General features: G+C 36.4%; 1 protein-coding gene and 1 pseudogene across 19 annotated transcripts; both read right to left on the bottom strand.

Annotated features, from left to right (window-relative positions):
• Nucleotides 1-1745: 1745 nt before the first annotated feature.
• On the bottom strand, nt 1746-218378 carry MAP2 (microtubule associated protein 2). 19 transcript variants are annotated; one of them, XM_041737518.1, is made up of 18 exons: nt 218326-218378; nt 145667-145734; nt 137005-137065; nt 106844-106921; nt 79605-79889; nt 55770-55883; nt 53712-53789; nt 38448-42161; nt 38054-38260; nt 37745-37879; nt 34791-34852; nt 29799-29972; nt 28659-28806; nt 25656-25996; nt 12586-12678; nt 10505-10586; nt 6041-6153; nt 1746-5627 (listed from the first exon to the last, which is right to left on the bottom strand). In XM_041737518.1, exons 5-18 carry the CDS (start codon nt 79864-79866, stop codon nt 5412-5414), a joined length of 5739 nt encoding a protein of 1912 aa, XP_041593452.1. In that variant the 5' UTR covers nt 79867-79889; nt 106844-106921; nt 137005-137065; nt 145667-145734; nt 218326-218378; the 3' UTR covers nt 1746-5411. The 19 variants fall into 19 exon arrangements, with proteins under 19 accessions (XP_041593452.1, XP_041593450.1, XP_041593454.1 ...); XM_041737516.1 differs by lacking the exon at nt 218326-218378 and adding an exon at nt 146010-146301; XM_041737520.1 differs by lacking the exon at nt 218326-218378 and adding an exon at nt 146010-146301 and having other exon boundaries at nt 37745-37876.
• On the bottom strand, nt 206879-207100 carry LOC121480874 (annotated as a pseudogene).
• Nucleotides 218379-243793: the final 25415 nt, after the last annotated feature.

The following is a 243793-nucleotide window of genomic DNA, read 5'->3' as shown; positions in this document are numbered from 1 at the left end:
TTTTGAATGATCCAAGCTTGAGTGTGTGTGTGTGCTAACTTTCTTGAGTTTGAAAACATTGTGCAGGCCAAACAAAGCACATCTGGAGGCCACAGGTCTATTACCTCAACCAGGCCCCGGGCAGGAGATTTTAATGGAATTTGAAGGATTAGAAATGGGAACAGCTGTGGTATATTTGTGATTAAAAGGCACAAGAGGAAAAAAAAAAATCAGGTCTTTCTGGAGTGTGTCTGTGATGCTTCTTCCACAGATTCAAGGAAACCTAGTAAAGACAGTGTTTTGAAACAATTTTGGGTTGCTAGACTGTGTACTTTTGACAAGGGACAACATTCTATCTCTGAATTATGTAGGTCAAAGTTCTACAAGTGCCATATTGTAAAAGAAGAATTTTTTTTCTATACATAAGCTACATAGAGGGTTATTTTGCAATCCTACATTATATCTGAGTTACTGGTCTCAAGGAAAGCAAAATCTTCTTTGTCTTGTTAATTAATAAAAAAGAAAATCAAGACTTTATTGTGATTTGTACTACCAGACAAATACATGTCTAAATCAAGACTTTCTTGAAGTATAACATGGAAACTAATTAAAAAAGCCAACTTATTAAAGCCTCATGATGTTGGCTATATTGTACCAAACCTGCATTATTAGCAAAGGAAAACTGAAGACAAGGTGATGCCTCCATTGGTAGAAGTAGGTTTCAGCCAAGTTGGAATGCCAGCTCTGGTAAACCTCCCAACACAAAGGCATTTCTTCCACCAGTCATAAGCTTCTGCCACTTGGTAACTAGACTCCGTGACATCAGACTTGGTGACATGACCTCTTATAGTCTCAGAAATAATTCTTACCTGTTAGTGGGCTGCTGAGGAGCTCTTTCTCCTTGGACTAGATGAGCTGAGTGCTTCTCGGACTTTCATGAGCAGATAGATGATTCACCTAGGGGAATGCTGGAAGTTGACCTGGCGTGGAGCTTTGTGAATTTGCATGAATAACAAGGTCCCAGGTAAAGCCAGAGCACAATTTGAGTAGCAAGGAGCTAAAGGACTGAATAAAGCTAGAAAATAGGGCATGTGGACCTACAGGATGTCTGCATTATGACCTGCACAGAACAACTCCTAAAGCCTGACCTTACTTAGAAGGGAACACTTCCTCTTCACAATTAGTTTATGTAGTTCAGATGGGGCCCCTGCTCTTTCCTCTCCTACCCCAACTGCTCCTGATAGAGATGAATATGTGATCCAACCATGGGTAATCAGCAGAAGTAAGCAGGTGACCCAAGATTCAATGATTTTCAGGCCCTAGATCTTGGCTAGTGCCAGTGGGAAAGAGGCTTTCTTTGGTGGGTCGTGAAACCAGGAGCTTCCAGTGACCGACATGGAAGGGGTGCCTGACTGAGAATAAAACCAACAGAAAAAGCAGGGCTAAGATTCAGAAAAAGAAAGATTCTTAACAACATCTTTTGAATGCCTGGATCCATCCATGCCTGAGGCCTGCCTTCTTGGTTACTTGAGCCAATAAATTTGCTTTTATACCCAAGCCAATTTGCTTTCAGTTTCTGTACTTGCAACAGATAGCATCCTGCTAAATATAGTAGTAGGTAAAGCCTGAGGCACAGAGGGGAGAGAATTGTAGCCTTCTCATCATAATTTTTCCTTGGTTGGACTGAGCAATGTGTGTGTGTGTGTATGATATATATATATATATATATTTCCCCCATCCGAGAAAGCACAATCTGAAACTGAAAGTTAGGTGACAAGCAATTTTATTTTGCAAAACAATCACTATACAGCAACAAATACATTTGCAAATTTTGATTGAAAAACATGAACTAACTACAACCAGCCATTGAAGAAATGCCTTTCTATGGTAACAGGCTCTAGAATTATCAGAAGAAAGAAACCCCCCAGAGATTTGTAGCGGCACGTTGGAACCTTGGAATCCCAGCATACAGAGTATACTTTTTGTTGATTTTTTTTCTTTTTGCTAAAGTTGAAGTCGATTTTCATGATTGACATTTTCCGAGTTTAAAAATAAGCTCTTTCCTGCAGAGGGACTTGGCCTCAACCTACACACCCAGGCTAAAAATCCTAGGTGTAAAAAAACAAACATCAGTGCTGATTTTAGCACATCAATTTTGGAAGGAATGCCTAGAATTTGCCTTTCCAAGCCATGAATCTATTTTTTTTCTTTTTGGCTACTTAGTTTGTTTTCCTCATTTTTGTGGCATGAAAAATAGGACAAAAAGTAATTGTAGCAATGTCAGAATCAACCGCACTGAGATTACTTTTTTGATGTTATATTTTGGCTGATGATCCTATTTCCTGCTGTATCACTTTATGAATGTGTGGAGAAGGCCAGCTATCACCAGCAGATTCTTCTATTTAGTGAAATTCTCTCTTCAGCCTTCTTCAGCCATACCCAGTTGGTGTTACACAGGTGTCTTGCTTGTGGGTGGGATTTCAGCCTATCACCCTGCTGGAACTCAGCAGGAGAATCCAGAGAGAGTTGGTTCCTAAATGAACAGGGCCTCTGAAACTCATCATGAACTCGGATCTTTCCTGCGTCATTATAAGGTACCCAATTATTGGTTGCAGGTGACCCAGACAGAGTGAGTTCATTGGAGAAGCTGGCCTTTTAACTCTTCACAGCTCTGGATTACTTATGAATCTTTAAACAGGTTCTCAAAGGCTAAAGCCAGAGAGAAACTGGCAGTAATAGATCTAGAATTGGAACTATGAAGCTTTAATTTCTAGATCAGCGTATGGGTATCCCCACAAGAGTGGTGTTCAAAAAGCTTAATTTGTGTCGTTAATCTTGAGTGAAGGCAAGATAGGTTCCCCTCCCTATCCCCATAAGAAGACATTTAACCTGTGTGTTTCTCTCTTCTTAACGGTACAAATGATCAGTTTCTTTTTGTTAACATTATAAAGAATCACATTTCCATACAAAGGAAGGGCATTTATTCATTATAATTTTGCTGTGGTTTGAAATAAACATTTGTTTTAATGCCAGATCTAATATCTTAATGCTTTATATAAACTGTTTTGGGGCATGTATTTGTAAGAAATGGAATTCTAAAATGTGTAACATAATTACTTATTCTTAACATTTATAAAAATTTAAACCAGGTTGGTAAAAAATACTTATTTTGTAGGTTAAAACTGTTCTAACCAGCTGTTAACTTCTTTCTAGAGAACTTTAATCACTATCTAACACTATCAAACATGTAAGAAAATACCACAGGTCTCCACACAACTACTCTTTCTTCTCCTATTTCCTGGTGCATTTCCAGGGAAGCTGATGAATAAAATGCTTAGATTGGTCAAATCCACATCACAGCAATTCTTAGGCAGAAAACAGACACATCCATAGTCATACTCAGTTTCTAATTTTTCGACTGCTGTATAAAATAATTGATTTATAAATATTTTCAGACATGTTTGCCCATGTAAAACCTCTTAGTTGAGAATGAATGCTATGTTTTTGCTCCGAGAATTTTTTTTTTTTTTTTTTGGTGGAAGTCATGTTGGTTGCAATATCCAGTGGATCACAAAATGGCACCCGTGTTTCTCTATCTTTGCATCCCTTGGCTGTCTTAGACGCTATGATACTTCCTCATTGCCTCATCCATGCTCATCATTTCCTCCTACATAGTCAGGAATTGATTTGGCTCACTGGGATCAAACACCTATCAGACCATTTGCCTTTAACTGTCCAGATCCAACCTACCAGCCCTGAGCAAGAAAAAGAACAGATAAAATACTAAAAAATATCCACCCAGACTGGTAACTGATTGCTTATTCACAAGTCTAAGATGAATGATTTATGAGAAGAATTAATTAATTTGTGATTTCCCAGACTGTAGATTAAGTCAGACCAGTGCTACCTATTGAGAAGTTGTACTAAATCATACAGTGTTCCTTTACAGAGAGCAATGTTGGAATCCTGAGAGAAACTGATTTAGAGATCTGAATCTCAAATGTTTAGTAGCTATAGCTTCTCAAAATATTGTACTTGTCCTTTCTGATCAGGTGATCTTTACTTTGGGTAAGGAAGCCAAATATTTCCTATCAGATCATTTCATTAGCGGGCACTGTTTTGAAGGGTGGAACAACATGTCCCAATGGACTCCCTGCATTAGTTTCAACTTTAGCAAATGGAAAAAAAAAAAAAAAAAGAGAAATCTTAAGAAGTCTGTTTCATGAATGATTACAGGAATAAACCCTAAACTATTCCATGATTCAAAATGAGATAAATCCAAAATCTTAAACCAACAATCTGTAAACCCTTTTAATGTATAACTGGACCCACCCCCACAAACTCCATGTTGGTGAAAGCAAAGAAAAATAAATTTTCCTAGCATCACGGGAGAGACTTGTATCTGGCACTAAAACAGGGTTACAGCTCTGAGTTGTTACAGGAAGCAACTTCATGCTAAAACTTTTTGTTCTTTTTTAATGTATTTTTTTAAATAGGGAAAGAACCCTGCTAACATCTACTTTCACATACCTAAAATTGCAACACCAAAGGGTGCAGGAGACACAGATACTGTGAATAAGGAAGTATAATATTCAAGTATATGAGGAAGTATCACAAATGGCCACAGAGAAATATATATATATATTTATATCTATAATACTGTATCAAACAGATGGAAAGGGAGTATGAAACTGGTAGTGTGGACACAAATCTAGCTGATCAACTGACATTCTAATCAGACACGAGTCCATCCTAATGAAAAGTGCTTCATTCCTAAGAGATGCACTTTTATACCACTTCCTCAGCCACAGCTCAAATGCTTCGTACCTATTTTTAATTAGTTAAATAATTTATTGGATTGACTTATACTCTGATATAATTATCCAGGTCCCAAATGTTAATAACTTAACTGAATCTTTCTTCCCATTTATACAAAATAACACTTTAAAAAAAAAAAACTTATTTCTTACATGCTCTTTCCTTCCTGCAATCAGACTCCTTGATTTAATTTAACCTGTAATAAGTTAAAATGGGCAGCTTTTATCTTTTCACCCAGCAACAGAATAGTGAAATGAGCAGCTTGGATTTCAACAAGGCCTTTCAGAATGTATTATGGATAGCCTTCAGGCACATGAAAGGTAAAAATGCAATTTTTTAAAATAATAATACTCCATGCAAAACAGAGCAGAGCAAAAATAATTGTCCAATTGTACTCATGTAAAGCCAGTGTCTTCCTGTTGCAAATGGAAATCAAGTCAATTTCTGCATATACTATTCATTGTTTTTTATAAAATTGTAACAATTACTACAGTTTGGGAATGAGATTATTTATTTTACGGTTTGTAAAGAATGAATATAACACCTGCTCAGAGCCCACTCCTGCCAAGAGCTCATGCCTAAATATGATTATTTCGCTGCTAAATGAGAAATATTCACAAGCCCTGCTTAGCGAGTGCAGCAGTGACATCCTCGGCCAGAGTGGCCAGCTGAGGGGATTCGAGCAGGTTGATGCTTCCAGAAGAGGAGACATTGCTGAGTCGTCGGGGGGATGCCACGCTGGATCTGCCTGGGGACTGTGTAATGATCTCAGCTCCGTGGTCCACACGGGCCTTCGCATGCTCTCTGAAGTTCAACTTTTGGCTGTCGATCTATTCAAGACAAGCATCAGGCCTTGTTAACTTACGCATCCCAATTGGCCCCTAGATCTTTCACTACATCTCAGAGCTGATGTCAACGTCACTTTTGTTCAGTTCTACCATTCTTACTTCCTATATGTCCGGGTCTTCGATCTGTGATTCGATTTTTTTTTTTAAGATTTTATTTATTTATCATGAGAGACACAGAGACAGAGGCAGAGACACAGGCAGAGGGAGAAGCAGGCTCCATGCAGGGAGCCGGATGTGGGACTTAATCCCAGGACCCCCGGATCATGACCCCAGCCAAAGGCAGATGCTCAACCATTGAGCTGCCCAGGTGTCCCCATCTGTGACCCATTTTGATGAGTATTTCAGAAGGATTTTAAAAAAAGAAGACAGGATCAGCTCACAACCTTGTTTCTTACCTTGACATTACCACCTCCAGGTACATGGTGGGCATTGTCAAGCGAGCCAACTTTAGCTTGGGCCTTTTCTTTGAAATCCAGTTTCACGCTCTCAATTTTCACACGCCCACCACCTGTGAGAGGAGAAAGGATTTTAAATGCCTTGCTACAATGATATCTTCTACTTGTGGTGACTATGTCCCAAAAATAATTATAATAGACAGACCATCATAAAGCAACACACTTAATTTGCTATCCTTTTAACCATGAATGTGAAAGGACTTTTTTAGAATTTCTAGTCTATACCATTTTTTCCCATATCAACCAAGGTAATGACATCCTTCTTATACCATGATATGGCTTGACCTACATATTAATATCTTTTTTCTTCTAAGCCAAACAGAAGTTTGATTTCTAGATAAGTTTCCAATGCACTTATTTATTTTGAAACTCATCATACCTACCTTTGCTTTTCAACTAATAAATTCTTAATAATCTACCCATGTCGAACCTAAAATATCAGAGGGGCTTTTCTTATCTGTATAATAAAATTCTAAAAATAACACACTGAAAATATCCCATTTCATCCTTTCTAAAACTTGGAACATTTAATCTGTTATTCTTAAGGGAGCAAATAAAATTGAAATGAAGATCTTTATTCTTCATCATGGTAACAGGTCACTTTTCCAAAAAACAAAAACAAAAACAAAAACCTATTAAATTAAAAAAAAACCTATTAAATTAGGATGGAATATATGGGTAATATATTCATTTGTAAATTTTCAACATTAATGGCTTGACTGATGAAATTAGATTGGAAGCTAAATTGTTTATAACCAGTGAGCTTTGAGAGTTTCCCATTATCATTAGTGGATGAGGCAATAGGAAGACAACCTTAGGAAACGCTACTTAAAAAAATATATATTTATTTGAGAAAGAGAGACAGAGAGTGAGGAGAGGGAGACATGCAGACTCCCCACTTAGTGGGGAGCCTCTTGGGGATTAATCCCAGGACCCTGAGATCATGACCTGAACCAAAATCAAAGTCAGACACTTAACCAACTTAGCCACCCAGGTGCCCCAGGAAATCCCCTTCTTGTATAGATTGCATAGGACCGATCTGACACTGACTTTTATCTAGCAATGCAGAGACAGTTTTGACCATGCTGTTTCCCTAAATGCCAATTAGTCTGAAACATGAGGATCTGCTGATAGTTAAAAGAGTGCAGAGTGGTGCCCCTATCTCTGCATGCCTTTCCCAGCTTGTAAATGCACGGAGTTCAATGCTGGTAAGTATCCATTGTCCTTTAGTCTGTCCTTGACCTGAAAAGAAGCTAATCAGATCCCTTTACCTCTCCACCTGAGATTTGCTTTCACTTTCATTAGTAATTTGGTTTTCGCTGTGCACATTTCTTTGGAAGGCCAGTGGTAAATGACGTGATCACCTACTATTACTACTACATCTCTCTTACGATTTGGACTGGAAAGAAACATTGGAAAGATTTTTCAGTTTTGGACTCTTGATGCTTTTTTATCTCTGTAGGTCAAAAAGAAAGGTCTGTTAAGTCTCTACAGACTTAGACCTTATGGTATTTTTCTTATATGATACCTAGACATTTATATTGACACTCAACTACCTGTCCAGGGACCCCTTGAAATAATATGGTGTTATTAGATTACATTTTGAAGATGTATCCATTCATTCTTCTCCTGAAGCTTTAGGATGTGCACAATGTTATTTACTTGTGTTTATAGGAGACATATACTTGTCCCTCCCTCAAAATATGCATTATTGCAGGAACTCTTATTCTTCCAACATTTCACCTGGTCACATGGGTCTCACGTGTTAGTTGTGATGGGATTAGAGTGATTCATAAAACACACTTATTTTGGTTAGAGCCTGGAGGATGTTGAGTCTAAACTTAATGAGATCAACTTTCTTGGGATCTTTTTTTTTTTTTAGCTTCTAATAAAAATGGCCTTTTAAAGCTTTCTTTTATGATTATATGTTGTGTCAGTATAATCCTGTTAAAATTTTTGTTGAACTCTATTTTGAGGGAGAGAAAAAAAACGTAATACTGACCCAAAATATATTCACAAAAGGAAGCTTAAGAAGTCTGTTTTTGTTGAAATCCTACTATAAATTTTTATTTAACTATTAGAGAAGCCCATATGAATTCACAGATCTATCCCTTTGGTTCTGAAAAATTCTGGCATTCACCAGGAGCAGTAATTGTGAAGGACTATAACCTTTACCAAGCTCCATATGTCCTAAAGTTGGGCTTCCACATGTTGAACTGTTTCCTTTATTTTCTCCTTGGATATTCCACATTCCAGAGTAACTTTGTGAAAAGCTCGCCATTGTCAAGGATCATTGTATTAACACTTCTCTGTGAAATTAGTCATCTGATTCAGTTCTTATAAAAGGCAGATCTAGATTTAGAAATAGGTGGGAGTCCATGACAATAGTCTTTTATGACCAATAAATCTTACATAGACTACTTCCTTAACTATGTAACATTTTCTTGTGTATTGAAAGTCCAGTTGATTTGGCTAATGGAATATTTGTTGTTTAAATTAAAGGATCTAATATTTTCTTTTGCATTTTGGAAGAAGATAGCCAGTATGGCCAAATACTTCAGTCATATTGTTGACACAGTGGTACAGAGTCACTAAGTGTTTGTAAGCTTGAGTTATAGACAGCAGACTTGTGAAGATACGCAGTATGTGACCATGTCCCCACTGCCTCAGGAATGACAGAGAAGCTAATTTCAGTGTAGCAGTTCCAAAATTAGTACTGAAGATTGTTGGGGAATATCTACAAAAAGACATGACCGCTGATTGACCTAAAAGCTGGACCTGGGCACTTAGAGGCTTCTCATTCCCTACCCTGTCCTTGGAATGGGGGTTCTGGTTGTCTTTCCTGCTCCCAGAGGCTGCTCCCAGAACAGAGCCTTGTTATAATGATGTGGTGTTGAGAACACCTACACTGTATACATGACTAAACCTGGTTAAGGCCTCTTTACAAACTTTTAAGATTTGGTGGGTGGGTATGAGAATCCATCTTGCTGCTGCCCAGAGAAGGCTCATATGTAAGTTTCTTTTACTTATTAAAACTGCCACCTACCAACCTGGAGTAGCCTGCCTCTTTCTTTGGTTTCTCTCTGTCTTCTGAGTACTGGGGCCAGTTTCAGATTACACCAGGGAAGCACAGTTTCTACTCTTTATGAAGCACATTTAAGAAAGGATAGAGTACACATGAGAAGATACAAACAAAAGTCAATTCTTGAAATGATATTCAGGTTTTCTAGTATTAGATGCAAAACCATAAAGTTTCTACTCTTTATGAAGCAAATTTAAGAAAGGATAGAATACACATGAGAAGATACGTACACCAGGGAAGCTCCTAAGAGGGCTGTGAACCAATAGAGATTCCATCTACGCATTCTCTAACTCCTTGACTTGCTTTATAAACATCTTTGTCAAAGTGAAGCCTGACTTCTAAAAATGTTTCCAATGCATTTGTCCATTTTGAAACTTATCCTGTTTATTTTTCAACTCATAAATTCTTCTTAATAATCTTTCCTTGGTCAGAAATCTTTTTGGGTTCAATCGTTCTTATACTTAGTTCTGGATAACATTTGAGACAATGATTAATGGGAATAACCTATTACCTCATTTAATTAAGATATCAAGCATACCAATGGCTTCCTCTTGTCCTTTTATAATTCAGTGGTTATTCTCAAGAAAATTACAAATTTGACAGTTGTCCATTGTTTACATATGCATGGAGGTAGAATTTAGCAAAAATATAATAATGATACTTAGAAAAAATGACTCATAATGTTAGATTTACACTTTAAAGAGGAAAAAAATCCCAACAAATACAAATGTAAATTGTACTTTAGAGTACTAGTCCTATACAATACTCTAAAAAAACAAGAGGCCAATGGTTAAATAAGTTGAGATAAGCATTGCATCAAGTGATGTTCAATTAAGCACTGCATTCTGCTGAGGATTCATAATGCTTATTGACCTACTATAGGATTTGAGAAATTTAGCAGATAAATACATTTCATCAGCTTTGCCTAAGCATAATTTTTATTTCACATATGTAGACAAAATACTTCCAGGAAATCTTTGGAAATGCTGCTTTCAATCCATGTAATTATGTATGAATACATGACCCAAGATATTTTATAGACCATATATTTCAAATTAGATCTAATAAGCATGTGGAGTACATGCATCTTATATACCTTTTAATTTTGAACCTGTCCTATGATATGTGGCTTCTTTGTGATAATTGACTTTGCTTTTCCAAATGAAGATGGCTTAAAGTTTCTAACTTAAGTTTCTGTTAAAATCATGGGTTTTCAGTATGTCAAGACATTTTTCCAACTAGAGATCTCACAACAAATATTTTGCTTGTCGATGTCTTGAGCAATTTAGTATTTCCCAAATTACTAAGAAGTATTTATTTACCTGGCCTGTGGCGGATATTCTTCAGAGAGCCACATTTTGATGTCACGTGGCTTAAGTCTATCTTCTTGGTAACAATCTGTACCTGTATGAACCACATAAAATACACTTAAAATAGTTGAGACATGGATAAGTCCCCAAGCTCATACATAAAATCCAGAAACATATCCAAACTCACAACACACAATAGCACAGAAACCCAAACTGAAGTACATATACACACATAGGAACATACACCCTCCCAGTGTCCTCCCACATTTGGTTGGAGAGAAGGACCAAACTGAAAGAAAATCCTAGAATAGAAGATTTTATTAGTAGAAAACAGATCATGCCACAAGAGGATAGAAACACCTGGATTAATAAAGCAAGCTTCCACTCAGAGAAAGAAGCCACACTATGTTAAAACCTTTCCATAAGCAAAGAGCCAAGTGAAGAGATGAATTATTCTTTAAAAAATGATTTTTAGATAAAAGTGACCAATACTGCTCATAGATTCAAGAAGACCAACATTGCTTTAAGATATAATAAGAAGAAAGCTCAAAGCTTTTCTAAAATATTATTGTCGTGTCTTGGCTAAATGGAATTTTCTTATACACCAAATTATAAAATGGTGGCAGCATTCTTTTTCTTGTGTTTTATTGAAGTTATTTCCTCTCGCAATGTTAGAAACAGTGCTTTTCCAATTGTGGTCCATTGTCCATTTGCATCGGAAGTACAAAGGTATTATTAGTGAATTGCACACTGTGGAAATGGGCCACAGAATCTGCATATTTGAAAAAGTGATTCTTTTCTAGAGGAAAATTTAAGAATATGGTTTTGGAGGTTGGAAGCTCCCTTACTTACTTTTAAGATTTTTTGTTACCTCAGTTTATCCTTTGTCATATAGCTGTTTTGGCCAGCAGGGCCTGCAGTAGAGAATAGGGGTCACTCTTGACACCCTACAGGCATTTCCCAGGACTGAGACTGCTTCTGGGAGAGTACCACACAGTTTGCACTAACAGTCAGGACACAGGGAGGAGGGCAACCATATCAACATAAATACTGATCCTGAGGCTTAGCCTAGCTGCCTTAAAGGAGCCTGGCAAACCTTGCTATGGACTTCCTATGACAATGACACTTTCATGCCCAGCAGAACAACTTTGGGCAACAGGTGACAGCTCCTGGTAGAAGGCACTTGCTGGTCTCTCCACTTTCACTGCTTGACTCCATCTCTGCCCAGCTGAGGAATGAGGAGCCAAGAGTTATTAAACAGGTAAGAATTCTGGACTTGACACTCTATAAATTACTTGAGTCACAAATGGCCAGAATCTGAAGTTTAGGTGACAGGATCCATATAGAGTCAGCCTGGGTCACCTTTTTTTTTTTTTTTAAATAATTTTGTGACGAACCATGCTTACTTTACCTTGAGTTTGCCTGCTTCAGCTCCGCCACAACTATATTTGAGAAATATGGATTCATCTTTTCCTTCTTCTCAAAGAATATTATTTCCACTCAATTCAAGACACAGGAAAAAAAATCCATCAAGACAGTTTATCCTGGGACTTGAATCCTTTCACTTTGAATGACAGATGAACTGTGCTTCAGTAGTTTTGCATTATTCCAAACATTGTTCCTAATTCTCATGAATAGTGATGCACAGAAGATTGACGTTACACACTGTGAGTACTTTCAAGTATATCAGTCTTTCCCTCAAGAGTAATTTAAGTGGAGCTATAAAAGTGTGTGCCCAGCTGACATTTGCAGGGGAGTAGAAACAGCACGAGGAGGTACCTGGAAGCCAGAGGCCAGCAATAGAATTGGCCAGAAAGGTGGGTTTCCCATTCCCCTGAAAAACATGGTGCAGCCCATTAACATTTTACTCCTCAACTGAAAGCAAGCCACTTGCAGATAATCTTACAGGGAAGGATGGGAAGCCCACCAGCAAAACTGCAAGTGTGACAAGCTCCCAGACCCGGGCACACATGGAGCAGCAACAAGAAGGGGGATGTGTGTCTTGGGAGAGAGGCAGGAAAAGAGACAGTGTGCTGGCTGTGCAGATGGCTCCACACAATCAGGACAGTTTTCTAATAGAAGCTTCTACTTACATTTCCGCCCCCAGCAGAATGTTTGATGTTATCCTTGGAACCACATCTGGACTGAACTTTGCTAAAATCGATCTTCTTGTTTAAAATCCTAACCTAAAAGGAATTGGAGGTAACTTCACTATGCATTTTTCTTTCAATATGCTGGGCATGGGGGAGCCAGAATGGGTTGCTGCCAAGGAGGCTCCAAACTTCCTCCCACCGATGTAATCATGTAAGAGAAAAAAAACTAACCCTGGAACTGGAGAACAGATCTATTATTTAAATATGAGCCCCTATTTCCCTGAATCCTCAAGGGCCAAATGTTCAAGAACTTTAGATATCCAAGTTGTTGGCAGGTGTAACCTGGAAACAATTAGAAGAACAGAAAAATAAAACTTGGATCATCTGTGACTGGGAGGCTTCCAATATTGTGGGCCACACTGGGACTCAGTTGCCACTCTATGAAAGGTCTCATTGTGTACTTCAGTGTAGTTCTCACCCTATCCCCCTTTAAATCCTATGTTGTCAGCCATCACAATTATAAATCATCTGTACACTTGATTGTATTACTGGTCCACGTAGCACAACTTGTCAGACTAATGCCACAGATGAGGGTTCTTATTCATCCCAGTGCAAGAACTCTTGCTTTCCCAAGAGGGTCAACATGGAGGCTCAGGGCCTCCTCTGCTGAAAGGGTTTCACTAATGTCTTGCACATTGGCTCAGTAGTCTTCTGAAAGTCCTGTCTCTGACAGCTGCTCATAAACAGCCATAAGTCTTGGATGGTCGGTGCAAAAGCACTCTTTCTATTATTTTAGAGAGGAGCAAACCAAGGACCGTTGTTTGTTCCCTAATAGTAGGCCATGTAGAAGCAGTCCAGGCCTTGCCTAGGTCCAAAAGATTTGAGGTTAGGTGTTCTATTTCTATTTTCAGAAGTTTGATAGTCATCTTGAAGACAATAGCAAATCTAAATCTGGACAGATATTACTCTGGCGTAATGTAATGTGCAAAGTAATAGCTCTTGTGACGTCTTCCATGTGTCTTAAATTTTGAATGTTTTGGAGGGCACATGAGCAATGTAAGCATGGAAAGAAAGGTTCACTTTTGTTTGTTTGATTTTACTTTGGGTACTTCTACTCCTCGCCACGTATCCCCTCAATAGCTAAAGAGAAATTACGTTTTCAACGCTTTAGGGGAAAGTTTGTCCTCTTATTAAAAAAAAAAAAGGCTAAATAAGCATATCCTAGATATACAGCCCTCTCCAAGAATGGTATCACATCTCTTATTATTTGCAAAAAAAAAAAAAAAATGGTATCACATGAGCAATGTAAGCATGGAAAGAAAGGTTCACTTTTGTTGTTTGATTTTACTTTGGGTACTTCTACTCCTCTACGTATACTCTCAATAGCTAAAGAGAAATTACGTTTTCAACGCTTTAGGGGAAAGTTTGTCCTCTTATTAAAAAAAAAAAAAAAGAAAGGCTAAATAAGCATATCCTAGATATCCAGCCCTCTCAAGAATGGTATCACATCTCTTATTATTTGCAAAAAAGAGTAAAAAATTCAAGATGACATTGAATCCTTACTATTTTTAACTAGACAAAGCTTAAATTGCAGTGCCTGCCTGACACTGATAAGAGAGCTTGTCCCTTACAGGGGAAGATCATTGACAGCTCTCATCGGCAGCCCAAGGGAAGGGACTCTTGTCAAAATCTGAAGTCAGGAAACATGATGATTGGGTCATTCTGTAGAGCATGATAAAAATTCCAATTTAAAAAGAAGGAGGGAATATCACACAGAGTCTGTATCTAACAAATATAGTGGCATGCTAAAAATTTCACATAAAACGTAGATGTGAATAACTTTAAGTCAACAAGGGCCATTGCATTTCAAGCCTCATAGATAAATTATTTTTAGAAAGCAAATTACTTCATTTTTTCAAATAATAATATTTTTATACCCTCTATAAGTCTCTATTTTGGCAATGAAATAGAATTTATCTAAGCCATTTTTCCTAATCCTTGGGGATATATCATATTTCATTTGCAAATTTTAATTAGAGATCATTAGAGTACCAATCAAGTGAGTCATTACCAAGTGATCAAAAGCTAAATGTTAGATCTGATTCACTTGTTGCAAAAATGGAAATTCCAAATTCAGTTGCATGAATCTGTTTGACTCTAACATTTAATCAACTGGCAATTTTTATGATTTCTCAAACAAATGATGCAGACCCCAAGGGGGCATATTGCCAGCATTACTTAGAGACAGTTTAAATTGTAAAATCTTAAAACTTAAAGGCTGACTTCTGGATTTTCCCCAGATTTTCTAGAGAATCACAGATTTTCTAGTAAAACACTTAGCTGGCTTTTTTTGATGGGAGACTTTCCCAACATATGTCATGTAGGGTATGACATTCACCATTTTGCTTGATGGTTAAGAGACAGAAATGAAATCACCTTGGGCACGGGATGCTGGATTCTTAGTAAGATTTATGCCTGACAACTTGCACCTGAGCACCCCCTAGTCCATGTGATGCACATTTATGCTTTAGCAAAATTACAAAAACTTCATGTTAAAGATCTCTGGGATCATTTACTAATAATTAATATCTTAGAGAGTTAATTCTACAAATACCAGGAGTCCTCAGAAACCTTCTATAAAATAGAAAAGTAGATGGCTGCTGTTAAGGATAATACTTTATTCCAGACTAGTTTTTTTTTTTTTTTTAAGTCAGAGTCAAGATTTAATTCTTTGTGCTCTATGGATAGGTCTAAGTACAAATGACTTTTTTGGGGAAGGAATTTACATTGAGCCTTTATTTATTTATATGTCAAAGGAAAATCATTTTTAACCATCTTAGAGTTGGTCTAGAAAAATTTAACCAACTTCCATTTGATGAACTAATTTTTTATATTCATTATATAAAGAAAAAATATTTGAATACTTTTTATCCAAGGTTAACAATCCACATTTATCCTTGTTAATTTCTTTTGATCAAAATTTTTGGTTGCACTATTAATGCAAAATGGGGTGATCTGAGAGTGTGACAATCTTTCCTTCTGTATACTTCACAGTGAAAGGGAAAATGTATTATTCCAATCAAGTGAATCATCTTTATAAAGCTCTATCTTGTTCAAAATTCTCCCAAAGTCTCTATTTCCTATTAAAATGCATCATAACTTCTTAGCTAGGCAACCAGGATTCTCAGAAATTCTGACTTTTGAGCCTTCTCAAAACTTCACATTTTGGCCAGACATTACATTCCATATGTTAAGGACCTTATTTACATTTTCAAGCTTGTTTCCATGTTTTCTTTATGTTATTATCTCTTGCTAGAATGCCCTCATTCCAAGTTGAGTCTGGGACTCCTCATTCTTCAAGGATCAGCTCAATCAGTCCCTCCCGTCGGAGACTCTCATGGACAAAGGTTGGTGACTTGCTTGCATTCACAGTTGGCTTTTCATTCACATAAAAGTCATATAAGCATAAAGAGTTAAAAGGAATAAGCTGATGTAATTGAATAAAATATCAGAATTATTTTATTTTACTTTTTACTAATTGTATCTTCCTCCACCATGCAAGGGAAGACAGTATAGTGACTTTCTGGATATTCCTGGCGTGGCTCTTGTTAGTTTTATAATGACAGTTCAAATGAAATGATATGCCAGTGTATTCTCTCCGCATTTAGGTTTAAATGCAACTTTAGAGAAATACATCTCTTTTTTCTCCAAATGAGATTACTCTAGGAAAGGATAGGAAGACAAAATGTAGGGATCCCTGGGTGGCGCAGCGGTTTGGCGCCTGCCTTTAGCCCAGCGCGCGATCCTGGAGACCCGGGATCGAATCCCATGTTGGGCTCCCGGTGCATGGAGCCTGCTTCTCCCTCTGCCTGTGTCTCTGCCTCTCCCTCTCTCTCTCTTTCTCTGTGACTATCATAAATAAATAAATAAATAAATAAATAAATAAATGGAAGACAAAATGTAGGATATGTCTATAGAAAGAACAAATCTCTCTTACTAGAGATTAGTTGGAAATTTGAAACATGTAAAATGAAAATGTAACCCTAATTTATAGCATTTAGTAAAATAATTTATGAACCAGAGGCATTAATCATAGTGCCAACTTGTATTTCTTTTTTTTTTTTTTAATTTTTATTTATTTATGATAGTCACACAGAGAGAGAGAGGCAGAGACACAGGCAGAGGGAGAAGCAGGCTCCATGCACGGGGAGCCCGATGTGGGATTTGATCCCGGGTCTCCAGGATCGCGCCCTGGGCCAAAGGGCAGGCGCCAAACCGCTGCGCCACCCAGGGATCCCCCAACTTGTATTTCTTAAGCAATGGGATTTTTATTTATTTATTTTTTATTTGACATACTCGATGCTGCTTTCTTTATCAAGAGACCCATGTGTCAGCTCAAGATAGCAAGATACGGAGAGTAACTGGGAGTCTAGAAGTTTGGATTCTGTTCTTGGCTCTCCTGCAAGATTGTGCTACGCTCTACAGGCATCCTCTAGGTATGAACCTCAATTGCTCTATCATTTCTTTCTTCCTTCATCCAATGTTGTCTTAGAAAGAATGCTTTCTTTTTCTTTTGAAAGGGTAGTGGTGAGTGACCCTTCAACCTTACCAGGGATTAAGCTTTTCCTTTGGCTTTACCTCATTTCTCAGAGTGTTTAAAATGAAGCCTTTCCTGTCCTTGGATTACAAAAACAGTTCTCTCTCTCTCCCCCAAAAGTATTTCCCATTCCATAGCATTCAGTTTTAACAAAAGCTATTTACCTCACCTATATAGAGTCCTAAGGTATCATATATTAAAAAAATATGACCACATCAGATATTTCTGAAGAATGAACATTTTTTGGAATAGATTATGTTTTTCAAAGATTCATCTGTTAACAACCCTGTGCTCAGATTACAATGCATACAAATTTCATAATCTATTCCAAATTTTAAATAGCTCTGCCTATACTGACCAATAACATCTTCAAAACTCAATGGATCAAATACAAGCAATAAACATACTGGAATACACATTTAAATAGAAAAACAATTCGTGTCAAATGTACAATTCCATGGAGCTAAAGGAAAAGGATAAATTAGAGGGCCCATTAAGGTGTCAGACCAATTTTTCTATGCAGCTGTGCCACACAGCACAGAAAAGAGAACCACATTAAAAACCTTGAGGTTGAATAAATCATGCTGAAAAATTTGTAAAGAACTGTTTGGTGGAACAGACATTGAACCTTGAGATTGAATAGATCATGCTGAAAAATTTGTAAAGAACTGTTTGGTGGAACAGCAATACCCCATGTTCTTGCTTGGTTTGTAAATGGACAGCAAACAAACAAAAAGGAACTCTATAGGTCTTAACTTTGTAAGCCCAAAGTAGTAATTCTTTTTCAAAGTTTTTTAAAAAAATAATTAATGTTAATGAAGCTTAACCCCAAAATTTTACATTACTTTACAAAATATACTTGAATTATAGTTATAAATATTCTATTGCATAAAGACAGGATCTGTGATACCAAGGAAATTTCATTTTGAGAAAATATTGACTTTCTCTCTCTCTGTCCCTCATACACACACACACACACACACACACACACAACCTTGTCACGATAATATAATGCATTTCAGTGAACAGTTTTCCTTCATGCTGGGTTGACAGTATTTTAAAGCTCATGGGGTATTTTATAACTTCTTATTTAGCACTTATTTGTAGCCCAATGAGATGGAAATAAATGGCTTGTAAAGAACTTAAAAATTACATAAGGGTAAGGCACTAGGGGAAGATGAGAAATGAAAAAAAAAAAAAGAAGCCACTTCTTTTCTGCCTAGATGATAGAGACCTTGCCTTGTTGTCTCATTCCTTTTTTCTCATATAGTACTCAGCAGGGGCTTAGTAAATGTTTGACAAAATGATACTCATGTGAATGAGAAATAAATCTAAGTAAGTTTCAATTCTTTTTTCATTTAAAGTTTTATAAATTTACTTATATGTTACTGGCATTCAGTAGGCCCTTCACAATGGTGGCCATCATAATTTTATATAACGTGAGAAAAAAAAACCTGTTTCAGTATAATTTATTACTTGCCTCCAGCATTAACTCTATTTTCTCCTTGAATATACAAATGAAAGCAACTTATTCAAATTAGATGTTAAAGGCCTAAAAAAGCCTCAAGATAATGCCTGAAACTTTATAAGAAAATATAAAAAAGATTCCTCTCTACATTTCACTCATCTCATTCTCTCCTTCCTCTCTCTAGTGTCCCTTCTTCCCCAGTTACATTCCTCTTACTTCAGAAACATTGATTTTTTTACTTAAGTTCAGCTGGTCCTTTGTGGTACAGATACTTATGGAATCTATTAGAATAACTAAATTAATATTTTTAATGAGCTGTAATGCGAAATACTACCATACTCTAAGTAGAACCATGCATTTGAGAGTTTAAAGTGACTTCACAGTCTGCTTATGTGAGGTATTGCTACATTATGATGGTGCTAATACATTAAATGAGATGGTGCTACAGAAAGAAGTATATTTTGTCTATTCTTATAAAAATAAGAAACCTGAGGACCAGAGAGGTCAGTATCTAAGGTCACATAACACTTTAATAGAAAAGTTGTAAGAGGAACTCAGCTCTTATATCCTGGCCTAATACTCTTTTAGCCAAAATTCACTGTGGTCCAAACATGGAAAGTTTCTTTGCGTCATAACTGTAATGGCACTAAGCATTCACTTCATTCAATAAGTCACTAGAAAGAATGCATCTCTCCATGCATATGGTGTACTACATTCATTCAACTTTCACTCAACAGATATTTATTAAGCACCTACTATGTACTGGATCCTGAGGACAAGATGGACCTCATCCATGATTTTGTGAAGCTTAGAGTCTAGTAGGTGAGACAAGATAGACATTAAATAACTAATTTTACGATGGGATACTTAATTACAAGTGTGGTGAGAAGCACTGGTTATATTATAGGGAGTACATTAGATCTAGAAAAGAGCAGATGCAGGGAGACCAGTTAAAGAAGTTAATGACTATTGCAGTGACATGGACAAGGGATAATGTATCCTGTACTAGGGTGGTGCAGAGCAAACTACGATAAATGGGGCAGATCTAAGAGCTATTCTGGACACAAAGAATGCATTACTTTTCATTACCCTACATTACCCTACAAAAGATACTTGAATTAAATTAACACAGTGATGGGCAGGATATGGGATGAGGAGCAGGAGATGAAAAGACGATTCTTAGGATTTGACTTGGCAAAGTCCTATTATTTGAATAGGTATAATGATATTTAAAAAGAAAATTTAACTTTCTACTCTAAACTATCTATGTGGCATCAACCACATTAATATTCTTGCTGTTCCTAAAACATGCCAGACATCCTTCTACCTCAGGGCTTCTTCGTGTGTAGGTTTTTTCTGCCTGAAATACTCTCCTCCAGTTCTTTACATGGCTCAGTCCTTGGCTTCCATAAAGTATTCAAATTATCGCCTCCTCAGGGTTTTCCTAGTCACTCTATCAAGAAATGTAATCTTTCCACATAACTTAAATCTCTTCTTTGATTTGTTGTTTTTCTCATTTTGTTACATATGTTTTCTGATATAAAATTTTCTGACTTGTTTTTCTTACTAAAATGTAAATCCTATGAAGACAAGAATTTTTAAAAAAATCGTCTGTTTTGTTCATTGTTACATTCTCAGTACCTAGAATACAGTATGCAGTATAATGGGCATTCAACAAATACCTGTTGAATAAATGATGAGTAAAATGAATGTAAAACTCTGGAACTATTGAGGAAATATAAGACAGCCATCATTTATTCTAAAGGTGCCAAGGTAGATTTTAAAATTAACATTTCATCATTTGTCCTTGACATTATCTATAGGAATTTGAAAGCTAGAATCTATACTCTATTTCAAAACATTGACTTTTAGAATTATTTACAAAAATAATCAGTTAGTGTAGGAGAATACAAAATATGATGAGAAATGCAACATAACTGCCCAGATTTAATGGTCTCAACTTTTCAGTAGTGTATTACTCTAACACGTTATTTGCATAAAATTATTTCACATAAATATTATAAAAGACCAAAATCCTCAAATTTCAAACCTGGTGAAATAAAACCTTGGCATGCAGGGAATGTTAAAGTATTGTCAGTCTCCTGTTGTGCAACAAAAGTTAAAGCGAACAAAACAATGATTAAGGTGCATAGGTGCATTAAATTGCATACTTTTAGACAAGTGATTCTTCATTAAACACAAAATTATAGAACTTGAATTTATAGCTCAGCCTTTATTTTTTTTTTTAATTTTTTTTAATTATTATTTATTTATGATAGTCATACAGAGAGAGGCAGAGACAAGGCAGAGACAAGGCAGAGACAAGGCAGAGACACAGGCAGAGGGAGAAGCAGGCTCCATGCAGGGAGCCCGACGTGGGATTCGATCCGGGGTCTCCAGGATCGCGCCCTGGGCCAAAGGCAGGCGCCAAACCGCTGCGCCACCCAGGGATCCCTATAGCTCAGCCTTTAAAGGATTGATATTAGAAGCCCTGTATGCCAGATGTGGATAATATAAGGACTTCCATTTCTTATTCTACGAAAATGTGAAAGGTGGCCTATAAGGAACTGAATATCTCTGACATCCAATGTTCCTTAATTCAACAGGTCCATATAGAAACGAGAGACAGAAGATAGATTATTTCTAGAATGCGAGGATATAGGTCCTAGTCTAATGGATTTATCTAAGTAAGTTTTTTAAAAAGATGCTAGGGCAACACTGACTGGGAAGGTAATAAACTGACAAGTTCTATAGGATTCTTTATATAAAAGAGAAGTACTATTCTCTTCTTGAACACGAATGACTTGCTTGAAGACCACCATCTTTTTAGCCTATCTGACCTAAAAATGACTGACTGCTCCATGAATGAAGAAGTACATGATTTACAAGACAATCAATCAAATCCACAGACATGGCCTTGCAGAGATCATGATCTACCTAACCATTCTATCCAACAACTATAAATGCAAACAGCCTTTGTGAAGCCACCTCTCCAGTAACTCTCAACTATAACAACTATACAAAAATTGTGGTTTGTGTACTGATCTTCATAAGGCTGACAGACCAAAAAACAAGAAACTTGTTAAAGCATGTATAAGTATTTCATGTAAATCAAAGCACCATATAGAAAACCTGATGCATTGATAGAAAAGGTAAAAAAAAAAAAAAAGAGTACCATTCACTGAGTTCTTGCCTAATTTTTTTATATGATGCATTTAGAGAAATTTTTATTTTCCTATTTTTGTTTAAATCAAGCAGCTGTGTTCTTAAAAAGCTAACATTACTTATTCTAAAGTTTAGATTTAGATTAATGCAGATTAGGGAGTTAACTATACTGAAATAGATTCAAATTAATACACTTACTAAGACAGTCTTACCTGGGCCTTGAGTTAAATTACCAAGGTCACTATCTACAGTGAATCTCAGATCGCATATGTTCTTTCCAGTAGAATGAATTTGTGTTTTGCTGAACAGATTAACTTTACTGCTTTCTGTAAAGCTCCTCATGTTTTCAGTGAGTTTATCTATTCCATTAGCCATCGATTTGCCTCACTGAACTGAGCCACAGAGCTAAGCTTCTCTTCCAATACAAAACTGGATTTTTCATAAAGTGATAATCACTGTAAGCATACAACCTATACCTGTGGAAGAGCAATAAATGCTCAAATTGAGACAAATAATAAGGCTTCCCAACTTGGAAAGTTGTTGAACTTCCAAGACACATATATTTTTTACTATATATTTCCCCTCCCAAATCTTAGTGATTGCACAAACAGCAATAATATAGCTTTTGAAATTAAATCATTTACATACAATCTAACCACTCCAGATTTTATAACAATAGAGCCTGTGTAGGAGAATTAAGGTTACATCTATAAGTTTGCTCCCTTATTTATTAATAAGAATTGTTTGATTATTTTTCTCAAGATCTACAGGCTACATATTGGTATTGAAAAACTTGTCTCCTACAGAAGTACTGCTGTTGTCCTGTTCTCTTCTGAGTTGACCGCTGTCCATTCTAACACCCTAGGGTTATCCAATTTATAATTGGGAACAACATGCCGATAGCTTCAATTTCCCTTACAGAGTGAATTTGTGGATCCTCAATCAGAGAAGAAGGGATAGCATCTCATCTGGATAATTTCTAAGGAGCTTTAACACAAAAATTTTTTCTAGTCATTCTACAAAATGCAAATGAACCATCCAGTCAAAACTTCCAGTTTAACACATATTGAAAAATAATTTCTCCTCATTCTTTGTGGTTAAGGCTTTTAAAGGGTTAATGTTAGAGTATTAAGTGATATATTTTTCCTACAAAGACAGTTCAACTGTAGTGTGCCTCAATTTCCCAATTCATTTCCCCTCCAATTTAAATGCATTATACCATCTATCATAAAATAGAGGCAAATATCTTCCATCTTATCTTGGTGAGGGGATACCTTGTGGTTCTGCAACAAAGTCACTTCATAATAACTTCACTGTTGTGTATTTTTTTTCCAAGTCATTGCAGCTGCGATAGAGTAATTTTGCAGCAGGTTACCCACTTGCCTTGTCAAAGAAGAGATTTCTTCAAATGACACTGTGAGTTTAAGGCTATTTTGTTCTATAATTTTTATGTCATATGTCTTTACTAGTCCTTAATTACCACAATCTCTAAGGCAGTTTTAGTTGACTTCAAAAGAATAAGGCATCTTTATGTCAGCTTTATGAATTACTGAGTATAGCAGAAGTCAACTGAAATTAGACAAAAACATATTCACAGACATGGTAAAGAAGCAGAAAGGAAAAGAAGTGTTCCTATTTTTTGGACTGGTTTAACCTTAGTGATTTGGACAAAACTAAGGGTAACACCATTCTTTATGCCTCTCTACTGTGAGGAGTCATTTGAATAAGAGCTATATTATAGAGTTTTATTTTTTTTAAGATTTTATTTATTTATTCATGAGAGACACAGAGAGAGAGAGAGAGAGAGAGAGAGAGAGAAAGAGAGAGGCAGAGACACAGGCAGAGGGAGAAGCAGGCTCCCTGCAAGGAGCTTGATGTGGGACTTGATCCTTGTCCCCTGGATCACACCCTGAGCCGAAGGCAGATGCTCAACCACTGAGCCACCCAGCTGTCCCTATTATGGAATTTTCATGTCAAATTATATCAATTATATCAATAATGACTCCATTTTAATTAAATTTTCTTTTTAGTTTTGAGAAAATATATTGAAAATTGTTTCAAAAAATATCTTGTGATTCTAATAAGAAACATACTTTTTCAGTATCAATATTTTCTCGAATATAAGCAAGTAAACCTCACATTTAGATAATAAAAATACTACATACAAGGATACTTATAGAAAGAGAATTGATTTTAAATATATAAAATAGCTACTCTATTTTAAGAAGTATCTCACCAAAAACTAAAATGATACTTTCAAATTGGCACTTAACTTATTTAACTTAGTCTATTATTTGTGCGTAAATATAAAATAAGCATTTGGATATTTCCAAAAGGTCCCAAATTTTTTATTCTCTTGGATGTGCAAAATTCTGAGGAATGCAAGAATAGTATGAGATTTATGAAGTCACAGGATAAAATTTGGCAGAATTAGTTTTTGTTTTGTTTTGCTTAAAAAGATTTCTTGCAGCTCATATTTTAATAACATCTTTTTATGAAAAAGCATTTGTCATTTGTCTCTGACTTTCTTATTAGAGAATGTTATGGTCATTCCCGACAGGGCATATGGAGAGCCCCCACGCTCTGCTTCCCCCAATTCCTTTGGTTGATTTTTCGTAACTTCTTGGGTTTTCTTGAACACAATCACAATGAGATAGCAAATAAGTTTGCTGCTAAGGGAAGAGGCAACACTGAATTTTTGTTTCAGCAGTGAGTAGGAGTCCTGGATAGCTTCACATTTTTGGCAAGATCTTTCTTCTAAACTTGCCTGAAAATACATTTTCTTTGGCATAAAAGAGGGAACCAAAAATCCGTGTAGAAAATATAATATAAACAAAAAAGACCGGCAGAAAAGAACACTGAAGTTAAAAGAAAGGCTTCTGGAAATGTCAAGAGGGCATCACAGATTTGTCGATATACAAGGGAAATTATTGCTTACTTTCTTCTTTCTCTCACGGGTGGGTGTTTTGTCTCTTTAATGACAAGAAAAGTCCAACTATCCTACAGGTAGATCAAAATCACAAAGGAAATACTAAGTGATATTTGTATTATCTCCTTCCAGACCAATTGCTTCATCTAAACACACAGTGTATAAGCAAGGTTCAGGTCAAGACAAAACGCAAAGGCCCTTGGTTGGCAAAAAACATGAATGGCTGTACTGGAGCTGAAGTTAAGAGTTAATAGGTAGAGCTTTACTAATAACTCTCTTCAATACAATTAATCTTAAAGAGAAGTTCTAACACAATAATTTCATTCATCAGAACTATAAAGAACTACCTATTATCAACATGAATGTCCACCCTTTGCAATTTTTAAGCATGAGCAGCCAAAGAAGAAAATTGGTGAATCATGCTGATTTTGGAGTGAACATGGGGAAATGGTAGAAAGATGTCACAGGAAATCACCAATGAAGGAAGGAAATAAAAGCGAAATCATTAAAAGATCGTCAAATGAGGTTAATAGGATCTAAACTAGAACACTGAAGTTCATATCAGAAATGTAATTTTAATCTCTTATGCTAAAGTCCACCAGGCGTTAGAGAGACATTCAGAAAAGATCAGCTAGGCAATCAATGGAAAGATTCTCCTGTATGGTGAAATCAATTTTTACCCAATAATTAATCATACAGAATGGACACGTTACATGATTTTCATTATATTTTGTAAGCCAGCTTTCTCGGATGAGGTCCAAACTCTTGGCAATGAATCATAACAAGTAACTTTTTAACACCTCCACCTCCTTTTTACTGTAAGAGCTCTTTGTTTATAATATGAGGAAGGCATTCTAGTCATAAGTGGGATTCTACTTCTGGCAGCAAGTATGGGTTCATGTAATTCTTACCTGCCCCCCTTTAGGCTGGTATTTGATGTTGTCTGTCGATCCAATTTTGGATTTGACATTCTTCAGGTCTGGCAGTGGTTGGTTAATAAGCCGAAGCTGCTTGGGAGTAGCAGGAGATTTTGGAGGAGTACGTATGATGGCAACTTTCTTCTCACTGGGCACCAAGATGGCAGATTTGGGGGTTCCTGGTGTGTGAGGGGTCCTGGGATAGCTAGGGGTTCCAGGAGTGCCTGGGGTACGTGAAGAATAGCTTGGTGGGGTGCCAGGAGTGATGGCAGTTGATCCAGGGGTAGTGGGTGTAGAAGTGCCACTTTTTCCTGCTCTGCGAATTGGCTCTGACCCTGTATTAACAAACAGAACAAAACCAAACCAAAACCACAACATCAGAAAATTCTCCTCAAGACATGCTTTCCCTCAGATAATACATTAACTTTCTAAAGAGTTTAGAATATTTATGGATTACAATGCTAAAAAAAAGCTGAAAGTAAAAAAAAAAAAAAGCTGAAAGTCTTTCTTAGACTTATAACCTGGTGACATTTTTTTGAACATGCATTGCTATCAATGCAAAGAAGTGGGGTTTTCTTGATTTATTTTTACTTCTCATTATGAAGGCGTCAGAGGTTTTTCATACTTGTGTATGGAAAGTTAAGGCATGCGGATCTGCTGTAAGTTGGCAAAAGAGTCTGCGCTTCCTGTTCTATGTGGGCTAGTATTTACTCCAGATTTCCTTGAGTGATATGTGGATCACTTGCTCTTTTGTGCAATAAAATCATTCCAAGATTCAGGCAGATATACAACCTACAACTGTGTATTGACAGCAATAACTTTGACCTGTGTATAAAGTCATTTACTGAATTGTATTTCAATGTTACTCCTTCAGCTTACATTGAGGAATGCTGTGAGTTGCAAATGTGTTTACTAAAAGGGATGCAATTATCTCAGACATTATTCTATAGTATCATATATTTCCTTTATGTGGAAATTGGTCTCAGTGCTTAATACCAAAAAATATCTATTTCTCTTCTTAGAAAAAAAAATTGGATGTTTTAACAATATAGTCACAGTGAAGCTTGTACCTGATTATTTTCTCCTATACTTTCATTGCTAGTTGGCAGCTTGGAGTCAAATCAATACCACCCTTACCACTACCGTCAATGATACAGGCTATTGTGGGACACATTTCTTCGCCTCAACTTGGACCTTAGGGTCATTTTATTATTTAACTCCTTCCTTTCATTTTCTCATACTATGTTTCTTTCATATTAACTTTTTAACTATGTGTTTGAATGCCATTTCAAATACTTTTTTGAAAGCATAATGCTATAAATGAGACTTATACCACCTTGATTTCAAAGCACTTTTGTGAATACTAAACATTTGATGACCAAACATAGTAGTTAGAGGCGCTCTTATTATTCCAGATTTAAGAATGAGGACACTAAAGCTCATTTATCCAGATGATACTAAATTCTAAGCCAGACATGGCTTCTTAGCTTATTTAGCTTCTTAGCTCTTAAAATCTTTTCACTTAAAATAACATATTGATTTTAATAACAGAACACTTATTTACATTGTTTACATACATTATTCAAATTCCTTCACTTTTTTTGTTGCTTTATGGGAAAGGCAATAATTTTATTTTTTATTACTAAGTATGTATACTTTGTAAAATCAAAAATTCTAGAAATTTTATAGAGGATAAAGGTATATAACTCATTAACTTTTAAATCAATGAAGTGAAAGGGATCTTTGAGTCATCTAATACAACTGGTCATCAGTGTGGAAAGTTCTTCCTGAGAAAGGGGATAATTAATCTTTGCTAAAATAATTACAAGGAGTGAGCTCAAGAGAGCTTCGTAGATAATTATTATCTACAGATGATGTCTATTTACCCATTGGTCTGGGTTCAGCCTTCTGGAGAAAGGATCATTTTACATCTTTCGGTGAACAGTTTGCATGTATCAAGTGAAAGTTATCCTGTGTCCTTTTGGTTTTTTAACATAAGGGCAAACGATAGGTAGATTTCTCAACTGACCATATGAAATGGGATATAACAAGGCTAATGTGATAAATTAGTGTGCACTCTATGATTTTTATTGCTTTCCACAAAAATGACATTTCAAGACCAGAATTATATAGCCATATTCAATTGGCTCTTGGTGGCCAGGTTATGAAATTATCAGTGAGCTAAAAACCAAATTCAACCACTGTCTATCTTAGTAGAATTGAACAAGTTACCCTCTTTTTTCTCATCGGTAGATTTAATGAGATTATTAATACCAAACCATCAGCATTGTTAATTAAATTCAGTGAAAACTGTGTCTTAAGATTTTAGCATCTCTATGTGTTCCATAAGTGGTAGCTATTTTTCTTGTAATAGAAACATATTTATGAAAATAATTTGAGTCCATGCTTTAACTAGATAATCCTGGTAGTACCAAAACACATGAGTGGGTAATGATTGGAACATTTTTATATTTTTTATTTAGACTGTGATAACTGCCAACCAGTTCACCATGGGCCATCAATCAAAAGAAACTGAAACAATTACACCAAACATGTTATATTTACACCCTCACTGGAATGCAAACTTTTAACAAATTGAACAGAATCCTAGGTTTTGAAATTTGACTTCCTAGTTAGATGTTAGGACTTGGAATCCTAAGAAAGGTATATCTATATCTATATCTATATCTATATCTATATCATCTATATCTATATCTATCTATATCTATATCTATATCTATATATATTTTTTTAATTCCTGACTCTTACTTTTCTCTATTGATTACTTCTTTGTAGCTACTCATTTTCCACAACAATCATTTTAACTCACACAGGTAGGTGTTCTGGATCCATCCACAGTGTGGAGTTTCTGATTCTTGGAAGAAATAGAATCTGTTTCCAGTGTATGTTTTCTTTGGAAGATGTAAAATATAGACACATAATAAGCTTTATGCCATTTAAAGGATTAAGAAGGACCGCAAATCAAAATAAACCTACTGGTAGTCCGCCGTGCTGAAGAGGAGATGGAACTGTTGAGAGAGAAGGAATTCTCATCTCTGTCTCCTGATACACCTCGACGAGGAGGGAGGATGGAGGAGGGTCTGGGCAGAGAAGAACGTTTTTCTGGGCTCTTGGTTACTCCATCCTGATTGGGGAAAAAACACGTTGGGTTCTTGTGCACCTTCAATTATACAAAGTGATTATATTGCTCATTTTTCCTCCTGTGCTGATAGCTAAATTTCTTTTAACACATACTACCGATTTCATATATTTATAAGCATTTCTACTTTGAAACTTCAACTTCCTTTTTGCCTAGAAGTGTTATAGAACACTATAGTGTTCTATATACCTAGAAGGTATATAGAAGTGTTATAAACATATATTATTCTGGAGTTAGTGCTAACAATGGATCATGAAATTCAAATTCTAAATAATAAATGGGTAAAATGAATTTACTAAGGTAATCTCCAGTAAATTAATAATTTTACTTAAAAAATCTTCATTAGCATGATAACTTATTAATCAGAAATGACTGCCAAAGGGCATTCCATGCATACCAGTTAACAGTGACCACTGTCATATATTGTGCATTTATGTAACTGGAGTTCTAAGTACTTTACATCCATTTATGATTTAATTCTTGCCACAAAATACTATGTGCATTTTATAGTCAAGAAAACAAGTCAATTCAGTTTATGTAATTTTTTCAAGATCACCATTCATAGGTAGCAGAGGCAATATTAAATCCTGATGTGTCTGATTGAGCCCAAATGGTATATTATATTATATGTAATTTGTCATTATTAGATTATACAATATTATAGATTATATACTATGTATAATATGTATTTATTATATATTATGTGTAATATCATATATATTTTATTTTATTGGTTTGTATTTAAAATTTTACAAGATACCAAATAAATTAATAATGGACAGTATACCTAGAAAAATACTTTTTAAAAACTGGTTAACTATTAATAACTATTGGGACTTTTGTTTTTAAGAGGGTCAAATGCTTATATGTCAAATATTTTAGAATTTAGTCTTTGTTTTTATATATTTACTGAATCATGTCTCATAAACCCTGAAATTATATTCTTTTCTGAACCTTCAATTGACCTGCTGCCTTACCTTGTTCCCTGATTCTGAGTATGGCAAACGGTCTGTGGAGCCTGCTGAGGAGGAGGGCTGTATTGAAAAACTGTCAGAAAATGTAGCCCTTTGAGACGTACTAGGGCAAGCAGAGCTGCATCTTGGGGACTTTGAGCTACCCTGTAAGGCAGGAATCTTTGACAAAGTAGCATTCTAGCCATGAAAGAAAACAAACAAAAGCACAAAATAAACCAAACTATGAAGTAAAAGGAAAATAAAAAATGTATAAACACATAAGAAATTAAATACCTACTTTGAATAAGACCACATGATCAATGGTTATAATCAATGATAGAAATGTATATTTATGTGAGAGCAAGAAATTTTCATTGAGCAACTCATTTCCAACTGGAACTTAAGAATACTTATATGTGAGACTATAGATCAAAATATTCTTCATGAATTGTACATATAAATTCTGATTAATCTGTAAGTCTTGCAATGATACCGTATTTGGAAAATATCTTGAGTCTGTTGGAATTGTTCCTTTAATATAATAAATACACCCTTTAAGGCATATTTATAATCAATATCTTGATCACATTTCAAGGACTTTAGAACAAGGTATATTTAAGGCCTTAGAAAATACTTCCTTAAAGTTGAGAAAATGAATTTTCAGATATCTGCATTGATTTCATCAGAAAATTATGGATTTTATATAAAATTAGTTCATTTTATGAGTAAAATGTACACTGGGGGCCAAAGCATACCATAGAATTAATAACGTTTTTATGCATAGACTACAGTTTGTATAATGTGTTTTAAATGCTAAAAATGAAAGTTAGCACTAAAAATATTGCCCATAAAAACCACAGGGCTTAGTTTCCAGGTGTTGGTAGTCCCTGGAGAGATATTTGGTAAGTGAAAATCAGTGGGTTGGATGTCCAGCTTTTGGAAGCAGCTTGTGCTGGTATGCCACATGTCTCACGGGGGACTTTGTTAAAAATACAGAAAGGTATGATGAAGCCAAGGAGATTCTGTCTTCAATAACTAATATGATTTAGCTGTACAACAATAACAGTTGAAATTGACAGCTTTATCTTAAGTTTTTAGCTCCACAGGCACTTTAACAGGGGCAGACACATTAACAGACTGCAAACATCACTTCTGGCTTGACAAAACCAGAGTCTTGAGTGGGCAGCGTGCCTGGGTCAACCCAAGTCTTTCTTTTCTGATTGATGCTACCCACAAATTTCAAAAGTGATACGGGAAAGAAAAAATGGAATAATTGGATTACCTTGAATTATGAAACACAACTACTAATCTTGCATTCAAACAAAAAACAAAACAAAAAATACACAACAAATGAAATGAAGGATTATAGATCAGGTTCACAATAAAGATCAATTGAAAAATCAGACAGAATTGTTCTAATGGATGTACTGAAAGTCACAGATAATAATAGTCTTGGGGTTTTAGGAAATTTTTAGGAAGAGGATGAGGTGATGAGGGAAGAAAAAGAAGTTAAATGAGAAAAAGAAAGAATGGTGGCCTAGTCTCTCTTCTTCAGAAAGGTGAGATAGATATTTATAAGGAAAAAAATTAGTTTTCTTTTGGTCAGAAGATGTATATGATTTCTTTCCTAAGTGTAAGCATTGAATGCCAATTCCCATTGAGTTACTTGAAGACCAAGGGACTTGAAAATTTCCCGAATAGTTTTTAAACAAACAACAAATGAGCAAAGGGGGTGGGGAGATAGAGAGAGATAGAGAGAGAGAGAGAGAGAAACCAAGAAGCAGGCTCTTAACTATAGAGAACAAATTGATGGTTATCAGAGGGGAGGTGGGTGGGAAGGATGGGTTAAATAGATGCGGGGGATTAAGAACTGCACTGTTGTGATGAGCACTGGGCGTTGGATGGAAGTGTTGAATCATTGTATTGTACACCTGAAACTAATATTACACTGTATGTTAACTAACTGGAATTAAAAACCAAAAAAAAAAAAAAAAAAGTTAAAGAAAAAAAGCTTTTCTAGACAATGTCCACTTGAAAATGCTTTTTTTAATGAGAGGAAGCTGACTTACTTTCTATATCTGCTCCTAAAGACTTCTACCTTTCAAATAATAACTACACTTACTATCACTATTTATTGAATAAATACTATGTTCTAGGCATCCTACAGTATACTGTTTTATAATTAACCATATTTAATTTTTGTAACTACTTAGGAGATATGAATTGTTTTTCTCCTCCTTAATTTTTGGAAAATTTAGACCTAGGGAGAGGAAGATCATATAATTAATAAATGTTCAAGACCTGGACCTGGTCTGCTTTATAAGCTTGCCTTTAACCACCACAACTCGCTAGTTCCCCATCAGAAACAAAAGGTAAAGAGACAGAGACAGAAATCTTGAAGTTATAGTATTCTCAAGTCCAATATTTACCAAAGCAATACATGGATTCTACAGGTTGCCATCTGTTCAGGAATATGTCTGAAAACATTATATAAAAATCAATTTTTAAAATTAACATAAAGTCCCTTAGGCTCAAAATCATATAAGAAGTGCGGCAGTCACTGGAAATGAATTTCTACTTTTCACAATAAATAAAAATAAATGAAAAGCAGAAGGCTAAAATCTTACTAGGTTTTACTTCTCAATCCCTTTTTAATATTTATGTTTATATTTCTTAATTTAAATTCAATTAATTAACATATAGTATATTAGTTTCAGAGGTAGAGGCCAGTAATTCATCAGTCTTATATAACAATCCAGTGCTCATTACATCAGGTGTCCTCCTCAATGTCCATCACCCAGTTATCCCATCACTCCCACCCCTCCCCCCTCCAGCAACCCTCAGTTTCCTATGATAAAGAGTCTCTTATGGTTTGTCTCCCTTTCTGATTTCGTCTTGTTTTTTTACCTCCCTTCCCCTATGCTCCATTTTGTTTCTTAAATTCCACATGAGTGAAATCATATGATAATTGTCTTACTCTGATTGCATTATTTCACTTAGCATAATACCCTCCAGTTCCATCATCGTCGTTACAAATGGCGAGATTTCATTTTTTGATGACTAATATTCCATTGGGTATATACCATTGTGTGTGTGTGTATATATATATATATATAGAGAGAGAGAGAGATAGAGAGAGAGAGAACAAATTGATGTTCTCTATCTATATATACCACACCTTATCCATTAATCTGTTGATGGACATCTGGGCTCTTTCATAGTTTGGCTATTGTGGCCATTGCTGCTATAAACACTGGGGTGCAAGTGCTCCTTTGGATCACTACATTTGTATCTTTAGAATAGATACCTAGTACTGCAATTGCTGGGTCATAGGGTAGCTCTATTTCCTACGTTTCGAGGAAACTCCATACTGTTTTCCAGAGTGATTGCACCAGCTGGCATTAAAATCTTATTAGTTTTTAGAATGCTAAACAAAGAGTTGTGATTTACATGTTATACACCATGTCTAAACCCCAGAACACTGTGATACACTACTAGTTAATATCATTCAAACTATTTGTTGTAATTTTGGGATTTCTTTAGTAGTCTTTTTAAAAATATTTTATTTTTTTAAAAAAGATTTTTAAATTTATTTATTCATGAAAGACAGAAAGAGAGAGAGAGAGGCAGAGACACAGGCAGAGGGGGAAGCAGGCTCCATGCAGGAAGCCCGACGTGGGATCGATCCTGGGTCTCCAGGATCAGGTCCTGGGCTGAAGCCGGTGCTAAATTGCTGAGCCACCTGGGCTGCCCTTTTTTAAGATTTTATTTTGAAGTAATCTCCATACTCAATGTGGGTCTTGAACTCACAACCCCGAGATCAAGAACTGATCCACCAACTGAGCCAGCCAGATGCCCCTCTTTAGTAGCCTTTTAATTTTTTTCCCTTTCAATCAGAAAGAAGTAAAATACTTCATGTTGGCTGTGGTCTTTTGGAAGTTCAAAAGATAATGGTTAATCACATAACAAGTAAAAAAAAAGAAATATTAAAGATTTATAAACATATGAAGTTAAACATCATTAATTCAATCAAATTCAAACATTTTATTTCCATAACTTGGCAAATATAGAAAAAGCATAGGAATATCTAGTAATAATAATAATGAACATGGTCACTTGTATACAGCTGGAGGTCATATAATAGTAGAACATTTCTAGAGGACAACTTGATAATGTGTAGCAAAAACTTTAAATGTGGACTTTCTTCTTGAAACAGTAATTTCACTATTGGGAAATTATCCCAAGGAAAAGCATATGGATGCATCCACTGATTAAGCCAAAAAGATTTCTACAGTAATATTGTGAAAATGGCAATAAAAATAGTTTAAAAGTCAAATAAGACAGAATTGATAAAGTGTATCACTATAAATAAATTTAAAAAATGCAATGTGGTCATTAAAGTGATATACAAGAATGTTTCATGACAGGGAAATGTGTTTATAAAAAAACTGATGCTGTGTTTCCATTTTTATTATTAAGCATATAACTGTGTGGAAAAAATAAAGATTTTACATCAAAATGGTAACTCTAGTTTTCTTTAGATAATTTATGATACATTTTTACTCATCTATGTTGTTTAACTTTCTCATACTCTTATTTTGTAACAACAATAATGAAAATATATTATCAAATACAGTTTGGTGTTGATTATAATAATTTATCTAGATTCTATGAAAAACAAATAAATTGAGCTCCCGGATTTTTGCCAGATTATCATGCTGTTTATTTCTGTCTTACTAAAAAAGAGGCAGCTTACGTTCCCAGCTCTGCCCTCACCAACTGCTATCCCATGTCATTCCAGAAGACATTGAAACATGCCCAAATGCTACCAAGAATCATTCTGGGTGAGTGAACAATTTAAAATGACATTTAAGAGTAAACATCTGAAGTTTAACTTAGATCTAAAGGTTTTTGTTTTGTTTTGTTTTTTAACTTAGATCTAAAGTTACTGAGATGTTGCCACCAATACCAAAGGGAACTTCAAGTGAAGAACCAGGAAAAAATTATTTTACTCACAGAGACTTTGTCCTTTGCCTGTTTAAATACACTGGAAGCCTGACTTGATTCACCACCTGTTGCTGTCAAAAAAAGAAGACATAAACAACCCCAAACTTAGTGGCTGAAGACCACAAAAATGCATTTTTCAATATCTTTTGAATACTCAATTGTGTCAACAGACTAACGCAAAGCAAAACTTTGCTTATTTCGAGATTCAAATCCAGTAACTGAAGAAACCGGAATAAGAACATTCTAGCATGTGGCTCCTACTATAGTGTGTGCTAATTAATATAAGCCAGTGTTTACCAAAGCACAGGTAAGCACATCAAGTAATTTCCTATTGGTTACCAAGCTACCTTTAAATACTGTTACTACATGAGCGTAGATCCTTTAGAACAAGTCACAGAACAATAATCCAAATGCCGTAGTGTTTACGAAAAGGGGGAGGAGTGACTGGTTTTTAGGGTTGGCATGATATTAAAGAGTGTTCATGGAGAATCCCAAGCCCTCTTTTTGTAGCCAATAGCATACCTACAGTTATTTCTACATTTCATATTCCAAACCGTCATGACCAGCCAACCCCTTTCCCTCTGCATCCCTTCATTTCACAATATGAATGACACACTTGTTTGACGTGAAACGTACCACATGAGAAATAGCTGGTCAAAGAAAGAAAACACGAGAGAAATTTTAAGTTCAGTAATATAGAACTTGTTCTACACATGCACTTCCTGTATGAAATTATTACCACATCTGTTACTGTTGTTTCTCTTGCTGCTGTTTTATACCTCTGGTTTCAATTTTAAACTCCACTATCTCCAGCACATTTTCTGTTGATGACTTACCTGACTTAACTCGAATATGTCTCATGATTGAAAACAATCTTTTGTGTTTTGGAAAAAAAACAACTATCCCTATTTAAAAATTGTGCTTAGAAAATGAAAGGCACAAGCTTGTGTAGTTTCCTCCTCCTTGGTTTTCTTTCATAAGAGAGAAAACCCTGGGCTGGGGGTGGGGAGCAGGGGGTGAGAGGGAGCTTATGCTTATAAGCACTCTGAATGAGTTTCCAAAAGGTTTCTATGTCACAACGCAGCTCTGACATAAATATAACTAACTGTCTACAAGATGCTCTATGCTATTTAGGACTGGATGGATAGTAAGATTATTCAAGATTCTGGAGTGATTTTTTTTTAAGAAGTAGTGCAAATGATGCTTTCCCAATATTTCTGTAATATTTCTTAAATTTCTGTGACATAGTTTCCTTTTAGCCAATGACATCCATGTTTGGTGTATGCTTTCTGCCCGAGTATCTTAATATTTGAACAGACCAAGGGAAGATCCTAATTAGTCTGAAGATCTTAAATTTTCTTTAATGAACGAGTTAAATAGGCAATTCACTCTCAGTGTGGTAAATCAAATACCAACGACACGTCACACATTTCACCAAACCATTTGATGTTTCCTCTAAAATTCCACAATCCTGATATATTCTTTCATTCTCTAATACATGATATAGGATTTTTATGCCCGAATCAAGAGTCTGCCTCTCCAAGCATTTGTCTAATTAGAACTAACATTCCAATTTTAATGCAGATGAATTAAGATCTGATATAAGAATTGGAGATGTCATATTAATTTCTAACCGAGAAACACTCTTCATCCTGAACTTTTATCATCAAGGTTTCTGTATAATTCATGAGGTTTACACTTTCAAATACTGCCTTAAAGATTAGTTTTTGGAGAAAGCTCATGAGATGATTCCCATATGAAGAACACAAATATAAAATACTTGGAATTTTATTGACTATCATAAAACCATCAATTACCTTGATTTTCTTTTTCTTACAAAGGTTAATGCTGCTCTTAACCTTTAAAGCCATCCGAAGGTTTATATAAAGGCACTTCTAATATACAATGTAAAGGTAAATATTCCTTTCTCATTTAGCAATCTGATATTTTACTTTGTAGCCTGCAAGTGTGCTACTTAATAAATGCTAAAGTAAAATGTATTGCAAATTAAGATTATCCTAGGATAATTATACATTTAAGGCAAATACTTTGCACTGAAGTTTAGGAATAGAGTTTGCATTATAGGTATTTGTATGAGTTTTTATTGTGATTTGTAGCAAGTTTCTCTCTTTCACTTCACCACTTTTTTAAGGAGTTAAAAACAAGTATATTTGAAGAAGACAGAAAAAAATAAGAAGGTAGCAAAAATTGAAATACACCTAAGTTCCAAGAAATTCGGGGGGAAGGAGTTTTATCTAGGAATGCGGAATACTAAATTATATAGGAAAATTAGCAGTTTGAATCCAACACATTTAAGAAGATCCCAATGACAGAATGTCAGTGAAGAGATGTAGTACAGTGAATTGAAAGCCTTGCTAATTTTGGGTACGAGGAATCAAATCTGATGGGATGACCAGACAATTTCCTTTTCTTTTTTTCTTTCATCCGAAGCAAAGTAATTTTGCAATCACAGTTTTATCCCAGATTTGCTTTTCATTTTCAATCTTGAAATCACTATCCATCCTTGGCAAAATCATCAACATCAGTAACAGATTTGGCAGTAACCATGTAGAAAATAGGACAAATATAGTATGGGTTTAAGCATGAGAGAGATAAATAAGCAAAATAATGAGAATGCATACCACGGTTATATTCATCGTCATCGTCTAACCAAACACACAGAATGAAAAGAGGAATCCCCAGAACGTGACACTAGAGCACAATGCCAAGATAAAAATCACTGCTAAGTCTGAGCATGACAAAGAAACAGATGGTCATGACCTCTTCTGCAGGGAGGGAAAAAAAAAAAAGAATAATGATACAAGACACTTAATAGCGAAATTGTTCATGACTGCTAAGATTCTTGGAAGAAAAACAAAATGAAGAAGCCGCTACAGGAATGAGAAAAAAAAAAAAAATACATGTCTATGTTTGCCAGCCACATTGCAGAACTGAAGAGTCACCTGTGGTTTTCCGCTTAACACAGGAGAGATGAGTTGGTCTAGTATATTTGATAGCAGGTTTTAAAATGAATTTCCTGGAGGGAGAGTGGGCCTGAACTTCTGTTTTTTTAGCAAGTTCAGCCTTCTTATAAACTGCTACGAATAAAAAAAAAACACAAGAAAAAGCATACCATCAGGAGAAAATACACACTTGGAGCAAAACCGAACGACATTTCATAAATAATTAGTTACCACTGTTAGGAAGTTTCTTCTACAAAAGAGTAACAATGAATACAAAAACATTTTTAAAGAAGTTATTGTGAAATGAACCTTTTTTCCTTCTCACTTCATCTCTGGAGACTGTGCTAGGTTCCTTTTTAGCTATTTTTCTTTCAGGAGTGGAAATTCTGCCTCTCCCGGTTTTAAAAGGCTTTTCTTTTCTATGTTTCTCGAGAGATGGTCTCCGAGCTTCCTTTTCAGCTTTCTCCTCTTTAGGAATAGTTTCTAACTGTTCTGTCATGATGCTCCTATCATCATCTGCGGATCAAAGCAAACCATGACAACAACAACAACAACGAAAGCATTAGTAACAGATGTACAAGATCCTTCATATATCTAACAAAATGCAGAACAGAGATAAAGGGACATTTTTAAACTGTTTAAAACGAAAAAGAAATCGTTTTATTTGGAAGTAGAAAATTAAAAAAAAAAAAATAATGCACACCTTGAGTGTCCACCCAGAGGCTGTCAGCATCCATGATGGAATCATCAATGGTGGTCTCGTCTTTGTAATCGTCATAGGTTTCCGTCTTATATTCTGAGAGTGCAACCTCCTCTCTCTCTGGGGAAGCTGGAGCCTCCGGGGAGCCATCCCTGGGCTCGGCCTGGGCTTCGGCGGCCTCATCGACGTGGAGCTCTTTGAGGTGGAGCTCTTCTCCGGCGCGGGGAGCCGGTCTCCTCTCCACCTCGGGCTGCTCTAGGGCTGCGAAGCGCACGCTGTGGGCGCCTGACTCCCCTTCGTCGGTGGTGGTTTGCACCACGGTGATAAAATCATCCTCGATGGTTACCACGGACTCGATCACCCCTTTGTGCTCGCCAGGGCAGGTCTCCACAAATTCCTCCCTGACCCCGGGGACGCCCAGGTCGGTGATCTGAAGGGTGTCGGAGCGGAAGAGCAGCTTGTCGTACTCTCCCTGGGCCTCGATCTCGTCTTCCTCGCTCCGGGCCTCTGCGGGCTCGATGCCGGCGGCTTCGGGCACCTGCTCTGGGACGTCGGAGGGTGTGACAGAGATATCTGGGGTCCCCTTGCTGTCCTCCTGTGGCTGCTGAATGAATTCCATCTGGACGTCGGCCCTCTCGTCCGGGGCCAGCTCGGCCTCTGAAACAGCAGGTGCACAGGGAATCTCCACAGACAATTTGATGGCGATCTCGTCTTGGATCAGAGAGGACTCCGGGGACGTTTCCTTCTTGCCCTCGTCGGCTTTCAAGGACTCCATGGTGAGGCTCTCGTGCTCGCCACTGGACTCGTAGGACTCCTCCTTGTCCACAGCCTCCTGGTGCACCAGGTCAGGCTTGGCCACCTTCTCCTTGATCTCCGTCTCGCTGGCACGGGCGCCTTCCTTCACGGGGCCAAACTCGACACCCGGAGGCGCCAACGTGGAGGGGGCGAGATCCTGCCCGACCTCGGGGGGGAGCTCCGTCTCCTGTCCCCCATCTAGGGTCAGCCCCGCGGCCATCTGCCCGAAGTCGCTGATGTGAACATCCACGTGACCCTGGTCGGCTTTCTTTGCAACAAAATCCAGTTCTGGTGCAGCTTTCCTGGAAGGTTCGACCTCCCCGACCTCTGGCACTGAGCTGAGCCCTTTCTCAGCTGCCTCCGCTGCAGGAGGGGATGCATCTTTTGCTGCGGTCGGGGGGTGCTCGGAGATTGCTCCTAATCCAGACGCTTCGGCCTGGTCGCCGGCCTCTTCCGCTGCCCTGGAGTGTTCCTTTGCATCCGCGTGTTCTTCACCCTTTTCTAGGACGGTATCCAGCTTATCACTGGCTTTCCTGTCCTGCTCCGACTCCCTAGCCGGCCCCGGCTTGTCACCAGGGACGTGCGGGGAGACCTCTTTCTCGGCCCCCAGCTCGTCTTTGACTCTGCCGGCAGCCGCCAGTTTTACTTCAATCAACGAGAGGTCCGTGGCGAGGTCTCTCCGCATCTTGTCATCGGGGCCTTCATAAAAGGACCCGCTGTCCCCGGACAGATTCTCGCTGTCTTGAACCGGCGACGGGAGCGGGACCGTGTACTTGTTGAACACACAGTAGCCCAGGTCTTCCAGCTGACTGTCCGTTTTAACCACGACGTGGTTCTCGTCGGTGACAGGGGGCAGGCCCGTACTGCCCTCCTCGGCCACAGCCTCCGATGGCACCGATTTCCTCCTGGCAACCTCGGCATCTGCGCTCACCGAAGCTAATCTGGACCTCGTGCCCGCCAGATCGAGCATCTCAGGCAGGTCAGGGGCCATGACGGTGCCATTTTTGTAATAATCTTTGGCGAGGAAAGGGGACTCACACGATGGCTCAACCGGAGCATTTTCCTCTCCCGGAGCCTTCCCCCCCTCTGGCTGTTCCTCCTCTTTGCTCTCTACCGGGAAACAAGGGGCTTTCTCCAGGGCAGGTGTGGTGGCCGGAAGGTAATCATCCCCTTCGTCCATACTTCCACTAGTGTTGGTCAGGATGTCAGAAGCCAGAGGAGAAAGATCGTGGCCCCGACCAAAGTTGAATCCGAGGGCTATGGAATCCAGGCAAGACATGGGCAAGTTGATCGACATGCTTCTTTGCTCTATTGCAGACCTCCCGCCAAGGCCGAGACTCCTGCTTAGCGTCAAGTCGTCCTTATTCTTACTGTGGAGATCCCTCTTCTCCCCATACACTTTTGGATCAATAGTAAACATCCTTTCTTGAGGAGAACTGGGTTCTTCGGGTAAATCGGCTGGATAACCCTGTGCAAGAGTGCTGTACCCTGCTTCTTGCGCTGCAGCCCTGGGCTGGGGCTCTTGGCCGGCCTCGAGTCCCTTGTCACCGTTTTTACACACGGGAGACACGGTATCCAAAGACTCTAGGGCACTTTCTCTTGTGTCGCTTAGTTCGTAGTAATCACTGCCCGGCTGGATGCTCTTTGTCACGTCTTCTTTCAAGGCAGATGTTTCGAAATACTTGGACATTCCTGACTTATCTTCATAAAATGGCATGTCAAGCTCAGCTGATGTTGCAGCCCCAGCCCCTTCAACCTTAGTGTCTTTGCCCACAACTTCTTCTTCAAAAAGGTCCTGGGTTGCACTCTTCTCACTTGCTGCAGCTGGTTCGGTCACGACTTTCTCCAGGGTCGTGGAGGTCATGGCTGAATCGGTTACTGCTTGTTCCAAACTGACAGGGAATAATAATGCGTCTGTGGTAGGCTCTTGGCCTTTCTGTTCTTCTTTTGAGAGGGCGTGCTCCATGCAGGGCTGAATGATGCCTGTTTCTCCATCTGTCAGTTTTGGGGGCTCACTGTCTTTTGGCATGGCTTCTTTGTCAGAAACGGTTGTTTTTTCCTCAAGCTTTGGCTGAGACTCCTTGTCAGTAGGTGTAGCTTCCTGCTCTTTTTTCTGTGCGCTCTCTGGCTTGATCGCCCCTTTTTCCTCTCCCAAAACTTTCTCTGGGACACCTTCTTCCACAGTTGGAATGAGGGCATCTTTGGGTAAGGTGGTTGCCTCTGAGGCTGGTGCTTCTGCCACTTTGTCGGGTTTATCCTTAGGGGGCTCTTCAGCTTTAGAACTATCTTTGGCAGGTGCTGGGCCACTGGTTTCTTCCAGAAATTTTTTGTCATCTGGCTGTAAAAAGGCAGGGGCAAAGGGTGATGCTTCTGCAACGATTTCATTCTTCATGACATCTAAAGGAAGAGTGAAGCTTCCCGCCTGAAAGGGACTTGGCATGGGAGAATCAAACTGTTTCCCTTCCCATTTTGGGATGTCCTCAAGTACATCTTTTCCCTTCATGGGTGTTAGGGGGCCGGGTGAGATGGGAGCAGCTAAACCCCACTCGTCCTTTTTTGCTTCTGTTGGCATTTCGATGAACCAGTCCTTTTGCTCTTTTGGAGTGGGGGGCTCTGCAGAGAGGCCAATACCAGGCACCACTAGGCTCGGTTCTGTCTTCTGTTTCATGTCTTCCAGCCCGGCACCAAGAGGCTGCCCAAACAGAGTGGGAGGTGCTCTTTCTTCTTCTGTGCCTTGCATGTCCTTTGTGTCAGGGGAAGTTTTCGTTGTCTCAGGCTGAGAAACTAAGGCAGCATGTTTGAGGTCTTCACCAGGCTTACTTTGTTTTTCTGACTCCTTGTCTTTCTTGTCTAATGGCTCAGCTGGAGAAGGAGTCAATTCCTGTTGATCATGGAACTCCATCTTCGAGGCTGGAAATAAACCTGAAGTAATTGGGTTGATTTTTAAACAGATAATAGGCAAGTGCTTTCAGGCAGTAAGCTTAAAATTATATTTTGAAATGACAAATGAATGGTAGGCTAAGAAAACAAAACGAAACTATGGAACATGCAAGCATGCTACCCGTTTAAAAATTAACATGAAAATGTCAGGATCGAGATATATTTGTACTACTGCTGAAATGGACTGCTGTTGCGAATCAATGCATACAGGAATTGTGTATTTTGAATACTCTTTGCTCCTCTGTTTGGGTTCTCCTAAATAGTATGTAATGTGTACGGTAGTAGAAAAAAAAATTCATGTGCCTTCTACATAAATGACAAATTAAGGAATATTGAATCAGTAATATTTAGATACAAAAATACTTTAAGGACTAAATATGAAAAACGGATGAATGTCCACTGAGCTTTTTCATTTGTGTTGTCATTTGAAAATGAACTGGCAGGCCAAGGGCAGAAGGCTAATTAATCCATAGTAAGTATTCATAGTTTCAATTAACTTGATTTACAAATGCCAGGACCAATTTTTTGAGCATTGAAAAGTTACTGGCATAATTTTTTAAGGAGTCATCTGAGATTAAATTTCAGGAATATAAATATTTGCTATTAACTTTATGTGATGTGACCTAAAAAATTAACAAGGCAGTTTCTACCACAAATTCAAAATGCTTAATCCCGAATCATCGGTTGACCTTACGACAGATGTAAGAAAATCTGAATTATATTGTTAATACTGAGAGGTCATGTGAATACAAATTTTAAAAAGAGCCGATCTTTATCATATCTTTCTCTCCCTGGTCATGACCTTGTGATCGATGGTGAGGCACTAATTGTGGCTTCAGAGATACTTCATAGAAATTAAGTGGCTCTTTATTTTTGTTTGTTCGCCAATGCAAAAGGTTTCAGAGTCTCACTTGTGTTTTAAGGTCACAGGTATTTTGTTGTGGTCATTGGAGCTAAATGTAATTATCTGGAAAAAATTTGGGAAAAAATAATAAAATTCAGTCATCGCTCAAAGAGCAAGTGTATGGATCATCATTACCTTATATACTTGTGTGTCCTGTTGTAACAATAGAAAAGAAATACTTCATGAACTTCTAATAAAGGTTAGATGGATGAAAACTCAAGAGATATGATGATGGTCAAAGACGTTGGCTGCCATGGAGAGGAAATGGTATGAGAAGCATCAGCAGGAGCTTTTAGGAAAACCAAACCAGAATTCATCGAAGCATAAAAAATATAGCACATTGCGGTTGCAAACAAAAACAATTCTACCATTTAAGCCTCTGTGTGCCAAAATCCGAGTCTACGATTTGAAAGAAAAGCGTATGAGTCGCTGTCCCAAAAATAAAAATAAAAATATACATGTATTAGCAATGTGGCTGGCAAACACTTGGAGATGGGAGGGGGGCGGACAAAAAGCTCACACAGCATCGTCAGCCTGGCTGCAAAGCGTATTGTATCATGGCAAAGTAAAACCAAGAATCAGCTGCAGCAGTGGAAGACCTAGCTGCCACACAGCACCTGTGCAAGCCACACTCTGCTCATTAAACCTACAACATCGGTCTCAGGATCATGAGAAGACCAAGCCATGGAATAGCATTGGAAAGGCATCAGGTTGGTAAGCTGCTGGAGAGATCATTTGCAACAGAACACATGCAAATCCTAGGAAAGACACACCTTCCCTGGCAGAGGAAGGGATTGTTACTTCTGGAGACACCTCGGTGACCTCTTTTACACTTTTCTCCTGTGGGGCCCCTGCTGGGGAACTCTCTTCAGGAGCTATGTGGGCCTCCACACTAGACTCCGCTGGGCCCTCACTGAGGCCCTGGGGTTGGTCTGAGGCCTTGGCAGCCCCGCACTCTTTCCCAGGAAGAGTGGCAGGTGTCTCTTCCTCAGCCATTGTTCCCTCTAGCGTTTCTTCTTCTTAGGGATGAAAAAGATGTTGACATCACGACCACAGAACAATACACGAAATGGCAGAAATACTATTCAAGGAACACTTTCAGCTCCATTACATCAACCTCATGAGAACCTCTTTTACCATTTGGACGAACAGATTAATATTCTAATGCAACTTGCATTACGTATTGCTTGGGAAATTATTCTATATAATCTGCTAATAATGATGCCTTTTACAGTCTCGTTAAAAGGCTATTTATTTTAAAACTTGAGAGCTGAAAGGGTTTTATTGCTCTATTACCCTTAGTGGAAATGGCAGTAAGTTGCACACATGTAGGAAGCTTGCTGGAAATAAGAGATGGTGCTGCTGGATAACAGATGGTTATGAAAAGACAGATGCATTGATGTACTGAAAGAAACCTTTAAATTTGCTAGACATGTGCTGTTTTCTCCAATGCAGTAAGCCCCTACATATGAATTTCTGATTACTTTATTTAAAACATGCAAACTTTAGTAAAGAATCTTTTGGAATAAAAAACACCCGGCTTCAAAATGAGAGCCATCAACTACCCTAACAGTTTTCATGGAACCCACAAACACTATCTTATTTAGTATTCAGAGGCAAAAGTATTTAGTATTTAAAGTATTAAATTATATTTTGATAGAATTTATATATGTAATATTTTTAAGGCAAAGACTTCCTCACTCAATTTATTTTATCTTCATTGCATTCCATGATATGGGAGACTATGAAAATTTCAAGGAGTAAGCAAAATATTTTGAAAAGCAAGGTCTGGGTAAAAGGTAATCTTACCACTGAAAAAAGTCTAAGGACCTCTGGGACACAGCTGTTACCATATTGCTTACACCCTTGAAATACCAATAATTAGTTCATGTATAGTTCCCCTTGATCCTGAATAAGAAACTGTGCCCATTACCTGGAAAGTCTTATTGTGCAATTCAAAACCAAACCACGGAGATAACTGAATGGCAACCAAACTGCCAAAATATCTTCCCAAAGGATGTATATCACGTGGAAAAATGTTAACAATTAAAATGTAAAATGCACACTTATGAAGGCCATGAATTATCGTGTTCATTTGCTTCTCATTTTGCACTTCAAATGCCAGTAAAATAAATCCCATTTTATTGCTTAAGAAATTAGAGGGAAATATATAAGCTGTTTTATAGTTCTACAAATGAAAGGTTCTTATGAAACATTGTTTAAATGGCCTGGTGAGAAAGACTACAGATGGAAAGGAAAGGGATTTTCTTTTGTAAGAGATACTAAAACTCCTAGGCAAGGGATGGGGGAAGAAAAGACTGCTTCATCTATTCCCTCCACCCCCCATTTAGCACTCAGGGACTTTCATTTTTGTCATTTAGTTACATAAGTAACATTAAAAAAATTCAAACTCCAAATTATTATTAAGGCCATTTTTGTAATTATAGACGAGACTTCTACTATAGCTGCTTTACTAATGTCACCCTTTTGGGTAAAGTCTAATCAAGTCAATCAATTTATTTTCCAAATCCATGTAACCTTTTGGCTTTCCATTTCCTCATTTTGTATAAATCATGTTTATTTCCACTACACTCGTTTCTCATTCGAAATTCCCCATCTTTTTCTTAATTGTTATTAAGTTTACACTATTAGAAGGACTTATTTTTTACCATGGGTTATATTTCTCTTTTAGAGTGTCTGAGCCATTGGTGCTCTTTGTTTTCCAAAGGATCCTTGAAGACATTTATTATCATGAATGTAGTTGGAAAGAATGTTTGTTCCCCATTGCCTTGGAACTATCTGCCCTTATGTTAAATACGGTCCTGTATGAAAATAAACTCTTCATGCACACAAGTGCACTTTTCTCTATTTGAAAATAAGCTCTTCACCTCCACAAAATGTGTTTTGGCTCTATTTTTGTTTTCCTTTACAAAGCTACCTAGTTAGAAAGAGGTAAATTTCAGCCCACTGCCCTCATCACGGCCAGGTATATACACTAGGGTCTGTTAGCTTTATGAGGCTGGAATGACAAAGGTTTTGGATCACTGCTTTCACTTCAGCCCAGGTATATTGATGTGAGCCAATATTTATTCACCTAGGGGGAGCCTCTGTAGTTTCTGTAGATGATTAAATGATTTGGAGAAATATATTCATTCTGTAACATGCATTCTGCCCAACACAGATTCACGATCTTTCTCTTTTAAAGAGCTATCGTATTGACATGCTCCTAAAAATGGTTGATTCTATTTAAGTATGGCCCTAGTAATATTCTGTATCCAAGGAGGAAAAAAACTATATAGTACATAGAGGACTACATACAGAGTCCTCTTCTTCAGTTTGAGTTAAGAGGACATATTCTTCCCCCACTGATTTATTTTCAGGGAGCAGAAAGGAGTCATACTTTTACTGAACTCTTTTTGATTTCTTCCCATCCCTTTCCCCTTTTTGGCGTTCTTTTCAGAAGTAATTATATAGAAAAGAAAATACCCATATGCCTCAAATGAGGTATTTGGCCAGACATCTAAACTATATAGGGACGTCACTTTCATATGGAAACAACAGGCTCCTTTCCCTCCCACCCCACATCCGAAGGTACGCTGAGTATGATGCATGTGGTCAAAGCTGCAGGCTGGGGAGGAGGAGCAAAAGGGGACCATGCTTGGTTCACCTTTCTCCTGGCCTAAGTGGGCCTCTGCACTCTGCGCTGGGACACTGGGGAGCACACTAGAGGTAGTCCATTGTGAGCTGAACAAAGGATGCTCATAGTACTCCTCATCGGAATTGGAAGGGTCATCATCAGGCACAGACACCGAGATGGAGGGGGCTAGGAGTCTACGCCTCTCCCCGCTGGTGGCAGGTTCGTGGCTGGGGAACCTGTGTAGAGGACCCACTTGATCCTCAGCCCCTTCATCTACAAACAGACACATAGGAAGAAACTGCAGGGAAAACTGGACAAGACAGACACAAGATCAGACGGACGAGACAAACACCTACACGAAGACATGACGGGTCACAGAGGTAGCACAGTGGGATGGAGGGGAATTAGCCAGACCAAGCTGATGGAGGATGGGAGGCAGTGAATGTTTCATGCATCAGTAGGCACTGAATTTACACTATCCCTTAGGTAACCTTGCCATTGATTTAAGTAAATCAAAGGCACTAACACCCTTTACTGCATAATACAAATTATCTATACACTCCCCTCCAACAAGTCAGAATAACCCAAACAAAAAACAAACCAAAAAACCCCCACTGAAATAGAAACAAAGCATTACAGTACAGACACATTATTTGGAAGAAATTCTTTCAAGTAGACTCTTTTCATGCTTCTGTCAATATATTTATAAGTTAAAAAAGAAGAAAGGTGTTAGGACCTGATGCTTTACAATTATAAGGGAAAACAGTCCTGTATGAAGCACAACCTTAATTATCTAGGATGGTCACATAGTTAGCATTTTGGTTAATTTAAGTTTTTGTTAATGACTTTTACCAGAAAACCATTTTTAATTCCAGGCCGGTTAAAAAAAATCTACAGTAGTGCATTCTTCTTCTTGTTAAGGAGAGCACAGTAGCCTAGCTCTTTCCTTGGGTGCCAAAGACTAGGGGCATCCTTTCGAACACTGGTTTTCATGGTTTTAAGAGAGTCCCTAATAACATAAACTCATTTTCTCTTCTTTTTCTTCTGAAAGCTGAAAAGAGATACAATCACCTGACAATTATTTCTACAGAGCTGGCTTCAGATTCACCAAGACTTTATTCTATGTGGTTTCATTTACACCTCTGGTTGTTTTTGTATTTCAAACCCTCGCTGCATATTTCTCATTGAAATGCTAACATAAATACTCTCATTTCTGCCTTTCCAGTGTCTTGGCTTAGAAATCTGCCTTATTTAAATATATCTCCTTAAATACACGAGGGAAGGTAAGTCTGCTTAGCACTTGGATTCTGGTATATTTCAATGAGCTCTAAGGATGATGGCAACAATATTTGGCTTCTAATGTGGTACAGAAACTACATCTCGGGCCTATATAACAGGTTCCAGGATTTGTTAATCATTATGATTTATTTACTTTTATTTAGAAATAATTTCCAAATTTCCTAACTTTCAATAATAAGAATTATTAAAATGTATTAAAAGTCTGTGTATCCAATTTTTATTTCTATCAAAATTTAAGCAGGCAGATTATAGCATTTATTTGAAAATGTACTGTATCGTTAGGGCAGTATCTTATTTTCAGCAACCAAGTGCTAACAACCTGAAATAAATTTGAAATCGTAAAGATATGAAAATAATATCTCGTAGAGGGAATACTTTTAATTTCTTGAGCACATTATTTACTGATTGTTCCATGCTATTTTTTCCTGGATGGCTGCTCAGAACTTTTTCAGCCATCATGCTTATTATATCATGGGATAGCAGAAGCCTAAAATTACATTTGATATTCTTAGTTCCAATTCTGCACGATTTCTTAGCTGAGCAGATAATTGGCTGAGATCTGTCCTACAACACTGGCTGAATCATAAGCCCTGGGCTTGTCACGTGTCCTAGTCATTCATATTTCCTCCAGGACTCCTTGAGTCTCTAAACGCTTCATATATGCAAGTTACTTCCAAAACTTCCAATATGCTCAACAGATTGCATAGACAATAAGTGAAAATGGCACATTTTTCTCTCTGCTGTGAAACACCTTCTGGGGAGTAGAGCCAACTAGAGTATAAAACTAAAGAATTTGAAGCTGAGAGCTGGTAGTTTAAAGGCAATACTCCTTGGATGTTATAACCTTTTGAAGATTTTGACTTCCTATTTCTTGGAAGGAAAAGGCACTCATTTCTGAAAGTGCCAAAATGTGAAAACAGCACAGAGTCTTGCTTCTGATCTGTAATATTTCAAAGAAACAGTATTTTCTATCCTGAAAACTTTTACTCTAAACAGAGAATGAGAAAAAAGAGAAAAAAAAAAAAAAAAAAAAAACCTTTAAGGGCTGCAGTGGAGAGGAGCTTCTTTGTAGTATTTGTATGGCACGGAGCCAAGCAACTTCAAAAGAATGTCTGGCAAAGCCCAGTCTTGGTACTATGAGCTGTGTGTGCTCCAACTCTCTGCTTAGAATCTCTGAGCCTGAAGTCCATCTCTAGGCTCCAGGGATGTGTTAGGTAAGTTATACTAAGAGGATCACAGCTAGCTTGGTTCCAACAATAATGGCAGAAGAAATAGATCCTATTTGCTATTGAATCATGTGTGGCATCTCAATGGGGGTGGTGGGATACACACTAATTATAAGTAGTGAATTATTTATTTTGGTATGCTTTCCAAAAAAAGGAAATTGGTCTAGTACCTTGATCCAAAAAGAAACCTCTCATTGGAAGATCATTTCCCTTTCTTGACCCCACATTTAAGAACCCAGATAAGAGATGGCTTTAGGGACACGGTGGGGCTGTGATTGCAGGGTCTGAGATTTGAATTGGAATTCTGGATTACTAGCCACGAATCCAGGGGCATGAAGTGGAAGTGAATAATCATCTATCTCTGCAGGTTGCCGGGAGGGTTAAATGAGGAGATGTCTGAGAAAGTGCCAACTACAATGCTGGACTCCACATACGTTAGCATCTTTGTCTTCAATTTGTCTTCAGACAAATTGTTATGTACTTCTGCTTTCCATTCATTGGATACACCAAATCTAGACTTGAGAGATTTATTAAAAGTGAAATCACTTCATAAGTTAGCTTTGTTACTGAAGGCCAGAATTCAATGTCATCCTTTTACACATGCTTTGGGGGACTCTGCTTTCCCCACAAAATATTCTATTTCATTTAATAAAGTGATATTTTAAAGGATAGGGTTGCTTTATGAACCTTGCACTTTGACATAGCTCTGTTGTGTAATGATAACTTTTTAAAATGAAGCTTACCTGATTCATGATCATGGAGATATACATTTTCCCTAATTTATTTTCATACAATTTATTTCAGCATTTAACAAAAATTTTTTTTGAGTTAAAAATAAATTTAGAAGGCTGGCCACATAGAAGCCAGCCTTGGTCTGTCAGTCCCCTTTGGTACCAGAGTAGTCATTCTTCCGAGAGATGGAGTCTCTTGGGGGTATCGGGGACTCAGGGAATTTGCCTGTCCTGGCATTACCGCATCTGCCCCCTGCCCGGGGCAATTGGCTCTACTTACATTGTTCTTCACTCTCTCTAAGCCCTTTCCTATCTGCAGGCTTTTGACTGAGGACTTCTTAGTTTGCCAACTGCGTTTGCTCCCCAGAATGATATGGAGGGAAGAATGCTTTCAGATTCATGGCATCACTGACACAGGAAAACACTACCCTAGGATTCTGGAGTAAATCTAAGAGGGCAGAAAGTTTCCTTGTTCTATTTTCAGATGATTCCATTGTTCTTGCAGGGCTTCCAAATCCTAATAGCTCAGTCCAAATGACAACTATTATGGTTAGGCCAAAAAGAAAAAGATTAATTTGAAAACATCACACCTAGTGCAGTATTGATTCATTATACCTGAGTTTCCTTTTAAGTATGCTACCTGTTTATTTTTTCCATCAAAATCTCTGTTTCCCAGAATAAGCACACAACCTGGGAGTTATTAATATTACATCAATTATAATAAATGAGTATTCACAACTTACAGTAATTAACATCTCAAATTATTTTTGGTGGAAGCATTCATGCTTCCCCTTTGGGAAAGAGCAGCTTTTAAAAATGTGTGATAATTAATAAAAAGTAATCACAGCCTCAAAATCATTGAATTACTCAATCCAAGAGCTCTCATATTTATGTAAATGGATTGGCAGTCACATGCCTCTAGATTAAAGTTTCTTTCAGAGTGTATTGAAGTAGGAAAAAAAAAATCTCCTAGATAAAAAACCCACATGCTCCTTTCCCACCCAAACTGCTATGAGCTACACATTAATAGAATATTTCCTGGTCTTTGCAAGCCAATTGGTTTGAAGAATTGAAGAGTTGAATCTTGTGACTTTTCACTAATTTATTTTCTGATAAAATTAAAAAAAAAAAAAAACCTTATACATGCTTTAAGAGTGGTCTAAAATAAGACAGGGGCTAGTATGATTAAGTAGATCCATATCTTTCACCTCTTGAGGAAATAATATTACTTGGCCTTTAAATTAATGAGGTAGCATTTATAAAATACATATTTTTTCATATAATTAATTAAAAATGGTTATCTGTTTAAAAGCAAATCATTAGGCCTTCCTAAAATTTAATGCTTTCTTCTGAAAAAAATGGAAAATAAAATTCAATAAAATATAAGTTTAGGGGACGCCTGGGTGGCTCAGTGGTTAAGCGTCTGCCTTTGGTCCAGGGCGTGATCCTGGAGTCCCGGGACTGAATCCCACGTCGGGCTCCCTGCATGGAGCCTGTTTCTCCCTCTGCCTATGTCTCTGCCTCTCTCTTTCTGTGTCTCTCATGAATAAATAAATAAAATCTTTAAGAAAAAATACAAGTTTGGTTTGAAAAATGTTAAGAATAAAATATCTTCAATCTTCTTCAAAAGGAAGTAAGTTTAAATTTTCCCCAAATATACTCAAACAACACAGGGAAAGCACTCCCCACAAATAAGGAAACAGTTACTATGGAAAATGTACCAAAATGTAAAAATTATTCTATGGTTTATTTATATTTTCATTATATCTATGATATCACCCACCAGAAAGCAGACTGGGTGAATTCCCAGGTAGATGGGTGGACCCTACTGCTCTTTCTGCTACAACTCCCATGTAAGAGTTAATAAGGGTAAATTACTTGACCTCCAGCCACACCCAGTGAACATCTTGGGTTAAGAAGATTCTCTGAAAGGCTTGAAGTAAAGGGATTAGAAACATTTTCAATGACCTGAGGGAAGTACAGCTGTCATGGAAGGTTTCCCACTGCATTCCAAGTGAAATCAAGACTCTGAAACAAGGCGGATACTGCTGACCCATAAACCTCTTTGCTACTCTACCCCTTTTCACTACCCAGGAGCCATGGGATGTCTCCAGTTCCTAGAACACTTTATGCTCTTGCCCACCTGAGTCCCGTTGCACGTCCTGGTCTTCCTGCCCCAAATGACTATTCCCTCCATCTTTGCTTGACTAACTTTTCCTCATACTTCTGAGCTCAGCTCCTCACCATCCAATAAATTAAGATTTCCCTTGTTCTATCTTAAAGCCCTCTGTTCTTTTCCTTCCATGCTAATCCAACTTGAAATTATTTATAAGCTAATTTATTGGCTTTCTGTTCTCCATCAGACTGCGTGTTCCTTATAAGCAGGGATCATGTCTGTTTTGCTCACTAGCATATAGCTAGAATTTGAAAAACACACTGTAGGTGCTCCATAGCTATGTGCCAATGAATGGATAAGGTAAAAAAAATCTTTTAAATCTATAAACTAAAAGATCAAATCACATTTTTCAGGAAACTAACTAATAATCATAACTGCCACTGATTATAGTCTCTAAATTTTCTTTTATTCTTTGGGATAATTTAGTTTGGTTAACATTATTTGAGGCTGTAAATTAGAAAAAGAAAGGCCTCAATTTAAGAAAGAAAAAGCTCACTAAAAGAAGCTTAGGTGTATAAATCTGTGACAATAGTAAATTATGTTTATTGATAGCTCATAGTTCTGTAATTTAGAAAAATCTCTATTAGGAAGTCAAAGAATATTTTAAAAGAAACTAATTACAAAGTATAAAAATAGTCTTTTGTGATGTTCAATTTTTAACAGTAAAATAAGTGCTAAAAGGGACAATAAATGAAAAAAAAATTAAGGAATAAAGTGGAATGATATTAAAATTCTGATTTTAGTATATGAAAACTAAATTATATTGAAACAACACTTTAGCTATAGCTCTTCTCTGCCTTCTATAACTCAAACAATACACAAAAGTTAGCTGACTTAAGTCAGAAACCTAATAATAGTTCGTTTTTAAATAGTGCCTTTCAGCTCAGATTCTGAATCAAGATTCTTCAAAAGTATCCCTCTGTTTTATTAACAAGAACTGAAAAGCTGACATAGCATTCTATGTTGACTAAATGCATAAATATATTCATGGACAATAACAGGTCTCAGCAGGAAAGAAGCCACGATCTCAGCTTCCAGTTCACTGCTCTCAATATCAGATTCATTCACTGACTTCTTCATGTATTCATTAATATTTATTGAGAGTTTGCTACAGGCCAGACCCTAGGGAAGCCCTTGGCAGCCACAATAGTGAGCAAAACAGACAATTCCTGACAATATTTCCTTACGATTTCATCAAGAAATTTAATTTTGTTCAGTCACTTAGAAGATTGGATTGTATCTTCTCTGTCAGAGCATTTTATATTAATTAAGTGAACTGGTTTTCTGTAACTATTTTAGCAATTTAAACACAAAGTTATCTTCTCCTGTATCAAGCAGATATCTCCTTTTTTATTTACTATATTCCTCCTACTTCTGATTTTGTATAGATAAATGATTATACATTTAAGTAAAGTCTTTGTTTCTTCTTGGCTGTTTGAAACAGACAGATCTCAAGCTGGGTCACATACTAACCCATACCAAGTCCACTGCTTATGAATTGATGCTAATTTACCCTTTATCAGAAGACAAACCTTTTCAAAAAGTCCAATGGGCCTTACCTTCTTCCACTGGGACAGTCTGTTCTGAGGCTGGTGATGGAGGTGGAGAAGGAGGCAGATTAGCTGTCTCTTCAGCTGCTAAAGATCAAATAGTGGAAAAATGAGATACAATTAATCCTGTTAGGTCATGAGTTGTGTAACAGCTCTGCCATCTGTAAAAAGGCCTCTCTATGAAATTTAGGAAAAGATTGAATAGTAAGTTGCCCTTGACTTATTTTCTGTTGTATTGCTTGATTCACATATCTTAAAAAACCTAAAAGGAAAGAGAAATATTTAATATTTTTAAAAAATTGTTTTATCTTCCCTATAAAAATGGATTAAAAATGCCTGTTAAAGTTCTATCATTAATCCCACAAATGTGTCTGCTTGTTCAATTAATAAAATATTTTATTCTGGCCCTAATTAACTATATTCAAACACATAGGCAAGCATTTTAATTTGGATTTAGCTTGGCTGACTGAAAAAAATATATCAGAATTCTATATTGTTCAACTTCTTGATTTAGAAACAAATGTAACCTTCAATCACAGGATTATAGGTGATGTATTTTTAAAAAAATACAACATTTTGTCCACTGAGTGTAATGTCAAACTGTATTTCTGTATATATTCTCAGAAAATAAAAATGAAGCTGTCACAGCCTAAGGCAACCTTCAAACAGAAACCATGTCCTAGTTGGAGTCAAGTAAACTTTTGGCCTTGGCATTATATGTGAAGAACCAAAGAGAAAATTTCTAAAAGATATAATTCATCCACAGTTAACTCTTTCTTCTTGAGCAACTCATTTGAAGGTAAGGGATTGCAAAAAGGAAATATTCATCATCAAGGCCAGTAGGAATTTTATTTGCTCTACTTTATAGAGCATGTATTTTTTACTCTCATAAAGCAGCTTTGGGATGACTGGTGACTTCTTAGTTCCCTGACCCCATGGGTCTCTATATAACATATTTTAAGGCTTCAAAATTAAAAGAAAAAAAAAAAGAGGTATAGGAGTTCTTTAAGGTATAGGAGGTATAGTTCTTTAAGGTATAGGAGTGAACCACAAACAGAAGTTTAATGTTTTGAATAAGATAATTTTCCCCCTATTTTAAGAGACAAATAAACCTTTATGATCTAAGGACATCTTACTGCAAATAATGAGTATCTATTATTCTGGAAGAGTAGAATTTTTGTTGCTTAATCTTTGAGTCATTTAAATTGCTTAAAGGAGTATTGACCAGAAAATCAAATATTAGACTGAGACAGAATTGAATATGTTCTATTTTTAGACTTAAAAGATTATATTTTTCTATGAATTAGTTATATGAACATGTGAAATAGACATATGTTGAACCTAAGAGTTTCCTTTCTTGTGTCTCTGCATGTATATACATCATATCATCTATCTATCTATCTATCTATCTATCTATCTATCTATCATCTATCTAAAGGAGGGGCAACAAGCCTTTGGCTAAGAGTGTTTTCTCTGGCAAGCACCATTTATTATCTGTTTTGCCCAGGGGGCATCTGACTTGTGATCAAGGGAGACAGCACTGATATCTCAAGTGCTTTTAAATGAACCAAGTGAAGACCAGTACATTATATGAGATACAAAGTCATTCATGATTGTAACAAAGCTCTGACTATAGGTTTTTTGTGGCTGGTTCAGGGAGACCCAAACAAGGCTAGACTCACCAAAACCCATAAAGGGAAATAATCATTTCTCATTTAAGTATTTACACATTTTCTTTATAAGTGGGTGCCATGACATCAATATGCATTGGCTTTATTTTTATAATAAATATCTCTAGTGGTCTAGAAATGAAAATTTAAAATTAAGGGAAATTTAGGGGCAGAGTCTAACTATAAGCATATTACTCTGAAGACTGTCCATATACTACAAATGAGCCTGTCAAGAAAGGTAAAAATAGGTGCCAGGGCCTCCCAACAGAGAGGGGTTTGATGAAAGTTATATATAAGGATGAAATAGGAGATAGGGCCTCTCTTCGACCATGAAGATTTGGTCCTGTGATTAGGATGCTGCACATACAGCTCTTGAACTAAGGTGTTTCTCATTTACCTAAAGGCAGAGCTGCAGGTTGATCTTTATGTTGAGCTTCTTTCTCTTGTTCACCTTTCAGGACTGCTACAGCCTCAGCCGTGACTACTTGAACTATCCTTGCAGACACCTCCTCTGTAATAAATAGTACAAAAGAAAACAAAATAGTGAGATGTCTAAAACAGATAGCAAAGAGGAAAAGCAATGAAACAATATAGTTGATTAGAATTTTATTTTGTCTTCCCCCAAAAAAGTACAAAAGAATTTATTAAATTGAGGATAAAACACAAATACATATAACCAAAAAAAAAAAAAAAGAAGAAGAAGAAGAAGAAAGAAAAAAGAGGTTGACATTCTGGAAACTAGGCAAAATGAACACAGAATGAAAGAAAAATAATTTTATGGCAGTTTATTTTTAAAAAGCTGTTTATACAAACAGAAACAATTAAAATTTTTGTACCAAGTAAAACAAATTCAGAGAAGAAAAGATTCATTTTGGATTTAATATAAAATGTTTTGTAGTTTTCTAGAAAAGTTTGATTATAATAAGTTTCTATGCTGATTTGCAGAAATACCATGATTTAAAATCTAAAGAAGATGCCTCAAAACGTGAATTTGTGATCAAACAGCATTATCCAGGATCAATGTGAACAAGATCTATTCAGAAAGACCTGGGAAGATAAAATTTTAATGAAATACATAGAAATTATATAGCAGATGGTTTCTTTCTAAAGAGCTACTATTCTAGATAGCAGATGTTTTAAAGATCCTTAAGGCCATATGACATACACTCACCTAGTCAGTATAATAGCTTCATTAAAAAGCAGGGGGAGATTCATCATTAAAATGACCAGCCTGTGAGATGCCAGATAGCTAATTTTTGGCTTAAAGTAGTACCTACTGGAGCATATCTCAATGCTAATGTTATATAACCAAGTTAGAAAAATATTCAAGAAATAATGTTCTATGCATCATAGGCAAAAAATGAAAGAAGCCATTTGAAGGGCGCCTGGTGGCTCAGTCAGTTAAGCATCTGAATTGATTTTGGCTCAGGTCATGATCTCAGGGTGGTGAGATCAAGCCCCACATCCAGCTCTGCGTTGGGCATGGTGCCTGTTTAAGATTCTCTCTCTCTCTCCCCCTGCTTCTACCCCTACCCAGTCTGGAAAAAAAAAAAAAAAGGAAGGAAAAAAAAGAAGACTTTTGAGATTAAAAATAATATTCTAAGTTAGAAATAAATTCTCCAGATTTTAGTTTTCATTATCTTTGTATACAAACATCATACTAACAAATAACCCTACTTACAACCCTTATAGAAACAAGTTGTACTGGACAAGGAGGATAGTGGTAATGGGATTTGTTCTCATAATTTTAGCAAAGATTTTAGAATAAATACTTCATTGAACTTTCTTATGATCAAAATTTACACATTTACAAGCAGGTTACCAGGAGTTGGGAGGGAGGTGGGATCCTGTTTCTACCTGGTTCATTTAGATTCCTTACCCCACCCAGGATGACAGAGAGAATAGTGCTTAAAAACCAGCTTTTGGGGTGAGCAATCCACTTGAATCAGATTTATCTGAATTTTAAAAGCTAGATTACCTGATTGAGCATATTTGCCTTTATATGTCTAACTTCCTGATGTTTTAAATAGCCACCTGACACTGTAACCTATGTATCATCGTAAGGAGTACACTGTAAACACCCTTATCTAGAATGAGTAGCACTCACAGCAACAGAAGCAGTATTTCAAAAATATCATGGTGCTTGCTATGTGCCTAACACCCCGCTAAGGTATTGGCCCTATTTCAGTGAATGATTTACTATTATTACTCCCATTTCACAGATGAGAAAACAGAGGACTAATAGGGTTAGGCCAGACAGTCATACATCATCATTATTAGATTTAGAAAACCAACCAACTCCCAAACAATTAGGACCTTGTAAAATGCCTTAGATATTAAAACTGTGATTTAATATTTCTTTTATGTTTGAAGTATAGTTTTATGAAGCTGAAGACCTCATTCAAATCTTAAGTATGCAAACAGCAAGTACTGAAAGGCTACGCAAAAATATTTTCTGAAAAAGTTTTAATTTCTACGGAAAGGCTCCAGAGATTTACTTCAGGTATTTATATGCTGAGTACTTTTTATAAATCCTTTTTTTCACACAATACACTTTGCACTCTCAATTTAGTTTAATTATTTCAAAATGATTTTGAAATCATAATTATTCTTTCCATTTTTTTCAATATTTAAAAAAGATTCTTCTTAGTTTAAACTAAATTGATAGTGCAAAGTGTATTGTGTGAAAAAAAGGATTTATAAAAAGTACTCAGCATATAAATACCTGAAGTAAATCTCTGGAGCCTTTCCGTAGAAATTAAAACTTTTTCAGAAAATATTTTTGCGTAGCCTTTCAGTACTTGCTGTTTGCATACTTAATATTTGAATCATGATCATAATCATAATTATCATCAGAATCATAATTATGATTTTGAAATCATAATTAACCTATTTCAAAATAGTAAGGTTATGACCTATTCTTATAAGGTGGTTATTTTTTTCTTATGATTTTATTTATTCATGAGACACAGAGAGAACCAGAGACAAAGGCAGAGGGAGAAGCAGGCACCCTGCAGGGCTTGATCCCAGGACTCCGGGATCACAAGCTGAGCCAAAGGCAGATGCTTAACCACTGAGCCACCCAGGTGCCCAAAGTTGTTTTATCCTATGCAATTTAACTCACAGTATCAAAGTTTTAGAGCTAAAAGGGCTTTAAGAGTAGACTATATCTAAATCCTTTCATTTTGTAGATGAGGAAGTAAAAGCTAGGCACGGTTATGAGAGATTTGCTCAGGTTCACACAGCTGATGGAGGCAAGCTGAGATTAGAACCCCGGTTTCCTGACTATTATGCTATTCTTTCTCCCAAGCAGAAAAACAGCATTAGAAATAATGAGAAAATAACCATAAACTTTAAGTCTTGTGACAATGATCAATGGAAATATATGAACTTTTCTAAGGTATGAACTAAGGAAACATATTCACCCTCACACCTACTGTCTACCTAAAGGGCAAAACTGCTATTTGTGACTATATTTTGAGACTATGAACCAAGCAATGGACCATAACTGAGCAATAACTATATATCCATGCATGTATGTATGTATATCTACCTATCATCTCTATCATCTATCTGTATCTTCTAGATAACTTAGATATTTTAATAGATAACTTACCTACTTTTGTATTTTAATTTCCAATGAAATTCAGATACTTAAAAAAACAATAAATTGGTTTTTAGCACTTATAGAACCTCAGTGTTTCACAGGAAATTCAGTGTAATGGGGAGGTGGAGCAAATACTGCAGAAATTGGCACATATATAAAACCCATGTATTTTATGGATCATTCCTGCATTTCCCTGCTGGTATACATACAAAATGCACTATCTCCTATGGCATTTAGTACATCTTGCATGAAATTGTACTGGTACACATGCCTTGTCTCCCTTGCTATGTAAAGTACTCAAGTCAAAGACTCTTTATCACCCCAAAGCTCCTTCCATTGATATTTACTCAGATTGGATGCTTAACACAATATTTTGGAAGTATGAAAAATTAATATAAAAGGTTTTGTTCATGTTATTTACGCAAGTTTAGAAATAAATTCATGCTCACTATTATATTTACTAGCTTTACCCCTTCCTCAAATTAATCATTCACTAAATTATTGTTTAAGTTTTGATGATTTTAAAACAGTATTTCTTAAATGAGTATCCCAGATTCTTATGTAGCTATTGGTCAATTCTTCAGAGCCTGAGAATGCTTAATGTGGATTAAATTTCTTAAATTGGGAAAATAATCCAATAAAAATAGTAAAAAGTATCTATTGGTTTATGTGAACAAATTATAACTGAGCAAAGCTACCATACTTTCTTTTTGTATGGAATTGCATTTAGAATAGTTTTGACATTTCGGGAAATTAGTTTATCTGTTGTGGGCTAATAAGAGATCAGAGGTAAAAATTATACAATAAAAAAACACATTCACATGAGACGTAGGCCAAAAAACATGATGGCACACTATAAAAAGACTTTCAAAATATTCTAGAGACAAGGAAAGGAAAAATTGAATCATTATTTCTCTCCAGTCAGAATGGACATGTGCAACCTAAATCAAATGTACTGTATCAGTCAATACCACATTTATTGTGAGCAATGATTTAATTTCAATAAAACAATACTATTTATTTTATACGATAAGTAGTAAGACATTTGAATTTTATTGGTTTGTTGTTTCAGATAAAATTCATTTAGGTGTGTTTGAGTTTCATAGTTGAATAAATGCTTATGAATAAGGCAATTTTACATTTGTATGTATTTAAGCAAAACTTGTAAGAAAATAATTTAACTCAATCTTGGGAAAATTAACTATTTTTCCTCAAAAGAATTTAACAGACTTTAAGAAATGTTATTTTATTTTATTTTTTTTAATTAATTTTTATTGGTGTTCAATTTACCAACATACAGAAAAACACCCAGTGCTCATCCCGTCAAGTGTCCACCTCAGTGCCCGTCACCCATTCCCCTCCAACACCCGCCCTCCTCCCCTTCCACCACCCCTAGTTCGTTTCCCCGAGTTAGGAGTCTTTATGTTCTGTCTCCCTTCCTGATATTTCCCAACATTTCTTCTCCCTTCCTTTATATTCCCTTTCACTATTATTCATATTCCCCAAATGAATGAGAACATACACTGTTTGTCCTTCTCCGATTGACTTATTTTAGAATAATCGAACAGGGTAAGTGGGAACCCAGTTAATGACATATCTTTAATTTTTTGGAGCAAATAATATTGCTAAAACTTCAAACAGGTAATTGTATTGCTTAATATTCATTTCACAGTGTGAAAAAAAAATGAGCATAGAATTGTTCCGGGGGTTTTAATTGGTCCAGCCACTTTAAAAGCTTCCTCTAAGCAAGGGCTGCCATCAATGCAGAGATGGAAGCTTTCTCCAAGGAGAAGCAGCCTTTTACCGATGGAAATCCAATCAGCGGCTCTCCTGGAGTAACCTTTACCCTTATAGCCTGGTTCCTGGGACAGAAGAGAATTCACACAGGGTTTGGGTAAAGTTCAGAGAAGATTAATGGTAAACATGTCAAACAAACACAGAATACAAAGAAAGTCACAAAATCAGACTTATGAAAATGTAAACATAGAGTTACAGTGTGTGTATGATATATCTCTATCTCTCTATATATCACTGATTCTATCCATTTATCCATCCTACCTGCCATATATCCAACCATCCATCTATCCATCATATCTTTCTATATAGGAGATCACTGTCTCTTATATTGTATGTTAAAGGAAGTCACATGACTTTAATTTAGAGAAATGTGGGTGCAAACTCTAGCACTGCTACATCCAGTTATTTCATATTTAGGAATTTACTCAAACTATTGGGTTTCAATGCCTCACACATGAAATGGAAATAATAATAGCCCCTGTCTCACAGGTCACTGTGCAGATGCAATTGTGTAATTATATAACAGGTGTGACATATTAAGGAACTTAAGCTTTCCAAATAGTTCTTCTCCGAGGTGTCTTTACTTTCCCCAGTCATAAATTCTTTTAGGTCCTCTACCTTAGTATTTCTGCTTTAAAGAAAGAGCAACTTGGGGGCCTGGGTGGCTCAGTCTGGTTAAACCTCTTGGTTTGGGCTCAGATCATGATCTCCGGGTTCTGAGATCAGACCTGCATCCAGTCCCATGTGGGGCCCTGTAAGTCCCAAGTGGAGCCCATGTCGAGCCCCACATCAAGCCCCATGTTGGGCTCCATGCTCAGCACAGAGTCTGCTTGTTTCACTCCCTCTGCTCCTCTCCCCACTCTCTCTCAAATAAATAAATACAATCTTAAAAAAAATAAAGAGCAACTAAAGTTCCGACCCAACTAGGCTATTACTATTATGAATGTCAGATAATATAGCTAATCTGCAATCATCTATGTTGATGCCAGGGACAGTGTTTTTTTTTTTTTTTCCCCTAGATAAAATTAGAGGGAAGTAAAAACTTTCTTTTTTATTTGTTATCCTCATTTTCCTAGCAGTGTAGGTCCTAGGCTCTAGATTTGAGCAGATTTGATCTGCTCTAGATTTCTGCTAGCAAGTTCCAATTTAGGACCATCTTCTGGGCAGTACTTTAAAAGGTGTGATAGCCCCTGTCTACTCTTAAGGACAATTAGTAATACGAAAACCTATTTTGAGGTAAGAGATTAATGTACATTTTAATTTTTCATTGCTTATTTTTTCTACTTCTTTAATCCCTTTTCTACCCTATTTTTTGTTATTTTTTTCTTTGACACATTTTATGTATAAAATTATGAATAGGACTTAGTTGTTCAGAAGATTAAAGATAAATCTAGATTTTACTGGAATTATTACTGGGAAATTGTTCATTATACACAAGCAAAAGTAACACTGATCTTCACATTACACTTCTTAGTGTAAACTGAAATTATGAAAGGCTCAGTTGTCTTTCTTTTGAGCATCTAAAGTTTTCTTATAGTGGGCATTTTTAGTTTATGTTAAAAATTGTCTTAGTTAAGGAGTGTTTGTAATATGTACTTTATTCTCTCTCTTGTTAATGTCAGGTTCTCAATGTAATTAACTAACAGTAGTTTCTGCATTGCAGTGAGAACCTGTATTTGAATATTATTTTTCAGTAGTGTCATTATGGTGATGAGACAATTTCTGTAAGTCATACAAAAACATCTCATGACATGGTTCTAAAGTCTTATTATATGTCATATTATATGTAAGTAAAAGTCATATTATATGTAGTCAACTAGGAACTAATCTGGCAAGTAAATCTGCCCATAAATCAATTGTAGGAGAACATTAAAAGCAACTTACTTAAAATAAATTTGTCTAATAAAAAGTATTGGTTTTAGGCTGATATAAAATAAGGGATTTAGATACAACCCAGGTATCAGAGTCGTAGGTGATAACAGATCATCACTATATAGATAAACATCTAAAAGTAAACGTGAAGTCTCTTGAAAATTTATTCCAGGCAACGGCAATGGGGTTGGTGTTCTGAAAACAGTATCAAAGTGGTCCTTAGTAGATAAAACAAAAAGAATGGAAAGAAATAATATTTTTTTCTTGGTTCTGGGGAAATAAATTGGTGGGAATACATATAGGAAGTAAATAGGTATAAGAGACCAACTGGGACAAGCTCTCAACTCCAGAAACCTACCTGATAATACACAAAAGGTATCATGCTAAGCTACTTACATTTCAACTAAAAAATAAACATCATACTGTGATACAAGTTTATTAGACAAGTTGCTACCCCAGGCACTTTTATTTCCCATCAATGTATTGAATCCACACAATAACACATGTTCTGGATGGGAGAACTGGCAAAATGATGGATAAAGGTAACTTACTGTCCCATTTAGACATCACTTTGACTTACATATGTTTAGCACAAATATTTTATAATAGTAGATTTTTGTGTCAGACAATCTGAAATTAAATTGTCTTTACTTACTAGCTGCAATTAAGTGACAATCTCTCTAACCTTGATTCCCCATCTATAAAGTGAGAATTAAACTGGTGTTCATCCTTTTGTGTATTGTGGCACTTAAATGAAATAATATATATCAACTGCTTATTTAAATTCTGTGTCACCAGAGCCTGGGGGTCTCAGTCAGTTAAGTGTCTGATTCTTGATTTCAGCTCAGGTCATGATCTCAGGGTCGTGGGACAGAGCCCTATATTGGGCTCTGCACTGGGTATAAAGACTGCTTGAGATTCTCCCTCTCCCTCTCTAAAATAAATTCATTCATTCATTCAGCATCATTTCAATCACTCTGGCTGTCTTGTAGTCATCTAGGTATATAATCATCATTTGATTGACAAAATATAAAGACCTGAAAGTGTTTGTCATACATTGATATAATTCTGTTATTTTTCCCAATGAGTATCTCCTTGCCGAAATGCTGAACCATCACCTAATAGGCAATAATACATCAGGCTCCTGCCATTTACTATCTAAAATGATGAATAAATTTTATTCTACTATTATGCTTTACTATTCAGCATTTATAGCTGTTGTAGCCTATACAACAGCTTTATACCATGTGTTGATTCATGCTGCACCATTGCTATACTCTTCTGGTATTTTATCATGTCAAATTTCTTAACACACAGTCTCAGGCCCTGTTTTTATAGCATATTTCCAGTTTAGTTATTTTGTTATATTAATCTATCGATATTGTGTGGTTGCTTTATAATAAAAGCCGTGGAGTTAAAACTTTTTAAGTGGCCCTGGAAATTTCAACTCGCTTCTGAGCAACACATAAAATTGTTGGTAGACACAGAAGTTTGATTTTGAATGTATACCCTTTCAGTTTTCAGCAGGACCAGCTGTGATACTTGAACACGCAAAGGCTCACCAACTAGACTGTGAACAACAACAAAAAAATCCAAAACAAGTTGGCATATGCTTGAGAGCATATTTTTTGTTGACTTCTTTCAGGTTAAGAGAGAAGTAAGAGACACTGACAATAAATTCAACCATATGGAATATAAAAGCCAGTAAATGTTTCTGCTTTTAAGAATAATGGACATAATAATGCTGTGTTAAAAGAAATGACAAGTAAGCCTACCATACACTTGTGAAAGAAGGAAAACAAAACAATTTTAGACAGAATGCTCCTGTCAAGAAAAGGTTTTCCTCAGTAGGGTACAGAATGGTTGCCTAGGAAACTGCTGCTAATTGCTGCTGCTGATGGAAGCTAGTCAACAAGGAAAGCACTGTGTGGTTGGAAGTACTCTGCTAAACAAGCACCCTCGACAAATTCATAAAAACAGGGAAAGAAAAAAGTTCCTTGCTTAATTTGGAGAGCAAATGGCTCCTCAGAAACTATTTCCTGTAATCAACTGGTGAAGAAGGAAATTAAAAGAGCAGGTTGTTGGTTTTTGGTTTGTTTGTTTCCTTGGCACCTTAGCATTAATTAAGGAGGCCGCATTGGCATCTCCTTTCCTAGTCAGACTCCAATTTGATCTCAGAGGTCACCCTTGCCAATGCAGCAGCTGTAGATCTTTGCCGACCCGCTTTTTCTTCCAAAGATTTCTTCTAAAGATTTACTGATTAAAGCAAGAATTTAGTTTATGGGAAGAAATGCATGTGAGGTCAGATTCGTTTATGGATATAAACACATTTAAGATAAGGAATCATGACTGCAAAAATTCAGTTCTGACGGGTACTTAAATTTAAGAAAATATGTTTTGTACCCCTTATAGACAGTGGAACTATTCTTAGTCATTATGGGAAATATAAAGACATGGTATTCCTGTATGTAAATTGTGCTTGAAGTGGGGCCATCTCATTGAAGAACAAATTTTCTTTTCATTTTTAAAGATTTTTCTATGAAAAATGGCCACAGATGTTGGCTCATCCATCCATAGTCACTCACTCATATAGCCCTGTTTTGAGATGTGTTTGCAACCTGGCTGGGCTCAGACTGGGAGTACAGTTATGATTATAGGAAAATTTTCCCTCTGCTTCTCTCTGCTTCCCCCCCCCTTAATCTATGGGTTCTAATCTACAATATTGTTTAGATAGACAACTTAACCTACTCAAATATAGTTTTTAGAACTTGAAGAGAATCCGCCTAGCATTTACATTTAGTCAAGGGGGAAAGGTGTAGTAAATTAAGATGGTTATCAGGGGAAGAATATTTACACAGGTCAAGCATATTATGGAGTCAAAGGGAACTAGAAAAACAATGCACAGATCAGAAGTATTACCTGCTGGAAAGTTTTGCTTCTCATTAAGGGTTCACTTGGAAATAGGAAAAAACACATTTAAGCAGAAGAAATATATAGTAAGTGAATACAGTCTAGCTTTATACTTAACTATTCTAATTAAAAGTTTTTGCTGCTGGGTGATATTGGGGATTTCCAATATGGTAATGTACACATATTTGTATTGCTGCTTTTAGCCCATATATTAAACATTTATTAATTAAGCTAGGTTATAATACTTCATTGATCTTAAATTAATTTTAGAAAGAGAAATTTCTTGGGGAATTTTCCCCTTTTAAATTTTCAAATTGCTTTAATATCAATACATTGAATATAATCATTAAGGCACTGGGGGAAATTGATGTTTTTAGAGCTTTTCAATGCTTGGTTTTGCGTCTTACTGAAGTCATTACTATTGTACTACTTGTAGACTTGTGAGAAATTGAATCATCTTCTGCATTAAGTCTTGAACACACCATATTGTCAAAAGAATGTGGCATGAAATGAAGATAACTATTATTATAACTAATGGAGAGATGAAACATCAATGAACCTAAGAGACCTTAAATAAATGCACACTTAGAATAACTGTGGGATGAACAAAATTTAAAGGTGTGTATAGAAATGCAGTACAATGTGTGTGTGCTTATGCATGTGCCAGCACTCATGCACATAAAAGTCTCTCCATGTTTTTAAAGTTTCATTCTGTATTTGAGTACCTCAAAGACTTTGATCACCTGAAGCAAGGCTGGGATTTGGGTGCATTAATGTTTCTATAGTTTCAAAACCTGGGACCAAGAATATGATGGAAAAAATATTCCAGGTTCCAAAAAAGGAATTGGAGTAAACTTTTCAAATAGTAGTTCTCTATATACCAGGAATAGTTGTTACTAGTTACCTAAATAAACCTAGTTATTTCTTCTAGGAGAACCTGTTTGTTATAAAAAATTGGTAAAAACCACCTTTTGTTCACTCCATCTATCTCATCCCTATGATACTATAACTTACATAAATCTTGGGAGGCCTTGTGACCTAGAAGCCTATGGAATTTAGGAACTATGTGATGGGAAAAATCACTTTGTTCACAACACATTGTAGAGTACATTCAATCAGCACATAGAGAGACCAACATGACTTTTATGTAATTATAGTTTGCTTCAACCTCCAGTCCTACCATGTTTCTAAGAATGAATGTGCAAATAGCAGCATACAACATCAACCTTATGTGCTTTCTTCTTAGCTAGTCTCTCATGAACTATAAATGTTTTAAGTAAGCGATTCACCATCTTCTATAACTGCCTATTTTATTTTTGCCATTGTAGCTATTTAAAATATCATCCACAAATATTCTCTTTACACCAGCCCTAAAACCACTTGGCAGACTTTAAGTCACTAATAAATGTGTATGGTAATTCTTTATAATTTTCAAATTATATATATAAAATTAATATGAATATACATTTATATAAAACTAAATATATATTTCATATATATGTATAAAAAAACAGAGAACCATATTCTAATAATCCTGTGGACAAAGGTGTAAATAATTAATTACATTATGAAATTCTGAAAATTAAAATGCCATAGTGAAAATAAAATAAAAATAAGAAAAAAGATATAGTTTTGAGCTATCCCTCTATTATTCATTAATAATTTTTGTTAAATAAAAACTCAGCCACAACACAAGATAAGGGGAGACACATTCTTAGGAAAAATTCCAAACAAGTAAAATTGATAATAGTTAAAGACTTTTTTTTAGGACCTCCAAGTAGCAAATCAAGAGACTTTGCAAGATCAGTTTTTTAAAGGAAGACAGCAAGTATCAAGTCCAATGTTATATTTTTAATTTGGTCATATTATGATAGGAAAAAGCAAAGACTTTAATAGGATTTTTAATTTCCTCATGACAAAAATTATTCTAGAATAAAGACGACTTGTTTTGTATTCTGGATTGATTATTGCATCCCAGGGAAAATACTATTTAATGAATTTCTCTCCATCTGCAGATACAAAAAGTTTCATTATGTAAAATAAACAAGAACATGTAATAGTAACTTCAGTTACTTCAGTTATCTTCAGAAAAAAAAAAAACAAACAAAACAAAGTTATCTTCAGAGTATACAAATTCTACTTTAGAAAACACCCCTTAGAGATCTGTTGAAATAAAATTTTACATTGAGGATTTTTCTTCAGTGTTGTTTACTAAGTCAATCTATATCTCTTTTCTGTAGATTGATTTCATTGTTACCAAGTATACTTCTAGAAATATTTGCAAATCCTGGGTGCCATCAATAGCATACTTGAAAGAGCCAAGGCATTCACTCTGTTTGAAGACACTGAATCTTTATATCTGAGTGTAAATGACATCTAGAAAGCATAGAACTCTGATTATGGTAATAGCTCTGGCTGTTCTATTGTGGGAGCCCAGCAAAAAGAGAAGGTAGATCAATTTTGATGGAGTGGCACAGTGGAGAAATATTTCAGAATAGGATGCTATCTAGGGAGGTAGGCTGACATTGGGCAAGGCAACTGTGTTTTGCAATGGGGCTAAAGGTGGGATCCTGACCATAGGAGGTAACTTTAGGTGACTTCTGACAAAGGGAAGAAAATGAAGAAATGGGATGCAGGAAGCAAAGGAAAAGGTGCTCAAAGCAAATTTTATTTACTTCATGATTTTGCTTATGGCAGGTCCCAGGTAGGCAGATGCCACTGTAACTACAAGCTATACTATGTTTAAAAACATGCATTTGCCATCAAAGACACAATCCTACATAAGGGATACATGGGGTTTCTTCATGATACGGTAAATCAGATTTCATAAATCTTCATTTCATTTTAGTAAAAACATGGCAATAAAAATCCAATTTACTACAAAAACATATGAAAATGTAGACTATTTTCTTACTGACATATAAGAAAAATGTCTAAATCAGGACTTGTAGCTTTTTCTTTTTTCCAAAATGAAATTACAATTCTGTTATTTCATATATGGTTGCTCTGATAGTGAAGAGGTTGCCCAATTCCTTGTTCTCAGAATATGCCTGAAAATATTTCTGATTCATTCTTATTTCCTTTGAAAGTTTGTCGGTCCCTTTTTCTCAACTTTTAGAGGGATCCTCTACCCCTCAAAAATGTTTTCTTTGAACTTATATTGGGGTTTGTTTTGTTGAAGAAAAGTTTGCTATAAAAGGAAAAAGTCTCATGAGATCAGGGAGCTTTGTGATTTCTACTTTTTTTCTTGGATAATTCTGAAATGCAACATGAAGCAAAGAGGCATGAAGAACTTGGTCTGATAGCAACAAGGTGATCAAAAGCTATAGGAAGAGAAGTATGTAAAAATGCAATCACATTAATTAAAGCATCATACTTAAAATTTTATAGAATAAAATAAAAGAAGCACCTCAACATTTTAATTAAATAGTATCTTCCAAAATATTTTCTAAAAAGCATACTTGGTAATTTTCATTTCTCTACAGACCTGGTGAAGAAAAGCACTTTGTACTCATACAGTTTTTTCACATCCAATTGTATCAGAGAACATAAGGGAGAGTTGAAATTCACCATTATTTGGGGACCCAGGACACTCAAGCATTTGTAATAGAATTGAAGAAATGCTCATCATCTAAAAAAATGAACTTTAAAAAGTTAAACATAATTTGGGAAGTTTATACTCCTTTACATAAAAAAATAAATAAATTCAACCTCATCTGGTGATTCTGGTCCTAAGACATTAAATTATCAGCAAGGGTATCTTCAATTTACTCTTCCTTAAACAATGAAATCCAACTAGAAAGGAAATCTGTGTTACCAAAACATCCAAGTTCTTGGGCAGTATTTTCAGTGTCGCATTCAGATCATACGTGCAAGTTCAATATGGTCTAATGGGCATTTTCAAGCACCATCAACTTCATAGGCAGATATTTCATGAGGATAGAGATCATTGTTATCCCAAATGAATGAACTCCTCTTCCTAAAATGTGAATTTTGAAAGTAGCATCTGGACTTGCTTCAAACTCAGTTCTTTGTTTCTTTTCTGATTGAAAGAGAGACTTCTAAGAATTGGGTGGGAACTGACCTGGGGGAATATTTTACATGCTTTTGTGTCTAGGTCAAATTAGTGCTTTCTTTTTTTCGGAGGAAAAAAACAGTTTTCCCTATGTTAGCATTTTCATTCTGGTAAAGCTCGGACAAAAGCAGGTTTATTCCAATCTTTACAATGCTTTAGTCATAAATCTCTACTTTTCAAGCTGATGAGAAAAAAAACAACAACCACCAGTAGATAGTTTTTCAAGAAAGAGAAAATGTGCATGGGCTTTAGGATAAAGGATAATGATGTACAAAATGTCGCAAGGAGAAACTGTCTAAAAATTTCATTTTTTAAAATTGCTCATAAAATTAATAGTAAATAATGTGATGATAATTTTCCCTTATGGAGAAGAAAAAAGTCCTTTAATTACTGAAATACTTCATGATTAGAATCAGAACATGTAAATGGGAGCATCTTTCATTTTAATACACCAAAAAGAAAAAAATGGGTTACTAAAAGCTTTTATCACTTTTTAAAATAATGAAACTAGAGAAGTGTATCTAATTGAAATCAAAATATTTTTCCGAAAGTGAGCAAATAATTATCCCTATTACTCAGTAAAGAAACGTTCATTAGCTAAGAACTTAACCATTTGCAAATCATTTTACAGACTCAAAGATGAAATAGAGAAAAAAAAGGGCATTGGTGATATTTCATCCAGGTTGACCTTCAAAAATAGGATACATCTCTCTCTAAGACCATACTGGTATATTCCTTTAAAGAAGGATAATTATATCTATGACTTAGAACATCCATTTGCTTTAAGAATCAGATTGCCCCCCCCCCCAAAAGAATCAGATTGCCCGTTTGTCAGAATTGAAATTTACATGACTCCTGACCTAGAACAGTGAGGCAATCCTTAACTTACACCCAGAGGATCAACAGAGGTGTGAATTTTAAAGTTCTGTTTGCAGGATATTTCAGTGCCATTTCAACTAGAGCCAATTGTTACACTGGGCTCAATTTTGCAGGAATGAGCATGAGAAATTATTCACTATCCATGTGTTACCTAGCTGTTAGATTATAGATATCTCTTAGAAAGGTCATTTACTCCATTTCCATATTCTTTCCAGTTCATTAATTTTTATTATCATTAAGAAAATATTTCTAATCAGGTGTCATATTGCTATCTTAAGTCAAAGGTATATTTTCTTTACACCAAACCTTCAGCCCATTTTCAGACCATGTCATCTTCCACCGTATCCTTCCCATGGTATTTTCAGAGTTCCTACTTAATTCCTTTCTGTTCAAGTCAATAGTTCTATAGTCCTCACTTTGATTCTAACCATCTCTCTTAGGTTCTTCATTTGCTTCTTTATATCCAGTATTCCTGCCAACACCATCATTCCCACAAGTGCATTGCTCATACTGTGGTATAATTTTGGTAGCCCCAATTTGCTTATGAGATTTCCAATCTTAAAACCTAAGATGGATATGAACTCTCTCTCTTCTTTATATCAATTAAAAAATGTATTAGCACTTACTATAGAAAACAATCACTGCATTATATACCAAAAGGAACATGAAGATGAAGTGTTTTGAGCTTTTACCTCAAAAAACGAATAACTTAGTGCTGCAGATTAAAACAAGTAACAAATAAGCTCAGTAGAATGATCCATATGATTAGAGCTATTAGTAAGACATGAACATGTTACACAGAGGTGTTCAGAAGAGGAAAAAATTCCTCGGAGAGAATAAAATTGTGGATCTTTGACCGTGGACCCTGAAAATCTCTCCTGTGTGTTATGTACCCTTTCAAAATGTTTTCCCATCCCAGTTTCAATGCAGTACATGAATGAAGCCACAGATTAATTGGGGAAATTGAACTTGTTCTGCAAAAGGGAAGACTGTTAGTTCACTCAGAGGAATTGACCATTCGTGCTGGGCTCTCTTATGGGCGAATCAGAGGTGCTCATATCCCAGCACTGCCTCCATTTGTCTTGCCAAATACAAAATTTGGACTGAAAATCTTGAGTCTAGTTTCCAGGCTGCTGAGACTTAGTCATCACTATTAAAATGATTTTTCTCTGAATCTTGATTCCTCTGTTATTACTCATTTTGCCTAATGTTGTCTTAAGTTTCGAGGACTACTGAAATAAGTTGTAAAAAACAGACATTTTATTCTCATTTCTGTGTTCTAATAACCACCTAGCACTTGCATATTTGTTAAAAGTCCCAATGAGAGCCTGGGACATATGTGTTCCTCTTTCTTTGCTCATCAGTTTGGCTGGGTTTCGAATTGTATTTTCTATGTGCGTTGCTGAATAGTGATTCATTCTGTGAGCTGAACCACTCTGTGAGCGGGCAGCTAGTGGCTCAGTGTCCTTTTTCCCCTCAGGACTCATGATGCCAAGTCAGATCATGCTTTCACTACCAGATCTGCAAGGCAAACACCAGTTGTTCTGTTCATCTGCTCCTGAGATGAATTTCCAGACTCCCCTGACAGTCAAAGCACGTGCTTTATGTAATGTGCTAAGGAGCAGTGAAGTGTGAGGGAATGAAAGGAAGAGAAGGCTTGGTACACTGAAGCAGAAAGAAGAGTCGGTTCATCACAGTAGCTTGGGGAGGAAGGAGGGGGGAGTGATGATCTTGAGGTACTCTGCAGTCTACTAACCTCTTAGCAGCAGCAACATCAAAGCCAGAGCCAGCCCTTGAGGTGGTATTTGGCATACAGTGGCAGATATTTTTCTCAGGTACATACAAGCAATAGAATCAATTTGTATATATGCTATTCATTTCAAAAAATACATTATTGCAAATTACTATTAAAGTTGTTTTTTTATCTATTTTTCCCCTTTTTTTTTGTGAGGAGAGAATTCTTAGAAATATAATAGGAGGGATGTCTGAGTGGCTCAGTGGTTGAGCATCTGCCTTCAGCTCAGGGCATGGTCCCGGGGTCCTGGGAGTCCCACATCTGGCCCCCTGAGAGCAGCTTGGTTCTCCCTTTGCCTATGTCTCTACCTCTCTCTCTCTCTGTGTGTCTCTCATGAATAAATAAATAAAGAAAATCTTAAAAAAAAAAGAAATATAATAAGAGACAGATAAAGGGCATGCAGGGGCACCTGGGTGGCTCAGTGCATCTGCCTTTGGTTCAGGCATGATCCTGGGGTTCTGGGATTGAGTCTCACATCAGGCTCCCCACAGGTAGCCTCCTTCTCCCTCTGCCTAGTCTCTGCCTCTCTCTGTGTGTCTCTCATGAATAAATAAATAAAATCTTAAAAAAAAAGGGCATGCATAATCCTCAGCAAAACAAAGGCTTAGCTTGTCCAAAACTGAATCCATGAAGACTCGCTGACATGACTGATTATTTTCATCTGCTCACTGCAAATAAAAAAGATTTTATGAAACATTAGAATTCTTCCTTAAGTGGAAATTTTAAACCTCAAAAAATGGGAATATCTTAATAAGAAAAAACAATGTGATGACAAAACGCAACAGCAAATTATAGAGGAGAACATTTGATAAAGTCTTGGAAGATACAGGATTAGGAGGGAGGGTCAAGTAAGAAAATACAATGATAATTAAATTATATTTACATTTAAAAACAAGCCGGACAGAATAATTTTACAAGTAGGTCTAAATTGTTCTTAGCTCGAATCTGTCACACTGATTAAGATTCAAATTCAACAAAATGATTTTTCAAAGTGTCAGTGGCCCAAAGAGAATGATAAAACACTTTTTTAAAAAGTGCTTATGACTGTGGTTCTGACATTTAGTGTAAAACAAAATGGTAAAGAAACAAGACTGATTTCCACTAAGTGCATGGGAGGAATTTTCTGGAAGAATATACAAGGGAGTAAATGTGTATGCAAATCAATTTTAGTTTTTAAATATCATATTACATTGTGTTAGATAGAGCCTTGCTCTTCACAACTGGAAGTGTTTGTAGGCAATTAAAATTCCAAGGAACAAAAACATGTTTTAATTTGTTGAGTCACTGGGTTTAATTAAAAGAATTCTAGAGAAACCAAGTTTTCCTTATATTTTGATTCAGAATTATTGGCTGAAGACAAATCTCATCCTACTTTAAGACTTTTGCTGAGGAGCAAAGATAGATGTGAAGTAGATTTTTATAGGGAGAACTAGCTTATATATATAACTGCATATTTAAGTAAACAACATTATCTGGTGCCTGTGTTTTCCTCCACTTTGTAAAAACACTTTAAGCTCTAGCTAGTAATACCTACTATATATAAGCTCCTATCTTACCAAGAGTAAGAGATGCAGGCCTTTCCTATAATGTCCATGTCAGTTAGCTCTCAATCAGGTACAGATCCTTCTATTTACCAACAAGACAAGTCACATATTATAATGAAGCTAATACCCCAAATCGGCTTCAAATGCTATAGAGATCACACAGGACAAAGCAGACATGACAAATACAAACTTTGTGAATTGCCTTTTTTTAAAAAAAAATCAATCCTTATCTTCCTTACTCTTTCTAACCCCAGATGCCTAACTGTTCAAAGGAAAACACTGACAAGATCCCCATTTTCTGTACTCATCCATCGGCGCCGCCAGGCCCAGAAGCTTCGCAGTGAGGCCCTGTGCTTTTCTGCAGATCCACCCTTGAATGCTAAATAACTCTGCTCCGCATGCTCCTCTCTCTGCGGAGCTCGGGGAAATGGCAGCTCCAGCAAAGAGTGGTTGCCATGGTAACAAGGGAAGGAAAATCTGCAACCTCTTGTATTGTTAGGCCAGCGTGTTTATTTGCCTTGCGGGGTGGTGCAGATGGCTTTAGTGTTTCACAGGAGAAATGGTTCTGTACGTTTTTGGCTCTGTGTACATTAATAATAATATCATACACAATATGCCATATTTTAAATGGCATGATGACTCTTACTAGTAAATCTCAAATCTGGGAATGGAGGTGGGAAGAATGAGAGAGGTAAGAAAAGGCAAGTTTGAATTTCCTAAGATTGGAAAGGGAAACAGAGAGAGGCTTAAAGGTATATTCAGCTTTTTGCACATGAATGATGACAAACTTTCCTCCGTCATATATTTTTAAGCCTAAACATAAAATCCTAGCAACGCTCAACTTATGTATCTGAGTGCGTTCATCACTTGGCTGCCTGAGTTGTGGGGATGCTAAAGTGCAGGTCAAGGCTTCCAAAGGCACAGCTCCACTGGTAAGCTCTGGAAGAGCAACGGTGTATCACCTAGAAGAGCTTTTACAGATCTCACTGCTTCAGGAGGGAGTAGACCTGAATAGGATCCCCGGACTGTTGGGAAAACAAAACACCCTTGGGGAACTGGGTGGGGAGGGGGAACTGAGGAAATGTTCTTTAATCTTCATATTTACTCCAAGAGACAGCTGATGTTGCCTTTGGATGATCACAAAGGCACTTTCTACTCTGACTGTGTTTGCTGCTCATGTTGAAAGCATTGTACCTTAGTTAGCCCAAATCATGGAAGCATGATTTTAAATACTTCCATGTTGTGGCATCTATACACTTCTGAGAACCACCTCTTTCCTGCTTCACTAATACTAAAAACCAAGACTAAAGTTACAGTTTTCTGTCCTTCCTGGAGGTCCATGGATGTGACTGTTCTGCAATAGAAGAGGGCTATAATTGATAACTGTGACAGCTGCCCGTGCTGTTCTGAACCTGGCAGTGTGGCGTAGCGGATATTGCACTGGTCTATGCAGTGGGAGACCTGCAGTCCGGCTGTAGTCATCTGATCTCAGATGAGTGACTATACCTGTAAAGAGGAGGACTGTGAAAGGTGGTCTTATGTACTGGTTTCTTCCAGTTATCTTGATATGAATGCCAATATGAGTTTGGGCCCCACCCTCAGATGAGAAACTTAAGGATGGGGTTCCTAATTTCCACTCAGAGTCGGAACTCTAGGGGCACCAGATGTGGTACCCTTGCTTTCTTCAATAACAATAAGGTGGAAGAGAGAGGAAAAGTTTATCACAAGCCGTTTATGATTCATGCTTTGGAAGATAATTTAAAAATGACTGTTTTAAAATGAACAGAAAGCAGAAAGTGACTCAAATACAGAGAACTGAGAGTAGCGAAGAGGGAATGGGGTAGAGGGAAGGGGCAAAATGGGGGAAGGGGAGAAGGAAGTTCAGGCTTCCAGTTATGGAATGAATAAGTCACAGGAATAAAAGGTGCAGCGTAGAGAACATAGTCAGTGGCACAATAATAGTGTTGCAGGTGACAGATGGGAGCTACACTTGTGCAGAGCAGCATTTAGTACAGAGAGGTTGACTCACTATGTTGTATACCCAAAATGAAAGTAATGTTGTGTATCAACTATACTTTAATAAAAAAAAACTGATGTCTTTAGTCTCATTATAATAACAGCTTTCCAAACAGACTAGATTCTCAGTGGTCTCTCATTTCTTTTTTTGTGCTTTTGTGGCATGGCTTCTATAAAGGTTACTTTAGTGAATATATAAGAAAAATTCTTAAAGTATCAAAAGTTATGCCTCAATAGGTGAGCAAATAATTCTATCTACTTTTCTACGGATTAGCTTTCAACTGTAAAGAAAGAGACAAAACCTAGAAGAGTAATCCATAAAGAAATGTAATTTAAAATATTATCGCCTTCTAGAATTCCCTTCTACCCTTTCCCTCAGTCTCAGCACATAGGATCAAAGAAAAGCTGACTATGGGCTTGCCTACATAAAAAAATTAAAAATTATTATAGCCCAGAAATGAAGTTAAACATTGAAAAGCATAGGTGAGAGAAAACGAGGTAAGATCTTTGGTTGACGTAAGCCCACCTGATGAAGAAAGGAGAGGAGAGAGATGCAGTAATTGTGTAACATTTATTACACGATCCTGCTTTTAAACCACCTTGGGGATAAGTTCGTTTCCAACAATGAAGAGAAGAAAGATCCTTGGATTCAACCAGTAGTGGCCTGAACACCACAGCATATAGCTGAAGACCTGATGTTACTGGGAAATGTGTCATGTTAAAAGGGCCCCGAGAAGTATCTTTTATAAGGGAAAAATGCAATGTACTGACAGATCATATGGGAATGATAAAAAGAGAGGCTATAGTTCCTCTGGTTCTCTTTAAAATAATCACCTCGAAATACAATGCCAGCTCATGTGAGTGATCCTTACCATCAGAGGATAGTATTTTTAAAGACCATATTTGAGATTGAAGAACACGTCTTTCTACTGGGAAGGATTTTTGTTTGTGAAACAATTATGTGTAATTAATAATTTCATAATTTTATTAGGCTAAATAATTTTAAGCTTAATAATTTTATTAAGCTAAAGTTTAGAGAGAAATGTAATTACACATGATTACTAGAACATCCTCTGTAGGTATGAGGAGACAATATTGTACATTTTTCCTTTCTCACAGCTTTCCACATTTTATGGACTTAATACATAGCCTGTTGTTTCTGGACGGAGGTTAATTTAAAAACCACACCCTGTTAGGATTGCACACCACCTTTACTCTGGTAACCCACAGCTGGCTGTTGAAAACTTTTGTTGTCAACTGTGAGCATACATATGGAACTTTCGGAGTCTATATGGTAACATAAGATTTATGTGATATATACTGAATTGAATTCAAAATTAAATAAAAATTAACTCATTTATGGTCCTGAACCTATAAATGAAAAGAAACAGCTGTTAATCTCCTTTCAATTTATATTAGTTCCTCAATGAAACTGGTGAAGACACACTGATCTGGCAAAGAGATTTTTCTGAGGCTCTTATACACTTAATTAAGACCATTAAAAAAATGAAATAGTGATATTGGCTCTTCACTGCTTGATTGAACATGCACAGTGACTTTTTTCTTTAGTGTATTATCAGCCTCTATCATCATCTGTGAGGTTCAACTGGTAAGATAAGACTTTTCACCATTAATTTGAAAGGGACTTTCTTTTTTCTTTTACATTCATTCATGCACTCATTCATTCACTCACTCAACATACGTTAATTGAGCACTTGAAGTATAACGTCAGGTGTTGCAGGATACAATAATGAGAAAAATCTTGGTCTATCACAGTCTCTCTTGCCTTCCCCACAAGCATCTTGCTCCATCATGTCCTCTCTCCTCATGCCTCAGTTCCCTCAAAATCTTCCTAGTTAGTTCTCCTGACACACAAGTCCCACCTGTTCAAGCTGTATTGTACTCAGCTGTAGAAAAATATTCCTTGAACAAGAGTGCCCTGCTGTCCATATTGACACACCCATAACAATCATGGTAATTAGAAGATATTATTTTTTGATTCATTGACTTTCTACACTATTTACTCTTATTTGATCCTCATTGTGACCATGAAAGGCAAAAATAACATTTTTATCTCACTTGTATCCACAGTTTCCTATTAATGGGGCATATGTGCCTAGGGAGAACTACCTCAAATGCTTGAATTAGATTGCACACTCACTCTCTTCCCTTGTTCCATGTGAATTTCCGTAGGGTGCTTGCTTCTTATCACAGCAATTGCCAAAAATCTGACTTCACAAAGATAAATCTTAAAAAAGGAATGTAGTGTGATTGAATGTGGAAACTGTGAACTATCTTGACGTCATGCGGTGTTTAACAGATGTTGAATATCACTGTGTTTCCCTTTGAGCAATTAAAATAATCTGCTACACCCCTGCGAGTCTGCTGTGACTTCTCACGATGCTTCTGTGCGCTACTTGGGAAATTGGTCCTAAGCAGAAACAATCCCTCTTCAACTTTTGCCTTCAAATTTGGCACAGGACACATTATGTTCTACATTTTTTGTGTGCACAGGACTTATGTCTGCTACTAAGTCATCTGCTCTGTGACATTCAGAGACCATTCCTTGCACGAGCCCTGGCATAGAAGCTAACACACCCTGTGTAAAGAAAATGCTCGTCAGTAGTTTATCGAATGAGGGGATTAAAAAAAATTACCCTATGTCCTTATGTAATTTCTCCCCAGTTATCTGAAATATCTTTAATCTTACCCTATGAAAACTGAAATGTATTTTTTGGACAAAGTATACAGTTGAGAAGTGTTGCTGATAGATGGAATGCAGAAAACCAGTGTCTGAATAAGCAAGGGAGGACTCTGAAAGGGGGTATTGCCTTTCTTATTACTTGTAGTTTGGCTATTTTTGGAACAGCATGCCTACAAGTTACTGTATTCAAATACATTAAATTCTGTTTGCAGAAATAAAAAAGGAAAATAATGGTGAAGAATATAGTGCAGGCAAGCATTTCTCTATACTGTTAATGGTATATAATGACTATGCCATCAATGATGATATTATCAATGACAGAATAAAGAGGACTATTGGTAGAAATTATACCTTGAAAGGAAGTACTCAAGAGTAAATCAAATTATGTTTTACTTCAAGCAGCTATAATATTAGTTCCTACAAAGCTCTCTGAGGAAGTATGGAATGGTTCCCATGTGTGTGTGTTTGTTTCCTTTCCTTCTCTCTCTTTCTTTTTTTTTAAGATTTTGTTTTAAGTAACTGCTACACCAACATGGGGCTTGAACTTGCAAACCTAAGATCAAGAGTTGTATGCTCTATCAACTGAGCCAGACAGGTGCCCCAATCTCTCCTCATTTTTTTAAAGGCTGGGAGATAGACTCTAAATTTCTTTCTGCCCCCCAAAGTAAATATCCTTCTATTCAGTCATTCTGATTGAGGTCCATTATCACTCAAGAGAATTAATAAGTAACTAGCTGTGAAATTTCCTTTCAGTGAGTTAAAATGCTGACAGTTACTAGCAAAACACCCATACACTGAGCCATTTGTCCATTAAAATTAGGGAGATGAGATTAAGAATACAACTAATTTGGGGGAAATGTTGGGCTAGTTCCTAAGATTTTTCTCTCCTTTTGGTGTCTATTTCCCCTGACTGACTGAAATTTCAGTCCTAGCAGTAGTGAACGAGGATCATCGCAGTAAATTAATTCACTTTCAGATGAAACAGACTTCAAAGCACAAAGCCAGCACTGGGGACAGAGGAGTCCTTCGTTACCTGCTGTTTCTCTGTCAGCCGAGGTCAGCTCTCCGTTGATTCCATTCTCTTTGGTATCTGAATAGGTGCTCTGTGACCCATGTTCTCCAAAGGCGCCCTCTTCGTCCTCCCTGTATGGGAATCCATTGGCGCTTCTGACAAGTCCTTCCCCTGCCCCGCCTTGATCCTTAATCTCAGGCGGATGTGGATGTGCAGATGCCTCTGTTAGTTGAGTTGAGGTCCAGTGAGGCGCCTTTGCTTCGTCTTTCCGATCATCTGCCATTCTTCAATGCCCTGTGACCTCTCCTGGGATTGGAATCGGAAAAATAGTAGCCATCACTTTGGGAAAATCTGATCTGTTATTACTATTACTAAGATAGGGAAAACCCAAGCAAACTCAATGGTTAGCTTGGTCAAAAACATGCTTAATAGTCCACTATTAATATCAAGCAAATAGTTGTTGTTACTACCTTGATTTTTAACAGATCTTTCCTGGCCTATCTACTCCTTTAATAAATGATCACCACTAATTTTCATATGTATGTTTTAAATTACTGTTTGGCATTTAAAGAGATATCTAATTTTCACTGACATATGATATTGACTGTACAGTAGAGTCAAAGAATCCTTCTGGATTGGGGAAACCCACAGTATGAGGAAATTGGATAGAGAAAGGTAAGAAAAGAAATAGCTAAGGGGAAATGATGAATTGGAGATTACTCCATGTACTCTTTTAAAAACACAACTCTCTCTAAACCCTAGAAAAGACAATGGCTAATGTGTTAGTTCTTTCCATTTTAAAAGTATTCAATTCAAACCAGAGGTGGATATGTTTTCTTGGATACTGTATATTAAAAGATAGTTTTGACTTAAGTTTTCAGCAAACTTTTCTATATTAAGAGTATATATAGATATACTAAGATTTTCTCTTAGTATAAATCTTACATAGAGAAAGGATAAAAAATTTCATATTAGGCCCACATCCTACTCTATGTTATTTCACAGCTAAGTCAAATCAGATCTGGAAAAGTTAAATCACTGACATATATCCGATAGCTGTAAATTATAGTAAAGTTTGAATAAGTCATGGAATGGGTATGTACATGTTAAGTGAGTGATAGATATTGCATGGCCTTCACTTCCACACCGATGCCATTTGGTTTAGAGATGTAGTTGAGAAGACGTGATTCATTGTTCAGTTCTAGAAAGCTGCTGCCAGCAATGTAGTCTCATTGTTGGCCTACTGTCCCCACACTGAAGATAATGACATAGGCAATGACTATCTTTGGTGGAAACTAAGAACACTTTCCCATTTTCAAAACAGTAACTCAAGTAAAAATCTCCAAACAAGCTAACAAAATTGTATTAAAACAAATCTACTTTCTGTAGACATCACAAATAAAGCTCTGTTTAAAGACATCACAAATAAATTAACATATAAAGAAAGTAAGCTTTCTTACCAGATTCCTACCAAGTATTTGTCTTTTTTTTTAAATTACTGAATTTCAATACTTTCCTCAGGTTCTCATTCTAGTTTTCTATTCATACCAAGAAGAGCTAGACGAGTTAACTAATTTGATTACAATACCAAACCTCCCCCCAAATTGCTTCGCATAAGGGTTCTATTTATTATCCACAAGAACATATTTAAAAAGGATATAAGAAGTTTAGCTTTTGAAACACTGATTGAATGACTTGTGAATAAATCAAGGAGCATCCCTAGATCTCTGACAATGTGCAAAGAACTGGATCCACAGAAGGGTTTCCTTATCTATAAAGTGAGGACAATGCCTAGTTTATCGTTTGTTACAAAGTGTGAACAGAAAAACATAAAGGGCTCAGCAAAGTCCCAGTTATGTTCTAGAGATAGTAGTTACTATCATTGTTATTATTATTAGAAATGATACTACTAATCATTATACCACAAATCATTATATATATAATATTTTAAGTAGTTTTCTGGAATTACTGCTATAGAAACAAGAGCCTGAAAACTTGGTAAATAATAAGTTACTGGCAAATCCGTCTCTAGGTATTATGTAGGACTGTCCAAGGCAGACATGGCAAATGTCTAAGATGCGGAAACCTGATGGGAGGAGTGTAACCTCAGAATTCAGCACTGCATGTATACATCTGAATTCAGCACTCCATCTTTATAAACATGAGTCTGCAATGTTCTAGACTCCATTCTGCCATTGTCTTCCAGTAAGATTCAGGAGTCTAAGGATTGTATTTTTTCTGAGTTGTTGTGGCATCTTTGTATATCTAATGGGCCAAAGAAATACAGAGATTCTAATTGCGACCTTTGAATTTGAGATCCTGGTTCAGCATCTTTATCTTTACATGCCTTGATTTCTTCACATTTCCTTTCCCCAAATAGCTTAATTAAAATTTCCATATTCTTGCATCGTCCAATCTATTTTGCATGCTGAGTAAATACTTGTAAACAGAAAGTTTCCTCGAAAGAAGTACTTGTCTTGTTAATGCCACTTAAAGAAAATAGGCTTTATAATTTTAGAAAAGTTTTAGATTTACAGAAATATTAAGCAGATAGTACAAATAATTCCCATGCGCCCCTGTACACAATTTCCTGTTACTAACATCTTACCTCAGTATGGTATATTACTTATAATTAATTATAAAATATTAATACATTATTATTAACTGAAGTCCATAGTTCACTTAGATTACCTTAATTTTAGCAAATATCCTTTTTTTCGTTATTGTTCTAGAATTCCATCTGGCATACATTAACATTTCATGTCTCCTTAGGTTTCCTTTGGCTGTGAGAATTCCTCAGACATTCCTTGTTTTTGATGATCTTGAAAAATACTGGTCAGGTAGAGATTAATTCCTATATTGAAATGCGTCTGATGTTTTTTCATGATTAGTTTTGGCTTATGTGTTTTGGGGAGGAAGACTGTCAGTGTTAAAATGATCAAATAAGCTTAAGAAATGCTAAATTAGAGGAGCAAGTAGAACTTGAGTTTTCTGAGAGCTTCTGATAGGCTACTGGACTTTGGAATCTCAGAGAGGGGCAATGATGTCCAAAGCATTCCAACCAAGTGGCCATAGGAAACTTTTTCTGATACTATGTTTATTGTAATGTCCAAAAGGATTTGGGAAATGCTTAGGTTTTCATTTTAGCTACTGTTTAACACTGAGAGTCCTAGCCACAGATATTCAAAGTAATTAATTAAAACAACATAAAGCACTCAAACTCCCAGCTAAAATTGGCAGTCCCTGCCCCCCAACCCGCCCTCCCCGGGGCTCTCTGGAAAAGATTTGTCAGTGACAAAAAGTCCTCACCTTGAACCTAAAAAAAAACAACGCCTGATTAGGGAAAGAGTACCACTTAGCAATCATCCATTTAAAATATTAAGATACCTTGTTTTCAAAATACCAGGCATCTAAAACATAAACTCCTTAATGGTCAATGGAGAGTTTTGGATTCTTCCTTTTCAATTAATCAGTAAAGCTCATTTTGGGAAAAGAAAGAGCTGGCTGGCCATGCTACTTTAATTAATACCAGAGGCACCAATACAGTGGATTAATTATCTAAAATGCATCATCTGATTTCCTGATAAGAATATTCAGATCATAAACTTTAAAATGCTTGCAGATTAATCAGGCATCACTTTCTAATTTGTTGGGTATCAGAAATGTACATAGTCTAACCATCAATTAAGTGACAATCATTTGAGGAGATCTTAAGCTGTAATTAGCATTGCTGACAAAAGTACTTTGACAGAAAATATGATTTGGAAAGATTTTCATCTCTACTGAAAAGCTCCTGGAATCAAAGTGACACTCTTTTGGGCACCCTCCCTTATAATCATAGCATGGAATTATGAAAACACCCCCCACTCATGGTAAACTTCATATCAATATTTTGGGATCATAGATTATCACCATGCTTCACAATGGCATTACAATATAGTTAAGAGTGATCACAGCTCCCTTTAATCTCTTGTTTATGTACAATATCATTTTTACCTGAATCCCCCTGAAAGCTGTGAATGTAGTTTTAAAGAAGAAAGATGAAATAAACTCCAGTCCCCCTTCCTATAAAAGGAAACTTGTGAGGTATCAGGAATTGCAACATTCCATTCCTACCGTGTAATGAGAAAGACTCTCCTCTTTCCATGTTGTAAAAGATCACAGATCCTAACAGCTGAACAGTTGGGGGTATCTACCACACAATCATCTGGTTTGATTATTAAACTGAAAAGCTACCTGAATTCTTCCCTCTATCTCCTTTCACAAAGTCTAGTTTGATAATGTGGGCAAGGAAATTACTAAGTTTAAAAGAAATGTACTAAGTCCAAGACCTTGATTCCCAATTTACAAAAATTTACAATGGGAATCTTACCTGGTAGGGCTAACCACAATTCCAGTATTAATGGGAATTCAGCTACGTGTAATATGGATTTTTTAAAAAAGAGATCCGATAGGTCCAAATTTCTCTCTATATCAGAATGAGATATTTCACCTGACTTTATCATGTCATTGCTATTATACTGCATATTGCAGGGCCCCAATATTCATCTCAATTAAGGACATACTTAGAAAGAAAGCTGAGAGAAGATCTTATGCCTCCATAAATGTCAGTCATGGACTTGAGTGGTAAGCTTCAATTTTTACTATACTTTTTAAAAATATTTTTATTCATTTTATCTTAGAGAAAGAGTGTGTGTGTGTGAGCAGTGGGGAGAACCAGGGGCAGGAAGGGGAAGAAAGAATCTCAAGTAGACTCCACACTGAGCACAGAGCTGATTTGGGACTTTATCTCACAACCCCGAGATCACCACCCTAGCCAAAACCAAGAGTCTGACACCTGACTGAGCCACCCAGATGCCCTCTACTCTTTTTTATTTAACAATATCTTCTTGATAATTGAAAGTCCCCTAAGAACAGACACTTCTTTCATCAAAGTCCAGTTTTTAAAATTCCAGCTCTTAAAATTCTAGCTTTTTCCTCCAATAAACCTTAGATCTATTCTCTCAATCTAATACTCCCTGGGAAAAGCACACAAGCTTTCATCCCAGCTATTGAGCCACTGATCACTGATATACTCTAATTCATTTCTTTGATGACTAATTATAAAAAAAGTGTAAGATTCATTAGTATTTGGCAATCTGTCATTAACTTTTGATTCTAAGGGTATGATATAAAAATGATATGATTTGGTATTGATTAGATTTCTAACCTTTTGAAGAGTCAATATATATCAGCTTATATTAAAACCAGAATGAAAACAGTCTTTCTATAGCTTGAATTCGAAGTTATAATGGTATATGGATTAATTCCTTGTCTATTTATAAAAAATTTTCCAATGTTGTTTTTAGGTAGATTTGATGCATAGACTCTTAATGCTGCTGAGTAAAAGAACTACTTTTACCCATATTGAGTAGAAGATGTTAGTACCATCAATCAGGAGCCTTATAAGTAGTCAAATCTCTTGGATAATTTTAGTTAAGAAATTGCAAAAAAGAGAAAAGATATACAAGTAACAGAGTGGAAGGAACAATAACGACAACAAAAAGGAACAGAGAAAAATTTAATTAATTAAATTAACTACCTTCACATAAAACATTCTGTATGGCAAAACAGTTCAGTTTGGGATACATATATTTAAATTTTAATTAGTTAATAAATAGAAAAATTTATATCTAATATGATAGTTAAGACAGGTTCTTGGAGATACGCTTTGTAACTTATGAATGTGTGTATCAGTTGGCACCACTATTATTTATCAGATTTCTAGAATATTGATTGCAATGTCAATAATTAGGCTTCTCCTATATTGAGATTCTATTGTATTTAAATACATCTGCTTTTCAAACCAGGCCGAAGACTGTAATGCTCTTTTAAGAAAATTAAGTATTATCATTTAGCACACAGCAGCTCTCATGTTATCCCTCATGTATGTAAAGTGAATGAAAATCAAAATAGACTTAAATTTCTTCCATGCAAAACATTTATAAGACTTTAATTAATATACTAGATCTTTCTGATAGGTTATAGGTTAACAAACTCTCATGACAAGAATTATGTCTTAGAAAAACTAACATTACTTACTTTAAAAAAATTTTTTTTTCTCTTTTATCTGTCCTCCCTGGAATACTCTTTAAATGGCTACTCGAGCAAATATTGCTAATAAGTGAATGGTAAGTTTAAAGTGACATGTGAGAGGCTCAGTCAGTTATGCGTCTGTCTTCAGCTCAGGTCATGATCTCAGGGTCCTAGGATCCAGCCCCAAGTCAGGTTCTCTGCTTAGCAGGGAATCTGCTTCTCCCTCTCCCTCTGCTCTTACCTATCTCACTCATGCTCTCTCTTTCTCTCAAATAAATAAACAAAATCTTGAAAAAAATAAAGTGACAAGTGACTTACTACATTGGAGGTAGCCAAAAAAAACACACTTTTGTTCGTTCTCCCTAATGTTTTAATATGTGCACATTAAAATTTAATGCATTTAGGGACGCCTGGGTGGCTCAGTGGCTGAGTGTCTGCCTTTGGCTCAGGTCGTGATCCCGAGGTCCTGGGATCGAGTCCTGCATCGGGCTACCCACAGGGAGCCTGCTTCTCCCTCTGCCTATGTCTCTGCCTCTCTCTGTGTGTCTCTCATGAATAAATTAAATCTTAAAAAAATAAAAACAAACAAACAAAAAACAATGCATTTGCAGACTGGTTTATTTATTTATTTTTAAAGATTTTAGTTATTATTCATGAGAGACACAGAGACCCAGGACCGCGGGATCATGCCCTGAGCCAAAGGCAGATGCTTAACCACTAAGCTACCCAGGGGTCCCTACAGACTGGTTTAAAAGCAGAAGCATTTTCATCCAGACCTCCATCTATCATTGGATTACCTTTTGTACATGCAACAAAAATAGTTTGGTAAAACTCTGATAGTTCCTATACTTTCTGTTCTTTAAAGCAAGAAGCACATAGATATTTTTATTTAAGTGTACCAAACAAAAGATTCTGAGCTCATAAGCCTTGAGGGCTTGTAGGTAGAAGAAACTGTCACATTTTCTCCACTATTTCATGGGAAGAAATAAAAAGTAAGAGAAACACCTAGAAGAAAATGTCCCTGACAGCTCTATTGTCTTCCTGAGCCACCGATGAATATCTTTTCTCAGGGCTAACGATGCAAAGCAGAGACACACTGTACTAAAAAAAAGAAACCATTTTCTAATTTTCTACCTTAGTTGGAGAATTTCTCTTTCAGAGTCTGAAAAGGGTCAAACAAAAGTAAGATGCATCCAAGTAACATGATAGTAATATAGAAACCTGCCAAAAATGCCACTTAGTCTTCAGATGGGTTTCAAATACTTGTTGAATGGTGAATAAATTAATCATCAATCCCCTACCTCAAGATAAGCACATGGAAAAATGTCCTGTCAGCCCTATAGCTGTTTGACCAACACTAGCTCACTTGGTGAGAAGAGAATGGTTTTGAACCTAATTTTCAGGCATGGTAAATTTGGACTCAGGTCTCACTCCAGATGCTCCCTGGTGGTCTAATGGTTAGGATTTGATATTCTCTCAAGTTCTAACTCCACTGCAGAGCTTGTAAAAAATGACACATGAATAAGCAGACCTGAGTGAGACCTCATAGACATACCACAGACCATGTGACAGGCTGGTTTAGAACTATCTTGAAGATATATTTTATCCCATTTCAGAAAAGGTACTAAAATCATGAAACTGACACAGTCTTTGGCAATCATCCATTCCAGTGTACCTTAAAGTATTTTCAGCCAATTACCTCCGATATCAATCTAATAAATTAGAATTTCTGGGAAAAAATTTCTGGGTATGGGGCTTGGAAATTGGTTTAACAAGTTCAACAAGTAATTCAATTGCAACCAAAAGCATAAGATACCTAGGAATAAACCTAACCAAAGAGGTACAGGATCTATACCCTAAAACTACAGAACACTTCTGAAAGAAATTGAGGAAGACACAAAGAGATGGAAAAATATTCCATGCTCATGGATTGGAAGAATTAATATTGTGAAAATGTCAATGTTACCCAGGGCAATTTACACGTTTAATGCAATCCCTATCAAAATACCATGGACTTTCTTCAGAGAGTTGGAACAAATTATCTTAAGATTTGTGTGGAATCAAAAAAAAAAAAAAAAAAAAAAAGATTTGTGTGGAATCAGAAAAGACTCCGAATAGCCAGGGGGCTATTAAAAAAGAAAACCATAGCTGGGGGCATCACAATGCCAGATTTCAGGTTGTACTGCAAAGCTGTGGTCATCAAGACAGTGTGGTACTGGCACAAAACAGACACATAGATCAATGGAACAGAATAGAGAATCCAGAAGTGGACCCTCAACTTTATGATCAACTAATATTCGACAAAGGACGAAAGACTATCCACTGGAAAAAAGACAGTCTCTTCAATAAATGGTGCTGGGAAAATTGGACATCCAGATGCAGAAGAAAGAAACTAGATCATTCTCTTACACCATACACAAAAATAAACTCAAAATGGATGAAAGATCTTAATGTGAAACAAGAATCCATCAGCATCCTAGAGGAGAACACAGGCAACACCCCTTTTGAACTTGGCCACAGTAACTTCTTGCAAGATACATCCATGAAGGCAAGGGAAACAAAAGCAAAAATGAACTATTGGGACTTCATCAAGATAAGAAGCTTTTGCATAGCCAAAGAAACAGTCCACAAAACTAAAAGACAACCTACGGAATGGGAGAAGATAATTTGCAAATGACGTATCAGATAAAGGACTAGTATCCAAGATCTATAAAGAACTTATTAAACTCAACAGCAAAGAAACAAACAATCCAATAATGAAATGGGCAAAAGACATGAACAGAAATTTCACCAAAGAAGACATAGACACGGCCAACAAGCACATGAGAAAATGCTCCGCATCACTGGCCATCAGGGAAATACAAATCAAAACCACAATGAGATTCCACCTCACACTAGTGAGAATGGGGAAAATTAACAAGGCAGGAAACAACAAATGTTGGAGAGGATGTGGAGAAAGGGGAACCCTCTTGCACTGTTGGTGGGAATGTGAACTGGTGCAGCCACTCTGGAAACTGTGTGGAGGTTCCTCAAAGAGTTAAAAAGAGATGTGCCCTACGACCCAGCAATTGCACTGCTGGGGATTTACCCCAAAGATACAGATGCAGTGAAACACCAGGACACCTACGCCCCGATGTTTGTAGCAGCAATGTCCACAATAGCCAAACTGTGAAAGGAGCCTCAGTGTCCACTGAAAGATGAATGGATAAAGAAGCTGTGGTCTATGTATACAATGGAATATTCCTCAACCATTAGAAATGACAAATACCCACCATTTGCTTTGACATGGATGGAACTGGAGGGTATTATGCTAAGTGAAGTAAGTCAATGGGAGAAGGACAAACATTATATGGTCTCATTCATTTGGGGAATATAAAAAATAGTGAAAGGGAATAAAGGGGAAAGGAGAAAAAATGAGTGGGAATTATCAGAAAGGGAGACAGAACATGAGAGACTCCTAACTCTGGGAAACGAACAAGGGATGGTAGAAAAGGAGGTGGGCGGGGCATGGGGGTGACTGGGTGACGGGCACTGAGTGGGGCACTTGATGGGATGAGCACTGGGTGTTATGCTATATGTTGGCAAATTGAACACCAATAAAAAATAAATAAAAAAATATCTAGATAACTTAGATGCATGCTGAAAATGTCATTTAGTAGAACTTTTTCTCTCAGGATTCCCATATAACCACAAAACTCACTGTTTTTCTTTGGATTACAATATTAAGAAGATCACAAAGCACAGAAATAGTCACTGATTATAGTTATTACTCGGCAACATTAAATACTCTCAAAAATTGGCAAAAGGAGAAACAATGAAAACTTGGAAAATCTAAAGGAAAAATACACTGTGTGCCAGATAGGCATGTCTCCATTTTTATAATGCTCTTGGCACAGACAGTTCTAGAATGTTTTCTATGATATGTTTTGCCCTGTTATCATGTAATGTACCAATTCAATAAAAACACTGGGATTGTAATTTTGTACTGTTACATACCCAAGAATGAACAAAAGAATAAAACAACCAGTTATATAATACAATTAATGAATACTGTTTCCGTTTTCCATGTAGGCTCAATCATACTTTATACGATTACTATCCATACAAGTATAGCAAAACAGAAACTTTTGTTTTGGCCTCTAATGGTATTAGGAATTTACGTAGAATCCACATCTTTGTTTATAAATACTGAGTTCAAAGCTTAAATCGTTGTTGATGAACTGACTATAATCTTCTAATTCCTTTTCTTTGTCTTCCATGCAAAACTCAGGAAAAAGTTCTGGCTGACATGAAAAGTTATAAGTTGGGAATCCAGATATTTGTTTCCTGTCTTCTCTGTTCTTTTCAGGCCAACTATAAAATACCTGTAAGGATGATTCATTCCTCATTACACACTATGACTAATAAACAGTCTGTATGAAGAGAGTTGACAGCTGCATAATTATTTCTCGTGATATTGAACAGAGTACAAAACCCAGTGTTAGGTTACTGGTGGAATTATATAAAATAATAGAAATAAAGCATAATCCCACGCAAGCTGGAAGTGTTCAATAAACTCTATCAATTATGTATTACTTATGCCTTTTATTTGAACATTTTTAGCAGTAGGATCCTGCGTGTGGCTTGGTTTGTTCCATATTGAAAAATTGAGGCCACGGAGAGTAAATTATTTGACCAAGTTAGACACTGTTAGGGAAATCTAGAATGAGATGTCAGATGCACTAATATCCTTATCATTGTTTGCTTTTTCACCAAAAATAATGAGACTTGTAGAATAGATTGGAAGTAGAAAGTCCAATCCGGATAACGCTTATTTTATAAGTCTGTTCCATTGATAACAACAATCTACCATACTGAACTGAGTAAGAAACTGTGTGTGACCACGGTGTATAACCTCTATTTCATAGCTCTACAGTATTTCTGATGCCCCCCTTCACAGTGTATAAGAGGGACTAAGACATACCTTATATACATATCAGAAGTAAATACTACTTAAAATGTTCTAAAGCTTTGGCCTCTACTGAAGATATTTAGCTAAGGACCAGCTCTTAGGTACTGAAATATGATGGAATAAATAATAGATTTCCAAATAGAAAATTAGGGTTGAATCCTGGCTGTCCCATTTAACTAGATTTGTATACTTTAGACATGGCACTAAACCCAAGTATTAGTTTCATAAGCATGAAATAAACTACAAACCACTGACCAAATACATTTTGACTCTTACATCAATATTTTAATTTTCTGCACAGGAGAAATTCAATCACAATAATTGCATTGAAGTTACCTTTAAATAAACATAAATTGAAGGTTCAGGGAAATTTTAATTTGGATTTTAGACAATTAACGATTTTGTTCTAATTTTTTCCAGTTTGAAATCTGATTTTAGACATGTCAGACTTTGTCCAGTGTCACATAACAAAACAATGTAAATACAAATCTCTTTTAGATGCCAATTCCATGGGTACAGACATTTCCAAGGAAGAACCAGGTCTAAGTGTTTACTTGCACCACCACCAAGCGAAGATCCTTTAGTTCTGGACACCTAAGATCCACATGATACTGACTGAGTGTTCAAGTGGCTACAATCTAAAAACAATAACTAGTCCTTGAAGAAAAGATGCTTCAAAGATTTCTTTAAAGGAGGTAGGAACAAAATACGACTTTGTAAACTTGAAGGTGGTACTATAGATTACAAAATAAAATACTAGAATTGTAAACAAAAACCAACCAAACAAAAGCCAAAAAGCTGGAGAAAAAAAATGGTTGTCATTTAAAGAAAATAGATGAAAGATGAAGAATTGGAAGTGAAGTATATATAGAAGGATATATGCAAAAAATAATGACTTTATGGATTTCCACGAAAGGAATCTGCTTTTAGCTATTTAAGACAGAAGGAAGGGTGAAGACCTGGGAATTATAAACAAGATATCACTTATGCTGCTTCCTACTACTTGATCTACTCAGTTCCATTATTTTTTGATGAACAATTCTCTTTCCACAAATGCAAGCCATTTGATGCTGCCTCTAACATATTTAAATTAAAATCTTATTGCAGACACAGTAAGTATATGGATTTACCATATAATGTCATACTATTTGTCATCTGTATTTCTTTGAAACTAATGCACTCCTTGAGAGTGGATGTATTTAAGCAAAGCCAAAAGTTCCTTAGAGACAGTGTCTTTAGGAAAATAGCATGCTAGTGTGGACTGTGCTGGTATGACTGGGTTTCAAACAAGAGGCTGGAGTCTATGCTCAAAAATTTAACTAATTAAAAGAAAACCAAACCTTCTTTTAACAAACTGCCTTATAAAGTTTCTCTATTTTATGTATCATCTACCTAGTTACATCCATCTATTTATTGCAAGAAGGGGAATGATAAAAATATTATGTTTTAAACCATTTTGAAAGAAATTTACCTTATTTTCTTGATTTCCACTTATGGTCCATTCAGCTAATACCTCTGAAGAGCTCTTTTTCACTCAACTATATGGTGTTAGAGAATATTTTACTTGATTTTTAATGAGCAATGTAAGATGAAATTATTATTATTATTATTATTATTATTATGGCTTTTTTTTTTGGAGATGTTACAACAGGTTACAGAGACACATGAGTCTGTTCAGGTCTGCATTCATGTGATCAGATATTCAAACAAGAAAATGAAGAATGTTGAAAAAAAGCCAGAGCTCACATGACTGAAGAACTAGATTTTTCCTTGAGAGGCACTATTTAATAAAATACTTTAATGAGTATAATATATTGAGCCTTCATCCAATTTTCAGATCCTTATCAAGCATCACTTTTTAAGAGATTTTTATTTATTTACTTGACAGAGAGAGAGCGAGAGAGAGAGAGAGAGAGAGAGAGCGCGAGCGCATAAGCACAAGCAAGGGGAAGCAGAGAGAGTAGCAGACTCCCCCTGAGGAGGGAGCCCAATTGTGGGGCTCCATGTGGGGCTTGATTCCAGGACCCTGGGAACATGACTTAAGCAGAAGGCAGACACTAACTGACTGAGCCACCCAGGTGCCCCCAGGCATCAATTGTTTTACTACATTTTCAAGTATCCTGTTCAACATTTATTGAATGCCAGCTTTATACCAGGAATTCTGTTAGGTATTCAGAATACAACTATGATTAAGATATGGATGCTGACCACAAACAGTTCATACTATATTGAGGAAGGCAGATATGTGTGAAAAATATAGGTTACAAGATAACACAGTAAATGCAATGTGAGCAGACATAGCAGGTGCTACAAGAATATAAACCTTCTGAGTCATATGTACTTAAAAAGAAAAATGGAAGAATGCAAAATATTTGGATTACAAGCAGTTTTAAATATACTAAACATCTACATCCGTGGAGAGCCCCAAACCTAGTTAATATTAATTTTCTTCTAGAAAAAAGTAAACTATGAGTCATCTAAGAATAAAGTAGGAGTCATACACAGCAGATCAATTTCTTCTTTCTTTTTTCTTGGATTGATGGCAACCTGTGAGCTATGTGGTGCTATGCCACTGCCAGCTGTAATGGTGACTCAGGGGAACTGTGAGTTGAAAATAGCCTTGTTCACTCCATCAGTTGAGTTGGGCTGCATCATTTGGAATTCCCTCATAACTCAGGTCTGATCCAATTGTCTTCATATACTGTTTGACTTCTCTCTCTGAGCAGACATATTTTTATGTACCCTGGAGTGAATTCGAGAAATCAGGCCAATTCCTATGGCTTGTTATTTGCATTCTGCCAAAATTCTGGAGTGATATGATGTGACACAAATTTGCTAAATCCTCCAGACTGCAATGTATGTAATCTGTGTATGTCTGTGAGAAGGTTAAAAAAAAATTCAAGTCAACAAATATCCACAATGATAAGTTTTTCTAAAAGGACAATATATTTCATTCTTATATGTGAAAGTCTTAATGTAGGCACAGATGTGGCAATATTATATAGTAGTGGGACCATAGGTAAAACATTTTGATGTAAAATAGACGTACGGGCAAGTCAGGCAAACAGCAGACTTAACATTGGCCAAGAGCAAATAGAAACATGATTTGGAATGTAAAAATGTTAAATTAATTTTAAAGTAAAATATATTTCTAGGAAAATCACAAACTTTTTGAAGAAGTATATTAGTTTTTTAACATTCATTGTGCTTACTTTTAATTTAAATCCAATACATTTTTAACACTATACAGCATAGGAACTTTATTATTATTATTTTTAATGGCAGTAGGAGAAGGAGAGAGATGAGCATAGATAGGGCTGCTGAGAAGTCTCTGAACAGGCTAGAGGTGTTACTGGTGATAACATCTCTGAAAAAGAAAAGATCATGATGGTGACCTTCCTGGATTTCCAAATGAACTGAGGCAAGAAAAGCATGACAGCAGTAAATCTGCTTCACTTAGGTAGGTTGTCTGAGGTTTTGTTTGGCACTCTTCAACTTTTAGATTTTTGATATATAAGTCCAAGAATTCACCTTTTTTTTAAAAGGTTTTATTTATTTAATTGAGAGAGAGAGAGAGAGAGAATGAGAGAGAGAGGCAGAGACACAGGCAGAGACACAGGCAGAGGGAGAAGCAGGCTCCATGTAGGGAGCCTGACTTGGGACTTGATCCCGGGTCTCCAGGATCATGCCCTGGGCTGTGGGTGGCGCTAAACCGCTGAGCCACCGGGGCTGCCCAAGAAGCAGTGAAAAGGGGAATCTGGAGAATCTCCCTGTGTCTGGCACTGGTAATCTCTAAAACATTCTTTGAAATTCTTTTCAATTCCATACCAAAGAACTTGGGTACCAGAAGTAAATACATAGACCAAAAAATGCCTTCTCAACAATGGGAAAGCATATGGGATATTTCTACATGGTCTTCTTTTTAAAGGGTATTATAGAGAGGGTTTTGTTCAAAACAAAGAAAAAAATCACAAAATCTAGTTAAGGTTTCTCAAAATGCTTAAACATTGATAAGTAAAATGAAAATGTTTTTCTTACTATTTCTGGAAGCCTATAAAGAAAGTGATATACTATTATCAAAGAGAAATGTCAGGATATAGCATCTGATTAGAGGATGTGGCCATAAGACTTTCAGAGCATGGCTTGTAGATTTCCATTTGGTTAAACCAAGTACTAGTAGACCACTCATCTACACTTAGGGCCAGGCTTCTTTCTTTCTTTCTTTCTTTCTTTCTTTCTTTCTATCTATCTATCTATCTATCTATCTATCTATCTATCTATCTATTATCTATCTATCTATCATCTATCAGATGTATTTATTTGAGAGAGAGTGGGGGAGGAGTAGAAGGAGAGGGAAAGATAATCTCAAGCAGACTCTCATGGGACCTAACATGGCTGGATCTCATGACCCTGAGATTGTGACCTGAGCCAAAACCAAGAGTCAGATGCTTGACTGACTGAGCTACCTAGGTGTTTAGGTTCTCTTGATATGAGACTACTGAAAAAACGCGTGACAGAAATAGATGGAAAAGGCAATATCTTTACCCAACAAAGTATCGGACCAAAAGAATTTGCTTCTTTGACTTTAAAAAAAAAATTTTTTTTAAGCTAAAATAGGAGGTAAATCAAAGAGAGGAAATTCTCCAAATTTAAGTTAGGAGTTTCAGAGTTGAGATATGTAAAAATGTGAATTCAAGATGTAATTAAGAAACTCAGTGATATAAAAATGCTCTGGATAACTGTTTTTCTCAAAAATGGCTATAAACAATCATCCTTTACTTTGATATAAGATCTGTATTTTTAGTGGACATTTTGGTTGAGAATTTCTAAGCAGCAAGATTTAATTTCATCTTTCAAAACTTTTTTTCTCTTTGTTTTAACTTAAAAAAAATAGAACTATAATTAAATAGTACAACTAAAACGGTATCCCATGTCTGGCTTTTTAATCATAGAGACAAAAGCAAACCAACATTTCAGTTAAATATGAATATTTTCTTGGTATATTCAGGATAATACAGATTATGAGACATAATCCACATCTCCCTTGAGGAATTACAGACCTGAAGTGTAAAGGAAACCAACATCTCTTAGGAAAGAATGAAAGTCTTTTCAGGAATAATTTATAAATAAGACAGAGACTGGGGATCCCTGGGTGGCTCAGCGGTTTAGCCCCTGCCTTTGGCCCAGGGCGCGATCCTGGAGTCCCGGGATCGAGTCCCACGTCGGGCTCCGGGCATGGAGCCTGCTTCTCCCTCCTCCTGTGTCTCTGCCTCTCTCTCTCTCTCTCTCTCTCTCTCTCTCTCTCTCTCTATGTCTATCAAAAATAAATAAATAAATAAATAAATCTTTAAAAAAAAAAAAAGACAGAGACTACTTCACTCATCCTTATCTGCAAGAAAATAAAATGTGAGGCTAGTGCCTTAAGCATAGGCAGTGAAAGAGAGAAATATGGGATCAGAAAATTTTCTCCTCTGACGGTGAAATTTAACAATAATTTATTGAACATCTATTATGTCTCAGGCATGGTTCTGGATGCTGAGTATATGCAAGTACTATCAAGACTCCCTTTTGGCCTTTAGGAGCCACAGAGAGAAGCTAACACATCCACATATATTTAGGTGACAATATGATAAATGCTTTAATAGAGGTGGTAAAGGAGTTAATGGAAGTTCCCAAGAAATCAGAAATTCATTGGAGACTTCAGAACAACAGACCTGCTTCCATGTCAAGGGGTATGAGAGGGTATTCTTAGGTGCAGAGCACTATTCTACACACAAAACAGCAATGCAAAGACATGTGGTGAGAGAGCTGAAGGTGTGCTGGAAAACATCAAGAATGTTTTGGAATGCTGGAAACAAGTGTAGTGGAAGATGCTGACAAGAAAGGCAAGCATCTAGATGATGAGGTACCCTGCTTGTCCGGCTGCACAGTATAAGTTGCATCATTATTAAAGGCATACCACTGAGAAACTTTCAATGTATGCTGATGAGATGAACTAGAGAAAGGGTTGCAGAAGGTCATGATCAGAAACGGGAACAGTAGATAGATGGTCAATAATGCAATAATCAATGAGGGAGCAATGTGTTTGAATGAAAGTAGCAGTGGGATAGAGATAGGGGAAGATACAAGACATTAATATTGAGACACGGAGAGGTCTCTCAAAATGCCACAGGTCACACAAAATTCCTATCCTCTTGAGAGTTACGTTTTAATAAGGTGATTGGACAGTAACTGAAACCCTAATTAAAATGTAAAGGGTAATATTTCATCTAAGGGTTTTAACTTTGTTTTAATGTTAAATTACTAAATTTAACCTTTCATGTATTTAATATAAAGTTGAAACTGAGACGAAGATAGCAAGAGGAAGGCATTATTTTTGATAGGATGTTCAGAGAAGCATCTACGAGGAGGTGAGTTCCGAGAAAATGCAAATACTGTGCTTTTTAAACATCTTTTAAAACTTGTATTTATCTTTATTTTTAAGAGATTTCTATTTATTTATTTGAGAGACAGAGTGAGAGAGAGCATGAGTGGGGAGAGAGGCAAGCAGGCTCCCCACTGAGCAGGGAGCCCAACACAGGGCTCATCCCAGAACCCTGAGATCTTGAGCTGAGCTGAAGGCAGATGCTTAACTGAGCTACCCAGGCACCCCTAAACACCTTTTTTAAAACAAAATTTCCTTTAGAAACCTTAGATTCCAAAAACAAGACCAAGTTGATTGTAAACATATGCTGAAAAGGAATACAAAAACTAAAAACAAAAGGTGTACACATTGCTTCCCAGTGGCAAGAACTTTCTAGTATCACAACAGTCTGTTCTGTAAAAAGGTCTTTTTGATTGTTTTTAGTCCTTTGCTCTTTATTCAGGATTGATTAGCACCCGATTTTTTTCTAGAGCTCTGTTCACAATGGTTTTAAATGACTCAAGCTTTGGCACCCCCTCACTAAAGTACTTGCTTTAGTGAATTTTAAATTTCTCTTACAGAGACTGCAACTGTCTTACACTCAAATTGCCTTCTGTAGTAATTACTGAGCACATGGTACAACTGGAGTCCTTGACAGTCATTAAAAAAAAAAAAAAAAACCTGCAGGGGGTGGGTGAGAATTGAAAAAGAGAAAAAAAAATTATCGCAAGACATTAGCAGATTTAAGTAAATCATTCTACTTCTCAGGAAGTAGACAGAGACAGAGAAGGAACCAGCCATGTTGGATTGTTGTCCATCACCTCCCATTCTTCCCAGACAGGTTGAAACCTCAGACTTCCTTTCCTTCTATGCTCAGAGGAAAGGCCAGTTTTATTAGGGTTTCTTCATTTTAAAATGTTCTCTGATGCCATGAGAACTTGATTAAATTGCTACCTATTCTCAAAGGGAAAAGGAATTTTAACCTTCCAGGAGAAAACAGTGATCATACCTTTACTGCAATGCAGTATCTTCACACATCCAAGCATTCCACAGTCACAGGAAACTAAAACTCCATGACAGAATGATTTAGCAGATAAGTTGATTTTATAGAATATTTAGCTGATAGAATGGCTTTTATACAACATTGTGACACAGTATTCCATTCATAAAAAAATAGATGCACTGCTGCCCTTCATATAAATCGCAATATTTACTCCAAATAAATGCATGGAACAAATATACTTTGAGGCTTATACATGATTATTTGTGAGTTCATCAAAACATCAAAATTCTTTAGAAATTTTTGCAAAAGCACAAATGGGGTTTTCCCCTCAATATTTTACCTTTACTCATTATTTTACCTTTATTCAAAAGGGTACATCCTTCTTTGGTTCAAAATGAGTTTTGACTATCCCAATCGTTTCTTTTTATAATGAATTTTAGAAATTCGTTTCAAAGTACAAATACTTATTTTGTTCCCCAATGAAGCTTTCTTCATCTATTAATTAATCGATCGATTCACTCAGCAAGAAATTATTGAAAATCTAAGAGCGGTATTGGGCACTATGCTTTTATTTGCCATTATCCTCTTGGATACAATGTGCATTTCTATAAGGAAGGTTTTTAAAAATATCTTATTTGTGTAGTACTGTAAAAATTAACTTTGATAAAATGATAAAAATAAACCTTGATACATTTGATAAATACATTCACTTTTTTAAACATGGTTTTGAAGCTATGATTCACAGTTTTGTTTCTATGGTATGATTGGCATCTATTCTCACCAGGGCTTGAGTTATTTGATCCAAATGTTCAAATGTATTTATACTGCAGACAGATTTTCCTTTGGTATCACAGAGTCCATCAAAATCTCTTTCTTCTTTTCCCTGAGCACATACAGGAGTATATTTCCTAACCCTCCTTACAGTTAGGTATGATTGTATGATTCAGCTCTAACCAATGGAAGTTTGGCTCATCTACAACTCCCATGTGCTCCTCCTCGGTCTTTGACCCTCTCCCATCTGGACAGAGACAATGACAGAGTAAAGTCATGAATGGAAAGATCCTTTTATCAGAAAGGAATCCTACAGATCTGTATCCCTGGTTGACTATGGAAAGGACAGGCTCCCAACCCAAACACTCACACAGAACTGTTAAGTGAGTTCACACAGAACTGTTAAGTGAGTAAGTGAGTAAGAAATAAGGTGATAATAAATTTCCGGATCTATTTGTTTTAACAATTAGCCATCCTGGCTAATATACTTGGTTTGAAGAAACGTATGATGAGATTAGGGAAAAAGGATGAGACTAATAGAAGTAATACAGTTAAATGCAACTCCATTTATGGCATGCACTGCAGATCCTGGCAGTAGCAAGGATAGCCTGTGGGTGGTAGAATGGAAGAAGCAGGTGGGCAAACTTGATCAAAGAGCGTTTCCTGCTGCTATTCCACAATCACTCCCTTCACATCCCTGCACTTCTCTGGGTGGATAGAGCAAAGAGGGTCCACCCTTTCCATTGGTCCTCTTGTAACATCTGTCTTGGGGCTGGTAGAGACAGAATTTGCAATCACTTTCAGATAATCTTAGGACAGTCTCACATTTGCCAAGGACAAAGTGTAGGCTCTGTCTTTCCTGAAGATGGAAAGATAGAAGCACTGACACATCCTCTAATTTGGTCTCCCCAGTCTTCTCATCCTCCCTCATTAGCTTCAACTTTCCTTAGAGGAATAGGTGGCCCTTGTTTTTGTTAATATTAATCAGTCTTTTAAAATAGCTTTTCCTGCCTCCCCCAAAGCTTTGTTTCCTAAACTGTCTCCTTGGGGACTCAGTGGTGTTCGATTTCTTCTGTCTTCACTTTCTGACCATAAACATACTGTTTTTAGCAATCATACACACAAAAGAAATGACAGTAAAACAAACACTGCCACCATAAAACCCATTTTGTAACTCTGCTACCTAGGGCTATATCTATATCTTTCCCCCCTCCTTAATCTCTCATTTATCAACCACATACTAACTCTTTCAATCATTATTTACCCATTATTTGCCATTGTTATTAACTAATAATAGCAATTTACTGAAACATTGTTTTGTTTCAAATCTAATGACATGGTCCTGGAAGCACAAATAGGTGAAAGACAAAACTTTTGCCTTTGAGGACTTCTCAGAGCTGGGGAGAAAGAGATGGATGTAAGTATATACTAAGATGGTTTTTTCCGTAGTCTTTTTTTTTTTAAAGATTTTATTTATTTGAGAGAGAATGAGAGAGAGCACGCAGAGAGGGAGATGAAGAGGGAGAAGGCAGACTCCCTGGTGAGGAAGGAGCCCAGTGCAAGGCTCAGTCCCAGGACCCTGAGATCATGTCCTGAGCTGAAGGCAGACACTTGCTTAACTGACTGAGCCACCTGGGCACCCCCTTTTCTGTAACACTTAAAGGGCTATAGAAGCCCCTCCTCCCCAAAGGCACACTTAATACCATTTTGGGGGTTCTGGAGAAGAAAGCTTCATAGAAGGAATAATATTTAGATTGAAAACACGTAGCTTTTCTAAGTCAGACAAGGGGACAATGGGTATTTAGGCAGGAGTTGCAGAAATAATAAAGATGAGAGCAATTTGAGAAAAATGTGGTTTTCCAAGAGAACTAAGTAACTTAAAGAAACAAGTTGCCTGCAGGGGAGGCAGCTGAGTGAGACAGAAGGATTAGAGAGTGTCCAGAAATAGCTGCTTGGAGCCCAGTTTTGAAGGGTCTTTACTGAGTTTGATACTTTATATTATAAGAAAACCTTAAGTAGGAAAAAGAAATGATTGGATGTATATTTTTAAAAAGTCATGTGGTGCCAACATGCAGGAAAGGCAGGTTGTAAAAGAGTCAGGAAGGGGGCACCTGATCAAAGGGTACCGACAGGTTCGGGTAAAGGTCCTAGAAGCCAGGCTGAGGGAAGGACAGTGTCCAGCCCTCAGATTATGAGGTACCTCAGTAACCACATAATTTTCCTTCCTCTGCTTAAGCAAAAAAGTAGATTTCTGTTGGCTTCAACTCCTTCCCCATATTGGTTGAGAAAAGGCTACTGCAACTAGTTGAGAATTTTCTGAAGGCAAATATCCAACAAGATCTGACTCTTAAGACCTTCCACAGTAACCTTCTTTCTTTAAAGGACTTATCTCCATGGCCAGCAAGAACTAAATGCAAAATAACCGTTCTTTGAGTCTCAGTATTAGAATAAGTACTCAACAGCACCAAATTGTTGTCTTTTCCAATCACCATTTGGCCAAACTGTTAAAAGGCAAGACTTACTAACAGCACCCCCCTGACAAGAACTAGAGCCTTTTGTAGCAGGTGGTGCCCACCTCTGCCTACAGAATTGTAGCCCAAACAATCTGCTCGGAATTGCCGAGAAATCAGTAGAATGTGCTTATGACTCAGCCTGTTAAGTAGGAGGACTGTTATTGTTATTTTAACTCCTGCCAGAGTATGTGGGCAATTCTCCCTTTTTCTGTCTCTAGTTAAACTATGAAACATCTTTCTTTAAAACCTCACCCCTGGAAGAGGTTCTTGGCTCAGTAAGAGCCAGAACAATTTGGGGTCTGGGTATAACTGTCAGCTGATAGTACAGATTAGAAGAGGCTTTCATAAAGGAAACATCGGATATCCTAATTTACCAATAGAGTTTATTTTTAGAATGTTTAATCTGCCTTTGAAATTATTCTCATAGAGGTCCATGGGCCAGAGCTGAGTGCTGATGAGATAGTAATCAGCATAAGCCAAGCTACTTATTTTCAGAGAGGATGGTGAAAATACCAGGTTTTCTCCCTCTTTTCCCTAACTGTTGAGGGTATTGTGGTCTGACTGTTTGTCTTTCTCTGGCCAAATGTTCCCAACAATGTAAACATTTATCGAGTGCTGCTCCTAAAGAATATTGTAAAAATAAAAGAAAAAAGTCAGCCTGCTTTACAGAAAATCCTTAAGGGCTAAAAATTCACCCATCGATGAGTGATGAAAAGATATACATCTACTCTGAAGATAAAGCAAAATCTAAGCAATATTAGGTTGTAGCAAGCCTTTTTTTATTGTTTAAGGTTTGCTTTATTTGTTTATTTAGTGTGAGCAGGGGGAGGGACAGAGGGAGACAGAGAGAGAGAGAGAGAGAGAGAGAGAATCCTCAAGCAGACCCTCTGCTGAGCATGGACCCCAAAGTGGGGCTTGATCTCAGGATCCTGAGATCATGACCTGAGCTGAAATCAAGAGTTGGGTGTGTAACTGACTGAGCCCCTGGGTTACCCCAGGTTGTAGCAAGTCTTAATATTGTTCTTTAGATAAAGGATGGCATGTAATTATAAAATAAATATATTCTGTCCTTAAAATGGGTTTCTCACTTCTACACAGCTCATTTGTGTTTAATTTGTCTCTGTAGTTTTGGTACTATAAATAAACATTCAAGATTATATATCAGTAGAATAAAGTTTTATCAAAATGCTATAAAATCATGTGTCAAAATCATGCATGAAAGCTTCTCAGCATTCTAGAAGCAATTGGCTCTATGAAGACAAACTGAGAGAATCCTTAAAAGGGCAACACTGATGTTCATTAAAGACATCGTGTGTATTCCACAGTAACCCTTGCATATCTATTCAGTCATTTAGCAAGTGAGGGTCCACCAAGATGGAGACAGTGTTCTAGACATAGCTCAGAATTTCACACAGTCTCTGTCCTCAGTAGGGGGAAAGGATGTTGAGATGATGTCAGGGAGGTAGAAGATTCCAGCTTGTATATAACACCTCACTGGCCACAGTAGGAGTGTGGGTTTTATTCTGAATATTATGGGCAGTTATTGGTGGATTTTGAACAAAAGAGTCATATCAATTGATTAAGATTTATAAAGATTGCATATGTGAATAATAGACTATAGGAGAGCAAGATTGAGCACAGGAGGCTACTGCACAGTTAAGATGAGAGTGGACTCCAATGACACAAGTAGAGATAATGAGAAATGATCACATTCTGGACAGAAAAAACATACCTCTAATAGGTAGTAGAGGCTGAAAATAAACCAACTATGGGAGTTGTTCACTTCACTGTAATGTTTACATGGGGCTTTTATGTCAAAGAGCTGCTATTACATGAAGTTGTAAGACTTTTACACTTCAGATATACCTAACAAGTTCTTTTTTTTTTTTTTTTTTTTTTTTTTTTTTTTTTTACTGCAATTTGATTTTATTTTTTTTATTTTTTTTTTTTAAATTAACTTTTATTGGTATTTAATTTACCAGCATACAGAAAAACACCCAGTGCTCATCCCGTCAAGTGTCCACCTCAGTGCCCGTCACCCATTCCCCTCCAACACCCGCCCTCCTCCCCTTCCACCACCCCTAGTTCGTTTCCCCGAGTTAGGAGTCTTTATGTTCTGTCTCCCTTCCTGATATTTCCCAACATTTCTTTTCCCTTCCTTTATATTCCCTTTCACTATTATTCATATTCCCCAAATGAATGAGAACATACACTGTTTGTCCTTCTCCGATTGACTTATTTCACTCAGCATAATACCCTCCAGTTCCATCCACGTTGAAGCAAATGGTGGGTATTTGTCGTTTCTAATTGCTGAGTAATATTCCATTGTATACATAAACCACATCTTCTTTATCCATTCATCTTTCGATGGACACCGAGGCTCCTTCCACAGTTTGGCTATTGTGGCCATTGCTGATAGAAACATTACCTAACAAGTTCTACATTTAGAATTACATGTATTAGGTTTGAAATACTCAATTCTAAATTTATAGAATAATTAGTAATAACAGCAAATAATTATAAAGATTATGTTGTTTACAAAGCATTTTTACTCCTATTATCCCATTCAATTTAATCTAATTGGCATGGTTAGGTGACCAGAAAGGTAATTACCTGGTAAACAATGTTAAGATAGCATAGCAAAATAGAAATATCTAATTAAATAGTCACTTTCATGGTATTACTAAAGGAATCTTTGCCATTTTCAAATAGCCTGATTTTTCTCTCTGGGTAGATAGTATGTCTTCCTTGCTCTTTCTTTCTTTCTTTCTTTCTTTCTTTCTTTCTTTCTTTCTTTCTTTTCTTTTTCTTTCTTTCTTTCTTTCTCTTCCTTCCTTTCCCTTCCTTCCTTCCTTCCTTCCTTCCTTCCTTCCTTCCTTCCTTCCTTCCTTCCTTCCTTCTTTATTTCTTAATTTACTTGAGAGAGAGAAAGAATGAGAGAGAACAAATGAGAGAGAGCAAGCATGAGCAACGGGAGGGGCAGAAGGAGAAGCAGGCTCTCCACTGAGCAGAGAGCCTGACTTCAACTCGGGGTTCATCCCAGGACCCTGGGATCATGACCTGAGAGAAAGGCAGAAGCTTAACTTACTAAGCCACCCAAGCAGAGTCTTTTACTTTTTAATTAATTTATTTTTTTATTTGAGAGAGGGGAGAGAGAATGGGGAGGGACGGGGGAAGACAGAGAAAGGGAATCTCAAACAGACTCCCTGCTGAACTCAGAGCTCAACACCAGGCTTGATCTCACAACTCTGAGATCCCGACCCAAACTGAAATCAAGAGTCAGGTGCTTATCTCAGCTCCCAGGTGTCTCTCTTCCTTGCTTTTCTATGGTCAGTCCCTACAAGTCACATAAAAGGATCCCAGTAAATATTAGCGCAATAAAGCAAACAGTTATTTCTGTGTCAAATAGGGGTAGGTAGGTTTTCTCAATTATTTTTCTGGTAGACAGTATAGTTTTGGAATCGGAGAGAAATGAGTTTGAATCTAGCTCTGCAATCACGATATGGTCTTAATTAAGTTGCCTGACATATATAGACCTCAATTTTACCGTCTGCAAATTTGCACTGCAATTCTGACCTAGGAGGCTTACATAGTCTTGCGTTTACTCAAATATGCCCAGCAAAGGTTAGTTTATCTTGACTTTCTTCCCTAACAGAGCCAGAGTAGTCATCTACTCCCTTAAGAAAAGAAGTTATGAAAGATTCTATGTCTAAAAATCTTACTAATACATATTGGCATTTCCTTTACCTTAAACAAATGCTAGAATTAACTATTATGTTAGAGAAAATTAGGGAAAATCCTTTTTTTTTAAGTTTCCCTCATGATTTTTGATGGAAATATGAACAATTAACTGGGCCAAATGAGAGTGTTTTTAAGTATCTTTCAAATTTCGAAGGCAATATTTACATTGCATTTGGGAATAGTGAATATTTCATCCATGGGTAAATAAAGCAGATTCCAATTATTGTATTATGGCAAAAGCAGTTAAAAAAATGAGTCCCATAGTTAGCAAGATCCTTATAGCTAGTAAAAGAAATATTTTTCTAATAGGAAAAAACTAAAACATAAACAGAATTGGCACAGTATCACATTTAAGAACTTTGGATTTTTTATTCACAAATGAAAATGCCTGGAAAGCCATGGTTAAAAGTTATTTGGAAGAAGTAATTAATAATACTAAGCACCAGATGATTGAAACATTACAATGAGTCAACTTCATGATTAAATGAGTCAACCACAACTTCATGTATAAATATGGCTGAATCTCTATATATAATGTTGAGTGAAGACAAAAGAATGCCTACTGGATGGTACCATTTATGTAAAATTTTAAAATGTAAATAACTATATGGCATACTGTTTCCCACACATCATTAAAGTATTAGTATACCCATAGGAAGGTTATAACATCTTCAGGATTGTGACACCTTTCAGAAAGAAAGGAAAAGGAACAAGATGAGCTTTTGTTCTCTCTGTGATGATTTAATTCATCAGAAAAGATCTGAGCAAAGTTTAATATTAGTACTTGTTCAATCCATGTGGCTGATGCTTAGATATTTATTATAATTCTATATTTTTATTTGAAAATTTTATAAAGTTTCTAGCTTAAAAATAAAGTGATGAAGAAATAATGAAAATAGTAAAGCATATATTGCTGTGGCCATTTTAAGATCGGATATTCAGTTCTTCTAAGAAAAAGAATTAAAATATATTCTTCATTTCACAGAATAAAAAGTCATTCATTTGTATTCTTCCTGTCATATTATTGTTTTAACATAGGAATTTTGAGTTTAAAGAAGGATGTAAAATAAAATAAAATTATATATATATTCTTTTATTTACTCATGCAACAATTGTAAAGTAACAAGTACAAACATAAAATAAATGTTGCCTGCCACAACTCTTTTGGTAAATGCATTATTTTTTTTTCTTCTTCCAGAAATTTGGATAGAACCAATTCAAAACATAGGAGAATCTGGTGGCTAGGCATTTCTACCACAACATGAAGTTATTCTCATAATAATAGGTGGGGCTGGTGTTCTTCCAGTGACTGCTGCTCTCAGGCCAATGTATGAAACCTTGGGTGAACTCCTTACATCAACTTGCCTCCTTTCTCTCTGCCTCAAACCCTTAATCTGTATAATGGGGATGATCCCTGTCTCTACTCACACAGTTCTTGTAAGGAATACAGGGGTTGGTTATGTAAAGTAAGTCATGCAAGTCACATCTGGCACGGAATAAGTGTTTAGAAAATACTACTGGTTTTTGTACCCATAGCAGGAGAAACAGGCTTAGTTCGGTTCTCATTTCATAGTTTTCAGTTCTCTTGAAAAGATCTTTTTCATTCTTTTCCTATTAAATCATTCAAAATATTATGAAGTGCTATTTAATATTCCCAAATCTATTAGCTGTGGAATTCACATATATTCTCCTTCATTAAAACAAATTGATATTTATTTCATAAAGATTTTTTAAAAATGTGATCAACAGAGAGTTTTCACAACTGTGGATAACTCTCTTCTTGTAGAAAAGACACGGTCTTACCTACTCAAGGAAGTAGTAAAATGGTAAAATTCGTTATGTTGTATTCTCAAAGGGTTAACAATATATTCTGGCTTCTTTCTGTAAAAAAAAAAAAGAATTTAGGAGATTAATCATTTAATCTGTGATCTATATAAATCTATTACATCATGTAGATCAATACCAAATTCAACTCATGGCTTTCTCTTTTTCTACTGGGTAACTATGAGGCTATGAGATGAATTTCATGATGGTTCTTTGTAGTCAGATATTGAGCATTTACAACTATTTAAGTGCTTTTTCAGGTGTTTGGGATAGAGAAATGAAAATGTTAACAGTTGTATGCTTTTTCTCACTTTTTGGCTTCACTCTAGCGAAGCTTCATTAGTATTATATCCGAAGAAAAATAAAATTTTAAATTGTTTAAATTGTTTTCAGCTAATAAATAGCAGGCAATTGTATTCTCTCACAAGAGAATATATTCATCCTGGTAAATTGTTAATTATATCTTTAAAGGACTGGGCCTCTAGCCCAGTTGGACTGATTTCCTCCAGCACAGGATGGAGAGGAATTTTTTAACAACTAATTAAAATTTCCCTATACAGTACTAAACTTACTTTGACATTCAGAATTCTAAAAGTCATTCCGGATTAGTCGTCCTGCTTAGAAATTTCACTAGAACAATACAGAATACTTCTGACTGAAGTGGTATCTAGAAATAAATCCACTTACTAGAAGGCACTAGGTTTGCTTTGCACCTCTTCAGCTATTCAGGTGTAATCATCTTCAACACATAAATGATTTGTCCTCACATGCAAGGGCAGAGCTGAGGCCCATTTTGAAATCTTGCTTTCTTACGACAGGTATCTAAATCTATGCATCTCTATGCGTTATCACCAGGGCCTGTGTGATTTCACACTGATAGAGTGGATGGACTCCATCATATCTCCTCAAAGAAGATGTCACTCTACACGTAAAGGGACCTAAGACTCAAATTGTGATAGCTATTTACTTTTCTTCAAGACTCAGTAGGAAACGTAAATGGGGAAAAACAATAAGTTGGCTCATTTCTTCTTTATTACCCTTTAAAGAACAACATGTGTAGGGACATGAGCAGACAGGGTTTGATTCAAGTGCAACAAACATTGCCTGGGCCAGGTCCTGTACTAAGTGTCTTGACATGTAACTAATTCACTTAATCTGTGAGCATTCACATAGAACATACAACAGCAAATAAGTCTGGTAATACATATTTAAGTCAGAAAGGCTTAACATTAAAAAAAATAAGATTCTGCAGGCGGGAAGGAACATAATAGAATTCTCCAATCCCTCACATATTTGATGGTTATTTTAGGAAAAAAAGTTTGCACTGCCCACACATCTGAACACAGCTTTTTTTTTTTCCACTTTCGTTAGGCTCAGTGGTTCTCAAATTTGGAATATATATAACATTATCATACAGAGTTCTATATACAATAACTTAAAGCTACTTCAAGAATTTTTAAGGGTAGATTTGATTAAAAGCATATTAAACATTGTAGGTTGATTTTAGACCAAAAATAGAATGGTAGAGCAGCTCTGCACCTTGTTCAGATAGAGAGTCCTTGGGCATTTAATCAATGGATGCTGAATAAAACATTATACTTCGTCTCTTTAAATGCCCTATTTTCTTTAATTCCTTAATATGGATGCTTTATACTTCATCTTCATGATTTTGAAGGACATGTCCCTGTACGTGCCTAAGCATGCAAGTACACATTATACATGTATGCACGCATTTTTTTACCCTAGTCAAAATTTTTAAAAGCAAGAAACAATTCCATAGAACAAGTGTCAGCAAACTGTGGTCCATGGATTAGATCGGGCCTGCTGCTTATTTTTCTAAATACAGCATATTGGCACACAGCCACGTTCATTCATTTCTTTGTTGTCCATGCCTGCTTCCAGGCTTCAATGCCACGGTCGAAGAGCTGTGACAGACGCTGTACGGCCTTTCATGTATTTATATATGACCCAAACGTTTACTATTTGGCCCTTTACAAAAAACATTTGCGCCCACCTGTTATCAAGGAATACGTTCATCATTTGAGCAATACTAAAAGCAATATTAAAAAACTAATATCCTGTCTTTTATAGTCTTTCCAAATATTAACTCAATAGTTAAATGTCAATGAAAGTGAAAATCCAGCCATGAACACTTAAAAGCTAATTTCATTCCAACAGAATTGGGAAATTATTGGCCAAAGAATGAGATGATTACGAGAAAATGGAGGTTACTCAGTCATAAAAATTTTAGGCATAAAAATAATGCCCCATTTACCCATCATCCTGACTTTTGCATTTTTTTGTTTGTTATAAAATTAAAATGGCTATGCTTTTTTCTAGACTTTATTTTATGAGAAAGAGATAAATGCCATCTGGGATTTATCTTTTAAAAGCAACTTATGGCCTATTCCATGAGGCACATAAAATTGGATAGTCATTTTAAATGAACATACTGCAGCTAGAAGTGATCATTTTTACACCATATCAAAAACATTAAATTACTTTAACACAGTTTTTGTTAAGAATATTATTTGACACAGTCTTAGTGTTTGATACCTTATATAGAGCAGCTGCAATATTCCTAAGATAATATTAGCAAACAGTGATGCAGCATTTATTACATACCAGACAGTGGTCCAAGTACTTCACACAGATTCATTCCCTTATTCCTCACTATCACCCTCTAAGACAGGTAACAGTTATCCCCACTTAAACAGGAGAAAGCTGAGGCCAACAGACTTTAAGTGCCCTTTCTAGCATCACATAGCTAGAAAGTGGACAAGCCTCTCAACCATATACCAACTCTTTTTTTTAAAAGATTTTATTTATTTACTTATTTATTTATGAAAGAGAGAGAGTGAGCTCAAGCACAGGTGTGTGAGAGGTGGGGGAGGGGCAGTGGAGGTGGAGACTCCACCAGGAGCTTCAGGCCAATACAAGGCTTGATCCCATAACCCTGAGGTCATGACGTAAGCTGAAATCAAGATTGGGATGCTTAACTGATGGAGCCACTCAGACACTCCTATACTAACTCTTTATAGACCCTGAGAACTGATGTTAGGTCTTCAACTCTGGCTAAAGACAATTTCAAGCATAAAGACTTAGGGACTCCTCGAGAAGTGGTATTTCACCAATGGCAACTTTCAGTTTACTAGAAAGACCTACTATACACATATTTTATTCAGTATATTCAGCCTTGTGACCAAATGGAAATGTACTCAACTACAGTTCTGTCTCTGTTCTCTAGTCCATTATTTCTATCAGGTTTGCTCATGCCACCTTCCAGAACCTCTTAGAGAGTTGGGTGTGAAATCACGGCTGGCAATACCTGACAAAGTTAATTTAGTTAAAAACTATATTTAAAGACTAGCCTATACTTTTTTTTTTTTAAAGATTTTATTTATCCATTCATGAGAGACAGAGAGAGACAGGGAGGGAGAGAGAGAGGCACAGAGACACAAGCAGAGGGAGAAGCAGGCTCCACGCAGGGAGCCTGACATGGGACTCGATCTCGGGTCTCCAGGATCATGCCCTGGGCTGAAGGTGGCGCTAAACCGCTGAGCCACCAGGGCTGCCCTCGCCTACCTTGACAGAGAATAGTGTGTACAGCCGGTATCCTAAAATAAATTGAGGAAATCATTTAATGAGGAACCCCAGATAGATACTTGTTCAGCAATGGACAAAATTAGCTTTTATCAGTTGATTACTTAGGTAAATAGATGTGCATACTATGCACTTGGTCTAAATATAATACATGTCTGGCTGTTGGCATACTTCTGTGCACGTTATGTGACACTCCTAGCACTGAAGTTAGAATGATAAGTTCATATAGACTTAGAATCTCAGGAAGAAATTATTGCCAAGGTGTGGTTTTCACAAATGATGTAAGAACCCATGTTTCATTAAACAACAAAGTCAAGATAAATACCTTCCCTGGATTGTTAGACCAGGATATACTATTCATTAACCTTTGGAATATATTCCAGCGTAAGTTTCCCTTGGTTATTTTTCATGTTTTGATAGACTTTATCAGATAAGTGAAACATCGAGATGCTTAAGTTGCTGGAATCCTGAATAGCACTAACCTTGACCTCACTGGCTATCATTAGCCTACTCAGCTCTCAAATAAACAATAGTAACATTGTTTTCCACCTCCTTGATCAATCTGCTCTGTGTGATTTTGAACAGTTTATGTAATTCAGTGCACTTGTGCAGGATAACAAGATTTCAACCATTGAGGACATTCAGAATTGCCAATACTGCTGGGAAAAGATCCATTATTCAGGCAGTCTTTAAACAGGAGAGCAGCTGCTAAAATAAAATCATTTAGTCTGTCTACCAAACCATTTCTATTCCCTAATACATTTAAAAGACCATTATCACACCTTATTTATAAGTAGCCAATATTGACGTTGAACCAAAGTCAGTGATACTTGGACAGATCAGAGAAAGATCTTCCTTTCTTGGGGCTTTTGTCAAATTTCTTTTTGGAGAACATTGTGTTTCTTGCAAAGGAAACATACTTCAAAATGTATGAATTAAGGACAGTTAACAAAAGCCCTAATCAAAACATACATTCTCCAGTTAACCAGAGAATCCAGGTAAGGTAGGCAGTAAAATTTTCTCCTTTGATTCCCAAACCTGATACTCTAGGCTATTGCTGAGGACTGGGCAGACTGGGTTAAGCCGGCTTAGTAGAAATTAGCTAGTCCTGTCCAAAGCACCTCAACATGATTTGAGGCCATAAAAATAGGATACAAATGGGTGAAGGATAAAGGAATGGATTAGTCAGAAAAGTCAAGCTTAAGTCTCAGGGACTTTGCACAGTAAAGGTTTATATCCTGCTCATACAAATCCTGATGTGAGTAGGATAATGCTCCGGGCCAGCTCTCTCCCATGATCTGAGCACAGTCTTTTTGTGGCTCAACTCATGGCCTCCAAGATTATGGCAGCAGGGAGGAAGACATGAGCGGATTGCATGCCAGCACTTAAATGCTTTAACACAGAAGTGACACGCATGACCTCCTCTTACCATTCACCGGACTAAACTAACCACTATGGTTGAGAAACATGGAGGATAAATGGAGCTCCGGTGGGGCCCCTGACTGGCTCAGACAGTAGAGCATGCAACTCTTAATCTTGGGGTTGTGAGTTCGAGCCCCATGTTGGACATAAACATTACTTTAAAAAAATAAATAAATGCATGGAGATCTGATGAGTGGTAAATATCTCCATCGCAAGAGTGAAAGATGCATGATGAAATCTCCAGTAGCTACTTTAGGGTCGAGTTTAGATTCCTTCTTGGTTGAAAAAGGTTGAAAAGAAATGCTCAGTGATAGCAGCGAGAAACTTATTCTACTAAATTGTTAACATATGCTGACTCTGACTGAATATAAATAAGTATTTTATTTTATAAATAAAATACAAGAGGCACTGCAATATAGAGAACCTTGGGTGGCAACGGGGCCTGTGAACCAGTGTTTTCACTTATTTATATACTACACCGCTGTTTTCTGCTCAGAACCAGAACACATCTGAAGAACTAACACTTCTTTGCTTGAGAGAAAGCCATCTGTTCATTTGTTTCTAATTGTCATGCGAACACTAACCATTTTTAAAATGATAGAAAAGTTAGTGCAGATTTGCAGGTTCATGTGGTATAAGGAAAAAGAACTGGGGAGGGCCACAGAGGAGATAGCAGGCTGCCACAAAACTTAGCCTCGCCAAGATTCTTCTTAGTGATTTCACTCTCTTGTCCAAAGCTCTTTCGTCAACATGATAAAAACCAAATTTCTAGGCCCAGCCTCTAGGGCTTCTACACTGTGACTATGCTCAACTGGTTCAACTTCATCCCCAATTTTCTACCATCACAAAGTCTCCAGTTCTTTTATAGACTGTTAACTGCCCTTTTCATTCCAGTTTCATATTTTTCTTCTTTCTTCTACAAAGTCCTCTTCTTTCTCTTTATTTTCCCCTTCCCTCCCTGCTCACCCCCCCTCCTTCCTGTCCCTCCTCTAGGTTTGTCAACTTCTCCTTAAAATGGAGCACCGGTCTCTCTAGAAGTCTCCCCAACCACTTCCAGGTGTATGGGTCTTGTTTTTATCATCTATTTGGCATTCATATGAATTACCTTGGGTTGTTAACAAAACTTACTGGAATTAAAACAAATTCATACCCTCATTCTGTTTCTGCTTTATTTAAATCCTAGAAGCCATTGGTTTCTATCAAATATATGAATTTCTTTTTTCCACAATATTCTGATATTCAAAATGAATACAAATGAAGAACAAAAAAATATTAAGCCATATAAGAATATACAATGCACTTCAAATAAGGCTACCATATTATCAAATTGTCTCAAGAATATTAGCAATTTACACTCCTACCACAGTCTATTTCTCTACACCATCAGCAGCACTGTGTGTCATTTATTTGTTTCATCCCATCCCACTCAAAGGAATCTGTAAGCTCTAGAAGATCAGGGGGCATTTTCTTCTATATTTACTATCACATTCCCTGTCTGGTAGCAAGTACTTGTTCAATAACTATTCAACAAATGGATGAAAAATTGAGGGATGTACTGCAAAAAAATAGAAAAGCATGTTGATCCTTTAATTTTGTGTATATGAACTCCTTTGTTCCAAGCAATGAAATCTCCTTTTCTACCTGGCTTATTGTTTCCCTGATTTGAAAGTGGGTGATTAGTAAAGGTTAAATGAATGAATAAATATAAGAATGATAACAGTTTATTTTCCTAACCATTCTGACTAGAATCTGATTAAGTTAGGTTTTTATTTATATTTTTTTAAAGATTTTATTTATTTATTCATGAGAGACACAGGGAGAGAGGCAGAGACACAAGCAGAGGGATAAGCAGGCTCCTTGCATGGAGCCCTACGCGGGACTTGATCCCCAGACTCGAGATCACGCCCTGAGCTGAAGGCAGATGCCCAACCGATGAGCCATCCAGGCATCCCAAGTTAATTTTTAAAATAAAAAATTGTATAAACTTTGGATATGGATACTGTATTGGAACACTGACCCATCTCCTATTAGCTGTGGAAGCCTGGGCAGACTTTCTAAGTTTTTGGATCCTTTGTTTCATCATCAATACAATGGAAATTATTAATGAGATTTCCCATATAACGTTGCTGCAAAGTTAAAATCACCTGAGAAAGTGCTTTGAAAATTGTGGAAAATTGTGAGGTCTCATGATCAGTCTTCAAATGGTATTTCTTGTGAAGAGACGATGTATTAACTTGACCGGAGTTCATGTCAATACGTGGTTGCCTAGCTTCAACTCTTTTCTCTAGCTTTGCTTAGCAGCCCAATGCCTTTTGTAAGTTCTTAGGACAGAGAGTGTCTTTGAGAAGGATTGTGCCAGGGAAAGAAAGCATCTCATTTACTAATAGCCCCAAGGTCACCTGCTGGGAGCCATCTGCCAACCTGCAGGGGCACAGAGAGATTTCACTGGGGAAGCAGAGGAGGCATTTGGTTGAACCCAGGATGACAGAGCACCGGGCTATTTCTGAGACCATTGTGAGCATGCAAATTCCAGCTGTGGTCTAAAAAAGTCAGAATTCAGCTGAGTGATGATGTTCTTTGCCTGCGCTTCTGCACTCTCTGAGGGCAACATCCTGAGTGCTGGAGAATTTGAAAAGGCATGCATTTAGGAAAGAGGGCTCCACCAGCAAGAGGAAAATACACTCTGTGCTGTAGTTATCTGCCAGGAAAGATGAAATTCTGGTAAATCTACTTTTAGCCCAAAGTCTGAAAAGCTCCAGAAGCAGAGGGATTTCACCAACTCACTGAAGTCTTGGGGAAGCATTGACAATTAAGGGTGATCTCCCGCTAATTCAGGTCCTTCATCTTTGGCTGTATATCCTTTGAGAGGCCATGTGTGATAACTTAATTAGCATAGTGGGTACTAAGTTGGCACCCATCCCTCCCTGTTCTATAATGCTAATTTGAAATAACTTCTTTCCTCCCTATTTTTTTAACAGTGGGGGCCAACATATTATTCCTAAAGAAATTTCCAATAACGACCCACTTTAAAAAGTGAAGATTTCTTAACTGAGTAAGAATATTACTTACTGGGTGAAAAAAATACATCAAAATAAAAGCTCCCTTTAAAATATACCTGAATCCACCATATTAGCACTCCCAGGTGTTCTGGAAATTCTGTACCAATATTCATGCATTCACCATACAATAATTCTCCCATCAGTAATCTTAGAAATATCAAAACACACAAGGATATATCATTAAGATTTCACCCAACAAAAGGGGAGGGCTTTGCACAGAGATGCTGGTAACAAAAGAGCTTGCCTCACTATAAATAGAGCTGAGGCAGATCGTCTGCTGGGGAGCTCTTGAAAATGTGTTTCCCCCTCCTCTATTATTCTGTCAGTGGCCATGCAATTCCTGTCCTTTGTGCTCTTTTCAGAAGGGTGTTCTATTATTATGATTTATTTAATTGGCTCAGATTTAAGTAAATAGACACCACTGAGAAGAAGGGCAGCTGGAATGGAGGGAGGAGGCATACAGAAATCAGCACAGGAGGGGCACAGGGAGACAGAGATTGTGGGTGTATAGCCAGATTCCAAAGAACCCCGAGAGCTGCGGGCTCCTGAAAGCTCCCAGTAGCCACTTAACATTTACAATCAAGCCACATGGGTCTGATTTATATAAAAACATATGAAAATAAGATTAAAGTCTAAGCTTTTTTTAAAAAAAAAACCCAGCAAGTGAACCAATGAGGTTGCAAATATTCCAGCTGCTTTAATTACTGTTGTTCCAAAGGAAATGTGAGGGCGGCTGCCTCCCTTGCTAGGGTTCTCCTGGCTCTCCTGGGAAGACATCAGCCACTTTTGGTATTTGTAGGCACACAAGTTTGCTTCAGAGATAGCATTTCACTCTCTCACTCTGAGGATGGTTTTTAGAGCTACTGGCTCTAGCCAAGGAAGAGTCAAAGTCTTTAAACAAAATTATTGCGAGTTTAAAAATGTACTATCTTTTAAAATTGTGCTTCCAACAATGGTGGCAGAAAACTCTTAGAGTCATCTCACTGCACATACAGGACCCTGCCCGACTCCCACTGACTGCTCCCATCTCTGTAAAATCTTCCCTGTGAAGGTCAGCCACCTGCTCTGTGCGTGTGCACCCCCCCCCACCAAACCCCACATCTGGAAACCTGCCTTACTTTACCTTTCACAGGGGCTTCCACAAGAAGGATTTCAGAAGTAGTTTCTCCAAAGACTAGGGATCCTATGGCAGAGTGGTTTTGTTTTGTTTAATTTATTTGTAATTTCACTTTCTCCATCCCACATCCCTCCTATTTTTTAATGTCATGCCAAACTGAAAGTCATTCAACTTAAAGAAAACTCATGCAGCTACAGAAGAGGGGGGGAAACAGTTTAAAAAAAGGCTGGAAGCCATTTGTGACTTCCTCTCTGCCTCATGCTCTGGGTGTCTCTGTCTAGTTAGTGTGGATTGGGTCTGTTTTCTCTCTGCACAGAAAGTCGGCTTCAACCTCCTCAGCTACTCTTACGGGTTCTTTGGAGCTCTGGTGACCACAGGGGGAATTAGACCCTAGTTTAATAGAAGGTAATCTTATCAATTGCTTCCAGAAATTCACTGAAAGCCATTACAGTAGAGCATAGACATGAAAGGGTGAGGACACATTAGATCCTGATATAACTTTAAAATAACACTAAAATCTGGAACTCAGATTTCCCTTAAATTGTTTGGAAGAAAACACATCTAATACCACTGCTTGACCAAAAGATAAAGACCTTAATGTCTCAGAAGTACATCTTAAGTTTCTCTGTCCTTAAATAAGATTCCCCCTGAAATTTGTCCTAAGATGAAGTTTTTGTGCATTAAAGGGGTCCATGTGATGTGGGAAACAAAAGCAGAAGAAAAAATTATTGATTTATTTATTTTTAGAGATTTTATTTATTTATTTATTTATTTATTTATTTATTTATTTATTCAGGAGAGAGGCAGAGACACAGGCAGAGGGAGAAGCAGGCTCCATGCAGGGAGCTTGATGTGGGACTGGATCTCAGGTCTCCAGGATCACGCCCTGGGCTAAGGCAGTGCTAAACCGCTGAGCCACTTGGGCTGCCCAGAAAAAATATTAAGTTCCCTTACTACCTACAGCCCATTGACAAGCCCTTGAAACAGGCAGAGTGACGTTTCCTCTAGGAACTCAGCTGCCTGGATGTTAAATACTTTGCTAAGGGCAAAAGGCAATCATAGCCTGATCCCTCTGGATCCTGTAAGTCTATTTTAATACATACAAATTCCTTTAGGAATTTCCTTTATCTCTCCCGTCTCCCAAGATACACGATGGCAATCATCCCGCAAGCACATGACCCACTGATGGACTTCTGAAGGGTTTATTAGACAGAAATAAATGACCTTTTCCCAACAATAGCTAGCCTCCACAAGGTCCTGGAAACCTTGCTTCCAAAGTTCCTTGGAGACTTATGCTTTCCCTGCCGCCCCCATCCCCAAATTGAGAGTAGATAATGGGCCACTCCTCAGGATCCTGATGTAGCTCTTTCTGCCCAGGGGTCCTTCCCTGTGCTTTAATGAAACCACCTGTTAGCACCAAAGACATCTCAACAACTCTTTCTTGGCCATCGGCTTCAAACCCTCACGTCTTTCCTACATCACATACACTATCACTGAAGACATCTACTATTCGTTTCTCACCAAGACAGTGGGTGTCCTATTAGTGTGTGGTACCACCCATAAGAGTCTCTGAAGTTTCAGTGTAAACAGAAAGGTCATTTCATAGTTCTCTCAATCATCTAACAAACTATTTCCTATAGTTGCCCATCGAATCGCACAGTGTCCAACAATGACCACAAGGAACAGCCTTTTTGCCATAATATGTGACAGGTGACCTGAGTCTGTCACAACAGATCCAGGGGCAATGTCTGGTTTCCAGTTTCCCAGAGACTTGGTTAGGAGTATTATACAGGCCAACAGCCATTTCTCTTAAACAATTCAACAATTAAAATCCTTTTCCTCAAAAAGAAACGATCTTTGAAGATATTTTAAAATAAATCATTGGTATTGTAATAAGGTCTCTTACTAAATTAAATTTCTTAATCTGAGGATGTCATCTCTGAAATGCGAGCATATTTTTAAACGATAAATAATTTGTTTTTTGTCATTCTTGAAATTGTAAGAATTGATTATTTATGATTTGGGCAAAGAGAAAATGCTTATAAAATAGACATGACTCTCAGTTTTTTTAATTGAATAATTTCACTGTTAGTGCCTAAAAAGGTGCTGAATGAGATGAAGCATAATTGATAAAGCACACACATATCACAGAGCCATCTCTCACAGGCAAAAATCTTATAAAAGCTTATATTTTAGGAGCACCTGGGTGGCTCAGTCAGGTAAGCATTTGCCTTTGGCTCAGGTCATGATATCAGGGTCCTGGGATGGAGCCAGGCATCTGGGCCCCTGCTCAGTGGGGAGTCTGCTGCTCCTTCTCCTTCTGCCCTCCCAGCTGCTCATTCTTGGTCTCCCTCTCAAATAAATAAATAAATAAACAGACAAACAAAACCTTTAAAAAAAAAAAAAAGCTCATATTTTAAGGAAGCCTAACAGACTATCTTCCAGCTCCTTTACCCAGTTACACAGAATTTTTTTTCCCTTTCTTCTTTGGTAGGGACACATACTAGTAGATTTTACGGTCACTTTACATGATAGAATATTTGGCTTTTCTTTATATTTTCTGCTTATTAAATTGTAACAACTGGAAGCAATTTTCTCATATTCACACTATTCCTGCCTGTAAAGTGTTACATCTGGAAGCTCCTTTTAGAAATGTGTCAGACAGTTGTGCTTAGCAAGAGAGGCTCATGTGCTATACTTTGTTCATTATAAATCTGTAATTTCGTTGATGACTGTGGATTTCAGTGGATAATGACTGGGCTGTTAAACTCATACATGACTCCATTCACTTTCTGCTTTTCTGGATACTTCTTGCAGTGGGTCACTGGTATAATAATGGTTACTGCAAGAGGCTGCTTACAGAGTGGAGAAAAAGGCTTTAGAGCCAGCCAGACCTCTAAGTATCAAGTTACTTAATTTCATCAGCCATAATTTCTTCATCTACAAATTGTAAATAATAATATTTACTTTCCCCAGAATGATTTTAAAGACTAGGGATAGGTTAAGGAAAGCTTCTTGTCCAGGGTCTGATGTATATTCACTGATACATGGTATTTGTATTATGATATGATTCAATGAATTGGGTAGGACTGGTTTGTCAAAACAACAGAGAGTGTTGCTATTTATCATGTTTTATACCACTTTCAACATGGTCAGACATCACATTCACCAGGAATCCTCCTTACAAATTCAGAGTCCTGGGTTTCATTCCAAGGATTCTGATCCCAGGGATCTGGAGTGGGTACAGGGATCTGTATCCCCAGAAGTACTCAATATGATCTCTAAGAGGGTGATCTAGGGATCTCAATTTGAGAAATAACTGCTATATAATATATAACTATATATAATTATTAGCACAATCATGATTTTTTTGACTGCAGTCACAGTGAATTTTTAAAAATATTTTATTTATTTATGAGAGACACACAGAGAGAGAGAGGCAGAGACACAGGCAGAGGGAGAAGCAGGCTCCGTGCAGGGAGCCCGATGTGGGACTCAATCTCGGGTCTCCAGGATCACACCCTGGGCTGAAGGCGGTGCTAAACCGCTGAGCCACCCGGGCTGCCTGAATTTTTTTTTTTTTAAAGTGGATGTTGTTCTCAGATATTAGCTTAGTAACAGCTATTGGTTTAAATGTTATCAGTTTTTGTTGTTTTTAATTGTATAGGCTTAAAGTTCAATTAATGATATAAAATAATCACAAATATTTTTCTTAGTAATTTGTGGGTTGTTTCTCTTAAAAAAATCTGGTTTTTAGCTTTTTGTGTGTGATAGACTTTATATAAAATTTAATGAAAGCTTTGGATCTACGCCCATGTAGGCATGACCTTTATTTATACAAAAGCTTCCTGTATCCCATTCATATACTGCCTGGGAGCCAACAGACCTCAGTTTAAAAGAAGTTGGGCTAAAGAATGAGATATTAACCATTTGCAGTTTAGAGACTATTTCTGTACTCTTTAGATTTTACAGGTCTAAAACATGATTATTGTGCAATGAAAAAAATGTGACCTTTCTATATCTATTTATTCTCAAGTAGCTTTGATTGCTTATTCTGTAGGAGGTTTGGAAAGAATAGCTCTTTACAAAACTGAATTGGAGAATTCTAATAAGGAGGCTGTTTATTCTGTTAAAATAACACAAGTTTCTACTGTGGATAACAAGGAATTCAGTAAAAACAAACTTTAAATGCCACAAATTCTACCACAAGCTTTGGTAAAACAGATATGTATTATCCAGCAAGTTTTACCTTTTTAAATGCATATCAGCCCTGGGAGAAGGATGGAAGGCAATGTACATTTTCTTTTTGCTTATATTGTTTTGGAATGAAAATACTTCAATGGTCCAATGCTCTTAGGAAAATGATTAAAATTATTACTTTGTCCTGGAATACTTTGCCTCCTCACCAGGACTTATTTCTCTCTCCAGCCTCATTCTATACTATATGCCCCCTTACCTTCCTCTTCTGTTATCCTAGCCTCCTGGCATTCCTCCTTCTATACCATGCTCCTGTCATTACAGGGCCTTTTCATGTGCTTTTGCTCCCCGTGAAATGCTCTTTTCCACCCTCTTTGCCTACTGAATTATTACCTAATCATAGAGCATAGCAAAATTATCCTCCCTGACAAAGTCAGTTCATGAATCTCTCCTTCATAGCACTTACTATAGTTCCAATGTTGCACTTACTTATATGATTGTTTTAAGGCTATTCCCCACTAAACTCTAAGTTTCAAAAGGACAAAGACCATAACTGTTTTGGTACCAGACAATAAGGACATGGTGTTCTATAGCTATTTGTTAACCATATGGAAGAATGAATTTAAAAAATGCTTATATCATGTTGGTATTGACCTAGTATCCAAAATAATCAGAAACCCAATAGCTGTCTAGCTAAAAGCCTAGGAGTACCTCTTTTGGCTTCAGTTTCACATGTACAAAAGGAGGGCATTTAAGTAAATAATCACAGAGTTCATTTTCAATTTTAAAAATCAGTGACTCAACCACCCAAATGTCCATGAACTGATGAATGGATTAAAAAATGTAGCATATTCATTAGTGGAATATTACTTGGTCATAAATAACAACAAAGAGCTGATTCTTGCTACAAAATGAACCCTTGAAATGTTATAAATATTATATACATAATATATAGTTATATATAATATATACATAAAATATAAATTATATATATACATTATATAAAAAAGCCTTCTCAAAAGACCACAAGTTGTATTACTTCATTTACATGAAATGTCCAGACGAAAGGGCAAATCAGAGACAGAAACTACATTAACAGTTGCCTAGAGTGTAAATGAGGTAGAAATGGAGAGTGACTGCTAATAGGCATGAAGTGTCTTTGAAAATGTACTAAAGTTGGTAGTGGAGATGTTTGCATAACTGAATATACTAAAAATCACTGAATTGTCCAATTTGAAGGCTGAATTTTTGTATATGAAGTATATATCAGTACAGCTGTTACTAAACATTATCAATGACCCAGTGGCTATGCTAATTCATGGTTTTAATATTAAAATTAAAATAATTCAGTAAGCATTAACTTTTTTTTAGAAGTTTAAGTTTTCCAAGATATTTAAGCCCAAGCAGTAGGAAATCTTCCTATAGTGAAGCAAAGTATTCTGAATATTCATTCTGAGTATTTCTTCATTGGTTACTATACATTAAACACTAAATTATACCTTGTCTACATAGACTCTGTTAAAAGAGCTGCATGAAACACCCTCCCTGATTTCAAGGAGCTTATATAATCCTATCTGGGATGATAATTAACTATAATACAAAGCAAAGGGTAAGAGTCTGGATGAAAAGTACAAATCGGGCACTATTCGGAGTCAAAGGAAAGATTATGTTGAATTTTAATTATTCAGGGCAGCATGATATTTCAGAAGAACTTTATAGTTACATATGATTTGGGCAAGCAAGGATGAAGGAAAGAAGAAGAAACAGACAATAGTAGAAGCAAAAGAATAGAAGCAGGAGAAGATGTGGGCAATGATAATTACAAGTGGTTGGTAAAGAGGGATTTGGGGGGAATTGGAAATGTATGTTGGGGCCATATGATGGAGAGCTTGGAATCTTAGTTGGGGGAATGTATATTTATTCTCCAGTAGCAGGGATTTCTTGGAGATTTTTGGTAGTTTAGATTTTATAAATCAATTGAGTTTTAGGAAGATTAATCTTGAATTGAAATGGACAAGCTGATCAAATGTATGTAGAACAAGTGTCTTGGGATAGACCAACAGTCTTGGGATAACCAACGGTAGGGTGGCAGGATGAAGAAACTTTAGAGAAGATAATAATGAAGAAACAAGTCAGTATTGCAGACTCTAATGAGAAAGATTTCAAGGAGAGACAGGTGGCCTATAAATAATATCTTTTGTGCAGGTGCACAGTATTTAATCTTTGATAGTCTTCTCTTAGTTTATAACTTGTCTGAGGGCTCACAGTCAGTGGTGGGAGGCAAGACTAGGTGGAAATCAGGTTGTCCATTTTCTTTTTCACAGCATCATTGCTGTATCAGAGAGGTCATTCATTCAGTCTAAGGGTTGGGAGGCAACCATTTGATTTTTTAAAGGTTAGCACAGGAGGTCTCTCAAAAATGTTTTCAGTAAATAGAAGGGTGAAAGAAAAAAATCTAGCAAAATGCTCAGAAGACAATAGGACAGATAAGAAATGAGGCAGTAAGTGGCACGGACATGTTAGAGGAGTATGGATAGCAAGGGGAATAGGAAGATGGGACCTAGAAGTATGAGCAGGTTTAAGCAATAAGCTTTTAGCTTGGAACTTTCACGATGAGGATTCTGGAGTAAAAGGAACCAGACTGGTCAGGGTCGAGCGATGGAGCACTCTCACAGGGGTAAAGCAGCCACACAGCATTATTACACTGAAGACCCCTGAAGGGGGTACGGGAAGACTGTATTATATTTCAAAATGTGTTTTGTATGGACTGACCCTGGGATCAAGTTTTATATGCTCTCTTCACTAATTCATCTTCGTCAAGGGAATAGTTGTTTCTCCCTGTAAGTATATAGCTCTTAATTTAGTAGAAGGGAAAAAATTAAACACTCAGAACATTCCTCAACTTTTGAAAATGTTTTAACTGATAAATTATATCCCATGTTTATATAGTTCTCATCTCTTTTTGAAAGTAGAATACCTTCTGACTTGGAAATGTACATTGACTATGTCCAGTACAATATAGGAAGTTTTGGTGACTGAATGAGTTTGCCATTATTTTATTACACTAACAGGCAGATGCTTATTAGGTGTTTTTATCATTAAAAATAAAACCATTTAAAAATACATTTAAAGTTAATAAATATTTCTGCTGGAGTTTCATAGGAACACAATAGCAAATGATATATTTAGTATCATTAATACTATAAGTTTACTGGGGAGTCCTCTTAAAATATAAATATGAGATCTGTGTCACTAGAGTTAGCATTTGACATTCTGCCGTTGTTGTTTCTTTAAATGACAATTTAATTATGCAGTTACTTAGCTCCTAAAAAGAAAGCCAGCCTCATAGATGCAAAAGCATGTGACTTACATACATGATTTCAACTATTAAATGTCACAATTATTTATTACACTCAAAATGGTATCATCAAAACAAAGGGAAGAATTTGTATAGATTTTTCCAAAGTTTCTCTATATGCCCAACTTAATACAGAGAGGTGCTAATTAACTGGCTTCTGAATAAATTGGTTCCACAAAGTAAATCTGCTAGAACTTTACCACCAATTTCTTTATTTATTTTTTCACATATTAGTATCAAGAGGAACAACCTGTCCCTTTCTTTACCATGCCTGAAAACAAAACATGTGTAGTCATACCCACCCACTCTGGGTGGGTATTTTTACTCATGGACTTTTATTTAGAAGCAGTCTTCAGGTAATTTCCTGAAAGAGCCAGAAATCAAAAAGACTATTAATGGTCCTCAATGTCGAGTAAATGGAAGATTTCTTAAAGAAAAGCCTTGATGTATGATTTTTAAGTGAGGGAGACCATTTTATAAATTTGGAAAATTTCTTTTCTACTAGGTCCTCTCCTCATAACATAAATATAGATCACTAACAAACTGATCATTTATAAAATGAGCATACACTCGAACATCCATCTATCCCTTTGGGTAACACTAGCCTTTTCTTAGAATCAGCATATAGGTGAAATTATAATGTAAACATTTCTCTCAGAGTTCTAATAAACTTATTTCATAATGTCTAATTGTATTTTTTCAAACTAATGAATGCCTCACACTTTTTTCTCACTGTTTTTAATGAAATTTGATCTGTGTTTAGGAAGATTCATGTTAAATGACCTTTTCCTAAACCAATTATTGTCACATAATGAAGCTATCTTGTACATGTCAAATGCAAAAGAGCCCATTTTGAATAAATGTATTTCCATAAGTACTATCTAAAAGTCATACAGAACTTCCTAGGATATTGACTTGAGTCTCATGGAGACTACTAATGAATAGAGCCAGAAGAATCTTGAGTTTTTAAAATCGTTTCTTACAACAGTCCAGTGACTTCTATCTAAATATTTTCCTTTCAGAGCTTATTTATTCATTTCTGCATTCTCTCTCTCAACCTTTCTCTCAGTATATTTCCGCTATACTAACTAAAATAAGGTGGGAAATCCTGGACTAAGTTTAAAATCTCCATCTCTCTGATTATGCCTAACATATCATAACTATATAGCCTTGTTCAGCTCCTGAAGTTTTTAGGATTTCTGTGGGAAGGCCGTTAGATGTGGGAGTTTATTTCCGTCTGCAGGGTATTGTTTTGGGATTTGCCGACACCAACACTTTGTCTTTCCTGTCCCCTTATACAACATGCCTGGCAAATTATAATTATCAGTATTTTCTTTTACAGAAGGATAATTATTTGTTATTTTTACTTAAGCAATAAAAGAACCTAGCAGTGTTCTCCTCACAAACAAGACTCATATGTATAGGGCTATTGGCCTGCCTGCATAATATGGAAAAATCCCAACTGCTCTCCGTAATACAGACTGCCATTGTAAGATACTCCAGCAAAATACCAATGACAACTTTATGGAAATCCTTACCAAAAGCTTCCAAGAGAAACCAAGATAGTCTCATTAAGATCTCCCCCACCCCGCCTTTTTTTTTTTTTTGCTTAGTTCTAATTATATTTTAACTGCTGATGTTCATACCAGAGAACAAACGTATCACTAAAATGAATATTGATAAGATTCTTGAGACCCGGAGCAAAATCCTTTTTGCTACCATCTACGATTATGTAGATAGGACAGTGAACTCCCTGAGTGACAGTCATTTTAGTTAATGCAGGGGCCAAACTACCAAATTAGCTCATCTGGATTAGGGCAGATTAAGACAGGGATTTGTACAGCATTTTTGTTTCAAGGGCACTGGACACAGATTTACTGAATACCTTGGTATCTACTGGGCATACTAACTTGAAGCTATGATTTAACAAATGCAGTCATTCCAAGAGCAAAATCTGTTCATCGTTCTTGGTCCCTACCCTGATCCACAGCCTTCTTTTTGGTATCTCTCCTTATAACTGGAGAGATCCAAGTGAATCTCGGAAGTATATTAATGCAAACTAGTGAATGTGCACAGTACAAAAAATAAAATCCTCTCACAGACCATGGGACCTGCCACAGCTCAGCAAGGCGGAACCCTTAGCTCACTGGAATGTGTAACATGTCCCCCCAGGCAATTGCACATTCCTCTGTCCAGCAAAAGCAGGATATCTGTGGCTTTACCTTAGCATTATATAAACTTTCCCAAATCTGTTTCTTTGCCACCTGAGCACACACCTCTTGTAGATTATTAGATCAACTTTGAAACCAGGAATAGCACTTGTGGGTTGTTCTACTGATGAAAAGATCAGAACAGTTACTAAAAGGAAGGGTCCTCTTATAGAGCATTACACTGATTCTGAAAATTGAGATTCTGCCAAAAATGTGCAAAACTGTATCCACTGTGGTATTTTGGCCCAAAAAGGAGCATACAAAAAAGATGAGCAAAGGCTAATAAACAGGGATGAAAGAGCAAAAAGGAACTGCCCATCATCGAGCTGAAATACTTGAATGCAAATCCTTAAATGTTGTCTCCGAGCCTATTTTTCTCTTCTAGATACAAAAAGTCAACGGAACACCATCAGGGAGGATATTGTTCATGTACATGACATTGATTGTGCTAAGCCTCACTTTCAGGTTTCTACATCAAATGAGACAATAACTCTGAAGGCACACTGAAGGTGATAAAGCTTTCTTCACTGATTATTCATTAGTATTAGGGTCTTCTTAAGTATCACCATGGGGAACATACTAGGTAGAAAAAAAATAACAGCCATGCCATACTATAGCTTCCACATTGTACTTTAACCTTAAATAAATTAAAGGGTTTATTTTTCTCAGACACTTCTTGGCCTCAGGTCTGTTTGGAGAAGCAACCCTGTTCAACCAACTATCACTGTGCCTATGCTTAAAGCCAGTTTGACTCCTGGCTGGAGTTGAATGAAAAATGGCTTAGCACAGCCCATGATCCTCTTTCCTAAGGATGTTTCCTCTTATTGTAAAAAATCTTAGGGATATTTAAGATCAAACAGTTTCTGTTGTACAGGGGCTCAGTTCAAGCCATTGATTTTTGCACATGGATGTCTGCCTGAATCTTCAGCCTTCCTCTTACGGCAGCCAGAGAAGTATGATCGCCAGGGTATCTCTTGCCAGTTTGCTTCCTATTTCCAGGGCAAGTTATGAAGCCATTTTAAAATTTAGTGGAGAATTTCCAATGTGCAGTATTGATTGTCGAGAAGTGACATTAAGCCCCATAGGAAGTGCTTCATATTTACAAAAACCCTGTTGGAGAATTAGTCTAGTTTTGGTGTGCTCAAAATCCACTAAGGTTTTTACAGGGGCCTAAGTCTTCTTGGTCTCTTTCAGGAGAGCTGCTTCCTGTTCAATGAGCTGATGAAGAGACTCCCAGTGTGAATGTGTACTCTTATTGATAGGTATTGTCAATACTAATAATACACGTTTAGAGTCTACTTCTGCATTTTCATCTTCCTATTTACACTAACTCTTCAAAGTACTGGGATTCTGATCCAGTGAGCTTACAGAAAGCTCAATCCTTCTGACAGCAAAGGAATGCCATGGCGGCTCTGGGTCTGACTAAAGAAGAGCATGCAAAGAATGGTCAGCCACACTAAGTTCATCACCTACTGGGTAGCCCACTGCCTCTTTGCATTCTTTTGCTAATTCTATCTAAATGTATTTGAGCAAAAAAATCCTAATATGTTATATTAAAGCTTTTTTATTTGCTTTAAAAGTCAATTATATTTTTAATCCCAATGGTAAGTGAAATCTGCCAACTTTTTTTTTTTAAGATTTTATTTATTTATTCATGAGACACACACACACACACACACACACACACACACAAACACACACACACACACACAGAGGCAGAGACATAGGACATAGGCAGAGGGAGATCCCGGGACTCCAGGATCACGCCCTGGGCCAAAGGCAGGCGCCAAACCGCTGAGCCACCCAGGGATCCCCCAATTTTTTTCTTTTTAACCAAGAGTGGATTTGTTTCATGTTGAGGGAATATAAAAAGCAAATAAGTAGTTGAGCCTCTTTTGAGCTGAACTGGAGGTAAGGCATACTGGTCCTTTTTAAACTAGATAAAATTTAAAAGCCAAATAACTTGTTTAGAAAAACAACAATGGCCACATTATATGCTTGAGTCAGATGTCATATAAATTAGTTTGGGAGATTTTTCACATCACATGTCTGTGAAAAAAGGAATTTATGAAGTTGAATCATAACGTTGAGAGTCAATGCACATCACACAAGCAAACCACCTCCTTCCTCAAATGCTGTCAAGTAGTCTGTTTTACAATTTAACTTTAGTTTATTGATACAAAGTGTAAATCTTTAAGATTTATTTTAAATAATTTAAATTACAATTTTAATAATTTAAATTTATTTTAAAAATATTAGTACTCCTTCGAAGGAGTGTAAGATGCTGAATTATTTTTTCTTATCTGCTGGTCTTCTATAGCAGAAAAATGCATTGCCAGACAAATGTAATTCGACCGTACTAGAATTGTTTTAAGAGACTCAAGAATCATTATTGATGAAACCAGAATCAATCAGCAGTCTTCTCATTTACACACTTGGTAAGTCATTAGCGACACAAGGGAAATAAACATTAAAGAAGTAAAAACTCCAGGGAGCATACCTTTATAGCATATCGACTTCCGAGCTTACCGCATTTCAGACATAATTCATAAGAGTTGTCTTTATAAAGAAGGAACAGCTATTTACCTTTTTTTAAAGCAATGTTTTAAATAGCAAATATTATTAAATATCTTATAAAGATAAGTAATTTTTCTGTCTGGATGCAAAAAATTCATTTTCCAAAAATACGAAACATGGTTAAAGTTAAGCCTAAAAGGAAAATTATTTTTTCTTATGGGAGAGATAGAAACGAATGAGACACTTCTTCATGAAAATGTTCTGAAACCAAATCCATTATTATGACTAAAGAGAAAAACAAGGAAAAACTGGAAAGGATTGACTACCTGTAACTAGTGTTTATCACTAAATAGAAATAAAAATAAGAATACCAAGCCACTGTTATTCACCACATCTAAGTACCCAATTATAGTAGAAATGTTAAGTAGAGTCTGCTTTACAATCTAATTTTTCTTTGTAGATACAAAATGTAAGCCTTTAAAAATGAAGACGTATTAAGTACCTGACAATCTTGCTCAATACTTCATAATCTACGTGACATTTGTTTCTCACAATTTTGAAGTAAGGATTATTGACATTTACGGGTGAGAAGCCTCTCCTTACAGAAATATTGGCCAGAGTGCACAGCTGTCAGCTAGAGAAACCTCAACCTGAACCCATCTCAGTGATCAGCCTCTCAACAATATGCTGGCTCAGTCATAAAATACTGAGCGCAAATCTGTGCACATAAAGAAAGCATCACCTTAGCCTGCAGGAAAGGTTGTATAGTCACAGTCCTGGCTCAACCAATTTGTTGAGTCCTGCAGAGAAGGAACAGAGAGCATATGAAATCAGATAGTGGAGCAACACTAACCCCTGGAGGGGAGGGGCAGGGAGTCTGCAAATTCCAGGCAGCTGCCTCCAAGCTCACCCCCAGTGTCCTGGCTCCACCAGCCCTGTGAGGAGGTATGCCACTCTTTATTCTGCAGCAGGGACTGACATCTCCTTCAAAAGACAACCTGTGTCAAGCAAGAGGCAGAGTACAGAAAATAATTCCTCAGTAATTTACCTTTCTTGGAGTTCCGCAATAATGGACCCTTGTAACTCTGGGGATTGGTGGGGATTTTGATGTAAGTTAGGAGGGAACATGTTTATCCAGAACACGTTCTGGTGGCGAACAACCCCGGAAGCAGGCCATAAGAGAAGACAAATCCTATTAAGCCAGATGGGCGGGTTGAGAGCAGCTGGTCGGTCTAGAGGCTGAAACAGCTAGGAAAGGCTCAGAAAAATCTGCATTGCAGATAAACCTCCTGGGAGACAGCTGAACTCTTAACATCTCCCCAAGCCAGCTTCTCCTCGGAGAGGAGAGTGGCCTCAGGTGGTGTAATTTAGAATGTATATCATTTCCAGGCCTTCTTGCAGACCTTGCATGATTTAACATAATTTCATCTTTTGCCTTGCTGCTTTTCACCTGTTTGTTGTTTATTTACTTGTCTGTGGTAGTAGAGGGCAGAAAGGGGAAAAGGGACACAAGAAACAAAACTGTACAGTAGTGTCAACACTTCTTTTGCAAGTCTTATCTTTTATTTGTTAGGCCTTGTCTTTATCAAACTTATATCCTTCACCTTCAAGACAACATAAAGAGAGAGCCACATATATACCTTGTCTATTAAGAAGGAGGTGGAGAGGGAAGCCTGGGTGGCTCAGCAGTTGAGTGCTTGCCTTTGGCCCAGGGCATGATCCTGGAGTACTGGGATCCAGTCCCACATCGGGCTCCCTGCATGGAGCCTGCTTCTCCTTTTGCCTACATCTCTGCCCCCCTCTCTCTGTGTCTCTCATAAATAAATAAATAAATAAATAAATAAATAAATAAATAAATAAATAAATAAATAAATAAAGTCTTAAAAAAAAACTTACTAAAAAAAGAAGGAGGTGGAGAAATGAAAACTTTATCAAGTCATAACAATCACTACCAATTATAGGGCTTCCACTCTATAAATCACCTTCGTTAACTCCTGAAAAGCCTAATCAGGTTGTTACTGTTATTCCTGTTTCATACAACTGAGGCTTGATAAATTTCCAATTTCTCACAGCTGATGAGTGGCATAGCCTGGATTTGAACCCACCTTCAAAGTCCATACTTATTTCACTACATTATAACCCAGTGTTTGTTAAATGCCTTTAATGTGCCAGACACTCTGCTTGCAAAAGGGAGTAATAGCCAGACCTCCAGAAATGCCTGCTCCATTGGGATGAAGGCATTGTAATAAATAGGTTTTTAAATTGAGGCTGTTATTATTTAAAGAAAAAATTTTTCTAAAAGACTTCATATTTTCTAGAACGTGTTCCCTCCAAAATATAGAATTCTGTGAACAAATAACTGTAATTAAAATCGAGCATATGATTATGATAAAAGTTAATATTGGCAGAAAAGGGGAGGATGCAGAGGTGGAGCATAGAGGATTTTTTAAGGCAGTGACAACATGATACTATAATCAGAGATGCATGTCATTATACATTTGTCAAGCCCACTGAATGTACAACACCAAGAGTGCATCTTGAAGGAAGCCATGGACTTCAGGTGTATTAGGATGTGTCAGTGTTCATCCTAGGTAGAAAACATACCATTCTGGTGACGGATGCTGATCCTGGGGGAGGCTATGCATTTGTGGGGGAACAGGTATATGGGAAATCACTTTACTTTCAATTTTGTTGTAAACTTAAAACTGTTCTAAAAAAAATAAAGTCATAAAAGGGGTGGGGATAAAGTAAATATCTAATTAAAAGGAGAGAGCACATACATGGTTTTGATGATCCAGAAGATGGATGAGATTTTGATAAGTGGAACTTTAGATATCAGATAGGCTTTTTGGGAAAGAGAAGAGAATGAAGGATCAGTCTGTAGTCAACATTGTTGTTTGAGCATCTATTCTGTACCAGTCCCCTCAGTAGGTTCTGGGATTCCGGTTAGGAATGAGACACAAGGTCATGGAGGTTCTAGTCTTGTGGGGGAAACATGCATTCAATGGATAAATACAAATGAAAGAAATGTGGAGTGCTATGGGAGTACGTAATGAGCAGACCTGTTAGGCTGGAGGCTGAGAGAAGGCTTACCTGGGAAATCTCAGACCTAACCAATGAACAGGACTTAAATAAGTAGAGTGGGCAGGAGGCAAGGAGCATAGAAAGAATGTCCAGGCAAAGAGAATAAAAATATGTATAATAGCCCCCAGGTAATAAACCCAGGATGGGCCTGGAGAGTCAGACAAAGGCCAGATTCCTGACTCTATTATGAATTCTATGGTTTTAAATACAGGAATATCATGATTAGATTGTATTTTTAAAAGATAGGTTGTTACTATGTGTATAATGGCTGATACGGAGCAAGAGTTGAGACAGGCAGCTATCACTGTCATCAAGAGAAGAGGTGATGGGAAACTAGCATAGTCTGTGGAGATAAGAAATGGATGGTTTTGGAAAATGTTTAGGAAGCAGAACTGATAGGACCTGGTAACTGATTGGACTAGTATGTTTTAGGTAACAATTTTTTTTTTTTTTAAGTAAGCTCTACACTCAGGGTAGAGTTTAAACTCACAGACCCGTGATCAAGAGTGGCATGCTCTACGGACTGAGCCAGTTAGGCGCTCCCTTCTCCAATTTAATGTAAATGTTATTTATATAAATAACCATGACACTTGATAAAATGGCATTTCAGAGTCTTTAAAAGTAACTATAAAGTTGCAAAGTTGTTATACAAATGATGACTAGGGCAGGCTGTAAGTCATGGAAAAACTCCAAATAGCAGTGGCTTAAACAAAATAGAAATTCATTACAAGGTTGTATCATATTCGACATGGTTGCAGGAATTCTAGCCACCAAGTCTGAATTCCTTCCTACCAGCAGAAAGGAAGAGTAATGAGAGTACTCCTTCCCTTTAAGCAGTTTCACGCACAACTTTAGTTCATATCTCATTGGCTGGAAATTAGTCAAATAGGTTCCACCTAGTTGTCAGGGAGGCTGGGATTCTGGATCTTATTCTTAGTGTCCATGTGCCCATGAATCCTCCAAATAGCAGAGGTCTTATTAGTGGAGGAAGAAAGAAATAATCAGTATTGGGGGCAAAAGTAATCTGTACCATATTAAGTGTGGGCTAAGGCCTCAGAGGCAAAGTAGGAAAAAAAAAATCACACTTATGAATTGCACTGGCCCTTTACAACAACAGAAAATTAAAACACATCAGAATGAACTCACTTTGAATTAGCATTCCACATTTTGTCTCAGCCACCAAGAACATTTTTTAACCTCAGTGATAATCTAGATAGACTGGGTAAGTTAAACAGAGCACCCCCATCAATAAATACTGCTTTCTACTGCTACAAAGCAGCCTCAACTCTGCCAATATTTGAGCATAGTTGTTTATGGTTTCATTTCCTTTACTTTTAATAGTGGCCATAAAAAGCCAAACAAATGCATTTTATTCACATTCCTTTGGATGAGGCCTTGAATTTAAATTATGTCACTGGATCCATTAACATTTAACTATGGCTGGTGCCTTATCCTCTACAGACATTCAACTTCAGAATGTATTAACCGCATGCAGAAAATGAGAATTAACAGCAGTCAGATAGTGAATCACATCTGCATCACACAGCGTACATTCACAATGATTTATTTTGTTTTGTTTGTTTGATGCATTCTTGGTTTGTTTCTAAGAATAAAGGCCATCAATAGGATGCTGGGTTTAATAATTTAGGGAAAATATTCCTTTCATCAATTTTCCACAAATGGTTCCCAGTAGGTTGAAATCAAAGGCTCCTGAGACTCTTAACTTTCTTTCTACATTGAATTTTCTACCATTTCTTCAACGTTTACAATTAAGCCACTTTGCTGTTATTCTCATTTTCTTTATTTTCCTTTTACTGGTGCTTCATGTCTCAAGTTGACTGACAGAGCAGAAACCTTCTGTTAACTGAAGCCATCTTAAATCAGTAATATTTTTGTGGCAGCTAATTAGCAGCACTAAATTATACTCATCAGTATCATAAATATTCACATTCTTAATTATGCCAAGCAAAAGGGATCACACAACATCAAGTCACATATTCTTTCCCAACCCTAAAATTCAAATTTAATTGAGCTCAACTATATCAACCACATTGTTGGTCTGCTTTTATCTTTGTTTTTCCATTAGGTGTAAAATATATCCATGAACAACTGCTTATTTTATTATTGCTATTAACACGTGATTCCCTGGCTCTCTTGCACTGCACATGGAGATGGCATTCTGGTCTCAAGCTGGCATTACCTTGCATTTCCTATTGCATAGGGCAAGAGTTTTCTTGTAACAATGACTATTTTTCAACTTTGCATTATTTGTTACTCTGGACCTACAACAAATCTTATATAAAAAGATAGCTTACATTTATATTCTATATTACAGCTTTCAATGTGCATTCATATGTTCCATTTCAACCCTGATACTCAGATATGATCTTTATTTTACAGAAAACAAAAGGCCTAGGAAAGGGAAATAATTTTTCCAACTAGCTAGTAAATAGTAAAGATAGAACACTGGAATAATAAGGGTAAAAGAGTCCAAACTTAGACTGATGTGATGAAAATTCATAGTAAAGAATATTAAATATGATCAATAATGGAGGAGTTACCACACATACTTCTCCTAATTATTATTAAAATAATAAAAAGTTGAAAAATAATGTAACTGTAACAAAAAATTTTGAAGATATCCTAAAAGTCAGAGTACAGATGGAGAAAGAAAGAAGAAACTGCTGCGAGGAACCCTCGAGTTAACAGCAGGTCCATCTCAAGGAAATCTGGAGAAACCCCAAGCTTAGAGTTTTCAAATACAGAGTTCAAGGGGGCTGTGAGATAGTATCATGGCAATTCATTAAGAAACTTATTTGGGGGGCACCTGGGTTGCTCAGTCAGTTAAGCGTCCGGTTCTTGATTTAGAGCTCAGGTCATAATCTCCGTCATGAGATCAAGCCCTATGAAGTCTTCTTGAGATTTTCTCTCCCTCTCCCTCTGTCCCTTCCCCCTGCTCTCTCTCTCTCTATCAAATAAACTTAAAAAGTTGTAAAAAAAAAAAAAAAGAAAGAAAGAAAGAAAGAAGAAAGAAAAAAGAAGAAAGAAAGAAAGAGAAAGAAGAAAGAAAGAAAGAAAGAAAAAGAAAGAAAGAAAGAAAGAAAGAAAGAAAGAAAGAAAGAAAGAAAGAAAAAATATATTCAGAACAATTGGGACTCTTTCTATTCTTCTTTCCCCATGCTACTACATTTTTAACTGACAGGAGAAGCTTTTGCCCCAATGGTGAAAACAAGAACTAACCTTTAATGAAAGAAAGTGATGGGCTTTGGAGCCAGATCTAGTATAGATGAATCCATGCAGAACTGAAACAGTTGTAGGGATCCTAACCTGCTCATTTGCCAGTTGCATCTCCATGCTCTTCCTGGGATACCTGTTTCCTGACAGACTCTGCCCATTTACCCAGAACCTGTAGTCAGCCTTTATGGTGAGTGGAGGTACAGATCTGCATGATTGCAGAGGAAACTTACAGGAGCTACCTATCATCCTCAGCCTACTTCTTCATACATAAAAACCAAAAACCAAAAATCATCTAAATCAAGACATTTGAGAGAAAGCAGCAGCATAAATAAGAAAAAAGTATTTTTAAAATGACTCCTGAGGAAATAGAGATGATTCAGGGAACAAGGGAATCTACAGTTATCTTTCTAAGAGAGATCTGAAAGAATATTGCATACTTTAAAATGAACTTCCTTCCAAAAATGAATTTTAGAAAAGTATAAGAGGAAAAGAAAAAGTTCCTAGAGATTATTATATGATTTCCCAAATACGTAGTTCATGAATTAATTAAAAATAGAATTAGTAGGGCCAGAGGCAAATAATAACTCAGCTGATAAGAAGAAAAAACTCCTTGAATGTAGAAAAAGTGAAAAAGGGATTTTAAAAATATGTGAAAAAGGAGATAAAACAGATCAGTCCAGTAAGTCCAACATTTATCAATAGGAATCTCCTAAATATAGAACAGAGGCAGGGACAGCAAGAAAAAGAAAGCCAGAGGAAAGTTTCTCTGAGTTAAAAAGATACAATTTCAGATGTTCATTTCCAAATGATCCCTTGCAGAAGAGGCAAATTGTCCCTGGGTAAGAATCATTGGTACAGGGTAAAACACTATGGCTATGAGGCCAGAGAGATCTGGGTTTTTTATTCGAGCTCCACTAATAATGACCTCTTTAACTTTGGGAAATAAAATATATTTGACTTCATTAAATCTCTTCTGTGAAATGGGGATTTAAAAACCCCCACTCTACAGAGTTCTTCTTCTTCCACCCCTCCCCTCTTCTTCATCTGAAAATGTACATACTTAGCACATAATATGGATTAAATAAATAAAGGTTATTCAGATTTTATTTGCAATTGTAGTAATGGTGATGAGGAAGAGGAGGAGAAAAATGTGTAGAGTGGAGGATGTGTGCCAAGGGTAGTGAGGGAAAGGAGAGGTCCATGTAGGCCTTGGATGCTTGGTTGGGGGGCGTGGTTATGCTCCAGATCAGCCCTCTTCAATGAAAGTTATGTCATAATGGAAATATACTGTAATAGGTGATGTTTCTATAAAAAGAATGTAGCTATGGAGCACTTGAAATGTGGTTAGTATGACTAAGGAGGTGAAATTTTAATTATTTTCATTTTAATTAAATGGTTGCCTGTGGCTAACTGCTACCATATTTATTGACCAGCACAACTCAAGAGAGCAAACAAGAGCCAAAGAGTTTGTATTAACAGTTTGTCTAGGAGATTAATGGGGTGATGGCGTTTGGGGCAGGAAGACAAGATAAAAGCATTTCAGTGACCCTGGCAGCTATAATAAGAGCCTGGATGAAGATGATGGAAAGCAGAATTGGGGAAGAGATAGGTCAAGACAATGACAATGTTCTCAGTGGATCCATGCCTATTGCTGTCTGCCTGGAGACACCTCACCTCAGCCCTAACTCTACTCAATGGTCTCCATGGTTATCATTTTCTGTACATATGCTACCCTTCCCTTTCTACAGCTGAGATCAGAACTGGGATCCATAGCTCCCAGCTTATTCTTTATAAGCTCTTATAATTATCCTAAAAATAGGCAAAATCAAAATGCCTGCTTTAAAAAATGTTTCTTCATAGAGCTGACTTTCTGAAGCTTTAATCATTTTCCTTGTGATCCTAGATTCTTGCTGAGTTATTTACCACTTGCTTTAACTGCTGTGAAACTTAAAACAATGGATTCTTACTAATCTATTCCTCTGTCAAATGCTTTTTAAATCATTAAGATTACATATTCTCTGATATATTTAGTCTGATCTCCTTTTCATACTGAAAAGTATAAAGCCATTTCAGTAATAACTGCTATTTTTACTAGTCTTTACTGAGCTACATGCCATACTAATCCAGGACTCGACAGGGCAAGAGTCTTTGAGAGAGCAGAGCAGTAATGTAGGCCAGGGCTAGCTTGGAATGTGTTCTTTATTTTAGCAATCGAGTCAGTGCATTATTAAAATATTCCATATTTGGGACAATACACTTATTTATTTGCTTTGGCTGCATATTAGTAAAAAGTAAAAGCTTTAGAGTCAGAACAAGGATATGAGCCAAAGATTTACCGTTTCCTAGTGGAGGGACTTGGGTAGGTCATTTGCATTCTTCAAACTTCAGTTTTCTCATCTGTAATAAATATAACAACAAGATCTGCCATTCCCATTCCAGAGATTGTTGTGAGCTTTGGGAAGTCATATGCTTTGTATGACTTAAAAAATGATACAGAAATTATTTTTTTCTTAAAGTCTAAATGCTACTTCTTCACTGGTTATATTATTTCAATAATTTTATAAATCAAAGTCTACATCTTGGGCCTTTTTGTGAAGATAACATAGGAAACAACTAAAAATGCATGCACACATTAAACTATGTATTATATTTATTACTTCCCTTTGACCTATGGAACTATCCACCATCTTTTAAAGGAAAAATATAACAGTCTGACCAGTTATATGACTCAGTCAGGACAATGAATTCTTGCATTGTTTTTAATTTTTTTCGTTGTTAGATGTCATATTTGCTCAACTATTTGCTCAATATAATCTTAAAAGTCAATCATTTTAGGGATTTCCATCCCCTCTATTTAAGGCAGTCTAGTTATTTATTTTTAAGATTCAACAGCATCACAGATTCACCTGCAGCTATGCTCAAAATCATGCTAATAAGCTGCTATGAGGCACAGAGAATCCTTACTGCTTATGTGTTGTATCTTATTCTGCATATACAACCATGAAATCTTTTTTTTTTACAACCATGAACTCTTACCATGAGAAAACCCTACAATGAGCAAGAAAATACTTAAAACACAAAGTAAAAAACATCGTTCTCATTGGAAATGAAATAAAATATTAGATCTTCCTGAAAAGAAACATCATCTCTTAAGTTCCTCTTCATTGTAAAGAAATATATTTTGGTTGTAAGTGTTAAATAGAGTAGCTTTGTTTTAACAATTGCCAGATGTGGATCAATGAATATCCGCCTGCTTTAAACAGTCATAATCCAAAGTCATTAACACTAGAAGAGAATCTGAAGAAAGGTTAATTCGAACCATCTGAGGCAAACCCAAGTAGAATCTACAAAAAACGGGGATTGATTCAACTTTTTTTTTTTTTTTTTTTTTTGAGAGAGAGAGAGAGAGAGAGAAAAGGAGAATTTGTCAGGAAGACCAGAGATTATCCTCTGTTACCCTGAGACTCTTAACTACTGAATAAGTGGCAAAAAAAGCATAGGCATGGTATTCAATTTCTGCGTATTTTACCAATTCCAGCTTGACTATGCAGAGACCAGTGCTGTCCACTATAGTAAGACTACAGTTACACACACACATATACGTGCCCACACTCATGTGCAAGACTCATTTTCTCAGCTTCAATGTGGTGTATGAATTACGGGCATTTCTAAGCAGACAACACAGTGAATGCAAAGATGCCCATGACCTGGCTTCTTTCCTCAAGTGTCTCTCTTCAGTGTTCTCCTTGGAGAAATATGGTTATCAATTTAAGATGACTTCTGTTCATATGAAAACTAGTATTTCACTGGAATTTGGAATTCAAAGTTTCTAATGACACTGCTCACATCTACCTGGCTGTTTAAGTTAACACCAAATGACAAAATTACAGTGACAAAGACCACAGATCTGGTCATGGCCTGGCTTAGAGATAGAAGAAGCCCTTTAAACAAAGGAAACATGCTAACAAGTGGGAGGACATCACAGATGGTCAATATGCACTTAAAATGCTTCCCTGATAGACTAGTGTGCCATATTTATTTGATGGCTTTTTTTTCTTAGATATTTTATAGCTGCAAGGTGTGGTGTAGGAGAAATCAAACAGGTAAATGCAAGTTCCTGCATCTATAGAGGAGGACTAAGAGCCTCATGGTGGAGGCAGAAAGATAACATCCCTCCAGTCTGTCAAGGCTTCTTATGAACCCTTCGCTCCTTTGAACACTCTAATCGTCTGCAAACACACACATTCTTTATTCAGAGGAATGCAGGTTGCTGCCACCAACCAAAACATTCTACCAAAGAGAAATGATTTTGTTGGAAGAAATGTATTCTCTAAGTCAGAGACGAGCCTCAATAGGCAGGAGTCCCCTGTGACTTTAAGTACAGTCCTCCAAGGCTTGTTTAGCGTGTGAGTGGCAAGAAGATGAGAAGTGGACACCCAGAACCTTTGCCATTAAGCACAGCAGGACATGAGGGATGTCAAGTGCTAGGGGGCCAGAGAATTTAGCAGGCTGGCACTGTGCTGAACATCCAGGGAGAGAGGAGCTTAGAAGTTCAAAGAAATCATGAAGCAGGGAAACAGAGCTGCAGTCAAGAAACTGGCAGTGTTGTATGGAAACATATCCCCAAACCTGAGCCACGAGAATTCATTATGTGGCATAATAAACATTGGGCACAGGCAGAAAGATCGAAATGCCAGTAGCTCATTAGGGCTTGTTTAATGGATCTTTCATAAAAACAACTGGCTGGAATTGAAAAAGGTCAGAAATAAAGAGACAATTCTCTCTCGGCATCAAAGAGGCACAAAAGTATGCAGTGTTGCTGCTCAAAAAGAAGGGTTCACATTTGACTTCTTGGTAATGACCGCTCCAATCATTTCCAATTTTTCTTGCCTAGACGTCTTGCCTCCTAACCTCTTGCTGATCAATGTAGGGCACACTGTCTAGCAGTATCAACATCACGGAGGAGCCTGTTAAAATGTAGGCTCTCAGGCAAACCCCACCCCACCATTAGAACTAAGGATTCCGAATCTGCATTTTATTCTCAGCTTTCAAGTTTGAGGAGCTGATCTCCCAGCATCTACTCTTATCACCTTATCATCTATTCTCTGCACAGCTGCTGGAGTAATCCTTTTAATTTGTTCACCCACTGATTATTTCCCCCCTTCTAGTTCTGTTAGGGCACAAAAGGGCACGGGGTTGGTGTTCAATATTCACTGAATGAATAAATGGATTTTCCCCTAGAATGAGATGAAGTCCAGGTGATATGTAGCTTCCCTCACCCCCATATCTTTTCTTTATCACTAGAAAAGCCTCACTCTCCTTTCTCTTGATCTGTAGGGAAGAGGAATTTTGTTTGCTAAGCCTAAATCCTTGTCTACGCTCTTGTCACCTTTGTATCAGGAACTTTTCTATAACTTTGTCCTTCTGCTTACACACAAAGCACCCCCTCTCTATATGTGCCCTCCCTTCAGCTTAGAGGACTTCCCAAGTTACTAACAGTAAAGTCCCACTGCACTACACTAGTCCTGGACCTCTTAAAGGTGTCTTCTTATTGCTTTCATATCCTTATTTAATCATTCACTTCTCAAGAATTTGCTTCTGTCCCCAACAATTTGACTGGTTTGGAGTCAGACCCAGATTCAAAAACAGCCCTGAAACTTGTGCAACTGTCTCAGTCTCTGTTCCTCCATTTAAGTGGAGATAGCAGAAGACACAGAGTCACCGTGATAATTAAAGTGCTTATCATAGAGGCTGGCACATGGCAGGTGCTAGCATCATCCTGGATTCCCTTTGTTGGAGGAAAGGCGAGGCTAATTTTGAAACCATCAAGTTATATTTGACCAGAAACTTGACAGTATAAAATACAATGGTTCTGTTGTTAGCAAATAGCCGTTGGAAATAATGTGAAATATCATATGAGGGTAAAATTCCATTCCATTACAACATGAGAATGACTGTGAAAAATTGGGAAACAAGAAGAAACAAACATACCCAATGTCTTCATTATAGAATATTATGCAGGTGGCAAAATGTTTTAAGAGATGCTTAGAATATTCTGAGGAAAAAGGCAGAATTCAAATTGTATTGTTTTGGTGTTGGTTACATAAATTTAAATGCAATGGGTGAAAGGAAGTAAGCTAAAAAGGTAGAGTGTTAACTGTAGTCTCTGGCTTGTGTTATTATGGATGCTATTATGTCCTTCCTTTACACTCTTCCAAATATGACAAGTTTGCCAAAATGTGGATTTATTGTTTTTATAACAGAAAACACTAATGAAGTAAATAATATATTGCGCAGTCTTTCACTACTGAAGTAAATAATATGTTGAGCAGTCTTTTACTCATTCTCTTTCTTCAACTTTTCTGCAGAATTTGAAATTTAGCCTTGTTTTCTATTAATTACTTCACCTGTCCTCTTTTATCTATTCTTTAAGACAAATAGTTCTTCCTTTAACATTGCCAATTCTATATCCTAAATGTGGGTCTGTCAAGGGTGTTCTCTCTGGTCCTCTTCTCTCTTGATAATGTCATGCATGTCATGTCTCCCTAATTTCTCTCCTCCGTGTTGACCTAACATGATCTCTAATCTATCAGACCAGTCTGCCTGCAGATCCAGCCCATCGTGGCCTAAACCCGCCCCATAACTTTTTACTCCCTCTTTCATTTGGCCAGCATTTCTTGGCTGACCACTATGCACTAGGTAGTCTGTTAGAGACTAGGATGCAAGGCAAATGAAATAGAGCTTCTTCCTTTAAGCGGCTTTTAGCTACCTTTCTCCCCTCATTTTTCCAGTTATCAGATTCAAACGTTAGAGGCAGCACGGAGTCCTGCTGATTTTCATTCCTCCTACCAATCAAGCAGTTGCTATATTCTGCTTATGAGTTTGAGCTCAGAAACATCTTTCATTTTCATGACCTCTTTTTTTTATGCCCACTGTCAACACCCTCTTTGAGCCTTTATTATTTCCTGGATTATCCTATTAGAGCTTCCAAAGTGATCCCCTCTTCAACATACTCTCATCCACAACTCCATCTCACACAGAGCCATAAAGTAAGTCACCTGTTTAGGTCACAGTGGTCTGCTATTTGAAATACACCCAACAACTTCTCCTAAGATACTGAACAATTTCCTCAAGTTGACATTTAAGGTCCCCCTTTGCATGTATTGAGTTGCACTGGATGATTTTTCATTTTGTAGTTCAAAAGGGTAAAATATTAGCCATTTCATATGGTACGACTGAATAATATTTCCATCCTTACCTTCTCAGACTCCCCCTTCTTCTGCCCTGCACTCTAGAATACAAATGAGACCAGTCTACACTTTCCACGCATGTTCACTTTCTTTGCCAATGATGTTTGTTCTCCCTGGAGTTCCTCCATGCATTATCTCTCCCTTGAATACTTCTTTTCATCCCTAACCACCACCTCAAAAGACCCATCCTCCATAAAATATTTCCTGTTGAGTCTCTTCTCAATTGTTAGTAATCCTGGCTAGCAATGAAGTCCCTTAAGAAATTATTCATGTGTCTCTTATGGTACCAATGAGCCTTGAGGCTACTTCTTTGTTTTGTTGTGCTGCACCCAACTGAGCTCCGAAAGTGTGCTGTTCTATATACCATGTTCGACATTTGCAAGTAGAGCATCTTAATACCCATTTGTGTAATTGTTAGTGCCCTGAGCTACTTCTCTGGCTTAGTCATTTTTAAGGTTGAATGTGGTATCTGCACACTGCATACTATTCCCTACTCGTTTATTTCTTTTTGGTCATTTGAAACTTCTGCTATTATTTCAATACAAATAAAGTTGTAAAATGTGGCATCAAGTTATGCTATTTAACACTTAAATTATCTGGCTAATTTTTGAATTAACTTATCTTAAAACTTCCCAATTTATCTCCGATATTCCTCTTTAAAGAATAACATTCTTAAAAAAAGAATAAAGTTCTTCAGTTTAAATATAAGATATATATTAAAAATATATATCTGAGTTTGAATATTATGTTACATATTTGAAGATATATTTATTCCTAACTTAAGTATATAAAAACAAGTACCTGCAGGCATACTGTTTTAACTATATTTCAGTATATATCATCTGCATAAATAAAATATCAAAGTACTGGCTATAAGCCAAAAAATCTACTAGAAAAAAAATGTAGTATGTTGTAGTTAATATGAAGGAATTTGGGCCAAACTTGTGTTGTTTGCCTAGTTGGAATCTCCGTTCATTCATCTATAAAATGGAGACTATACTCACCTCCCAGGATTGTAGAGTGAGTTAAAACAAGATAACATACTTGAAGGGTTTATGATATTATCTAGTATATAGTTAATAAAAATATAGTTTTATTAATAAAAATAAGTGACAACAACAAAAAATAGCATTCTCTAAAGCTATTATGACTCCAGAAGTTTCCTTATACATTATGAAATGATGTCATACTAGTCCATAATGAGCAACAAAGCATTTAGGAAGACTATGACATCATTTCTAGTATTACAGAGGGAATGAGAGAGAGAGACAGAGAGAGAGAGAGAGAGAGAGACAGAAGGCCTCCTCCCCTCTGCTGCAGCAAAATCTTGGCTGAAGACATGAAGAGCAATAAACAATGTCAAGCTTGAGAGTAGTATTTAGGAAGCATCCATAAAGCAAAACTCATGCTGCAGTTTGGCTTCTTTCCCTTGATGATGAAAGTGAAAAGGGACATTTCAAAAATTCTTTCCATCTTAACCTAAAACCGGAAAACTCCTATTCTATATAGCTTGGAGAAATTTTCACACATGGTTTGCCCGATTTTTTTTCACCAGGTATTAATTATTCAATTATTTATTATTAATTAAAGACATATAATGAACATTTGGGGTAGCTAGGGAAAAAAGTACCAAAGGTCTGTTTTGGTACAAGAAAAACAAGAACAAAAAAAAGTAACGGTGGAAAATGCTGATGAATCATTTACCCATCAAATAATTAAATAAATATCTGTTGAACTCCTACTGTGGTCCAGGCACTATTTTCTGTGCTGAAGATATGAGTGAAAAAATCAGTGAAATAATTAACTAATGTCAAGACGAGTTTGATTAGCAAAATCGTGATACAGATCTCTGACTCCCTTAGAGTCTAAAAGTCAAATTCAATTCTGATTTGACGCCATAACGGTCTATTTCAATAAACTCTGGTTTATTACACAAAATCTGTCAACACACCCCTAGATAAATTTAAAATGGTCCTAGAAATTTAGGCACCAAGAGCCTTTTGGTGAGGTATTATGCCATTTATCCAATACCCAGATAAATCTCAACAGAGCTGATTAGTTCCTATTAACAATATACTGAATACATTTTTTTAGTGGTTAGATAATAACATCATCCTTTTCCAACTCATGTAAATATTCCAATGTTCAAAATTAATATATGAGTTCCTAAACAACCCTGAGGATTAGGAAACAGATTCTCACATAAAATATATACTGTAGGGATTTTGTGAGATGGGAAAATACGAAATAGATTTTTTTTCACCAAATATGAAATGTATTCACTTATTCTGAGTGGAACCTAAAAAATGAGAATAGTCCCAAGGGCTTTACAATATCTAGGAGGAATAGTAAGTCCTGTGTGGAGATTTCATACCTGAGTCCACTGAATAATTTCTAAGGGAAAAAAATGTAATATATTTCATGTATCTCTGAGGCTAGTCTACTCGATTTTGTTCAATATCTGAAATAATGCAGTTTCTTTTTTTAGAACACACTGATTTATTTTAATGAATTCATTCTCTTGTGCAAAAATATTATGTGATACTGCCTACACTCTGGAAGGGTGGTGACAGTGGCATCTGCCCCTTCCCTCTCTCCCACAATAACTACCCACAGCAGCAAGGTTCTTAGTGGAATGAATAAATTAAGGTTCTCATAATTACACACTGCAGAGAAAATTAAACAAGGACAATGCATTCGTCTCCTTCAACTGCTACAAATATTCACACTCACAGGTGTACACTCACAGACTTCTGGTATTTCAGGATCAGTTGTTGAACATTAACTATTTCCAAAGTACATTTTAAAAAACTAACCTCACTGCATAAAGTATTTTGGGTTAATAAGCTTGAGAGGAAATACTATCTGAATGCCAAAGAAAGATTTAAACCATGTTATTGATCTCAGCAAGGCAGAAAATGTCTTCCATTTTTCAAAGGCAAATTACAAATATAGCATTTATTGACACGAGTGTATGCTGAAGTCAAAGATAATTTTAAAGAATTAAACAAAAGGTAATACCCATAACTGCCATCTCCAATCAATATACATCCTGATGCTGAATTTGAAAATTAATATTTTTCATGTAAGGCAGAAGGCCCAGGATCAATGGATTCAATTGCTTCCATGAGGAGATGAAAGATTACCTTCTTATGCTAAAAAGCATAAATAAAATCAGTTCTTTTAATAACTAACAACCTCAGCCTTTAAATATGGTGTTAAAGATCGAAGCATCAGTGAAGAAGTTACAATATTTTATTCACAAAACCCGACAATACTGAGTCATTCCTAGGCTCTCATCTATAGCGGTCCTTCTAACTGGGAAGGGCAAGCCATTTCATTTACCCATTTAAAAATACCACTTATTAGCAGGATTCCCTCAGATAAAAATCATTACTTTAGTATATTTCTGTTAAATTTAAATGACTGAATTTTCACAAAGACAGAGACTTAGGACTTTTTTTTTTTTACCTGCTACAATAATAAAAACCCGAAAATAAGCCAGACATATTGATATTTGTTAACAACTCGCAACACAGGCAAAAGACATAATTCCTTAGACGTCTTATCATCAAAACAGCCTTGAATAATGGCATTCTCTGCATGGGAAAAGCATACATGCTATAGACAATGATCAACGTAGGCTTAAGGATAAAAGACCAACCATAGAGAGATTAATTTAAATAAAAACATTCCAAATCCTCCCTGATTTCCCCTCATTTAAACATCCAAACAAAACATGTGGTACCTTTTAATTTTCTGAATGAGTAGTTCCCAATCAATGTTTCTTCGGTTAGAGACAACAAGCTGAAGAATCTACCGAAACAAAACAAAAGAAAAAATATACAGATACAGGTTGTTAACTAAATATTGAAAATTGTAACTCACCAGTAAGCAAATGCATTCTTTATAATCCAGATAATAAATCTACATCTTGAGAGCTGTAGTACAAATAATGCAGTACTTGAATTTTTAGGAAGCTTGGTAATGAATTTTAAAGCATTTTACTTTGAGATCACATAAAGCAGATCCTTTGAAAAACCGAGTAAAAATAAAACAAAATAAAATTCAAAAAAACCCCAAAGCATTACCAGTGCATATGCAGCGATACCACCCAAGTCTAGCCTTTGAGAATTGCTGCAGAATCCTTCTCCGGGAGCATTATCTCTACGGGCTGGCTCTAGCTCTCTAGCTCCAGACAGACGCAGTCTGCAAGCCACCAGCTCTTCTCTGTGTGTGTCGGGGAAAAGGAAGCTGCAAATTAGAAAAAGTCCCCGCAGTGGCGAAAAGGAAAATAAGGCGAGTGGGAGAGGGAGAGAGAGCTCACTAGCCTCAGAATTTTCGAGAATGATGACAAGCCACCCAGCTCCGCCATCATTCACTGACAATAAGATGCAGCCCTGGCTTATGATTTAGCGGTTTACCATAGGGGCTTCTGGTATCAAATGCCTGACAGGCATTTTAATTGCCTCCATCCAAGTGTGTCCCCAGGAGTCGAGTCTATAAGCCTATGAATGTCATCATCTGGTCTCCTTTGTGTTAATGCCAGACACACACACACACACACACACACACACGCACACAGTGCTTAAATAGAGTTTCCTGGCATAATACAGGATTACAAATAAATCTGGCTACACAAACTGGACATGATAAATGATAGTTTATCATGATAGTTTATGGGAATATTCATTATCTGCATTAATGACATCAGAGATTGTCTGATGTTTTGTCACTGGCTGCTAATTATGATATTTTAAAAACTGAATATCCCATATTGCTTACTTATATTCCAAAATAAGTTACTGTGCCCAATAAAAATGCATATATTTATTTGTGTTTTCTAAGGGAAAATTCAATCCCCTTGTAACTGTGATAATTACACACTTGGCAATATTTTCCTTACAAGGGAGAATGCAGCAAAAAACAAAGAGGATTAGGAAACCAGGGTTGATGTGTGATTTCTGTGAGCAATCTGGTTTATTCCGTTTATATACAGAAGCAAAAAAAGGAGGTGGCAATGAGCTTGGGTACCAGGACATTACAGTCCCTGAGGGCCAAGGCAGGGAATTAAATCTCTGGCACAATCAGTATCCCCTTTATGTTAGCAACTGAAATTAACAGTGGAATATCCTTGTTTCACAGTGCCCCTTATGTAGGGAGGTTAATGTGGAATAATTCCCTGAATTTATGGCCTGGACAAAAAGGCTGGGAAAAATGTTAATAAATAAATTAATTTTTACAGCATTGTTAGGTTCCTGCATCAGTGAATGGAGCAAAATTCAATGTCTACCAAAAGGGCTGGGTATGAAGAAGGTTGCTGGGATGGAGCATCACCATGGTTACTGGAAACAGAAAGTACTGTGAAAAATAAGGTGATGAGAGAGAAAAGGGAAGGAGACTCCAGTGGAGGAAATTTAGAGTGATATGCTTCATTCTTTGCCTTCTAGAAAAGAACTGTCTCTATCAGTTTTACACTCAATTTGAACGCATTAGGATGAATCTGCATTCTCCATTAGCTACCTTTCTTCTCCATTTTTTGATCACTAGCTAATTTTGCTTTCATAAATATTCAAATTATGGTTCTTTTGTATGAGATGGTTCCTACTTTTCCTTGCCTCTGTCCATATCCCAGATGCAGGGCCACCACTCAGCCTAGTCCACACCCTTTGTTTCAGCGGTAAGGAAGAGAGACCCAGAGAATCTGACCAAGGTCACAAAGCAGGCTGGAGATCCAGCAGACACACCAGCCCAGTTTCCTGACTCAGGTGCCCTGCTTTTCTTCTTTCACCAAGTGATTTTCTTTCTGTACTCCCTTCATTGTTTGCAAGCAAAAATGATTACAGAAACATCCTTTGTCTTTGATTTTGTAGGCCCTCCTTTATTTGCTAAAGCAGTGATCTTTGTCTTTAAAATATATTTCAATAATTCTGAGACTAGCCTTGCTTAATATCTATGCTGTACTGTAGCGGAGGTCTGAAGAATCTGGGGTAATTATGCCACTGCTTTTCTTTCATTTCCAGCCCAACAATCAGATGAATTGAGCATGATTGCCCTTTTGTGATCCTATCTTGTCGAGCCTGAACTTAATCATCATATACCAGTCACTCTATCATCCCTGGCATCGTTCTTCCTGCAAGCATGAAATCGGGCAATCAAACTGAGCTGTCCTTCCAGGGTTCCTCCTAGTTAATAAACAGTGTGAAGTTTCATAAGGTTACCCGAAATCATCAAACTGGAGAAAGAGAGCATTCACTCAACAACAGCCACTGGGGGGCGCAATATTTGTTTAAAATCTTTCTGAGTCAGCAAAAATTTTGATTAGGATTCTTGACCTTGATGTTTTACTGTGTTTCTTTAGTTCATAAAATGGTCTTTCAATATTTATTTGTTATGACTCATTGCCCTTAGGTTAACTCATCCACAGGTAGGGTCAGATGGACTCTTCTGATGTCTGAGATCACTGCTGTCCTCTGACCCCAGAATGCCAGCTATAAAATAAAGAATTCACATCTAGAAATATGATCACCCTAGTACAATTACAAGAGATTTCAGATTTCAGTTAATCTTACATAATAGTTAGGACTCTTCTCCTCCGAAAAGAGTTCTTTAAATATGATCTCTCTGTTAAATGTCTATTTTTCTTTCAGTGATATAGTCACTAAAGCTATTTTTCAAAACAAATGTTTTAATAAAAAAACAAATGTTTTAATATATTACATTATTAATTATCTATTGTTCATCTCACAAAAAATGATGCACACATGATGTAATTTCTTGGAACATAAATCATATTTTGTCAGAATCTCCTAAAGTACACATAATGGTCCTGTTGAGTCTAATAAATAGCACAGCTTCAAAAATATGTAATGCTCTTCAGGAGTCATTATTTGAGAATACCTGCTTTGTCATTGAGAATGAGTTGGTAAATTCTTTTTCTTTTTTTTTTTCCTTTTCATTTGTTAGTGGAAGGAATTATTACTTTAACATGTCCGTGTTTATAATTCTTCCCTTTAATTATATTCTAGGAATACAAAACGGTAGATATTTGAGACCTTTCATGATTTTTAAATATTTTTTGTATTTATGCTTACGAGCTTAAAATGTCATACTTTCCTTATCCTTTCTCTCTTTGACAATATTCTAGACCTTGGCTTAATACCATTTATCAGTTCATCTAACCAGTTTTGATGACGTACATATATATATTTCAAACACTTGATAGGTCCTAGGTGTGGGAGAAAAAAAAAAAAAAACATTTCCTTCTCCAAGAACTTCAATTTTAGTGGAGGGGTCATAAAAGTAAAGAAGAATCTAAGCTGACAATTCTTTTTCTCACTTTGATGACACACTATGTCTATAGTTATAATGTCTCTGTTATAATCTGCTGCATCTCAGATCCTGATCCTTAAGAATCTGATTTAACTATATCCCCAGATTCAGTTAGCTTAGCCCTGTGACTTCTGAAAGACCCCTAGTTTTACTCCCTAAATATACTGGGTGTGTCACTCTTGAAGTTCTTTAGGAGTGATTACTGGAGGTATTTCTTCCTTTCCTAAAGCCTTTCTTTGGTCAGATAACCATCTTCCCAGCCAGGGTTTTCCTGGCCACCATAATGAAAACTGCAACATGTCCTTCCACTGCCCTTCACCCTGCGCGTTCTTTTCCTTTCCACTGCACTCACCACTTTCCAACACACCATAAACTTGTATTTATTATGTTATTTATTATGTTTTCTATTTATTACCTTCCTCCCTCTGCTAGGTCCATGAAGGAAATCATCTTTACATGCTTGGGATGCTGCTATATCCAAAGCATCCAAAATAGTGGCTGGGAATATAGCAGCATTCAATTTTTTTTTTTTTAATGAGTAAATATGAAAATCACATTAGTGGATAAATTGAGGCATTTAAGCACAAGAAAAGTCTTTGTGTTTTATATTGATCTCCTTGCTCTATATCTTCAGTCTTACTTATGAATATTGTATTTTATTTGAATTATAAATCACATTTTCCCATGGAATCAATATTGTTTTGTAACTTCCATTAAAGGATATACATTTATTTTAAAAAGGGACTTGTCTCCTGTTTTGTTTGAATTCTGCAAAGTACCTACCATGGGACCATTAGCTCTTAAATGCTGAGAAAGAGCTTCATTGATAAATAACACTTGTATTGGTGTTCAATATGCTAACATTCAATCTTTAGATTATTTAAATAAAATCAGAATACTTAATAAATCAATATTGCCTTATGGTCAAAATGCTTAGAAGTAGCTTTTTATTACTTTAAAAAATTAAGATTTTATTTTTCAGTAATCTCTACATCCACCATGGGGCTAGAGCTCCCAACCCCAAGGCCAAAAGTCACATGATCTACCAACTGAGCCAGCCAGGCACCTCTGAAGTGGCTCTTTATAAATTGACTATAATTACTAATACTTTGTACTTAAAAAATTAATTACAGAAATAATAATTATGCTTCTACCTTATACTCTTAAATCTGTCATTTTAAACATAAGCAGATATTTGAGTATTTTAAAAATTATTATGACATCCAGATTCACTGTACACTATTTTGCCTTATTTACCACAGATGGCATCTTTTCTTCCAACAAATGTTGTTCACACAAAAGCAATCTGTGGTCAGACTCCAAGGCCCAGCACCCCCTCACCCCTCTCCATAAGACCTACTGAGTCAGAATTTCCACAGGATGGGCCACCTGAAACCTGTGTGCTCAAGGTGATTTGAATGCCTGGAAAACCTGGGGCTATACCATTTCTAGGGGGCATACGCCTACAAGGGAAGTCTAGAAAATGTGGGTGTTTTGTCTGCAGACTGAGCTCATGCCAATCAGAGGTAATCAAACTGCTCACAAAGCCTCAGTGTCATGGTTAATTGATGCTTTACTTGCTTATCCCTTCAAAAGGACTATAAACTTTCTTAAGGGAAGACAATATATCCCTAATAAGAGTCCCAGTTCCTAACATAAAGATTTAATAAACTTTAGTTAATGCAAAAAAAAAAAAGTATACAGTGGTCAAACATAAAAAAGGAGAAAGAAAAATGTCACAATTAGCATATCAGTCTGAATTATATGAAATGTTGAAATTCCATTACTGTTTAACCTATAAAATGGCAATTTCTTGTAGTTCAACCTAGTACCTGGAGAAACTATAAAAGGAAGCAGAATTGAATACAGTGAACTGTACAAAATGTCCCAGTCTACAGCAAGGGCAAATCTTCAATGGCCACTAATTAAAATATGACAAGTTTCAAATTCGATCTGTGGTACCTACCAGAATATGACAAATTATAAGAAGCATAGACCCCTAAACTATTGATTTCTTTTAAGGCCAAGAGGCTCTGTGATTCCTTGAGGATCTGAAAATCTAGAAATGTTTCTGGAATTCTTTGACAAATTCAATAAGTCTCTGGATCTCATTTTTTGAAAACACAAGGGCAAATAGGTTCAATGTAATATCATTAGTGAAAGGCATATGCTCTAGGGAGTTCCTGATTTATAGGATGAATAACAAGTGCTTGGGAGTTAAAAGACAATCACTAAGCACCAAAAGGATACATGTATGTAAATTACTCACATGGGTTTCTTTTGTTTTTTGTGGCAAACTACAAAAATTTTTAACATTAACAAAGCTGAATTATCCTTTATAAAAAATAAATAATCTATATCTTGAGAAACTCATATATAGGATTTTAAGAGCAGATAATGAACAAATATATTACAAAGGACAAAAATCCCCCTCCCCCAATAAAGTCTTTAAATCACTTGACTCCTGCCCTAAATTCTTCTTGTTATGATTAAAAAGGATGAACTACATTCATTAGCTTGTTGTGTACTTTACCTTTCATTAACTTTCATTAGGTATTCTATGCTACTGAGCTCGATTTTTACTTACTTAAAATTTGAAAATAGATTATTATTGTCCAGGCCTCAAGTCCTCTAATTATTTGCTTTATCTTATATTTAAACTATCTCTTATACATATAACCTCGTAGAAAAATTTTAAACCAAGATACTCAGTATTTCCATTGAATTTAGGTAAAGAATGAATCAGAAATGAGGTATATGTTTATAAAGAAGCAAAGAGCATACTGACATATGGGTCACCCGTGGTCATCTTTGCTATCTTCACTGTGATTTTGATCAGACTTGGCCTTCGGTGGGACGGATGGTTGTATTCTAAGCAAGGAAGGTGAGGAGTAAGGCAAGATAACTGGACTACTTTTCAACTGCTCTTGGATCATGCTCTAATCCTCTGAGTCATCATGATCAGAGTCTGGCTTCACGATTTCATTTTAAATCTTAGTGTGGTGATTTTTTTTGTAAAACTCAGTTATATTCTTATCTAAATGTAAGTACAAAATACATTTCAAATTATTTTTGGGCTATGCATCATTTTTAACCTCAGAACTACTCATATTTCACAGAAAAAAATCATAGGTAGTTTAAAAAATAACACACTTCTGTTTTTCTTTTTTCTTAAAGATTTATTCACTTGAGAGAGAGAGAGAGTGCGGCACACACAAGCAGGGGGAGGGGCAGAAGGAGAGTGAGAAGCAGACTCCGGGCTGAGCAGGGAGCCCCATGTGGGGCTCGATCCTAGGACCTGACCTGAAGGCAACTGCCCAACCCACTGAGCCAGCCAGGCAGCCCATTTTTGTTTTTCTTTATTCCATTAATGCCCTTATTTCACTCATAAGGTGAGGCCAAAAAGATGATGTAAATAGAGAAAGAGAGAGAGAAGATTTTCTCATTGTCAGCACTCAAAATACAGTTTGACTGCAATTTAGTGAAATAGCTAGCTCCAAGGCCCGATTTAGGTTGTGTATGCCATTACCACCAAGGCTTAGGAAATGACAGTGCCCAAAGTTCTATTCTGCTCACACACTTTCAGCAAAGTAAACTGAAATTCTTTTTTAAAAACAGTAAGATGGGCAGCCTGGGTGGCTCAGCGGTTTAGCGCTGCGTTCAGCCCAGGGCGTGATCCTGGAGACCCAGGATCGAGTCCCACATTGGGCTCCCTGCATGGAGCCTGCATCTCCCTCTGCCTGTGTCTCTGCCTCTCTCTCTCTCTCTCTCTCTCATGAATAAATAAATAAAATCTTTAAAAAAAAAAAAAGAAAAAGAAATAAAAACAATGTGAGGTGAACTGCAGTTCTGAAAAATAATGCAGGTTCTATTCATCAAGTCATTATCTCCTTATATTGGAAGAATTATGTTGGGACTACAACTCTCTCTTGATCTTGAAAAGAAAGCTATAATGGCAGAACAACTGAAACCTTGCACATTGCTGGTGGGAGCGCAAGTTAGTGTGAACATTTCTGAAAACTCTCTGGCAATTTCTAGTAAAGTAAAAAATATGTCCCCCTTATCAGCCAGCAATTCCATTTCTAAGTATATACACCCAGGAGACCTGAGTACATCGTCTACCTAAACACATATTACAAACTGTTCTTAGCTTTATGCATCATATCATGAAATCAGAAACTACTCCAATGTTCATCCATAGTAGAGGGTATTATGGTATGTTCATATAATGGATTAGTACACTTATAAAAAAAAAAGGAGAAAAAGAATTTGTTTGCATGCAACCAAATAGATGTATCTCATAGGCATAATGATAAGAAAAACACAAAAGAGTACATACTGTATTATTCCATTTATATGAAATTCAAGAACAGACAAAACTAATGTTCAGAAATAGAAGTGAGAGTAGTGTTTACCTGTAGTGAACATTCTGCAAAAGGGTTCAGGTCTGAACATACACATGTAGGCATCCAACCATGGCTGCATAAGTGAAGGCCCTATGAGGATTATGTGTTAAATAAATGAGCTGTGAGGGGATATATTCCTTAGAAGGAAGAGAACTTTAAAAAAAAAAAAAAAGATTTATTTATTTATTTATTTATTTATTTATTTATTTGAGAGTGAGAAAGAGAGAGAAGGGGGGGTGGGGATGGGCAGAGGGAAAGGGAGAGAGAATCTCAAGCAGACTCCACACTGAGCACAAAGCCCAACAAAGGGCTCGATCTTATGACCCTGAGATCACGACCTGAGCTGAAATCATGGAACGGACACTTAACAAGACTGAGCCACCTCAGTCTCACAGACTGAGAGAACATTTTACATAGGCTTTTAATACATAGGAAATGGTGAAGTAAAATACTGCATAGTTAAGTGTGTTATCTTAGAAATTTAGGTACCTGTGAAAGTACTTGTCTATAGCAATACATACTGAACTACACTATGAGGACAAAACTGTGGACAGATTAGGTGTTTTCTATATTGCCCCTTTCACACAAATCCCTTGCCTGCTGATATTCACCATAATTACTAGTTTGCTTCAAAATCATCTATTTCTTTGCCTCCAATCCAAATCTTACACTTCCTTTTTGGTCCAATTAATGTCCTGCCCTCTTTTATAAAGGCTTCCAGAACAGCCCCAGTACACAGTGCCACGAAACACTCTGATTTCTCAGAATCACCATGATATCAAATAAAACAAAATCACTATGGTACTATAATGACTAATATTATATATGGCCTTGAGCTGATCTTATGTCATTTATATTCATTTATTTATTCTAATATTGACCAATTTAAAAGGCAAAGAGCCAATTATAATATAAATGATTAAGTATCTATAATGTTCCAACTTCTTTGAACACGTTCGGTTAGTCAACAATTTTGAGAGTTATGAACCTCCATTTTACAGGAGGAAATAGTTCCAATTAGGTTTGGTTATATGTCACAGCTGGTAAGTGGTGAAGCAGAAATTCAATCCCTGGACTTCAGAGTTACTTGTAATTCAGCCTAACAATTCTAAGGTGTCATCAGAAGAGAGGAGATAAATTAAACATAGAATTAACAATTTTCCATTTTTCCAGAGCACGAACTTTAAGACAGACTCTATTAGGCTAAGTGTGCATAAAAGAGATAGCATTAGAAATAAAAATTTTAACTTTCAGAATTATTTCAGCTTCCATCAGTTCATATATAAATGATGTATATGCGTGAACACAAGCCTTCCTATAGTTAAGGAAGACATTGTAATTTTATTTACTATCTATTTGGTCTAATCTTGGAAGAGTGACATGCACGGGATATACACTCATCTGTCTTTGAAGAACTGCACTGTTTGACGGTTTGAATTTATTGTGTATGTTTTTAAACCTTGTTGAAATTAATGTATGTCTCAGAAGTATAGATTATAATGGTAAAATTCCTGTATTACATAGTCAATTACTACCCTAATTTTATTATATCAATGTAGGAATAATCAAATACCATAGTTAATGGTATTTAATGGCATTTTAAAGGCTACATAAAAAAAACATAATATCAATATCATATGCAAATGCATGTCTTGTTTAAATTAACTTGAATTAATTTAGAGTTAAATTCTAGGTGTGGGACATTTTTCTTTCAAATAACTCCAGTCCCTCCATTAAGTCTTTCCTCAGGTGGTATCTTCTCAGTGAGGCTTACCTTGACCCTTGCAACCTGTGATTCCCATCCCTAGTCTCCTTTATCTTATTTAGCTGAATACTTCTAATTTTGTAAATATACTATATAACTTATTTATTATGCTTATTCTTTATTGTCTGTCTCTCCTCATTCATTTGTAAGCCCCAAAAAGGCAAAAGTCTTTGCCCCTTTTGTTCACTAACATCCCCAGGTACTTAGAACTGGGCTTGGCACATAATTGGCACACAATGAATATTCACTGAACTCATGCATGTATGCATGAATGATTAAATTATAAGACTAAAACTCACATACAAAGCATGAATTATCTCCTAAAAAATCTGGCCTGAGTTTTTTTTTTTTTTAATTTTATTTATTTGTTCACAATAGACACAAAGAGAGAGAGGCAGAGACACAGGCAAAGGGAGAAGCAGGCTCCCTGCAGGAAGCCCCATGTGACACTCGATCCCAAGACCCCAGGATCACGCCCTGAGCCAAAGGCAGATGCTCAACCCCTGTGCCACACAGGCATCCCTGGCCTGAGTTTAAACAGTTGACAAAATCTGTAGAAATCACCAGTTTCAGAAATCACTTGACAAAACACATGGTGTAATTATTTTATTATTTTTGTGTCTTGGTTAACTAAAGAACTTGTTAAATATACAAGTTTTAGGCTTTTAATCTATGACACATTTATAGCCACTCTAAGTGAATCTCTCTTTAAATATTTACAAATAGTTATCTATGTGTTTATTATTTATATTGACAATAATTCTTCTAGCATTTTTTTACCTGATTATGAATCCTAGTTATAACTTGCATGTTTATCTTTAGCTTTCCAATCACCTAAAAGTCGATACAAACTGCTTTCTTCCACTATATACAACCAGCCATATTTACAGGAGAAACAGGAAGCCATGGAAGAAAATGATGAGATTTAGTGTTGAGGAATTCTCACTCAATGAAATTTTCATTTAACAGACTGTCAAGCAGAATCATCTTCAGGAGTTATGAATTTCTTGGCCAATCTTCCTGGAAGCAGGAAATGAACCTTTATTTTATTGAATGTCTCTACAGATGGGACTATTAGGATTTAATTGAAGAATAAATAACGGCACAAAGTCAAATGCCAAAAAATCAAATGCTACATTGCCTGACATTAGTTCTAAAATCCTGATTTCTTTTTGAAAAATGCTAAAAGGAGTTGTGTTGTTCATTGCTTTCCAAGCTTTCAAGATTGTTATCTCAATATTCTAAACCTTTCTCATTCCTTCAATACTTGGCAACTTCGTAGAATTGGAGTGTTAACAATTCTTGAGAGACCAGTCCATTTGAATTAGGCAGTCTTTAACCTTAACATTAGTATCATATTATTCTGAAAAGGTTTAAATTCTACAAGCACTTATAGCATTTTTTTTCAGTGTTAAATATTTCCCGGTCAAATCATAAAACATCTACTGTGATGGTTTAACAAATGCAATGTCACATGTGGAATGATTTTTGAAAACGTATATATTAAAAATTTATTTTGTGAATAGCCAACATCCACATTCCAAAAATTTATGAAATCCAAATTTATTCTCTCCACTGTTTAGGGGGGAAATTTACCCTAATAAATATACATACAGTTTCTTAGTCCCTACCATTCCTCTTTCTCTAGTCCTTTACCAAGGGTACACCAGAGACCAGAAGAGAAAATTAACTAGTGATGAAAGTATTTATTTGAACATAATTTAAATAAAACATTCTGAAAGAACAATAAAAACTTTGAATATTTAGAGTAAATCCAATGCTATACCTAAATGAGCACTAAATTTCTAAACCTTCCAAACTGATTAGAATTAGAGAATATAAATTATGACTATCAAACCTCTTGTGTAAGGGAAACTGGAATGGAGAGTGGGAATACTTTTATGTTTCATTCTACCATCAGATTTCTAAGCTACAAAAGACTAGATGAAAGATGCATTGGTTTTTAAATTAAAAGCAAATATTAAACATGATTCATGTCTATATATGGACATTCCTTCTTAACAGTATCATCAAATTGGCTAGTAAGAGGTCATGTGGGGAGAATTCTATATGGTAGTGTTTGAAATTGCATTACATTTATACTGTCATTTTCCGTAGTTTGTGGCTTCCCCCCTTTGTTTTTAATAGCAAATACATAAACAAAGAAATAAGAGATACTATCAAATGAGAAATTGTTTAATATTTTGGGGGAAATTCATTTTTTCCTAGATATTATCCATCTACTGTGACTTACTTTTCAAATGGATTGCCAACACATGCTCTTTGCAGAAGCAGCCATTGTTAAGTATCTGGGCCAACAAATCTATCTGGGAGAGAAAAGTCCATATCCCTAAGAACTTAACTATTTTCTTAAACTGCCACACTCTTGTTGTGTATTTTTTTTTCATCCTTTCCCATTCACCATGCTTTGTTTACCCCTTTCCAACACTTTCTCCTTTTACCCCAAGCTCACGGGGAGCACGGTTAAGAAAACAGGAAAATATTTAGGGAATCACTTAGACAAATTTTTCTCTATCTAAGTCTTTGGTTTCATTTTAGTTGAGGGCAGCCTTGATGTGTTTTACAGCATTTTCTTTCTACAATATCTGGTAGATTATTTTTATACTGGTGCACCATAAATCATTTGTCTCTCGGGTATTGACTCAGGGAAAAAAATGGAATTGGAAATGGGGAGAAAAACATATAGCTATTGCGGTCATTGTACACAATACTACAGCATGGCATTGACTTATTTCGAACTCAGTAGAACTAAGGAAATAAAGACAAGGGAATAGAATGCCCAGCCTACAGATTCCTTCTGCTGAGACACCTGTGAGCACACTGATGCCACATTAGAAAAGAACAGGTGGTACCTTAATGACAGGTTTTTCTAGATGGCAATGGTTGATCATAACTCTCTTATAATTTGTATTTTAATTTGGAAGTGCTCAGTAGGATTGATTGATTGGCTGACGATAGAAGGGGAAGTAAAGCCTGCGTTAAGTGCATAAAGAATGCAAAAAAGGAAACCTTTGAGAAATTGGCAGTCAACGCATTCCATTAAAAGCCAAAGGCAATGAAAGAGAAACTTATTTTACAACAGGGAAAAACTTTGGAAAGGGGGTGGTGGTGAAGGGACTGGAAGTTGATACAATAGCATAGAAATGCTAACAATGACCCAGGGCCATTTGTGCCTCATCTGAAGAAAAAACGTAAATAAAAACTGGTGGCATGTGCTAGGAAGGTTAAGACACTCAAATCAGAAGGAAAAGTAAGAATACAGGAGAAGGGTAGAGGAGAGTTGAAAGATGAAGAGCTTTGGAAGCAAACAGGGTTTCATTTATAAATCAGTGAGCCAGTCCGACAGGTGAGGCGGGCTGAGGCACTTGAAAGGTCTTATTCAGTGGCTGGCATTACTGAATGCCCAGCTGGGTCCAGACAAGAGTAGTTTTAAACAGGGACTTTGTTCTAAAGAAATCTTAAGTTTCATGTGCCCTCCAATGCAGCCTTATAAATCTTGAACAGCATCAATATTCACCAACCACCTGCAATCAGCATCACTCCAGAATCTGCTGGAAACAGCAAATCCTGGACAGGGAATATTTTAATTCGGGTGGCTGGTGTGCTACTCAGGACTTACATGTATTGATGATATGCAAATTGGTTCAGTTCAGAAGCTATCCTATCAATAGCATAAATTAAGTGTATCCTATCATGAGGATAATCTTGGAAAGAGAGAATGTCACACTCAATATGCCTATGGTCTAGAGGTGAACAGTCAGCAGTCTCTGAGTGAGGGAGAGTAAAAAAACAAAAGAGTATTTCATCACTATTGACTGGCTGGCTGCATTCTTCTTTAGGTTAAATGCTTCATTACTTACATAAAATATCTTTGCCCAGAAAAACTTTATTTTTAACATCTGTGCAACCAGAGAAGAATTTCAAAGAGCATTTTGATCAAGAGTCCCTGATACCTCACAGAAGCAAACAACGACCAAAAATAATCTTAAATTGTGACCTTTGTGTTAACATTGCCTATTTCATTGAAAATGATGACCTCTAGCATTAGGGCACCTGTTTTGTACCAGTGAGAATGGATTTGTGACTTTCTCTTACACATTCTAGGTATGTGTAAGAGCTAAAGTGCCCAGAGAGAACGATCACAAGATCGTATGTTAAATATAAGAAAAAGAAAGCGCTTTGTTGTTAGGATACATTACCTAGGACTAATTTTCTTTTTAAGAATTTATAAATCACAGCTGGAAATAGATGGTTAAAGGTAATTCAGGTATAACTCATTCTACAATGCAATTTAAAGATACTTTCCATTGAATTTGCAATTCCTTCAGATACATATTATTTATCCAGCTTGTTAGAATACCATCAACAAAGAATAACTTTTAAAGTTATTGGATTTAATAACAGATAAAGGGAAATCGTGAGAGTATTCTTTAAAAAAATATTTATTTATTTATTCATGATAGACACAGAGAGAAAGAGGCAGAGACAGGGGCAGAGGGAGAAGCAGGCTCCATGCCCGGAGCCCGGCGCAGGACTCGATCCCGGGACTCCAGGATCACGCCCTGGGCCAAAGGCAGGCGCCAAACCGCTGAGTCACCCAGGGATCCCCCTGGTGAGAGTATTCTTGAAGCCTGATTACAAGTGAACAAGTGGTGAACCTGTGTGAGGTGGTTGACCTCATTGTTTATGATGCGACAGAGTTGAAAACAACTGAGGTCCTCACACTGAGCGGGGGTGGGGGGGTGGGGGTCAAAGGAGGTAGACGAGTCCTGGAGTTCTGCACAGTTGTTAGAAGCTTTGGAATAAGTGAACAAACAACAGTACTGAATGAAAAAGGCATAAACAGAACGACATCTCTACCAAGACAGCTAGGTATCAAGCATGTTGCAGTGAGGGTATATTGGGGAGGCAAATGGAAGTTGAGATCAGAGATAAAAAGAAAAATTTTAAATAGTGTGAATAAAGAAAAGGAATTTTTCTATTCTGATGATTATGTGCCCCCCAAAATGAAAATCATGAAGAACTCAATTCTTTGCACCTGTGGTTCAGAACACCACTACCGCCACTACCACCACTTCCATCACCACCACCATCTCCACGAACAACAAAAGGTCGTGAAACCTTGAGATTATGAAGTGAGGTTATGAAGTGTGATCCTGCCATTACTCCTCCCAGTACCATCTATGGGGCAGGGACTGTGACAGTGGAGAACATGGCCATGGCTCCCACAATTTTTGTCTGGACTTCATAGAGCTGTGCTAAAATGTAGGGTTTCACCATTGTGTGTCGATTCATAAGTCTAGAGGTGGCCCAACAATCCACTGTGTATTTGTGTAACACCTCAGGTGATTCTGGTGCCATTGGTTCATAGAATATATTTTGAAAATATATTTCGAAGGGAAGGGAAGGGAAGGGAAAGGAAGGGAAAGGAAGGGAAAGGAAGGGAAAGGAAGGGAAAAAAAAGAGAGATATTGTTTGTTTATCAAATGCAAAGTTATTTGTCTCTTGTGCCAAAACAATAGGGGTTCCAATAAAGGGGTGCAGTGGTCAAACTATGTGTGAATATGAATTTGTGCCAAGAACAAGTGTAGTGAATTACCACAATGTCTTCTATAATTAAAAATTCTGTTGAAATCTTTTAAAAAATATTTTTAAAGAACATAATTTTGTTTCCTTTTTTTTTTTAAAGATTTTATTTATTTATTTGACAGATAAAGAAGGAGCACAAGAAGGCAGAGCAGCAGGCAGAGGGAGAGGGAGAAGTAGACTCCCCACTGAGCAGGGAGCTCACCACTGGGCTCGATCCCAGGAGCCCAGGACCCCAGGATCATGACCTGAGCTGAAGTCAGATGCTTAACCAACTGAGCCACCTAGGCGCCTCTGTTTCCTTTTATTATTCTATTCATTTTTCCCTTCTTAATATTCCTTCTTCATTTGCTACAATCAGTAATAAGAGGTAATATCCAGAAAAAAATATTGGTTTAATCAAGGACATTTTAAGATTAACTCTTTTGTTTCACATTGATTGTTAAGGGCCAAATGAAGACAAAAAGAGGATTCCAAGATTGTACTTATATACTTTAAATAAAATCTACAAATATTGCTCATAAAATTACAATGCTGCCTTCACCATTCTTGTCATATTACTATCAACTAATGCAAGTTTTGTACTACATGCTTGTGCCCCAGAAAATAGCTTACTCTTTCAACTGCAAAGCAACCATAGGTGAGACATCTGTTTATGTCAGATGAAAGTACATTATCTTACCGTTCATAGGGCTTTACCTTGATTAGAAAACCTCTATCAAGAATTTGGGGACAGCACAGCCAGCTCCTACAATGAGGTATTCCCCTTAAGTACGTTAACATGAACATGGTGTGCAGAGCTTCGGACTGATTTCAGAACTTGAGAATTCCAGGACCACTGGAATTTAGTTTAGGAAAAGCCAAAGGATTCTACTATAATCTAGACAACTACTCTAGGATGGGATAGAGAGGACAGGGAGCAGATGTCCTTAGTCCCAAATTGGGTTCAGATGGCCTTGAAAGGTCTTGTTCTCGTGTGTCTCTATAGACAATAATGAGAAACTTTTATCAGGGCTTTACTAAGGACTAGTCACTTTTTTGAGCATTTATTTATATCAACTTATTTAATCTTCACAGCAACTCTGAGGTAGTTACTGTTATGCCCATGTTATAAATTAGAAAACCAAAATTCAGGTAGGCTAAACTATTGGATATGAACTCAATTCATATCTGGCAGCAGAAATGCTTTTAAAACTACATTCTAAAACAAAACAAAACAATAACAGCAAATTGCCCTCCATTCTATTTCTCTGTATTTCCATCCATTCTGTGTGTAACATAAACTGTTCCTAGAAGGGAGATGGTTACAGAACTTGCAAAGGCTAATGTTTGGCATCCCCATCCTCTAGTTGGAAATTTTGACAATGAGTCCACATCAATAATATGCATAATATGGATAATCTGATACCCAGGGAGCACTGGAAATCCAAAAATCAATTTCAGTAACTTATTTATTAGTCTTTTAATTTTCTAAGATGCATAAGTAGCTGTTAAAGATTCCATTTTTTAAATGACACCTGTTCAATTTGTAAAAGCTGTCTTATATTTTAAGGTTAGCCAAAAAGTCAAGAAATAAAGAGCTCTGTGGGTTTTTTTGTTTGTTTGTTTTGGTTTTGCTTTGTTTTTGTTTTTTTGAGCTTTGTGTTTTGGACTGGAGCCAGTCAGTGTAGAATCACCGTTGGTCTTCTAAGGCAGTAGTTTCAGTTTTTTGGTGTTTCATGTAGCTGCTGTTTGCATCACCTGTCTTTTAAGCTGGAAACACTGCTTTGCAGTGATTGTGATTCATATACTCTAGCTGAAAGTGGAAAATGATATTTTATTCTTTTAAAGTATAAGATGCGGGCAGCCCAGGTGGCTAGGTGGTTTAGCGCTGCCTTCAGCCCAGAGCCTGATCCTGGAGACCCAGGATCGAGTCCCACGTCGGGTTCCCTGTGTGGAGCCTGCTTCTCCCTCTGCCTGTGTCTTTACCTCTCTCTCTCTCTGTGTCTCTCATGAATATATAAATAAAATCTTAAAAAAATAAAATAAAAAAATAAAGTATAAGATGCAGGGGAAACAAATTATTAGTACTTGGAGCCTTGAACATTATGATAAACTTCAAAATATAATCTCCAGAATTACATTTGTTAACTGCTTTAAAGTTAAAGCATACTTTCTTAAAAATACTTCTGGTCAGAAATATAAAGTAAAGCAAAATTACTTTATACTTTCATTTTGGAAAGTTCATTGCAGCTTTGTTAATGTGGAGGACCATATGATCATTTGTCAAGGTACTAGAATGCAAAAATTTCCTTAATTTTTCTGATTTTATACTCCAATCGTATCTTGTAATAGTAATTATCAAACCAAGTAACATTCCTTAATTTATATAATGGTTGGCCCCACCAGAGTTAGCCACTTGAGGATAAGTATCAAATTATATTTTTGTATCCATAGCATCTAGTACAGTGCCGGCCACAGTGGGAACTTTGTCAGTGTGTCTTATATGGAGTTGATGGACCTAGGTAATGAGAGGCATTAAAAGACTAAAAATAATACAGCCATAAGAAAGGAAGTTAAGTAAATAACAAAATAAAGGCAGGAAAATAATTTGAAGATTGAGTGATCGATTTGTTGACTGGATTACTTTAAAATTTTCAAATATTGATAAGAAGTGATAATATTTTTTAATATTTCTCTTTTGACATATGTAAGTAATAACAATAAGAGCTGATGTTTGTTGGGTGCTGAGTATTTGCCTACGTTATACTAAGCACTTTGCACATAAAATAGGACCTTATATTGAAGGTCCTTTTATTACTTCTATTTTATAGGTAAGAAGTTGAGACAGAGAGGTTAACTCACCCAAGGACAAACTGCTAGTAAACTGAAGAACTTTCATGAACTAGACAATCTGGTATGAGATTCTCCAAGAGCCTAAAATCTTTCTGCATATTTTTGAATTCTTTATAGCAGTAGCCCATTCTATTCAGTATTGGAAAATGATGAATTTTTGAAACAGCCAAAACAGAGCACTACCAAACCCAATCACCTTCCTTGCTTGGCCCAGCCTGCCTAAACACATAGGCATTCAACAGCCTTTCTCTGAATTTAAAAAAAAAAAAAAAAAAAGCACAAATAGAAAACTAAAGGCTATTCCAATATAGAGCATACAATCACATGCCTTTTGTTCCTCTTCATTTTTAGCCTGGCTTCCTATGAGAAAAGGACTTATAGGGATCCCTGGGTGGCGCAGCGGTTTGGCGCCTGCCTTTGGCCCAGGGCGCGATCCTGGAGACCCGGGATCGAGTCCCACATCGGGCTCCCGGTGCATGGAGCCTGCTTCTCCCTCTGCCTATGTCTCTGCCTCTCTCTCTTTCTCTCTCTCTCTCTCTCTATCATAAATAAATAAAAATTTAAAAAAAAAAAGAGAAAAGGACTTATAAAACCACTGGGTCTCTATAGTATGTCTTCCTAATTCCATCCTTATCCCTTCCTTTACCACCATAGTCCTGGCAGTTAAGAAGAAAAGAACTGCTGTTTCTTGGACATCTGTACTATTTTGCTTTCTTTCCAGAGAATTAATGAGATGCTAAGCATCACCTGTTTACCAGTCTCTGTCCTCTGTCCAATTTATCATAATCTATAGTCTCACAGGGGACTGTCATTAAAAAAAAGCTTTAATTTGAGAGTATAAAGAGATATAGTCCAAGCAGAAAAGCCTGGAAATTAAACCAAATGATATTCCTACTGTGAATCTTAACAGTGAAATTCTACAGACAACTAGGTATGCTTTTTACTTATAATAATGTCTCAGGAAATAAAACCCTCAACAATCAGTTTGCCCACAAAGAAACTAAAAAATGCCACAACACTAACTTCTTACAGGTGACATAGATGATACGATCTCTGGGGAAAATCAAAGAAGCTATATATTTGCAATATTATTGTCAATCAGAGAAAGACAATTATCATATGATCTCACTCATATGTGGAATTTAAGAAACAAGATAGAGGATCATGGGGAAGAGAAGAAAAAATAAAACAAGATGAAATCAGAGAGGGGGACAAACCATAAGAGAGTCTTAATCATAGGAAACAAACAGGGTCGCTGGAGGGGAGATGGGTGAGGGGATGAGGTAACTGGGTGATGGCCATCACGGAGGGCATGTGATATAATGAGAACTGGGTGTTATATAAGACTGATAAATCACTGACTTCTACTTCTGAAACTAATAATACGTTACGTTAATAAATTTAATTTAAATTAAAAAACTAAAAATAAATAAGTAAATAATAAAAAATCCAGAATTCTTTAAATTACAGTTCTTTCAGAACCTACTAAAGAAAGGTAAAAACAGAAATCATACATTTATATTTCATCATTTTTCAAATGACTGCTTCATTTAAAAAAATTACAATTGATCCACAAAATAAAATGTCTCACGTGTTTCTATCTGAAATAGTAAAAGACAAAGCAACTTGGGGAAAAAGTGGACTTTGGTCCATGGTCTTTTCTTCTGTTTTATATACTCTCTTGGAAGTGTGAGACAAGGATTCACATTGTATCTGACAAAGCTGGCTTATTTTTCTCCTCCCTCTTCACACATGTCCTTAATCTCTAAACACAGAGAGATTCGGGGTGCTGCTATTTAGCATTGCTCCCAATAAGCTGTATGCTCATTAAGGACACTATGAACAAGCATGACAGTTATAGAGCTTTCTTTTGTACTAAGTACTCTCACACTAATTACTTCATTTTGTCCTGAAAGCAATGACATCCTAGTCTTGTTTTCTAAATATCATTTTTTACTAAAAGGAACCAGAATTTCTTGCAATAAAGGGGCTAGCTAGCTCAGGTCTGCAGCTGGGAAAGTACAAAGAGTTTTTAGACATCTTGTTGTGTCAGAAAGCACAGAACTGCTGAAGGATTAATGAGGCTTGTCAAAAGGACATCACTGCTGTCTCAGAGGGAGTCCCAGGGGCCAGATTTGAGTTAATTTAGGCATCAAATATAATAATGATGGCACTAAGATTATAAGACATCGAATCAAAGAAAATCCACGAGTCTATGGAGATCGTCTAACAAGAGAGGGGGCACCAGATGGAGGAAGGGAGGAAGGGAAGAAGGGAGAAAGAGAAAGAAAGGCAGGAGAAAAAGGGAATCCTAGGGAAGCAGGGGAGTGGTGAAAAAGTCTTTTTTTAGAAAAAAATGCTAGTTATGAAGAGCAAAAAGAATAATTTTTTTTCAAATTACCATCATATCCCCAATATATGAGACAAAGGCAAGAATCATGAATGCACACTAAACTACTGGGTGAAATGTCGTTAAGAAACAGATAGTCCCATGGCCTCAAAGTATCGCCCACAGTTTCCTTCTTCATTACAGAGGGAGAAAGGTATTTTTATAATTAATTGCTAGGAAGTCTCAGTATCACCTATTTCCCCCCAAAATATGTACTGTAAACCCAATCATGAGGAAGCAAACAAAAAACTCATTCCACAAGTCACCTGGCCTGAAATTTCCAGAAATATTAATGTCATGAAAGGAAAAAGGTGAGAGCTCTCAATTACATTAAAGGTAACTAAAGAAACATGGTAACCTTAATTGCCTCCTTGGATTTAAAAAAAAAAAAAAGTAATAAAGGGCATTTTGGAAACAACTGAGGAATTTGTTTTAAAGATTTTATTTATTCATGAGAGACACACAGAGAGACAAAGAGACAGAGACACAGGCAGAGGGAGAAGCAGGCTCCATGCAGGGAGCCCGATGTGGGACTCAATCCTGGGTCTCCAGGATCATGTCCTGGGCTGAAGGCGGCGCTAAACTGCTGAGCCACCCGGGCTGCCCAACAAGAGGAAATTTGAATATGGATGATATAGTACTGAACAAATGTTCAGTTACTGAACAAATGTTAAATTTCTTGGCTTTGATAATGGTACTGTGGTTATGAGAACGTCTGGTCATAACACGTTAATTAGTGAATCTACTAAAGAATACACAAATTAATTGTACTATTCTTTCAACTTTCCTGTAGCTGGAAAATTGTTCAAACTTAAAGATTGGGGAATAAAGACACTGCTTATGTTCTAAAGAGCTCACAATAGATTGGTTAAGAAGGGTATATAAAATTTGTTTTAAGAGTTCAGTGTGGTAAGCTCTGCAAGTTTCTCATACCGAGCCATGAGAGCTTAGAGGAAGATAAGCTGGATTCTTTTTTTTTAATATTATTATTTGTTTAATTTTTATTTATGATAGTCACAGAGAGAGAGAGAGAGGCAGAGACACAGGCAGAGGGAGAAGCAGGCTCCATGCACCGGGAGCCCGATGTGGGACTCGATCCCGGGTCTCCAGGATCGCGCCCTGGGCCAAAGGCAGGCGCCAAACCGCTGCGCCATCCAAGGATCCCCGATGAGCTGGATTCTAACTTCAGGCTCCTGAGGCCATGTTCTAAGCTTCTCCCATTCTCCCACATTGTTCCTAGACTTTCACCTCTATGTCACTTTAACCTCTTATCTTTACCTATTTAATAAAGGAAGACCTAATCTAAGCTGAAGAGTACCTGGCTTATTCTCAGTCCCCAGGCCCCTTTACATCCAAGTGGTCTCAAGATGCCAGAACAAGGAACTCATTTTACAGACGACTTTTGGTGTTTATAAACCCACTTGGAAGAAAACTAGGTGAGCCTTCCAGCAATGCTTGAGACTGGAGTTGGATAGTAACTGTACTGGACAAAAGCTTTCCTACAAAATTCACTCTTGGGCATGATTATGCTCCATGACTGTGTTAAAATATGGCAGGTTAAACTGAAAGAAAATAATTATTTTCCTGTTATCCACCTTCATATTATCTGTGAAGAATTGGCCAATAGTCTTCTCTTACCAGACAGGTAACACAAGACTTCATTTTGCCATCAGAGTGGCACTCTGAACTGAAGTTTTAGTACTCTTAATGTGGCCAACATAGTCACATTATGTGAGTGGGTTAAGAAAATCCTGCAAGTCTGTTGTTTGATCCCATTAATTGGAATAAGAAATCATAGGATTCAAGGATTGATGTCAATCTCAACAGTATTTTATTGAATGTATTTTGAATTGATAGTAAGTGTGAGATTATAGATTTTTCAAAGTCCACTGGGGTTTATTTACTTGCCAACTAGGTTAATTTCTTTAAATTAAGACTTTATTTTTTTAGAGCTGTTTTAGGTTTATAGAAAAAGTGAGGGGAAGATACTGAGATTTCCTATATATTCCTTGCCCCTCCACATGCGTAGATAGCCTTTCCCATTATCCATATCCTCTACTAGAGCGGTACATTTGTTACAACTGATGCAACTATACTGACATATCACAATGACCCAAAGCCAATAGTTAATATTTTGGTTTCCCTTTTATGTTGTACAATCTATGAATTTGGACAAATGTACAATGACATGTGTCCATCAATATGGTATTACACAGAGTATTTTCACTGCCCCCCCCAAATCGTCTGTGCTCCACCTAGTCATCCCCTCCTCCCTCCAACTCTTTGCTCCCAGTGATCTTTTTACTGCCTCTGCAGTTTTGCCCTTTCCAGAATTCATATAGTTGGAATCATACCATATACACACAGCCTTTTTAGATTGGCTCCGTTTACTTAGTAATACGCATGTAAGTGGAAGTTTCTTCCATTTCTTTTCATGGCCTGACTGCTCATTTGTTTTTAGCATTGAATAATAATATTCCATTTACTGGGTGTACCACAGTTCATTTATCCTTTCACCTTCTGAAGGACATCTTGGTTGTTTCCAAGTTCGAGTAATTATAAATAAAGTTTCTGTAAACATCCACATGCAAGATTTTGTGTAGACATAGGTTTTCAACTTCTTTGGGTAAATACCAAAAGGTATGAATGCTATATTGTTTAGTAAGAGTATGTTAAATTTTGTAAGAAACCTTCAAACTGCCTTCCATATTGGCTGTGCCATTTTGTATTTCCATAAGCAGTGAATGAGGGTTCCTGTTGTTACACATGCTCATCAGTATTTGGTGTTGTCAGTGTTCCAGATTTGGCATTCTAATAAGTATGTAGTGGAATCTCATTGTTTTAATTTGCAGTTCTCTGATGATATACAATAAGGAACATCTTTTCAAATGCTTATTTACCTTGTGTATATCTTTTTTGGGGTAGAATGTCTGTTAAGGTCCTTGCCCCATTTTTCAATTGTTTTCTTTCTTATTATTGAGTTTTAAGAGTTCTTTTTCTATTTTGGATAACAGTCTTTTATCAAATGTGTCTTTTGAAAATATTTTCTCCAACTGACCTGTCTTACCATTCTCTTGACATTGTCCTCTGCAAAACAGAAGTTTTTAATTTTAATGAAACCCAAGTATCCATTATTTATCTTTCATGGTTCATGCCGTTGGAGGTGCATCTAAAAAGACATCACCACATCCAAGGTCATCAAAGTTTTCCTCTCTGTTATCTTCTAGAAGTTTTATGGTTTTGCATTTCACATTTAGGTCTATGATAATTTTTGAGTGAATTTTTGTGAAGTGTGTAAAATCTGTGTCTAGATTTCTTTGTTGTTGTTTTTTGCATATGATGCCCACTTGTTCCAGCACCATTTGTCAAAAAACTATTTTTGATCCATGATATTGCCTTTGCTTCTTTGTCAAAGATCAGTGACTACACTTATATGAATCTATTTCTAGGCTCTCCATTCTTTTATATTGAGCCATTTGTCTATTCTTTTGCCAACACCACACTGTCTTGATTACCGTAGCTTTATAGTAAGTCTTAAAAATTGGGTAGTTTTCGCTTTCCAACTTTGTTCTTCTTCAATATTGTGTTTACTATTCTGGGTCTTTTGCTTCTCCACATAACTCAGAATCAGTTTGTCAATATTTACAAAATAACTTGCTGGGATTTTGATTGGGATTGCACTGAATCTATACATCAAGCTGGGAAGAACTGACATCTTGACAATATTAAATCTTTCTACCCAAGAACTCTCCATTTATTTAGTTCTCCTTTGATATCTTTGATCAGAGATCATAGTTTTCTTCATACGGATCTCATACATATTTTGTTAGATTTAAACCTAACTATTTCTTTTGGGACACCTGGGTGGCTCAGTGGTTGAGTGGCTACCTTCAGCTCAGGGTGTGATTCCAATCTGGGGATCGAGTCCCACATCGAGTTCCCTGTGAGGAGTCTGCTTCTCCCTCTGCCTGTCTCTGCCTTTCTCTGTCTTTCATGAATAAATAAATAAAATCTTTAAAAAAATAAATAAACCTAAGTATTTCTTTTTTGTGTTCTAATGTAAATGGTACTGTTTTTAATTTCAAGTTGCAGATGTTCATTGCTGGTATACAGGAAACCAACTGACTTGAATATATTAACCCTGTATCTTGCAACCTTGCTATAATCACTTATTAGTATAGGAGTTTTTTTGTAAATTCTTTTGGATTTTCTACATAGATGATATCATCTGCGAATAAAGACAGTTTTATTTCTACCTTCTCAGTCTGCACACCTTTATTTCCTTGTTTCAACTTACTGCGTTATCTAGGACTTCCAGTACTATGCTGAAAGAGAGTGGTGGTAGGGGGAATTTATGCCTTTTACCTGATCTTAGCTGGAAAGCTTCAAGTTTATCACCATGAACTACAATGTTAACTGCATGTTTTTTGTAGAGAACCTCCACTACAGTGCCCAACAGTTTCCTTCTTGATCTGAATAATCTATAATTCTAATCTACACATAGAATAACTAACTGTTTTTCCTTTAGGGGAACAACCAGTATTATACATATATTCTTATTGTTTTCTTTTGCATTGCCTAATAATTAAAAAAAATCAACACTAGAGGCACAATTTTTCTACATGTGGCTTATAATACATTTACTTTTAAGAATTTTTAGAAGCAGGTTAGAACAATTATGGATTTAATATGCCAGCACAGGCTGCAATCCTTATATGCTGGGTTATCTCTAGCTGAAATACTGTGTTCCATTTTGATTGTTTCTTCTACTGTGTGGTTCTCTTTTTTAAGGAGCCAAATTATGTTGCTGTGTATGTGCATTTGTGTGTGTGTGTGTGTGTGTGTGTGTGTGTGTGTGTGTGACAGAGAGAGAGAGAGAAGGAGAGAGATAGGGAGAAAGAGACAGAGAGAAAGGGGTAGAGATGTATATTAGGCTGAGATCTGGCACCATTGCTGGTCCCTTTGTTTCTCTCTTAAGCAGTAGAGGGCACAATTGTTGTACTTACTATGTGCCAGACACTGTGCTCTACACTTAACAAAGCTCAGGAAATACAACTTTTCCACACTATTTAGAAATAGAGCATTTCTATGAAAACTCTCATAAGCCAAAATGTCACAAAGCAAAGAAGCTATTACTACTAATTTATATGGAAAATATTTTGAGTGGTCCTAGACCCCCAAAATAACCTCTCTTAGGCTTTTGTGATAACTTAGGATGCATCTTACTAATGAATGCACAAATGAATCTAGACACAGTTCAGATCTCTGGTGGCCTGATGCTGAGATCCTCAGTGGAGTTCCCAAGGAAGAGCTTGGCGGGGGCCACTCTAGCTGCTTGGAGTACATGCTGTCTCTACAAAGGCTTGCTGCAAAACAAACGCTAGATGCTATTTTTGCTTTTCACCTTTTTTGTAAAAGCAAAAATCCTCTTCAGGTTTCTTTTGGTTAGCAAAAACAGGCGCTGATGTGTAGGTCTTCTCATAAAAGTGAAGTGGTGTAACATGAACTTTCAAAAAAGCAGAGTATAACTTGCTTACAAATTTAGGAGGCAGGTGCTATACTTATCTCCTTTTCAGAGATACTGAAATAGAAGCACATAAAATTACTCCTAAAACAATAAATAGTAGAACCACAAATCCTAAAAGAAAGAGTGCTTTAAAATAATTCTATATTTCCAATTTCTTTTCAAGTAGAAAATTGAGTTTTCCTAGAATTAGCACCAATAACAAGATACCTAGAACACAACTGCTAAACCTTGTCTGCTCACAATTGATACGTGTTACAAACTGCAGAAGTTGACAATGTGATGAGATTTTGAAATGTATTCTTGAGAGAAGGATGGGAATGGAATATTGGCATTCCCCAGTTTATGAAGAATATTAGATATTACTTGGGTTTCCCAGCTAGCCCACAGAAATCTATTTAACTCATAATGTGGTTGAATCATAGTACAAATCTGAGATGAAAGTGCTTTTGGGGAGTACTATGCCTGGAACACTCTAACAGCTTCACAAAAGCTGAATGGATGACAAAAGAAAGAAACTTGAGTTGTAAACAAAGAAATAAAACTGAGTTTCTGTTTTGATTTTTTGTACTGAAAACAGATAAGCATCTTTGTTACTTAAAAAAAAGAGAGAGAACTTTTCCTGTGGTTCTCTATGCTCTCAATATCTAATTTACTTTTCCTCCAGCCCAACCATAAGTTCAAATCTCAACAAAAAAATCTTCTTCAGGTCTTTCCGACCTCTCTGAATTTCCATTATACAAAATTGTCTAGCTCTCAAACTCCATTAAAACTCTCATCCATAGCAAATTCTACCTGGAGTATTAAAAATAAATCAATAATTGAACTGAATGGATGTTTGCTAGCATCTTAGCTTTCTCAGAATACATGCATTTTTTTTTAACATTTACTTACTGATTTTTTTAGTCACCCCTACAACCAATGTGGGGCTCAAACTCAAAATTCCGAGATCAAGAGTCACGTGTTCTCCTGACTGAATCAGCCAGGTGCTCCTATATGCATTTTTTAAAAGAGAAATCTTTGCTTATCAGATATTTCCTATCAAATAAGCACCCATGGTTGAAATCAAGGCAATAACATAGATTCAAACAAAAACCAGACATAATAGGGCACCAGACTGGCTGTCAGTCAGTTTATTTATTTTTAAATAAAACTTTTAAAAACATACAAAATATCATAAAATTCCAAATAATGATGATTACAATGGGTGGAGAGCACCCTTTTGCTGTCTTCCTGGACAGATAAATAAAAAAAAAGTGTGTGTGTGTGTGTGTGTGTGTGTGTGTACAGACTGACACATTTGCAATTCAATGCCTCCATGAGATTTACCAGGAGCACCCAAAGCAAACAGTCCCAATATTCCCACGTAAAATTCATCAAGCAAATATTAACTACATTTTTGGGATTACATATGTGTATATAAAATCAAACACTTATTGCCTGTTTAAATCCAGTGGTCTCAGTTTATGTGTTATTAAAATAAGTCAAAAATTTTAACCAGAATATGCTTTTAGACTTTCATTCTTCCTCACTGCTCCTCAGTAGCTTGGTGTGGCAACATATAAATTAACTCTCAACAGTACCATGGTTCTTTTTTTTTTTTCTAGATTTTATTTATTTATTCATGAGAGACACACACAGAGAGGAAGAGAAATAGGCAGAGGGAGAAGCAGGCTTCTCACAGGGAGCCTGGTGTGGGACTTGATCCCAGAACCCCAGGATCACAATCCAAGCCAAAGGCAGACCTCAACCACTGAGCTACCTGGGTGCCCCAAGGGTACCATGAATCATGTATCCTCAAGGGCAGGGAGTGGAGAGGAGCAGGGTATGCAGGGCTAGAATGTAGGACACTTGCAGCCAGTGTAGTGGGCTTAAATTTGGAGGGGTCAGAATAAGAGCAGAGGATTCCTCCCTGGAGACGATCTGGCTTCCATCGGCTCTCAGTCTGAGGTAAGCCAGGGTCTAGTGGGGAGAGTTTAGGTATAAATACCCAAGAGACCAAATTTTAAATGCTTCATTAGCGACCAGAAATAGATACTGTGGGGAGAGTCAAAGAACTAAAAGATCACGAACTGAGTCGAACTATGCATTTCTGTCCATGCCTTTGTTCTTGGTACATTCCATAGAAAAACAGGTACCCCGAGGCTATCACCTTGAACACACCCATCTGATCCCAGGCCCATGTGCGGAAGCTGGATCCAGCTCCTACCTGCTTGCGGGAACCAGTTATGTGCTTTTCCTCCCAACTCTGTGGTCAGGGACATCATGATGGCAGCTCCAAATCAGCCACAGGGGAGAGGATTTACACACTCATTCTTCTCCCTCTACCACACTACATCCGCTAATTCTACAAACTGGGGCTTGTTTTCCAGCTGCTCCTACCTTCGTTTGGGAGCCAACTTGCCAGCACACTATTGACTCTCAAAACTTTGAGATTCTTCCTTCTTTGGACAAAGTCTTACACTTTTTTAGGCAGTGGTAACATTCTCAAATACCTCATTATGGATGAGGGCAAATTAATTAAAGTGTTAAGGGCTGTTTAAAAAAATAAGAATCATAGAGGCATGAAAAAAGGAAAATGACTTGAAATGACTTGGGCTTCAAAGGAGTAGTTCCAATTCCTGACACACTACTGTTTGGTGGCCATCTCAATGGCAGTGATGCTCATCTGAGTGGTCACTGACACCTGGACATCATCACACTGTTTATCAAGCCGTTTCCTGAATGTTATCTCATATTTTCTTCAGGAGAAACTTGTAAAGGTGCTGGGTCCAGGAACTGTTCTCCTCCCACACATCCATTCATAAACTCAGACTTCTGGTTTCTGGAGAAAGCAACACCAGGACCTATGTTACATGATTTCCGGTCCAGGATTCTTCTCCCTCTACCACACTACATCCTAGAAATAAATGGGTATCGTTCCTGTTATTCAATGTTTTAACACTGTTTTGTGATGACTCCATGCTCTCAATAGTGTTTGTTAGATTTTTCAAAAATCCTCCAAGTTAAAATAATTTTCATTTGAGTTAAATTTAAAAGGACTGTAAAAGCAAGCTGGTCCTACGCATAGGATTCTTAAAAGAAGAAAGAGATCATATAGAAAAAGAGCCTGATGGCAATGACACACGTTGTAAAAAAGGTTAGAATTGCTGGACTGCTTTCTTCGCTCCAAATTCTGACGTTATTAAGAGCATAAATTCAACGTTATTTAAATATATTATGTTCTTGGCACTGTGCTAAGTCTGCCTCTAGCCTTAAAGATAGAAATAAATGGAATGGGCGCAGGAAGTTGTTACAAGCAAAGGTTCCAAATGGCCTAGGAGACGTTTTTGTTCGTAACAGGCTAGGGCTTGGCAACTTTACAGAAAATTGGAAACAGTAAAAAGAGCTAAGTCTGTCCATAATTAAATCTTATATTATTCTAAATATTTTTATTTACAGAAGTTCCTATCGGTAAGTTCACAATGGAGAAAAAATAAGAATATATGCTTTTAATAAACAACACGTGTGCACCTTTTTGCCTCAGCAGAAACTTCATGTGCCATGGCTCCATAACAGAAATAATTCATTAGATCCAAAAGTGTACTTACTCACTTAGAGCCATTTAATTTTACCAGCAGCATGGTACACTAAGCAGTGTATGGCTCTTGGATGAGTCTTAAGTTTAAAATTGAGTTCTGCTATTTGCTAGCTGCAAAGCCTGGGGGAAATTAAGTAGCCTAGACTCAATAAATCTCAACTTCATAAGATCATCATGCGAATACATAATTTGATGTGCCCAAAGTAATAGTACATCCTACCCTCCCAATAAAGTTAGTCCCCTTTCCTTCTTAATAGGCCATACCATACCCTGGTTTCACTAGAAAGGAAATCATTTATGGCTTCCACAGAGAGGGCCTTTCAGTGCATGCAAGCTATAGATGCTTTTTCCACCAGACTGACAATCTTTAAAATTGAAATCCTCACCTAAAAAAAAAATCTTAAAAAGAAATAGCATTATATATTTCACCCACATTAACTGTGCATATGGCAAAATTATCAGAATGCGTTCTAAGAAAAACAGAGCTCTTTGGGCTCCGTGCAAGACCATGGGAAGCACATTCCAAACTAAAACACTTTTGAATAATTATGAAATTTACCTTATCAAGTAAATGGAATGGGCTTTCCAGAGTGAATAATGCAGTGTAAGAGAATGCTTCTAAAAGACAACATTTTATGAATGCCACTTTTCAAAGGAAGAAAATAAAAATTGTCAAATGAAGCTGGGAACAGTAAAATAAACACTGAGGAAGGGGTGAACTATTAGGACAGCACCTCTTTTCACCCAGATGATGCTTTCTAACAGATATGCATAGACAATCTATTTTTATCTAATGCTAGGTAAGCTGCTTTATCCCGGTTCTCAGTTTCTCCACTAATAAAAAACAGGATGGACTGTATTTTTTTTTTCTACCTAGACCTTTAACTTTGCACCCAATCAAATCTTTCCTTCCTAGCCCAACAGTTAGCAGTATGGTAACTTGGAATCCTTTATAGGATGTCCTTGATGGTGTTTGAGATTAAACAGCATCGTCATCATACATCTTCTTCTGATTGTGTTTTGCTTTGAACAAAACTGAAATGAAATATGCTATCAGCAGGGATGGGAGAAGAATGAAGATGACCTCCTCCATGTGACTAGGAGATCCTACCTACATTAAAACCCCTAATGCAACGTATACACAATTTAGCACTCATGTTGGGGGACCTGAGATGACTAAACTCTAAAAAGTGTTATTACTTAATCATATTCGATCAAACAAGAGTACATTATGAGAACTGTGACTAGTAGGAAGTGTTTCCAGAAATATTTTATCCATGACAAAACTAGCTCTATTCTTGGGTCTTCTGAACACTGCAACTGTTACAGCCTTTAGTTAACCGCAATAACTAATCCTGATTACTTATTAATCATCTAAAAATGGTCTCTGGCAACATTTCCTAAAGGTTGTAGCTATATCTGGTTAACTTTGGCTTGTAACTTAAGAAATACTATCCAAGAGTCTGTTTTAGAGTTATCATCAGGTTCAGACAAAATATCAAATGCAAGAATTAGAATTAGAAAAGTCAAATATTTTTGTGAAAGAAAATATTTGAAAGAAACTTCCAATTTCTTTGAATCTTCTTAATGAACTTTTCTAAGTGGACCTAATAATACATTTTTAACTTAGCATTCATGATATCTCCTATTGAAATTGAGGGTAAACATTACTTCATAAATCATGATATATTTTATTGCTATAATCATAAGCATATGGACTCCCTGCCCATTCACTTTTCAATCAAATAGATGTTATGAACAGCTTCACTGTTTTGAGTATGGTTTGATAGTCTCAGAGGAGAGGGAGACTAGGGATGTTGTTTTTAAATACGGCACTTTGTTAAGTATCTTATTCCAAACGCAACCACACTTTAAATATTTCTAATGTAAAATACAGAGTTGACTAATGCACTGCTATAGTTTCCATGAGAATTGACAGTAATGGAATGAACAAATTGTTTGCTTTCTTTCTCTAATATCACTCAAAATCTCTTTTAAAAAAATTGGGAAGATCTATAAACAGATGATGTTGGAACTCTCTGTTATAATGAATCAGCATCATTCCCATCATTTGAAGCACAATAAAATCAAGTTATTAATATGCAATTAAGATCAACTTGGCTTTGTTCACCACCAGTTGTAAAGATGCATAAAACCTATGGTCCCAGAGGGTAAAAGGAGAAGCTAAGTAAACTGGAGCTGCTTTTAAAGTGTTTAACAAGGCAGAAACTGGAACGGATGTGCCACAACCCAATATCCATTACTGCAAAGTGACTGCTAAATTTTCTTGTAAAATAGCTATCAGCTGGCCTATTCAGCATCATCCCATTAAAGCTGAAAAGAGCATCCAACTTGTGATTGTTGCCATGAAAATAGCAGGCAGTAGAAAATACAGTAGCTACCAAGAAGAAAACAATATGCTTCAAGAAGTTTTCTGACAGATTTAAATCGACATCAGTTTCTCTGAAGATCTAAGAAATGTCTCTTTAAAAAGTGTTTTTTCTAGACATCTACTATGGTGGCTTATTTATCAATAAGCAATATATGTCTAATTTTCCCTTAAAGGTAATTAAAATTGACTTTCTTGAATAATAACACAGTTCTAGAGAGGATTTCAATGAACACTTGATTGATTCATGGAGGGTTATGGTACAGTAGGATAGATGTTACCAGAGTCAACTAACTTTTTTCTGTAGCCAACTGTGAGACTTCTGCTAGTTCGCTCTGGAGAAAAGACTGATTTTTTCATTGGTCAAGGACAGGTGTGCAGATACCATCCATTGTCTATCCAGTAGCAATTTTCCTTGGCAGGTGATTGGTTTGGAACAGGGAAATAACAAATAAAATGGAAAATTTTGGAGAGAGAGAGAGAGAGCCTTTTGTCCTAAATCAAAATACAAATCCTCAGGTTGAAAAAGCCTTTACCATTCTTTTTCTTGCCTGGAATACAAATATAATACCTGAAGGTGTAGCAACCATTTTGTAAGCATGAGGCAAAAAGTATGACTGAAAAGAAATCAACATTATCAAGATACAGAAAGATGTAAAAAGATATAAGGACACGAGGTATCTCTTCCCATATTTGCCAATATATACATATATATTTAAATATATATAAAATATATATAATATCCCTATAATACATATAGGATAGGAGATAGAAGGTCTGATGAGTAGCAAAAAGAGAACAAATAAAAAATGCAAAGCCTTCCTAGACAGAATGCCATTTTAATTGTCCCTCCAAGCACTGATTAATTGTACCTAGATACAAGATTTGTGGAACTCCTCACTTTCCCTACCAATACTGAATGATCTGTCTCCTTGTAGGGTTGCCTTAGAGGTTTTTATTACAATAATGTACATTTAAGCTACTCAGGAAATATTTTCCTACTGATGCTTGGATCCTGAAGTCTGATTTAGTGTGGGATGTTGAATAATTTACATGCGTGGATGAACTGAAGTAATCAGGACATTTTGTGTCCAGATAATAAACAGCAGTCAATTTATTTCTGGTGTTTTATTGAGAAAAAGTACTATATAAAGCTTCACTGTTTGAGGAAAAAAGTGGGAAAAGAAGCCTTGTGTTCTTACTTCTTTCCTTTCTTCCATTTAAAGACTGTTGCACAATGAATATCATTTTTAGTAAAAAGACTCACTATATTCTAGTATCAAAAATGTGAAAGAATTCTAGCCTTCAAGCACATTTACAAGTTTGTTTCCATGCAACATGAAATCACATTTATTAATAATAATAATGGAAATTGTAGGAAAAATTAATCCTTATCTTAACTTCACTGTGCTAAGTGTCTTACATGGATTTCTCATTTAATCCTTATAACATTCTTAGAACCATGATGAGGTCAATGAATGGTTTTATTTTCCTCATTTCACAGAGGGAACTCAGGCACAGAGAGGTTAGTAACATGTCCAAAGACACAAAGCAAATAAGTTGTAACAGCAGGAATTTGAACTCGGTGATGTGATTCCTGAACCTTCAATATTCATATGAAATATGGCTATTTTTATCATTTTTTTCTTCTTTAGAACTTTCGAGCTTTTAAAATCTGCTGTTATTTTAAGCATTGCTATAAATTAAATGTCATTATTTGAAGCTCATTTACCTTGAAAGTGGTGATGACTATAAAATTACAAGTTGTAAGGAATTTAAAAACTGAGTAGGAGGGGGACTGGGTACTTTTACATTGGTAGAGCTAACATACTGTGTTTAATTCAAATGAATGTTTTGCTGGTTTTCTTTTTTCGAGAAATGGCTTGGCGAGCAGATTGGGTGGGGAGAAGTAGAGTACCAGAACCTCCAAAATTATTGGTCAAAAAACAAAACAAAACAAAACAAAACAAAACTATTGGTCCAAATCCACCTATGCTCAAGGGTCCTGCTTCTGGGAAGCATCTCTTCTCACAATCCTGCCAACAGCCAGCATGAGTATTTAGAAAGAGAAGATGCAATTGTACCAGTGTATAATTTTTAAAACAAAACCACAACTTAGGATATATACAATTGGGTGATTTTTCCCAGTTGGACAGATAAAGTGAGCATTTTAAATATTTTCTTTCCCAATATGTATAAAACTTCTTTGATTTCTTATATTTATTGCCTCACTATAAAGTTATAATGTGTGCTCCATGTTTGAAGCATTTTTTCTAGCAACTGAACTATTTAAATTCATAATTTCATGTTTTAGTGAATCTTCCTGTTGTTACTCAAAGACAAAACCAGTGAAAAATAAAGAAGAAAGAGTTTTGGTTTCTTAATTCTTCTAAAATCTGGAATATATGGAGAATTGTTACATAACAATGTTACAAAAATGCCTTCTAATTTGGGCTAACCACATGGTTTTGGAAACCAAGCATATCATATTCTTTATCTCATTTTTAACAACGTATGTCCTTTTGGGACTCAAACAAATTTTGTCTTTCTTCACTCTAGGGGAAGGTCAACTAACTCTGAAAACCTTATAGGTGCCTAACACATTTCATACTGCCTTATTTACTTCTCACAGCTCATCTTTTGACATATGTTAACTTACAGGTGAGACAGCTGGGGCTCAAAATGATGAAAAAATAATATAAGCAGTAAGAGACACACAACTGAAATTTAGCTTTATCTGATTCCATAGACCACACTTTTTTCTATGACAACATTGATAATACAGAACTATATAATCATTTGACTTTTTAGATATAGTATTAAAGATACTCTCCCACACAAATAGATACACATATATCCATATGTATGTGTAAAGATACACAAATACATATATATTTAGTTGTATAATGGAATATATATGTATACCAATGCATATATATCCATCTATACACAGTGTGTACCTACATGCATGCATTTAAAGGTACACACACACACACACACACACAGCTGTATATATATATAATACAAACATCCATATACATGTGAAATGAACAGGACTAGAAGTTACAAAAAAATTGCATACCCTAAATTAAGCTTGTTAAATATCATCTACTGTTACATGTAGATTTAACTCAGTTCTATTCACTTCCTCACATTCAACTGAACACATAATTATTCAGTTTTATTTCCACAAAAGGTTTCTGAACTTCACCTACTTTCTCTTCTTTTTAATTAGGAGGTTGAGTTATAACAAAACCAAAATATAATTATTTTGTGTTATAAATTTGTGTGTTATAAATAAGCAATAAGGTAAGTTTTGATTTTTCAAAAATCATCTTTTACAAAAGAAAAGCCATAATCGATTTAAACAGAAAACAAATTCTCTGGTTAATAGGATACTTACTAATCACGTGATTTGACTAATAATGTTACAGTACTGTCAGTTGCATTGTTTCCATAATATTGTTGTCACCAGGTCAACTGATTTTTTATTCTAAGCTCTACAGTATGAACATTTTCTAAAAAAAGCATTAAAAAATATTAATTCTCTGCCTCTTAAATTTTACTTGGACTTGTTTCTTATTTAGAGACCCAACAGTGCAGATTAGGTAACTTTATAAAAGTCAATGCCTTTCCAAAGGTGGATTTCATCTACAAGAGGATACTATAGGGAAGAATCTATTAAATCCTTGAGGCATAGACAGATGGTAAAGTGTAAATTAAGGTTCAGCACATTGCAGGAAACTCACTACTTTCAGTAATTGGTAGAGTATAAATAACCTAATTTAAATGTGTAAAAAATCCAATCACTGCCAGATCACCCCACCCACCCAAAAAAGAAAACGCTTATCATTATCCCATAGTTGAAATCTTCTTTAAAAATTAACAGCAGTGTTCTTTAAAAAGTGGCAAAAATAGTTTGGATTCTATTTTATCTGCTACCATTTCCACTGCTCATGTTCTGATAGATATACTTTAATGAGCAGTGAAATGGCCAGAAGAATATTCCACTTTAACAAAGGCTGGTGGAATTTAGACCCTACCCATTAAAGCCCTGAAAAATCTAGTACTTGCCACAATTGTATTTTATTTTTCTAAAGATTTTATTTATTCATTTGCAAGAGAGGGAACACACATGCAAGGGGGAGGGACAGAGGGAGAGAGAGAGAAGCAGACTCCCACGAAGTGGGAAGCCGGACTCCTGCTCGATCCCAGCAACCTGAGAACATGACCTGAGTCGAAGGCAGATGCCCAAATGACTGAGGCATCTAGGTGCCCTGCCACAATTGTATTTTAATGCACACATAAAAATATTGACAGTTTGCAATGCTGACTACATAAAGAATTTAATCACATTTATTGGGTTAGTACGATTTTTAAAAATGGATCAGGAATCTCAAGATGAGCAGTCCATGAGTGTGATCTCACTCTTCTGTTTTTACCCAGTAATGCAACGGTTTCCTAGAAAATAATAGCTAAAATAGATGTATTAGTATTTACTGAGTGCCAGTACTCTTTACATGGATTATCTATTTTAATTCTAAAAAAGAAAAAAAACCCTATGATAAAGCATCCCCATTTTGTATAAGAGGAAGTGTGGCCTCAGAGGTGAGTAATTTGCTCAAGGTTCTATTCTGCTGCACTGGCCCACATGGTGATTTGTGAAGATACAGCACATCAGTAGAAGACAGAACCAACCAGTTCCAAATGACAGACATAAAATAATAACTTAATTGTTTTAAAGCCCTTATGCTCCTATAAATAAAATGCACCTATAATCCTTCCTTCCCCAGTCAAAATGAAAAACTGTTACTCTTCCTTCTCCAGTGCCATAAAGATTCTTTCCAATGCCCATTTGTTATTCTTGTTATTGTCAAGATTATCTTGATATTGCTGGGGTAGAGGGGGAAAAGAAAGAGGTAAAAGAAGGACAAAAAAAGATACAAATAGAATGAAAGCTTTAGGGAGGGAAGCCTCATATATTGATGACACAATTATTATTTTAAACAACTATACAATAAAACTTGATACCACATTTTCATGCAATTCTAAGGCCAGGATTTCAATGCTCTGTTCTCTACAGAGAAATGTATCGAGAGAAAAAAAAACGTTATCATTCTAAACCTAAACCACCCTTGAAATCTTTAAAATACATGTGGCATCTAAAGAAACCTGAAATAATCCTAAAATATTGTAATAGATGCAAAATAGCGTTAAATACTTTCCAAATGTTATTCTACCCACCATGTTAGTTTACGGTAGCACTGATTAAATACAAAAAACAGTTGTATATTCTAAGCATATTTGTGAATACCATCCTCTATGACATCATTTATATGTAGAGCTTATTCATATCTGCCATCATATAGGACTTGCCTCTTGAAATTTTATTTCATTAAATAAGGACACACATATTATTACATTGTACCTTCATTTTTGCTACACAAATTTTTTACTTATAGATTTTGAGACTTTATTCCAAAATATATGGCTAAAATATCAAACTAGTCTCTTCCAAATTAAATGGCTAAAATATCAAACTAGTCTCTTCCAAAATAATCCATCTAAACTAATCTGCCCTGTATTAGCAGTTTCAGGGTTGCTTTTAAGAAGAAAGAGTTAATAAAGTGCAATATATTTCAGAAGGGTAAAGTGAAGTATGTCTGGCACTGGAGTCACACAGACCTGGATAGTTTCATGACTTATAAACTCTATGTTCTAGGCAAATTATTTAATCTCTCTGGCCCCCAAATACCTTGTGGGGTGACTATAACACCTACCTTGCAGAACCTTAAAGAAGAAATGGTAGCATATATAAAAATAAGTACAGAGTCTCTGCCCAGATGCCAATTAATAAATGGTAGTTATGATGAATAATTAAGACTTCATAACTTTCATAAAGTACATATTTCTGTTTACTATACTCTCTACCCTAATTAAGTTTCTTAAATTAACAGAAAATCATTATTCAAAAATGCCCTAACACATTCTGAATTAAAGATCAAGTGAAGCTTTACTTTTTTCAAGATAAACTAGCATCCTCTATGCCAAACTTTAGAGCTAAAAACTAATGCATATCCAAGTTCAATTAAATAATGAGTCACTAGAAGAAATGACACAATACATTTCAGTATAATTTGAATTAATTTATACCTGGAGAGGCTCATGTATAAACTAAAAGGACAACTAGAAGCATAATGAAGAAAATAATTCTGGTTCTTTCTGTACTGAGACTATATTTAGATAAAATGGTTAAATCAACAAAACTCTCATGGAACTTCATAAAAAAAACAAATCATATGATTTTTTAGATAAGCATTTCAGAAACTAATTACAGATGTATGTATATTGTGTACTATTTCTGTATGTATATTAGTTTTGTTTCCTTGTATTTCAACAGCTTTGAAGGCAATGGCATTGTTTATGTGCCTGCACTATAGCCCCCATCATTTCTGAGCATAATATTGAGAAACTAGCATTCATTCTATTAGTATTTGTTGATTAGTTTGTAATTCAGCCAAGTCCTTTTATTTTTTTTATTATTTTTTAAATTTATTTATGATAGTCACAGAGAGAGAGAGAGAGAGAGAGGCAGAGACACAGGCAGAGGGAGAAACAGGCTCCATGCACTGGGAGCCTGATGTGGGATTTGATCCCGGGTCTCTAGGATCACGCCCTGGGCCAAAGGCAGGCGCTAAACCGCTGCACCACCCAGGGATCCCCAGCCAAGTCCTTTTAAAAGTCTGAAATAACCAACCTCGGGGTGATGCTAATAGACGCTGGACTCACAGTGAAGACTCTCACTGATATTCTCGAATTTTTTACCTATTTCCTTCACCTGCCTCAGATATAGCCTTCAATGTATTTTATGGGGAAACTACATTACTGACTAATATGAGCTTAATTTCCTTTCCCTTCCACTGCTCACAGAGGTATTAAGAAGCATTGAAATGATAATAACATCAACCATATTTGCTGTTTGGCATCTGTGCCAAATACTCTACATATGATATTATTTCTAATCTTCAGGTAATAATAGAATAATAGATACCATATTAGTATCTGGCTCAGCAAGGTTAAGTAACTCACCCAAGGTCACAGTAGGCAGGTTCAAGTTGGTTCACCTAATTTGAGCATCATTATAGGATATTTGATCATGAACACAGATCATCTCTGTGTCTCACACGCAAACATATTAGCCAATTTTTGTTAAGGGCACTTTGACGTTTTGGATTTGTGCCTGTGAATATTGTCTCCATTGGACACTTTACAAGTGGTTAATTCAATTTATGATAAAATAAATGAGATGTACTTTGAAAATAATGCTTAGAGGAGAGAGGAAAAACAACAATGAACTAGGCTGATATTTTGGATTCATGACCTTTGTGGTGATCAACACTCGGTTGAAAGAGCTTTTAGTGGATTTCCAACCACGACTAACATTTTTGCTATTTTAAATCACTGACTCACAAGCAAACAAGTTCTTCAAATCCTCTTTGGCAAAATAATAATAATGAAGTGTCTTTAATGTTTGCTACTTTTTTTGAGCCAGTTGAAATAAAACGCAATTCAATCCAAAAAAATAAAGACAAATCAGCATGTCAGACCTGTCTTCTATGCATGTGACTTTGGATATAAACAGAATTGGTAATAAACCGGCTTGGGAGAAATGTGGTATTCATTGGAAAAGATGAATGCAAATGCCCAGTATATGCTGTATTGAAATTTCCAGTAAATTTCCATATTATGCCCCTCTGCCTCTGTAGTTAATAAAAACACTTTATGAAACTGAGATGCTGAAAAAACAAGTACTTCTTTCCCAGAACAGGTCACATTGACTTAATCAAATCTATTGTTGAATACCCTAATGCCTGTTCATTAAGAAGGAAGTTACAAAAAAAAAAAAAAAGAAGGAAGTTACCCTCCTCAATAAGAACGAAGTTAACCAACTCTTAAATAGATATGTGTTAGAATATATAACAAAAAAATATTATTGTTGCTAGTAAGTTAATCATGAAAAAATAATCAGATCTTTCTTTAAGAATCAGGTATATTTCAATAGCTTAATTAATTTTTAACTCAAGACTACATCTGTAAGACTGGTTTTTCTAATAAATTATCAAAATGATATATTTTATGTGGGATCCTGATGTTTAAATCAGAGGACAATATCATTTTGGCAACTGATGATATTCTTAAATTTTAGTTCAATTTTATGTTCATTTGATTGCTGATCCTACAATTGTCCAGGATCATTATTACTTTGAGGGTTATCTTAAAATTTATGGATTATTTCTGTTCTTACAGAGTGCCACGTGTAAAGACCAGAGTAAATGTCTTATTTAGAATTAATTGAACAATGTTTCTTTCCTTTTTAAAAATATTTTATTTATTTATTTGTGTGTCTATGTGTGAGAGAGAGAGAAAGCATGAGCCGGGAGGAGGGTCAGAGGAAGAAGCAGAGTCTCCATTAAGCAGGGAGCCTGATGTGGGACTCAATCCTAGGACCCTGGGATCATGACCAGAGCTGAAGGCAGACGCTTAACTGACTAAGCCACCCAGGTGCCCTGAACAATGTTTCTGTAATAGATGTGAATGCACTCTGTTTGTAATGAATTGAGTGTAATTAATTCTGTATTCATGTCCATTCCTTCATGATTCCGCCACTCATGTGACCTAATTTAAAACATGAATCAGGGGATCCCTGGGTGGCTCAGCAGTTTAGTGCCTGCCTTCAGTCCAGAGCATGATCCTGGAGTCCCACATCAGGCTCCCTGAATGGAGCCTGCCTCTCCCTCTGCCTCTGTCTCTGCCTCTCTCTCTCTCTCTCTGTGTCTCTCCTGAATAAATAAATAAAATCTTTAAAAATTAAAAAAAAAAAAAAGACATGAATCAGGGAGCACCTGTGTGGCTCAGTGGTTGAGTGTCTGCCTTGGGCTCAGGGCCTGACCCTAGAGCCTGGGGATTGAGTCCCACGTTGCGCTCCCTGCGAGGAGCCTGCTTCTTCCTCTGCCTGTGTCTCTGCCTTCTCTCTGTGTCTCTCATGAATAAATAAATAAAGTCTTAAAAAAAATAAAGACATGAATTAGAATATCTGGACTAGTCATTTAAAGTAGCTAATATCTTTTGCAGAAAAAAATTAATATTCTCCACTCTGAATACCAAATGAAAACAATATATTGGCCTTTATGCTGAGATGCTCATTTGAATATTAAATATAGTAGCAATTTTGTGATCTTATTGTCCCTAAAGGACTCTTTTCCCTAAACAATATCCAGAAAATTGGTCTTAATTTTAGGACTATAGACCTCACTGGTTGTCTTATTCTATGGTTCTGTGATCCTCATCATTCTTGGTGACTTGTTCTGAAAAGAAATCACTTATTACTAACATCATTTAAGTCACTGAATATCATAATCTAATTATGTTTACATTTAATAATAAATGTCAAACTTTTGAATTTAAAAATTCAATATACTTTTCTGTGTCTGTAATGAGGAATAGTGCAAATTGTTATTGACAAACTCAAGGAAGACATATTTATTGATTTGCCCAAGCACACAAAAGCCACATTAATTCAGAATAGTGGTTTTGGGCCAGAATCTGTCACTAAGATGAGCTCAGAGAGTACAGGAAATATGCAGTAACTACTTTCTGTGACTGTTGGCTTGAGGAAAACTTAAAGAAAATTTTTTAAAAAGTAAAAAGGTTAAATTTTGAGGATTTGCATTTATGTAATGCATTCTTGGGTACTATCTCCATTAAAAAATTAATAAGATACGGCACTTTACAAGGTCAACATTAACTAAACACTTTCCATTCTCATGATATGCCAGTGAAATGCATTTTCATGTTCACGTCATTGATAAAACTGATATCTAGGGCTACCAAGTAAGTCCTAAGTAAGTGAAATATCTAATGAATTTCAGGGACACATCAAAAATTTTCCTTTTTCACGCTTAAGAAATCAAGTTTTACAAGGTCAACATTAACTAAACACTTTCCATTCTCATGATATGCCAGTGAAATGCATTTCATGTTCACGTCATTGATAAAACTGATATCTAGGGCTACCAAGTAAGTCCTAAGTAAGTGAAATATCTAATGAATTTCAGGGACACATCAAAAATTTTCCTTTTTCATGCTTAAGAAATCAAGCTTTTTAAAAGTTTTTTTTTTTTTTTTAAAAAAGACATTTATTTCAGAGAGAGAGGGGGCACATGCAAGTGGGGAGAGGGGCAGAGGGAGAGAATCTTAAGCAGACTCTGGCTACCATGAAGCCCAACTCAGGACTTCATCTCACAATCCTGAAATCATAACCCTGAGATCATGTCAGCTGAAATTAAGATTCAGACAGTTAACTGAGTCACCGAGGAGTCCTTTTTTCGAGTTTTTCTTTATAACCCAATCATTTAACATCCAGTGTAATTTGCTCTTGATATCAGTCTACTGTATTTGTTATTTACTCTTGGATCACTGATGCTTGATCATATAGGAAAAAACCCCTGCAAAATGCAAGCCCTCCCACTGTTGTGAGCTGCCTTCAGATTACGTTCACACATATTACTAAACATATTCAATGCAAACCCTCCTCTGGTGCACCCCAATAGGTGAAAATGGACACTAAAGGAGAAGACAAAAATTTCCATCCTGGTTAGGCACAAATACATGTTTCATGTGCCCAGTTCACTGCATAGATTTCTCATGGGTTTATATTTTTAAAAAATTTTTTTAAATTTCCTTAGATTAATAAGAAACTGAGTTTGTGCTCTGAAATAGCTTCATATTCTAAAAGTTAAATATGGGATCCCTGGGTGGCGCAGCAGTTTGGCGCCTGCCTTTGGCCCAGGGCGTGATCCGGGAGACCCGAGATCGAATCCCACGTCAGGCTCCCGGTGCATGGAGCCTGCTTCTCCCTCTGCCTGTGTCTCTGCCTCTCTCTCTCTCTCTCTCTCTCTCTCTGTGACTATCATAAATAAATAAAAAAATTAAAAAAAAATAAAAGTTAAATATCCTTATAAAAATGGGCCTGAAGAATGAAAAATTTAAGTTAATATATCAGTAATATTCACTGTCTTAATACTGCTTCATATTCCTTCAACAGATATCAAAATGTGATTCCAGAGCTACTATAAAGGGGGAGGTCTACAATTTTGAAGGCATGAGATAATTTCCAGAGTTACTATTGTGAACTCAAATATATTAGAATCAAAACCACCTTGTAGCTCAGCCAAAGATTTCAACTATATAGTGTCTGTTCTAGAAGCTCTGAATCCATTCTATATAATCAGTCTGAAGAGATCATTTATAGCTAGAGCAAGAGCATTTAATGAGTTGGGAGTTGGCTGACATCTAATATTTCCCCAGTACAAGCTTATATCATCAGTATTTAAATTTTTTTACAGGAACATAATTTGATCTGTAGTATATCTCAATCTATGATTGGCCCTATAACTGCATATCAAATCACTTGGCTTTCCTGATGTCAGCCCAAACTCAAAATGCATCATCTTGATAAATCCATTAAAGTCATTGGCAAGAAATACATAGATGGCTGGAGCAATAATACTATGAAAATGTGACATCATTTTGCCTGTGTATATTTGTACATGTCATAAATAACTGAGGTATACTTGAAAATATCGAGTCATTTATGGCACAGATTAGGTAACTAACAGTTTCATAATTCAGTTGTCTCAGAGGTGCCTGGGTGGCTCAGTCAGTTAATTGTCTGCCTTTTGCTCAGGTCATGATCCCAGGGTCCTGGGATGGAGCCCTATGTCAGGCTCCCTGTTCAGCAGAGAGTTTACTTCTCCCTCTCTCTTGGCAGCTCTTCCTGCTTGGGCTGCCTCTCTCTCTCTCAAATAAGCAAAATCTTAAAAAAAAAAAAAAAAAAACACATCAGCTCAATCTGAGACAGTGCTGAAATAAAAAGCAAATAATTAAAATGCCAATTTATCCAATTTATTAGGATTTATTTTTACTTATAATCTATAATCTGTCTCATTCTAATAAACTTTTGAAAAAGCTAATTTTCTGGAGGTTTCTGACAAAATTCATTCTACATTTACAAATGTATAATGACTGGAACAAAGACTTACAAAAAGTAATCCTAGTTCAGTTACTATTATAAGAGATCAGCTTATAGAAAAAAATAATGAGGAACAGAATAAGTAAAAATCTTAAAGTATACTAGCTTCTATATTATTTTAATCAAACAATTATATTTAATTTGGTATGTGAGAATACCTTAAAAACAATGCATACAATATGATAATACATACAACATACAATGTGGTATAACTGAAAAACTTTAAAAGTTATGTGAAAAAATACATTACCTATCACTAGCTTTACCCTGCTTTGCAATTTTATTAATGGAGGCTAAACTACAATCCTCCCCAAAATGTAGTGACTATACTGCATTCTCATTATTTGCTTCACAGCTTTCTCTTTACTCCAGTTCAAAGTCATTGATTAGTTTTTCTCTATGAAAAAACATACTTCACAAGACTGTAAGGGAAATGCCTTGAACCAAGCATGCATGGCTGAAAAACACCTTTATGGTGGATGAAGAGGTGTTGAGTAGGGAATGGACATCTCTGAAGCAGTAAAGAGCCTGAAGCTTTTTTTGCAAGAACCTGTCTATGACATTGCAAAATTTAGGATTCTAAATGTTCCTTGGAAATGATAAGGTTATCCAGGGACATTTTCAAGAGTAAATCAGGAAGTTACATTTTGGTGGCTTCAAGGGTGAAAATCCTTAGAGAAAAATAAAATACCAGGAACAACTGGGTATATGTTATTACTTGGATGAACTTAGAAAATCTTAAGTGGAAGAAGTCAGAATAAAAAAATCCACATATTATATGACTCCATTCATATGAAAATTCAGTATAGGGAAATCTATAGAGATAGCAAGTAGATGAATGGCTGCTTAGGGCTGAGGGTGGAGGGCAAGCTGGGAGGTGATAGCTAAAGGGTTCAGGATTTCTCTGTGACATCATGAAAATGTTCTAAAGTTGACTGGTGAAGATGGTTGCACATATCTGTCAATAAACTAAAAACCATTTTACTGTATATTTTAAATGAATGAAAGGTATGGTATGTGAATTATATTGCCCCAAAAAGCTATTTAAAAAAATAAAATACAAGTATTCCATGTAACAGAATACATTAAGTATTCCAGTCAATAAAATGCAAGACAGGGTTCAGACCTTCTGATCTCAGACATTTCTACGTGTCACTACAGAGTAGCTTTAACACTACTGTTATTTTAAAGCAGTAATTCACTTAAATATTGAATTGTGACTCTTGTAAAATTTGTGGCAATTGAGAAAGATATCCTTGTTATATAATTCTATCTCCTATCTGAATAAAATTGAGGTATAGCTTAAAAAAAAAAAAAGCTGATAGGATCAAGAAACCAGAAAGAATAAAAAGCCCTGCATACTTGAAAGTCAGGAGACAGTTTGAATATATGACATATTTATAGGTGAGATTTTATAAAGTAATTTGGAAGGGCTAAGCAATGTTATCTTTGTATATTTACTTTGAGGACCTCCAGAAAATACTGCCTTCCGCTACACACATACACAACAACTTCTTCTAGTAGATTAGAATCCCACCATAAACCCCAGACAAATGGCTAAATCATAGACCATGCAGTCGCCAAGAGTAAGAACTCTGGAAGCAGATAATCTGTGGACTGGAATTTCTATTCCCCTATTTATCCAAGTGGCCTTAGGCAAAGCCATCAACTTCTCAAGGCCTCTGACTCCTTATCTGTAACGTGGAGATCCTAACAGTGACTGACTTGTAAGGGTTCAATGAGATAACACCAGGACAGGAAATAGATTAGCCAGTGCCGAACACATACCCAAGAAATGTTAGCTGTTATTAAAGGCCAACTAACAAAAGGTCTCACATCAGTTACTTGCAGGGCTCAGAAGTAATCAAATAAGCCTATGCTTTAAGGTGGAGGTTCCACACATTTTGGCAGGTCGTCTTGGTATTTTGCATAGCCTCTTGGGGCAGCCAAGCTTGTTCTCTTTGGAACCCAGGTGTCTTGGGATTCCCTGGTTCCTTCTGCCAGCACTCAGCTTCCTTTCCCTCCAGCTGGACCAAGTTACTGCTTACACCCTCCTTGTGTTAGAATTCCTAGAAAGACTTGCTACCTGGACCAGCTATCCTTACCCTGCCTCACCCTAGTTCTCTAAGGAATGGTCTTGACCTATTAGCAACTTTCTTGTCCTCCCCTGGAGGGTGGCAATTACATCACTTTTCCCAGCACAAACCAATTTAGGTCCTTAGTGACCTCTTAGGATGGCCAGAAACTTTTGTCTAATCTGAACTGGAAGCAAGGCCTGACAATGAATCCTTTGTTTTAAAGGGCTGTGTCCTATTAACAAAATAATTCCTCATGCCTTAGAAATTTTTCATACAACAAAAGAAGAGTAGAAGGAAATTTGCCAAAATGCATACTGTAGCAGCATCTGGGTGGTACAGTCATGGGCTCTATGCTTCATTCTGCTTTATACTGTTCTGTACTTTTCTAAAATTTCCTCAGTGAGAACAGGACAATTAGAAAACCAGAAAAAATATTTAAAAATATATCTCGACTAGGGAGATGGGGGCAGTAGGGAAGAGTAATGTGAAAGCAAAGTCGCACTTATTTTACAAGACTTGCTTTTGAAACGGTAAAAATGGGGCACTGAGCACAGAAGGCAGTATGGAACTCTTAAAAGGAAAAGAAAAAAGAGTCTGGAAGGAAAAGTGGTGTATGTAGGGGAAGGTGAGTAGTGGGCAGATCTCAGCTACTTAATGAGCTCACCGGAGAGCAGGCTAATAATTTGTAGTTTGTAAGGTATATTAATTTACCGGTGAAAAAGTCATTAAGCTTGTTGGTCAACTAAAACAACCAACTCACTGAGTCAAACAGCAAATGCAAACAGCCGATAGGTCTAGTCCACATCCATTTGTAACTCAGAATTCCAGAATAACAGCTAAAACAAAGATAAAAGATGTAGTGAGAAAGCACTGAAGGCAGGCCATCTATACATGGTCAGTTCCAGAGTTCAGAATCTCTGAGTGATGTTTTTGGGCATCACAGCAAGATTTAGATGGTAGGTTCTGGATTAATTTCCCTTGGATCCAGGCCCAGTCAGTTGCTATCTCCAAGACCATGGATAAATTGTTTACTTTTACTAAATCTCAGTTAAGTCATCTTTAAATGGGAAGAATAATAATACCTAGTTCTCATAAGTGTTTGGATTCAGTGAAACAACACATGGCAAGGACTTAATACTCTGTAAAAATTAGACATGATGATGTAGAAAATGATTATGCTAATGAAGACGAGCCCTAGATTGTATGAGAGTTGAAGTCATACCTCGGGATCTTATTTTCTAATGAGCCAAAGGAAGGAAATAATCAACATGAATATTTCAGAAAGGAATAACATTATTTAAAGACACTTTCTCTCAGTAAGATCTTTCCCGTAGAGACCTAAGGTTGGTTGCCTAAGAATACCCTAATTTGATTAATGACCAAAACTGATTGTACCTGGATAATTAAACTCACTTAAATTTAGCATTAAAACCAGAAAGAGGTACTGACTGCAAAATTAGTTCAAACCAATGATCCACATACTGCAAATTTTATTATTCAAACTTATTCAAATTTTCTTAAAATTCAAAACTTTTATTAATCAAATTAGTCAAAGTGACTTAAATTTTAAAAACCACTTGAAACCATACTGACAAATTAGTCACATAAGCCAACCAATAAACATCTCAAGAATTTTGAAGGCAAATTTTATTCAATTTCTGTCTCAATATTCACAAGACTAATATGCATGTGTAGTAAACACACATTTAATTATTTTATAACTTATTTCACAGAAGTCTTTCTCAGGCTTGTAAAAGGACTGTTTGCATTTTCTTTTCTGTAGCACTCAAATATAGCAAACGCTAAATGGCACTAGACATGTCTTCTTAAGTTAAATGGCTTTAAAAGCCATGCTATTAAATGATGAAAAAAAAATCCAAACTTCAAGAGAGGAAGCGCAGATGTTTTGGGACACAGAATATGGACAAAATTAACGCACATGAAAAGACTCAGGTACAATAAGAACATCGAAACAAAGAGGACATGGTCTTTTCTTTACTATTAATCTGTTTCTTTCTCTCCCTTGTTTTTCTTATGAAGAAAAGGAGTACTAAGAATTTCTCACTTATCATGCCACCTGATTTGATCAATAAAGTTTTACCCATTACCTGGATCTGATCAGAAATTAAACATAGCAAAGGCCCTAGCCAGCTTTGGAGAGTCTGCAAATGAAAGAAGTATCTCATGGCATCAGCATAAATAGTGGAAATTTAGTATTTCATTCATTCAGTCAGTAGCTACAGGTTATTACCCTTAACAGGGAGGTTCTAAAGATGAATGAAGCAAGCCAAATACATCCCAACGACACTGAAGAGATCCTGGGACACAAAAGTAATGGGGGAGACACATATTTTGTGATCAAATGTACATGGGTAAAAATCCAACTCCATTTCTTTATTATCTATGTGACCTTGAGCAAGTGAATTCTAATCCTCAGCTCCTTCAACTATGAAAGAAAGTGAATTACTGGTTGGTTATAAAGAATAAATTATTGGATTGTTATAATGAAACATATGATAATATACATCAGGAGCCTAGCATGCTGCCTGGAACGTCATAAATGTTTGTTCTCTTATCAGCACAAATTACTAGGATTTATGATTTAATTCAAGCTGAGAAAAATGCTTAGTCTTTTAAATAGCAGGCAACTTTAAGGTCTCAAATTACACAATTTGCAAGATATTTAATTTCCTCTCTATATTTGTCCTATAATCATGTAACTGATCAGTAAACATTCACTGCAACCCTAATAATCTGCACTTCCTTCTCTGATTAACAAAATAAATAGAGCTAATTCCAGTGTGGCAGAGGCTTCAAATTGTCCTCCATTATCCATTCTCTCCTTCCTCTTCAGCAAAGAATCATCAACTGTTAGTTTGGCCCATATTTATTCTGAATACATGTTACATTTCATCTCAATAACAAGGTTTGACCAATAACTACTTTCTAGTCAATGGGAATTAAGAACAAAAGATGTGTTTGACTAGTAGGAAATATGCATACAAGGTAGGACCAGGCTCTTCTCCTGTTCTTTCCTCTTCCTGTTCTCTGGTATCCCTACCTGTCAGACAATGGGCACAAACAACCATCATGAACATAGAATGGAAGGTGCATGTTGAAGGTGGCAGGGCAGAAACAGAGAGGACATGTAGTCCTTGATGATGATGGAGTACTATGCCAAACTTAGATTGGTTTAAGTTACTGTTATTTCAAATTTCAGACTTTTCGTTAAGATAGCAAATTTTAAAAACAATTTTAAACCATACTGACAAATATTTTTCAGGTTTTTTTCATTCTTCCCTTGATCCAGTCAAAATTAAAAATACCTAAGAAAAACTCTGCTCTCAACACTCAGAATTGTTGGATTCATTTTCCTTCCACAGTCACTAATTGAAAAGAAAAAAGGAAAACTTAGGCCATATGTAATCCAAACAGATTCCTTCAGCAGTCCGGAAGCAAGTAACTAACTTGTCTAGGATAGATAAGAGTACAATTAAAGTTTATGGTTAAAATGAGAAATAAATAGCTTTTAGGTACTTAGTGACATATACATATTTGCCCAAAGTATTTATTGCTTCTCCCTGGAGCATTTTTCATCTTGCTGATACCCTTTAGGGGTTGATGAATCTGCTTGCCTCCTACTTATTTCAAATGGAATTCTACTTTTAGAGCAACTTAAGGGATTTTTAGGGGACTTTTTGTCATTATAAATTAAATACACTAATAAATAACATTCCTAGTTATCGAGTCATATTTTTTTTTTCTTGGAGAGCTATTTTAATGGACTTAATGTCTATGATTTGCATAGAACTGTGTTTTTCATCCCTCATGTCTGGCAATGCCCCTCATTCCATAAGTTCAAACATTACCTCTTCATCAGAGCACACATATAATCATTTGCTGTGAAGTTCATTTCCAATGTATTGACTACAAGTTGGCTTGAACTCAATGCTCTGCTAATTAGATATAATCATGATGACAACACAATTCCAGTTTTCCAAACTTGCTTATTTCCCTTGAAAATGTAATGTCTTGTTGCTCTAATATTGCACCTTTGATGCTTGCTGCTGCTTCATCCACATCCCCCCTTTCCTAACTATAGTCATCCTTAGTTCTCATCTAGACCAGGGAAACTCCATTTTGAAGGACAAATAGCACCTTCTTTTTCTTAATTTAAACACAAAGATTATTGAGGAACCACAATTAATTGATCTCCCTCATAAAGAGAGACTAGAGATGTGATTCTGCTTTTAAATGTGTTTAAAAAATGGGCTCAGGCAAAATATGGGTATATATTTCTGCAGGTCAGATGATAACATGAGTTCAGCTACCCTTCCAATTCCTTTTTTGAGAGATAGCCCTAAATCCTTGTGTCTTTTAGGTACAGTAAAAAGGTCTGGGGCTGGAAGCAAAGCTTGCAAGGCTGAACTCTCAGTATATTAACCAAACTACAATCAAAGCAAGAGTGAAATGTGGCATCTCAAATATCCTTCCATAATTGGTACAAGCAATTTTAGCCAAAAAATAGATGCAATATTAGGTTATTTTATAAATTAAAGAAGATTTTGCACACAAACACTTAAAAATGGGCAATCATTCCTTTCTCTAAAATAGAAATATATAGTATCTCTAGAGAAAAATGTATAATATCTGGTAATGTTTCTTTTTCTAAAATATTTTATTTTATTATTTTATTTTATTTTATTTTATTTTATTTATTTTCAGTCATTTATTTTCAGTTATTTTGAATATTTTCCCTGAGGAACAATGGCTCACCCAGCAGATTCCGGGGTTGAATTTACATATGTCCCGTTGGAGTGGGCTGGAGGATGGAGGAAGTGGACATATAACAAGGGATTGGGAATTATAGTTAAGTCTTCCAGAAACCTAACTTTAAATCACTTCTATGAGAACATAGCCACATATGGTGGCACACTAAGCATCTGAGAAGAATCTTGAAGAGATGGTTTTTTAATCAAGTGTGTAACCTCCAGTTATGGAATGAATAAGTCATGAGAATAAAAGGCACAGCAAAAAAGAATACAGTCAACGATATTGTAATAGTGATGTAACGGGACAGATGGTAGCTACATTTACAGTGAACATAATATATAAACTTGTCAAATCACGAAGTTGTATACCTGAAACTAATATAACATTGTGTGTCAACTATAATGAATAAAAGAAAAAGAAAAAAGAAAAAAAATCAATAGAGTGTGTAACCTCATTGTAGTGAAACAAGATACCACTGATGATGGGAATTGTGGGAAGTGGAGAGAAAGAGAAGAGAGGGAGAATGCATGTGTATGCGGGGGAAGAACAAAGACCAATGGACATCAGCAGATGCATGGTAACAGCAACTAGATTTCTTTGTTCAACAAATATTTAGTGAGTTGGGCTGTGGGTTCGGGATTCATCAGGGATCAAAAGAGAAATGCTCCTGCTCTCATAATTGTTCTAGTTAGAGGAAATAAATAATGATGCAAATTTTAAAAATCAGATATTTTTACAACATATAAGTGCTACAGAGACAGAGATAATAGGGTAAGGTATATCGGAGTTAACTGTTCATTTTTCACACAGGGCAATGTACAAAGGATGCCTACCAGATATCAGACATAAGAGCTGCCACAAGAAACTGAGACAATTCCAACCTGCAACTTTAGCAATGACTTATCCCCAGATGCCAGGATTAGTATGAAAAATTCCAGATAGTGAGGGTGTAGAATTCATGGGAACCCTCCAGCCTACAGGTCTACCTCATTCATATGTTCATAGATCTAGTTTAAGTAGGTCTGGGAGAGAAAAGAAAGTATTTGTTGGTTCTGTGGTCTTTCAGCTTTACAGATTCTGAACTATATCCCATGCACCGATGTATTGTGGATGTTCAGGCTTAGGAAAGAAGTTTGCACATTTTATATTCCAGGTCTAAAATGAAATTTTTCCAACACACAATGACCATGATCAGAAAACAGGAATACTGTTTGATTTAGTTATAGCTTTTAATACAGTAACACTTCCTTCTTTCACTTTCAGAATGGCAGAAAATAGTCAGGATTGAGGTCAGCCAATGCTTCTGAAAGGATCCAGCACAGATAGTTCAATTAGGAGGTAAATTCTGTGAATTCTACAGCAACTTCTTGGTTATTTTTCAACACATAGTATAGATGCAAGACAGAAGGATTTGCTCCCAGAGTCCTACCCTTTTTAAATTTATAAATGCTTACATCCTGAACTGCAAATGCTCATGTGCCTTACCCAAATAAATCTAGCGTGCTCTAAACACATACCATCCCAACACCCCCCCTCCAAAAACAGAAAGAAACAAATCCCAAAAAACAAAAGGCTGGGAAAAGTCTCATTTCAGTACCCTTCTCCATGTGCTCATATGTGGACATTTATCTGCATATTCTTAGAATTGCATTTCCCTCCACTTTCAGAATTCTCAGGCACTCAATGAAATAAGCTGTTTGTCTTTGTGTATTATTATTATAACTTTTAGTTTTCTGCATTCTCATGAGGTCACTTCCTAGACTTGTAGTTTCCTCTTTTAGACCACAGCTGCACCAAGCTGACTGCTACACTCAAGAGCATATGACACAGGAAAAAAGTGATGGGCACTCCCAATCCACTAATGGCTGAGAACATGTTCTGAATTGTCAGACTGTTTTTCAACGTCCATGGTATGTTTCATTATGTGGACATCTCCTCTGCGTCGCTTTTTAAGTTTTGAAAATATCAAAATCATGACAAGAGATGGGAAGAATTCCATTTTGACAAAATGAAAAACACAAAAATTCTTCTACTCAGAAAAAAAATGTAATGGAGAAAATAAAGGCAAAAATAGAATTGGCTAGAAGCCAGCAACCACAAGAAAAGAAATCTTGCAGGAAATGGAACTAATCAGTTACTATAGTGAAGATTTTTTTTCCCAGACTTTCTTTAGGAAGGAAAAAAAAAGAAATTGTAAATCAATATATAAACTAAGTTTGGACAAAGCTACATATGTAGTCTTGAAGTATATACAATTTCATATGAAAGCTTTTTTTTTTAAGATTTTATTTATTTACTCATGAGAGACACACAGAGAGGCAGAGACATAGGCCGAGGCAGAGGCAGAAGCAGGGAGCCTGATGCAGGACTTGATCCCTTGACCAGGGAACAGGCCGTGAGCTGAAGGCAGATGTAACTGCTGGGCCACCCAGGCGTCCCTCCCCCATATGAATGTTTTTTGAAAGGACAGCAGAGTTTTTACTTAGTGGAATTTCCAAAGTTAATCTTCTTGAGATTCTTCTGACAGCCTAGTAAAACCTTAGTAAGACTGGAGCTTTTGAGGAGTAGGGTCTGATATAATTAGGCCATGATACCCTTTCCAAAGGCATAATTATCTTTGTTCCTAACTCAAATCATTCCAAGGATCAGTCCATTCAGGAATTGGCTTGCTCTGTCAGAACCTTCCTCAGCTCAGCAACAGTCACTGCCTACATATTAGCCTTCCATGAACTAATAGTTATCCACACACTGGCAAATTCTATAATCTGAGAAAGTTGCTCCTTTGGGTTGTTCTCTCATCATAACTTCCTCATCTAACTTGGTTATTTTGGCATAAGATATACCAATTGTTTTTTAACTGTTTTATGCCTAAGAAATACCAATTCTAAATATGGAGATGGAAAACTGGTATCCGTGTTTTTGAAAATAGATTTAAAAATAATTGCCATTTATTTGCTTGGGATTTTTGGAAAACTGGTATCATCAAACTTGCCAAATAGTCTGTAATCCTAAATTTAAAAAAAAAATAGTTGCTTATTTACCTAAAGTTATTATTATTATTTTTTAAAGATTTTGTTTATTTATTCATGGGAGACACACAGAAAGAGGCAGAGACACAGGCAGAAGGAGAAGTAGGCTCCATGCAGGGAGCCCGACGCAGAACTCGATCCCAGGTCTCCAGGATCACGCCCTGGGCTGAAGGCAGCACTAAACCACTGAGCCACTGGGGCTGCCCCCTAAAGTTATTTCTTAAAAGTCTGACAGTCTTTGAGTATTGCAGGAATGGCAGATTTAGGGCTGTGAAGGATAAAAAATAAGCTTTATTATATAATGTCCAATACCATATATGTGTTTAGTGTGCAGTGTCAAGAAAAAAAAATGGCATCCAGAAATTGAGACCTTGTCCTGACACCCAGATGGATAACAATGAAAGTATTAAAAACTGAAATATACATACATTAGAAATCATATAGTTTATCTCCAGTTAATTTATAGATAAGAACACACAGGTCCTGAGAGTCACAGTTTGTTATTCAATGTCATACAGCTGCTTAGCAGAAGAGGCAAGAATCAAATTCATCTTTCTGGATACCAAGGGACACTGGTGGTCACTATTATGGGGTAAGAGAGCTCCAGTCAGTACCAGAACAACACAACAGGTAATGAATTTTTAAAAAATAATTGATATGGAACTTTTTCATACCTTGTTATAATCCATAGACGTTTATGCACATATAAATTAATGAAGGTCTGGAGATATTTCATAATCAACATTTCACAGCATTCAGGCAAAAGACATAAGGATGGGAAAAAAGAATGGCTAAGGAAAAGGATTCTGAATCAAAGTGTTCAGTGGGATTTTTTTTCTACCTGCTTGTCTTGTATTTCACAAATATAAGACTGAAAGCTGGTGAACATGTACTTTATGCAGGACACTCTCCTATGTATTTTACATATAATACCTCATTCATTTCCTTTCATTACTATCATAACAATTTTTAACCTCAATTTCTTGAAGCTAATATAGCAATTGTCAAATAGCTAGTAAGTGCTGGAACCTGTGTTTCAACCCATTTCTGTAGGATTCCACAGTCTATATGTGTACCCAATTAATTAAATTTCTTAATTCTTAAAACTTATCCCCCTGACCCTGCCTATGTCCTATTATTTTCTAAAAAATATATATATTTCTTTTTAAAATTTTCACTAAAGAAGTTGCTTCTGCTTATGGAAAAAATTATATTTCTAAAATTAGACAGAAATAAACATTAAAATTGATTCTAAAAAGGAAAAAATAAGATAACCAGGACTTTCAAAATGAAAATCTTTATACGTATCGAGCATCTAAAATGCCTTCTCAAGGTTTCCATGCCAACCATTCTAGATACTAAAATAAGCTGTGAAACAACATTTACTCACACCACGTTATGTAGTCCTTTGATACATTAAACTGTTTTAATAAGCCCAACTAAATTTTGCATCTTCAGAAAACAGGAGAAAGAACACTGGCACAAATCATCAGTGAGGCAAGCAACATAGTTTTTGTTTTTTCTAAATGAGAGAAGCCTTGACAAACAGATTTAAAGGGGACTTTTCATTTCCGTTAACTTTCTTTTTATGTATTTCCATAGTTAGTCATAGCTTTTCAAAATAGAGTTTTATAAAGTTACGCTTAAAATATAAACAGCACTAAGTGCTTCACACTGAATCTGTAGGAAACAGATCTGGAAATGTAGGGCACTTCCATCCTTGATTCAGACCACCTGGCAAAAAAATAAATGAATAAAAGCCAAATGGAGCTGAACAGGTCTGCTGATTCCTCTCATACAGTTTAAAGAGATTTCTTTTTTATTTACCAAGCTTCTTAAGGACTAATATATTGCACTTTGGTTGACTGTTGAGTATGACTCCAGAGGGGAAGAAGGGACTCCCGAAAATCAAGAGAGGCAGGAAAGGAAGATGTGGCATGTAGCCCCTGCCCCAACATGCAAAAGGCCATAGGGGAGCCCAGAGAGGATGATTAGAAAGGAATAAACTGCTCAGGACAGCAGTTGAGAGAAGCATACAAGCCCCTGAGAATAACAGCAACCAGCAGCCCAAGAAGTACCAGTGAGCGTAATCAACACCTACTAGGTACAAAAACTCTATAGCCAGGAGGGTGTGAGGTTACAGAAAAAGGGTAATGACAGGCATATAATGTCTCTGCCTTCAAGGAACTTAAAATCTAATTAATAAGAAAAATGAAGGTTGATTAAGCAATGTAAATCAAGTGAAGTGCCATGATAGACAAAAGTCAGGGTGTTACAGCAATGCACAACCAAGACATCTGGCCCAGTGGAGGGAGACTTCCCTAAGAAACTGAATCGTAAGCGTGTATCTCAACAGAGCAATGGAGAATAAAGGGAAAGGACATAGCAAAGGATGAGATACTTACTGGAACTAATTTCAGGTGAATACAAATATCCGAATTTAATTTGTGCCTTTGCATAAGCACACGATAGGTCATATCTAAAAACCAGATTCAGGCAACCATAGATAAACAGGAAACGACAACTATAAATTCATTAGAGTCACAACTACTCTTATTACATCACCTGTAATTGTGGGCTGCACTGAATTGATGTCTCTGGTTGATTGGTTTGTGTTTCCTGTCTCTAAATAATATGTCTGAGTGGAACTTCTATTTCTGAGGGGGTAGCATCAACTACTACTTTCCCTGGATGAGGAAGATTTAAGATTTGACAAAAGGTGAAGAGGCAAAAACAAACTGCCAAGTAAGAGCTTTCAGAAAGACCCTAATTAATGACTCTGCTAATAACAATTTCCAGGATTGGGGGCTCATGCCATACCCTTCTCATTGGGAGAAACCTACAACCGCAAGCCTCTTCTACATACTAATAATTTGGAAACTTTTTTAATATATTGATTTAAACCCTCAATCAATGGCTCCAAATCATAAAATAGATTCACAGTACTTTCAAGTTCTTTGGAAAAGTATTTGTCACAAACATTTCTTGAAACATCCTCTAAGACAATATTTTCCTCAACCTTGACTTTAAGATTTGTCAACCTACTTCGATGACATGACTTAGTACCATTCATCTCAATCTGTATAATTTGTCAGCTCATGCTTCTTCCTCTGCCTTTAGAGTTCAAAATGTTATTTTGTGGCAAATGACATCATCTTTGCTGGGGCCATGTTTGCAGCACTCCTGACTCCTGCCTTGTACATGTACAGCCATGTCTTTCTGCTCTGATTCGCTCTTGATGTCTGTTACTCCCTTTTCTTGACATCTTCTCTCATATCATAGATGAAATCCAACTGGTGAAATGAAAGGAGCACCACCATTTGCACCAGAGCACTGGTAGGAATGATGCTGAAATGAGCTGTCTGGTTCTACATCCAGAATGAGAAGCTCACCATAGGTTTTGCTACTTCTCTAAAAGTGAGCAGACTGGGGCACCCAGGTGGCTCAGGAGGTTAAGCATCTGCTTTCAGCTCAGGTCATGATCCTGGGGTCCTGGGATCAAGCCTCTCCTCCACACACACACACATATTGGTCTGTCTGCTCAGTGGGGAGCCTGCTTCTCCCTCTCTCTCCCCCCTGACTTGTGCACTCTCTCTCACTCACTCTCTCTCAAATAAATAAATAAATAAAATCTTTAAAAAAAAAAAGTGAGGAAACTCTCCTCATTTGAATTATATTTGTGAAAACGTCTTCTGAACCAAATCTCTAAATATACGGTCTGTCAAAAAAATTGTGTGTGTATTTTATGATTTTACTTATAGGAAGTCTTATAATGCTGAACAACTGAACTATATTATCAATATTTAATCTATCATTTTATTAAAAGGAATATCAAAGGGGCCCTGATCCTCATGAAACATTAATTATTCTAATTAGCATGTGAAGATTGTCCTACAAAATACATTATAAAATTTTCTATGTAAAGCTTAAACTATTGATCTCAAGATCCCAATTTCCTGGCCTATCAGTTCAGATGGAACATGAATGTGCTTCTAGCATTATCTTTGAAAGGCACAGACTCACAGGTGACAGAGTTCTGGTATGGCCACATCTCTTTACTGTTCTTACTCTGAGAAGTTTGAAAAGACAGATATAAATCCTTATAGCTGAAGTAGCTTTAAAAAAAAAAAAAAGGAAGGAAAAAAGATTAAAGAGTTTACAAGAAGCAAGGCAGGAACACAAAGGCACACAGATGAAGGTAGGAGGAAGAGGTTATGATCCAATCATACATTCTTTATTCCTTAAGAATAAATTGTGTTGTTTCCTAGTAATGACAAAAAAAAGGGTAGGAGGGAAACTTGACAGGTGCTGCCACAAAAAAATCTTTTAAAAGCCATCAATAGGGCAGCCCGGGTGGCTCAGCGGTTTAGCGCTGCCTTCAGCCCAGGGTGTGACCCTGGAGACCCGGGATCGAGTCCCATGTCAGGCTCCCTGCAAGGAGCCTGCTTCTCCCTCTGCTTGTGTCTCTGCCTCTCTTTCTCTCTGTGTCTCTCATGAATAAATAAATAAAATCTTTTAAAAAAATAAAAAATAAAAGCCATCAATAGATAACATTTTTAACTTATTAATAGATGAAGACAAATAATTTAGCAAACTCCAATGTTGCATGTGGACACACCACAAAAATGTGCTGTAGTGCATGTATGTATTTCAAGGGCTGTTCAAGTTCACTCCTGAATATGAGAAAGCAAGACTGTGCCTGACATATTCCCTTTGATGGGGTTCAGGGCAGGCCACCCCAAAATGCACTACTCTGGGATTTCATAAATTGCAATTAAAGTTACTCAAGAAACAGCTGATGTAAGGACAGCTTGATCCTTTTCTGCCTATGAAAGCAGGAAGTAAATTCTCCCTATGAAGGATGCCCTCCCTGCATGTGGAGAATACAAGGCATCCTTATGGCCATCGATAAGGATTTCAGGGCCAAGAAGGCTGTCTAAACAAATCTTGCTGCTTCATTAATTTGCTATCCAAGCCCAAACTTCTTTGTCTTGTCAACTCTTCAGAAATTTATTATCATTGTCTACACAGTATAAAAGTTGCCTGCTTTGATCTTTTCTTTGGATCTCGTATCTTTGGGGCCCTCGTATGCACAAAAGTAAATGAAATTTGTTTTTCTCCTCTTAATCTTTTATTACAGAGGGTCTCAGCCAAGAACCTAAAAGGGTAAAGGGAAATTTAGTTTTCATATCCTATACCTCGCACACTTCTTGCCACATCACATTGGTAATTTACCATGTGTCATTTTACACAGACCAAAAATAAGCTTAGCCTGCCTCAACACTAAAATAGGAAATTAGAAGCTCTAAACCTGACTTTGTATTTTTTTTTAAGATTTTATTTATTTATTCATGAGAGACAGAGAGAGAGGCAGAGACACAGGCAGAGGGAGAAGCAGGCTCCATGCAGGGAGCCCCATGTGGGACTTGATCCCTGGACTCCAGGATCATGCCCTGGGTCAAGGGCAGACGGTTAAGCGCTGAGCCACCAGTCATCTCTAAACCTAACTTTGAAGGCAAGTTGGCACTATGAGGGATTTTTAAACGAGGATGCCATGCACCATCTTTAATTTCACTGTCGTTAATTAACATCATCTCAATAAGATTGCAATTCAACATGAACAGAGTTTTGCTCAAAGGTTACCATGTGATTATGGGCCAGGGTAAAAATAACTCAATAATACATGATGAAATTTAAAATTCAGTCCACTATATTCTGAAAACTAGAAGTAACCAGGAACAAGGTAAAAATCCTGCTTAAAAAAACAAAAACAAAAACAGAACTATCTTATGAAACTATAACCTCTTTAGAAGGAAATGGCCTTACTTACATGGGAAAAGAATTTCCCTTGTTAAAGAATGAGAATTTCCCCTTAAATGCACACGCTTATGATAAGAAGTTAGGTCTTCTCCCTCAGATTAATAAAACAAAACAGAATAAAATGAAATACAACAATACCTCTGCTGGAAGGATTAAGCCCTTGTGACATTGTTTTTTTCCTCTGCACAGAGAATTAAAATATATGTAGGTGAAGGGTGCTGCTTCAGTATTAGTCATTATTAGAGTTTTCTCCATGTCCTTCTTTAGAATGTTAACATATTTGCACAAATACGCATTTTCAACTGTTCCAACTAAATTTAAAGAGAAATTTTAAGGAGAAAAAAAACCTGTACGGGAAAAGAATGTCCTTATTAGAGCCTATGGGTTTGAGTTCTGTGTAGGTATACACATCAAGGAGTGAATAACTGGATGTCTTATAAGGAAGCCTGGGCTTAGTAATCTCAGGATCTATTTATCATCAGCAGATGCTCACTCTGGGTGCAACCAGAGTGATTACTCCCAGAAAGCTCATAATTGCAGTAATTAGGGTCACATGACCTCCAGCCAGCATTGCCTTAAAAAAGCAGAAGGCCAAACATTAGCATTTGAATGGCACCAGAGGTCTACCGGTAGAGAAAGTTTAAGTTCAATGCACCAGAAAGCTTTGAATGTGATCTCAAACACACTTAAAGGAGTAGTTTAAGTTATTTTTATATTGTCCATTCTGCCCTCTGCCGAGGCCTGAGCTTTCCCTTACAAAGGCGAAATCTCATCAGTACAGCCCCACTAATTTACTTGGCAACAGGTTATAATGACTGAGGAGTAGTGATTTACCAAAATCTCTAAAGATTTTACCTAAATCTTTTCTCTTTAAAGCCTATTTTTTTTCTTTGTTTTAGAATATACTAGCAGTATATTTGGAGGATCAAAACCATCCATTGTCTACTTTTTTAAAGACATAATGATTGAATTCATTGTAAGGACAAATACAAATGAAAAACAAGAGGTTTAATTCTGCTTGCTGAAAATAAGGGTAGAGACTTTATCTCTCTCCTTTATCTTTTAGAATTTCTTTCACTCCCCTTTGCAAATGCCTGTAAATCTTTATAATGGCTAATTAGGCCTCTGGCCTCTCTCACAGTCAGGAATGTTTCTTCAAGGGCCTGGGAGCCATCTTTTTAAAATGCAAACATGAAGGGAGGTAGCTTCTCTATCTCCAGTTCTGGTGGGAAATGAAGAGCCTAACTTCAGGGGACTTCTAGCTCCAAACTAAAACTGCTTGCTGTCATAAAGGTTGTGAGAAGTTTGTCTCTCCTCTGGAGAAGGCCAATTAGCTAACACACATGGTCACCCCAGATTAAAGGTAGTGCCCTTACTTGAGGATTAGTTATCATTTCTGTTGAAAGCACGTATGTAATGGGTTTTATCTGCTTGATTATAAAAATGGGTGAAATTTCTTTTGGTCTATGCAATCTCTTGGTGGATTGCCTGTGATGTGTATCACATTCTAGTTTATGCTTATTCAATAATACACTTGATCTTAGCCAAAAGGCCGAGAAGCAATCAATAATAGAAATTTTGTTTTGTTTTTTCTCTCCCTACTACCTTTGTCAAGAGGAATTCTACATTGGGAGAAGTTTGTTATTAATTATATTTCCTCAACAATTTCAATTCCAATTAACCCTTCTCCCTATACTGGAGCCCTTTTTAAATAATTTAACAAATAATTTAAATGGTGAGGTTCCAAATTTCTCATGTGAAATTTAATAAAGAGATATAGTACTTAGTCTTACTACTTCATTTACCCTTAATTATACACAAACTTGGCAACATAAATATCAAAATATCAAAACATCAATATCAAAATAAATCCTGATAGCATGAATGTCAGCTGGAACACGAGATCCCATATATCTGAGATATTATTTTTTTTTCTTCACAAAATTTAACATACAAATGCAACTTTCTTAATGGAAGCTCTTGGAATATTTCCCTATGTAACTATTCTTTGTGCACAAGAAGAGTATGAAAGATCTAATTGATGTATTGAATTTCTGTTCAGAGTTAAAACACACACACAAACACACATAAAAGTAGATAAAGGATATGCCCAGCCCAGGTCACAAATCTAAACTTAAGTCAGCCTGCACTTTTGGGAAACAACAACTATCAAGGAATCCTAACACAAACCAGTCACAATCCTACAACCCAGCTTTATGTAGAACATGCTTATAAAGAAATCCCAACCTCCTAGCCTATCATGCCATATGTGCATTGCCTTTTTTAATGCTCTATAAAACCTGCTAAAAGTCCATCAGAAACACTGTTCTACTGCTTGTGAGGCACTGTAATCCCCCAATCATGGACTGTTTCCCCACCAACAGAGGACATCAAACTTGTTACTAAATTGTATTCTTTCTGTCATTTAACATAGTTCAACAAATACTTGTGGAAAATAAAGAAAAAAAAAAAAAACTAAGGCTGGGACAGAAGAGAGGGAAGAGGTAAAATTCAGATTCAAAATAAACCTGTCCTAATACCTTCTGTTTCACGTTTCCTAACTTCTTAATCTTTGGTACTTTCTTTGTGCCTCGGCTTCCATAGAACTCTTTCAAGAAATGCCCTTCTTTTTTCTATATCTCACTTTCTATTTTGCCTATTTAAATTCTATTCACCTTTAAACCCAACTGAAATTTCTCTTTTTAGATCTCTGTAACCACAGTAAATTATATCTTCTCTAGATCACTCTAGAAAGTCATGTCTGTACCTAGTATTTGGCTCAGCAGGTTAATATATGATCACCATGTATTAGTTACTATTTATATGGTTTAGCTTTCTTTCCCTTTCCTTGACTGCAAGTTATCTGAGAACAAAGGAACCATTTTTAATACTTCTAAAGCATCCACAGAACCTAGCACCCAAACGACTGCAAGTGTATTCTCAATCCTTGAGATCCTAATTGACTTATTAATAACTGTTCTGTTCCACTGGAACTGTACCTCTGGTGTAGACTTACTTCATATGTGCAAAGACTTTAATATGAAAGTACAGATAACAACTCATGATTTAGAAAAAAGTCTAGACCAGGCAAAAGAGTTATTATCTGGGCTATTTTACTCCTCCTCCTTTCCTTTTACAAAATTTCCATTTGGCTATCAGGCATTTATCTGTCACTAGGTTTTTTGTTTTTGTTTTTGTTTAACATTAACTATTCTCTCTCTCGGGCACATTTCTTGCTTCCCCTACCCATCAAATCATCCCACCCTATGAAGTGGTGTACTGCCACTTGGGGCCACCTTAGCTAATGACTCTGCATCCAAGAAAATGGTTTGATTAGCTGACACCATATATGGCAGGATCAAAATGATGAAATAAGTATCAAGAACAAAATCTTTGTGGTCTTTGTGAAATAAAATAATGAAGTGATAAAAAAATCACTGAGCAAACCATGCCATAGAAGTGGAGGAGATACTATGTTTAATCTAAAGAGACACTAGATACAGGAAAATCATAAAATTAACGAATATTTATTTAGTCTCTGCAATGTAAAAACAAACAAACAAACAGCAATTCCAGGTATGGTGGAGGAGAGAGAATGTTGTTTGATAAGGTAAATAAAAACTATTCAGGTAACTTTTCTAGGGATTTATGTTTATAGTTGCACAATTATTCAAATACTATAAGATATTTTAAGGTAATTTAAGTAACTATTAACATGTAACATGTATTTCTTATGTTGTGTAATACATTGTGAAATACAAGAAAAGGTGATCCCACTACACTTAAACACCTATATAAGATAGCCTAGCCTGAATGTACAATCTTTTTTGGTCATTGGTTTCACCTAGCCTGCACAGGTGCTTGCAAGACACTACTAATAGTGGAAAATTTATTTCCTAATTTCCAATGAGTAAAAACAGGTGGAAAATCTCAAAGGGAAACTAAATGCAAAGGTCCTCTCCCTATGATATTATTGCCAAATTGTCATCTGTATTACATCTCTGAGTCCCTGAAAGATAATGGAAAATTAAGTGGAATTTGGAAGTGTTTGCATCTATAAAGTTGTCTATTAAAGTAACCATTTTACTCAGTGACCCATTTTTTCCCATATTGTCAAACTTACCTAAAATTCTTGAACAATGAAAAAACTTGAAAATAAAAATAAAAATCACCATTAGAGGAGGGAATTGTTCATTTTTCTTTCCCTAATGGTTTCAGAATAGAGGTCCTCGGTTCCTTCATGGGCTAATCTGGTTTTTGTTTTGTTTTGTTTTTTAAAGATTCATTTATACATGGGAGAGGGGGAGGCAGAGGAATAAAATCCTCAAGCGGACTCCCTACTGATCCGGGAGCCTGAGTTCTATTTCAGGACCCATGAAATCATGACCTGAGTCAAAACCAAGAGTCAAGGGACACCTGCGTGGCTCAGTAGGTTAAGCATCTGCCTTCCGCTCAGGTCATGATCCCAGGGTCCTAGGATCAAGCCCCACATCAGGCTCCTTGCTCATCAGAGAACCTGCTTCTCCCTCTCCCTCTGCTGCTCCCCCTGCTTGTATGCATGTTCTCTCTCTCTCTCTCTGTCTCTCTCTCAAATAAATAAATAAATAAATAAAATCTTAAAAAAAAAAAACAAACCACGAAGTCAAATGCTTAACCAACTGAGCCACCCAGGCATCCCATGGACAAATCTATGCTTATAAATAAATCCTTGTGGTTTAATTTATTTTCCTCTATGGGGCTGAATATTCCTCATGGCTGGCTTAAGGCCCTTTAAAATGCTGGCACGGGGATGCTTGGGTGGCTCAGTGGTTGAGCGTCTGCCTTTGGCTCAGGGTATGATCCGGGCTGGGGATTAAGTCCCGCATTGGGCAACCTGAAAGAAGCTTGCTTCTCCCTCTGCCTATGTCTCTGCCTCTCTCTCTGTGTATCTCATGAATCAATAAATCAATAAATCAATAAATAAAATCTTAAAAAATATAAATACAATGCTAGCAGAGGTGTTTTTCAAAAAGTGAACTAGCTCATTATAGTACCTTAGTCTTCTTTGTAGAAAACTAATTCTGGCAAGGCACTGATACATGGCAATAGATTTAAGGACAAGACTGAAAAGGTATTTACACTCTCTAAGTAAAACATCTTCAGGCAACAGATATCAAACTCACCCTTACTTATTATTCTGAAGGTTAATATCTTATAAATGAAGCCATCACTAAATGGTGTATACTCATATATTATAAGCAAGTAATTACATTTGGGGAAATGTATATTTTTGTACTTATTTTTATCCCCCAAAAGACTTTTTTATATTTTTAAGAACTATTACATTTTACAGAAATAGTCTTTTATAAAAATTGTGTCTGGTTTGTGACTAAGTTTCTCTATGCATAAAATGAGGGTAATAGTAACTAAACTTTTAAATATGTATTTATATTTAAAAAACTGGCTCATATGCTTGCTCTACTTTTGAACTATAAACTTTACGTGACAGACATAAAGTATTACTGTAAGACAGAAAGGAGGGGGGAAAGAGAGAGAGACATGGGTGGATATAGAAATAGACATAGAAGCATGCGTATAATGTATTAAGTGTTTTGTTTTTATTCAGCTCTTTACTAATTTGAGTCATGGGAAGAAAGGTAAACAAAGTAAAGACTCCGAAACAACATAAGGTGATGGTCACAAGACATTGAATAATAATGGAATGAAACTAAGTTTATGTGGTTTTTCAACTAATATTTCTTTATTGCTAAATAACTGTAGGGAACTGTTTCAGAAAAGACAGTTAATTTTACAGGAACGGTCCATCAGGTGTGCCCAAAAGTAAAGCCCTTGTCGTGTTCATTAGCAAAACTCTCCAACACTAGTACACATATCTGTATAGCTATCTAACTTGTATTATTATATGTTATGCTCTTTTTTCTGCTATGTAACTGATGATTTTCTATTCTTAGATGAATAACTAATGAAAATTACTATCATGTGGATTTATAGAAGTTGAGGAAGAAGAAAGCATATCCCCTTTCAATAATACAAAGTTATTATTTTGTAATAAGTAGGCTATACAAGAAATAAAGGATTTCTAAATGAATGGAGTCCTTACATAAGAAGAAAATGTACTTCTTATGTTTTTAAATCCTCCAAACTTCCCTAATAAGATATAGGCCCAAATTAAAGTCATGGTATTCTTTAATGATATAAATAAACTGCAAAAAGCATCAGCTGTGCTATTATTCTTTGGAACAACATTCTTTCTTCTCCATGAATTCAGGAAAAGAATAAAAATTAGCTGATCGGTGAATTAAATCCACAGGATTGATTTCAGAAGCAAGTGGTTTATGTGAAAACATAGCCAAGGGGCTGTCCTTTGTAGCCATTTGAAACTATAAACATTTAGTTAAGAAAAAAAGACTCAAAAAAAAAAAAAAAGAAAAAAAGACTCAGCTAGAATTTTTTTTTCAACATGGAAAAAATAGACTCATTAGCAGTTAATTAATAATATTTCCAGTGAGTTGTATTTTTCTGTTTGTCCTCTGTGGCATCAACAAGCCTAGTTCCTCAGTATGTCAAGACTCTGTCAAAATAAAGGAGCATATTTTCTGGAAACGTATTTTCCTGAGGTATTTCACTAGACCATGTGAGGAGATTGTGAAGTGATATAGCAAGTTTGCCTGTGGTTAGGTTCTGGGCAGACTACCCCATAATATGTCACTTTGGCATATTGATTATTTTAAATAAAAGTTACTTAAGGAACAGCCAGTGCAAGAAAGACACTCTGACCCTCTTTTGTCCTTCTGAAAGCAGGAAATAAATCTCCTTTATGAAAGGTCCTCTCCCTGTACCAGGAGGTAAAGAGATACCTTATCACCAGAGAGAGGGAATTCAGAGTCCAAGAGGCTGTATAAATAAACCTTGTTACTTCCTCACTAATTTACTATCCCTAAGCCCAAACTTCTTTATCTTGTCAATTTTTCACAAATTTATTGTTTCTTTGTCTAAAAGGTATAAACGCTGCCTGCTTTGGTCACTTCTTTGAGTCCCATATTTTTATGAGCTCTTGTACAAAATTAAATCTGTTTGTCTCCTGTTGGTCTGTCTTATATCAATTTAATTATTAGGCTAGCCAAAGAACCTAAAAGGAAAGAAGGTACAACTTTTCTCCCCTACACTTGTCACCCCCACTTCATTCTGCCCCCACCTCTCCCATTCCAAATCATGTCACAAAGCTTGTTTTTTTTTTTTTTTTTTTTTTTTTTTTTTTTTTTTTGGTTTCAATGTTTGTAACGGGAAAGGATTACTTTTTATACAAAGGAAGAAAGAGGCATTTATGATGCTTCAGATTTCGGAAAGCTGCACAGGGGAGAGCAAATTCTCCCTAGATCCAACTGGTCTTTCCAGTTTGAAATGTGATGCTAGCAGCTTTGTATCTCTCCTTAAAGTGGTAAGCAAATAATTAGGCATTTTACAAATCTTTCTGGAATCTCTAAGTCACTTTGTCACACGACAATCCAGTAATTGGAATTCTGGGTAAGTTTTCATCCTAAGTATATTTATTTATACTATTATTAAATTATGCTAAACATAAGAATAAAGCAGAATGACAAAACAATCACCATTCTTATACCTTCACTTTTTAAAATTCCTCAAGTTAAACCTAATGATTGTTACTGTTTCAAATGTCTTTTGAGTGATTTGTTCAAAGTCCTTACTTTTTTGCTCAGATTTTTCTGTCACCGGGGAATACAATGACTAATAATTATTAGGATATATATATATATATATATATATATATATATATATCCTATGTACATACATATGTACATATATTTAGCTGTATATTTAGTTTATAGATATGTAATAAAATTGTTCTTTGAGGCTTCTAATCTTTTTAATTTATAAAATAAGCATTTCCTGGATGTCTACTCCTATATGGCCTGACTAGGGCATGAGACAAAATGGCAAAGATACCAGTTGCTATGAGTTAGCAGGAGCGACAAGAAATGTCCAGAACTAATCATAACATAAAGAAGTATGAGCAAATGCTTATGAGGGCTGTGTGAAAAAACATGACACAAGTGGGAGCAGAAATATGGATTCTCCCTGAGGTGGTCCTGAAGGTTGAGTACGTAGCTGGTCAAAGATTTATTTGTCTTGATTCTGCAAAGCTCAAAACACAAAGCTTACTCAGAAGAGACATAAGAGTATCCTCTCTCCCCACTCCTATTAGAGTATTCACATTTTCTACATTATTTTTTCTTAAGTGAAAATCCGCTCAATTGTGCAGTATGCTGCTTAGTTTGTTAATAGTATCTTTAATAAAAGATAACTATCATTCAGTAGAGCATATAGAAATTAGTCTCTGGTCAGTTTAAAATGCATATAAATGTCAGTTTATATATGTATAAAACTTCTGGATTCATTTATATAGTTTGTTTTATGACAATAATTTAAAGATGTTCATTAGGTTTATTCACTGTCTTAAGAGAAGCACCAGAATTTATTAGTCATGTAAAACCCAGGGATTTTGAATCCTCTCTATTTAAAACTCGTAACTATGCATTACCTCATTTAATCTTTAAGTGAAGTATAAGTTATTTTTGTTCCCATTTTACAGATAAGATACTGGAATCAAAGAACTTGATGGCAAGCAGCTCAGTAGTATGGAAACATATACAAAACCAGAATTGGAGGCAGAAGTAGTAGATTAGAGTTAGGGAGGCCCAGGTCCAAATTGAAACAATAAGATACTGGAAATAGTCTGAATGTCCAACAATAAGTAAAACAGTGAAAAAAATCATAGCATAGGTATGGGATAAAACATCACATAGTTATTAAAATCACATTATCAAGTAACCAGAAGGTACAGAATATAGTTTAACTCCAATTTTGTGAAAACAAAGCAAGACAAAAAGTGGAGGGAAATATACCAAAATATTGGTACCAGTGTTAATAATAAAGAAAAAAAAGAAATTGGAAAAATCAATACACATTTTTTAAAGGTAAAAAGTGTGCAAAATGTTTTTAAAAAATCAGTATAAAGTTTAACTTTCTAGTTTCTGGACTTTACAATGATTCCCTTTTGTAATAACTTTAGAGAATGATTTTTCTTCCTAATCTAAAGTCAGTAATACTGTGTTTCATAAAATCTTAGGTAAGATCCATCATAAGACATTTCATTTGAGGAAGAAAGAAAATATCTGCCAACTTAACTATGGCATTTTTTTTATTTTACATGGTTTAATGTGAAAAAAAAATCTTAGAATTGATAAAATATTACAAGGATATTTCTTTTTTTAATTTTTATTGGTATAATTGACATAGAGCATCACATTACTTTCAGGTATATAACATGATTCAGTATTTGTATAGATTGCAAAATGATCACCATTAAAGGTCTAGTTAAATCTGTCACCTTACAGTTATAAAATTTTATTTTCTTCCGATGACAACTTTTAAGATCTACTGTCTCAGCAACTTACAAATATGCAGTACAGTATAGTTACCATGCTGTATATTACATCCTCATGACTTATTTACTTTAATACTGAAAGTTTGTACCTTTTGACTCCCATCACCCATTTCACCCACTACCCATGCTTCTGCTTCTGGCAGCCACCAATCTGTTCTCTGTATCTATGAACTTGGGTTGTTTTTTCTCTTTTTCTTTTCTTTTTAAGATTTCATATATAAGTGAGATCATATGGTATTTGCCTTTCTCTGATTGACTTTCTTCATTTTAGCATAATGCCCTCAATGCTTACTAATGTTGGCACAAATGGCAAAATTTCATTCTTTTCTATGGCTAAATAATATTCCATCTTGTGTACACACACGTGCGCATGCACACATCCCACATCTTCTTTATTCATCCATCAATGGACACTGAGGTTGTTTCCATACCTTGACTATTTTAAACAAGGCTGCAGTGAGCACGAGGGTCCATATATCTTCTTCAGTTAATGTTTTCATTTTCCACAGATAAATACCCAGAGGTGAAATTGCTGGATTATAGGCTAGCTCTATTTTTAACTTTTTGAAGAATGGTTAACTGTTTTAATTGTTTTACACAGTAGCTGCAATTTACATTCCCACCAACAGTGCACAAGGGTTTTCTTTTCTATATAAGAGCCTTGCCAACACTTGTTGTTTGTCTTTTAGATACTGGCCATTCTGACAGGCATGAGGTGACATCTCACTATGGTTTTGATTTGCATTTCCCTGATGATTAGTGATGTTGACCATCTTTTCATGTGTCTATTGGCCATAGGTATGTCTTGTTTGAAAAAGTGTCCTATTTAGTCCTCTACCCTTTTTTTAATCAAATTGTGTTTCTGCTATTGAGTTATATGAGTTATTTATATATTTTGGATTCCTTATCAAATATATGATTTGCAAATATTTTTTACCATTCAAAAAAGTTGCCTTTGCATTTTGTTCATGGTTTCCTTTGCTATGCAGAAGTGCAAGGACATTTCTGATATCCTATTTTATATATCCCTATCTAAAACTTGCTTTCATCTAGCAAGTCATTTTGCTTAGCTAATATTAAGAAGAAGCTTTTCTATGAGGGAAACCTTTTTTTTTATTCCTGAAGCAAAAGAACTTAGCTCTAGTTTAGAAAAGAATAGTAATTTTCATTATATATATTTATTTTACGTTGAGAATCTGTTTCTGGTGAATTAATATATTTTTAAAAGATTTGCTAAATCTAGCTACTTTTCCAAAATATGATTTAGAAAACTACCAAATTTAATTTATTCTCAGTTGAAAAGTAAAACAATACCAATTGTGCTGAACCACACATATACATGTAGGAAACCTAGCAATATTAAAGATGTAAATACATTTCCATTTCCATATATATTTTATATATTTTCATTGATACATTTATTTTGGAATATATAAGTCATTCTGACTCTCCACAACTAGACTAAATACAAGAAACTCTCCACATGGAAGATGGGTAGTGGATCAGATCAAGAAAAGTTTTTATGTATAATTAACAGTTTTTTTTAATTTAATAAAATACTTATTTTTTTACATGCTTCTTTTTATCTTTTTCTTCTTTCTGAAAAGTGGTCAAAATGGGATGAGATTTCAAGTTGCCATGTTGACCATACTAACCATAAAACAAACCATAAAGAGGGACAAAATATGATTTATGTAAAATGAAAAAGTAACAATTCAAAGCTAACCCTGTGTATGAAAATATTCCTGATTCAAAGATTTATACTTTGCCAACAATCTCATTCTACTTGTAATTTCTGCTTGGCAGATGGATAGGGGCTAGAAGGGAAAGAAGAGAAGCAAAAGTTCAAAGTCTTACAAGAAATTCCATGTTTAAATATGTGCAAGCTTACACAAAAGTGTACTGAGTAGTGAATATGAAAGGAAGCCAGGCTAAGCACCTTCAATAAATTCAACTCCAAACTAAATGAACACAAATAATACAGGTTACAGAGATTTTAACTATCCTTATGTAAACATTATACTTTTTTCCTTATCGTTTCTAATTATCAGTAGGCATGATTCCAACATAGTCTATTTACTACAATGCATGTGTACTTCAAGGATAGGAAAGCACAGTTTGTACATGAAAAAGAGAAATAACAGTCCTGCATCTGTGTGTTTGTGTGTGTATGTATCAGGGCAGAAGGATGAGGTCAGAATTTGAAGCCAGGAAAGGTACATATTTACTGTATGCCTGCTATTGTGCTAGACTCTGCAATTTGAAGGGTAAATATGGGGCTTTGAAGCCTAAATTCCTGATTAATGTAAGCATAAATGACAAGCCAATGTTTTTCTTTATGTTAATCATTAATCAAAGCCCGATACAAAAAAATTAGCAACATCTGGCATTTTGTTCCTACATGAGCAACAAAAGCCCTCGTTTCATTCAGGGATTAGTTTTTTCTTTTGTTATAAAATCTAAATACATATTCTAGAGAAGAACATAGAAGGGATAAATGAAATTTCAAGCCCACTGATGTAAGCGCCCTCTAATGCTATGTTACTACTTAAACTCAGTTAAGCTGGTTTAGGGTCTCCCATGTAAACAAGGAATAAGAAAATAGAACAAAAGGAATGCTATCTTAACACTTTTGCCAATTAATTGAAGTTTGCATTTGATAAGCAATGTTTCAGCTCTACCCTCCTTAGGAAACATGACTACCAAACTCTGCATCAAGTGTTTTCCTTGCAAATTCAGGAAGCTGACCATTATTCCTTAAAAAAAAAAAAAAAAAAAAAAAGATTTATTTACTATTTTAGACAGGGTAGGGAGGAGGAGAAGGAGAGGGAGAGAGAGAATATCAAGTTGACTCCCCATTGAGCACAGAACCTGACTCTTGATCTCCAGACCCTGAGATCATGACCTGACCTGAAACCGAGAGCTGTACACATAACGGACTACACCACCCAGGGATCCCAGGAAGCTGACCATTCTTTAAAATACTAGCTAGCATTACCAAGAAGTAATTCCTTTGGTTTCTGTATTTATTAAATGAATACAGTAGAATTGGATCTTTTCATTTGATAACATTCAGCTAGTAAGACAGGTAAAACAAAGGAAACAATAGTTGATAATTGAAGTTGATACTAACTAGGAAAGCAAATGCTACTCAGGAAAGCATGTGTGTTAAGTGCCCCAAGCCTGAAATGTATCCATTTTTCATTAAGTTTCAGCTTTCTACACTACACTCTGCAAGAGTTATTTGATCCAGCTGTCCAAATCCCAAGATGCTTCTATTTTATTTCACAGCTTATTAATTATAATATAAACACATCACCAACCTTAATTCCAGCCAGCAGTCCCAAGATACCCTGGATCAGATCAATAAAGTCTGAAAGATAAACACAAAAACATTCTGTAAATGAAATCAATTGAATGATTCAATCTTTTATTTTACTAAGGAAGAAGATGAAGTTACTTGGTTTCTTACACCATAAAGTGTACTAGCTGACAACACACACATTTACAACAAGGGGGGTTATGGAGTTATAAAACGTTAGATTACTTTCTATATACTCATCTAACAAGATCTATTAAATGCCCTAATTTGGTCCTATTTTTATCTTCAGCAATTTTTATGTAAAGCAGAATAATGCTTGTGCTTATATTCTAAGATATCAACCCGAAAAAGTTTTTTAAACAAATTCCGTACTCCGTGTACTATCACTTCTCTTGAAAGATGTTTAATCGAAAATAATAAAATAATAAAATAAAAATAAAATACTAATAAAATAATAATAAAACTACTGCATTTGGATCCTTAATATGGTCTAACAATCTGTAGATTTTTAGTCCAGGATCAACAATCTGTTTAAAGACAACAAAAGTCAAATAAAACAATTCCAGAGGCAACCTATCCAACTTCCCACTGCTTTCTTACATTTAAGCCTTGCCACTAAATTATGCTGAGAAGCACACTGTCAAATGGAAGTCCATAGAAGGTACATCAAGGACAAAAGCAAACCCAAAACTTCTGTGCCAAAAGTCAGCCTGTCTTTTGGACAGTTAGTAAAGAAAATAACTAAAATGACTCGAGTAAAATTCCTGACTTGCTGCAGGGTGTGTCTATGGCTAAATCTCCAATTAAAAAAAAAAGTTAGTTTCCAAAAGTGTGTTTGTGAGTTAACGGCTTAGAAGCTAGAATATGTTCCACATGACATTGTTACAAATGGTTCATTATTAGACTCCTACATGAAATCCAAAAGCTTAATGAACTGTAAATGCTAATTATTTAATGAAAAGAACAGTTTAAAATAAGATTCATACACTCCAGTGAGTTATTAATTAGCTTACCTATAGTAATCATTTCACTCTGTACTTCCAAGCATCATGTTATCCATCTCAAATATATAGTTTTTATTAAAAGATAACAAAAAGGAAATACTAGTAGACCAGTAAAACGGAAAACTAGAATTAGAAATGAAACTCCTCCTTTTAAATCTTAAGGGTAGGTGCTTAAAAAAGTGAACTTTATTATACAAGAATGAAGTGATAGGTGGATAAATTTGTAAAGGTGAAAAACACGAATGTGGAGACATTTTGACGGACTTTCAAGATTAACCATTTTAATATGTCTACTTCCACTTCAAGCACCTGACTTTATTTAACTTTGATAAATATATTATTCTTTTTTAATAAAGCCACCAGGATGCCACTGTAAATTCAGAGAAGGATAAAATATTTTTAATTCATGAAGAAACACAGCAACATCCATCAGGCCCAAAACAAACTACAAAATTGAAGTAGTTCACAGTTTCAGTATCAGATTACCTTACATCCGTTTCAATGATACGATAACTTTATAAAGTTGGATTTTTTATAATGTTTGTAATAGAAAAGCAAATAGTGCATGATAGCCTCTGTGGACTAAGACACGAGGATGAGAACAACCATCCTGACTCCTGGCTTTGAGGGCTGGGCTATACCCAGCAGGTACACACACACACACACACACACACACACACACACACATTAGTAAGTAATTGTGGGTTTCTAAGTATGAAGTAAAAAGATTTTTCATTCAATTTTCATGTAATTTTTTCCAAAAGGCAACCAAGTTGTTAGGATATCCATATTTATTTTTCTAATTAAATGGAGCTGTAAAGTCTTTCTTTTGGCCTATAGGCTGCCATGAAAAAAATTATGAGACACTCAGGATGCCATAAACTGAGAAAGTTTGGGACACTCACTGATATTAAGCATAGTTTTTTTTGTTTGGTTTGGTTTCAGTTTTGCTCCAGAAATTTAAAGATAAAAGAAAGCAGGAAAGAATAAACAAAGAAAAAGGACCAGTAAAGGAGAGAGAAAGGAAAGGAGAGGAAGAAAACTTTTCCTAAAATAGGAAGGAAAATATGGGCAGAGCAGCAGCAACAGTAGGTCAACACTGAATGAATGTACATGCGGCTGTGTGCACTATATATATATATATATATATATATATATATATATATATATATACACACACACACACACACACGTGCGCATGTGTGAGCGCCCTACAAGCCTCAATTTACCATTTGGCCACAGCTACTTCTCTTCATGCTATCTGTATCCTCATATCTTAATATTCTTTGAAATAGGTTAGATCTTATCTTTTTGACAGGCACTTTCAAACATATACATACTTTCCCAGTAAAAACAAAATGATACTTAGGAAGCTTTTCAAAAGCCAGGCTTCATGGCACAAAAAACAGGCTGCTGCTGTATGTGTTTCGTACATGGGGAGAAATTCTAAGTTGCTGTCACCACTGTCCTCCCCCCAAACGCAGCCCTGCCTCCAAAAACTTCTAGTTTCTTTTCAATATAGCATGAGCCAAATGCAAACTCTATTTAAAATGTTAATATTGTTTAAGCTGTGAGAACCTTGTAGTTGAACCCATAGGCTTAGCAAGGTGTTTAGCATGCAGAAGAATGTAAGTATTTGTCAAATGAATGAGGGGGGCACCTGGGTGGCTCAGTGGAGTAACTGTCTGCTTTCTGCTCAGGTCATGATCCCAGGGTCCTGGGATTGAGCCCCAAGCCCCGGAGTCCAGAGAACCTGACTCTTCCTCCACCTGCTGCTACCCCTGTTTGTGTGCTCTCACGTGTTCTCTCTCTCATAAATAAATAAATAAATAAATAAATAAATAAATAAATAAAATATTTTTTTTGGAACGGAAGGAAAGTGATTAGTGTGCTTTTCTGATGCTTCACCAAATTTAAATAAATAGTTGAAATTCCCTTTTTGGCAGAAATAAGAAAAAAACATCCTTGTCCCAATTGACTGGCATCAAAAATATTTAATGGAAACAAAGTTCTGAGGAAGAAGAGGTGCTCATTTTTGACCTGGTGGATTTAGGCTTGCTTGGGCTTTTAAGGTTTTTGTGTTGTTTGTATGTTTTTCTTATCTTCAGGGGAGCACTTCCATTTGCAGCAACAGCAGCTGCTTTGTAAAGAACTCTCTACATCTTTTTTTTTTTTTCTATTCAACTCAGTTATTGAGCAAATAGGCACAGAATAGTGAAGATTTATGTTGCCCTAAGGCTCTATCTTCACTGTGAACATCTGCCATTTCAAACACACAGGTCAAGACTCTTTGTGTAGTACTCTGCTAAACAATGCCCTAAGCATAAAATGAAAATGAATTTTCAAATGAAATTCTTTTCAAAAGGATTCAGCATCTGCTTCCAGGCAGCTTAACTTATCAGCATATAAAAGCATCACTTCTCCATCCTCTTGCTCCACCACAAAAAGGTAGGGGAAATGTCAGAAAATAATCTTGAGAGTTATCTGCTAAAGCTTTTTTCCCTCCTCTCTTTTCCAATAAGAAATGATCTCATACCTATTGTAAATCATATTGTGATGAGGCGATCAAACTATAAACTCCATATCAAGCTGAAGTATGCTTGTTTATACCTCATGCAAAATAAAAATTGAAAATAGCAGACATATTTTAGCTATTAGATTATCAAGGTTCATTGTCAATTGAAAAAACACCTTTCACACTTGCTGCACTTTTCCCTTCTTAAAATTACATGTGAATCTCAATTTACAGAAACTGTTGCTGCTTGAGTAACAGAAAAGTTACTGCTTGAGTTTCAATTTATAAAGGTAGGGAAAATTGCAGTTGCAAGACAGATTAAAAATCAATTCTATTTAAAAAATAACTTAAGTGCTCTTTGTTTATAAACTTTTTTTAATGTAGAGTAGTTCTGTGTTTTGGGTTTTTTTTTTAATAGCCTTATATAGTATTTCAGGGATCCAAAGTTCTTTGCCATCAAAGAATGTGGTGGGATGGTGCGGTGGTTATGAAAAGCCAAAAGACAAAGGCTATGATACAAAGCAGAATATGCCTGCTGTCACAGAGAAATACCAGCAAAGAGCTACAGGAGATCAAAGGAGAAAAAAAAACACACACACAACAAAATCCTATTATATAGATAAGGATTCACAGAGGTTGTGCCTTTGAGTTGGGCCTTGAAGGAGGTAAGGGATTTTGATAAGTGGAGATGGAATGGGAAGAAGACCAACTCAGACAACAGACTCAGCAAAAACAAAGTAATGAAAGAAGCCAACGCCAGGGGCTGTCTGTACAAACACCTGCAGTCCTACCTGACTGGAATATAACACACAAGAAAAACATTAACTGGGTGAGAGGCTAAGTTGGGTCTGTATAGGGTAATAACCTTGAATGACAAGCTGAGGAGGCTACATAATTAAATATATTTAATTTTGTATGCTAAAGTGAACCCCTGAAGGTTTTAAATTCAAGCATAATTAGGTAACTGAATCTGGCAACACTGTGTAGACTGGATCAGAGATGAGAGGAGATTAAAGAAGAATCAACCACTTAGGTGGCTCCTTCCCAAGTCCCAGTGAATGATAACGAAGAGTCAACTCAGGTAGAGACACTGTCAGTGCAAAGGAGGAAGAATGTTTTAACTACTGTATGGGCAAGTTTCTTAGCTCAGGCTGCCACAACAAAATGCCATAGATGAGGTGACTTAGACAACAGAAATGCATTTTCCCACAGTTCTGGAGGCTGGAAGTCCTCGATCAGAGTGCTGGCTTGGTCAGATTCTGGTAAGAGCCCTAATCCTGGCTTGTATGTAGCCACCTTCTCACTGTGCCCTCATACAGCCACTGTCAAAATGAGGGCCCCACTTTCATGACCTGATTTAAAATCTGCCTCCTTTTTAACCCCCCCCCTTCTTTAAAAAGATTTTACTTATTTATTCATGAGAGACACAGGGAGAGAGGCAGAGACATAGGCAGAGGGAGAAACAGGCTCCATGCAGAGATCCCGACGTGGGACTTGATCCTGGGACTCCAGGATCACATTCTGGGGCGAAGGCAGACACTCAACTGCTGAGCCACCCAGGGATCTCTTAGCCCCTATCTCCTAAACACAATCACTTTGGGGTTAGAGCTCCAACATATGAGTTTTGAGGCCATACAATTCAGTCCACAGTGGTGTGTATAAGCTATGGGACAAGGGGATTGGTTGATGGGAAAGGTACAGGACAGAGAAAAGGAGGCAGAGGCAGAAGAATTCTGGGGCTGACTCCAAGAAAGATGGTGTCATTCTTAGGAACAAGTAAGACTGCAAGATCAGGTTTCTGGGCAAGAATAGAGGGTGATGGGGCTTCTTCAGACACACTGAGTTTCCAGACACACTGAGTTTCTAGATAAATACCACATCGAGAGAAGGTATTTATCAGATAACTATCCTATTCATGGAGAGTATGATTTAGGTGATATGGGAAAAAAATGAAGTTTTCCTTTACATTAAAACAGAACAAAAAGGAAAGAAAATTGTGGTGATATAATCAGGCTAAAATGTAACAGTATAAAATCAGAAGTATAAGTGTGTGTTCCAAATCATAGACTTAGGTTGTCTAATCACCCCATGTTGTTGCATATTTAATTATTACTTTGATAGGCAGATATAACTTTTATAGAGTTCTGGCCCCATGTAGACCAACACTGGTCTTAACGCACGCTGTATTATGCCTGCCCAGACTGTGGGGGGTTGCTCTAGGTAGTGACCAGCAGATCCATGTTTGTATCTCAAGCACTTAGTGTGGTATGTAGCATAAAAACAGGGATCTAGCTATAAATGTGGAATGAGTCACTCTCCAGAAAAAGAGGCTGAGTCATGGGCACTCTAACTAATTACACCTCTAGACTTCGTATTATTCATATAAAACAACATCGTAGGAAGCTAGGCACTAGGTATGGTTCTTAATGGAATGTTCTGTACTTGGACATGTTCGCTGTAGCTGCTATAATAATGACTGCAGATAGAGGTTAAGACTAAAGAGGACCAGTTACATGTGTCTAATTCACCCATCTACTGTCACAACACAGAACCAAAAAAATGACTGGATGATACAGCAACTGGATAATAACAACTCATTTAAAGTGAAGAACTTTGGTCATGGAATTTGTTTTTTTGGTTTTTTGTTTGTTTGTTTAGATTTTATTTATTTATTCATGGGAGACACAGCAAGAGAGGCAGAGACATAGGCAGAGGTAGAAGCAGGCTCCCCATGAGGAGCTCAATGCAGGACTCGAATCCAGGACCCTGGGATCATGCCCTAAGCCAAAGGCAGACGATCAACCACTGAACCACTCAGGTGCCCCAGAATTTGTTTTTTGAAAACTATTGTACTATTTCAAAATGGTACAAAAATACAAGCAATAATAGGAAATGATCATTAAGTGTTTATATAACTTAGGCATTGTACAAGATATGCCATATGCTTTATCCATGTAATCCTCAAAAGACCAAATACAGCAGATACTATTATTACTCCCAGGAGGAAACTAAGCTTATAAAGATTAAACATTCAGCACCTAAAAAAGATTCCTATGAACGGACATTACACAAACATCATCTATTAAGGCAAAGAAATAACAGAAGTCACACAAAAAAAAGGAATAACAGAAGTCAGAGACAAAATGAAATACATATATTTGAGTGTATGGTCTGTGTATATTTATATATTTGCATATTCTTTCATCTCTTGTTTTAAGTTAAGATATCAATGGTTCTTCCTGTGTGATTCCTTAAGAAATCCTAGCATATTCAAATTCAGGCAGAAACAGAGAGGGTAAGCATGCTTTACAAGAACTACTTAAAAACAAATGACAAATTTTGGAAACAGAAAGAACTCAGTCTCCTGTAGTTCTTCCATTAAGTATTTTCAGTGGGTCAAAAATTTGAAAATGGCATTATTTATTTTTAAAGAAACTTTTCGTTGACACCACCTCAAAGGTCTATGGTAAAAAGGCCTTACATATTTTCATCCAAGAGTCTTTAGGTTTTTTTTTCTTTCTTTATAATTTTTATTTTATTCATGTTAGGCATATAATAGTTTAAGAAGTTAACCTATTCAAGACTTATGATGAAACACAGCAGTAAGAAGCATGAGTCATTTGAGAGTTAAAATGTATCTGAATAATGTTGTATTTATTTTCACAGTGAGATAGTATACTTGAGTGACAATAGAATCTGCAAAAGCCAACAAGCTTATTTTTCTTCAGGGTGAAAAATCTGTTTTTCATCCAAACCGTTAGTCTTTAAAATCCAAGGTCTACCTTTGAAATGGTTTTATAGTAAAGTAAATGTATTATTAATTATCTGTTCAAATTCTTTAGTGGAGAATCTTGTCATTAGTACTTAGATTTACAGCTGAGATTTGGAAAGATATAGGAAACACAGGAGACAATCATCAAGAAGGAGAAATGTTGTTTATGTCTAACCGGATATTTCTTTTAAAGATTTTATTTATTTATTTGAGAGAGTGTGCAAGTACATGTGTGAGTGGGGAGTGGAGCAGAGGGAGAGAGAGAATCTGAAGCAGATTCCATGCTGAATGTGGAGCCTGGGGCAGGACTCAATCTCGCAACCACTAGATCACGACCTGAGCAGAAACCAAGAGTTGAATGCTCAATCAACTGAGCTGCCAGGTGCCCCTAACATCATGACATTGTTTAGGATTAAAGTCACAACCTTGATTTTCTCCAGTTCAGAAAGCACACATTCTCCTAGGCTTACCAACAGGTCATTTTGTCATCTCAGTGAAACTGGATTTCAAAGGAATGTGTAGTTAAAGACAATCCTTAAACAATAAAGTATATCTGTTACTCAAAGCTCTAATTTCCTGGAAACTCTAGTAAAGTACTAACAAGCCAAATTGAAGCATTCCACACATTTCTGAACCTATTTCTCTGAGTCACAGGCTTTCTCCTGGGTGAATCCAGGTATACTTAACTCCTACATATGTTGATATTATAACTCAATTCCATCATAATTTAATTGATTTAATGAAGAACTGCAAATACCCAAAAGAGGTATAAAAAGACTGACTTCAGAACTATTATTATAAAGAACATTTTAATCCATTTTAATATTCTTATTGCATTTCATGTTACATACAAAGGACCATAAAAGGTTAGAATTTATACATAATAATGGGAAATCCTATAGCTAGAACAAATGTCGCTGCAGCAAAAGCTAGGGTTTCCTGTAAGTCTAAAAGCATTAATGTAGGAAATAGATCTGCTGTTACCAATGTTAAATATTAAATACTTTCTTAGACACCCTCAACTGAATAATCAGGGGCTAAAGCTTTAATTTTCCCCCAAAGTATCACTGAACCAAAAAGCATTAAAGTGGAATGAAAATAACTTAAATTAGCTATACATGTCTTCCCTATATTTCACATGTAGGCACGCCTATACTTATCATTTCCTTAACCATTTATTTAAAACTATAAAGAAAATATTACAAATGGTGGTTAAATTCCTAACATGGTCTATTTAATCCCCAGTCTAATTGAAGCAGTGCTGCATAGCTCAAGAGAATGTGTAAAGCCTGACAGTGATCCAAGACCTGGCTTCCTTGTTATATTACTGTAGGAATATTTTCCCAAGCAAATGGAGTTCACTTGGGAATTAGTTATTCACTCTTCCAACTAATGATTTCTGAATATCTGCTTCATGGCAGTCACTTTTTTCTAGGAACTGGTATATCATGATGCCCAATAAGCTATCAACAAGATCCTTGCCCTTTGCTAGCTTGCATTCCTCTATTAGAACACAAAAATGTAAGATAGGGGTGATTTCTATGAAGAAAACAAAGCAGGTAAGAGGTGAGTGAATGAATAGTTGGGAGCCTTCTCTATCACTCCATTTCAGCAACAAGAAGTAGAAGCTGAAATGGCATTTATTGGAACAAGAAAGCTATATCTTCACCTGCTGCCCTTCAGAGGGCAACAGTTCAACCAGCAGATCCCTGGCTTTCAACTGGCCTCAAGTTGGAAAGTGCAAATGTAACACTTTCATGTGCATTCTCAAAATACACCAAAAATGCAGTTTGTGAACCAGCGTGGGGTTTTAGTGGTTGTGTTGGTGCAAACACTTAAACTAACACTTTACATCTGTAGACTTTAGGAGTTCTTACACATACACCGTGCCGCTTAATCCTGTAAACTAAGATACCTTTGTTGACCTAGATTTAGTTGGCTCTGACTCATTACAGGCATTATACCTGCTTCCCAATGAAAAGCAATCTCTAGTAATGGGTTATCCTCCATTGTTAGCTTGCCAAAATGTCAAATGTCATGCAAGAAAGAAAATAATCGAGAGACAAAGGAAAACAAGTGACCCAATTTTTGATTCACTCATGTACTGAAATATCTCCAAATAACAGCAAGCCTTTCATTTCTGAACTTTTGACATAAGAAAAAAAAGATGTTACAGAAGGTGGGTTCTATCATCCATTCATAATAAATTAATTCTTCTTGCTTGGGCCAGGCATAATATTACTTACAATACACTACTAAAAATTCCCGTGGGTACACAGACATCTTCAACCAGTTAGCAGAGAGGGAAATAAATTTTGACAGCACTCAGGCAACACTCACACGCTGCCCCATGTGACTCATATGATGACAACCAGCAGTAGCCTGGACAGCTGGTCATCCTGTCACTTCTTGGAGCACTCAGTGCTTGATGAGCCTAGTGCCACAGCACAGCTACTACGTATTCTCTTTAGCAGTAGGGAAAGTCAACAGGCCTTTCCCCTTCTGTAATAGGCAACCCAATCACCAACTTCTGTTGTGTGTATGTCATGGTTGCCATCATGCTGCACAACTGCTATTGTGTTTCCATCTGCCAGTTTCAGTGTGCTTTTCCGAACAGAGCTAGAAGATTTAAGTTCTTTCACAGGAACTTTTTTTTTTTTTAAACAATTGCTTATAGCTAACAAGGGATATTTGAATAATTGAGCAGGCATTATTTTCTAGCCAATCCCAAATCAAGAAGGCCAACATGCTAAAAAGGCAGAGTAAAAACAAAACAAGTACTTCCTACTTTGTAATAATTCATGCGCAAGCAATTTTGTTGAGAAAGGTAAGATTCAGTATAATGATGCATCCAAGAAACTGCCTTTTGACTTTCTCATGCTGTACTAAAATCTACAGACCGCGACGCGGGTCAGTAAACGTTCACTGCTGTTAAGAAGGCAGCTGGAGCATCCAACTAACTGAACGCAGGGCAAGTCATTTCACTGAACAGTCATTCCCACAATAGTTAAAATTATTTTCAGATGCAAATGAGTTTTTCTTTCTATGATCCTTAGGAAGATGAGAGAGTATAAGGTTCCTTACCATATATTTGAAAAATAGAATTAAATTTCAGGAGAATAAGGAAATGTCCTAAAGTCATCTAAATTATCAGAAACACAATGAGGTCCAGCACCAAATTTCCTAGCAATGGGTTATGATAACCTGGGTGAAGCTGGCAGAAAATGTTGCATAATTGGGGATCCCTGGGTGGCTCAGCGGTTCGGCACCTGCCTTTGGCCCAGGGTGCGATCCTGGAGTCCCAGGATCGAGTCCCGCATAGGGCTCCCGGCATGGAGCCTGCTTCTCCCTCTGCCTGTGTCTCTGCCTCTCTCTCTCTATCTGTGTCTATCATAAATAAATAAATCTTTTAAAAAAATGAAAGAAAATGTTGCATAATTAATCTTCTGGAAGACTCTGAGGCCTCTACAAAAGTCTCTCCCAGCTGTCACCCACCTTTCCAAGCTCCACACATTCTATTTAATCTCCTCCAGGATGAAAGGATGGATAGAAGAAAATGATATGTGCTCTCTTAAGACAAAACATGCTGATGTGACTTGGAAATTTTTCAAAAGATTACTACAAACCCTAACATTGCCACAAGGCAAATTGAACAGTGAAATATGACACTTTGGCCTCAACTTTCAAAATGCACTTCTTCTTGTATATAAACCGGAATCATAATAAGTAGACTGTATCAACAAAATATAATAAGTAATTTCAAGAAAGTCTTTTTTCAACAATGGATAAATGAGTCATGAATCTTGGTACACGTATTAGTAATAAAGTCAACATTAAAATAAGGTATATATTTCAATGCTGGGACTTTTCTCTTCTTTTAGATTTATATCACTTTCTGTATTATTAAGTTTTCTTTAATGAACATGCACTATATCCAGTAATAAAAATATAAGCAAAAGTAATTTTTAGAAAATATTTTTTCTGTGGTCACAGTACAAAATTTCACTTTAAGAAAAATATTCTAAAAACAGAATTTCAGATCATGTTCATACTCAGTGCATTATCAGTAACTTAGATTTGAAAAAGTCCTAAGGACACCTTAATGACTTTATTTCTAAAGACACTGCTTTGTGAACTTAACATTTACTTTGTGCTTCTGTTTCTAAGTGCTAAACTGAGAATATTAAAATCTACTCCTCCTTGATAGGCATTATAGCAATAACAAGATAATTATCATGTGTTTAATGCATCATTATTTCTGTAAAAACAGGCTATCTTCTGTAAAGGTAGATAGTTCATTTTACTCATACCACTATCATGAGTTACATTGGTATTCAAATCAGTATTACTATAAACAATTTTTATATAGAAACAAAAATTTTAGGTAGTTGGTACAATGAAAAGAAACTAGGCAATGGGTTTGAGTTGTACCATTTTTTTCTACCAATTAGTGTTTAAAAATGTATGAGCCTCAGTTTTCTCATCTTTAGAATAGGGGTAAGAATACCTATTTCACAGATTTCTTTGAGGATTATATGAGATAATATACAGAGGTTATCAGAAAATTTGACATATAATAGAGGCCTAACAAATGAATTTTTTTCATTCTATAACATGCTTATGCAAACTGCTTATGTTTTGAGACTGATGTTTATCTTTGCCAATAACATTTTAACCTGAACATGTATTGCCACATGTGTCAAACAGGAAAAGGTTCACCTCGTTTTTAATAAGGCTGACTCTGATAGGCTAACATGTACTAACTCTGAAGTCAACGAAGCTGACATTGGATTTCTGATGGTGACAATTATTTTATTTAATATAAGCCTTGACTACCCATGATTATTATGGCTTCTTAAATCAACACAATTAACTTAATGACACATTCACAGGTCTATAATGTCCAGGGTTGGGTGCTACATGATCTAAGCTGTATCAGGCAAGCATAGCACTCCACTTGAAGGGAGTTACAATCCATTATACTTTCCTCTATTTTCAAAACTTAAAGACAACCTGGCTTCATAGTCAAGGAGTCTATGGCAGGGATTTTCATGTATGTGTATGTTGGTATAACACTTCTTCTGTCGCTGAATTCACCTTTCTGCAGAGGAACTGATTTTATGTGCTTTAAATGGGGTTGACTATACAGAATCCAACCCCACCCCAGCCTCAGTCGCCTCAGTCATAGGACTTTATGGCCCAATTTACAGACTCCTTTTCCTGAGCACTTTAACTGGTTGAGAGCCTCTCCACTCTCTGGCAAATTTCCTAAACTATTTCAAGGAAAAAAAAAAAACACTTTATTTTGTAACTTGAAAATGAATCAGCATATGCTAGGACATTAGATATTAATATTCATTGTATCCATTATCCAGAATGCCTTATTAATTCCTTCTCAAATAAAACTGTTTAAGTGAAGACAAGTCAATAAAACTGTGTGACTAGGAAGTGCTAGACACTTCTTCACAAAGTTGTCTCAAATCCTGAAGAGTCTACACAGCCTATTGAACTTCATCTCATTTAGTTACAGTGAGGATGTCTAGTTGAAAAATGGGCAACTCCTTCAAATATAAGACCTATCTCAGAATATCAATTTTAAAAATGTACATTTACATATTAAATCTGGAGAAGTGGGAAGCACATGAACAAAGCAAAATTGTAGAACCTTACAGTGAATGGAAGGTAGCAGCCCCTGCAAGTTGGTATTTTAATAATGTATGACAAACAGCAGCAGAAACTATTATTTACATGAGCCTGCCTGACATACATTTGGAAAGTGGGCTGTTCAGTAAGAAAGTCTAAGTAGCTGGGATGTGCTAGGTGTCCACAACACAACCGTCTTTTACTGTTCATATTTCCTATTCTTCTCAGATGAGGTGTTGTAAATTATACTTCAAACATCCAGAAATATTTTGAAGACTTGTTAGGAGTAAACATTAGCCGGTAGCTGATAAATAAGCTAATACTCATTGATATTCTATGTTAAACACACACACACATTTGTACTAACTCATATAATCCTCTTAATACAGTTAAGAGGTAGATAATATCATGGCCACCCCCTTTTAAAGATAAAGATAATAGACACTAAAAGTCACATGTAGAGAGCATGATCTGGATTTGAATCTGTGCTGCGTGATTTTAGAAACTGGGCTCCTAAAAAAAAAAAAAAAGAAAAAAAAAAAAAAAAAAGAAACTGGGCTCCTAACCTAATAATAACTGATGTCCTTCCCTTCACAGGGAAATAGCAGGTCATGGTAGCCATAAGGACACATTTACCCTAAAAACAACAAAAAACAAACAAACAAACAAAAAAAAGGGACACATTTACCCTGATTTTTTTTGCACTTTTTTCTCCCCACTCCTAACTAACCCAAACCAAGTTCTATAAAACTTTAGCTTAGGGCGCCTGGGCGGCTGGGTGGTTGAGCATCTGCCTTCCACTCAGGGTGTGATCCCAGTGTCCTGGGATCGAGTCCCGCATCGGGCTTCCCACAGGGAGCCTGCTTCTCCCTCTGCCTAGGTCTCTGCTTCTCTCTCTCTCTCTCATGAATAAATAAATAAAATCTTTTTAAAAATATAAATAGAGTAATCCAGCAATATTTTTAACGTCAGAATGTGAGAGTAGAGGGAGGAAGGGAGGGAGCAGTGGGAGAAAGATAGGTTAGAGGGAGTAAAGGAAACATACATAGAGACAGAGCCAGACTTAATTTTCCACTTATTATTAAATAACCACTTTGCTTTGGTTAAAGAATAACTGAGTAACTTAACATTCTTCCACTACCCCCCTCCACTAAGTGCAGTAGTAAAGGGTTTCAGGCATAGAACGAACCTCACATACTTATACCTAAATAAAATAAATAAAAACTAAAAAAAATACAACCATACTTACATATAACAGTTTGATTCTTTCATAGTTAGTTGTTCTGGTTGTCCCTTTTATAATATAACTTTTAAACCATTTTTTAAAAGATTTTATTTATTTATTCATCAGAGACACACAGAGAGGGGGGGGGGCAGAGGAAGAAGCAGGGTCCATGCAGGGAGCCTGACATGGGACTCTATCCCGGGTCTCCAGGATCAGTCCCTGGGTTGAAGGCAGGTGCTAAACCACTGAGCCACCTGGGCTCTCCCTTTTAAACCATTTTTAAATGGTTTAAGCCTCATAAGAAGTTACAGAAGAGGCACAGGTTATTGTGTACCTTTTACCCAGCTGCCCCCAATTCCATCCTCCATTTTTTTTTTTTTTTTTGTACGAGAAAAAGCAAATGATTACTTTATTTCCCAATCTACCATCTGAAAAGCAGGGAAAATAATACTTGTGCAGAACACACACCACTGGCCTGCAAGGTGGCTTCACTGCATGACTCTTAAAGAAGCTTTGAGCCGCACAGTGAAGCCCTGGACTTGAATGTTAAACCTGCTGGCAAACTGCCTGTGCACAGCATGGTCTTCTTCATGGGTGCCAACAAGACTTGGCCTCATTGAAAAAGAAAAATAGCTACGCCGATCTTTGTGGCAAAGTTTTTGAACACGTAACTGAATTCAATTAAGACAGGAAATAGGATTTGCCCTAATACATGCAGAATAAAAAATCTTTGTTTTCATTTTTTTTCTCCAAAGAGCTCACTTTTCTCAAATGAGAAAAGACATTTCGTTTAGTGTAAGGAAGATGGATTGTAATAAGGAAAACTTAAAAGGCTTTGTATCAAGACAGATTACATTCAAGAGTAATATTTAGGTGATGGGTTAAGAGAACAGCTGGCACAATGAAGGCCTCAATGTGCAGCCTGTGGCTGGAAAGAAACTGAAGACCATTTAATCATATGGACATTGTGTATTTTTCAAGAAATAAAACCTCCAATGTTGCTTTTCCCAGACTAAGGTTAGTGAAAAAGCTCTGAGACTGTTTTTATTACATTGGGCTCTCAGCCCAGTTTTAATCACCATTAGGGAAACAGGGCTCTGACCAGGATAGTATGTTTCACTTTCAAGATAGCTAGTGGTAAGCAGCAATGTATTTGCTAAATTATGGCCTGAATTATAAGAGAATGAAAAAAAAAAAAACATTGTGGGAGGATTACTGTAGTTTGGCTATTTTACTTTCTTCTGTAAATGAGCCTCTCTCTTTAGCATCTGTTTACTGAGATGCTTAATATCAAAGTCAGAGAGACAATCTTAAGTCAGAGGTCAATGGACCTTATTCCCAACTGTTAATCACTTTTAGAAAGACACAAGTCTTATTTCCAAAATTAGGACCTACAATTATATTCTTGGAGAAGCCTCAGCTGAAAATTCATAACAGTATTTTTTTAATGCTTGTTTCTTCCAGAGGCTTTTTCCTCTATCTTGGAAGATAAGAAAAACTTGTTTCTTGACCTGCAAAGTTCTAACTGTAACAAAATATATTCAATCTAAAAGGATAAAATCATTTTACCCTTGAAAACATCTTCTATTTTGAGGAAGAAAAAGTTTTGTCTACTTAAAGCCCAGCATGTACTGACTGACTTCATGTTAATTCATGAAGTAATTACTTCATGTAAGCAAGCTTACAACTTTCCTAGATGATCTTCATAGAAAGATCTGGAACACTGCTACATTGTGACCCACCCTATTCATCTTTTTTGTACTTAGGTACTTAGAATACTTAGAGTTCTTGTAAGTTGAGATAATTAGATAGCATTAAAGTCAAAAGTGTGTTAAAAGACAGGTGAATGTATACATACAAAGGTTGATACTTATTCAGAATTGATACATAAAAGCCATAGTTTAAAAAAGCGTGGTAGTTGTTGTTGTCTTTAATGGATAGGGATAAAATCAGAAAGATGGTTGTTTCCATTAGAACCTAACAATACTGATTTGACCCCTGGGTTGTATTTCACTATTCAACATAATTTCTGGTTATAAGTTTAGGGAGGCTTTTCCTTTCAAATATACCCTTGGTCAAAATAAGAATATACCTATGAAAGATTTATTGCTGGGGTGCCTAGGTGGCTTAGTTGGTTAAGCATTTGCCTTCAGCTCAGGCCATCATCTCAAGGTCCTGGGATAGAGCCCTGAGTTGCCTCAGGCTTCCTGCTCAGCAGGGAGTCTGCTTCTCCCTTCCCCTCTGCCCCTCCCCATCCCACCCCCACCCTCTCTTTCATAAGTACAAATATATATAAAAAATAAATAAACACTTATTGCTAAGTAAATATTATTTTTCCCAAATGTTAAAAAATATTGTGCCCTCAAGACAACTGCAAAGGAGTGGGAATAACAAGGGACACTTGTAGTTGAATTGTGTGTGCAGTTAATAAAACTGCATCCACAATTTTTATTTTTTAGAGTCAATAAAACACTAAATCTTACAAATATGTATTTTTAAGAACTGATTAGAAAGTAATTTTACATTCCCTGACTTGTGATTTGTCTATGGCATGTGCATATACTATAAGCACATAGTAGGATGTTATCTCTTTTATGTAAGCTTCATAAAAAGTGGCTTAAAAAAAGTGGCTTAAAAAGGTAGCATAAAAAAGCAAACTGCTTTTCCATAATACATTGTGTTTAAGGATATATATAGCTATAAATCAACTTTCCAGTCTATAGGACCAAAGAAAGGAATAGAACTAAACTCACTCCTTTTTACATACATAAAAAATTGTTAGGTAAGGAGAAATATGCTTTCTACTAAATGAAGAATAATGTAGTGAAAAGCTATCACTTGCAAAAAAAATGTCTATTTTAAATTGTATCTAAAATCATCTCTGTTAGGAGGAAGAGGATATATCATGACCAAACTGGACCAAGAAATTCGATTGAATTGAGAAAATGATCTATATTCTCTTCATCCCTATTTATAGTTTTAAACTATATGTAACTGGGGGCCTGGGTGGCTCAGTCAGTTGAATGTCTGACTCTTAATTTTCACTCAGGTCATGATCTCAGAGTTGGGGGATTGAGCCCCACATCAGGCTCTGCATTCAGCACAGAGTCTACTTGGCCCTCTCCCTCTGGTCCTCCCCGCCAACCCCCAAATAAATAAATAAATAAATAAATAAATAAATAAATAAATTTTTTAAAAAAAATAAACTATATATGTATTTATATAAGCCTAAAGTTATGATTTCCATGCATTTTACTGCTTGTGAAGTAACAATTACTATTTTACATGAAAATCACCCATTTCAACCTCCAACCACTGCTTTTTCCTAGTATTTTGTGATTTACTAAAGCTACATGCACATTTAATTTTTGTAATAATATGTGCATATATTTGTAATAACATAATTTGTAATATGTATATAACATATAAAACATATACTATTTTGTAATAACATATATAAAATACACACCTCCCCTCTCTCCTTTTCATAACAATACTGATCTCCAAAGTGAGCAATATTGAAGATGACACACAGAGTATAATGGGAAACCATTTGTCAGAAACCAATATTAAGAATCCTTTTCCTATAGATTATGCTTTTTTCCTAGGTTACTGGAATAATTCAATAATGACTATTTTAGAAGCTGTGTGATTGTCTTTCTATCACCCTGTATCATATGAGTTATATGAAGGACTCATAATTTCCCTTTCTGACCAAAAAAAAATTTTTTTTTTTAGCTGACAAAACAAATGCATAATGTCATTGTCTTCAGGCACTTACCACATTTGGCTCCAGTGAATTGCAGTGACTTCCTAAAACCTAGATCAAAGTTAAGTATATCTGCAAAGATCAAACCACAAATCAGTTGTAACCAAAATTGCTTTGGTTTGTCTCCTGGTAGAATGCCCATATCTCAAGCTCTCCTTGGGTTAACCACTATAGAGTGCATCTAAGGTAATGAGTACTCATTTCTAAATTTGCCTCCCTCGATTGGTTCAATGTCATATAGCGCTTTGAATCAGGTTTGTGAAATGTGAGTAAAGTGCGGGTGGTGTATCCTCAACTGGTGAAACCAAAGAGAAATAGTAGGGCAAGGATTGCATGGGGTGAATAAATGCAGGAAGCTGGAGAAACTACTAGAACTGATGAATGAATTCAGTAAAGTCACAGAATACAAAACCAATGTGGAGAAATCTGTTCCACTTCTATACACTAATAATGAAGCACCAGAAAGAGAAATTGAGAAAAACAATCCCATTTACAATGCAGATACCTAGGAATAAACCTAACAAAAGAGGTGAAAGACCTGTATTCTGAAAACTATAAAATAGTGATGAAAGAAATGAAAGACAACACAAAGAAATGGAAGGACATTCCATGCTCATGGATTGGAAGTACAAATAGTGTTAAAATGTCTATATTACCCATACCAATCTACAGATTTTAATGCAATCCCTATGATAATACAAACAGCATTTTTCACAAAACTACAACAAACAATCTTAAATTTTATACGGAAGCACAAAAGACCCCAAATAGCCAAAGCCGTTTTGAAAAAGAAAAGCAAAGTTGGAGATATCACAATTTCACTTCAAGTTCTATTACAAAGCTGCAGTAATCAAAACAGTGTGGTACTGGCATAAAAATAGACACAGAGATCAATGGAACAGAATAGAAAACTCAGAAATAAACCCACAATTATGTGGTCAATTCATCTTCAACAAAGCAGGAAAGAATATACAATGTGAAAAAGACAATCTCATTAACAAATGGTGTCGGGAGAACTGGACAGTTACCTGTAAAAGAATGAAACTGTACCACTTCAAAAAAAAAAAAAAAAAAAAGAGGGCAAAGAGGGCAGCCCTGGTGGCGCAGCGGTTTAGCGCCACCTTCAGCCCGGGGTGTGATCCTGGAGTCCCGGATTGAGTCCGGCATCGGGCTCTCTGCATGATGGAGCCTGCTTCTCCCTCTGCCTGTGTGTGTGTCTATGAATAAATTTAAAAAAAAAAAAAGAAAGAAAGAAACTGGACCACTTCTTTACACTACACCCAAAAATAAACTGAAAGACCTAAATGTGAGACAGGAAACCATAAAAATCCTTGAAGATAGCTCAGACAGTAATGTCTCTACATCAGCCATAGCAACATTTTTTATATACCTCTCCTGAGGCAAGGGAAACAAGAGCAAAAATAAACTATTAGGACTACATCAAATTAAACTCTGCACAGCAAAGAAAACAATCAACAAAGCTAAAAGGCAATTTACGGAATGGGAGAAGATACTTGCAAACAACATTTGATAAAGGTTTAGTATCCAAACTATATTAAAAAAATTTATAAAACTGAACACCTAAAAAACAAATAATCCAATTAAAAATGGGCAGAATACATGAAAGATAGTTCTCCAAAGAAGACATCCAGATGGCCAATAGACACATGAAAAGATGCTCTAAAAAAAGAAAAGAAAGAGAAGAAAAGAAAAGAAAAGAAAAGAAAAGAAAAGAAAAGAAAAGAAAAAAGAAAAGAAAGGATGCTCTACATCACTCATCATCAGGGAAATGTAAATCAAAACTACAATAAGGTGCCACTTCACACCTGTCAGAATGGCTAAAATCAAAAACACAAGATAAAGCAAGTGTTGACCAAAATGTGGAGATAAAGGAACCCTCTTGCACTGTTGGTGGGAACGCAAACTGGTGTAGCTACCGTGGAAAAGAATATCGAGGTTCCTCAAAGTTAAAAATAGAACTATTCTATGATCCAGTAACCACACTACTGGGTATTTACCCCCAAAATACAAAAAAAAAAAAATGAATTCAAAGGAATACATGTACCCCTATGTTTGTAGCAACATTATTTATAATAGCCAAATTATGGAAGCAACCCAAGTATCCATTGATAGATGAAGGGATAGAGAAAAATGTGGCGTGCGCACGGCGCGCACACACACACGAATATTCAATGATAAAAAAAGAATGTAATCTTGTCATTTGCAATGACATGGACAGAGCTAGAGCTATTATGCTAAGTGAAGTAAGTCAGTCAGAGAAACACAGATACCATATGCTTTCACTCATATGTGAAATTTGAGAAATAAAATAAATGAGCAAAGGAAAAAAGAGAGAGAGACAAACCAAGAAAGAGTCTTAACTATAGAGAACAAACATGGTTACCAGAGAGGAGGTGGGGGGGGGGAGGTGAAATAGGTGATGAGAATTAAGGAGAGCACTTGTTATAGAACTGGGTGATGTATGGGAAAAGATGCAATAAGCTGGAAATACTATTATTTTCTCCTAGTGAAATCTTAAAAGGAAATATGCAATTCTACTTTTAAAAAAATACACGCTTTAAAATACTGTGGTATAAATATGTTTGATCACTGCTTAACAAAGTTTTAAGAAAGTAATTCATAATTTTAGTTTTGTTCTGATATCTTCTAATTTATTATTAGTTGCTTCATATCTTAGCCCTTTGTTAAATACATTATAAACTAGTATCCCACACTTTAGAGCGCTCTATTAAGAATACTTATATCTTTTTCCTTATAAGCCAAATTGTCTTATAAAAGTAGACAACTATTCTATTGTATTTTTTTTAAGATTTTATTCATTCATTCATGAGAGACACACACACACACACAGAGGCAGAGACACAGACAGAGGGAGAAGCAGGCTCCATGCAAGGAGCCTGACGTGGGACTCGATTCCTGGATCCCGGGATCACGCCCCGGGCCAAAGGCAGACGCTCAACCGCTGAGCCACCCAGTGTCCCTATTCTATTGTATCTTTCTGTCTATTGTATCTCTTGTCTATCTCTACCTCCAGGTACAAAATTTAAAATTAAGATTCAGACATTTGGGAGTGATAGACCATATTAAAGTCGTGCAGGCCCCTTTGAAAATATGCTCAATTAACACAGAATCCTCGAGTATATGTTACTATAGCTCCTTCTACCACCTAGGCCCTACTGTAGCCTCTTCCCCCAAGTCCCTAACTCTGTAACAAACAGATTTTCATTAATTAATTAATCTACATTAAAATACTCAGAAGAATAAAGAAAAAAACATTACCACTTGTAAATAAATCTTCTATGTCACCAAGTAGATTAGTTTAGGATCATTTCTTTTTCTCAGCAAAAACTAATTATTGAACACCAAGAGCTTGTGAATTACTTGTAAAACATGTGGAATTCACAGATGAACAAAACATGGTCCCAGGTGGTGGAGACAGACCAGACCAAACACACCACAGTACCAGGTGGGAAGTACAGTAACAGCCACGGTAGGGACAATGTTCTGTGACACCTTGAGGAGGGTCTGAGTTGAGTTGGACCAGAGAGCAACGCTCTGCTCCTGGAACTCAGACTTCAATACCAGCTATCAAAGGTCTTCATCTGATGATGAGAGAATCAGAAGAATTTAAAAATACACATATACATAAAAATAACCTGGAACACATTTGCTTGACAACTGCCGATCCACTAATTTTTGTTTCTATAAAACAAAACTGACTAGAGGATCTCTAAACTTCCTTCTAATTCAACGTGAGGATTCTAGTAAGTAGTAGTATCATTATTTTTTTTTAAGTAGTATCACTATATTGTACAAATTCAGTCATCTGTTCTTGGAGGTAAAACAATGACAAAGCAATAATAAATTAGCAGTAACTTTCAACTGAGCAGTCTGAATCATAATCATTCATAACGGTTACATAATTCTCTGCTTCCCCCCCCCCTTCTTCCCTCAGAGTTTTAGGGGCAAAAACTCATTAGTAATTAGGGTTTCACTTCTCTTTCTTTCATAAGGAAGAGCCACTTAAATGTTGATGCCTTTGTCAGTAATTTGATAATTACTTTCAATCTTTTGGAAACAAAAAGCATGGACTGCAAGCTTTGACTTTTCCTGAGATTCACACAGCCCTATGGGTAAGGAGGGTTACTTTATTCTTTTAAAGATCTTATTCATTTATTCATGAGAGACACAGAGACAGAGACAGAGGCAGAGACATAGGCAGAGGGAGAAGCAGGCTCCCTGTGGGGAGCCCTATGTGGGACTCGATCCCAGGACCCTAGGATCATGACCTGAGTCAAACGCAGACCCTCAATCACTAAGCCACTCACATGCCCCAAGGAGGGTTACTTTAGAAGTCCAATGTAACTCAGAACTGGTTCTGCCCATTGGCACTCTAGCCTAATTGAAGTCAAGAATGTTGACTACTTTTCTTTTTTTAAAAAAAGATTTTATTTATTTATTCATAAGAATCACAGATAGAGGCAGAGACACAGGCAGAGCGAGAAGCAGGCTCCATGCAGGGAGCCTGACGTAGGACCTGATCCTCAGACTCTAGGATCACGCCCTGAGCCAAAGGCAGACGCTTCACCGCTGAGCCACCCAGGCGTCCCCTGACTACTTTTCAACATGGCATTAATATACCTACAACAATCTTAAGGGACCCATTTTCTCCTTAATATACTTAGTTGCTGATTTAAATCCCTGGCTAATGGTCCAGACACACACTTGCTCTGAAGGGCATCAATAATGATATCCCAGAGGCATTCCAAGTGAAAATCAAAAACTAAAGCCTACATAATATGTATCTGACTGTTTTTCATAACATATCTACTATATTAACCTACTGGAAAATCATTAGGATAAAAGGGGGTAAGGAGAGCAGCACAGCTGACTTTGAAACCTCTTCTAGCCATAATATTTGACTTTTTCATCTTTTTTAACATAGCAGTGAAAATGTGCTATATCTAATTTGCATGAGATTCTGTTGAGCTTTGTAAAGCCAGAAAAGCCTTTAGGACTTTTTAAATCCAGAGCTCCCAATGCCCTGTGCAAGTGGTATTGGCCCATAGGATGGCATTCCCTTTCCGTATTTACTTTTGGAATCCAGGCATCTCTTCTTGGAAGAAAATGGACAGAACTGGGGAGAAGGTGCCCCTCACCAATCTTAGAGCTGAAAGTACACCTTGGATGAAAGTCATGATGGAGACAGAACAACCGAGGATGTGGGTGGGGCTGAAGTTGAGAAGCTTTTGCAGAGAAAGACAGGGTCTCATCCTGATTAGGTTTTTCTATTACCCACTGTGGTTCAGTGACATTATCTGCTTTAAAGGGGTAAACATGCATCTGTGTGCATGCTCATGTGCATACACAGGGAGAAGAAGGGGAATTATTGAAAAAATGTTAACTGAGTTTCTTCTCTAAATAAGGCATAAGAGAGGTCTACAAAGGGGGATAAAGTATGTGTAATTACAACATAGCACAAACTCAAACTGCTAAAGATGACACATTAATAATATGCCCGACTGGATAAATATACAAAAGCACTTTGCCATATGTAATTTTTTTTTTGCTTTTAAAACAGTGCCAAGGGGGCATTGCTCATCTACATGACAAGCTGTTTCCAATGATCATCTTCTCATGCACATCATCTGCCTCGCCCAAAGCATTGTTTGGATTTTCACTTCTTTCAATTACAAGTGTTTAAATTCAAACATGCCATACTAATTCTGAACACTGAAGATCTACTATATTAAAAAAATATGGATGACTAAGGTCTGAGAGCAAACATATGTGTTTGATGCAGCAAAGCATAATAAAACTGGTAGGTGGGCTCTTGAGAATGTAGGCCCACACTGGAACGGAAACTCACAGTTCTTAAAAACTTATTATAAGCCAGGCACTCTCACATTTACTATTTCATTAAAGCCACTACTTGCCAGTGAGAAAAGAATTTAATTTTCCATTTTGCAAGTGAAGAAATGGAATGCATTGAGTTAGGATAACATAGCTAGTAAGTGGAAATGCTGGAATTCGAATCCTAATGTGTGCAGCTGAAAGGCAAATTATCTCTATAATACTCATCTGCAAGCATGAGGTAATTTGCTTAGGCAGTTCTTAGCCTGGGTAGGAACCAGGGCACTGAAGTGTGTGTGTACAAGAGAGGGAAATAGAGACAAAGAAACAAGGAGACAAAGAGTCTGCATGTGAAGGGAGGAAGCAGCAGGTGCAGCGGGAAAGCAGAGAAAGGATAAAGAGTGGAATGAGCCTATCACTGCTTTTTCTCTTCCTAAGAGGTGGAAAGGAAAAGAAAATAGGGCTCATTAATCAGCAACTAAGAAAAGTATACTATACATAAGCTTACTTGAGTATGGTCAAAAAGAAGTTTTCGTTTTTAAGTAAAATATGAAAAATTAGGTCATATTAGAAACATACGAAAGAACTAAGGTTATTCAGCCTAGAGAAGAAGACCCAGAGATGGGGCACAGTAACTGTCTTCTCGTCCATGGGAGCAACCTTCCTATGGCAGACCATCAGACAAATCATGAACATTTAAGGGAAGAACTTGCAAAATGACCAAACTACAGGAAGACAAGACTTGATACTGAGAAGCTCTTTCTAGCAATGAGAAAAATGTGTTAGGCTGACTTCAGAGATAATGAGTTCCTTACCACTGGAGGTATTCAAATAAGGCCTGAATGAGTTCAGGTAATAAATTTGCTTAAAGGGGATCCATGCCTAAGAATTGAACAAGATGATATCCAAGATCTCTTCCAACTCTTGGATTCTTATTTAGAAAATTCCATGATCTGATGCATTCTGTGGCTCACAGTGTGGTCCTGAAAATATCATCTTGGATATTACCCTGGAACATTCGGAAGTAACATATCCTGGAAGTTCAGAGCAGCAGAGAAATGTTCCCACATGTTAGAAGCCCCGGGCACTTGGAGAAGTCAGATGGCTCTAAGTCCCATCCACATTGCTTGGCTGCCCTGTGCCTCTGCTTCCTGTTTCCTCACCTACTAAGTAAGGGTAATACATACTCAGATCAAAGACATCCACATGGTTTAATTAGATACAATCTGTAAAACCCTTTGGCTAAAGTACCATATCATTATCGTTGGTACAGTTCGTAAAAAACACAAGAACCATAAAACCTGTGAGGCTGAGGACTGAAAGGATTCAGTCTCAATCAACTGAATCTAAAGTTTTATGTGATTAAAAAATACTGAACTGAATAATCCTCCGTGTGACTTTTCAGTTTTCTTAAAAACTCAATTAGCTGGCTCAGAGAGATAAGACACAACTAATAATCACATAAAGCTGGCCCAATATCTTAGAACACCTCTAATGAGAATGAAGATAAAAGTTCACTCTTTCAAGGACCAAGTACCAAACCCCATTATGTACAAATATAACAAAAAAAGCAAAAATCCCATTTTCAAACTGGGGGTAGGGTTGAGGTTAGACATGCATGCAAATAATATGGTGCAGAATGTCATCACTGTCATAAACGAAGTATA

Source organism: Vulpes lagopus, chromosome 22, assembly GCF_018345385.1.
Source record: "Vulpes lagopus strain Blue_001 chromosome 22, ASM1834538v1, whole genome shotgun sequence".
Lineage (NCBI taxonomy): Eukaryota > Metazoa > Chordata > Mammalia > Carnivora > Canidae > Vulpes > Vulpes lagopus.
Note: the sequence above shows the minus strand (reverse complement) of the source record. Positions and strands in the feature narration are given on the sequence as shown.

Excerpts from the sequence above, each read along its gene's own strand:
- MAP2 (XM_041737518.1), bottom strand. The coding sequence starts at position 79,866 with ATGGCAGATGATCGGAAAGACGAAGCAAAGGCGCCTCACTGGACCTCA. Across the intron at positions 42,162-53,711 it reads GACTGTCCCAGTGGAAGAAG|GTTTATTTCCAGCCTCGAAG; the intron begins GTAAGGCCCATT and ends CAATTACTTCAG. Across the intron at positions 28,807-29,798 it reads ACTCAGAATCAGGGAACAAG|GATGGAGTAACCAAGAGCCC; the intron begins GTAAGGCAGCAG and ends TTCCCCAATCAG.